This window comes from Castor canadensis, chromosome 2 (assembly GCF_047511655.1).
Source record: "Castor canadensis chromosome 2, mCasCan1.hap1v2, whole genome shotgun sequence".
Classification (NCBI taxonomy): Eukaryota; Metazoa; Chordata; class Mammalia; order Rodentia; family Castoridae; genus Castor; species Castor canadensis.
This window is the reverse complement of record NC_133387.1, coordinates 4,695,165-4,954,528: the sequence shown is the minus strand read 5'-3', so window position 1 is coordinate 4,954,528 and position 259,364 is coordinate 4,695,165. Positions and strand designations below refer to the sequence as shown.

At 44.8% G+C, this 259,364-nt stretch overlaps 1 long non-coding RNA gene across 1 annotated transcript; it reads left to right on the top strand.

Annotated features, from left to right (window-relative positions):
• Positions 1-28,843: 28,843 nt before the first annotated feature.
• Positions 28,844-158,275, top strand: LOC141416926 (uncharacterized). The gene is made up of 7 exons (XR_012441561.1): positions 28,844-29,152; positions 66,418-66,525; positions 74,247-74,443; positions 74,895-74,965; positions 126,984-127,119; positions 151,570-151,639; positions 155,757-158,275. It is a non-coding gene; the product is annotated as an uncharacterized lncRNA (long non-coding RNA).
• The last annotated feature ends 101,089 nt before the right edge of the window (positions 158,276-259,364 follow it).

The following is a 259,364-nucleotide window of genomic DNA, read 5'->3' as shown; positions in this document are numbered from 1 at the left end:
GATCTGAGCATGAGTTGTAACTCTTTGAAGCAAGTCATAGCCTATCTTCTCTCCTGGCTTTCCTCAGAACTGGAATGGCCCTGTTACTGTCCATAGGTTTGTGTTTTTTGTTTATTCCTTAAAGCTGCCAGCTACTGTATGTGGAAATGAAATGTGATTCTATAAGGTGCTTAGAGTTACATTACTAATTTTAATAAAGTCCCCACACCTTTTTTCTTCAGGTTGACATAATGCTAGATCATATTGTAGTATTGAGTTAAGTCTTACTAGAATTGATAGTTAAGTGAACCTTCTGGGACAAAACTGCCTACAAGTCCAAGTGAACCGTTTTCTGTAAAATACACTTCAACAAGGACAGTTTCTTACAAACATATCCAAGATCCTAAGTCAACAATCCTTAACCCACTTAAGTATTCTGATAGTATAGGAAGTTGCTTTGCCTTACATAGTAGATTGAAACAGAAACTGTGATGGAAGGTTATTACAGGAGTGGCTTTAACTTACAGAAATCTAGCCTGAATAACCATCCCACAGGTGTGTGTACTTCACATGTCACATTGTACATGAGAAGATGATGGTTTTATCTGTCAATTAAAAAAAATGAAAGCCTGGCAACTGGCACATGAACATTGCCAGTGTTGTCTTTCTAATGAGACACAATGGCTAGTTCCGAGTTCATCAGCTTCTGCAGCTTTAGCTTTGGTTTTATTAATTTTGTAGGCATGACCAGATTAAGGAACTTGGGGCTTAGGATTTTGTTTCGGTAGAGGCTGCCAGTAGGGGAAAACGTGAGAGAAATGGAAGCTACCCAAGTGGAAAGGACTTGATGGGTCATTGCAGGGGCAAGAGGTGGTGCTGTCTAGGGTGTGGGGAGGAAGGAGGAGCAGATATACCTGGTTGGGGAACTCCACTGTAGCCAGAGGGAGGGAGAAGCAGGGAGAGCTAGCCTTGGGTTTTGCTAAGCAGGTGTGGCAAGTCAGATGTCCTGTCCAAGACGTGTTGATAGGGTTTCTTTGTACTTGAAGTGATGGACCGGGAAGTCTTAAGTAGCATGAAAGGTAAAGGGCACTGGGAAACTAGGGAGAGTGGAGGCATCTGAGTGATACAGAGGCTAGGCAGGGAGTGAGGAAACCTGATGGCTGAGAACTGTGGCTTGGATGTTGGTAAGGAATCATATCCTGGACTCTTGATGTTAACAGAATGGCTTGTGAGATACAGCAGGGTCTGATGACCTGCGGACCCTGGATCCTGCAGAAAATCATAATGGCTCCAGTCTGACGATCCAAGACCAAAAACTGCCCCCTGCCTGACACGTGAGAGGACTTGATGAATATAACCCAGTTTCCAGAAGTTAATGACATGTGACCCAGTTTTCCAGGAGTGAGCACCCTCAGGTCTGCAGTCCCCACTAAAAGCCTGAGATCTGGGACCTCTATGCACTGCTCCTTGAGTCTGCCCACCCTGCCATTGAAGGAGCATCTTTGCCTTCATTTTGCTTTTCATACATAAACTTGCTTCTGTTGAACTCTTCTCTCTCTCCATTCTTGAATTCTCTCATGACACCCAGAACTTTCTGGCCCCCAAACCCAATGCCCTGAGCCAAGCCAGGAGACTTGAGGTCTGGGTGACTCATTCTATAAGCCTGCCTGATACCTTGTCAGTATGGGGGGATGGAGCTGTCTTTTCAGTTTTGGACTCCCTGGACTGTGATCTTGGGAAAATGTACACAACGGTGGAGGTGTGCTACTTTTTTCTCTGTGCCTAGAACCAACAAATAATTAACCATCAATTAGCCTTTTGTATCCTGAACTGTAATTACAGGGTTATCATGTAGAGATTGAGCTCTGTGTACTTTCCCTTCTGCCTTCTTGATGGTAGTAAAATAGTTTTTGCTGTTCAGGGTTGTTTGGAAGTTCTGTTATCTTAACCAGCTCTAGTGGAATTTAACATTCTGAACTCTGAGATTCATGTAAGATCAAAGGGAAGAAAATGTGAAAGACACCCCTTTAAAAATCTAGTGGCAGTAAAGTTTGTATAGGATCTGCAGCCATGTGTGGATGGCAACAAGGTAAAAAGGAGCCAGTGAATAGGAGATGAGATATAAAGAAGGTTATAAAGGAAAGAACACTTTTGGATGAGAAAGGATTTTGGATGCTCTCTACATGCAAAACTTTGTTTTTGTCCTAAAAACAAAGGATTATTTAAAAATGAGAACAGGTAGATAAGGGCAAAACCAGAAGGCTAAAGCACATCACAAGCAATGTGCTAGAGTTTATGATAAAATATAATCTATAGGAAACCTAATGCTGTCTTGATAACTTTGAAAAGATTCTCTGAAGACTTCCCCTGAAGTCCCAATAAGCTGGGACACAAAAGTGCACGGTTGATCTCCCTGAGATAGCCTACTCTCTTCTATAAAAATGTGTCGTTACTATTTTTAATAAACTACTGTTAGTTTCACTCATTCCATGTCTTCCTTGCAATCTTCAGTTGTGGGAGCACAAAGGCCAAGAACCCCAACCAAAACTTGTGGTAACACGGGGACTGAGGCCCAAGCTGCAAGGCAGGGGGACTGTGGTCAGCAGGAGTGGGCTTCTCATTGGAAACTGAAGAATTTACGGAGTTTAACAGAAGGGCATTGCACAGGCTGTCCAGTGGGGGTTGGCACCCAAGTGGGAATGGGGTGGAGGCTTAAGGTGAGAACAAGGGTGAGCCAGTTGCCCATTCCTGGGTTGGCTGTGTGCAGGGAATTTTGCTAAGTGCTAGCTCACTGTGACCTTAATTTAATCTTAGTAACCCTATGAAGTCAATGTTTCCTTTCCCATTTGCCAGATAGCTAGGAAGCAGAGAAGTCCTCATTTGATCTGATCTAATGTGTGCGTTTGTAAGCATTTTTGGTAAAATACAGCACCATGGGCCCCAATTGGCTTCATACGGTAGTGGACCAGGAAGAGTGGGGCTGTGGTAATGGGGACCCAGAAACAGCTCTGCAGTCCAATTCCCTTCGTAGTAATGGGTTCTAGGAAACTGCTGATGTAGGATATTTATTAAAGAATTTTTTCATTTTTGCTCATAAGCTTGGCCATAAGCTTGTTCTGTCTTGTGTATTGACTTTATGTTCCAGTGCAAATAAGAGAAAAGACAGTTGTTCATCCAAGCACGAGCACCACACTGAGCCCTGGTAAATAATAGATCGACTTTAGCCACCCTTCTTCTCTCAGAAAGCAGCTGTGTTCTAAGAGTCATTCGGTTATGTTAAAAGTAGTATCAGTGGAGGAAAAGGATATTTTAGACTCACGAGCTCTATTGCCTAGATGAGTTTCAGTAAGAAAGGGCTAGAAGAAGATGAGTGTAGGGTTCTAGAATCTAAGCATCACTGGGCCTTACCACTGCTGACAGAAGTGAATCAGTTCTGTCATCCATATAACAAAAGTAAGGCGCACAGAGCCCGTGTGGCCTGAACAGCAGCTTCTCCCCGGCCCCATGCTGAGTCATCCTTACCCGGCCATGTGAGAGTGCCTTCATTTTTGGCTACATATGTACATACATCCCACACGCATGCTGCTTAAGGTGACAACGTGGCACGATGCATCCCGAAGGGCTCTTACCTGTCGGGACACCCACTCTCATCTATCTGAGGCCACCTTTGACCCCGCTGTGGACTCACCTCCTAATTTACCTGTGTGCCAGCCATGCCTTATGCCACTCACCAGACTGACGTCCTTCAAAATTGGGGCTGATCTCTGCCTCACCTGGGCCTTCACAGTGTCTGGCACAGGGTAGGTGTCCTATAAGTGTTTACTGAATCAAATTCCTACTCAGAAAGGATGCCATTGTTGACTGTCCAGGCTGCGTGGGCTCTAGCACTGCAGAGAACTATATGGCTGCATAGCCTCAGAGGAAGGCTGGGTCTGGGGTGTTGGGGACACTGATGACCCTCACCTTAAGAGTTTTAATAGTGTCACAAAATCTAGCTCTTGGACTTCGACTCTGGCAGGTGTTTCACTTCCTGAAGAGTAGGTGATGGAGCCTGTGTGATGCGGTGTACATACACAAGACACAACCTCAGCAGGAGGCCAGCAGGAGAGGTTCCCTACAGAAGTCTCCAGGACAGAAGTGTGTTCTATGGTGGTGAGAGGTGGTTCATTCTACAACTTTCCTGAGATGAATAATGAGCTCTTGAGTGACTGAAGTGCAGATCGCTATATGATTTATGGTCCTTCTATCTCATTTGTAAAAATTATGATTGTGCCAGACACATTTGTGAGGTTAATCAAATACTTACTTCAAACCACAAGAGAGCCCCATTAAGAATATTTATCTGTTAAATAATTCTTTACTTAATTAAAGAATGTTTCATATTGTTTCTTTAAAAAGTAACTGTCAGGCTTGCTAAATAGAAATATAAATTGATTGGCAAAATAATTGCATGGGGCTCTAATTGGCAATTACATACATTTCACTTGGTCTGTGGAAGGAAATCTTAAAGAGAAAAAGAGGAGCTTGATCTTGGTATTCAGAAAGGTTTTTTGAGTTTTAAAATACTGTTTTTTTTTTTTTTTTTGGCAGTACTGGGGTTTGAACTTGGGACCTCATGCGTGCTGGACAGGGTCTCTACCACTTGAGCCAGTCCACCAGCCCAAATATGGGCTTTTCTACCCTGAATTGTTTCTCAAGTAGGCAGCTGTTTATTCTCTTGGTAGACTTCTCAAGTTTTAGTTTTGTTGTTTTTAGTTTGGGGTGCTATACATTATTCTCTCTTTCGTGTGAATATGTATATAATACAGTTCCTTAGTTAATATATTACTACTAAATTTCAAAATTTTAATTGATGAGAGGAAATAGCTTTAAATTATTAAAAGTTAATAATTACTGGACTGGTGGAGTGACTGCCTAGCAAGCATGAGGCCCTCAGTTCAAACCCAGTACCGCCAAAAAAATTAATAATTACAAATCTAAGTTTTTATGATGTCAAATAAAATTTCTAATGATATTTGGCTGTATTTCCAGTGGTGGTGCAGAGCACTGCTAGTGGCTCAGCCAAGCCTGGGGCTAAGCAGAGAACAGGCCATCCAAAATCCTGCACCCACACTGGGCATCGCTGTGGCTTGGCCTTGGTCTTATTCATGTCCATACGCTTATGTCTGTCTTTCCTCTCTATCCAGCGAGAGGATGATAATAACACACTCTTGGTGGAGTACATGGTCATGGGATCCCGGGCCACTGAGTAACTGAGAATGAGTTTGGTAGAATGATGAGACATGAGGGACAATGAGGGAGCCACTTGGAAGGAACCCAGGTTCAAGGCTGCAGAGCAACTCTCACAGTCCAGGGGTCTCCCATCCTGGTCTGGATTTGTGAAGTTGACCCTTGACTCTCCTTGCCTTGAGATTTTTGTTTTTCTTTTTAACCAGGAGAAGCCATCCGCTCATGAATGCCTGCTGGATTCTGGGATGCTCACTAAGTGCCTGTGGTGAGACGTGCCAGTCTGAGGTCCCATGCTGACTCATGTCACATTCACGATGTGAACAGGTGGAGTTTCCATTCCAGCAGGAGAGGTGGCCATTGACCAGTGTCACACCCGGAGCCACCAACTGTGAGCCACCGCAAGGAATAAGTGCAGGGCTTGGCGAGATGTGCAACAGGAGCCTGAGGGGTGGGGTACTGGGGGGAGGGGGGATCATATGTTAGCTTGAAGGGGCTGTTTCTGTAGGAAGGAACTAGCACACTGTCGGTGATGTCAACTGGTTCACTAATACACAGGCCAGCCAGAGACAAGACGTGGAGGACTCAGGGTGTCTGGTGTGTGAGAGGAGGTAAGACCACCTAGCACAGGGCCAGGCTTTATCTGGAGGACAAGTTCCAAAACAGGAAAATTTTTTTTGTGTGGTGGGACCGCCATGTGAACTCAGGCTTTGCCTCTGAAAAGCAAGCACTGTACCCCTTAAGCCACACTTCCAGTTCATTTTGCTCTGGTTGTTTTGGAGATGGGGAGTCCCATGAATTAATTGCCCAGGCTGGCCTTAAATGGTTATTCTCCCAATCTCAGCCTCCCAAGTAGCTAGGATTACAGGTGAGTCACTGGTAGCCAGTCCATAGGAAAAGATGTTAAGCAGAGAGTGGATAGTTGGGTTTGTATTAGGTCCAAAGTAGACACACCTAGAAGCTTTGACCAGGAGTTTTTCTGTAGTCACTGAGGGAACCTGGGAAAGAGAGGGAAGCCGGACAGATGTGACTGTTGGTCTTGATGGTAGCACCCAGAACTTTATAAATGCACTTTGACTAGGTGGTGACATGTAGCTGGGGAAGGGATGGAGACACCTGTGTGTCTCTCTGTGTAAAGCGGAGGGTAAAGTTAACAAAGGCTGTGAGAAGGGAGCAGGAAGTCAGAATGGCTGGAGATCACCCCCTCAGATGAATGTTAAGGATGGGCCTTTCACAATTTAGTCTAAAATTATACATAGCTGGTGCATGGAGCTAGTTTTCAGTTTTAAAATTGAAACTGTCAGTTGGGCGCGGTGGCTCATACTATAATCCCAGCTCTACAGGAGCTGGAGATTGGGAGGATCAAGGTTCAAGGCTAGCCTGGGAAAAAGAATTAGCAAGACCCCATCTCAACCAATAAGCAGGGTGTGGTGTTATGCCAGCTATGTGGGAGGCATAAAGAGAGGGATTACTGTCCAGTCCTTTTTTTTTTTTTTTTTTTTTTTAATGGTATTGAGGTTTGGACTTGGGGCCTCATGCTTGCTAAACAGCACACTACCACTTGAACTACTTCAGCAGGCCTGCTGTCCAGTCTGGCCTGGACAAAAACACAAGACCCTATTTGAAAATAAAGAAGAAAGGGCTGGGGGTATGGCTCAAGTGGTAGAGCTTACAAGCACAAGACCTCCAGTAGGAAAAAACAAAACAAAACAATAAAATTGAGACTACGAATGAGACGATTTTTCTTGTTGAATTTAGAACGGTTGGTCTTTTTTTCCCCCACTGTGCTGTTTTCTTTTATAAAAATAAAATCTGCGCTTTGTCGATGATTTGCGGTATTTGAGCTATTACAAAAGAATTCACAATCCAGCACAGGGTGGAGGAACAAGACATGTAAATGATAACTAGAAGCAAGCTAGCTAGAGAAATAAGTGTGAGCCATAGAAGGTGCAAACTGACACTTTCCTGTGACATCTTTCATCTTAATTAGGGTAGTACACTAAACTTACAGTTCTGATCATGCAGGCATTTTCTCAAGCTAAATTAGCATGTTTTAACATATTTATTCATTAGGTCTTCTGTTCACAATAAATTAAACTTTATGGCTAATCAAAACATTACTGCGTGATACACTTATAGCTCTCTGAATTTAAGAAAGTTACTGCCATGCTCTGTGACTTGGATGTCCCCTCGTGGCAAGGATTTATGGCATGATAAACTTTCTGGTAATGTAGTTTAGGTCTGGGGTGATTTTCAGTTAGGTAACTTCTCAAGAGCTGACAGCGCTCCTGCTGTGTCATTATGACCAGTGTGGCCCTGGGTGGGAGTGACCTCGCAGTTCAGTGCTAGTCGCTGGACCACTCGGGATGTGTGCTAGGTTTATTGTGCCTGTGCTCTGAGAAGTTGTGTCCCTGACAGAGTGAAGCAGGTCCCGGAGTTCACGGGCTTGATAACCACAGCCTGGGGCAACTCGTCACATTTTCTTCCTTCTCTTAAAACAGTTCACTGATACGTTCACACAAAGAGGTGTACATTGTTAAGTGCACACACACACACACACATTTAAGCTAAGCTACCATTGCAGTGATTGCTCTGGGAAACTTTCAGCTTTGAATGCTGGAAATATGCTTTTCAGTCCCATCCACAGGTGACTGGGAAGTGGACTTGGTGTCCAGTCCCCACTATTACAGCCGGGCCAGCTCGCCTCTCCCACTTTCCAGGGAGGTAACTGGTGACAGGACGTGAGAAAGCACTGAGAGTGCTCACAGATCCACACTGTGTCCCATGGGTGCTGTCAAGTCACTGCATCACACAGGAGTCACACCAGTGGCTCCACGGAGGGGACCAGCAAGAATCAGTCTTGCCCTGAAGCCAGCTGAACTTCATACTAAGCAGTTGGACCTCACTGTGCGTGGGACAGCAGAGATGTGGACAAGCTTTCAAGGTTGACCCCATCAAAACCGATTGCTTACTCGGGGCTTATGAGGGGGAGGGATGGTGATGGAGCTCATGACCTTTCTGATGTACTTCTGACTCTGGGACGTGCCTGTGTCACCACCTCCAAGCCAGCAACTGCTTTCAGGCACGGCGGGGAGAGCAGGGTGTGGGAGGCTGGCTTGGTGGGATGCCCTCAGATGGGGATGTGTCTTCAGACAGTGCTGTCTGTGGGGGACACCTGCATCGCTACTCCAGCAGACTGTTGAGAACAGGAGAGAAACAGGGTTCTACAAAGGAATTTGGTGGGGGGGAGGACAGTACTGGGGTTGAACTCAGAGCCTTGTGCTTGCTAGGTGGGCACTCTGCCACTTGATCCACACAGCCCTTTTCTGATTTAGTTGGTTTTGGATAGGGCTTCATGTTTTTTTGCCCAGGCCAACCTGAACCATGATCCTCGTACTTATACCTCCTTCAGAGCTGGGACCACAGGCTTGCACCACCATGCCCAGCTTTTTTTGCCACAGCTAGCCTTGAACATTGATCCTCCTATGTGCACCTGCTGAGCAGACGGATTACAGGAGTGTCACCACGCCCAGCCCCTAGAAAGGAATTACTTCTTTGACATTACTTTTATTTTACTGGGAACTGAAGAGAAATGATTGTGTGCTTTGGGTGGTCATTGGTGATAAATAATTAAAGAAATTTTACAGAGGGTGTTTTGCAGAAAGATTGTAATTAGCAAAATGGGCTGCTTGGTGCTTCTCATAATTATTCATTTCATTCCCAGGCTTACACTCATCTAGGACAGTTGGAAATTCAGTCGACTGCCCTCCAGACTGCACTAGTGGAACTGTACTTACTTCAAATATAAACAAAACTCCCCTCGGGGATCCCAGACGCTGTGACCTCCACGGTGTTGACCCATGAGAGCTGCTCAGGGTGGCCATGGTGGTCCCTGTGACATCAACTTTCTGTCTCAAGGAGAGCAGCTTGTTCCTGAGTGAGAGGAGTTAGAAGGACCGTGTTGTAGGGACCTCTCTCAGCGAGGACCTCTGGGTCCTTTATTTTAGTGTCCAGACTCAGGGAATAGCAAAGAGAGGAAAATAATTTCTGTTCCCTTGTTTAATTTTAGGGGCATTGTGTTTGGGGTTTGGATACAAATGTCATTGATGTTCAGCTGTTTTCTAGATTCACAGCTTGGAGACGTGGTCAGTTCCCAGCTGTGTGGGTCGCTTGGATGGAAGCTGACCCTCAGGGTAGCAGCTCCTCTTCTGGAGAATGCAGTACAAAACTAAATAAGAGAACAATAATTTGTAGCCAGGAGGGTAAACTTTGTTGGAAATAAAAGCCAACCTAATGAGAATGGGCCAGGCCAAGGCCACTCATTCAGGGCTTGTTCCCTCTGAGTGCCTCCTCCTGCCCGAGCACCGGGACAGCTGTGTGATGAGGGAGGCCCTCAGAAGCCCCATGGGAGGTGACCCTGGAATCAGGCCCGGTGTGATTGGCTAGGGCGCACACTGGGCTTTCTCTGATTTCTGTCCTGTTGGAAGCACGGTGGCTAAGAGCAGGGAAACTGGTCCATCAAGCCCTGAGCATTTGGGGCCAATTGCAGTGGAGGCCATGGTTTCATCACTTAGGCTGCAGGTTTTGGGTCCAAATTCTATTTTGATGCCAGGTCCAGTGCCTCATGCCTATAATCGTAGCTACTTGGTAGGTGAAGATTGGGAGGATCTGGCAGGAGCGTTGATTTGCCAGCCTGGGAAAAACATTACAAGACCTCATCTCAACCAATAGGCCTGGGATGGTGATGGTGGTACGCATCTGTCATCCCAGCTATAGGTATGAGGATTGTAGTCTGATGCCAGCCCTGGGGAAAAAAAAAATGGGTGACCCTACCTAAGAAAAAAAAATAAGGGCCACGTGCAGGGCTTGTCTAGCAAGTAAAGTCCCTGAGTTCAAACTCCTGTACTGCCAAAAAAATTCTATTTTGATACATGTTCCGACTTGTCCATTTGCATATTTAGTCTCTAACTGGCAAAAGTAAAATTTTGATCAGTGGGTATGAACGAGGTAGGGAGCACAGCCCCAGTGCATAACGGCCTCTCCTTAGTAGCCATTAGAAATGGGACTGGACCCGAGTCTACAGGCTGTGTGAGAAGCATGGTAGATGGCATGTCTGTGGTTCTTAACACTGAGGGACACAGGTATCTTGGTTCAACTGAGACTGCTGTCCTCCATGACTCTCTAGGGAGGTCCATCACACTCCTTGGCCTCTCGGAAGCGTGAATGAGAGAATGAGAAGTGTACAGACCTCGCCTCTCCACAAGGTCTTTGCACGAGGGTGGGTGGGGGGCACCACAATTCTGCATCCTCCCTCTGGTTGCTTTGGCATGCAGACTCCTTGCATGTCACCTCCTCCCCCTCTGCCCAGCCCTCCCCACTGTTCTGCTCTTGGAGATCAGTGCTTTGTTGTGTGTCCCCTCCCCACACCCCGCACTGAAACCTCAAGCCACTGTTTTTTGACCACTGGCAGTTGGGCACTTCATCTGCAGGTCCAGTGCAAAATGCAACGAGAGCCCCTTGTTAGAAACTTGCTCAGAATTTCTAGACATGGAGTACAGGTTGTTCCGCCTGAGCATGGAGTCCTGTGTCATGGTATAGTTTGGGTGTCTTCCATGCTGGCTCTGGCTGGGTGGCCTAACCAGAGAGTCCCCCAGGAACAGACACTGTTCAGAACACTCTTGGCATCCCTGGGCCAAGCTGCCCAGGCCTTGCCCCTCAGTTCTGCCCTGGCCCAAAGTGCATCCCTCCCTGCAGAGAGAACTGGGCCACAAAGCCCCCAGTTTCCTAAGCACGTGTTTAATGACACCTATTAAAAGTGCCACATTCCTCTTGGAGGAGCAGGCTATGAGACAGACGCAGATGAATAAGCCACAGGCTTCTGGGCCGTGGTGTTTATTGATTCATGAGTGGTCTTGTAAAGCAGGGGAGAAAAGACACAATTATGCTGAAAAATACATTTTGATTTTTTAAGTGGATGTGTTAAACTTTTACACCTGAGCAGTGAATCAGAGTGGAGCAGTCTGCGTGGGAGGCCTTGCTTTTCCTGCCTGCATTGCCCCTGTGTCCTCAAGTTCAGGGGTGGAGCCCCCTCTTTCACCTGCTCTGATACAGTGTGTGGCACACTGAGCCACAATTATGTGCTTACTTACTGTGTGGTACAGTCACCCTCAGTGGGACAGCAGTCTGGCCTTTGCCCTGGGCTCCTGGAGTGTCCTTCCTGACAGGCCTGTCTTTGTCAGCTGGAGGCTGGCCACTCCCACAGCCCAGGCTGAGGTGGGGGTTACGGTGGGGGCCTGAGACCCAGTGGAGACTGGACACAGAGCCCGGGTAAAGTATCCTCGGTCCACAGTACACTGTGTGTTGTCACATCAGTGCCATGAGGCCAGGCCACTGGGAGGGACAACTGGAGGCTTCCCTCTTGGAGCGTCCTGGCTGCTGTGCCATGTGGTTCTCCCCTGGGTGGTTTTAACCTATCCCTTGTCATGACCGACTGGAACTGGAGTAGCACGGTCCCACTTATTGGTGGGACATGAATTCCAAGGCCCCAGGATGCCTGAAGCCGAGGCTAGCACCAAACACAGGGTATATATACACACCTATGAAGTTTAATTTATAAGTTAGGTATGGTAAGAGGTTACCAACGATACCTACTAATAAAATGCACTAATTATAACAATATGCCACAATAAAAGTTACATGAATGTGGTCTCTCTTTATTTCTGGACCGATGTAGACATGGCGATGCAACACTAGGCTACTACAAAAGGATTTCACCATGCCACTCAGAACTGCAATTTAAAAGTTATGAATTATTTCTCAAATTTTCTATTAACATTTGCAGACCACTGTTGATTCCAGGTAACTGAAACTGCAGAAAAAAGGGAACTACTGTGTGAGTTCTGTGAGTCCCTCTAGTGAGTTGTCAAACCTGAGGTTGTCTTGGGGACCGTCACTTATTCATCACTCCTGGCCGAGAGCGACTCTTCCTTCAGCTCTCGTGCAAAGCTGGGTGAGGAAGGGCTGGGGGGTGTCCGATGGAGGAAGGAATGAATGAAAAGCTTTCTCCAGAGCAAAACCCCGAGGGAAGAAGTGAACCTGCAGGACTCTTCTTTCTGGAGGCATTCATTCATTGATTGAAAAAAATCACTGGTGTTTGCTGACGATGTGTAATCCTGTAAATTAGAGCGAGGTGTATGCTACATCATCCTGGCCCAGGGTGAGGTGAGTGTGGAGGGAGACACTGAACTCCTGGAGCAGCCATGTGGAGCTGCTTGGGTAGCAGTGTGAGTGAAATGAACGACAGTCGTGACTCCATTTTGGATGAGGGAGACACTTGGAAGCAGACAGCTGGAGGGGCGTGAGAAACAGTAGGCTTCTTAGAGGACTAGCAGGGCTCTTGCCAAGATAACAGGATTCAGCTGCAAGATGTGGGTGATGCACCTAGGGCCAGGCCTTTCTGGAGTGTTCTGTTCGATAAAGATGGGGATGGGGTGGTGTCCAGGTTCAGTGGAGAGCTGACTAGACACCAACCAATCACAAACGTAGTTTCAAAATAGCATAGTTAGCCCTAAGCCAAGTAGAGCCCTATATCACTCCTAGACTGCAGCTACACTTCAGCTTAGTTTCCCTAAGCCCTTCCTGTGCTGGGAGCTTTTGTTATCTTTCCAGTAAACTTAGACTTGCGTTACTCTTAACTCCTGGTCCAGCATCTTCAGTCATCAATTTTGGACATGAACTTGGGATCAACGATCCAGTGTCAGCAGGAGTCGCCCGTGGTGGACTGGATATTGTGCTCTGCTGGACTGCATTACTCTCTATCAAGTACAAATTGATTGAAAAACCTACACTGGCACTCCTGTCAGATCAGTAGGAAAGAGTGAAGAATTTTCTTGAGTATCTGCTCGGGTTTTTTGGCAATGCACGGATGCTATGCACTGCCTCCTTTGCAAAGAGACACTCCTGTCTCCATAACCAGGATTTTAAGAACAAGGTTGTGGTTTTTCTCCAAAGAGCCTCTATCCATGGACTAAACTTTATCACGCTGCTCTGGCAAAGACCGAGGTGTCCTTCAGGAATATTATTCTTGTGCTCCATTTGCAAAGCACATTGGGTGGCTACAGTAGAGCACACCGAAAACATGGTGGGTGAGTCAGCAGAGTTGGGTTGGAACTGTAACAAACACCTGCACAGAGCCTTGCCTGGATTCTCGATCTTTTGAGTGTAAATAAAGTGCAATCCAGGAAGACAGAATACAGAGATGTGGTGCGAAATTCTGGAGGAACAGGGCAGGGGATCACGCTGCAAACATAACACAGCGTTGAACATCTTCTGCCTTCCCTGGCATCAGGGTTTTCTTTACAGACTACACAATGCAAACTGGATTTTCCAAGAGTGTGAGGTAGCTTCAGAACACCGAGAGGGCCGGGGACATGGCATATGCACCACCCGGCCAGGAGCGAAACAGCCAGGGGAGTGTACAGCCAGGACTGTGGGACCTCTGCCGTGGTCCCCATTGTTTTCCCCAGTGCCCTGAAGCTGTCCAAGAATGCTGGACCTCCCCCTGGCCTGCAGGATTGCTAATGTCCCATGTGGGGCTGGCTACCACCTCCTGCTGCTGACTCCTGCTTTTGGCAGACCAGGTATCCTTGGAAGGCTGGCTGCAAAGCCACCTGGGAGTGGGTGTGAGTATCCAGTCCTGATTATCGGGGATGCGCAGGACTGTGTGGAGCTTGGAGTGAGTCAGAGAGTCATCTTCTGCAACCAATTCCCCCCACCCTCACCACTACTGCCATCCTGTCCCACCTCTAAGGTAGTCACACTTCCAATGCCTCCTGTCTCAGACCTGTGGGCTCCCTTGGCCACCCATAGCCCTGAGACCTTCCATCTCTGCCAACATGATTGCCTCCTGTGTGGAATCCTGGGAAACAGGCTTCCATCTCCTCCACCTTCACCGTCCAGAGTATTGGGAGTCTGTTTCTGTGTCGCCTGAGGTCATGAGTGTGACGGGAGAAACACTCCACCCACTCTCTTGGAAAGATGTGTCCTTCTAGGTGGGTGGCTGCCCTCTTGGTTGATTGTCCACACTGTCGCCTCTTGGAGACAGGAACTGAGATTTCTAGTTTCCATCAGGCCGCCTCTGACCCTCGGACCTATCCCCTTGCTGATACTAAATATGCTGCCTTATTTCCCCATTCCCTGTGTTCAGACACTGAGCACTGTCCACAGAAGTAAGAAGCAAAGAGGCTGAACTCAAGGGAAGCCAGGGTAACTCAACAAAGAGACAAAAGAACAGGAAGAAAAGATGATTATGTGGAAGGAAACAGAACACCTCCTTGTCCTCTCTGTTATGAGATACATGGAGATATAAACTTGAGTTCTTTTTTTGATAATAAATTTTTACTAGGATATCTTCATTATACAGGGGGAGGGATTTGTAGTGACAATTCAATTAGACTAATATTGTACATTAGTTACATTGCCCCTCTCGTCTCTCCCCCCAGCCCCCTTCCCACCACACTTAAAGCAATTGCAAGAATCTTAGTTCTGTTTTATATAAGTATATGAAATCCATCTACCATCTCCTTAATCTCCTTCATTCACACCCCCCACAAGTACCTCCCCACTGTACCTACTTTATAGTCCTAGTTTTCAGTATTAATATTTAAGTGGATGTTCAAAGGGGTGTCTCAGTGTGTCCCCACTGTGTGTATACTTTACTTTGGTCCATTCAACCCCTTCCATTACTCTCCCTTACTCCTTTACCTCCACCCCCCTATTTTTCAACAACTTTCAATATATATCCTTATATCCTCTACCTTCACATCTTATGGTATATGATATTGCTGATGCTCTGTCATTCTCTTTTCTCTTTCCCTGAGTTCCATAGAGTAGTTCCACTGTTACAAATATGTTCTACAACTGAGTTTATGTATGATCATGTTTGTTTTTGTGTATATGTTTATCTTTGGATCTGTCTTCCACATATGAGAGAAAACATGCATCTTTTGTGTTTCTGATCCTGCATAAGTTCACTTAACACGATGTCCTCCAATTGCATCCATTTACCTTCAAACCCTGTGTCATTATTCCTCATGGCTAGGTAATACTCCATTGTGCATATATACCACAATATCATGATAAACCCATCAGTTGTGGGGCATCTGCACTGTTTTCAGAGCTAGTTTTTGTGAATAGTGCTGCAATGAACATTGGCATACAGGTATCTCTACTGTATCCTGTCTTAAGTATTTTGGGTAGAAGCCCAGGAGTGGTATCACTGGATCATATGGCAGTTCTAGCTCTAGTTTTTTGAGGAATTTCATACTGCTTTCCATAGTGGTTGTACTAACCTGCATTCTCACAAGCAGTGTATAAAAGTTCCTGTTTCACCACATCCTCACCAGCATTCGTTGTTGTTATTACCTCTGATTATGGCCATTCTAACTGGGATAAGATGAAATCTAAGTGTTGTTTTGATTTGCATCTCTTTTATAGCCAGGGAAGTTGAACACTTCTTCATGTATTTACTGGCCATTTGTACCTCTTCTTTTAAGAATTCCCTGTTTAATTCATGTGCCCATTTCTTCACTGGGATGTTGACTCTTTGGGGCTGAATTTTTGAGTTCTCTGTAGATTTTTTTTTATTCATATGTGCATACAAGGCTTGGGTCATTTCTCCCCCCTGCCCCCACCCCCTCCCTTACCACCCACTCCTCCCCCTCCCTCTCCCCCCATCCCCTCAATACCCAGCAGAAACTCTTTTGCCCTTATCTCTAATTTTGTTGAAGAGAGAGTATAAGCAATAATAGGAAGGAACAAGGGGTTTTGCTAGTTGAGATAAGGATAGCTATACAGGGAGTTGATTCACAGTGATTTCCTGTGCGTGTGTGTTACCTTCTAGGTTAATTCTTTTTGATCTAACCTTTTCTCTAGTTCCTGGTCCCCTTCTCCTATTGGCCTCAGTTGCTTTTAAGGTATCTGCTTTAGTTTCTCTGCGTTAGGGGCAACAAATGCTAGCTAGTTTTTTGGGTGTCTTACCTATCCTCACCCCTCCCTTGTGTGCTCTCGCTTTTATCATGTGCTCAAAGTCCAATCACATTGTTGTGTTTGCCCTTGATCTAATGTCCACATATGAGGGAGAACATACGATTTTTGGTCTTTTGGGCCAGGCTAACCTCACTCAGAATGATGTTCTCCAATTCCATCCATTAACCAGCGAATGATAACATTTCGTTCTTCTTCATGGCTGCATAAAATTCCATTGTGTATAGATACCACATTTTCTTAATCCATTCGCCAGTGGTGGGGCATCTTGGCTGTTTCCATAACTTGGCTATTGTGAATAGTGCCGCAATAAACATGGATGTGCAGGTGCCTCTGAAGTAACCTGTGTCACAGTCTTTTGGGTATATCCCCAAGAGTGGTATTGCTGGATCAAATGGTAGATCAATGTTTAGCTTTTTAAGAAGCCTCCAAATTTTTTTCCAGAGTGGTTGTACTAGTCTACATTCCCACCAACAGTGTAAGAGGGTTCCTTTTTCCCCGCATCCTCGCCAACACCTGTTGTTGGTAGTGTTGCTGATGATGGCTATTCTAACAGGGGTGAGGTGGAATCTTAGTGTGGTTTTAATTTGCATTTCCTTTATTGCTAGAGATGGTGAGCATTTTTTCATGTGTTTTTTGGCCATTTGAATTTCTTCCTTTCTTCACTTGTCCATTTCTTTATTGGTTCATTAGTTTTGGGAGAATTTAGTTTTTTAAGTTCCCTATATATTCTGGTTATCAGTCCTTTGATGTATAGCTGGCAAATATTTTCTCCCACTCTGTGGGTGTTCTCTTCAGTTTAGAGACCATTTCTTTTGATGAACAGAAGCTTTTTAGTTTTATGAGGTCCCATTTATCTATGCTATCCCTTAGTTGCTGTGCTGCTGGGGTTTTGCTGAGAAAGTTCTTACCTATACCTACTAACTCCAGAGTATTTCCTACTCTTTCCTGTATCAACTTTAGAGTTTGGGGTCTGATATTAAGGTCCTTGATCCGTTTTGAGTTAATCTTGGTATAGGGTGATATACATGGACCTAGTGTCAGTTTTTTGCAGACTGCTAACCAGTTTTCCCAGCAGTTTTTGTTGAAGAGGCTGCTATTTCTCCATCGTACATTTTTAGTGCCTTTGTCAAAGACAAGTTGGTTATAGTTGTGTGGCTTCATATCTGGGTCCTCTATTCTGTTCCACTGGTCTTCATGTCTGTTTTTGTGCCAGTACCATGCTGTTTTTATTGTTACTGCTTTGTAATATAGTTTGAAGTCAGGTATTGTGATACCTCCTGCATTGTTCTTTTGACTGAGTATTGCCTTGGCTATTCGTGGCCTCTTGTTTTTCCATATAAATTTAACAGTAGATTTTTCAATCTCTTTAATGAATGTTATTGGAATTTTGATGGGAATTGCATTAAACATGTAGATTACTTTTGGGAGTATCGACATTTTTACTATGTTGATTCTACCAATCCATGAGCATGGGAGATCTCTCCACTTTCTATAGTCTTCCTCAATCTCTTTCTTCAGAAGTGTATAGTTTTCCTTGTAGAGGTCTTTCACATCTTTTGTTAGGTTTACACCTAGGTATTTGATTTTTTTTTGAGGCTATTGTAAATGGAATTGCTTTCATATATTCTTTTTCAGTTTGCTCATTATTAGTGTATAGAAATGCTAATGATTTTTCTATGTTGATTTTATATCCTGCTACCTTGCTATGGCTATTTATGATGTCTAGAAGCTTCTGAGTAGAGTTTTTTGGGTCTTTAAGGTATAGGATCATGTCATCTGCAAATAGGGATATTTTGACAGTTTCTTTACCTATTTGTATTCCTTTTATTCCTTCTTCTTGCCTAATTGCTCTGGCTAGGAATTCCAGTACTATGTTGAATAGGAGTGGAGATAGTGGGCATCCTTGTCTGGTTCCTGATTTTAGAAGGAATGGTTTCAGTTTTTCTCCATTAAGTATAATGCTGGCTGTAGGTTTGTCATATATAGCTTTTATAATGTTGAGGTACTTTCCTTCTATTCCTAGTTTTCTTAGAGCTTTTATCATGAAATGGTGTTGGATCTTATCAAAAGCTTTTTCTGCATCTATTGAGATGATCGGGTGGTTTTTGTCTTTGCTTCCGTTAATGTGGTTTATTACGTTTATTGATTTTCATATGTTGAACCACCCCTGCATCCCTGGGATGAAGCCTGCTTGGTTGTGGTGAATAATCTTTTTGATGTGTTGCTGAATTCGGTTTGCCATTATTTTATTGAGGATTTTTGCATCAATGTTCATTAAGGAGATTGGCCTATAGTTCTCCTTTTTGAAGGTGTCTTTGCCTGGTTTTGGGATAAGTGTAATACTGGCTTCATAAAATGTGTTTGGCAGTTTTCCTTCCCTTTCTATTTCATGGAACAGTTTAAGGAGGGTTGGTATCAGTTCTTCTTTAAAGGTCTGATAGAATTCAGCAGAGAATCCATCAGGTCCTGGACTTTTCTTTTTGGGGAGACTCTTGATTGCTGCTTCAATTTCATTTTGTGTTATAGATCTATTCAGGTGATTGATATCCTCTTGGTTCAGTTTTGGATGATCATATGTATCTAGAAATCTGTCCATTTCTTTAAGATTTTCGAATTTATTTGAATATAGGTTCTCAAAGTAGTCTGATGATTTTTGAGTTCTCTGTAGATTTTGGATATTAGTCCCTTATTGGATGAGTAGCTGGCAAAGATCTTCTCCCATTCTGTGGGTTGTCTCTTGAGTCTGGTGACTGTTTCCTTTGCTGTATAGAAGCTCTTTAGTTTGATGCAGTCCCATTTGTTCATTCTTTCTCTTAGATGCTGATCCTTTTGAGTTCTGTTTAGGAAGTCGTTTCCTATACTTGTCTGTTCTGGTGTATTTCCTACTGCTTTCTGGAGTTGTTTCAAAATTTCAGGCCTTATATTAAGGTCTTTGATCCACTTTGAATTGATTTTGGTACAGGGTGAAAGACAGGGATGTAGTTTTAATCTTCTGCATGTGGATTTCCAGTTTCCCCAGCAGCGTTTGTTAAAGAGGCTGTCTTTTCTCCATCATGTGTTTTGGGATCCTTTGTCAAAGACCAGTTGGCTGTAGGTGTGAGGGCTTATGTCTGGGTCTTCTATTTTCATCTATCCATCTTCCTGTCTGTTTTTGTGCCATTACCATGCTGTTTTTATTGCTATCGCTCTGTAGTATAGTTTGAAGTTGGGTATTGTGATGCCTCCAGCATTGGACTTTTTGTCAGACTTGAGTTCTAAGTTTAATTAATTTGTATTTTTATAGAATCAAAGCTTCTTTAATAACTTTCGAAATCACCACGCTCTGTAGTGACTAAGAACCAGGAACTGAAACCTGGTCAACTGAGGAAAGAGGTTCAACTTTACTATTATTCTTATTATTTTTTGATGGTGCTAGGGTTTGGACTCATGGCCTCACACTTGCTAGGCAGGTGCTGTACGACTTGAGCCCTTCCACCAGCCCTTTTTCTTGTTTTGGGTATTTTTGAGATAGAGTCTTGTGGAACTATTTGCCTGGGCTGGATTCAAGCCGTGATGCTCCTGATCTCTGCTTCCTGAGTAGCTAGGATTACAGGCGTGAGCCACTGGCTCCCAGCTCGCTTTACTATTAGATTGAAATGGAAGACTTTCCAGGGATTCAAGCAATGAAAATCCTGAAACAGATGACTGAGGGTGTTCTTGTTTGTGCTGCCCTCCAACCTCTCAGGACCAGGAATGGTTCCTGTCAGTTGAACAAGGGCAATTGTCCCATTTCAAGAATCTCCTCACCTCCCAGCCAGCTTCCAGGTAGCAGTGGTTAAATCCGTGGCCAGAGGCCTGACTTCCCCCTCCATGCATTTGTTGGGCTGATGTAATAATGAGGTTTTTATTTGTAAATAAAAGATAGTATTGGCCCTGTTTCCATTGTGAGTTTGAAGCAGACATGCACTGCACCTGACTGAAACAACAGGGGGAGGGGGGTGGCCTGGGGAGGAGGGGCAGAAACTGTAGGGGGTCTCCATTCTGCTCCAACTTCCTGGTGTGTGATCTGCCACCACACTGGCCATGCAGGCCCAGCCCTTTGGTCTTGGCTTTTGTACCTGTCCAAGGCCTTCTGTGCCCAGCCGGAATGCCAGTCTGCTCATGAGGACTGTCTCCTCTAGTAGCATTTCTTTTTGAATTGCATTGTTTCCTGTGAGCTAGGCGCACATTTACCATCAGGGTGCAGAGCCATGTCTTGTCCCTCATCTGGCTGTTGCCTGACATCTGTGACGACCCTGAGCCCCCAAGGCTCAGATGCAGGAAGTCCGGATTCACTCTCATTGCACTTTTTGTATGTCAGACACCATGCTAAGAAACTTACATGCACTGGGACATGTGTTGACTTCTTTCAGTACATCTATTATTGTTGACTTTCCCATTTGGGGAAATTGAGGGACAAAGTGTTTAGGAAGCCTGTCTCCAGGACCCACGTACCTATCTATCCTCTTTGCTGAGCTCATGTCTCTGTTCTTATATCTACTTGGGAGAATAGCGTGAAGGCAGCAACTCAGAACTCAGGCTGGAGAATCTTAGCCTCCATATACCATGTGCGAATTCTGCCAAGCACATATACTAGGGATTGCAGAAGTCCTAATAACTCTGAACAGTGATGTCCTATTTTATAGCTGAGAAGACTGAGGCTCAAAGGAGTTAATGTCTACCTACAGTCACACAAGCAGCAAGTCACTGCACTGGGATTTGACCCCAGATAATGTGGGATGGGCTATAAGGGAATATCAAACAGGACATACCCGGGACTCAACCCTTTAGGATGAGGGCAAGGGGTTGGCCAATCTTAACAGTGTGCCCCTTTCCACTTCCTTAGAGTCTTGCTAATGTTTCTGTCTTCCCATTCTTTATCAGGGCATCCTACCCCGTATTTTCCACAGGAGTGCCAGGTTGTGCTCTGCCAGCAATATGTTGTCAGGATTTGGCTACGTGTCACAAATCCTATTTCAACGGTTGCTGTAATACATAGGTTTATTTTTTCTTGTAGGTGGGCTCCCCAGGGCTGGTGCCCCCATTTCCATGAAGACCTCAGGGGTCCATGTTCCTTTCTACTCTCCTGAGATTATGGCCTTTGTCCTTGTAACCCAAGATGGCAGCTGGAGCTCCAGCTGACAAGCCTGCTTTCCAGCCAAAAGGATGAAGGAAGTGCAGCATTTCTTTTTAGGGTACTTCACAGGGCCATCCAACCCTTTCTAGAACTTGGTCACCCAGGCAACAACCAGCTGCAAGGCATGATGGTCAAGACAGGCATTAGCTGAGTTAGCGCTGGGCCTAGGTGAGAATCAGAGAGGGAGCAGACATGGGCCATAATGAGCAGCCTCTGCACAGCTGAAGAATTGAAGGATCAGGCTTTCTAAATTTCTTTTTGAAAAGTACAAGAAGGCTGAGCCTCCCTTCTGGGCCCGTGCACATCAGGCTCCCCTGCTCTGCTGTTCTCGGACAGTGACGTGATATTTCATTTCCTGGGACACGCGTAGTTAGCTGCAAAGGGCATGCCATTGCCATTCCGCCAGGTGTCCGTGGTTCTTTGACCTTTCCTGGATGACATCTAATCTAACAGCCAGTTTTGTCTTAATCTGCCCCGTGAGTAGGAAGAGGTGGTAGAAATAACTTCTCTGTCTGCCTTCCTACCCATCCTATGACTTATTTAAAACCAAATAAAACACAACAAAGCACCTGTGTTAGTTCCCAGGCCTACTGGAAGAAACTTCTACAAACAGAAGCCTTACAACATTAGGATGCACAGAGCACAGTGGCTTATACCTGTGATCCCAGCTACTTGGGAGGCAGAGATGGGGAGGATCGCTGTTCAAGGCTGGCCCTGGGCAAAACCAAGAGACTGTTTTTGAAAAACAGCTAAAAGTGGAAAAAGGCTGAGAGTGTGGCTTAAGTGGTATGCCTGGCTAGCAAGTGTGAGGAGCCCTGAGTTCAAACCCCAGTACTGCCAAACAACAACAAAACACTACAACATGATGCTCCCTCAGCTCTGGAGGCAGCAGTCTGAAATCGGAGTGTTGACTCCTGGCCTTTGCTGGCTGGCATTCCTGGCATCCCCCATCCATAGAGTTGTCACCCCTGCCTCTGTCTCTGTCCTCACATGGCTGTCTGCACCTGTGCTTCCCTTCTCCCATCCACTTCTTTTCTTGTAAGGATACATCACACTGAGGAAGGTCACTCTACTGCAGTATGACCTTGTCCTGCCTTTTGTCTTGCAACGACCATACTTTCAAATATGATCCCATTCTCAGGCACTGGGGTAAGAACTTCAGCACACCTTGGTGGGGGCACAGTTCAACCCACAGCAGCCCCAGTCCTCGCCAGGCTGGTGTGGAGTCGTCCTCACTGTCTGTGCTGGGTAGGGATCAGGGGCTTCTGACCAGTGAGACAGGGTGGCTGGAGCCACAGTGGTCTGAGACCATCCAGTTCACACTGGTCCCTTAACCTTATAGGGCTGTAGTAGCAGAAGGTCCTGAAAGATGGGGAGGAAAAGGACCCATGTTCCAGAGCTTTGGGTTGTGATGCCCCGAATAAGGCAGCTGCCTCTTATCTGTGGATGACGGGCCCTTGTTACTCACGTGTGCTCCGTGGCTCTGCGGGTGGACAGCTCCTGGGGACAGGGTGGAAGCTCAGGCGCTCCGGTCCCACTGAATCTGACTCTGCATTTGACCAGGCCAAGGGGGGATCTGTGTGCGTGCTGGAATTTGAGAAACTTGGACGGAGCCAGAGTTCCTGGGGCTCGATTCTTCCAGCAAAGACTTACAGGTAAGATCCAGAAAGGCTGAGAGGCTCGCCTGGGTACTCCTGTGGACAGTGAACTGAGCAGATGCTCCCAGAAGGGACTGGAATGGGGGGCAGAGCCATGTGCTCAAGCCACTGGGGTGTGTTCACTGCCGTGTTCAAATCCAGCGTGGGGATTAATGGCGTGAGGGCACAGGTACGACAGGAGAGGGCCAGGGAGGTTCAGGAGAAGCATGAGGGTGCCAGGCACCCCGACCTCCTTTACCACCCCACAAATTAATGACCCAGTATTGCTACCTACTCTGGAGTCACTGAATTTGGATTAGATCGCAGTTTTAAATTTTACAGTGAGAAATGTCTCACGCTATGCAAATATCTACAGCTCATTGAAGTGGTGAAGTGACAAATGACGGATGTTCCTTCCCTAGAAGGATAAGGAGAGCTGCATGGGAGGGTGGAGGGGACAAAAGAGACCACAGAGGGGTGGAGGGGCTGAGGAAGCCAAAGACACATCTTGGCCGGTGTCTGGTTGCTTCTCATTCTGCAGAATGTACTAGAAGCTACCGGCAAGGGGGCTCAGTGCTGGCAGGACTCACAGCTTCATGTGAGAGACAGCCCAGCGTTCAGACCCAGGAATCTCGTTCACGTGACCAGCCACAGGAGCCTCAGTTTCCCCCAATGAAGAGAGAAATCTGCTCACCTCACAGGGATGTGACAACCACAGGTAAAGGCACTGCTTTCAGCTCACCACAAACTACTGGTGTTGCCGTGGGTTTTAACATGTGGCAGGCGTTCCTGTGTCATTCTGAGCTTCTGTGACAGGAACAGTGGGATGTAAGACATGACTGCTGTTTCCAAAACTGTGTGACTCTGAACCAGAGACAAGACCCCACACACAGGACAAATGTGAGTGTCAGGGACTCTCAAAGCCAGGTGGGCCCTGTGGTCTCTCGTGGCTGGGCAGTGTGTCTGGAGGACCTGGGACTTCTGGTCACTTGAGAGTCGGGTGGTAAAGCTAAGAAGCCAGACGCTGTCTTGTGGGCCAGGCTGCAGACCGAGGCTGTCTACCCAGGGGGCTCGTGATGCAGAATTGATGGAAGGGTGGATCAGGCCCAGCTCGAGAGCCCGGTGCACACATTTGAGCAAGAAGATTGGAAAAGGACGGAGCAAGTGGCCAATCGCTCTTTTTTTTTTTTATTGTTTTATTATTCATATGTGCAACACCAATCACTCTTTACAACGGTGCACTCAGAGATTCTAAGTGGTGGTAGAATTGGATTCTGTCATTTTTTTCTTCTGCGCAGCTCCAACAAAACCAGTGAAGTCTTGTTGCATCTATACATTACCATGGACCAAGGCCATGAGTGAGAGCCTTTATTTAGTGTCGTTGTTGCCTTTTGGCTTTTAATGGAAAATCAATTTATTTCAGCATACTAAAACATTGGGGCCAATTGGGTGTAAGCTTCCATTTTTCCCTTAAATTCTTTCCCCCTCCAGTTTCTCTGTTGAGGAAGAGACTGTTGGGAAGCATGTGCGGGCGTGCACACACACACATACACACACACACACACACACACACACACACACACGCATACCTGCCATTTCACCTACCTGCCATTTTCGAATGCTCCTAAAGTGACCCGAGAAGTCAGGTAGATGTTACAGTGACCGTGGCCCTGGGTGGTTGAAAGAATCATTTATTTATTTTTGGTTTTTGGTGGTACTGGGGTTTGAACTCAGGGCTTCACACTTGCTAGGCAGGTGCTCTACCACTTGAGCCACTCCACTAGCCTGGAAGAATTAGTTTTTACCAGAATGTGCGAGAGCAAAAGGACTTTGAAACCAGGGTTGCCTGTTACTGTGCGTGCACACAGCTGTGTGTACACGTGTGCATGGTTGCGTGTGCATGTGTGTGTATGTGCACACATGGATGTGTGCACTAGTCATAGTGGGAAGGGATATGACTGAAATAACAAATGATGCCATTAATGAATGAGGAGGAGCTTTTAAATTAACAGCAGCCCAGGACTGGAGACTGATTTTTTAAATGTTTCCTAACGAGAAAAATGCAAATATATTCCAACAATTTGAAGCAGTGAAGACCGTGCGGGGCCGGCACATCGCAGAGGCAGGTAAGGCAGGCATTCTTAGAGGATGCGGCAAAGGTGGATTGGGGCAGAAGCTGCGTTTCTGGCAGGAAGGGAATCGGAGCTGGCGTTTAGAACCCAGGCAGTCATCGCTGAGATGTCTTCAGGGATGTGCCCAGAAAGGCAATGTGCGGAGGGCTGTGACCCTCACAGCTGGGGAAACACCGCCATGCTGGGCTCCTGCCACCACCTTGCCACCCTCCTCCCACCACACCCATCACCTGCTCCGACCCGGTGTTAAGGGGCCTGTCACAGATCGCACATGGGATGCAGAATCCACTGTTCCTGGGACATGCCGACCTCGTGGGCAGTGGCTGGTGACCACTGGGGAACAGGAGTGCAGCTGCTGCACGTGTGGAAGGAAGGAAAGGACTGAGGGCAGCCGGAAGGAGTGGGCAGTGGTCTTGGATGTGCTGCTCTTCCCACATGGGGGCGGTTGGGGGTTTCATGGGAAGGCCAGGCAGGAGCAGCTCAGGCTCAGGCCACCAGAGCAGGGCTAACTCCGGATTCCCAGGCCGTCACTCAGGTCTTAGTTCAGCCTCTGTCCCCCGAGTGTGGAGTCTAACACCTCAGCGCCCATGGTCCTATGTCCCTGCATTCAACCCTACCAAGGCCTGCTGTCACTGGGGAGGCGCCAGACAACCTTACCTTCAACGCCCCAGAGCTGCATACGATCCACCACTGCCACCACCGGGCGTACGTCAAGGGAAATAAAGCCCGTATGTGGAAGGGACGCCATGTCCACTGCAGCACTGTTCACAGAGGCCACGGCCTGGAGATCACCCAGGCGTCTGTCAGCTGAGAGATGGGAGGTAGATCCGTGATGGGCCACTAAAAAGCCAGCTGTAAAAAAAGGATCAAAGTCTGCCACTTGTGACCACGTGGACGAAACTGGAGGACACTCTGCTAAGTGAAATAAGACAAGTGCCCCACGATGTCACTTCTGTGGAATCTAAGGTAGTGGAATCCATACAAGCAGAGAGGAGAGCGGTGGCCTCGGGGTGGGGGAGGGGAACGGAGCCATGTCGGTCAAAGGGAGCAGAAGGAAGTTCAAGAGGCCTACAGCTCACGGTGGGTACAGTCAAAAACGTGAACCATGCACTTGAAAGCTGCTAAGAAAGAGATTTTAAATGTTCTCTCTACAAAAAAATAAGTGTGTGAATTGGCAGGCATATTAGCTTGATTTACACGATGTGTACATATATGTCGTATCCCATAAATATATACTATTTTTGTCATTAAAAATAAATTACTTTTTAAAGTCTGGTGCCCAGGCCTTAATCACTCAACCGTTTGAGGAAGCATAGACATTCGCCAATATTTTGATGGTTTTATAGGCATGGCGGAATGTGCACAGTGTCCTGTGCATGTTATTGAAAAGTGTTACTTATGGTCTGGTTGTTGTTTTGAGACAGAGTTCTGCTGTGTAGCCGAGGCAGGCCTCAAACCGGAGATCTTCCTGCCTCAGTCTCCCACATGCTGGGATTACAGGTGTGTACCACCACACCTGGCTTCACTGATTTTTAAATTGGGGATGATGATACAAGGGAGCTGTATGGAGACAATTAGATATTATTTGAGTAAGCCAGGAGCACAGAATCAGCAACTCTGTTTCTCCAATATAACATGACATGACAGGACATGACATGACATGACATAGCATAAGGAACAAAATGTAAGTCATTCATGCCAGAGTGGATCCCTAAAAAGTTAAGTCACCATCAATTGCGGAGAGGGTAAAATGCCACATTATGTCCAGGGCATTTGATGAGTGACTTATTTTGAATATAAAGAGGTATCAAATGTCTACTAATAATCAAGTCATTTCTTCCCACCCTTGATAAATATACACTGGTCAAATATCTAAAGACGCCTATTGCTTCAGGGCCCCCACTGCTTACTCTTAGTGCATCCTGGTTTCTCCCAGGTGTTTGAGGGTGTCCTCTCTCTCTCTCTCTGCACACTGCCCACATTCCAGGGCCTGCATCTTCTCTGTTGCTCACACACCAGCGCCCTGTGGGCTTGGAGATTGCCCATCAGCACCTAGGGCTGCCACACGAAATACAGATTACCCAGTTATCTTAGAGTTCTGATAAAACACAAAGAATTATTTTAGCGTGGGCATGTCCGTGCAATACTTATGGCACATTTCTGATATTGCATGGGACATACTTATAGTACAAAATGATTCATTGTGTGTCTAAATTTAAATTTACTTGGTGCCTTATATTTGTTGAATGTCGCAACTGTATTTGCAAAGATACACTGTGTGAGTGACTTAGAGAAATTTCTTGGTAAAAAAGTTGTGTGTGTGTGTGTGTGTGTGTGTTGGAGTTGCATCAGTTACTGATTGGCTAGGTTAATCTTTATAATCTAACAATGAAATCATCCATTTAAAAAAATTTGTTGTGGCACTGGGGTTTGAACTCAGAGCTTCGGCTTGGAAGGCAGTTGCTCTACCACTTGAGCCACGCCTCCAGCCCTCATCGACCTTATCAGTGATAACAAAACGATGGACAGTAAGTGCCTTACAGACAGAATGCCTTCCTTGTCCACAATGTCATTTAATTCTCACAAGTTCTGTGACACCTCTTCCTTTTATTGAATGTGCGGCAAGGCCAAGGGCAGCCCACTGTATTCTGCCTCTTGGAACCACGGGAGCTTTCCTTTGGTTCGACCCCGGAGCCTTCCACCCACTGTCCCCGTTGATCGCTCACACGGGCTCTGGCACGAGGATCGAGTCCCCAGGACGTTCACCCTGGGTCAGTTGCTCCCCAATCCTGTGAACCTCAGCTTTCTTAACCTTGCTGACCCCAGTTTCTGGGTCTCCGAAGAGGCCATGAATGAGCTGTGAGGTTCGTGGGCGGGAAGGTGAGAACGCTTCTCTGCCCCGCCCTCTGCCTCCCCTGGGTTTGCAAGGAGGGAGAGCCAGGTCAGGACGTGAGGGTGGCCTCCCCAGGCCCTTGGCCAGTGCCTATCCATCCTGAGTGGCTTCCAGGCCTGCCTTCCCAGAGCCGGACGGCAGAGGGCGCCCGGCCACCGTCACTGGACAGGCTGAGCCCTGGTGCCGTGCTGAGCGCTTTGAGACTTTTTTTTTTTCTTTCCTTTTTCTTTTCTTATTCATATGTGCATGCAAGGCTTGGGTCATTTCTCCCCTGCCCCCACCCCCTCCCTTACCACCCACTCCACCCCCTCCCTTCCCCCCCCTCAATACCCAGCAGAAACTATTTTGCCCTTATCTCTAATTTTGTTGTAGAGACAGTATAAGCAATAACAGGAAGGGACAAGGGTTTTTGCTGGTTGAGATAAGGATAGCTATACAGGGCATTGACTCACATTGATTTCCTGTGCGTGGGTGTTACCTTCTAGGTTAATTCTTTTTGATCTCACCTTTTCTCTAGTGCCTGGTCCCCTTCTCCTATTGGCCTCAGTTGCTTTAAGGTATCTGCTTTAGTTTCTCTGCGTTAAGGGCAACAGATGCTAGCTAATTTTTTAGGTGTCTTACCTATCCTCACCCCTCCCTTGTGTGCTCTCGCTTTTATCATGTGCTCATAGTCCAATCCCCTTGTTGTGTTTGCCCTTTGCACTTTGAAACTTGAAAGTGCTCATCTAGCGCCCATCTCCCGGAGGTCAGTTTTGAGCTGACTTGTGAAGAAAGATGGAGGACAGATGGCCTGTGTCAACCCTCTCAGGTTGTTTTAAAATCTCATCGTGTGGAGTAGCGTGAACAAATGGGACTTGGGTGAGAGAAGCTGTTAACCTTTGGGGTCAAGATGCCCCCAAAGCTTTTGGAACTGAGCCCCAGGGTCTGGTGCGGACCTGGCACAGTGACACTATACCTGTCTGTGGGCCACATGTCCAGAGAGCCGGTCCCAAATACCCTGAGCCACCCAGAGGGACGAGGCCAGAGCCTGGGGTGGCCAACTCACACTTCAACAGACCCTGCAGCGTGTCACCTGGGAGCACAGGTGAGAGGGAGGATGCAGTGCACACCGCCTGTGATTCACAGTGACAATGACAATGGTGTGGTGGAGAGGGGACACTCACTCACTGAGAGGGCCACAAGGGTGGGCAGTGAATCTGAGAAAACTTTTTTAAACTATTTTTTATAAGCATGTTAATAGCATGGGGGGTTCATTGTGACAATGACATTGATGTGTACAGTGTGCCTTCGACAAGTTCGCTCCCATTGTTTCCCTTAACCCCCCCATTTCAGTGTTTGGTGGGTTGTCTCGCGCTATCTTCATATATATATATGTATATATATATATACAGCCCCCAGTACCCTCTCCTCCCCTCTGGCTGATCCACCCAGGCAGTTCCCCTTTTACAATCAAGTCCCATTATTAATAGTTACTGATATTATCATCATTTTAGGTCTAGATTCTACATACGAGTGAGAACATGTGATAGCTGGCTTATCTCACTCAACATGGTGATCTCCAGTTCCACTGGATTTCTTGAAGATGACCTAATTTCATTTTTCTTTATGGCTGAACATTACATACATGCATACATACATATGTAGATGTATCCCATTTTCTTTATTCAGTCATCAGTTGTTGGGCACCTTGGCTGCTCCACAGCTTGGCTATATGGACAGAGCTGCAATAAACATGGGTGCAGGGATCTCCCTTGTATGTTGATTTACACTCCCTTGGATATGTGCCCGAGAGTATTATGCCTGGGTCATGAGGTAGGTCTATTTCTAGTCTGTTGAGGAACCTTCATGGTGATTTTTGTAATGGCCACAGTACTTTACATTCCCACCAACAGTGTATGAGCGTTCCTTTCCCACATCCTCGCTGGCATTTGTGGTTTCTCTTCTTGGTGCTTTCTCACTGGGGTGAGATGAAATCTTAGTGCAGTTTTGATTGTCGTTTCCTTTATGACCAAGGAGGTTGAATATTTATTTATTTTTATGGTTGTGCTGGGTGGGAGTGCATTATGGCGTTTATAAAAATTCTTACAATATATCAAATATATCACACTTGAATTCACCCCCTCCACCACTCTCCTTTATCCTCTCTCCCCCATAAATATTTCTTCATGTATTTATTAGCTTTTTGTACTTTTGAGGACTGTCTGTCAATTCATTTGCCCATTTTTAAATTGGATTGTTTGTCCTTTTGCTGTTTAATTTTTGAGCTCTTTGCATATTCTGGGTACCAATCCTTAATCTGTTGGATAGCTGCTGAGGATTTCTGAGAAAGTCTTGGAGTCAAGGTGGTTAAATGAGGCTGTTGTGAAAGAGCAAGAGGGAGCTAATTTAGTCCATCTCCAGGTGCTATTGTGGTCACAGTCAGTCATTTACTGAGGATGTCTCGAGGGCGGAGACCCTTACCCCTGGACTTGAAACAATGGGGTTTTACAGAGATTTTCTTCCAGGTGCAGCATCCCAGGCTGTGGATGGTGGTGATTTACTGATTGTGTGATGAAAAAATGTCTCCATGGCCTTCTGATTCTTGGCAAGTGGGCACATGCATTTTGGGGCAGGGACTGAGACAAGGTGTGACAATGAAGGGGAGGGCATAGCAATGACTCTGGACTTAGCTGTCATCAGACTTTGACTGCACTGTGGTCCCCAGCAGGTGGGGAGGAGACCACGGGCTCAGGGATGGAAATGGTTAACAGTGCTCCGGCCATCTGTGAGTGCACTGGGAAGCCCTGCCTGGGTGGACCCTCAGGGATGTCAGGCATGTGACCACGGGTCCCCACAGTGGACGCCAGAGGCTGGAAAGAGTGATCTGCTATTGAACGTTGGGCCCTGGGTCCAGGGTGTCGCCCTCCCTGGTTTGTGCCCTGAGCTGGACTGATGTCGCTTACAGACCCCATCCCAGAAGGCGTGCAGGGAGGAGGTGAGACAAAGGAAGGTAGGGCTGCTGGTCTTGTCTGGGCTGCCCAGGTGTTTGCTTGGTTCCCCGTGCTGTGGCTTGGGTGTGGCCATCTGGGAATCCTTCCTTCCACCGCTCAGCAAAGCCTCCTGCTTGTCTGTAGCTCTGCTCCCCAGCTCTGGTCCCTTCACTCTGCATTTCTGGCCCCAGCTTTGCACTGGAGTGTATATGCCTGGATTCCTGAAACCCCACCCTTCTTGCATACCACCCAAGGTGCTGACTGGATCTAAACCACTGTCACCCACCTGCTGACCAGACGCTGGTGGCTGATGACCATGTGGGCTGAGAGCTGCCCAGCATTGTGCCAAGCCCTGGGGGAGTCTGAAGGAAACACTGAAGCTGTTCTGGGGATTTTGTGATATTATTAGGGAAACAGTGTACACCAAGGAAACTGTAGTAAGTGAATCAAGGTTAGGGGATCTGATCTGCCTGGAAATGCTGTGGAATTTCAGAGAAGAAACGAGAGTGACACGGGAAGTATGGGGATAAGTAGGAAACCCAAAACATGAAAGTGTTTGATGTCCCTACTATAGAGGAGCTAATATAGAAACCTTAAAGTGACAGAGCTCAACATGAGAAGGGGATCAGGAACTAGTGAAAAGGTTCATAAGAGATGAATTAACTTGGGATGTAACACATTGGCACATGGAAGCAATGCTAGGAATCTCTCTGTATAGCTATCCTTACCTCAACTGGAAAAAATGCTTTGTCTCTCTTATTATTGCTTTTGTTTTCTCTCCAACAAAATTAGAGATAAGGGCAGAACAGATTCTGCCTGGAAGCGAGGGTGGGGGATGAGGGGGAGAGGGAGGGGGTGGAGGGAAAAAAAAAGAAACAAGAGTGAAAACGTGGCACTTGGCTACACCGTGAATAGTGGATAGAAATTCTTGGAGGTTTGGCCAGTGCTAAACCGGAGTGATCTCAGTTTGGGGAATCAGCCAGGGGCAGTGGGCGGGGGGCGCCTCACTAGCACGATGATGGAGAGAAACGACTCTTGAGTTTCATCCAGCAGGAGAGCGGAGAGATAAAGCTCTCGGGTGTTTGTCTAGAAGCTTGAGAGCAGACATCACACATAGATGCATGTACATGCACGTGTGTTAGGGACGAGGAGACACTGGGGACTCCAAGGACATGGCGTGCTCCTAGGAGTGCAAGGTCATTTCTGAATGGTCACCACAGCTTGTGTCAAACACCCGGTCTGCCAGAGTCAGGGCATCGTGGATGCGGCAACAGACACACACCAATCACGGTGTCCTGCCTGGGCTGCCTTTTCCCCATCCATCCTGGCCCCAGATGTGGCTTGTTTCTCCAGGAGGCGATCAATGGCTTTGCACCCAGGGCCAGCGCACAGTGCATTCGCCTCTGTGGACACTGACAGAGGGCGTCGGACTGCGATGTCAGACGTACCTTTTTCACTTCGCCTCCTTAGGGGTCTAAAGTCGACCAGTAGATTTAATTGAAGCTCTTTTCCTGAAAAGGAAATAATCTCCATTGGGTTTTTGGCAGGATATGTCCTCGTGACTTTGATGTCCTATGCACAGATGAGGCAGGGGTGGTGGCTTCTGAGGCGTGGCTCGGCTGCCTACTTATTGCCCTGGGCTCTGCAGTCCTTTCCTGGCCGACTGGAGAAGAGACATCTGCGTGTTCTCCTTGCCACGGGCACTGCAGCCGGAGGAGGCTGAAGGCAGCCCACGGAACCTCTCTGCTCCTTCTCAGCTCGGTGCTTGGAGATAAGAGGCCTGCAGACACCATCTGTTGGTCACAGGGGGCACCGGGAGAGCAGGAGAAAGACGTTTTCCTGGAGATGTGGTGAGAACAGGCCACCCTTTCGTGAATTCAAGAGGACAGAAATTTATTCCACTTGTGCCCAGGTAATGGGAACCCAAAGGTGAATGAGTCACACCTTAGGATGCGTGGGGCATGTGACATCCCATCTGGACCTCAGCACTAAAGGACTGTCACCCAGCAGATGGCTCAGCTCTCAGTCCCAGGCTGTAGATGGACTCCTCAAGGGCCCCCCCTCTGCTCTGGCTCTAATGGCTAGCTCAAGTAGGGAGCAGTCACTTTGGGGGCCGTTCTGAAGGGTCATCTGTGTTTTAGACAGCTGCCATGGTCAGCTGAGGACTCCATTCAGATGTGCCATCTTCTTCCTCGCCTGAGGTGTTCTCTGTTGTCCCCTTGTTTCTTCTTCCGCACAGCAGCCACTGTGTACCCCTGGAGCTCGCTTGCCTCCTAGTCTCCTAGCCGGCTTCGGGGAACTTCCTGGCACAGCAGCTCATGACTTCTCGAAGGAGACAACCGTCACCGTGGGGATGTGGCAGAGCTGAGAGCACAGGGCTCTCAACATGGGGGGAAAGGGAAGGGCTTCCGGGGTGTCAGACACCTGCTTGTCACCTGTCCACTCAGGATGTTAGTGGGTAGTTAGTCAACCTGACAAATGATGGGTTGTCCTGACCTCTCAAGGACGTTGTGACAGACAGGATGGATGACCTTTGTGAAATCGGCCCTGCCTGGAAGCTGGCTTTGGTTGCTCCTTATTTCATGTGCTATGTCAGTGACCAGATGGGCCTTCTGACAACCTGTAGCTGGAGCTTGAAATCCCAGGCCACCGAGACCACCTGCAAGCTGGTGGCAGGACTGGTGGGGAGCACAGGCTGCTCAGGCTTCATGTGACAGACGTGTTCCTGAATGGCCATGAGTGTCAAACAGACATTCCCATGAAACATAATGCAGCCAAGGTCTTTGCTGACAGGCTTCTCTGCATTTCCCCACTAGCTAGCAGCTAGTATAATATTCCAACAATTAGGTGTAGTCATGATGTGTGTTAAAATGTCAATGAATATATTACCCACAGTTATATAGAGAGTCAGCATTCTGGAGAGAGGACCGCAATCAGGTCCTGGCCCCGTGTCTTACCCGTCAGGAGATGTTCACGAGTAACCCCACTTCTTCTGTGCCTCATGCTCTCCTTCTGAAAATGGAGATAGTCATGACAACATCAACTTTATAAGGTTGTTGTGAGAACGAAATGAGTTTATACATGAACAGTTCCTGGCTCGTTATAAATGCAAGGAACTTTTAATTTACAATGTTTGCCATAAATGGAAGAGGTAAGGAAATAAAGTGTGTGGCTTCCTGTAGAACCACAGCTCGATAATACCATGGAGAGGATGGGGATGGTGATTGGTGGAAGACGAAGGACAAAGGCACAGAGAAAAGAAGGACTGGAAGCAAGGGTCCTGATGATGTCACTGAAGCATTATGATGAGGTGACATCTGAACCAAACATGCAGGCCACTGCTCCAGCAACACAGAGGTCAGTTTGGGTTGCATCACACCCCAAACCAGAGTTTCTGTCCTGTCAGTAGTGGCATATCTTGACATCATCAAGACATTGCAACAGCGCCATGATGACATCTGGCCAATGGTGTTGGAGAACGAGCTGGTGCTGCTCCAACTTGATGCTCACTGAACAAAATGGGGCAAGCCTTCTCTCCATGTGACTCCTGTGTCCCCTTGGGTTAGCAGCACCTGCTTGATCGCTCACCTTTTCCATTCTTGCCCATATCTGTACAACCTCAAGCTTCATGGAAAACAGAAGACCTTTTGTGAAATAGAAGCACCCAAGCATCCTGGAGGAGACTTTCTGGCTTCCTGTCAGGTAAGCGCCATGACAAGGGACTTGGCTGTGGGTGGGAGTCAGGGACGAGCTTCTACACTGCTAAGCCTCGACTCACTGCACTGTACTGGGACCCGCCACACGTGGGGGTTCAGAGCATTCTGAGAAAGAATGAAGCCAGCTGTCACCATGAGGCGGAGGTGCTGTTAGGTGCTTACATGCTGCAAGAGGCAGGTTTCACACGGTTTTGTGACGTTAGCGCCCTGACCTCCATAGAAATGTCACTTGTCTAGCTGGTACTAAGAAAGAGCCAGCCCCCACTCCAAGATGTTTTATGTGAGAATTGACTCAGTTTTTATAAAGGCAACTTTACTCACGAGGGATAATTAGGTCAAAGTTACTGACTTAATTATAATGAGGTTGGGAAGTAAATTCAATTTTCTAGGGCAAACACTCCTCGTAACTCCATGAGAACAGACATGACCTTCTGTAACAAATATTCTGCCACACACTGTTTCCTATAGCAAACATTTAATGGAATCTCGAATTAATGTAGATTTAAGGTTATAGGCGGGTGGCGAGGACACACTCTCTGAGGATGGAGGCTGCGTGTCACAGAGCATGTTAAATTTAATCGGAAAGGAAGCATCAAACTCCTCAGCAGAGAGTTTTGCTACAGCTCTGGTCGGCAGAGGAGAGTAGAGCACATGAGAGGGGCGAATGGGAGAATGTTTTTGTGATGGTGGGGAAGTTACATTTTCACAGTGATTTTCCCCTAGCACATAAGCCATGAGGAAAAGAAGAAAAATAAAACTCAGAGTAAAGTTTGAGTTCTTCTAAAGAACAGAAACCAATGAAATGCACAGCAGCTGAACGATAGAGAAAACCAATGAAATGAAAGTTGGTTTTTGGAGGCTAGCAGCGGAATTGGTTAATCTCCGGCAGGTCAACAGGGGATAAAGGGATAGGGCCCAACTACGCAGGATGAGAAGGGACCTTCCCACAGGTTCAGGTTCAGCAGACGTTGAAGGGCAATAGGGGAATGTTATGGACGTCTTCATGCCAAGATTCCACAATTGAGACAAGATGCAAAGGTTCCTTTCAGAGATGCCAACTATGGATCTCAGTTCAGAGGGCATGGATGTACCAGTATTCCTCCATTAACAGAATTGAATTTGTAATTAAAGACCTTCACACAGGGCTGGGGATGTAGCTCAGTGCTACAGCACTTGTCTAGCATGCTCAAAGCGCTGGGTTTGATCCCTCACACCACACACACAGACACACACACAGAATAAAGATGAAAATCCAGCCCTTCACATAAGGAAAATGTAGCTTAATTGGCGAATTTGACCAGAATTTAGGGAAGAAATAATACCAGTTCTACACAAACTCATTCAGGAAACTGAAATGGATTAAATACTTCTGGTCTCCAAGCCCAGCTTCACACCAATACCTGTACCAGAAAAGGCATTGCAAGAAAGGAAGACCACAGACCATCTACCATGACCTTGGATGTACATACTCCTAGCAGATTTTAGCAACTGAATGTAACAATTATGAAAAGATAGCACATCTTGACTCTGGTGGTTAATTTTAGGTGTAAGGCACATCCAGAGAGCTGAGATGTGTCTGGGATATTGTCTGTGAAGGTTCAAGAAGAGACTAGCACTTGAATCACTACACTGAGTAAAGACCCATTGCAGGTGGCCTTGCCTGGTATAGAATGAAGAGGAGAGGCAAACTTACCTTTTCCCCAGGAGCTGGGAAGTCTATCTTCTCCTGGCTGTGGGCGTCAGAAGTCCGGATTTTCAGGCCTTTGAACTGTCTGAATCACACCACTGACTTCCTTGTTCTCTGCTCACAGATGGCATAGTGAGGAACTTCTCAACCTCTCCATGGTGTGAGCCAATTCCCACACCGCACCTCCTATCTATGTACTCATAGATCTGTCTGTCTGCCCATCTATCCATCCATCTATCTATGTATCCATCCATCCATCATCTATCTATCTATCTATCTATCTATCTATCTATCTATCTATCTATCTATCTATCTATCTTCCACATCTTTCTCTACCTATCGTCTGTCTGTCTGTCATCTTACCATTTCCTGTTGGTTCTCTCTGGAGAACCCTGACTAGTAGGACAACCAATAGGGGTTTGTCCCAGAAATGTGAAGTTGGGTGAATATTAAAAACCAGTGCAATTCATCATATTCACAAATTAAAAAAAGGAGACCCTCAAAGAGGCAGAAAGAACATTTGGCAGATGAAATGCCTCCTGATAAGTGTGTCCCATAACTAGCTGTACAATGGTTCTGCCCTGCCTGGGGTCTGGCAACAGCTCTCCCCCCGATACCCAGACCCTTCTGGTTGGTACGGGAACACTTGGAGGGTGCTGGCTCCACACTCTGCTGGCTTTGTTTCCCAGTGCCCCACCCATACCTGTACTAGTAGACTCTCACTAAACTCTTCAGTCACCCCTTTTCTTCCCTGGGACAGAATCTTTTTTTTTTTTGTGGGACTGGGGTTTGAACACGAGGCTTTGTGCTTGCAAAGCATCTACCCCTTGTGCCACATCTCCAGTCTATTTTGCTTTGGTGATTTTGAAGATGGGGTCTTGAGAACTATTTGCCTGAGCTGGCCTTGAACCATGATCCTTCCTATCTCAGCCTCCCAAGTAGCTAGGATTATGGGCGTGAGCCACTGGTGCCTGGACAAGACAGGATTTTTGATACAAAATGACAGAAGGAGACAGAGCCAGTGCACAAGAGCACAGACAAGGCTTTAGTTGGGGCTCCTACTCCAGCAGAAGGGCATCAGCACTGGTGAGTAGAAGCACTGGGCTGCTCTTTGAACAGAGGGAGGAAAGAAAGCCTTTATTAATTTGCTGGGGAGGGCTAAAGTCTGGTGTCTTCCTACTGATCACTGGGCACAGGTTCAAAAGATATATTCTTTCTTGTGCAGGATGGGGACTAACGGGCAGCCAGTGAGCCAATGGGTGGTCACCTAGTCCAGGAATTGCGGAGTTCCTCTTGCTGCGCAAGCCATTATGCTGTGCAAACATCCTGGCTTTGTGGTTGAGTCTGGGCCTTATGATAGGGCGGAAGGGTTTCAGGTGCTGCTGAAGGAGCATGGGGTGGAGGTAGAAGAAACACATACCATGTTTTTGTTTATTGTTTTGTTTTGAGACAGGGTTTTGCTATGTAGTCTGGGTTGGCCTGGGACTCACTATCCTCCTGCCTCTATCTCCCAAGTGCTGGGATTATAGGATTGTACCACCATGCCCTGTTATATTACACACTTTAATGGGTAACAGGTTAAGGTCCCAGGAGTTTATTGGTGTTGGTCCCTAATTGTCTCACTGTGAGTTTGCTGTTTGATTCTTCTGAGACCCTGACTGATACGGTCTATGTTAAGAAAGCAAGGGCAAACACAACAAGGGGATTGGACTTTGAGCACATGATAAAAGCAAGTGCACACAAGGAAGATATGAGGACAGGTAAGACACCTAAAAAACTAGATAGCATTTGTTGCCCTTAACGCAGAGAAACTAAAGCAGATACTTTAAAGCAACTGAGGCCAATAGGAGAAGGGGACCAAGAACTTGAGAAAAGGTTAGATCAAAAAGAATTAACCTAGAAGGTAACACCCACGCACAGGAAATCAATGTGAGTCAATGCCCTGTATAGCTATCCTTACCTCAACCAGCAAAACCCTTGTTCCTTCCTATTATTGCTTATACTCTCTCTACAACAAAATTAGAGATAAGGGCAAAATAGTTTCTGCTGGGTATTGAGGGGGTGGGGGAGAGAGGGGGAATGTAGGGGGGAGAGGGAGGGGATGGGGTGGCTAAGGGAGGGGGGGTGGGGGAAGGGAGGAGAAATGACCCAAACATTGTATGACCATATGAATAAAAATAAAATAGAATAAAATAAATAAAAAAAAGAAAGTTCGTAAAACCATATCTATACTGTATCTTGAGGAATGTATCTAATGAATCTGTATTTTATAAATAATGACTGCATCACATATATTTTCAAATCGTGTGCACCATCATACTAGCTGTTCAGCACTCAATCGATGCTTGCTTTAAATACAAGGCCCCTTGTGGTTATCTCTCAGACTCCCAGCAAGGACCCACAGTCCTCAGCTTGTTGTAGGTCATCGTAGATTGGGAACATCAATGGCCGTTTCCTTGGAAATCACTTGTGACTTACGTTGTGGCCCCAGCATGGCCGGTCAACAGACTCTCTGAACACTCCGAAATATTGATTGCTAAACTCCCCTCTCCCCAGAAGCTTCTGGTGACCATAATGCTTGAGATCAATGGTTTAAGTTGGTCACTAAGAGTCCCCTACATGGATTGGGAAGTTTGGAGCATGGAGGTTTGGCTTTTGCAAACAAAATTCAGCAATGGGAACAAGTAGCTCATTTACAGTGAGAAGCCACAGGGCCCAGGGAGTCCAATCCTTTTTCCCATCCAGGGACGACTTCCCCAGCCCCATGGTAGGAGATTCTGGCCAGGCTAGAAGCAGAAGTGACGTGTCACACAGGAGGAGGCAGGTAAAACCATTGTGTCAGTCTCTGTGTTCCCCTCCCCTGCTGCAGTGATCCTGGAAGTCACCTTTGCAGGAGGGGCCACAAGACTCAAGAGTTTGCATCTGTGTCCAGTCATACAGTGAACTTCGAGTGAGCACAAAAGCATCATGTGACAGTCAAGAATTGCTTGTGACTGGGTGAGGTGTGGCACTTCTGTAATCCCAGCAGTCAGGAGACTGAGGAAGGAGGATCACAAGCTTGAGGCCAGCCTGGGCTGCATAACAAGACCCTGTCTCAAGAAACCAAACAAACTGGATGCCAGTGGCTCATACCTATAATACTAGCTACTCAAGAGGCAGAGATCAGGAGGATTGTGGTTCAAGGCCAGCCTGGGCAAATAATTCAGGAGATCCTATCTCGAAAAAAACGCTTCACAAAATAGGGCTGGTGTAGTGGCTCGAGGTGTAGGCCCTGAGTTCAAACACCAGCACTGCAAAAACAAAAAAAAAAAAAAGAAAGAAAAGAAAAAGAAGCAAAGCAAAGCAAAAAAGAAAAAAAAGAATTGACTTACTGATTTGCTGTTGCTGAAGTTATTACTCAATTATTGTAGATCTTAATTAAAAAATTACAGGCATTGGGGAGATGCTTATTGTGTGAGATTATGTGGAAAATCAGGCTAGGAAGGTGCTTGAGGTTGACCTATAGTTATATAAAAGCACACATGCCCAAGCTGGAGAGGAAGAACTATGGAGAAATATGGAGAAATTAAAAGTCTTTTATTGAGATGATAGGAATTCTGAGTTATTAAAAAGCAATGTCTTTGAAATCCTTCACATAATATATTGGGTGCTTCCTCCTCCATCCCTTCCTTGGGGTTCTTTTTGGAGAGCTGGGGCATGGCATTCCTTCCTGACGCTGGGGACATGAGTGTGGGAAGGTTGCTATGTGTGAAGAAACGGAGCAGGAGGAGGAGGTCTGGAGTCTGCACCCACAGAGCAATCATGGTGCTGAAGTTCTTTGAGGATTTGGATGAGATTCTTAGGAAGTAAACCTAGACTTGCCGTTGTGTTTATGCTGCTCACATGTCCTCTGATTATCACTTTTGGTTTCCACTGTCTGTAACCATGCTCCCTTAGGAGACAGTCAGCCTGTGGCATGTCTCATCCCGAGCCAGTTCTGCCTCCCAGGGGCACTTGCCAATTCTGGAGCCATTTTTGATTGTGCTACTGGCGTCCAGTGGAGGAGGTCAGGGATGCTGAGAAGGACCGTGTGATGCACAGGATGGCTCTTGAACTACTCTTGAACTACAAAGAGTGTAGTTCAAGGCCAACAGTGCCACTGGCAGGCACAGGGCCCAGGGGAAAAGCAGGCAGGGTTTTGTCTCTTCTTGCTTTGCAGCTTCATAGGAGGAGGAGGTGTTTCGGCCCAGGTAGCTGACAATCCGGGAAAGTCAAAACCCGAGAAAACCAAGGAGGGGGGTGAGGGAAGGGGTGAGGGAAGGGGTGGGGGAAGGAGGGAGAAATGACCCAAACATTGTATGCACATATGAATAAAATAACACTAAAAAAAAAAAGAGAAAAGAAAGCCAAGGAATTTACTAAGACACCAGAGCCCTTCCCTTTCCTTCTGGGATGTTGAGGCTCACATCTCTTTGGAGACAGGCAGACCCTGTGTCCTGTATGAGTCGGTAGCATGAGAATGGTGAGTTTTTGGGGTGCATAGAAACTCTCATTGACTTCACTACTTTTCCTGAGCTTGACCGAAGTCCTTCCTGCAAAGAGAGTTTTCATAGGGTTCTCTTTGGAAATTGTGAAGTTCAAATGAAGTGAGACTTGTTGGGCTCCTGACATGGATCTCATTAGCATCAGTGGTGTGTGTGTATTTAGTAGAGGAAAGGGGGTCACCATCTTGACCCCCTTTCAAGAGAGGTCTGGGATTCACAGCGTTGGAAGGAGAGGTGATAGAATTTGACTCAATGACAGAGCCATTCAGCTGCAGTCCTTTCTGGGGTGGCCCACCTCCAGCGGCTAATTGCATCACACACACTCCAGGGCCCCGTGTGGGGTCGCTGTGGCATTGTAGAACCTGAATCTATGATGGAGCTCTTCTTCTGCCCTCCCCTCCTCAGCTAACGGGTGCCTCTCACTTAGGCACATCTCGGCATGGGCCAGGGGAATACAGGCCACTTGAGGACACTTTCAGTGTCCAAGGGCATCTGGAAGGGACTAGAACATCAGACTCATCAGACTGCCTGATGACAAGAAGCCACTAAGGAACTAATATGTCCAAGCCACTTGACACAAAGCCACTGGAAAATGGTGAGCTGGAGTGTTTGGTTAGGGCTTCCTTGTGGTGATTATTCATATCGGGACATATATTTTCCTGGCTGTACTTCCCCTCACAAGACAAAGTGCATTCCTGACACACAGAATTTTCCAATAAAGATTTCATTGTCTCGTTCCCCTGTGAGAAGTGATAAGTGAACTTGATATTTCTCTGTTCAGCCTTCATCAATAAAAAATTTTTCTGGTTGAGTTATTGCTGTTGATTCTTAATGAAGTGGTGTTTTATGAGGTGCCATTCAGCCTTAAACTTCAGAAAGAGTCAGGGATATATGGCATGTTCAAGTGGCTGCATTAAACGTTAAAATGTTTATTAATGGCCGTGTGTACACACAACGCAGAGAAGTAAATAAACAGCTCTCGGGGATTTAATACACCTCCTCCAGGAGAGGATCTATCATGCATTAAAGCATAATTACTGGATGCAAGTAGGAATAGATCACCCATTAAACCAGATCCATCAGCCTGATTCCAGCACACCACGCGTGGAACCAGGTATGGCACCCGTGGATCTGACGGATCGCCGCCCCACCTGACACACCAGGACTGATTTAGATTCCATAGCACTCACATATTAAATCGCGGACACCCTTGGCTGAAATATATCGCCAACTGGTGAAAAATATCTTTGTGATGGAGCTCACTGGCTGAAGACGAACCTCCTGTATAGTATGTACCACTTAGGGTTGGCTGAACTGTCAGGTGGCTGCATTTGGCTTGGCTCTCTGGGAACCTGCAGGAGACTGGCTGTGGGGTGGGGAGAGGGGGCTCCAGGTCTTTAAGTCAGTCAGCAGTGGTGGCTGTACAGCGAGCACAACTCCTTACAGATGGCGCTCCCGGGACAATGGAGTGCAGGTTTTACTGTGTATTTTGAAAAAACTGCGTGTCAGGAGTGCCCTAGACACAGCCTAGGGCCCTGCCTTAAACCTCTAGACATTGTTTGGTGTGGGATGTGTGAAGGGTCAAAAAAGTGCCTCTCTGGAAGCTCTTCTGAGATCTTCCTTCTCTCAGACCACCCTTGTCACCATGTCACCAAGGTTAAGTCCCTGAGGGATGCCTGTGTATGTGTGGGTGTGTGTATAGGGTGAGGGTGTGGACACAAACTGGTGTGTGTGTGTACTAGGACTGGCTTCAGGCCATAGAGCTGTACAGATGGCTGGACCTGAACTGGAGCTGAGGAATGTGGAGACCAGGGAGCTGGAGGCCAGGCCTGCAAGGGCCTTTTGCTTTACAGGTGAGTGGAGTGTGTTGTGAAGTGGGTAGTGTCTTGGTCCTATGTATTTGTGGAGAACCAAACTCTTCTTATTGTCAAAGTCAATAGCAAAGCCACATTGCCACAGAGCATCACCTTAACTGTAAGGATAAATGCAGTGGGTGTTGCTCACTAAGGCAGTAGCAGGTGACAAATATGTCCCATGAGGCCACTGAAAGACACCTGCCTTTTGTACCAGTGGAGCCTAAAGGTGCCTTTAACTCCAGGCCTTGCCAGTTGGCAGTGAGGTATGCAGAGGGACAGGCATTTGAGACTTGACCAAGAAAGGCTGTCACTAAGAAATGCAATGCAAACTTCAAAGTTAATTTTTTCAATTTTTTAAAACAAAACTATGTGCCTTTACCTTTAGGTAGAGACAGCAGGAGGGGACCTGTGGTTTATGGTCCTTTCTGTACCCACTCCCACGATAAAACCTGAGCACCCACACCCAGAAAGTCTGTCTTTGCCTGTGTCGAATTGGTTGGAGGAGGAGAAGAGAAGGGCATCGTGGGCTGTACTCACGACCCATTGGGAACAAAATAGACAAATAGTTCCATGCTGGGGGCTTGAGAAGACAGCAAGAGAGAAATGTAAAGATTTGTGTCCTGTCCTGTTTAAGCTATAGTCTTGTCTCACACACCACACAAGCCATGAGAGGAGATGAAGCTGATGGCTGCATTTGAGGGTGGGTAGCAGAGGACAAAAAGGACCAGAATGCTGCTGGATAAAATTCAAAATCAGGAGTGGGCAAATAAAAGCAAATGAGGCTGCTCTATAGTAACAAAGAGGGTGAAATACGAGGAGAACTGGGGCATGGGACCCCCTGAATTTTACACCATCATTGTCAGCATCATCAACATCAGCATCAGCATCATCAGTTTCACCACCACCACCACCACCACCACCATCACAGCCACCATCACCGTCACCACCATCATTACCACTACCATCACCTCCATCACCACCCTATCACCACTACCACCACCATTGTCACCATCACTGCCATCACTACCATCACCACCAACATTACCACCATCATCACCTCCATCACCACTACCATCACCACCACCACCACTATCACAACTACCACCATCATCTCTACCACCACCACCACCATCATCACCATCACCACCACCACCTCTACCATCACCACCAACATTACCACCATCATCACCTCCATCACCACTACCATCACCACCACTATCACAACTACCACCATCATCTCTACCACCACCATCATCATCACCATCACCACCACCATCACTACCATCACCACCAACATTACCACCATCATCACCTCCATCACCACTACCATCACCACCACCACCACTATCACAACTACCACCATCATCTCTACCACCACCATCATCATCATCATCATCACCACCACCACCACTACCATCACCACCATCACCACCATCATCACCTCCATCACCACTACCATCACCACCACCACTATCACAACTACCACCATCATCTCTACCACCACCATCATCATCACCATCACCACCACCACCACTACCATCACCACCATCACCACCATCACCTCTACCACCATTACTACCATCATTACCACCATCACTACCACCACCACCACCACCATCATCACTACCATCAACATTATCTTCATCACCATCACCAGCATCGTCACCATCATTATCATCATCACCATCACCACTGCCATCACAGTTGTCTGACGCAGTAGGCAGTATCACTCCTAGTTCCCAAATGAGCATGTTGAGGGCCAAAGAGGAAAGTTACTGGCTCAAGGTCACACGGCCAAGTCAGAGAATGGTGGAGTTTGGATGACCCAAGAGAACTGCCTTCTCTTTATTATGTTTGGGCAGATGGTAACATTGATGTCTTCCCAGTGTCTTTAGAGTCTCCATTACAGCCCCTGTCTTGTGACTGCCTTTGCTGTGTCATTGTCCCTGCAGTGGTGGGTGCCTGGAGAAGATCAGGACACACCACAGCCAGTCATTGCTGAAGTTCAGAGGTCCTCTGCAGGTGACATCCTTGGATTTACAGGGTTCCTTTCCTCTGTCTCTCTACTCATTTCCATCTGGCTTTTGAAGGTTAGAAAGTAACCTTTTCCTAGGGCATGGACTTGGTGATATTTTACCAAGGCTGCTTTGTGGCTCTACCCCTGTGCTTGTCAGATTGTTCTTTTACCTTAAGGGAGAGAGCACATTCCGGGAAGATACATAGATTTTTTTCCAATTGATTTCTTGTCAGGTCTAACAAGATCAATCAAATCACACGGCTAATAAAACTGATTTAGCACTCATAAAGTTCCATGACATCTCATATGTGCTGAGGATGAATGACAAAGAGGCAGAACTTCCCTGTGTCTCTTCACCCTCTTTGTGATGGAAGAATGTTGTCCCCTGCTAACCTTCCTTCCACCAGGTGGTTGCCAGGGGGACTCAAGGCATGTACCCTTGTATACTGGTAGGAGGCAGAGCTAGCAGGAGGGGCTGCAGGGCAGACCAGATCCCTGAACCAGCAGGAGAAAGGCAGCACCTGTCATGCCATTGCACACTTAAAAATATCTGACACACCAGGGAGAAACATAACTGGCAACACCAATACGTTCCTTTTTCATCCTGTTTTGGGACACTCTTCTTCTACCAGCCATGTCCTGATATGGAAGGGTATCCACCCAGCCATGACTGGGCCACGCCTCCTGGCTCTACTTGGCTGATGCTGTTTGGTCAATAGTGGGCACTAGATCCAACATGGGCCCAAAGAACCCTCCCTTTGGAATGTGAGAGTGGGTACACAAAAACTGAAGCCAGAGCACAGGGTCAGAGGAGGCCCATGTGGTGTAGCTTGTCTCATCCATGGTGAGCGGCCAGGCTGCAGGCCACCGAATCCTTTGGCTGAGGTCCCAGAAGTGCCCGTCTCCATTTCTTCAGCTTTTTTTTTTTTTGAGGGGGTTGGGGAGTTCCCAACAGCTATAGTTTATAATAAGCTGTTCATTTCTAGAGACATCCTGGTTGATCCATATTCAAAGCAGGTTTATTTAGGAAATGATGCATCCCAGCTCTTGTGGATCACGGAATTGCGACGTTTTATAGAAAGTAGATTGTAAGGACCACCCAGCCCCATGGTTACTGGTTACAAGAAGGATTTCTTATGGAGACATTGTGAAATTTTGGATATTTTTTACTCGTTTGTGTAGACTCTGCAGTCTACCCCAGCCAGCACCCCCTTGCCTTACGCTGTGCCCACTCCACACAGCAATGTTCCTTTCTAGTCCCTAAGGACATCCAGCTTGTGGCTTCTGATTGAGCCCAACTCCCCCACTTCACAGACAGGTGAGGTAACTTCCCCACGGCCACACAGTAGGGCATTGTCGTGGTTGGGGACATAATTAAGACTTTCCTGACTTCCAGGAAAGGTGACACGGAGTGCAGGCTCTGTGTCAAGGAGACTGAAGTCAAGTACATGTTCAGTTAGCCCCTTAGATGGGTCCTGGTCAGCGCTGGAAATACAGCAGTGGGCAAGACAAAGGCCTTGCTCTGTTGGAGCTCAGGGTGCAGTGGAGAGACATCGCTACATTGTTACGTTGTGTTATGTTGCATTATCTTGTGTTATATTAGTAGGCATAATGAAGAAAAGTAAAGCAAGGTGTGCGTGTGTGCGTGTGTGCACGTGGTCTGGGAAGCACCCCTTGGCTGGTGTAGAGACTGCTGAGTGCAGACCCAGGGAGGCTGGGACCTGAGGCTCTTACAGTGTGGGAGGTGACAGCGGACATAGAGGGGTGTGAGTGGTGTGGCCTTCATAATGCCTGTTGGAGTCTTACACCATGCATCAGAGTTGTGCAGCTCCCTGAAGCCTCCACACAAGGACAACGGCAATAACAGAGCCCTGCTCTGTTTGGTGTAAGCCAGCATCTCCCAAGTCATGGTGCCTTTGCTTATACTGCTTTTATTGACATTCTGCAAAACTAATTCTGGAAAACACGATTTAGAAAACTCCACTTGTCACCCTGTCCATGCAATTTCTAATAATCAGGTCACAGGGGAGAGAGGTGGCCGAGAGAACTAGGAGGTGTTTTGACCAAGCTCCTTCCCATCGGCCGAGTGGGTGTGACTTTGGCCCATTCCTTTCAGGGAGAGGGGCCTGCTCCATTGGTTCAGTGTGTTCTGCTGGGGTGTGCTTGACACCATCCTCTGCAGTCTGTCTGGGGACATGGAGCCAAACCATCCGCGAGTGGCTCCACAGGAATTGCCTGTTACTGAGGAGTAGAGGGAGGTGACAGTTTGTGAGGGACCCCTGTGGGGTCATTTGGGCCCAGGCCACTCTATTTCTGAGGCTGCCAGTGAGTAAAAGGGTAGTAATATCTAGAAAGGTCTCCAAGACAAACACCTACTGATTTCCCTCCCTCAAAAACCTGGCTCATAGTTACCCCCCTGGCAAAACCCGAGCTGGCCTCCAGTTCTTGGCTGTTTTCTGGTGTCTGCCAAGGTTACTGCTGCACTGGGCAACATCAGAGAGCCTGTTTCAAAGCTTTGAGGCCAGTAAAGGCAGAGCAGAGCAGCTGTCAGTGGCAGGGTTGTGAGGACGCAGGGAGATTTTTGCAGTACACAGAGCGAGCCAGAGGTCTGCAAAGGTCTTCTAGAGAGTTCTTTATGTGGAGGGAAGTAGCTTGGAGTCCTTCTTGGTGTTTCTGCCATCTGCCACTTGGGTGGGGAGCCCATGTTTGGTGAGTGGCTGAGCGCCAGGCTGACATGTCCCTAGGTAAAGATAACCACACAGAGTGCTGGAAAGTGACCCTGGGCCCCCATGTTGTGGACAGTGATTGTTTTTTTTTTTTTTTCCATTTTTCTTTTATTATTCATATGTGCATACAAGGCTTGGTTCATTTCTCCCCCCTGCCCCCACCCCCTCCCGTGGACAGTGATTGTGGGCAGGAGTTCCACCTCTGGGCCTTGGCTCCCTCACCCACAGAGCCTGAGCTGTCTGCAGACCCTGTCCCCAGCATCCTGTGCTGTGCATGGTCCATCATCGTCTCACGGGCCCCTTTTACCTTGGATTTTACCCATTTCCTGTGGCTACTTGCTGGGGACGATGACTCACATCCCTTTGTCATCTGGCCGTCTCCCCTTCGATCAATGACTCAAAGCCCCTAATGGGAATGACGTGAGCTACCCATCGATCTCAGCCACTCATGGCGGTCAGGATGATGTGTCTGTCACAGAGGTAGCACTGCCAACTGCTCAGTGGCTAGTGCTTGGTTGAGCCTGGGTGTGTATGTGTGTCTTTATGAGTTTTCATCTTCCCTCTGCCAGAGGCTTAGCCAACAATTCTGAGGAAGTCGGGGGCGGGGAAAGCGCTCACATCCCAGGACCAGAACGACAGAATCCTAAGTGTGTGCAAGTGGAAGAGATCCTCACCTCCTCATAGCTTCTTATTGTGATAAATGAGGCCCATTCACATGGGAAAATTATTTTCATTGATAAATCACCTATGAATTTGTGAAGACTAATAGCCACAAAGCATTAATTGCAGTAACTCCCACGTAACAAGTAGGTATTGTTTGTGGCACCAACAGAGTGAAAATTCTGTGGCCTCTGACACCAGACTCAGGATTGTGCATCAGGTTGCAGGTAGCAGCTGCTTCCTGTGGAAGACAGGTATCTCCAGGTGCCACACACTTGGGGTTTCCAGCCTGGGATCGGCTAGCGTGTCCCTACTTCTGCCTTGTGACCCTTGCAGGTACCCTTGGAAGACATGGTAGTGTCCATGGCGCTGGTGGAGTCTGAAATCAGAAGACTGCCATGTTCTTTGTATCCCACCGGAAAGATTCCATGGCAGAACATGCGGGTGTAAATGGAGTTTATTAAAAGTAAGGGAAGGGAAATACGAAGGGAAGCATGGTGAGGCCCAGGTGGAAGCCTAAAGCTGAGAGGGTGTATTTTTGCTCTTCAGGTGCTTTAAAAACCTACGATAAGGGGAGAAAAAGGAGATTCTCAGCCAATAGTACATGATTGGGTGGGGCAAGGGTGGTTCCCAGCCAGGTGAGGGTGGTCTGGACCATCCCTGGGCAACCTACATGAGCCCCCAAGTTTTTCTACTTCTAGCCTGCCTCAGTTGTGCCCACCTGGGCCCATGTAGCAGCATCAGATCGCCCTAATTAGGTTAAAACCAGAGGAAAGCTTTCGGGGCAGAGAGAGGAAGCTGGCACCTCCATTCTCCATGCAATTTATAGGCCATCTGCCTTCAGCTTTTCAGATTACAGATGTGCCACACAGGGCCCATCAAACATTAATTCCTCCGATGGTTAGAAACAAGAGTAAGTTCTAGGGGAGCATTTTGCCAGAGTGACTGGCATTCCCACTCTCCTGGGATCAGGTTGGGGTGTGAATAAAACAGGGGAGCCACCACCCCCTCACCCCAAAGTGCTGTGGGCAAGGGGGGTCATCTAAATTGTGAAGGCCATTCCTCCTCCTCAACCCACATGTGTCCTGGGGCAGCATGGATGTGCCCTGTCCTCCTGTAGGGCCGGGCCTCTTTGTTCCTGCTCCCCTATTCAGGGTGATGCTGAGCCAGGGGATTCTGGAATGCGTGTGTGGCTTGGGCGACAGAGCCAACCATCATACTTCTGTGCTGGGAAGTCTGGGTTCTGACCCACCATGGGAAGTGCTGTGTCACATTCCGTGGAGATGATGTATGGATGTGGCAGACGGTGCTGCTTTAAGGGACTCAGGGGTCATTGGTAATCAGCGATTTTATTCAAGTCCCAATCCCTCCAGACTGCCACTAATTCTAGTCTACAGCAGGCACCTGTGGCCAGATATGGTCACACTTCCCTTTCCTATCTGTGTGCAGGTATAATTGCAGTGCTGCAGGCTTGTTTTGGGTTTGGAGCAGCCTGGCACTGTCAAATGTCCTTGGAGAAGGAGGTGGGGTGGAGAGGAACAGGGCAGGGTTTGGTGAGGGGCCACAGAGAAACTGGCCAACTGTCTTGTTAGCTTGGTGCTGGGACCCTCTCCTAATAGGAAAGCCACCTGTGAGAGGAGGCACCCTGGAACCTAGAGGGAGGGATAGGCACTTCTGTTTGTTTTTGCAGCACTGGGGTTTGAACTTAGGGCCTCATGCTTGTTAGGTGGTGCTCCTTCCACTTAAGCCATTCCACCAGCCCTCAGGCCTTTCTGGTTTTGAAAGAGGAATGATGGAGTCAGGTACTGTCCTAGGTCAAGGTTCTGCAGGAGGAAGGCAGGAAGGGGAGACCTCCAAGAGCAGAAGGGCAGAGTGGGGGTAGAGAGCGGTTCCACTAGCACCAGGAAGGGACTCCAAAGCCAGGGCTGGAAGCAGGGGAGCAGGTGACTCTGGAGTAGAGCAGGCTGAAGCCAGCTCTGGGCTTATAGGGTACGTGCTTTGTAAATATTGCCCGTCTGGGCTGGCAGAGTGGCTCAAGTGGTAGAGTACCTCTGCCTAGCAAGAGTGAGGCTCTGAGTTAAAACCTTGGTACTGCCAAAAAATATTGCCCATCTGTGGGAACAATGTTTCCTTGGAAGCAGGCCGGCGAGTGTCGCAAGATGAGCATGGGGCAGTGTGAGCCCTTGGCAGTCAAATGCTGAGGACCAAATGAACTGGGAGGGCAGCACAGCTACAGGTGAGATGAGAGCACTGGGATAGATGAGAATGAGTGTAATTTCAGCTGAATAGGAGGTTGTAAGGTGTTACTGACCAGAGCGGGGCTCGAGGCAGGCAGGGAAAGCACCCCAGTCAGCAGGCCCGGGGCGCGTGGCTATTTGGGGAGACTGGGCTCAAGTGTCTCAGGGGAGGGCAGTTCTTCTGAAGATTCCAGGTCAGAGGTCTGCAGTTCAAGGGCAGGGCCGCATCTTCCTAAACAATTCCTGCGTCCTCCTTGCTGTGGCACCCCTCCCGACCTCTTCACTGTCAGTGGCTTCCATACCATCGCTAGTCTGTGACTGTTAGGGGCTGATGGACTGGGGTAGCCTTAGCTTCCTGCTTCCTCTTGGGGTCTGGTCTCTGAGTGGCGCAGTCTGGTCAGTCCTGTTGGGAACCGATGAGGAAAGCTGTGCTTAGGGGCTGGCCAGGGTGACTCAGGGAGGGGAAAAGAGGACAAGACAGCCTTGCCCACCCAGCAGAGGAAGGCTGAGGGCAGTCATCTTGTCCTGCTTGGAAGAGAGGAGACAACAGGTGGCACCAAACCAGGGCTGCTCAGTCCCAGCTAAGCTTCAGTCACCCTGCTTACTTTCTTTGTAGTGACTGCACTTGTATTATGTTAGGAAACTCAGACCTAAGTTTTGCACTTAATTTTTCTTCAGTTAGAAACTTTTATTTTTTGCTGATTAGAACTTCTGAAGATTCACAAAAGTTATTTTAAAAAAGTAAGAAGTTACCTTCTTCCCACTGTACAGTTAGCCTATGTAACTATTTCCAAGTGAAGACTTGAAGAATTTCTTCCTGGGGCCCTTGCCTGGTATGCAAAAGGCCCTGAGTTCAATCCCCAGCACTGCAAAAAGTGTTTTCAGTGATATTCAAAAACATGCACAGATTGTACTGTGTGTGATGATCTTAAGTTGTTTTTTCAAAAGATATTAGCATTAGTTAATTAAGCATCTATATCATGATTAGTTTTAAAATGTGTGTATGTATTTATTGAGACAGGGTCTCCCCCCAGGCTGGTCTTGAACTCCTGGGCTTGGTGATACACTCCTGCCTCAGTTTCCTCCAGGTGCACACTACCATGCGTGGTTCGTGATTTTTGTTTTTTAATTTATTATTTTTCTTTGTATTTTAGAGAACTTTTATACTTAAACTTTTTTTTAAGGATTTGAAATTTCCATTGGACAGGATGAATAAGCTCAGGAGCTCCCTTTGCTACAGGTAATGATGTCCTGTCTGCTTGTGAATTGCTAAGGCAGAGAGTTTAAGTGTGTCACCACAAAAACCGATGAGTTTGTGAGATGAGGCTGAGGTTAAGTGGCTCGTCGCCATTCCCTGCCACAAATCATAAATACACGTGTTATTAAATAATTAAACCTTGTGTGTGTTGCTGGTGTCTTGAGAAGTCTGAATTTGCATAGGTGCTTTTCTTCTTCCTCGTGTACCAAATGCTGCACGCAATCAGTGTGTGCGCTCCGGTGAGTCTGCGTGTGTACACGCTCGTGCTTCCAGCACCACCATTTTAGTAGCACCCAGAGCCTCCTTTTTTTGGTAAAGTTCTTCCTTCTTCCTTGAGTAGATTTGCCTTTACTTTACTGATTTCCATTGGGTTCATGACTTTGGTTAAAGGTACCATAATCTCTTTTTTGGGGGGCTACTTGAGTTCTGGTCTAGCCAAATTGCTCTCACCATTGTCCTAATATGCCTCTTTATCTTTACCCTAGGGTGCTCTCGCCACACTTCTCCGATGTTTAAGGTCTTCAGTCCCTCAAATTCCCCATCCTGGGCCGAGGTTTTCCTTGGGACAATTGAACTTCCTGTTTCTGACAGCTGGAGTGCTTGCTCTGACTTGCCCGTTTTATCCACACACGTAGATGTTGTTTTGTGGCTTTCTTTTCACGAGTGAGGTTTCCCCTTTCCTGCATGTATGTGTCTGCATGTCTGAGCTAAGTTCTAAGTTCCTGGAGGATCGTGACTTCTGCAGGGAGGGTAGTCACAGGCAGTGTGGTAAGTAAGTGCAGTGTTGACTTCTTGGTCAGACCCCTCGAGGGCAGGCTGGAAGGAATGTGCCAGGTCCCACGATTCTTGTAAACAGCAATGTCCTCTTCATGTTTACGCAAAGCACAGCAAGGTCAGCAAAATACTGTGTGCTCATCGTGCAGACTACAAGGCTCTTTTAGAGTGAGTGAACAAATCATTAATAATGACTTGTTTTCAATTTTGGCTTATTGTATGTAAATAGGCCACTAAAATCAGTAAAACATGCACCCTGCAATCTTGTTTGTACTGTCTATTAGCAAACCTACTTTTAAATGTTTATACTATATAACTTCAGAAAGTTCAGAGGAACTTTTATATTTTATTTATCCATCTATATTTATTTTTGTCAGTACTGGGGTTTGAACTCGGGGCCTCACATTTGCTAGGTGGGTGCTCTACCACTTGAGCCATGCCCTCAGTTCTTACATGTGACTTAAAAATGAATTTTGGGATTCTGGCAGCACAGACCTCCCCTTAATGAACGCCCACTCCATGAGCAGGGTCTGGGAAATGAGAGCTTGGTTTTCCAGCCATAGCTCCAGGAATGGGAGCCCAAGAAGAGACGTGAGGACATTTGACCTCCAATGTCTCCGTGTCAGGGAGCTGTCAGCTGCTTCATTTCTGCACCAAGCAGGTGTGCTGGTCTCTGTTCACGTGGCAACGGGCCAAAATGGACCTGGAGGCAAGAACTCAGACACCTGAACCTCTGGACTGCACAAGCCCAGTGTGAGGCTGATCCCGGGGCTCCTCATGCCCGAGATGACAGCTGTGCATGGATGTTGGAAGCATGGCTTGGCATGGAAAGACACTACTGGTCTTGGTGAAATGCCTTGTTCTTGTTGGGGTCTGTCTGGTCCATGTGCTGGAGAAGAAACGAGAGCCACAGAAGCTTGTGTGTAGTATAGCACTTCATGGACACACAGTTCAAGTGACACCCATGAAGCTGGGGACTGGGAAGGACCTTTTGACAAGGGATCACACCCACCAAGTGATTCCCAACTGCCTTTGCACAGTAGGACCTGCAGCTGCCTCCCCCTCCTCCTGTCTTGCCCTCCTTGGAAAGGCTCCTTGTGGTTAAAATGAAATAGAAGCACTTAAACAATAAATGGGAATTACAGGCTCTTCGAGAGATCTCGCAGTATTGATTCAAGTCATATAAGAATAAAGTGTCTTCCTTTTTGACTTATCTGGGATTATGTTTCATCATGAATTAAGGTTCACTGGGGGAATGTTCCCTTGAATGTAAAGAGCTCTAGGACTCTGGTAGAGTCAAGGAGCAGCTGTTTGTGAGGGAGAGCAAGGTGCCTTCCACCTGCAGGGTTCCCTGCACAGCGGATCTTGGTGAGCAATGTCACAACTGCACCTTGCTGACTTGTTTAGAATCTTCAAACACCATCTGATTTAATAAAATGGTCACAGTGCACTTTATAGCAAATGGAATGTTCTAGGCCCAGTATTGCTTGAGGTAGCTTCATTATTGATGGAGTTGAGCACTGGGTATTTTTCATTAATGGTGTTATAATTAAATCTAAGTGGAAAATACAATGCAGTTAGCTGTAATTTGTGCTGACTATAGGCTGTCTCATTATTTGGAGGACAGATTGCTTCAAAGATCTGGACAGAGACAGTGTTGCCTTCAGTTTTGTGATATTGGTGATCTCTCCTTGATGAATTTTAATATCATTTGGTTTAAATGCAAATGTTAAAATAAATAATTGCTTTGCTGTGGATTGCACTTGAGCTGGCTGAGAATATCTTACTATTAAGTACATGTGTAAGATGAATGTTTTATAGCAAAGCCTTGGCATGTTATCAATTATTTCATGTTGGAGAATTAACAGAGAGAAAAGCTTATTACAGCAATTTCCTCTCCCCAGCTGTGCACAAAGAGGTTGCTGTTAGCCGGACTTGCAACACATCCTCATCTCCTATGAGGATGGACCAGCAGTGGTCTCGCATTTATAGCTATATCAAGAAAGGCAAAATGGTGTGCGGTGTGTGGTGGGCTAAGGCTTCTCTTTTTCCCCTACATAACATCCCTATTTTCATAACCTGTCTTCTACCTGCAGGCCACCCACCACTGTCCAGGCTGGGAGGCCTTCAGCACCTGCCCCATCATGTCCTTCCTGTGGGTGGGAGAATGTGCCATCGCCCCTAAGGGAGGCAGGGAAGGATGTGGCACTAGGACGGCTCAGCTCTGGATAAGTCACCTCATCTCCATCCTAGGCCAGTGGGATTTTTCTGTCACTGCCTCCTGGTACTCCTGGCTTCTGTCCAGCCACACTTGGCTTAGTATCTTATGTCACTTGGTGCCTGCTTTGTGAAGGATCACAAGAGGCCCCAAGAGCTGTTATGTCAATACCTTCGTGACTTCCCCATTCCCCAGGCCTGACCTCTGGGTCTGGTCCTGACTCCGGTAAACAGGTTTTCCAGCCTTGTCCTGGTTGTGCCTCACCTGAAGTTAGCGGTGTCCCTGACTTCCCACCCTGGGACCTCTGACACCATGGTACAGGAAATACTCTAACTTGTGCAACCGGGAGAGGGGAGCTCATGGGTATGGAAACCCACTTGTGGGCAAGATAACCACGAGCCTGTGACACATGCTCCCTGCTCCCTGGAAGCTTCCAGAAGGAGCACCAGGCGGTCCAAGCAGTGGTCGACATCAACATCCCTTCTTAATTCCCACTCCTACACCCTGAGATCACTTCCTAGAGAAGGTGCAAGTTAAGTCTTGGGCTCTGCTTTTGGGGAAGTGAAGGCTGAGACACTTGGAAAACCAGACACAATATTAATTCTTCAAAAAAAAAATGATCATGTTGACAAGTTTGCTTTTAGTTATATTATTTTCTGGCCAAAATAAGTTCTCCTGCATGTCTACCTCTTCTTAACGGTGCCTACACTGCTTTTGCTAGAAAGCATTAACTCTTTACTTGTCCGCGAATTAACTCAAAGCAAGGAAGAAGGTTGGCATCCGTTCTCCACTTTGTATCTGTGTTCTTTGTGCTGGGCTGTTCCTTCGCTAGTCACTTGGCAATCACCTTGGAATCCAGGAAGCTAACACGTTTACAACGGGGGAGGAGGAAACTGCCCCTAAGAAAAGGAACAGCGAACTCCTCAGTGATGACTTCTGTGGAAGCCCTGCCAAAAGAAGGGCTGAAATAACATCCACTGGACCATACCTGTGACTGGGACTGTTTAACTAAGCATGCCACTTGTCCCCTGCTCTAAAACTTCGTCTATTCAAGCTCAAAGCTCATTTTTGTACCCCAAACATGGCTGAAGACGGGCTGAGTGCTTACTCTGCCTCTTCTCATGGCTGCCTGCCTGTGTCGTGCAGTAAACCTTCCTTCTCAGCCCTTCACCATTTATTTGGCAGATAGGGGCGAGGGGCCACACACACGTCAGAGGAAAAGTCAGGGAGAAGAAAGACCCCGGGGAAAACACCATTGAGCAGTAATGACTTTCTCCTTTCTCAAGATAAGCAAATAAAGTAAAACTCTGGGATGACAGTGTCCCATGATGGCACGAATTGGATGCGATGCCCTTGCGTTACTCTCACCTGCTGTCAGCCCCATTCTCACTGGGGGTGGACAGGAGCTTGGCAGAGCATGAGAAAGGGGACTGCTGAGGGGGCCAAGATGATCTGTGTTCCCCTCAGCTGGGCTGAGCCTCAGCCTTGCTCTGACCTGTCTCCTGACATCCTTTCCTTGAAATACCATTGCAAGTGCTTTCTCTGCCCCTTTGGGATGTGGACTTCTGGAAGGAGCTTTTTCCAGGTTTACACTCCAGGAATGCCTCAAGCACTGGGAACCACCTCTTTGATGGAGTGACTAGGGGAGGCAGCCATGGTTTCCCTGGTGGTGGGGGAGCCTAACTCAGGTGGGTGCCTGGCTTTTCTCTTTTTTTTTCTTTTATTCATATGTGCATACAACGTTTGGGTCATTTCTCCCCCCGGCCCCCACCCCTTACCTACTCCACCCCCTCCCTCTCCCCCCGACCCCCTCAATACCCAGCGGAAACTATTTTGCCCTTATCTCTAATTTTGTTGTAGAGAGAGTATAAGCCATAATAGGAAGGAACAAGGCTTTTTGCTGGTTGAGATAAGGATAGCTATACAGGGAGTTGACTCACATTGATTTCCTGTGCGTGTGTGTTACCTTCTAGGTTAATTCTTTTTGATCTCACCTTTTCTCTAGTTCCTGGTCCCCTTCTCCTATTGGCCTCAGTTGCTTTAAAGTATCTGCTTTAGTTTCTCTGCGTTAAGGTCAACAAATGCTAGCTAATTTTTTAGGTGTCTTACCTATCCTCACCCCTCCCTTGTGTGCTCTCGCTTTTATCATGTGCTCAAAGTGCAATCCCCTTGTTGTGTTTGCCCTTGATCTAATGTCCACATATGAGGGAGAACATACGATTTTTGGTCTTTTGGGCCAGGCTAACCTCACTCAGAATGATGTTCTCCAATTCCATCCATTTACCAGCAAATGATAACATTTTGTTCTTCTTCATGGCTGCATAAAATTCCATTGTGTATAGATACCACATTTTCTTGATCCATTTGTCACTGGTGGGGCATCTTGGCTGTTTCCATAACTTGGCTCTTGTGAATAGTGCCGCAATAAACATGGGTGTGCAGGTGCCTCTGGAGTAACCCATGTCACAGTCTTTTGGGTATATCCCCAAGAGTGGTATTGCTGGATCAAATGGTAGATCAATGTTTAGCTTTTTAAGTAGCCTCCAAATTTTTCTCCAGAGTGGTTGTACTAGTTTCCATTCCCACCAACAGTGTAAGAGGGTTCCTTTTTCCCCGCATCCTCACCAACACCTGTTGTTGGTGGTGTTGCTGATGATGGCTATTCTAACAGGGGTGAGGTGGAATCTTAGTGTGGTTTTAATTTGCATTTCCTTTATTGCTAGAGATGGTGAGCATTTTTTCACGTGTTTTCTGGCCATTTGAATTTCTTCTTTTGAGAAAGTTCTGTTTAGTTTAGTCGCCCATTTCTTTATTGGTTCATTAGTTTTGGGAGAATTTAGTTTTTTAAGTTCCCTATATATTCTGGTTATCAGTCCTTTGTCTGATGTGTAGCTGGCAAATATTTTCTCCCACTCTGTGGGTGTTCTCTTCAGTTTAGAGACCATTTCTTTTGATGAGCAGAAGCTTTTTAGTTTTATGAGGTCCCATTTATCTATGCTATCTCTTAGTTGCTGTGCTGCTGGGGTTTCGTTGAGAAAGTTCTTACCTATACCTACTAACTCCAGAGTATTTCCTACTCTTTCCTGTATCAACTTTAGAGTTTGGGGTCTGATATTAAGGTCCTTGATCCGTTTTGAGTTAATCTTGGTATAGGGTGATATACATGGACCTAGTGTCAGTTTTTTGCAGACTGCTAACCAGTTTTCCCAGCAGTTTTTGTTGAAGAGGCTGCTATTTCTCCATCGTATATTTTTAGCTCCTTTGTCAAAGACAAGTTGGTTATAGTTGTGTGGCTTCATATCTGGGTCCTCTATTCTGTTCCACTGGTCTTCATGTCTGTTTTTGTGCCAGTTCCATGCTGTTTTCATTGTTATTGCTTTGTAATATAGTTTGAAGTCAGGTATTGTGATACCTCCTGCATTGTTCTTTTGACTGAGTATTGCCTTGGCAATTCGTGGCCTTTGTGATTCCAAATAAATTTAATGGTTGATTTTTCAATCTCTTTAATGAATGTCATTGGAGTTTTGATGGGAATTGCATTAAACATGTAGATTACTTTTGGGAGTATCGACATTTTTGCTATGTTGATTCTACCAATCCATGAGCATGGGAGATCTCTCCACTTTCTGTAGTCTTCCTCAATCTCTTTCTTCAGAAGTGTATAGTTTTCCTTGTAGAGGTCTTTCACATCTTTTGTTAGGTTTACACCTAGGTATTTGATTTTTTTTGAGGCTATTGTATATGGAATTGTTTTCATATATTCTTTTTCAGTTTGCTCATTGTTTTTTATTTTATTTTATTTTATTTTTTTCATTTTTCTTTTATTATTCATATGTGCATACAAGGCTTGGTTTATTTCTCCCCCCTGCCCCCACCCCCTCCCTTACCACCCACTCCACCCCCTCCCGCTCCCCCCCTCAATACCCAGCAGAAACTATTTTGCCCTTATCTCTAATTTTGTTGTAGAGAGAGTATAAGCAATAATAGGAAGGAACAAGGGGTTTTGCTGGTTGAGATAAGGATAGCTATACAGGGCATTGACTCACATTGATTTCCTGTGCGTGGGTGTTACCTTCTAGGTTAATTCTTTTTGATCTCACCTTTTCTCTAGTTCCTGGTCCCCTTTTCCTATTGGCCTCAGTTGCTTTAAGGTATCTGCTTTAGTTTCTCTGCATTAAGGGCAACAAATGCTAGCTAGTTTTTTAGGTGTCTTACCTATCCTCACCCCTCCCTTGTGTGGTCTCGCTTTTATCATGTGATCAAAGTCCAATCCCCTTGTTGTGTTTGCCCTTGATCTAATGTCCACATATGAGGGAGAACATACGATTTTTGGTCTTTTGAGCCAGGCTAACCTCACTCAGAATGATGTTCTCCAATTCCATCCATTTACCAGCGAATGATAACATTTCGTTCTTCTTCATGGCTGCATAAAATTCCATTGTGTATAGATACCACATTTTCTTAATCCATTCGTCAGTGCTGGGGCATCTTGGCTGTTTCCATAACTTGGCTATTGTGAATAGTGCCGCAATAAACATGGATGTGCAGGTGCCTCTGGAGTAACAGTCTTTTGGGTATATCCCCAAGAGTGGTATTGCTGGATCAAATGGTAGATCGATGTTTAGCTTTTTAAGTAGCCTCCAAATTTTTTCCCAGAGTGGTTGTACTAGTCTACATTCCCACCAACAATGTAAGAGGGTTCCTTTTTCCCCGCATCCTCGCCAACACCTGTTGTTGGTGGTGTTGCTGATGATGGCTATTCTAACAGGGGTGAGGTGGAATCTTAGTGTGGTTTTAATTTGCATTTCCTTTATTGCTAGAGATGGTGAGCATTTTTTCATGTGTTTTCTGGCCATTTGAATTTCTTCTTTTGAGAAAGTTCTGTTTAGTTCATGTGCCCATTTCTTTATTGGTTCATTAGTTTTGGGAGAATTTAGTTTTTTAAGTTCCCTGTATATTCTGGTTATCAGTCCTTGTCTGATGTATAATTGGCAAATATTTTCTCCCACTCTGTGGGTGTTCTCTTCAGTTTAGAGACCATTTCTTTTGATGAACAGAAGCTTTTTAGTTTTATGAGGTCCCATTTATCTATGCTATCTCTTAGTTGCTGTGCTGCTGGGGTTTCATTGAGAAAGTTCTTACCTATACCTACTAACTCCAGAGTATTTCCTACTCTTTCTTGTATCAACTTAAGAGTTTGGGGTCTGATATTAAGATCCTTGATCCATTTTGAGTTAATCTTGGTATAGGGTGATATACATGGATCTTAGTTTCAGTTTTTTGCAGACTGCTAACCAGTTTTCCCAGCAGTTTTTGTTGAAGAGGCTGCTATTTCTCCATCGTATATTTTTAGCTCCTTTGTCAAAGATAAGTTGCTCATAGTTGTGTGGCTTCATATCTGGATCCTCTATTCTGTTCCACTGGTCTTCATGTCTGTTTTTGTGCCAGTACCATGCTGTTTTTATTGTTATTGCTTTGTAATATAGTTTGAAGTCAGGTATTGTGATACCTCCTGCATTGTTCTTTTGACTGAGTATTGCCTTGGCTATTTGTGGCCTCTTGTGTTTCCATATAAATTTAACAGTAGATTTTTCAATCTCTTTAATGAATGTCATTGGAATTTTGATGGGAATTGCATTAAACATATAGATTACTTTTGGGAGTATCGACATTTTTACTATGTTGATTCTACCAATCCATGAGCATGGGAGATCTCTCCACTTTCTATAGTCTTCCTCAATCTCTTTCTTCAGAAGTGTATAGTTTTCCTTGTAGAGGTCATTCACATCTTTTGTTAGGTTTACACCTAGGTATTTGATTTTTTTTGAGGCTATTGTAAATGGAATTGTTTTCATACATTCTTTTTCCGTTTGCTCATTGTTAGTGTATAGAAATGCTAATGATTTTTCTATGTTGATTTTATATCCTGCTACCTTGCTATAGCTATTGATAATGTCTAGAAGCTTCTGAGTAAAGTTTTTTGGGTCTTTAAGGTATAGGATCATGTCATCTGCAAATAGGGATATTATGACAGTTTCTTTACCTATTTGTATTCCTTTTATTCCCTCTTCTTGCCTAATTGCTCTTGCTAGGAATTCCAGAACTATGTTGAATAGGAGTGGAGATAGTGGGCATCCTTGTCTGGTTCCTGATTTTAGAGGGAATGGTTTCAATTTTTCTCCGTTAAGTATAATGCTGGCTGTAAGTTTTATATTTATTATAGCTTTTATAATGTTGAGGTACTTTCCTTCTATTCCTATTTTTCTTAGAGCTTTGATCATGAAATGGTGTTGGATCTTATCAAAGGCTTTTTCTGCATCTGTTGAGATGATCAAGTGGTTTTTGTCTTTGCTTCTGTTAATGTGGTTTATTACGTTTATTGATTTTCATATGTTGAACCACCCCTGCATCCCTGGGATGAAGCCTACTTGGTCGTGGTGAATAATCTTTTTGATGTGTTGTTCAATTTGGTTTGCCATTATTTTGTTGAGGATTTTTGCATCAATGTTCATTAAGGAGATTGGCCTATAGTTCTCCTTTTTGGAGGTGTCTTTGCCTGGTTTTGGGATAAGTGTAATACTGGCTTCATAAAATGTGTTTGGCAGTTTTCCTTCCCTTTCTATTTCATGGAACAGTTTAAGGAGGGTTGGTGTCAGTTCTTCTTTAAAGGTCTGATAGAATTCAGCAGAGAATCCATGAGGTCCTGGACTTTTCTTTTTGGGGAGACTCTTGATTGCTGCTTCAATTTCATTTTGTGTTATAGGTCTATTCAGGTGATTAATGTCCTCTTGGTTCAGTTTTGGATGATCATATGTATCTAGAAATCTGTCCATTTCTTTAAGATTTTCAAATTTATTTGAATATAGGTTCTGAAGTAGTCTCTGATGATTTCCTGGACTTCGATGGTGTTTGTTGTTATCTCCCCTTTTGCATTCCTGATTCTACTAATTTGGGTTTTTTCTCTCCTCATTTTAGTCAGGTTTGCCAGGGGTCTATCGATCTTGTTTATTTTTTCAAAGAACCAACTTTTTGTTTCATTAATTCTTTGTATGGTTTTTTTGGTTTCTATTTCGTTGATTTCAGCTCGTATTTTTATTATTTCTCTCCTTCTATTTGTTTTGGGGTTTGCTTGTTCTTGTTTTTCTAGGAGTTTGAGATGTATCATTAGGTCATTGATTTGGGATCTTTCAGTCTTTTTAATATATGCACTCATGGCTATAAACTTTCCTCTCAGGACTGCCTTAGCTGTATCCCATAGGTTCCGGTAGGTGGTGTTTTCATTTTCATTGGCTTCCAGGAACTTTTTATTTTTCTCTTTTATTTCATCGATGATCCATTCTTCATTAAGTAATGAGTTGTTTAGTTTCCAGCTGTTTGCATGTTTTTTTGTCTTTACTTTTGTTGTTGAGTTCTACTTTTACTGCATTGTGATCAGATAGTATGCACAGTATAATTTCTATTTTCTTATATTTGCTGAGACTTGCTTTGTACCCTAGGATATGATCTACTTTGGAGAAGGTTCCATGGGCTGCTGAGAGGAATTATATTGTGTAGATGTTGGATGAAATGTTCTGTAGACATCAACTAGTTCCATTTGATCTATGGTATGTTTTAGATATAGGATTTCTTTATTGATTTTTTGTTTGGATGACCTATCTATTGATGATAATGGGGTGTTAAAGTCTCCCATGACCACTGTGTTGGAGTTAATATATGGTTTTAGGTCCATCAGGGTATGTTTGATGAAATTGGGTGCGTTGACATTGGGTGCATACAGGTTGATAATTATTATTTCCTTTTGGTCTATTTCCCCTTTTATTAGTATGGAATGTCCTTCTTTATCTCATTTGATCAATGTAGGTTTGAAGTCTACTTTGTCAGAGATAAGTATTGCTACTCCTGCCTGTTTTCAGGGGCCATTGGCTTGGTAAATCTTCTTCCAGCCTTTCATCCTAAGCCTATGCTTATTTCTGTCGGTGAGATGGGTCTCCTGTAAGCAACAAATTGTTGGATCTTCCTTTTTAATCCATTTCGTGAAGCGGTGCCTGTTGATGGGTGAATTAAGTCCGTTAACATTAAGTGTTAGTACTGATAGGTATGTGGTGATTCCTGTCATTTAGTTGTCTTAGTTGTTTGAAGGTTTGATTGTGTGTACCTAAGTTGAGGTTACTCTCTACTGTCTTGCTTTTTCTTTTCCTGTAGTTTGGTGCTGCCTGTCCTTTCATGGTTATGGTGAATTTCACTTTCTTTGTGCAGAATCCCTTGAAGAATCTTTTGTAATAGTGGCTTTGTGGTCACATATTGTTTTAGTTTCTGCTTATCATGGAAGACTTTTATTGCTCCATCTATTTTGAATGATAGTTTTGCTGGGTAGAGTATCCTGGGGTTGCAGTTATTTTCATTCAGTGCCTGGAAGATCTCACCCCAAGCTCTTCTTGCTTTTAATGTTTCTGTTGAGAAGTCTGCTGTGATTTTGATGGGTTTACCTTTGTATGTTATTTGTTTTTTCTCTCTTACCGCCTTCAATATTCTTTCCCTAGTTTCTGTACTTGTTGTTTTAATGATGATATGTTGTGTGGTAGTTCTATTTTGGTCAGGTCTGTCTGGTGTTCTGGAGGCTTCCTGTACCTGTATGGGCATAGTTTTCTCTAGATTTGGGAAATTTTCTGTTATTATTTTGTTGAATATATTATGCATTCCTTTTTCTTGCACCTCTTTTCCTTCTTCATTGGCCATGATTCTCAGGTTTGGTCTTTTGATGGAGTCAGTAAGTTCTTGCATTTTCTTTTCACAGGTCCTTAGTTGTTTAATAGTTCTTTGGTTTTTCCTTTAATTACCATTTCATCTTCGAGTTCTGAGATTCTGTCTTCTGCTTGTTCTAGTCTGCTGTATTGACCTTCCACTTTGTTTTGCATTTCTGTTTTGTTTTTTCTGAGATTTTCCATATCATGAGTCCCTTCCTTTTTAATATTGTCTGTTTTCATCCTGAGTTCATTTATCTCTTTCTTTATTGTGTTCTTTGTTTCACTTTGGTGTTTATATAGTGTGTCTATAGTTTCTTTTATTTGTTCTTGTGCTTGCTCAAATTCTCTATTTTTGTTGTCTTGGAATTTCTTGAGTGTTTCCTGTACATTTTGGCTGACCATATCCAGGGTCATTTCTATAAAATTCTCATTGATTACTTGCAGATTTTCTTCTTTCAGAGTGTTCTTGTGGGCTTCATTTGGTTCTTTGGCATAGTTTATCTTTGTTTTGTTGGAGTCTGGATCTGGGTATCTGTTTTCTTTCCCTCTGGATCCTGTATTAATTTATTATTGAGGGGAAAATGGTTTCTCTCCTTTTTCTGTCTTCCCATCATTGCCCTTGCTATTGTTACTGTCCCTGTACTGTGTATAATTCAGTATTGTCTGGCTTGTATTAATAATAATGGTGATATCTAGAGTGGAAGGATGAGAGGAGAGGGAAAGCAAAAAAGGTAAAAAAAAAGGGAAAAAAACTAAACTTAAATACACACACACAGCCAAAGAAATAAACAGGGAGAGATAGTGTACTGATCAATGGTGCGCTAAACAGGCATTACAGAGACAGAGAGAGGATAAAAAAAAATCCCCAAGTTCAAATGCAATAAAGTTTCAGTCTTAATAATTTTTGTGTTACTCCTTCAGCCTCCAGTCCTGGTGGTGGTGTCTGAGAAGTTCTGTCGTTGTCTCATCTTAGGGGAAAAAACAAAAAACAAAAACAAAACAAAACAAAAAAAATCCCAAGTTCCAATGCAATACAATTTCAGTTAGTCCTTCAGCATCCAGTCCTAGTTCTGTCATTGTCTCATCAAAGGAAGAGAGAGGAAAAAAAAGAGTCTGGAGACAGTTCTGTGAATGTCTGTCTGAGGCTGCAGCTCACCTGCCACCTACTGTCAGCCATCTGCTGCTGCAGGTTTTATTTATGCAGATCTCAGGAATGAGCTCTACACTCACCTAGCCCCGCAGGCTTTGTTTATTTAGAGTTCTCCTGGACGCATGCCCCTTTTGTTTTCTCCAGTATAAAGCCCTACCCACCCGTTGCAATTGCAGTCTTTTTTTATCATTTAGAGTTTTTTGGGGACATGCCCTCTCTTACTCTCCAGTGGAGCATGCCACACTTTAGCTGCTGTTACAAGCTTTCCCCACTCCAAGGTTGCTGGGCAGGGGCCGCTGCTCCTTCCTTCTCCTGCCGGCTTGTTTATTTACAGTTCCAGTGGGGAGTGCCTCTCCCCACTCTCCAGAGCTCAGGGCGCCCCACCCTCTTTGCTACATGTATTTTTTTTCAGCTGCTTGTTTATTATTCAGTTTTTCTTTTTTCCCTGGGTGGGGGTCAGTCTGTTCAGGGGGCTATGCTGATCTGGCCCAGGGCTGTTTTTGGGAGTATCACATGCCTCTTAGCTCACCTGGTGGTCTGCTTCTCCCAAGCAGGATAGGAGCTGGCGTCTGGTGGTGTGGGAGTCCTCCTGGTTTCTCCATTTAACCTGGAGTGGGGATGCTATGTGTGGGTTGGGGGTGTGGAGGTGTCAGAGTTTTGCCTCTTCTTGGTGGTTTTTCCTGCAAGGTGTGTCTCCAGTGTCTCTCCAAGATTTTACTTTAGGAAGCAGGCTTTCTGCTTCCTCTAGTCGCCATCTTCCTGGCTTCTCTCTTATGAAGGTAGAGGTTGCTTTCCCTCTGGACAAAGGCAGTTAGCAAACACATGTGCCACCTGCCCCAACCCTTAAAAGTCCTCTTTGCTTTTGTTTCAGCCCTGTTGAGTTCAGGTTAAGTTTGGGTTTCTCCCTTCTTAACAATAGTCTTCAATAAAGTCCTTTTGCCTATTGAACTTTCTCAGATACAACTTTTGCTTTGACAGTGGGGGAAGATGCCAGAACCCTACGTCCTCAATACTTTTGTGACTCATTTTCTGTGAATTACGTAGTTAAAATGAGAAGACCCTGCAAGTCCCTGCCATCCACAGGAGCCAAAGTGTTCTGCCTAGCATCTAATCCCAAAAGGACAGTGTTATTCGATGACACCAAATTGTGGCTGGGACTATGAACCATTTGGCTCTTGCGGCTACATCCCCCTCTCCTTGGGAGACCTGTGCTGGCTGGGTAGGCTTTGTGCAGAAATTTCATCATTCCATTATCTTATGTTAGTGGGTCTTCTGGACTGAAAGGGGCTGAATTTTGCCCTTATGGCTGTATCTTCCTTCTATGTGGGGCAAGGAAGCTTTCAGAACTAAGCCTGGTGGAGCCTGGTAACCAACACTGTCCAGCTGATCACAGGGCGATGCTGTGGAGATCTCACTTAAAATAAGAGCCAGCGGACATTTTGGCTTTGATCTGATATTAACGTCAAAGATTCCATTCAGCAGAGGCACTTAAATGGCTCTCCAACAAAATAATTCTGTGTTTTAGGTTTCAGTGGTCTTTGTGTTGTCATATATACATAGTCTATCTAAGACAAATCTTCCCGTCTGTGTATAATGGGCTCTTAGCAAACTATTAAGTCCATTCATTTTTCACTTCAAAAAATATTTTCCACTGGAGCTTGAAATCAGCCCAAGAATTTTCCCCTTTGCCCTCCCTGCCTGTCAAAGCTACAGGTTTCATCAGACACTGAGTGGAGTTCATTAGCAAATGCAGAGGCAGAAAGTCCAGACAAGATCGCATTTACTCAACACCTGACACTTTTTCATTTCCTCAGGGTGAGAATGATTATGCTGTTAAAACACACACCTTTGCAGCTGGTGGTGACATGTGGAAAGGCGAACTTCTCCCCAGTGTCTAGTTCAGTGACAGCTCTCCACACAAGGTAATGGACCGGTACTTTGATATTTTAGGATACTGTGACTTTCTGGATTTTTTTTTCTGGTTTAGACTTGGAAATCAAAATGGTGGAATGAGTGAAGGAATGTGAAAATAATTAGGGGAAACAAACCAATATTTATAGCATATTTATTAATTGTCAATGGGAGAGTATTTAAATCTTACTAATCAAAAATGGGTGCTAGTTTAAAGTAGAGTGTTTAGTTAAGTAGAAGTAATTATTGAAAGAAGGTTCCATCCATTGATGTTTGGCTGGTACAATATTTAAAATGTAAAACAAATTAGTTGACAGCATTGGAATTTCAGGGGTGACCCTATAAAATTTTGGGTTTCTGGCTTCTCCTGGAGTCAGACAACTGAACTTTGTGGTCTGCATCCTCAGCCAGGGAGCCTGTTGAATGAAGGTGGCCAGGGTGTGTGGGTCTCTCATGGATGTTCTGTGGCTGAGGTCCCCTGGGGTGCTCACAGTCAGCACATTCAATCATCCACAGACTCTGAAGTGAGCACTGACAATAAGTGGGAAGAACAGCTCTCAGGAATTGAGAGGAGGCCATTTCCAGCTGGACAGAGGGCTGGATTCTAGGCTGTGGTCTGCCCAGGAGTCTTAGGAGCGACCTCAGTAGTCAGAGGCCACAGAAGAGAAGAAGAAAAGCAGAAGCCCAGAGCAAGGATCCAGCTGATTCTGCTACTTAAGATTTGGGTACATACTCCATCTGTAAAGGAATTCTGTCCTGATTGTCCCTCTGGCAGCTTTATTTAGGAAGATGCTGACAATACAGAACACTGGTCATGCTCAGACTCCAGACTAACCTGTCTGGTCTACTTCAACCTCTTATGGGGATTGGGTGGGGGTGGTCACTATTTTCTCCTGTTTACAGGTGAAGAGAGTTAGTGCTTGCCATCCGCACCCCTGCCCCAAGGATGGATTCTTTCTTTATTTTTTTTTTATTCATATGTGCATACAATGTTTGGGTCATTTCTCCCCCATCCCCTCACCCCCTCCCTTACCTCCTCACCCCCTCCCTCTCCCCCCCACCCCCTCGATACCCAGCAGAAACTATTTTGCATTATCTCTAATTTTGTTGAAGAGAGAGTACAAGCAATAATAGGAAGGAACAAGTGTTTTTGCTGGTTGAGATAAGGATAGCTATACAGGGAGTTGACTCACATTAATTTCCAGTGCATGTGTGTTACCTTCTAGGTTAATTCTTCTTGATCTAACCTTTTCTCTAGTTTCTGCATTTTCTTTTCACAGGTCTTGAGTTGTTTAACTAATAGTTCATTGGTTTTTCCTTTAATTACCATTTCATCTTCGAGTTCTGAGATTCTGTCTTCTGTTTGTTCTATTCTGCTGGATTGGCCTTCCGTTTCGTTTTGCAGTTCTGTTTCGTTCTTTTTTCTGAGATTTTCCATATCCTGGGTTGTTTCCTCTTTAATGTTGTCTATTTTTGCCCTGAGTTCATTTAACTCTTTATTAATCTTGTTCTTTATTTCACTTTGGTGTTTATACAGTGTTTCTATGGTTTCCTTTATTTCTTCTTTTGCTTTTTCAAATTCTCTATTTTTGTTGTCTTGGAATTTCTTGAGTGTCTCCTGTACATTTTGGTTGGCCCTATCCAGTGTCATCTCTATAAAATTCTCATTGAGTACCTGTAGTATTTCTTCTTTTAGATTATTCTTGTGGGCTTCATTGGGTTCTTTGGCATAGTTTATCTTCATTTTGTTGGAGTCTGGCTCTGAGTATCTGTTTTCTTCATGTCCCTCTGGTTCCTGTACTAATTTTTTGCTGTGGGGAAACTGGCTTCCCTGTTTTTTCTGTCTTCCTGTCATTGTCCTTGGTGTTGTTATTGTCCCTGTACTGTGTGCAATCAAATATTTTCTGGCTTGTAATAATAGTACTGGTGATATTTAGAATGGAAGGATAAGAGGAGATGGAAAACAAAGAAGTTTTAGGAAAAGGGAAAAACAAATAAATGAGTAGAAAAAAACAAAACAAAGAAACAAACAAAAAAAGTTTCAAAGATATAAACAAGGAGAGACAATATACTAATCAACCGTAAGCTGAACAGGCATTAGCGAGCCAGAGAGAGGATTGAAAATTAAAAAAAATTAAAAAATAAATAAAAATAAAAATAAAAAATAAATAAATGAAAAAAAAAATCTCCAAGTTCAAATGCAATAAAATTTCAGTCTTAACAATTTAGGTGTTCGTCCCTCAGCCTCCAATCCTGGAGATGGTGCCTCAGAAGTAGTTTGTGGTTATTTCATCAAAGGAGAAAAAGACTAGAAAACCAAAATAAAAGAAAACTGCACAAAACACACACAAAAAAACCCCACAAAGTGTCCCAAGTTCAAATGCAATACAGTTTCAGTAGGTTTTTCAGCATGCAGGTGTAGTTCAGTTGTTGTCTCATCAAAGGAAGAGAGAAAAAAAAGAGTCTGGAGACAGTTCTGTGAATGGCATCTGCAGCTGTGGCTTGCCTGCCGGCTGCTGTCAGCCTGCTGTTGCTGGAGGCTTTATTTATGCAGATCTCTGGGGTGAGCTTAGCACTCACCTGGCTCTGCAGGCTTTGTTTGCTCAGAGTTCTCTTGGGCGTGATGCCACTGCTACAAGCTTTCCCCTTTCCAACCACACTGGGGGAGGTGACACTGCACCTGCTTTCTTAGGCCGGTGTGTTTATTTACAGCTCGCATGGGAAGCGGGTCTTCTCCCCTCTCCTGTGGAGTTTTCCTCCCAGTGCTGCTTTTACAAGCTTTCCCACTCCTGGTTGCTGGGCCTGTGGTGTGGCTCCTGCCTTCTCCAGCCCAGCTTGTTTATTTACAGTTCCTTGAGGGATTTCCCCTTCCCCCCTCTTTGGTGCTCAGGATGCCCCACCCTCTTTGCTACATGTCTTTTTTTTTTGTTATTGCTTATTATTCAGTTTTTCTTTTTTCCCTGGGTGGGGGTCGGTCTGTCCAGGGGGCTATGCTGATCTGGCCCAGGGTTGTCTGTGGGAGTACTGTGTGCCGCTTGGGCTCACCTTGTGGTCCGCGTCTTCTCAAGCCGTTTGAGCACTGGTGTCTGGCGGTGGCCCAGGGGCCCTCCTGGTTTCTCCATTTAATGTGAAGTGGAGATGCTGTGCGCAGGCTGGAGGTGTGGAGAAGTCAAAGTTTTGCCTCTTCTCAGTGTTTTTTCCTGTAAGGTGTGTCTCCAGCGTCTCTCCAAGATTTTACTTTAGGAGGCATGCTTTCTGCTTCCTCCCTCTAGCCACCATCATGGAATTCCTGGATTCTTTCTTTAGGCATATTGAAATACTCACCTGTCTTCATAGTGGGTCAGTATGTGTCTCTGATCTTTTAAATTTTGGAATCACCATTTTGCTTTTTTTTTCTCCAATTTGGGGTTTGAACCCAGGACCTTGTTCATGCTAAGCAAGTGCTCCATCACTGAGCTACATCCCCAGCCCAAATCACTTTTTTTTTTTGCAATAAGCATTAAGACTGTGATGTGCCTTCAAATACTCGGTCCCCAGTTAGTGATACACACCATGGATGACAAGGACCAGCTTCTGGGATATGTATTATATGTAGCTTCTGGGGATGGGGAGGGGACATGCATTTAACACAGAATTGAGTCAACAAATGGCCAATGTGGTCCCCACAAAAGAATGGCCAGGGGACAACTCCCCATGGAAATTATTACTGAGTTCTGGAGAAAGAACAGGACTCAGCCAGTTGGAAGGGAAGGGAAGAACATTTTAAGCAAGGGACAAGTGCACAAAGGGCCCCTAGTGATGGGAACAGAGCCTACTTCATGGAGCAAAGGAGGCAGAAGACGCTGGACTGCCAGGGCTGGCCAGGGAGGGTGAAGTGAGGCTGGACTGGTGTTTAAGGGCCTCTTGGGCTGGGCAAGGAGTTCCATCCTAATCCTAAGAGCAATGAGAAGTGCTTAGATTTACACTGTGAAAAATTACTTGAGAGAAATGAGTTGGAGTGGGGAGGACTGGACAAATGGGAAGACCATTGGTGAGAGGTTGTGATGGCTACCACCTCAATGGGTCAGTGGAGATGGAAAAATACATGGATTCTAGACATGTTTGGGGGGTAAAATCAACAGAACTTGAAGATGAATTAAATACTGTGGGGATGTGATAAAGAGGTGTCAAGGATGACTGGGAAGTTTCTGGTCTGATGAGATCTGACAGGATGGATTAAATCACTGAGGTGAGGAGCACAGTGGGGAAGGGGGTCCCACTGAGGGTGAAGGAAGGATTTTGTTTCTAGATTTGTTGGGCTTGAGGGGTCTTTGACTCATCCAAGTGGAAATGCCAAGTAAAGAGTTAGAGTCTAGTTGAACAGAAAATGTACCATTTTAACTTTATATTTTGAAATAATTGTAGATGTGTGGAAGTTGTGAAGAGTAGAGTCCCATGTGCCCTTCACTCAGATGTTTTCAGTGGTGACACATATCTAATCGCTGAACAATAACAAGACCAAGAAAATAGGATACGGACCATCATGCCAGCTAGGTCACAGACCACATCAGACTGCAATGCTTCCATAGCATCCATATAAAGGAGCAACCTCATGTGACCCATATCTACAGCACAGCATGGGTCCCTGTCCCCTGGTAGCCAACAGTGCATTCTCCATTCTTAATTCCATCAGTGCTGGATTGGAGTGGGTTTTTTGCTCACACAGGATGGAAAAGGACTTCTCTACCCCAAAATTCTACAGAGAGAGAGACTAGAGAGAAAGGGGTAAAAAGTGGTTGTGCAAATCTTCAAATACAATTGAAATAGAAGTTTACCATTATGCTTCTCTGCGGTGTATTTGATGGTGGTGGTGGTGGTAGTGCCTGGTACTTTTGAGTTCAACTTTTTCCTTCTCTGCACACTTAACCTTCACCTGGGGGCTCCTCCTGCTTCAGGGCTCCCCTGTGCCTTGTCAGGGTGATAGAAGAGTCAGGGAAGTTGTTGCTGGCTCACTTCTCCCTCCACTGCTACTTCAGCTTTCACCATTACAAAATACTACCACAATTACTATTGCTACTACCACCATTAGTGGTAATGCCCAGTCACCACCACCACCATTGCTTCAAGCTATAGCTGTATCAGTGAAAAATAGCTGAGAGAAACAATTTAAGGGAAGGAAGTTTTGTTTTGGCTCACATTCCAGTTCATGGTCACTTGGCCTTATTGTTGTGGGCCTGTGTGAGCTGAGTGAGGCAGAGAATCATGGAAGAGAAGGCATGGTAGGGCAAAGCTGCTGGGAAGCGGGGAGAAGGGGAGGGAGGGAGGGAGGGGAAGGTGGGGGGAGAGAGAGAGGGAGAGGGATGGAGGGAGAGAGAGAGAGAGAGAGAGAGAGAGAGAGAAAGAGAGAGAGACCGAGAGACCAACCCTCCACCTAATTCTTCCCAGTAGGCTCTACCATTCAGCAATGGATTCATTCATCATGATCCATTCACCTTGCAAAAGTACCACCCATATGAACCAAGCCCTGAAAAATAACAAAGGTGACACTTCATTTCCAAACCATAACAATAACTATTGCCATTACCGCCTCCATTAGTGCTAGTACCACCACTGTTGTTATCTTTACTGCCATTTCTATCACTACCACCATTCCTGAACAAGAGTTCTAGGCCAGAGGCCCAACTCCAGGGATTCCCCTTGTCAGATACCAATACACCGAGTACACAGATGGTCCACTGCAGTACCATCACAGGTGGTGATGGTGAAGGCAGAGAGGTTTATTATGTGCCACTGGCAGCTACAGGAAGGGGCAGAGTAAGCACTCAGCCCATCTTCTGGGTGCAGACATGAGCCTTAGGTTTAAATAGAAGAGGAACTGGGGGAAGGTGAGAGGTGCAGAATTAAGCAGTCCCAGGCAAAGTGTGGCCTGTGTGATCACCATCTTGCTCTCTCTGCTATGGGTTCCAGAGACATGGCTGTCATCACTTGAGGCGAGCAATTTGGTTTCCATGAGATAATTCCTCCTGCTCCAAGGTGCAGCCTCATCATTACTGGTATTTTGGTAATTGTCCTCATTTTTTTTTTGGCCGGGGAGGGCCTGTCCTATAAAGCTCTGTTATTCCTTTTCTTGGGGTTAGTTTTGATCCCTTGTTATAAAAATGAGTCAGGCAATAAGTCCTGAGTTTCCTGGAACCTATGGTGGTGATTGTGAGATACAGACTAAGAGGAGACAGATGCAGAATGGAGGCTGTGTAGCTTTTCTCTTGCTTTTGGCTCAGGTGAGGGGTGTGTGTGTGTGTGTGTGTGTTTTTCTTTTTGGTAAAAGCAGTTCCTAAGCTATACAGTTACTCAAGCTGCCATCATTACTACAACTGCTATTGGTATTGCCACTATTAACATTATGACAGCCTCCACTACCTCCATTGCCTCCACTCCTGCAGTCACTGTAACTATCACTACCGCTCTTATCACTACTACCATTACTGCCAGCGCTACTGCAACCACCAGTACCCTTCCCACCATCACTGCCACCATTATTGTCCACTGCAGTACTATGACCACCACTGGCATCACCACTACCAGGGATACCATGATTACTGCCCTCTGTAAGCCTTGCCACCACCATTACTACCGAGGCAGGCTAGTGGCAGGGAAAGTAACCACCATGGGGCTCCACTCCATGCTGAATTCCTCCTCCCCACACAGTACCACCCTTGAACATCTCAGTTCCTTTTCCATCGTAAACACCTTTGCTGATGTAAGGTCCCCGAAGACAAGAGAGTCTCTTGAATATTGGTCACATTTCACGCACACAAGTAAAGACTCATGCAGGATGATCACAGTCCCTTGTCAAATAAACCTGTCAATCACTCTAGCCCCTCCTGCAAGACTGCCCAAATTTTTCCTGCCATTTACCCTTAAAATTTATGAATTGCCCTTTGAACAAAGATTTCTGTGCCACGTGGTCAGGGCTGACAACTCTTTCTTTTTCTTTTGCCTATACTTTCCTTTCCTTTCAATAAGCTTTGCAATTTGTGTCCCTGTCCAGTTCTCTGTTTGGGAGACATAAGGACCCGAGATTTTCTGGACCAGGGTCTCCTTAGACCACCCATCGGTAACACTACCGCGAGTAATACTGCCCACACCACCATAATGCTGCCACTTGGTTACCATCTGTACCACACTCCTGCCATTACTGTAGGCCTCCCCCATTACTCCTCATCCACCAGAGCCGCCATGAATTTCAACTCCAGGTCAGTCACTGCTGAACACCTGGAGTGGATGACCATGATTAATTTTTATTACAGTCCTGTGGTAAATTATTATTTCCCTGCTGAAGGAGGGGATTCTGGAGTTTTGAGGTAGCTCTTGGGCTAAGCACCACTGCTGGTGCCACCCTGACATTGGTACTCAGCCACCGCTCCCTTGCCCAGTTCTTTTTGTTCCTTGGTCTGTGAACTGACTTCTCCATCTTCCACTCAGGACAAAAGGTGCATGGACGTCTGTTCTCTGAGTGGCCTGGAGGGAAAGGCCAGTGTGAACACCTCAGACAAAATGTGCACAGGCCCCCACCTGCTCCCAGTGGCTGCTTGTCCTGCCTTTTACTCCAGTTTTGGAGGAAACAAACTGATTTTTCTGAACAACTAAGTTTTAAATTACCTCTGAGACTTCAAGTTTCCTCTTTAACTTTCTTTCTTGGGCCATGCGCATTTTGACCCCTTCTTTCTGAAGTATTGCCACCATGTTTCCCCAGAATTGTCCTGAACACAGCTATCAAATCTACATCCCATGGGCTTCTATATGAAACTGGAGTTTGAACCCAAGGCCCAAACTTCTGGGATTCCAAATGTCAGGTCTTACCACTCGTCCCTAAACACCAAATAAAGTGGCATGCTGAAAGGAGAAGGGAGATTTAAACGTGACTTGGAACATGCCATGGGAAGAGACAGAGTAAGTACTCAATTCCAGTCATCTTTGGGGTACAGACATGAGCTGTAGGTTTAAGTAGACAAAGAACTGGGGGCAGGGGACAAAGGTCTGCATAGTTAAACAGTCTCAGTCACAGGTGTGGCCTGGTTGGTCATTATCTCACCCCTTGTTCTGGGGAAGGTTCTGGAGTTGACATCTGGAGGGTGGTCCATCCTGAGGGGGGTCTCTGTTGGGGGTGGTTTCCTTCTCTTGTCGTAAGGAAAAATACACAAAAAAGCCAGCAAAAGCAAATATTTAGAAGGCTGACTCAATTGACAAATAAGTACTTTCCTCAGGTTAGAGTCATTTCCACGGGTTTGGTTACTAATGTCTCAGAGAAGGACTCAGACTGTGAATGACATGTCTTAACAGAAGTGGTTATGATCTTGAAAAGCTGTTTAGAAACTAACAGAACATCTGATTATTTTTACAGCATACAGCACTTTAGAAAGATAAATTGTATTGATAACATCACTCCGTTCTAACTCGGAGAACAGCTATATGGTAAGTTTTTCCTAAGCTGTGCATTTTAGAAGGCTTGTCTATCTGGGGAGTAGAAATACATTACAAAGGAGCCAGCCACAGTTAGCATCACAGCTACATAGATGTCATGTATACATATTAATTAGCTGTTTCCTTTGAGTACTATTTAGAATTTTGGCTAGATAAGATAATAGGTATATAGCACTGACAAAAGTAAAAATATTAGATCTCTTACAAGTTAGGGGGACAATGCCAGTGATCCCAAATAGCCTTATTTTCTGATGTGTAAGTGCATCTCATGTATACGGTAGCACTCATTTGATTAAGACAAATAATTATAGACCAAATTTTAAATAGCAGAATTGCCCAAATGGCAGGGTTTCTCTCCTATCCCCCACCCCTGAATGTTACTGATTACAAACAGCAGAAATGCTACGAGTCTCATTGACCAGGCTTAGATGTAATGCAATTTTGAATTAAAGAGAACATTAGCTAGTCATTTTACATGTACTAAACTGGCACACTTTTTAACTCTGCACATGTTTGTACAGTATTTGGACAAAGTCTAAAAACACAATTCTACATACTTTTAGTCACAGATATATACTTCACTAATTGTGTTAGAATGACTTAAAATAATAGTTATTTTGTCATACAGTTACAAGGTGGTCATTCAAGAGACTTACATGATGAATTCTGATTTAGTTAAGGTTTAGTTTCCTAAGTAGTCAGAGCTTGACAAGATCAACAGAAAACAAAAGCAATTACTTTGATAAAATCTTTCTTTTAAGCTAGTTTGTTACAGATGTTACTAAGAGCAGAACAATATTAAGGCAGCCTTGTTATTATAGCCATAGAGAATTAAGTTTTAGTTTTATATCAGTACAGTAGATTTTGACCTTAGAAAATTCCTTATGTAATGTTTAAATTCTAGCCCACTTACACATGTAAACTTTTGATAAGCTTTAAGACCTTACTAATTTGCACTTTGAAATAATTTTTACAAAATTTTGAATTAAAATTTTTTGTTACTTTCTCCAATAAAATAGCCCCATATTTTAACATAGACACAAGAAAAAGCAATTTTAAACTGTTTCTGTACACAATAGCAATTTACAAAAACACATTTGTTAACAGAGCCAATTATGAATGAGTTGAATGCAAATAACACTTACAACAGAATGATACAGGTTAAGGTGACTGTCCATAGGACCCTTTTCCTTCAGTCCTAAGGCAGAGGATAATTCTTGAACACCTGCATTTTAGTTAGAGCCGGTTGACATAAGAGCTTTGAAAAAGCTGGTTTTCATAAAATGGCAGCAAAAGAGTGATGGTGGGGGAGAGAAGAGAACAGAAACAGCAGCTCCTTCACGTTAACTGCACAGCAAGAACCATCCTAAAAGGGTCACGTACGCGCAAATGCAAAAAGGTTGTGCAGTAGGCATGCATCAATGTCAATTTAAGCACTTGTCATTTTAAGAACATGCAAAAATGTAGTGGTCACAGGTTTGTTGGCCAGTTATTTCTCATTATAGCTCAAGATGTGCCGTGTGCTGTTCTTTAGGACTCATTTTGGGAGGCTTGATAGCAGAAGCAAGAGTCAAGGCTGGGAAATCAGTCTCAGTCTCCAATAAGACTGCTGCCTTAGCTAGCAGATTTTCACCTCTAACAAGTCAATCATCATGACATGCAATAATAGACACACGCGAAATCCACACAATGACACACAAAGACATTAATTTTGAGTACACTCTTAGACATTGTCTTTCTCTTTTTTTTTAGAAGACTAGTCAGCTAGAATTCTCCCTAGGGTAAAGATGGACTTAGCACTTTTCATTCTTAAGCAGTTCACAACTGAGATCTCCAACACGGACACACTTTACATTCCTTCCCTGACATTGCCACAAAATTCTCCAGTGACCCTGAACAAGGGGTCCAACATTCTTTGTCAAATAACAAAAGCCCAAATGACTCAGGAGAACCCAAAATGGCCCAGAAGAACTTCCAGACAATAAGGAAAAGAAAGGCAAAGGCTTGAGGTGCACCAATTGGGGAGAACTCACCAAGGTTAGACTTTAGGGCCCCTATTTCCAGATGCTTGTTTCTCTATCTCACTAGAAGATGGTAAAAAGCAGTCAATGCTGGCCAAAGAGGAAAGATAAGAAGTCCCTGGAATAAAAGCAATTCCAGCAGAATTGCTTTTCCAGAGAAAGCAATTTCCAAAGAAATTGTTTTTCCAGCAATTTCCAGAGAGGAAAGAGTCTGTCTTTCCTCTCTGTCTATGGTCAACTAGCTGTGAGTAGCTAATGCCTAAAGGATACATTTTCTCCTGGTGATGCTCACCAAAGCTGAAATTGGAGTTCTGGAGCCAAGGCCCAAATTCCTAGGATACCATATGCTAGGTCTGGCCTCTCACCTCCCAAATACCAAAAAAAGAGGGATGGTGAAGGCAGGGAAAGATTTTTTTTTTCTTTTATTATTCATATGTGCATACAAGGCTTGGGTCATTTCTCCCCCCTGCCCCCACCCCCTCCCTTACCACCCACTCCGCCCCCTCCCTCTCCCCCCCACCCCCTCAATACCCAGCAGAAACTATTTTGCCCTTATCTCTAATTTTGTTGTAGAGAGAGTATAAGCCATAATAGGAAGGAACAAGGGTTTTTGCTGGTTGAGATAAGGATAGCTATACAGGGAGTTGACTCACATTGATTTCCTGTGTGTGTGTGTTACCTTCTAGGTTAATTCTTTTTGATCTCACCTTTTCTCTAGTTCCTGGTCCCCTTCTCCTATTGGCCTCAGTTGCTTTAAGGTATCTGCTTTAGTTTCTCTGTGTTAAGGGCAACAAATGCTAGCTAGTTTTTTAGGTGTCTTACCTATCCTCACCCCTCCCTTGTGTGCTCTCGCTTTTATCATGTGCTCAAAGTTCAATCCCCTTGTTGTGTTTACCCTTGATCTAATGTCTGCATATGAGGGAGAACATACGATTTTTGGTCTTTTGGGGCCAGGCTAACCTCACTCAGAATGATGTTCTCCAATTCCATCCATTTACCAGTGAATGATAACATTTCGTTCTTCTTCATGGCTGCATAAAATTCCATTGTGTATAGATACCACATTTTCTTGATCCATTCGTCAGTGGTGGGGCATCTTGGCTGTTTCCATATCTTGGCTATTGTGAATAGTGCCGCAATAAACATGGGTGTGCAGGTGCCTCTGGAGTAACCTGTGTCACAGTCTTTTGGGTATATCCCCAAGAGTGGGATTGCTGGATCAAATGGTAGATTGATGTCTACCTTTTTAAGTAGCCTCCAAATTTTTTTCCAGAGTGGTTGTACGAGTCTACAATCCCACCAGCAGTGTAAGAGGGTTCCTTTTTCCGGCCGGGAAAGATTTATTACACAGCTGGGGACATGCCTTGGGAAGAGGCAGAGTGAGCACTCAGCCCATCTTCAGCCATCTTCGGGGTACAGACATGAGCTGTAGGTTTAAGTAGACAAAGAACTGGGGGCAGGGGACAAAGGTCTGCATAGTTAAATAGTCCCAGTCACAGGTGTGGCCTGGTTGGTCATTATCTCACCCCTTGTTCTGGGGAAGGTTCTGGAGTTGACATCTGGAGGGTGGTCCATCCTGAGGGGGGTCTACTGTTGGGGGTGGTTTCCATCTCTTGTCATGAAGATGTCATCTATCATTCTGTCCTTCCTTGGTTGCATGGTGGTTGCAAGGTGACTGAGGAGAGACTGGCTCTGAGCAGACAGACACAGAGTGGAGGACAGATGCCATGCTTTTCTCCTGCTTTTGGTTACTTGATGGGTCTGCGTTACTTGATGGGTCTGCGTAAGGCGTCCATGCCTTTTCACAAAAGCCGTTTAAGCGCCTCTGGCATAAGCACAGACTTTCTGACCATGTTTCTGGTGGGGTAGGTAGTGAATCCCAGTGGTTGGGGGTATTTCCTGGAGAGAACATCGCATGCTGACAGATGCTACTTGGGCTTCAGCAGTACCCACAGGACTCTGTTTCCCTCTAAGAAGGTTTGGCTCTAGACTCTGAGTCCCCAAACTGGGAGCATAAGGAACCCCTGAACCTCAGTTGTGGGTTTGAAGCACCAGTGTCCTGGCTGGCTCCCACCTGAGGACAGGGGGGATTCCCAGAAGTGCCGCCAGCCAGTTTTGTTGCTTTGAGAAATTTCACAACAAACCAGACCTAATGGCCCCCCCAGTCCCCATGCACACGTTAAAGATTCTGCCTAAGCTTCCTTCGAGGCTGATCACTTTGTAAAGTGTTAGAGGAAACGTGTAAAGCTGAGCCGCAGGAATCTTTTCTCCTAAAGACGAGGAAGCTGGTGTTGGGCACCAGGCACAAAGCAGTTCAGCTGCAGATGAACAAGCCCTGGGATCTGATGTCCAGCAGGGTGGCTATAGCTAGTGGTGCTGTGTTGTGTACTTGACATTGGCTAAGATGGTAGATCTTAAATATTCTCACCCCAGCCCCAAAGGTGAATATGCTGAGTAGCTGGACGGTGATAACCATGTTGCAGCATATGTAAATGAAAACATCACCGCTATGTGGCACATAGAGACAGTTTTTGTCAATCAAACCCTGGAGAAAAAGAGAAAAACAAAACTGGAGATTCATTGACACAGGAGGTGACTCAGTGTTCTCAGGTGACAGCAAGTGTGAAGGTGGCCCTGACCCATGACTCTGCTGAGGGGCTCCCCAGGCATGGGCTTGGCTTGAGCCAGATACCAGCTGAGGCCCAATGGCACAGTGAGCCCAAGAACCATCCCCATGAGGCCTCCTTTCCTTCTCTTTCCTCCCTGCTGACCCCACCCAATGTACTCTGCTGTGTTTCAGATGCTCTTTCGTTTGTTCCTTCGCAGCATGAGGGAGGACCAGTGGCTTTGCACTGGGCCCATTCTGCGGAACTTCATGGATGCCACACAAGCAAGACACCCCACTGGGCTGTGTGGTCTGGAAGCTTCAGGCTGGGTCAGTGACCTGGGCTTCTTTCTAGAGCTCTTCACAGGGCGTCATCGTTCTCTAAAAGGAGTGCATTGGCCATCGTGCAAACTCAGGGAGCTTTCCAAAATGCAGGGCAGCAGGGCACTGTCCTCCGGGCACAGGGACATGGCAGTCTTTGTAGCTGGAATTGTGCAGCAAGTGGCTGGTGTGAGGACAGCTGAGGCTGCTCCTCTGTCCCGTTTCTCAGTTTCCCTTGGCTTGTTTTCTCTTTTGCTATGTAACATGGAAGTGTACAGTAACAAAATGACAGACTTGTTCTCTGTCCCAGTTCATCCCCAGAATTCATAGGTCAATTCTGCTCCAACACAACTTGGGCTTTCCCAAAGATTTCTATTTCAGGCAGAATCATGCAAAAAATATCCACAGGGTTTATATGAAAAACAGGTTAGAGGAAAAACACTCAAAAGTCTTAGCAACATATTAAAAAATTGGCACCTAATAAAAACAGCAGCTCAATTGTACACGTGTTAAATGGTTAAGAAAGCCATACATACTATGATCACTATGGCACCTGACCTTGAAAAATTCTGAATGTTGCTTGTGGACATTCCAGTTAGGAAGATCTGGGTATGGGATCGTTGTGAAGTGGTGAGGGAGGAAAGGTGTAACCTCAGGTGTGGGTGGGTAGGGCTGTAACATAGCAGGTGAGTTGAGGCATCAGGAGACTCGTTGTTCTTATTGTTGGAGATTGGACTAGGGTTTGACTCAGGGCCTTGAGCTTGCTGGGCAAGTGCTGTACCACTTGAGCCACACCTCCAGTGTTTTTTTGTAGTTAATTTTTCAGGGAGGGGCTTATGCTTTTCCCCCCAGGGCCTGGATGGTGATTTTCCTACCTGCGCCTCCCACAGTTGCAGATGTATATAATCACGCCCAACTTGTTTATTGAGATGGGGCCTTGCTAACTTTTTCTCTAGACTGGCCTCAAACTAATCCTCCAAACCTCTGTGCCTGCTGTGAAGCTGGGATTACAGATATGAGTGACCCTACCCCACCCAGCCAGAAGACTCTTGAGGGGAATGCATGCATGCATGTGTGTGTTATGTACTTCTCTGGGGCAGTTTTTGCATTCACTCAGTGTTTCCTAAGGACAAAAAGTGCAACATAAGCAAATGTGAAGTTCTCAGTGTTCCCTAAACCTTCTGGTTTGTAGGTTTTTTATTTTTGCTGTCATCAGTTGCAATGAAGACTGTGCTTTTTTGCAATAATAATCCTTGATAAAGACTCTCCCACCTTTTGCTTAGGCTAGAGAAAGCTGGAAAGATCATTTCTGCTGCCTTGATAACAACAGAAATGTTAATTAATGGCCAATCTTCAGTGTTTCTAGAATCATTAGAAAGCTGAACTCACAGGGTAACCAAGTAACCTGAGCTCTAAGGAGAGGAGGAGAGGAGCCCTTTCTTGCCTTGGGCAGATGCTACCAGACATTAGTCAGAAGAAACTTAAATTGGTGGTACCTGCCTATAATCCCCCTGCACAGGAGGCATAAGGAAGAGGATTGCAGGCTGAGGTCAGACCTCTCTGAAAAATAACTAAAGCAAAAATGGTCTAGGGGCATGGCTCAAATGGTAGGACACCTGGCTAGAAGCACAAGGCCCTGAGTTCAAACCTCAGTACTGTCCACCCCCTCTCCAATTCCCTTAGTGATGTGTTCAGTCCCAGTGTAGGCTGGGTGGAAGGGATGTAAGTCACTGGGGGGGAACTGATGCTCTCTCAAGGCCTCTGCTCCATAGACCTCCTGGGGTGCTCACAGAGAGGTCTGGGAGACAGTCCTGAGAAAGCTGTCCTGGTGCAGAGCTGAGTCAGCAGCAGCTGCATCACAGACACGAGGACTGTGATGCTCCTTGCTCACCTCCTGTGGGTCCAGATTACCCTCAGGACAGTAGCGAGGACCCTCTGCCTCTGGGGCAAGGGAACAGGAAAGAGCCCTCTTCTCTGATAGAGGGGTAGGAATGTGTCCTGGGCCGAGGCCGTTAGAGGCCTTTAGCTACTGGGAGCAGGCCTCTTCCATGACATAGGGCCACGGTGCTGCCCCACAAACCAAAGGTCTGGCAAAGAAAGAAGTCTATATCCAGGCACAGAATCTCTCTTGGCAGTACTGGGGTTTGAACTTAGGGCTTCATGCTTGCTAGGCAGGCGCTCTACCATTTAAGCTACTCTGCCAACCCCTTTTTGTGTTGGGTATTTTTGAGATAGGGTCTCATGAACTATTTGCCAGGGCTGGCTTCCAACAATGATCCTCTTGATCTCTGCCTCCTGAGTAGCTAGGATTACAGGTGTGAACCATTGGCGCCCAGCACAAAATCTCTTTTATCTCATTCCTGACTGTCTATGCATGATGTCTAGCTTTCAACCAAAAAATTGTGAGGCCTAAAGAAACAAAAAACTGACATACTCCTAAGAAACAGCAGCCAGCAGAACCAAATTCATACACAATGCAAATGTTGGAGGTGTCGGCTGGGGTGTTTACAGTCGCTGCAGTCAACATCGACAAGGCTCTGGTCGGGATTTGGGCGGTGTGCAAGGTCACAAGAGTGACAGGAAGTACCTGAAAGAATTGGGTGGGAGTGCTCGAGAGGTTTGTGAGCAGCCTTGAGGCAGCAGAGGGAGGCAGGAGTAAGATTAAGCTCAGGTCAACAGAAGTGACCCAAACTGAAGCACAGATTGATAATTAAGCATTCAGGAGGTGTAGGACAGTATGAAGTGGCATAAAAATAAAATATGTGTAACTAGAATATCAACAGAGAAAAGCGGGGGGAGCAGAAGAAAGTTTTGAAGAGATGACAGCTGAGAATTTCAGTAGACACGAAATCACAGATCCAAAAATTCTGAGTAAATCAAGAAGGGTCAATACCCTAAACCCCAGCATGTTCACACTGCTGATACCAACGACGGAGAGAAATCTTGAAGGGAGCACACGTGTGTGCTGAGGAGTCATGAGAGTCACAGCGGGTCTCCCATCAGGAACTGTGCTATGGACCAAATCCTGTTCCCCTCAAATTCATATGCTGAGGTGGGGCCCATGAGGAGGTACTAAACTTAGGTGAGGTGTAAGGGTGGGGCCCTGACCCAGTGTAACTGGCGTTCTTATAAGAAGAGAAGACATCAAAGGTCTCTCTTTCTCCTATGTGATGATGCAAGGTGGCCCTTTGGAAGCCAGGGAGTGAGCCCTCACTGGAATCTATGTCAGCTAGCTTTGATCTGGACATGTAGCCTCCAGATCTGTGAGAAAATATGTGTCTGCTTTGTTACACACCCGAGACAGTACAGGGTAGAAGGTCATGGAGTGACATCTTTGAAATGCTAGTTGGAAAAATAAGTTGGTCAACCTGGGATTCTATACCCTGCAAAACTGTCTCTCAAAACCGAGATGGAAACAAACCCAAGCAAAAACAGAGACTTCACGGTCAGCGAGCTGGTAAGGGAATGCAGATGGAGAGCTGGGTCTGTGCCAATGAATGAAGGCAGATAGCGCTCCCTTTTCTGTTTTAACTGCTCTGTCCAGAGCAAGGACAGTGCCAACATGGGGTACGCTCTCAGCTGCATGGGGGATGCAGGGGGAGTCCGTCGTGCACTGTTGTGAGGTCCTCATGCCACATGTGATGTTTTCAAGGTAGACTCCAATTAATTAGAGGAATGTTGTAAGCCTTAGGATGACCACACACACAAAAATAATCCTATAAATAAGCCAACGGTGAAGGCAAAATGTCATCATAGAATATTCAACTAATCTAAAAGAAAGCAGAAAATGGGGGGAAACTGGACAAGAACAGTTGGAACTTAGGTAGTCTGACTACTAAAGATGGTAGGTATTTATCTAACATATTGACAATTATATTAAATATGAACGATCTAAACACATTGAAAGGGAAGTGGTCACACTGGATAATGAAGCAAGACCTGCGTAGGTGCTGTCTATGAGAAATTCATTTTGAACACAAAGATACAGCTAAGTCAAAAGTGAAAGAATGGAAGAAAAAGTCCATGGAGACACTAATCAAAGAAAGCTGGCCCAGCTCTATTAACTCAGAAGCAATAGACCTCAGAACAGGACACTTGCCAGGTGAAGAGAGATGCCACATAAAGACATTGATTCTTTAGAAGACATAGCAACCCTAGTTGTATATGCAGCTAAATAACATATGTGTTGCTAAGGCTAATAGTATAAAAGGATTAATGAGTGGCTTTATGATGACAGGTGGAGAGACTGGTAAGAGCAATGTGCATTCTTAGATATTTGTGCATTTCTGAAGCAGAGTATGGGAAAGATGTTCCTCGTAGCTGTGTGCATTGACTCACACCTGCAATCTTAGCTAAGGGAGGAGCAAGGCAAGGATTGGGAGGATTGCAACTAGAGGCAAGCCTGGACAAAAAGTTCATGAGACCCCATCTCAACCAACAAAAACTGGGCATGGTGGTGCACACCTGTCATCCCAGCTACATGGGAAGTGTAAATAGAGGTATCTGGTCCTAGGGTGTTTTGCTATAGTAATAGCAGACTGATATAGTCCTGGAGGTCACACAGCAACCCTCCTCCTGGATTCTGTTCACTGAGGCAGTCTGTCACAAGTCCCTCCCAGGTTCAAGGTAAATAGATTCTGTCTTGATGGGGAGGAGTGAGATTCTGGAAATTCTCTGGGAAGGAGTGACATTCTGCTCACATGTATTTAAGATCCAGAGAACTTCCTGAGCCTGCTCACAGCCCCTCACCTCGCCTCGCCTCTCCAGCTCTTCTGTCCCTTTTCTTCCACTCTTGGCAAGGGCTCAGACACACAGAATAAATAGGGTACAAGCTGTACTTTTTTATGTTCTTGTGTCCAAGCAAACAAAGTGATCAAAGGTGACATCAATTTGACAGGCCCTGGTGGGGAATGCCAGAGTCAAGAATAATGTGTGCGAAGTCTGGGCCTTCCAGATTTTCTTCTCTTGTCAGCAAAACCAGTTAGATTTAGGGACTTGTAGTTAGCAATGAGATTTAAGATGTTTGGTCACACAAATCAAAAACCACAGGTCTTCTTGGGTTAACCAGGACAAATTTATGATGGAGAAATTATGTTTTTTTTTTCAAAAAGATTCTGTGGAGCAAGCTAAGATTTCTCTGCTGTAGGGCAATTTTTCCTTGAGAAATTTTGCATTTCCCATCAAGGTGAAAGGTGCTTTTGGTGACCTTGTTTATGACTGGGAAAGCAATATATTTGCAAAGCTAAGTTCTTCCCAGGAACTTAGTTTGTCCCTGGCTTTTGTTGCAAAGCTGCTTTGATTTATTCACAAACCAAACTTTCCCGACAGAATGGATGATTAAACCGGCCAGCAACTGAAATATGACACAGGGTAGCCATGATTGGTGGAGCCACATGACTGGGACAGAGATTCTCCACCACACCTTGTGACCCTGGGCCAGGTGTTTTGAGGAAATTTATAGGGTAAATGGGAAAACAAAGACAACTGATGAAAATGAAAAAATAAATGCCAGTTCTAAAGCCACTGGGAGTCAGAATTTGAAGGAAACTCAAACATAGCAAGAAATGCCTACCAGCATTTTAAAAGTGCTTATGCAAAACGCAGAATAAAGTAAGTACTGTATTTGCATAAAAATGTGACGTACTAGCAGAAGCTTAGAAGCAGTGGCAGTGATTATAAGAAATGCAGGCAAATTCATTCATTTATTTATTCAGTTTGTTGCTTACCATTAGCATTTCCAGGCGCTGTACAAGTTCCCTGAAAATATGGTTTGAAAGGCAGTTCTTGTCCCTTATAGTTCCATAGACTCCTGGGGGCGTGTGGTTGGCCAAAGATCTTCAGGCCCTGCTCACTGGACCTGTGAATATTACCTTATACTGCAAAAGGCACGTTGCCAATTTGGTTAAGTTATGTATCTTGAGGTGGGGAGATGAGCATGGATTTTATGAAGTGTTTTTATGAGACACAAAGAGATTTGGCTGCAGAAGAAGGTCATCTGACGCATGGAGCAAGGATGCCACCCTGCTGGCTTTGAAGATGCAGGAAGGTATGAATCTAAGGATGCAACAGGTGCAGCTATAGAAGCTGGGAAGGAGCCTGGCCCTGCTGATTGGCTTTGGCTTCGTGAAAATCCGCTTTAGACTTTCAGTCTCTTGAAATTTAAGAGACTAAATTTGGTTGTTTTAAGTCATCAGATTTGTGGTCGTTTGTTACAGCAACCACAGGAATACAGGGATTTGGACCTAGCAGACAGCCTTGAGGCATAGTTTTAAGGAATGTCCAACTGCCTTTCACCTAACTCATGGCAAATGAAAAATGTGCTTTAAGATTTGTTCAATAACCCACAATCCAATGCCCGTGGGGTGTAGCAATTTCAGCTCCTGTTGTTGTTCTTGCTGGAAGAAGAAAGGGAGAGTTTGAGGAGATGGGTTTAAGACTATTCTCGATTTTGGGATATGTATGAGGGCATGAATCTGTTTTTCAAAGCAGTTAAAAACAGATAGATTGAAGCTTATATATCCAAATAAAAATTATTTCCATCAAATGTCCACTTGCGAAATTGTGTAGAAACTCTAATGGCTTTGCCATTTCTTAGACGTAAGATGGATTTGTTTTTCCTCTTAAAGCTTCCAATGTACTCAATGTGGCGACTTCTATCATTCCATGGGGCATCTTATTTTTTATGATAGCTCAAAATTGCCTCCAAAGTCCAGTGATTAAGTGGGCACTGACTATTACTGTTTTGGGTAAAGACAAAGTCACACATACAAATTGATCCTACTCTGAAGGATGACCTGAGAAAAGACAGTGTGTGTGTCTGTGTGATATTTAATGGAATTCAAGTCACCTTATGTTGTAAGAAGCTTATTGTTTTCTGTCTTGCTAAGAAAGTACCTGCCAACTAAATAATGACATCATTCTTTATGAGAGTTTTATTTTATATTTAGTGAAAAAGAGTTATTTTAGCCTTAGATCAAAAAAAGATGTGTCACCCTGTGCATGTCTGCAAAAGGAACGCTAAGTAGCATTGGTTGGGATAGTTCCGAAATGCCTTTGCATTCAGTGTCTGACTCCTCTGAATTATTTTTGACACTGAGTCACTGATATCCAGAGTGAGTGCCAGTAAGTACACCTAAAAAGAGCCTTCTACGAGAGTTCTCCACATCTCTGTGTTCCACTGAGTGTATTGGGTTGGTTGTCCTTTCTCTCAGGATGACTGCCAAATTTGTTTTTGGCTATTGTGTTTCCATGTCTTTGTATGGACCCAATAACATTTAGTTTAATGCTGAATCATGTCCTATTAATTTTTTTTTTCTTTTTCTTGCTGTGCCTGTGGAACCCAGAACCTCACACATGTCGGGCACCTGCTCCACCACTGAGCTAACCCCCAGACCTATCTTGTTTCCTTATGTGATAATTTTTTAATGAATAGATTTTATTTTGCAGAGGACTTTTAAGTTTACAGAACAGTTAAGCAGACAGTGCAGAGTTCCTGTGTAACTTCTTTCCTCCCTTATGTCATTTTTGGAAGGTACGCCCAGTGCACGGTGGAAGATGGGTGAGCAGTTACTATAGGGTTTATGTACACACGATCCCCTGTGATGGCTAGGTGATGACCCTTTGTCTTCGTGTTCAGGCTGCTATAAAACATGTCTTAGGTTGGGTAATTTATAAATAATAGAAATTTATTTCTTGAAGTTCTGGGGGCAGGGAGTCCAAGGTCAAAGCACCAGCAGATTAGGTGTCTGGGGAAGGCTCACTCTGCCTCACAGCTGGTGCCTATTGCTGAGTCTGCATGGAGGAAGTACAGCAAAGGAGTGAGCACTGGTCCTCAAATGGCAATGGAGACGGGCGAGCTGGGCAGCTCTCTGAAGCCCCCTTGTAAGGGCATTCAATCCATCCACGAGGGTGGAGCCCTCATTGCCCAGTCACCTCCCTACGGCCCATCTCTTCCTTATGCTCCACATGGGTATTTTAGAGGGACACATGCATTCCAATCATAGCACCATCTCTCAGCTGCCAGTGACTTTGGGACTGAAAGAAACACTGATTTCAAAGATGTCACCATGGGGGAAAAGTGTGACCTTTGGAATTCTTGAAATGTATTACCTTTGTTTTACATTGTACAGCTTTAAACCATACAGAATGTCTACTGCAGCCATTGTCCCCCCCACCCCCCCCGCATATTGTGAATAAATAGCAGCTCAGAAAGGAAGGACTTGCTCAAGGTCAGATGCTTTTGAGGACATTGACCCTTGGCCCAGGGTCAGTAGGTTAGGCACTGATTTATTCCTTCCTGTGGCAAGGGACGGACCATATGTGTGAAGAAACAAAACCACTTGCACACATTTTTAGTATAGGAAGACAAATACTTGTGCTTGCTGTAATGTTGATTGCTGCATGGTTGACAATCACAAAAGCATTTATGTCTGTTCACTGGGACAGAAGAGTCTACATGTTCAGTTTAGCATTTTCAAATGGCAGTTGACTTTTAGACAACTCAGATGATTTTGTTTCTTTCCTGTCCTCTCTCCTTCTTGCTAATTTATCTTCAAATGTTATCCCCCATGGGAACAAGTCCTGTTTTTTTTTTTTAAAGGTCTTTAAAACACTTTCATTTAAAAACCTAATTTGCAGGGACTATTGATTTAATTAGCCCGAGGGCATTTGTTGGATTACTAATGTCTTTGTGTTCTCTTCTGGAAGTGGAGGGGTGGGAATTATGGAGGAAGGAAAGCTTATTAGTTTAGCTCTAAGAACAGCTCAGTTAAGGTCTCCTGGTAATGTCTACTGTGTGTTTCCATCCGTGCTTAACAACTGCATCCCTCAATTTGTCCGGCTCCTACAGAAGCCACATAAATTATTGGTGAGCACGCAAATAGATGTATTTAGAAGAGGTAGCATCATAGGATACTGTTCAGCCAGGGTGTTGATCATTTTGGCATCCAGAGCTAAAATGTAAAAGTCACAAAGATAGGATTTTTTATAGGGTGTGTTGGTGGGAAGGGTTTGGGGAAGGGAGCTTCTGGTATTTGTTCTCTTATTTCTGCTCTGCATTTATAGAACATGTGTCTAATGGTGGGGACTGGAAAGACAGAGAGGAAAAAACTGGGTTCTTCTCCTGGCATACTTACCCATCGTGGCAGAGGCAGATATGACAATTGGCTTTACTTCATGGAGGTCCATTATCAATAGTGGGGTGAGGAGGATAGAGTGGGTACCAGAGGAGGGTACATCCCAGTCTAGGGAGATAACTTCAAACATCACACTGAGGATTTCTCTTAGTCCTAGACAACTGGACAGGGTTTCTACAGGGCAGGGCTTTTCGAGATTTGAGATGAAACTTTCCTGAAGACCTAGTGAGAGCCTCCTCCATCATGAATCATCCTTAGAACGCTAGGCTCAGCACCTTCTCCTTTTCCTAATTGTTAATCTTAAAACTTGGTTCCCGTATGTTTTCCTTTGTTGTCAGAGATGTCTTTCCACTCATTTTTATGATTTTCTCTTGAACTCCCTGAAGATACTGATGCAGAAGTATTTTCTATGTGTGAAGCACTATAAGAAGGGAGGAGGGAAACTGCAGTTGTGAGTGCAGCTTTCCTGGGGACAGATGCTTCTGTGATCATGCAGAATGTACCTCCTCTTCAAGACCCAGGACACATTTGGCCATTCTATCCCGGCACTTTCTCTTTATATTGTTTTGACCGGTCGATAGGAACACAGTTTCTAACTCTGCAAATCATGTAGGATTCTAGAGAATTGAGCCTTAACAATATGGCATGAATCTTCCACTTTGGTGAGTTTCTCCATGGTCAGGCATACAGAACAGGTGATTGGTTTTGCCCATCTGGTTCATTCATTTATTCAAATAGTTGTGAATCACCTACTAAAAATCAAGACTCAGGTTTTTTTCTTATTCCCTTAACTCTGCATCATAGGTGGTATGAATTCTTTCAAGTTTATCCACTTAGGATTTAAACTCTGTTTGGATTCTGTGATATGGTGGCTTAATCTCTTTCTGATCTCTTCACCTGTCTCTCTCAGGCGCCTTCTTCCCGTCTTTCCCTCAGTGCAGATACAGCTACTTGTTTTCCTAATGATCTTCTTTCTTTTCATGATCGTCTTCTTTTTCATGACTTTACATCAAACTAATGTCTTTATGTTGATGGTACAAACAAATGTAACATGCACACCCACACATAGGTGAGAGAGAGAGAGAGAGAGAGAGAGAGAGAGAGAGAGAGAGAGAGAGAGAATGAGAATGAATCTGCTTCCTGACTTCTAAATCTGTATCTACAACCTCCCGACCTCTGTTGAATGTTTACAGAAACTTGATGTGTCCAGAACCAAGCCTGCCATCTTTTCTGCAAAGTGTAGGCTTAACTATGGTAGAAGTCAGGGTGAAGCTACAAACATCCCTAAGAAGTAGTGCTTAATAAAGCTGTGCTAACATGGACAGACGTCCTAAGGCTCTTGCTTTATCTTGTCTGTTATTGGCACTTGGGTATAGACATTGATGCTGGCTGATGAATTGAAAGTTTCCTGGTGGTAGCTAGTATGGTAGATGAAGTTTTGTTTCTATGCACTCAAAACTCAAGTAGAGAATAAGAGAGATATGATTAAGCCAATGTCAGATGTAAAAGGCATGTAGAATTTGTGTTTGGTTGACCAGAAGTTCTATCTGACTCAGCAGGGCAATGTGTCTGCCTTCAGAGCTTCTGTACTGGGGGCAGGTATGAGCATTCCATTTATCACTGCATAAGGAAAATTGACTCATGGATCTGATAGGAGCAGGGATCTGACAGCATTGCCCAGGAGTCCCAGGTTAAAAAGAACAGAGTACTTACTCTTTTCTTGAGCCAGAACAAATAGGAGGAGTCATACCTTACAATTGACTAGCATATCAGTCAAGAGAAACTGCTTCCATAGTACTTTGCTAGATAAAGTGTTAGAATATGTGTCTGGGGCTAAGGTGAGATAAACATGTGGGGCCCCAGGAGGCAAGGAGAGATGAAAGGGAGCTAGTGCTTGATAGAACAATAATGTCGCCATTTTGTGAATCAGCCAAAATGGCAGCCCCACCCTTAAACAAATTCCCGCACTCTAAGACAGCCCCACCCCTACCAGAGACTCCCGCGCATGCGCTAACTTCCTTCCCCTCCCCCTTCTATAAAAGCCACTGCTCGCCCAGGCTCTGGGCTGCGCCATCTTTTCCCTGGCCAGCCTGGCAGTTTGGGCCTGCCATTAAACCTTGCTCTATGGACGTGAGTTTTCTCGTGAGCTTTCTTTGAGAGCGGCGTTTTTCCTAACATTTGGTGCCGAAACCCGGGATCGGGTTGAGTTCCCGGCACTGAACTTGCCGTCCCGGCTTTCCTCCGGGATTTAAGCTGCTTCACTGGGACCCCCGATCCTAGAAAGCGCCACTCTCTCACTAGCTCACAGGGAGGTTCCTCCACCCGCCATCCACCACAGGCCAATCTTCCCTTAAGGTCCTCTCTCCCTGGTGAGTCCTCCTTGCCCGCTGAGCTATGGTCGCTCTCTCATTTCCTCGAAAACCCTAGCGCTAGGTTGCAGCTCGCTCTTGTCCCGGGGAAAACTGGGCTCCCCACTTGGGACTGTGGACCCACTGGTAGTGAAGACGTTCCTTCTGGGGGTTGTTTTCCACATTTCTCTCTCTCTCTCCTGAGGACCTGATATTTCGGGGACACCCGCCATATCTCTCCTCAGGTCAGGCCTTCACCAGGGGAGTTGGACCGTCCCAAATTCCTTTAGACTCCCCAATGGGATGTCTCCTGGCCAATCTTGGGCCCCTCTGCCTAACGCCTGATCTTAAGCCACGAAAGCTCATTTTTCTCTGTAATCAGGCCTGGCCCCAATATCCATTGGACGATGCCTCCAAATGGCCACTTAATGGCACTTTCAATCTCAATATTTTAAGGGATTTATACAATCTCTGTGAGCGTACTGGTAAATGGAAGGAACTTTGCTACGTCCAATCCTTTCCCTATCTCTGCATCAAACCCTCCCTCTGTACTTTCTGTTCCCCTGCGCAGATTCTATTAGCCTGTAAACCGGTTTCTAAATCAGCCAATTCCTCTCCCATACCTCCTCCTTCCCCATGTAAGCAGACTTCTTGCACTGCTTACCATACCTATCTCCTCCTATCTTCCTAAAAAACTTTCCCAGTCATGGAGTTAAGCAAGCCACTCCTTGCCAATTCTGACCTCCAGGCGATTCCAGCTCTGAGAGAGCTCATGGTTTATTCAGTGACTGGAGAGTGGAGGTTTCGTTTCCTGAAAGCCTTCAGTACCAATCAATGGGAGCAACCTAGAGACACAGGTGATGGCTAATCCCCTAAGCGTGTGTCATGCCTCCAGGCTTCCCCTCCCTTACCAAAGATGTCAGCACACCTTTCTGCCTCCATCATGGTCTCACCATGTGTCCTTTGTCTCTGTCTGCCTTCCCCTCCCTGGGCTTACTGGGACCCTGCCTCCCATGAAAAACCTGTAGCACGGTACCTTATGACTTAAGTTATTCCAACTAGTTTGCCAGGCCTCTCAGTCTAACGTAACTTTAAATCAGCTGCTTTACAAAAGCGCTTGCAAAAACCTGCAGCTGCCACGCTTACGCTCTAACTCCGCCTCCACAAGGGGAGGAGGGAAAGCAAACAGGCACACCTGTGCACAGGATGCCGGCTCCTGGACACAGCAAAAATGCCTGCCATAGCTAAGAAAATCCATAGAGAGGACCCAGCAAATCCTGGCCACCAGCCACACATGGCGATGGCTGAGGCCTGCTACCACTTCCCCTAGAATAAACGCACGCAGAGTACACAGGAAGGGGGAGGGGTGACAGGCTGCAGGATCAGGCCTAGGCAGTCAGGGTCATTTGTCCCAGGTGTGTGTGGAGGGAGTGGCACCTTGCACAAGTCCTGCTCCTAGCCCCACCTCACAACTCAGGGCATCAGACCCAGCCCTTGTAAGCCAATTGTTAGGTCAAGGTTATAGTTCCAAAAATAACAAAATAGGTATTACTGTGGTCTCTAAATTTCTCATTTAGAATTTTCTATAACTTTGGCCTCAGCATAAATTTTTCCCTCCAAATATTAACACTAGTTGTCCCATATGGTACTGTTATTGGCCTGAAATGCCCTCTGAATGCCCTTCTCTAACTTTGCAAATGATTTCCTTGTTAAAAAGGTAGCCTTTATTAAAGAGGCTGCCTGCTGTTAGCTAAAAGACAGGATCCTAACGTTTTGTTTTTTCCAGATGGGACCTGCATCTTCCAGTCTTTGGCTGGTAGATGTTGGAAGCTTTGTACTGAGGTCGGCCTCAGTATGCCTTGGGTGACCAAGAGAAGTGGCCTTCACAGGGTTCCTTAAATTACAGTACCATACTCCAATTAGACCTTTTCTATAAAAGTAAAAAAGTAAACAGGTCCCCTATACAAATTTCTACCTTCTAAGTCACCCCAGTACTCAGAACCTCTTAATGAGTGCTTCCCTCTCCAACAGGCAATGGTAGGAAGAGGACAAATCGTATGTCCCCTTCCAGTTATCAGATCTAAGGGAAATTTAAAAACATCTAAACAGCTGTACTGATGCCCAGACAAATACATTCAAGCCTTTAACTCTGTGATCCAAACCTTTCAACTGACATGAAAGGATATTTTGCTTCTACTAGACCAGACTCTTATCTCATTAGAAAAGCAATGGGTTCAGGCCCAGGCCACTCAGGTTGGAAATGATTATATGGCTCAAGCAGTAGAGTGCCGCTTTACAAGCAGAAAGTCCTGAGTTCAAGCCCAGTACAGCCAAAGTAAGAAATAATAATATTTGGGGCTGTGGAAGTAGCTCAATGGGAGAATGTCTGCCCAGCATGTGCAAGCCCTGGGTTCAATTCCCCAGCATTACTTAAAAAAAATGGTAAAGAAGATAAGTGGCATTAATGTCACTTCAGCCATCTCATAGTGGAAAAACATAGTTTAACCTAGACCAGATCCCTCATTCTTCAAACGAGGAAACTGAGGCCCAGAACAGTTCAGAGACCTGCTCTCCAGAGTGTCAGGTGTCAATGTAAAATAACAACTTTACTTTACAGCAACAACCTATCAGAAAGCATACCACGGTGGGCTCAGAGTCACAGGTGAGAGAGGTTCTCCTCAAAGATAAATTTCTAACAGTCAGCCCCAGATATTCATAAAAAAACTCAGACTGTGGCTGAAGGAAAAGTCATTGAACCAAGTAATCCAGCTAGCCATGTCTGTATTTATGGCTACATTTGTATGTCCAGGACCTTACTAACAGGAGAGAAAAAGATAAGAGACACCATGGCCTCATTGCTGCTCTCAGAGAGGGCCCCACCCGACTGGGGCCTATATCCTGAACTTGCTACCGTGGTGGACAGGAGGGGCACTTCTGCAGAGAATGCTTAAGGGGGGACAGCCCGGGAGACAGCCCCGCCCCCAACCAGGACCCTGCCCTCTGCAAGGGTAACCACTGAAGGTCTAAGTGCCCCGTCACCAGATGGAAGGTGAGGTGCCTCCTCCTATGGATTGATGGGTCCAAGCCTCCTGTCCACATTCCACTTCTTGGCATCAGTGTTGAGGAGCCATAATGGCAAAAAAACAAAAGGCCATTTTTCTCCTAGACAGTGGAGCCCGTTTCTCTGTTTTACCTTTTTCTCCTGGTCCCTGATCCAATGACAAAAGTTATCGTTCGGGGCAAATCTGGCCAGCCCCTAGAGCGCTAGTTTACCTGGCCTCTGGCCTGCTCTTGGGGAGACCTGCTCTTCTGTCACTCTTTCCTCATAGTACCTAAAACTCCAGTGACACTGCTGGGACAGGATTTACTATCTCAATTAAGAGCTTAAATTCTCCTCCCCCCAGGCAGCTATCTCTGCTGCCCCCTCCTTTAGGAACAAAGAGATTCCACATTGTGGACTGATGGGATGACTGTAGGGTGAGCCAGGATGGCCCTCCCTATTCAAATAAAACTCAAATTCCTCACAGTTTCCACACCTAAAACAATATCCCCTCAAGCCTAAGGGACATGAGGCCTTATGCCTATTCCTAAAAACAATAAGGGCTACTAATTAGTTGCTCCAGCCCCTATAATAAATTTAAAATTCTTATAAAAGTTAATTTTAAAATACAAGTTACAAAGTAAACAACTGGAAAGGATATAGATAGGTAATAAATGTATTTTTTGGGAAGTTAAAGAGAAAAGGAATGGTTTTTTGGATGAGAAAGGATTTTGTAAAAAAGGGTTTATCCTAAAGATTGTTTCAAATAGGAGGGATAAAAACAAGCCATCAAAGGGTTTAATATGTTATATAAAGATCTAAGTAAGTTTTAAAAGTGCATAATAAGAAACTTCAGTGTGTGATAAAGTTAAATATAATCTAAGAGTTGCCTAAAAAATTTTTAGGGTCATGTCAAACTAAAATCAAATCCTCTATGTCTATAAAATAACAAGGTTATCTTAATATTGTTCTGCTCTGAATAACATCTACAAAAAACCATTACAGAGAAAGATTTTATCAAAGAAATTATTTGTGTTTTCTGCTGATCTTGTCAAGCTTTAAGTACTACTAAATCAGAGTTCATTTACATATTTGCTTATGTGTCTAAAATGACCACCTTGTAACAGTGTTATGTTATACTTTATCTGAATATGGTACATTTAAAAGGTTAAAAGTGTTAATTTATATAAAATAATGAGCTAAAGCTCTCTTTTACCCAAGAGTGTTACATTTAAATCCTGACAGCCCCTGCCTCCCACAGGTCACCTACCTAGGTGTGGCCTTAAAGGGACAGACTCACTCCCTGAGTCTTAAATGCATCAACCCAATCTTCCATTTCCCAACCCCCATACCATAAGACAGCTTACAGCTTTCCTGGCAGTTATAGGATTTTGCAGAATTTAGATCCCTAGGTATGTAGTCCCTGAGCAGACACTTTTTTATGCTCCTTGTAATATTCCTATTTGGGTCTTAGATAATGTATGGCCACCCATTTCTCTCTCTGTACTTGGAGGACTCTTAAAATTGTCTAGGGAACAACATTTCACAGTGGTTCTCCTGGCCAATGCCCATCCTAATGCCTGTGTTCTCGCTCTCCTATTCTTAAGCTTCCGCCCTCGTATCATACTGCATGTCTGCTCTTGCTAATCAAAAGTTTAACCAGTTGTACTTCCAGAGATACCAACCTCTCCAAAACTGCCCTGAAAACTACTGTGCAGGCCCCATCCAGGACGCCACAGGAGCCTGAGGATCCCGCCCCACACAACGCCCCCTGCCAGCAGGAAGCAGTTAAAGAGATCGATGTTTCGCCCCAATTCCTGATCCTCAGCCCCTACCCTCATCATTATTAAAGAAAAAATGGGGGAATGATAGAAGAATAATGTCGCCATTTTGTGAATCAGCCAAAATGGCAGCCCCGCCCTTAAACAAATTCCCGCACTCTAAGACAGCCCCACCCCTACCAGAGACTCCCGCGCATGCGCTAACTTCCTTCCCCTCCCCCTTCTATAAAAGCCACTGCTCGCCCAGGCTCTGGGCTGCGCCATCTTTTCCCTGGCCAGCCTGGCAGTTTGGGCCTGCCATTAAACCTTGCTCTATGGACGTGAGTTTTCTCGTGAGCTTTCTTCGAGAGCGGCGTTTTTCCTAACAGTGCTCAGTCCCCATCTCTGTTTCACAGATACTTTTCCATTGGCTCCTGCCAGCTCTGACATCCTACCATCCATCATACCAATTAAAACAGACTTGGCTTTTTAGGTCCCCCAGAGGGAGGAAACACTAAGGTGGTGACTTGGTGGAGGACAGAAGGTAAGAAGGGTATCAAGTCACAAGTCTGGGTGGAAAGTATGCAGAATTTTCTCTGTTAGGGGACAAATCCATGACTGGTCCAGCTTCATTCCATCTCTCAGAACCTTCCTGAATAAATGGGAAATAAATCAGTACCTAATGGCAGTGTAAAAATAGTACTAGTATCTGAGTTTTATGACAAGCCCAAATGTAGAAAGAGCCATAGTTATGGTTCTGCTTTAGAGATGGGAAACCCGGGAGAGAGAGAGGTCAAACAATGTGCCCAGAGTTCCTAGCTGGTGACAAGTATGTGTCATTGAACTCTCAGCTCCAGGTATCTAGACAATTCTGGTTTGTCAGAAGTGGAGTGGGAAAAATCAGCCAGGGCTGGGTGTGAGGCCGTAGGATTTCAGGGTAGTCTGTGGAGCAAGGTGCCAAGGGAGATCTCTCAGACAGTGAGGAGGGCCTAGTGGAGTTGAGGTTCTCAAAGAAGCCATGGCGGAGGAGACAAACCAAGGACAGCTATTAGCAAAGGGAGAGCAGGCAAGGCAGCAACCCAGAGCGCGTGAGAGTGGGGACCAGAGACAGGGAGGGTTTGCAGAGATTAATAACAATGATAGTCAGCAATCATCCTGACTAGTACTGTGTTAACTGGTGTACATTATTGTATTTTACTCCTGCAACTTTATGAGGTAGGTGTTGTCAATATCCTCATGATACAGAAGAGGAAATGGAGGCAGATAGCAATGAAATAACATGTGAAAGATGAAGAGCTGGCAGGCGGCAGAGTCAGGATTTGGACTGAGGTGTGTTCCATCCCAGGAATACCTCATCTATGTGTGTGGCACCTATAGCTTTACCTGGGTGGGCCCCTAAGAAATAGGCCTTAGGGAACCTGAACCAAAGACGCTGGTTTGCACTAATTCGTGAACAACAAGCTGAGTCCACTCAGATCATTGAGAGTGCTTTGGTTTGCATCATAACAAGTCTTTTATTATTCTTGTTGCTGTTGTGATTTTCCATTGGCAAAATGTCTCCCACCGTGTTATTTGCAGTCTTGATAAATCGATGGTTTCTAAATTAAGTGTGGTGCAGGCTGGCTGTTATGAATTCTGCTGGAGCAGCCCATTGCATTTTGGCAAGAGCACCCAACTGGGGTGAGACCTGAATTAGCATTTTAATTGCTGGCTGATTGCTTTCCTGTTGCCAGACTCAGCCCACAAAGGTATAGCAAGCAAGTTTCAATTAGTTCTTATCCTGTGATTTACTGGGCCTATAAAGAACATCTCCCTGTAGCACTTGGGAAAGTAATACCCTTAATGTACTAAAGGCAATATAGAACATTAAAGCAAAAGAATTGCTTCGTCAAGGTGTGGGCATTCAGGGTCCCGAGAAAAATTCCTGCTTGAATGATAGTAAATTTTCTTGGTGGGCTGTCCCTGAAAGAAAACAAAACAGACAAAAATTCCAGGTCTCTTCTAAATTCCATGTTGGGCTTTAGCTTCTTAATGTGGAGACATCACAGTGGGTTTTTTTTTCTTTTGGCCTGCTTTATTTGTAAGGGAAGCTAGTTCATCAAAATGACGTGTGTTACTGAGTCCTAAGCATTTCTGATATATTTTGCCTGTTAGTCCCTCATCAGGTATATGGTTTAAAAGTATTTTTTCCCCATTCCATAAGTTGCCTTTTTATTTGCAGTGCTGAGGATGGAACCCAGGGCTTCTGGGTAGCTCTGCCACTGAGCTATATCTTTAGCCTAATTCTTTTTTTTTTTTTTGGTGGCCTGGGGTTTGAACTCAGGGCCTCACACTTGTTAGCTAGGTGCCCTATCACTTGAGCTATGCCAACAGCCTGTGTGTCTTCTTTTTTATGCAGAAGCTTTTAATCTGAAGTAATCTCACTTGTTTATTTTAAATTTTGTTGCTTGTGCTTTTTCTCTCAAATCCAAAAAATCAAATAACCCAATGAAGACATGGACAAAGGAACTCAGTAGACATTTTATTTTTCAAGGAAGATCTACAAATGACCAACAAGTATATGAAAAGATGCTCAATTCACTATTGATTAGGGAAATGCAAATCCAAACCAAAGAGCTATCACCTCACAATTGTTCCAATGGCTATTACTGAAAGGACAAACAATAACAACTGTCAACCAGGATGTAGAACAAAGTGAATCTGAGTACACTACTGTGGGAATGTCAATTAGGACAGCCCCAATGGAAGACAGTTTAGAGACCCCTTAAAAATTAGCAACTATCATGTGACCAAACAGTCCACATTTGGGCTATGTTGGGGCCTGAAACACAGTAAGTATGGCACATTGGCATGGTGAGCACTTTGAAGTGAAGGACTCTGGAAGGCCTCAGAGCCCTCCTGTCTCCCTCCCTACTTTCTCTCCTAGAAATCAGAATTTCTCTTCCCCAAGGCAGGCCATAGAAACTAGAAATATTACTCTAACCTTCTCCTGACTTTCTGTATGTGAGCTGGGCATAAGGAAATTCTTTGACCTACCTTTTCTGACCAGAAGACCCTCATTCTAGAGGGATCCTACCCTGCACCCAGGAGGAAGGACTGTGACACTGAGAGGCTGAGAAGACTGAACAGACAGGCCTCTGGGTCCCCCTCCAGCCTGTTCCCATTAGATTAGAAGACCCTTTTGTGTAGTCATGTTTCTATGACAGAAATTTCTGTCTGTCCTTGCCTCGTCAAACCTGAACATAAACATTGTTTTCCCTGAGTCTTTGGATCTTCATTTCTGCAGACTCCATGTCACATAAAGCTTTAATTAAATTAATTTACCATGCTTTTCTCTCATTAGCCTGTCTTTTATTATATAAAATGTAGGCCACAACCCCTACGATGGGGAGGAAAGGCACTTTACTTTCACACTGCTGAAGTATATATCCAAAAGAAAGGAAATCAGGCTCCTGGAGAGATGTCCACATTCCCATGTTCACTGTGGCAATATTCAAATAGTCGAGACCATAGCTAACAGTACTGATTGTAGGTGTGAAATTTGCTAAGAGCCTGGGTCCCCAGTGTTCTCAGCACAGACACCCACGGTAACCATGTGATCAATAGAATGTGCACCCTGATTGCGGGATCCACAGTGTCCTCATTTCACATCACTACCTTGTGCGCTGGAAATACATGCAATTTTTTATTTGTCAGTCACAGCTCAAGCTGAGACCACTGACATTTGTTAAGCTTAGTAAATTGACAGACAAGGTTTCTAGTTACTCCGGTTATTAGCTCGCAGAATCCAGTGAGAAGAGTTGGAATTGTGGCACCTTTGAAACATTGGACAGCTAGCTAAAATATGGATTCCTGGGCCCCCGCTCTAGAGAGTGTTTCTGTGGACCTGGAACCAGGACCCAGGTGGTCTTCACTATCACCTGGGCTGGACTGAACTCTACTTTCCTTCCCTCGATGAGCCCCTGAGCCCCGTTTTCTCAGCGCATTTGGTTTGACTGACTTGTAATTGTAAACCCTTCCTCTGATCCTTTGAGATCTAAAACTTCTTCCTGTCTCTTGCCGATTTTACAACCCAGGAATGTCCTTCCCAAGAACCTGGGAGCTCTACTGTGAGAGGCACTGGTCTCTGTGGGCAAGTAGGAGCCTAATTTAGGATAAGTTGCAATTAGGATTACAGATGGCTGGCCACATAGGCCAGACTCCCCCCTGAGGTGCTTCAGTACTTTCTCCCTAGTTTATCCCAGGGCTTAACAACTTTCCTGCCTCAGTCTCTGCAGTACTGCAGTACTTTTGAACAAGAGCTCTCTTTCTTTCATAACACTGGGGATAGAACCCAGGGCCGCACACATGCTATTGTAAGCATTTTACCACTGAATTACACACCCAACCCCTCGTTCTGCATTTCTAATGAGCTCCCAGGATATGGGGTGGTGATTAGGATGATGATGATGGTGGTGGTGACGATGATGGTGGTGGTGGTGGTGGTGATGGTGATGGTGATGGTGGTGGTGATGGTGGTGATGGTGATGGTGGTGGTGGTGATGGTGGTGATGGTGATGGTAGTGATGGTGGTGGAGGTGATGGTGGTAGTGGTGATAATGGTAGTGGTGGTGGTGGTGATGATGGTGATGGTGGCAGTGGTGATGGTTGTAGTGATGGTGGTGGTGGTGACGGTCCATAGGCAGCAGTTTAAATAGCACCTTTCCACAGCTGGAGGCAGCACAAAAGGCAAGCAGTGCTGCATTGGTGCCTTGTATGGAAGATCTTAGAGCACACGTCCTGCCTTCTATCCTTCGGCCTTGAGTAGAGTTTCTTTAGTCATTCTAATTACAGTAAGGACACATTGCTGGCGTGGGGAAGAAGGGGATGGTTGAGGGACTGCGCAGGGTACACTTTTATCACTGGTGTACCTTGGAGACGGTATGAGCCATCCCCACGGGCCACTTGGCTGGATGCTTTTTTTCAGCACTCTTTGGGTCCTGGGATTCTCTTTTGTGCTGAGAGACGGTGACCACAGTAACTACCCTAGCAGCTGTAAATCTCTTTTCATTATTTTTAAGGCTATGAAGAAGGCTGGAGTTCCAGAGCCTCTTCCTCTGCAGGCTTCTTAAACCTCAAAGCTTCTCAGCACAACTAGAACACTAACTTGTGGTCTGCACGGAAGCAGTTACTTGCTAATAATTTGGTCTTAATGTAAACTCTCATTGCTATTCTCAAAGTATCTATGGATCCCTGAAGACCTTACCTGCAGAGCTACTTCAGGACTTGGTGTTCATGCCAAACTGAAATTCTACTCTGCACATTTTGTGTTAATGATATTTAGGTAAATTATTCCAAAGGAACTGTGCTTAAAGTGATTTTACACACACACACACACACACACACACACACACACACAATTTCTTTTTTAAATTTTTTACTCCTGTGTGAAACTTTTACTAGGGTAAGAGACAAGACCAAAGGTGGTGATAGGGATTTTGTGTAAGTCAGTCTTCTAAATTTAGAATTTTCCTCAAATTATGAATAACAATTTTATAATATCCTATTGGTGCTTCTTGTTGGGGCTCAGAAAATGATACCCTAAGTGAAGCCTTGAAGCGGGTCTCTCTGTGACTTTCTCTTGCCCTCCTGCCTCTAACCCCTCCTTCTTGCCTGAGGCAAACCATAGAAACTAGAATTTCTCTTCTTCGAGGTAGATTGTAGAAACCAGAACCCCTGTCTCCCAAAGTCAGTCATAAAACCCAAAGACATCAGTCTAACCACCCCCATCTCTCTGTGTAAAAGTTGTCTGTAGAGAAATCTTCACACCTATCTTGTGTTGTTCACAGTTCATGAGACCCGGTTCCAGAGATGGTTCTGCCCACACCCAGAAGGAAGGAACGCTGGGCTGAGGGGCCAGCCTTGCTGGGTTTCCTTCTCAGTCCATTGCTTTTAGACCACCCACTTTTGTCCAATCATATTTTATTCCACTCTCCATGTTTCAATGAACTAAGCAAATAAATAATAAATGGAGAGTTTATCCCGGCCCTCTGGGTCTTCATTTTGGAGGCTCCTAGGCGTGAAAAACTATGATCAAATAAATTTGTTAAGCTTGTCTCTTGTTAGTTGATAGAGGTTCAGCTGTGACCCTTTGTGATGGGCAGGAAAGGGATCACTTCCTTTCGATCCTGGCATGGATGCTAAATAATAAATCCAGCCCTGTATCTGCTCCTGTATCTGCTCCTTGTCCATCCTTGGTGGTTAATTAGAGCTGTCTTATTTTTTAAGGTCTTTTCTTCTTGCTGTCACGCGTTGCTTGCTGAAGCTGCCTAGTCTGCAGGGTAGGATGGGCAGGTAGGGCTCTGTCCTAGCACCTTGGAAGCTGGGCTGGAGGTACCACCAGGTCAGGATGGAGGGCCTAGCATTGGCAAACTGCTTCCTCATGGATTCCCAAGCCAGGAATCTATGGTAACTATGCTACTGGAGGCCTGGCGTGGGCGTGGGTGTGGGAGGATTCTGCTGAGTGCGCAGGGGACTCCAAAATTGTGGCCATGAGCAAGAGGGTGGACTTCCTAACGGAGAAGCTGAGCTGCTCATCAGTGAGTGACCTGAGTGAGACTTGGGGAGATCCAAGTGATGGTCGATGGCTCCCCCAAGGTTCTTAGTACTTCTGTAAGAGCTATTGCTGGACATGGAGCCCAGGTGGTGCCGGCCCAGATTGTAGGTGGCCACAGATGAGCCTGGGAAGGGACGGTTGCCATGCTTCACCTGTAGACTGGTAGAAACCTCTGTGGCTGTGTGGGTCTCACATGTGATCAGGGGTAGTGGGAATGAGGGCACAGACCATGGAGCTTGTTTGAGGAGGAGGCCAGGGAGGCTGCTCCTTGATCCAGACCTGCATGCTTTTGGTTCTTTCTTATAGCAGCCTAAACTGTCTAATATCCTTACAAGGTTACCACCAGGATTAAGCAGATTAACATACATGAGGCTCTTAGAATGAGGCTTCCCCAGTGCTGTATAAAGTGTTACCTCTGCCATTGAATCTTCTGGGTGGTTGTTCATTTTCTTGATAGTCTCAAGGTGAAGGTTGACTTCTTGAGATGAGAGGAAGTCAGAGGTAAAAGGATGGCTTGTATGTTTGTTAACTTTTTGTGGCTGTGACAAACTACCTGAAAAACACAACTTAAGGGAGGAAGGATTTGTTTAGGCTCACAGCTGCAAAGGTTTCAGTTCATAACCTTGACTCATTGATTCTGGTGAGGTACAGGTTACTCACTTCATGATGGATAGGAAGGAGAGATAGAGACAGATAGATAAAGATGAGAGAGAGAATAGGAGACCAAGTAGAAACTTCTCCAGGTAGGCCCAGTTCCTAAAGTTTCTTTACCACCTTTCAAAATAGTGTCACCAGCTAGGGACCAAGAATTCAAAACATGAAACTGTGAGGGACATTTCATATTCAAACCATACCATTCCTCCCTTGGCCCCCAAAGGCTCATGACCATCTCATAAGGCAAATGCATCCAGTCCATCTCTAAGAGTCCCCAAAGTCTTAACAGACTCAAGGCAAACACTTAGCTGTAAGCCCTGTAAAAATCAAGAAGCAATTTACATACTTCCAAGATACAATGACACAGGATAAATATTCTCATTCTAAAATTGAGAAATAGGAGAATAGCAAGGAAGGCTTGGAGCAAAGCCAGCAGGCCAAACACTAAAGCCTATAGCTCCACGGCTGGCATTTGGGTTATGTGGTGGTGTGACGTGAGCTTTCAAAGGTGTGCAGCCCCAACCCTATGGTCTTGCTGTTTTCAGCCCACATGGCTTTCCTGGGCTGGCTCCACTCATTGCCTATGGCTCTCCTCAGCAGATAGTCCATGTTCCTTGCATCTCCAACATCCTGGGGTCTCCTCTGCAGCTCAGGATTTACCCCTACAGCTTAACAAATTGCTTTCTAAGAGCCTGACCCTGTCATACATTGCCTGGCCTCCTAGGCCTTCTTTTGAAATCTGGATAGAAGCATCCATGACCCCATAACTCATGCATTTTGCATACCTGCAAACCATAATCACATGGAGGTTTGCCACCAGCTTGAGTGGTACAGGCTCCCTTGCGCCATGGCTGTAGCAGCCTTTGAGTGCTTAGATGACAGAACATGGGAGTGAATCTTGGGGAAATATCTTCCTAGGCATCCCTGTGGGAGCAGGGTGTCCTGCAGGTATTTTCTTTTCAAGGGAAAGTCTTCCAAATGAGTTAACTCTTTCACAGCCTTGAATCTAAGATGGTGGGGTCCAGCCAATTCCTGAGATGCTCTCAAGGTATCTTTTGTGTTGTTCCAATTTAAAATACTTGGCTTCTTTTTATTCAGTGTCCATGAATATCATTTTATTGGAATCCAGCCATACATTATTTAAAATTTTTTATTAGGACATATGTGTTGTATGGGGGAATCCATTGCCACAGTTCCAAATAGGCTTATATTGTACATTGGTTAGCAGCCCCCACCTCTTGACCTCCTCCCCACCCCACTTCAAGCAATTGTAAGAGGCTTCATTGTTCCATTTTGCGTAGGTATATGCAGTTCATCAACCACATTCCCTCACTTCAGTCTCCCTCGTTCACCCTCCCCCTCCCACAAGGACCTCCCCCACCCCTCACTGTACTGATTTTCCAGTCCTGTCTTTCATTGTTCATTTCTAAGTGGATGTTCAAAGGGGTGTCTCAATGTGTACTTTACTTTGGTCCATTCAACCCCTTCCATTATTCTCCCTTACTCCTTTACCTCCCAACCCCCATTTTTCAACAGCTTTCAATGTATATCCTATATCCTCTACCTTCACAGATGTTATATTTTGTAATATTACTAATGCTGTCATACTCTTTTCCTTTCCCTCTTTCCCCAAGTTCCATAGAGTAGTTCCACTGTTACAAACATGTTCCGCATCTGAGTTTGTATATGATCATGCTTGCTTTTGTGTTTATCTTTTGGGTCTGTCTTCCATGTATGAGAGAAAACCTGTGGCCTTTGTCTTTCTGAACCTGGCTGGCTTCACTTTAACATGATGTCCTCCAGTTGCATCCATTCACCTTTACACCACATGTCATTATTCCTTACGGCTGAGTAAAACTCCATTGTGTATATAAATCCACATTTTCTTGATCCATTCATTCAGTTGTAGGGCACCTGGGTTGTTTCCAAAGCTTGGCGATTGTGATTAGTGCTGCAGTGAACATCGGTGTACAGGTGTCTCTACTGTATCCTGACTTATGTTCCTTTGGATATCTGCCCAGAGGTGGTATTACTGGATCATTTGGCAGTTCTAGCTTTGGTTTTTTTTAAGGAATCTCCATACTGCTTTCCATAGTGGTTGTAGTAATCTGAATTCCTACCAACAGTGTATAAGGCTTCCTGTTTCGCTGCATTCTCACCACAACATTTGTTATTGTTTTTGCTCTTAAAGATGGCCATTCTAACTGGGGTGAGATGAAATCTTAGTTCTCTTCTTTTTAATGGCACTAATCTCTTCAGAAAGATTTCCCTAGCTCCAACTATTCATGGAATTTTCTGACCAAACTCGTTTCAAGTCTTTCTGCTCTGCTTTTTGCTCCACAGTCTCATTGTAAATCTGGTTAAAACTAGTTGGCAATAACCATGCCACAGCCTGAATGCTGGACTGCCTTTAAATTTCCTCTCCTAGATCAATGAGTTCATCACCTTTAAACTCAGCCTCCCACAAAGTCTCAGGACACAGACAAAATGTAGCTAAATTCTTTGCCAGAATACAGCCCAAATGACCTCTAATCTAGTTTCTAATAGAGTCCTTGCTCCCATCTGAAACCCCATGAGCACAGACTTTACTGCCCACCTTCCTTTTGGCATTCTGGCCTTCTGAGTTCCCACCAGCTGAGCTTATAGCATTCTAGGGCTTCTCTAGTCTGCATATCCAAACTCTTCCTGCAAACCAGTTCCAAAGGCTTAAAAACCACATGCTCAAGTTTAGTCACAACAGTGACACCCCTGTCCCTCATCTGTTACTACTTTTATGTTAGTCAGTTTTTCATTGCTGTGACCAAATACCTGAGAGGAACAACTTGAAAGAGGAAGGATTTATTTTGGCTCAGGATTTCAGAAGTGTCAGTCCATCATGGTGGACAGAGAATGGTGGAGCACAGCATCTCAGATCATGGTGGACAGGAAGCAGAGAGAGAGAGAATGGTTTATTCTAATGGGCCTTCTTTTCCTCCTTTTATTCCATCTGGGTCCCCAGCCTATGGGATGACACATCTCACATTCAGGGTGGGTCTTACCCCTTAGTTAATTCTTTCTGGAAACATCCTTCCAGACACACCCGGAAGTGTGCTTTACTAATCTACATGCCTCTCAATCCAATCGAGTTGACAGTGAAGATTAGCCAGCAAAGCAAAAGTGCCTCGTCTAAAGGCAGCTTCCTGGTCTGCAGATGTGGGAGAAGCTGCCTGCACCTGTGGAGATGGAGAATAGCTTTACAGCCTGCAGAAGAGGCCCCTCCACTAGAGAGGCATTCACCAGATATTGGGGAGGCAGGTGACAGGGACTCACAAAACCTTAGTCCTGTTTGCCCTAAGGCAGAGACCCTCAAACAGCATTCTGGGAATCACTGCTCCATAGCACTCTTTGAGAAGGGATTTGTTCCTCAGAAAAGTTAGAGGTCATTAGGAGAGATGGAGTTTAAAAGGGGTTCCTTATTGCAGAGTCTACAGTCCTTTTTGGCTGGCTTGATATAAATCTGTAGAAGGAGGACAGGTAGGTGGCATGTTCCAAACTCACCTGAGTTTTCATTTCAATCAATCAATCAATCAATCAATCTCAGCAGTACTGGATTTTGAACTGAGGGCTTTGTATTTGCTAAGTAGACACTTCACTGTCTCAGCCATGCCTCCAGCCCTCTCTTTTCTGGTTATTTTTGAGATGGGTGTTGCTTTTGCCCAGGAAGGTCTGGACATCGATCCTCTTATTTTAGCTTCCACTATTACTGGGGTGACAGGTATGTGCCACTATGCCCAACTTTTTTCTCTTGAGAGGGTGGCTCACCATCTTTTTTTTTTTTGCCCAGGCTGGCCTCAAACATTAATCCTTTCAATCTCAGCCTCCAAGTAGCTAGGATTACAGATGTGAGCCACGAGCTGCAGTCTCTGTTGTACAGCAAATCTTCCACAGAACACAGTGCAGGAAGACAGGTGCTCTGGAGACACAGATATGACTTACATCCACCTTCCTGCATTCCTTCAGGTCAGCAGGAGTGCAAGAAGTCAGAAATGGCCTGGTTCCACCAAGATGAAAGAAGTAATTGAAAATTCTAGGGGAACAGACCTTCTCAGAGAAGAGAATCTACATGGCAAATAGCTATGAGGAGCTTCTTTCTGGTGAAAGGATGTTTTTGCCCATGTACAAAGTGGACCTGTGTGACCACGCGTATGGCTATGTGGAGAGGATCATTTCTGAATAAGCAGCGTTCGTTGGAGTTTAGGTTTAAATCAGTGGCTTTCATCACCAACGCAGTCTCTTTTTACATTGTACTGTCATTGCTCCATGCTTAAGAGCAGTCTCTACAACTTGACTATATGGATACTGAAAAGTCCCCTGCTACCAAACAGCTGAAGCTGAGCCTGAAATGCCTGTCCTCAAACTTACTCTTCTTTGGTTAAGCTGTCATTTCCAGAGGCAGCAATTTGTTAGCCCGTGTACTATGGAATAATTGATCAGGTAGGCTAGATAGCAGGCAGGGGCCAAGGCTCGGCATGGGTCCCTGAGGGAAGAGCATGGGGATTGCTGGGTGGTGGACCATGAACCCTGGGAGGCTCCCACTTCTTGAGGGTGGGGTTGAGTGGAACATGTCCTCCAGGATTTCTGCCCATACCTGGACTTGGGCTCTTGCAGCTCCATTCTGTCCCTGTTATCCTGTGTGTGGAGTTCACTTCTTTATCACGTCTATGAGAAAGCACTGAAGATTTGGAGTTTGTGGGGAGGGGTATTGGCTCTGGCGCCATTCCCAGGCTCCTCTTCCATCAGTCCTAGTCTCTAGGGCAGGGTTCAACCTGCACCTTTGGTCCCAGTGTCTCATGGACAGTAAAGATGTTTCCAGAGATCCTTTTCCCTTAGCAAATGTCACTCCCTTTCCTAAAAGCATTTCTGGGGCTAGCTATTAAAAATGTTAACATTTCCCCACACTCTTGGGCTAGGATCAGCCAGAAGAGAGAAGCCTTTCTAGTCCTGAAGGGATGGATGTAAAGAAGTATAGTATTAAACTGCCATTGGAAGGCTGAGGAAGTGACAACCAGAGAGGTTATTTTCAGGAAATCTAGACATGCAGACATTTCTGGAAAACTTACCTCCTATAGAATTTTTTTTTTCGTTTTTCTTTTATTATTCATATGTGCATATAAGGCTTGGTTCATTTCTCCCCCCTGCCCCCACCCCCTCCCTTACCACCCACTCCGCCCCCTCCCTCTCCCCGCCGTCAATACCCAGCAGAAACTATTTTGCCTTTATTTCTAATTTTGTTGTAGAGAGAGTATAAGCAATAATAGGAAGGAACAAGGGTTTTTGCTGGTTGAGATAAGGATAGCTATACAGGGCATTGACTCACATTGATTTCCTGTGCATGGCCTCCTATAGAATTAAAGTGGGAGATTCTTGGGAGGATGCCCAGAGGTGCTAATGATCTCAATCTGCCACCAATGGGAGGGGACACCAACAGTCCACTTGTAATTGTCTGGTGGTGTCCAAGCAACTGGAATAATGGTACTCTCTTTTTGTGTTGTCTGCTGAATTCTGTACAAGTTCCTCTTTGGAGGCTTCATAGAGGAGACTCACTGGCAAGGGACTCTGGGAAATGGAGGTTCCAGTACAGAGGAGGATGTGCTGAGACTCAGTATGCCACATTCACACCTCCAACTGGTTCTGTGTGATTTTGGGAGGTGGAGAGAGGGGAGGGAGGACTCCCAGGCAGATGGAAGGTGGGAGCAGAGGGCAGCGTGGGGCACAGGGACAAGGCTAATGTGACAGAAGCTGACCTGTCCCCTGTGTCATTGCAGTGTTGAACATTCTGAGGGTGACCATATTGTAGGGACCTTGAATGCACAGCAAAGGCCTGATAGTGACAGTCCATGAGTGATCTATGTGTTTAGAAAATAATATTGGGAAAATGAATTGGCAAAGGTTTGAGGGGAGCCTGGGGGCAGGAAGCTAGGATCAGGACAGGTGGGTTTCAGTGACTCTGCTCTCACCTGCAGAAACTGGATCCTAGGCTAAGACTGTTCCCCTGACACAGTCACTGAGGGGATGACTACTTAAGTGAAACAGTGTCATCCTGGCAGGAACAGCCAGGACCAGTGTAAAGCCCCGTGCTTTAACAGCTGTGGACTTGCCACCAGTCTAACGGGCTTGACAAAGGTCACAAGAAAATAATGTCCCCCCCCATGAACTGCTAATACACAATATCTATTACTGTGGTTGACAAAATAAATTGCTTTTATAGGCTATTTGCTTTCCAAGTGAAAGCTCTTGGAAATTGCATCTGGGTCCATTTTTCTGTCAACTTTTAAATGGTGAAACATGAATGTGCTTGGGGACCGGTGCTTTCCTCATCAGGTCTCTGGCTCTAAGTGAGTGGATCAATCCATCAGCCAGCCAGTCTGTCATACAGAGCTCAGAAAGGTGGGGACAGGGTGGGAGGAATGAAAGCAGGAGACTTCTCTGGATTTCAAGTATGAGACTTGGAAAGGCCTCATACTTGAAAGACAGGATGATGTGTGCAGTTAGACTTGGCAGAGAATTCTCTCTAAAGAGCATGATCCACACTGCACAGACGGGTCCCTTGCAAAGACCTTGCAAGACTCCTTCAGTTGAATGACGAGCCACGGGGTGGAAATCATCAGGCCTCACCTGACTGTGAGATCGAAATGGAGAGAGTTGAATTTATTCTCTAAATATGCACCCCTGCACCTACCTGTGCTCCATGGATTGCTAATTGAGTCTAAGCCATCCATGATGGATTTACTTTGTCAAACCTGCCTAATGACCCACCACCCCCACTGTGACCTGCAGATGTGGAAAGTCTTCAACATCGCTCTGAGATTCAACAGGTCTTTTATTCATGAGAATGCCACCTGACCTTTAATTTGATTAAATAAAGTGATCATGACTATGAACTGGATGTTTAAAGTCTAAAGTACTATAGCGGAAGGTACTGAGAGACTTGGGGCTTCAACACAGACACTGTGGGCTTTGGTGCCCATATCTCATGAATTCACAAAGCACTTCGACATACCTCAGTATGGCCAAAACAGCCTCGCCCCAGAAGAGGGGAAGGCGTTATTTCCTAATACATTTTTTCAAATGACAAAATTAAAGTTGAGAGAACAAAGGCGCTTCCCCAAAGTCACAACGCCAGTCACAATGGCAGAAAAACTCACAGCAACATGGGGCTGCCTTGTTGCTAACTCTGAAGTGTTTGTTAAAATGTAATTTTTAAACATCATCACTAAAGACATATACTGGACACTAACTAGTGTTGTGTGGCTCAGGAGAGGAGCAAACCTGGTCTGTTTGGTAAGTGAGTTATCCATTCTCCCAGGTACTCTACTACTGGGACAAAATACCTGATGCAATCAACTTCTAAGAAGGTCGGATTTGGCCTGTGCTTTCAGAAGTTTCAGTCCATGGTTATTGGACCCCGTTGCTCTGGACCTGTTGTGAAGAAACACATCAGGTGGGAGCACAGGGTGGAATAAAGCTGCTCACCTCATGGTGTCAGGTGTCAGGAAGGAGGGAGGGAGAGAGAGAGGGGCCAGGGTCCCAATATACCCTCCAGTGTCCTAACTTCTTCTCACTAGGTCTCACCTCCTAAAAGTTCTGCCACCTCCCAATAGCACCACAGGCCAATAACCAAGCTTTTTAGCACAGGAGCCTTAGGGCCATTTAGGATCCAAACCATAACATGTATTTTTGTAAAGACCCGTGCCTTCAGTTCTTCCTCCCTCCCTCTTTCCTTAAGCTTTTTCTGGTGCTCCTAGAATGACACAGGGCCTGTCCTCTCCAGGGCTGCTGCCTCTCTAAACCCCATTCAGATGCAAACTGTGCAGCCTGGAGTCCACAAGATTCATCCATTCTTGGGTTTTGGCTTTAGAAAGTTTATATCCCTCCAGACTTAAGAATTTAGCTCTGGCTCTCCCTGGATTATGGTGTGGATTTCTAAGGTCACTTCCTGCTTCTCCTTTGCTTTCTCCCTGGGGTCTTCCTGATGCCAGACAGTAGCCATCCAGGGCTTCATTTTCATCTCAAAACCTACCAGCTCTCTGGTGAGTGCTGCCATGTGCCAGGCGGTGTCTAGTGCTGAATGCAACTGCCCCAAATCCCTCCGGGCACAGAGCTCACATGCCATCGGGAAGTAAGCGACACTAGGCTAATAAGTAAGTTATTTGGTACAGACGACTTAAGTATATAAATAATGATTGGGTTTCTATGGCAAGAAGCACTCTGGATAAAGCAAGGAAGATCTCTTAATGACTGCCTGGGTGAATAGGGTGCCATTTTAAACAGGGAGCTAGAAGTGGATGTCTGCACAGAGATCCAGAGAAGTGAGCAACCAGCTCTGTGAACAGACAGGGAGCACCAGCCCAGCAGGGGAAGAGCAAGGCAAAGGCCCCAGGGTGGCATGCTGCCTGCCCCAGCAATGGCAAGGGGGTCCAGGGGCTGGAGTGGAGTCAAGATGGGTAAAACACTGGAGATGAAGTCCGAGAGAGAAGGGACTTACAGGTCTCCATGGGAACCTTGGCTTTTCTTCTAGCTGGAAGCCTTACAGGGTTCTACCTGACAATCCAAGGCTCCTCAGCTGACTCCAGGGTAGGCTGTGTTGTTGAGTCAGCAGACCCAAGTTAGGATGGAACTCTGCCCTATGTCACAGTGTGATTTGGGGCAGTTCCTTCACCTCCCTGAACCTCAGTTTTTTCACCTGTCAAGTGGGCATCATCACAATAGTAACCACTTGAAGAGTCACTCTTTCTGGCTGGTCTGCAACAGAAATTCTCTTAGATCTCTTAGAAGTGTTGAAGAAAGCAGAACCTGCCTCTCTCTGTGGTAGTTAAAAGTGCTGGGTATTTGATTTCACAGTCTTCTTCTCAGTCAGGGCTCACGTCTGCGTGTGGTGCACACATGTGTGAGTGTGTGTGAGTGCATGCCTGCTTGTGTGTGGTGTGCATGTGTGTGCCAGGTGTGAACTGGGGACCCAGAAACAATTGCAGACAACCAGGTCATGGTGGTGGCAGCAGAGCCCGAGACAGCATCAGTGTCTAGGGTGGGAGGGTCTGAAGGTGTGGGTGCTGCATGCAGAGTTTGATGAGTGTGGCTGTGGTGGCCTTGCTAGGTAGGAGCTCTACCACCTGAGCCACTTCACCAGCTAGTTTGTAGAGTAATTTAAGCAAGAGGAGAGGATTAAAGAACCGGGAATAGGCTTTTCCAGCCCTCTCTCTGATCCGACCTGCAACTTCCCACTGAGATGCAAACAGCTCTCTGTAAAGACACAGGCCTCTCTCTGGACGATGTAAACTCCTGTCCTGGGGCACTTCCAATGCCCCAGGCAACACCTAAAGCACAGTCCATGATCAATAAATATTGGTTGAAGAAATGAAATTAATTTCTTATTAATCAAAGCGATTTTTCTAAAAGCCAGAATATTCTTCTTGAAGTCTTATTAAAAACAGAAAATCAGGCTTTTTGCTTCAGGTTAAGTGGTTCCTTTGTTGTTTAGGAAGATTGATCTGGAAGTATCACTCTAAGAGGATATCAGTGAAAGTGTTAAGCAACTCATGACCGTGATCGTCTGATTCGTGTTCCGGCCACTCGACTCTCTCCTGGACTTTTCAATGCTCTGTAGAGCTCTGCGTGGTGGCTGTTTCTAGGTTGGGGTTTCTTATGAACTAATAACGGAATTTTCAGCAAATTTTAGAAGATGAAGGTTGAATTGGAACAAATTCAAGTACTTACAGATACTCTTAAAATTTCCCTGAGACCTCTCTTAATCCTCAAAAAATGTTGGCCACAATTTTCCTCATAAAATTCCCCTATGACAACAAATAGTAGCAGAAGAGCACCTAACGACGAGGTGCAGAAGCTGAAAGTGGCAGGGCTGTCCCCTTGACTGAGTACCTCCACTCTCCCCCAGCTTCAAGGTGCCAAAGATTCATGTTGCTGCCTTTGTAAAAGCACCATGGGCCAGTCTATGGATTTTCAGGGGTCTTTCTTCAATATTGGAAATCAGAATGTCCAAAGAGTGACTGCTGAGGAATACCATAGGTGCATCTTCTCACTTGGGTAATTTGTCCACAAGCCCTTGTGCAAACCAATTGTTGTTGTGATGGAAAACTCCTGGTGGCAGCTTTATGCTGCTGTGTAACACAAATTCATAGCACCCCTGTCCTCCCTCTCACATCACAGGTCTGTTGTCCCTCTATGGAAAGCCAGTCATCATTGTTAGCATGATTGCAACTCCCTGTATATTGGAACAACTTCGAGCCTCTGCTTGATTTAGTCCATCATGCTTTAAACAAAATATCAGTCCACACAAATTGGGAACTTCAGTAACCACAGAAACAGTTCAGAATTGAAAGATGAGCTCCTTCATGCTGAGATGGCTGTCCTTCCTGCTGTTAGTTTACACCAGTGGTCACTTTGGATGTCCTCACAAAGTAGAATATTTTCTGTCACTAAAGCACAGCTGCATACTTTATCTTGGCTCGTCTTCTTCTTTGTCATGTGCTTTCTAAAGGAGTGTTTTCAGCCACAGGGGCGGTTTTACTCCAAGTGAAGATGAGGTGGTCCATTGCAGGAGTGTGAAGGAAAACTGGGCTGGTCTAAGGCTACTTGGAGCACTGTCCTGCAGGACCTCGGGGCTTGTGCTTGCTTCCACCATGAGTGCATGCTTGCTTCCTCACAGGGAGATCAAGGCTGTGAATGGAAGATGGGGTCTCTGCTGAGCCCTTGAGAAGGGGGTGCCAGACTCATTTTCAGTGAAGAATGCAGACAGCAGGACAAAAAGATGTTTTATCCATTCTGAATGAGCCAAGTTGTAGCAATTTCACAGGGGCATCTGGTCTAGGGGAAGGACAGTAGCACTTTGAGTTTAAAAAGGACAGTTCCATTTCTTCTAATAAGTTAACTGTGTGAACCTGGGGACATTTAATCCATTCTGTCACTTTGAATGATACGTGATTCTGTGTGAATGCAAGTTATTTTTGCTTCTTGTACCTCTGTGTCTGTTGCCTTCTCTCTCTCTCTCTTCACTACTGCCTTACTTAGAAAATATCTGTTTCTCAGTATTCCCTTAGACATATTGCAAAATCTTTTTATGACTTATTGGAAGCAATGACATTACCGAATGAGGAATTACTGGAAATGCCGTGGTTTCCTCTGCTGAGATGCTGTACTGGGCACTCTGGTGGTGATAGGCTCAGGCCTGGGAAGCCAGCAGGGCTCTGAGTTCTGGACAAAACCAATTAGGTCTAACCGTGACTAAGTTATTCACTGACATCAAGAGATAGTCCTCAGCAGCCTGAAGAGAGAAATGGCCCAGAGATGAGGAAGAGGTTGTGTCCTGGGTGATCATATGGACTCTTGGTGCCCTCTGGGCTGGTGGGTGTCAGGTGATTCCCAGAAGACCACGGGCAGGTGTACAGCAAGATGGATTTGTCTTAAAGGCTCACACTCACTCTGGGCATGGATGTTAGCCCCTCACCTCCATCACCCACACATGCTTTTCCCTCTGCAGTAATCCGCTGTAGGAAGTAGCATCTTTTTAACAGCCTAAATGACTCAGCTGAGCCTTTGCCTAGGGTGTGCCAACCTCAACCGGGGATCTCTCCAGCTCTAGCAAGACTTCTTTGGAAAGAAGAACATGAGGAAGGCTCCTGTTCCCGAGCCTTCTTGTCCTCTCCACATACTTACTTCTCTCACTGACTGATTTGGGGAAAGCATCACATTGTACCCTGGGAACTTGAATCCTGAGTGAGGACCACAGAGACTGAAGGTTGCCAGGGCTGAGGTGCCCTGATGAGGCACCTGTGAATGCTCGGCCTTTGCAGGGTCCAGGAGCTCCTCTGTGCCAGTCTTCCTGCAGTGTGTTCATTCAGCCCTTTCTTTAAATCGGGGAGCCACTCAACATTCCTCTATAAGCCATACAACTGGCCCTCCATGCACATGGACTCAACCACTAGCACATGGGAAATATTTAGAAGAAAAATTGAGTAGTGAACATATTCAGACTATTTTCTTGCCATTATTCCCAAAACAATACTGGGTAACAATTATTTACACAGCATTAACACTGTAGTAGGTATTACAAGTCATCTATAGGTTATTTAAAGTACAGAGAAGGATGTGCACAGGTTGTCTGCAAATACTACCCCATTCTTACGTTGAGCATCCTCAGACTTTGGTGTCTGATGGGGCCCTGGAGCAGTCTGCCATGGGTACCAAGGGAAGGTGGTATGAATGTATGTATTTAGCTTCAGTTTGTGACTCTCTATTTTCTTCTTGGATGGATACAGAGGAAACCAGTAAGCTTCTGGCTAGCCTGCTAGACTTCTGCATGCGGCCTCACTCTTCCCATCCCCTTCTTTATATGTCCCTGTCCCCCTCATCTAGAGTGAAGTCCTCTTCTCACTGCACGTCAACAATGAGCAGTCACGCACCCTCTTTGCCCCTGCCTCATTGCAAACGTCTTCACGTCAGTCCATCTCCTGTTACCCAGTCTCATCTCCACTTCTTGGCTCTGCTCAGCCTCCCCCTCCACCAGCTCATCCTGGACTCTCCCTTCTCCATGCCATGAGGTCAGTCAGGACCGTCACGTTGACATTTAGTTGATCACCAGCAATGCCCTGTGTATTTTGCTCTCTGGAGGCAGGGACTTGTTCTGACATCTCTTTTCTATTTCCTATGGTTCTAAACACAGTGTCACACACTTGTGAGCCCTTGGCGATGTCTCACTCAGCACGGGTGGGAAGGAGCAGAGCATTTTAAGGGAAAAAGAAGAGAGCAGCTCTATATTAGGACAAAGATTGTGCATTTTAAAAGAAAGGCAGGCCTGTGGTAGATCAGGGCGAGGACCTCACCCTAGTTATTTGTCCTTAGCGTGAAAATACAGCTGCTAATCCTGAGGAGCTATCAAAGAAGCAATGATATCTGATGACAGGAAGTGGTGTGGAGAGCAGGGCTGTGGGCTGGAAAAGAGAAGTATCCCACTAGCTGGAAGGATGCTATTGAGATTAGACGAAGAGTCATTGAGTTTCTACTTTGTCCCAGAGACTAGTCTGAGTATTGTCACGTTATCTAGCTTATTTCACCCAAGGGTGCATGAGGCGCATAGTCCATGCTTGGAGATAAGGGGATTGAAGCTTGTGTTAAGGGGATTGAAGGTTGAATGGCTACTAAGAGGCAGATGGACGGCAATCTAGGCGTTCTGACTCTATAGCTGTCTTCTCTGTACCTGTCAGCCACTGAGGTTAGACTCCCAGTCATGAACTTTATAGCTACTGAGAGGTGGACAAACCTGTGCCAGGCTCTATGGCTTGGCACAGCATGGCCCCAAAGGACCCACTAGTCTAGCTTCTGCCATCCCCTCTGCTGCCAGGCATTAGCTTCTACACATTTTAGAGATTTCGGTTCCCCAGCTCCATCCACCTGTTTTATCTCACCTGTCACAATCACAAGCTTAAGTTAATCTGTGTGATGGCTGGTGATGGCTGCCTTCTGCAGTCCCCTTCCACACTTCAGAGCCCGCTGGAGCACACAGCTGTGTCTGCTGTGGTTGTCACCCATTCCCATATTTATGACAGTGCTTGGCTCATGGTAGGCACACAAGTATTTGTTGGTCAACAAAAGTCGAGTGAACAAATGCTTCAGTGATGAATAAATGAGTAGATTGTGACTATGCCAAGTTTGGCTTAATTGTTTAAATCCTTTTTCATGGGTCAGAATGCATTCTCTGAGGAAGCTGAGGTGGGGCCAGCAGTTGTCCCCTCTCTTTTGCCCTTGTCTCTAAGAACTCCCTACCCCCTGTTTTCCCTCACCAAATGACTATTTTTTTCAGGAAGGAAATATTAAGGTGGGAATGACTGTGGTGCTCTTCGGTGCTGTCTGTCTTTGGGTGTGGCATGAAAACAGTTCCATCACCAGAGGACAGGAGTCTGCAGGTGACATTCACACAGGGTGATGGGGTCAAGAAATACCCCTCACATCATGCAAGGTGCACCAGAGTTTAAGCCTGCACTCTTCACAAATGTCTGCATCGATGAGGCTCCCAGTCTCTAAGAGCTCCCTGAGGTCTTTCATAAGTTATTCCAATCTCTTGCACAAGAGAAATTACTCTTGCCTTTCCCACCTTGGAAGAATTGTGTCTGTGCTAGCAAGTCATGCCAGTGGACATGGAGCTCACAGTCTGCTGTGTCTGGCTTCTTTCGCTCAGTATAACGATGTCTGAGAGTCAGACTCGTGTGCTGCTCTTTATTTTTTTTTTAAATCTCTGCCAAGTATATTTCAGTGCATGAATATGTTATAACTTATCCACTTTCCTACTGATGGACAATTCGGTTATTTATTTTTTTAATCTCCTTTACTGTGTTGTATATGTTTTGGTTTCCTGTTTTGTGAAATTCTTCAGATAAGAAGATTCTCATTTGTTCACATGGTGGTGTTTATCATAACTGCATGGAATACCCCTAGCCTTCTACGTCCTCGTTTCTCCTTTATTTCTTATTTCATCTCCATTCCCTTTCTATCAAACTACAGGTCATGTTATCTTCTTTTTGTGTTTGTGTTTGTGCTTTTGTTATCAGATCTGTTAGCTTTGATATTCTTTGCATCACAGCTATTACAACTGAGGCAACCAGCACACCCTTTCTGTCTTCTGTCTTCCTTTCTGTTCCCTTCACATTCGTTCCATCTGCTACATCATTCTTACACTGGGCACATGACATTTATATTCTGCCCTGTCACCAAGCCTCACATTTGTTTGAGACTTTATTCTACTGTTAAATGTAAGTAAACCTCTGCCTCAGCCTGTTTGCTTTAGTTTTCTGAGTTAATCTAAAGGTGAGCTGAAATTTGAACTCTAGAAATTTCTCTAAGGAAGAGTAATAAGAGCAGTATTATTTGAATTCTTTTCTGTTAAAAACTTTTGTCTTCAGTCTTTATAAATGAAAGACTAGATAGAAAACACTTGACTTTCTCTTTACTTGAGGATGTACCATTATATTATCTTTGGCTCTGAATTTTGCTGAAGCAAGCCTGATTTCTTCCCCTTACAGATGGCTTTATCTTTTTGTCTCACTTCACAAAAGGACTCTTTTTGTACCTTCAGAGTTCAACAATTTAATAGCATACGTCATAAGGTCAATAATTTCAGGCTCATTTTCCCTGGTGCATTGGATTTCTTATAAGTGTGTTTACACAAATTTTCATTTCAAGAAAGAGTTCTTAAATTATAAATTTGATTTGTTCCATTATTTTGATTTTCTTTTGAAAAAATTCAATTATGCATGCCTTGGCTTGCTTTTCCCCTTTTCTACATGTATCACATTCTCTCTAGCTTTCTTAAATTCAGTCTGTTTTCATTCTGTTCACTTGTATAATTTTCATCTCCCTAGATAACTTAGTGTCTATGTCAGAATATATACAAGTGGTTTGCTCTGTTCTCCTTCCAAGTTCATACTTATTTCTTTGATGGATTTCCCGAGTTTGTCCATGCTTCATTGTTTCTTTACTACCTCACTCTCCACCAAGTTACCACATATCTGCTCACTTTTCTTCCTCAGTAGAGGAATTTGTAAGATTTAAAAAAAAGATGCAGCAAAATATTGGGCCTCATTTCCCACTGTTTCATGGTCACATGTTTCTGGCTATTGCTACTTTTCTGTTAGTATGTTTGGTTGCTCTCTTCCTGTCTTTTTCTCTGTTTGTCTTGCACTAGTTGTCATTAAATGAATTAGATTCTCCTTGAAACACAAAGGGTCTTCTAGGCTCTTTTCTGCTGCCACAGAGGCAAAGGGTTTCTTAATAAGCTTTGGTCCCAATGGTAGCATCAGTGTAGAGCTGTGGACCAAACAGTTTATAGCAAAGTCCTGTGTACCGACTGACAGCAGCTGGATTGAAGCCTTCTTTTTGCTTGAATGTGAAACAGCTTCAGGGAATAGATAAGTCTTTAAGAACATTGTTTACAATATTAATGGAGTTATTTTACATGTAAAAAGAACCAAAGATGTTTCAGAAAGAGATGACTCTAGAACAGTTTCCTTCCCTGTTTTCAATATAAAAATCACAAATATAAAATTTAGTACAATGGTCCAGTTCAGCCTGCCATATCTATAGTGTGACGAGTTGGTGGCAAGAAGCAGGAGGGAAGGAAGAACCAGATGGAAAATGAAAGAGGAAGAGGCATGTGGAGAGAAAAATGACCTCACTCTGGCTGAAAAACGGAGGTCCAGGTTCACTGGGCAAGCATGTATGGGATTCCTGGAGGCTGGAGAGACTGAACACTGAAGGTGGCTGTGGTCATTCACATTCTGAAGGGGGCTGAAGGCACTTCACAGTGACAGGAATGCTGCAGCCAGCGGGCCATTCTTCAGTGCTTTATTCCTTAGTGGTGCTATATGTGGAACTGAATGCATCGGAGGGGTCCAGAAATGTGATATCATATAGACAGCAGAGAAGCCAGGGCCAAGGAAAGGGTCCATCTGCTGTCATGAACATGGGAGTAAGTCATGACTGGAGAACTGGAGGATAGAAACTGGTGACCGTGGATCCCTCCTTATTTGTATGACAAGGGTGGAGGCCTCCATGACCTCTTTTTTCCCAGTTGGTTCCAACAGTTTTATCATTAGAACCACCCTTGGAGAAGAGGATGGATCACAGGTCTCCTGGCAGCCAGTGTGGCACTGAGTCATTGCTGTCTTTCTAGAGAGTGGCTGTCTTGTGGAATGCCAGATGGGTGGTGGCATCAAGGAAGGTGACCGAAAAGGAGAGGACCCTGCTGCTCCGGGCATGGCCTGCTCTTTCTGCTCCCCAGGGAAAATGATGGAGGATGACTGGCTCTTTCTACCGTCCAGCTCCTGCTGATGGATCTCCTTGCTTCAGGGACTTCAGGTGCTGTGGCTTGATTAAAGGAATGAGAGTCCCAATAATTGCAAAAAGTTGAAAAGTTGAAAATTCTGTCTCCACCCTACATATCCTTGCCCATAGTCTCTTCCTAAAACACGTTATGTCACTCCCCAATGTCTGCAATGAGCCAGTCTCTGGTTATGAAGCCTGAATTTTGGGCTGGTTAAGGGCAGCCACCACGAGCCATTAATCTTAATGTTCTCAGCACTGAGACAGGGGCTCTTCAAGGGCACAAATAAAAGCCAGCTGGTTGAGGCCTAGCGTGTCTCCTGCCTAATTTTCAGCCCTGCTCTCTTTGTAGATCTGTGGGCGGTGAGTCAAGGGTTGGATGGGGAGAGTGGCAAGGGTGGATGTTACTGAGTGAATAAACTGCAGTCTGGGGGGTGATAACATAGTTTAACTTAAAATAAGTAAAGCGTTTTCAACCCTGGGCATTCCTAGTGATGGCAGGTGTGGTGGTCAGAACCTAAAGAGGCCCCAGTTGTCCTGTTTCATAGCTGTGTGTCCCCTCCACTCCACAGAATCATGGCATTGTAATTCCTGTCCTGCTGGCCAACTCTCTTGACTCTCCTCGGCTGGCTTTGATGCAGCAAGCTGCCATCCAGAGAGACCCATGTGACAGGGAACTGAGGGTGGCCTCCAGCCAGCAGCCATTAAAGAAGTGAGACTCTCTCCCAGCCTGTGAGGGGCTGAATCCTGCCACTAGCCACGTGAGCTCAGCAGTAGAGCCTCACATGATTGCAACTTACCGGGAGATCCTGAAAAAGGGAACCAGCTAAATTGTGCTGGATTCCTACAGGCAGAAAATGACGGACCATAAATGTAGTGTTAAGCTATGAAATTTGCGGTAGCTTGTTATGTAGCACAGGATAACTAAGAAGAAAAGCACTCAGAAATAGCCAAACTCAACACTGATGGCACCATCCTTTACAACTGCTATGACTGCCCAAGTTTCTGACACACCAGTTGTCAATTTGGGGGCCCAGGGGCCACTCTCTCCTCAAAGCAGTTGGTTACAAATTTGAGGTCCCCAAATCACTTTTAGGTTCAGTAATTTACTAGAATGACTCAGAGAGTTCAGGGAAGTTTTATTACAGCAAAAGATTCAAATTAGACCCAATCAGAGGAAGGGACACATAAGATGAAGAAGGCTGGGAGGGTTCTATTACTTTCCTGGCATTGACTTGTGAAAATAAAAAGTGTATTGGCAATCAGGGAGCTTGCCTGGGCTTTAAATTGAGATTTTATTAGGCTTTCTCACCTTGGTATGACTGATTGATTTGTGGCATCTCCTGTCCCCCTTTCTTCCTGGAGGTTGGGCTGGTATCTTGGGCTCAAAGTTTTAACTCTCTAATGGCCACTTCCCTCCCTAAGACCAGTGGTGAGGTTAGCCCCAGCCTGAGTCCCTGGTTAGCATCAACTCTCAGGTGTGGTCCAAGGGGCCCACCATGTCCATGGATACTCTTGTTGTTAGGGGGAGAGTAAGGATTTGGAGGCCCTCCCAGGAGATGAGACAGAGGCCAGACCTCTCTCAGGGTAAAGTTAATTCTGCAGAAGAGATTTTTTTTGGGGTGAGGATGGAAAAAGTGGTGGATTATTCAGGAAAGCAGGGGATGGGCACCCTGCTCTGAGTGCTGGGCCTGGAAACCAGCACAGCTCTGGTGTTTTATTCTCAGTGAAGGTGCTATAATTTTCAATTAGGAGGATTTATAGGAAAATTAGTCCAAAACTTGAAAATAAGCAAAACCATGGTTCCACACCCTTTGAATATCATGCCCAAGCATTTTCAAATAAGGGCACCTGAAGATCACCTGAGTCTCTTGGGGGAAATAATTGTGTTTGATTAACAATTGATTAAGACCTAGATATCTTACAGCCTGGTAAAATAAAAGGTTAACTTCACAGAAAACTGATAAAATATGTTGATTTCTTTCCTGAACTAGTAGCAAAGAGAATCTTAAAGCCTATGTTTTTATTGACTCACAATTGACAAGTTTTTAAATATATGACTCACTAATTTTATTTCCTTTTCCATACTCTATCTTCTCTTCTCCCCTTCCTTTTTGGATTGTCTCCTGTCTTTTGCTTCCTGCCTCCTTCCTGGGCTCCTCACTTCCTTCTCTACCTCCACTTCCCACTGTTCCCTCCCCCCTAGGGACAATCCCAATGGCCTGCCTGTTCTTTCTTCCCCACTGGGTCACAGGCAGGGACTGCCTGTTCCCAACCCCAGAGCAAAGGAGATGCATTGAAACAGGAATGTTTAATTTCTATACATATAGAAAAAAACAACACCCACCTGAAGACTGGTTCATTGAGTCCCTGTGCATTATTCCTGGCAGGCAGGGAGTCAGTACAACTGTATGTCCTTAACTGTTCATTTTGCAGATGAGGGCAAAATGAAAGCACATCAGTGAGGAATAAATTATAGGATGAATGAAAATATACATAGGACCTCTGCAATTTTGTCTGAATCCAGTGCTAGGTTCTAATCAATATAATGTATTTCTTTATTATTAAATAACCCATTATAATATAATAGGGCAATAAATACTGATAAAAGCGTTCCCAGTGAGTAATTCCTTTTGGAATAATGACTATTTGATTATAGAATGATTTGGCTTTTAATTTACACCAGCACTTAATGTGTCCCTGTTAACTTAATATTCTTCCCATGGCTAAGTGCGGCCCCACTCCCAGACAGTGATGAATGTGAACGTGAAGGGAGCTTCATTATGGAGCAGCTCCTGTGTGGGCCACAGGAGTTCTGTGGCCTGCAGGCTTCCAGATCGATGCAGAGGGAGCCTTGCTGCTGGGGCACTGCCTGGCCTGGCAGGGCCCAGGGATGGAGGGAAGATGGTGGTTGGAGTGCAGGTTGCTTCTGTCCACCTGTTACCTTCCTTGATCCATGAGCTTTACATAAATCCTCAGACATTCAGCCATCAGAACTTCCTTAAAGCCTTCGGTGGGGCCAGGCAGCATTGAAAGAAAAAAGTAACCATGAATTCCATGAAGGAATATGGTCTTGGGAAAGCACAGGTGTTCTGTCCTCTGTGAAGGTGGACATTGGTTCCAGGGGCCAGGCTGGATATCACTCAGAGAGAATCATTGCTCTGTGTGGGCCAAGGTCTACTCTGAACTGGGCAGAGGGAAGGTGTTCTAAAGAGAAGGGGAACTGAGCTGTCACCTGGTGACAAACTACGATGCCTGTGAAAGGAGGTTGGGGTGCAGGTTAGAGGGAGGTGCCCAGGTACTCGTCTGGTTGGGAGGCATGGGATTACTCCCCTGGACGCCTACAGTTCAAAGAGAATGCCAGACAGCACATTCAGGGTGGTGGAAGGTGTGTATCACAAAGTGGAGAGACGGGACTTGTAACTGTGAGCCTCCTGAGGTAGCTGCTCTATGGGAGCCACTGTCACCAGTGGCTGGAGCCAAGGCAAGTCTCCTGGCAGCTTTGAACTGCTTAGGCAGGCACTTTGGAGGGCTAGGGTCATGTTAGAGATGCTGCCTTGAGTCACTGGAAACTGTCAGTGTTTGCTGAAGTCTTTTAGTGTGGGGGTGGGTGCGGCTGAAATAATTTGTGTTCACAGTCTGCAGCTTTGATCTGCCAAAGCTGAGGCTAGTTGGAGAGCAGGCTCAGAGGTGCCTGACTAGACTTTGGTGGAGAAGACAGTCTTCATGTCCTGTGAACAGGAGGGTGGGATCTGCTTCATCTACACTGTTAGCCAGCTTTCCACTGCTGTGACAAATACCCAAGACAAGTCAATTACAAAGAGGAAGGCTTTCTTTGGCCCACAGTTCTTGGGGTTCCGGTGCATGGTTGGCAGGGAGATTGTCTTGGAGACTGTGTGGGGCAGCACATTGTAGGGGCGCTTGTGATGAAGGAATTTGCTCACCTCACAGCAGATGGGAAGCAATAGAGACAGAGGAAGAGAACAACGTCCCAGTGTTCCCTTTGAGGCTGCGCCCCCAGTCACCTAACTTCCGCCCACCAGGCCCTACCCTCTAAAGGCTCCACCACTTCCAACAGTGTCACAGGCTGGCAACCAAGCCTTTGACACATAGGCCTTTGGGGGCTATTTTATCCAGGTCACAGTGTACACCTAGCCCTCCTCTTTCTCCCTCTACCCTGCCGTTTCCCAGATACCTCTTTCAGCTACAAGGGTAGAGCAGGGACAGAACCCCCAGCACCCACTACTCCAAGCATTGGACTAAGGCAATCACTCTGTTCTCCAGGACTGAAGAAAGTGAGAATTGTTCAGCTCTAATTTCTGTTTTCCTAAGCAAAATATAGACTAAGTAGTCCTTAAATATTATCATTCCTAAACTCAAAATGTATTCCCAATCAAAACGTCAGCAGCTGAATCCGCCCCTTCTTAAAACTCTCTTCCTGTTTTCTCCCCCATTTACATTGTGGCTGTACTGAGTGGTGGGCTGGCAGTGTTTCACAACAGGCTTTCAAAGCATCCTGATTTCGTTGGTGTCAGTACTCCCGCCGGTTGTCAGGCTGATTCTGAGGGTCTTGAGTGCTGTCCCTGACTGCAGAACTGTGGGGAGAGGCAGCCAACCCCTGTGCTCTGACTGCAGCCTGCCACTGGCTGTACATCGTTCCAGGTCACTCAAACTCACTTCAGCTTTGATCTTTCTCTCCCTTTTCTTCCACAATCTGGGTTCCCCTGTCATTCCAAGCCCTTTGGATGCCCTGATACTCACATGCAAACTCGTGAAGTGGAGGGAAGTCAGCCTCTCTGGTGTCCCTGCAGCTCAGGGATTCACGGCCAGGCTAACACTGCCCACTGCGGGTTGACTGGAAACTCACGGGGACGTTTCTGATTGTCACACAAGGGACCACTGTGGGCAGCAGGAGGAAGAAGGCCAGGGATGTCCTCTGTGAAGGATGGTACCGCGCCCAAGAAACAGTTGTTCTTTTTCTGCATCCCTTTAAAACCTCGCTCATAAAGGTGTGAATTTGCCCACAACTGCTAAGCCCAGAACCTAACTCCATTTTATACATAAGCACGGTGCTTTATGTGCTTGTTTGTTTCGGTATTTTGAGACAGGGCCTTGCTATGTGGCCCAGGCTGGCCTCTGCTTTTGTGGTGCTAGGATTCCTGGTGTAAGCCATCACAACCAGCTCTAAAGAGAGTGCTTTTCAAGGTTTTTAATCTTACCACCTTTCTCTCTCTCCCCCACCCCCCCCAAATGTATGGGAAAACTTGTATGGATGTATGGAATGGCTTTTGTTCCTACTTTTCTCTAATCACATTTATTCATCTTACATATTTCTCAGACACAGACCATTCAATTTATTGCTATTTTTGAAGACATGTATGTCCAAACAGGAAACATTCCATTTTATTATATATTCTTATTATACCTTCTTTAAAAAAGTAGAGCATTTTATTTATTTTCAATTTATATATATAGCTTATATTATCACTGAAATATTTTTGAAGTTGTTTTTGAGGGGACAGAGACAGGGCCTTGGAAGATCTAATGACAAGGACAAATGAAAAATCTGCAGCCATCTCTTCTACAAATGTCACAACTCCCAGGCAGAGTCCATCTGCTGGTGGACACATGAAGGAATGGTGTGTGTGTGTGTGTGTGTGTTTAAGAGGATATTTCTAGAGCTGACAAATTGGCTTTTCTAAAATTGGCTTTTCCAGTCTGCATCTTTTTTAGGTGAGTCTGCTTGCATTTCTGTGGCAAAATTAATGGAGGGTGATATTGAAATAAATTCTCAGGAGAGCAGGACACTGCTGCTCCCTGGGATCCCCCAGGACAGGGAAACAGGGCTTCTGGGTTAGGTGAGTTGCTGGGCTGAGAGGGAGGGTGCCTTGGGAGGGTGGGGCTGTGGGTGTGTACTATGGGGTCTGGGTAGATGTCCATCTTTCATGGACAGGAGTGGCTGCACAGGTGCTCAGAACTCATGTAACCTGAAGTCCAGGCCATCAAGGTCCAGCTCAGCATTGAGTACCCCAGAGAAGCCAGGCCGAGGGATCTGCTGTGTCATGGTGGATTCCAGGCACTCTTCTTATGGGGTGGTATCAGAAGAACCCTTAACTATGCCCAGCTGTCCCCAGCTGCTCTGACATGCTTGCTGGCTTGGCTCCTGTTCCTGTGCCACTGGCTGAGACTTCTGGGGATCTGGCTCAGTGTGAAGTATTGATTTATGATTTTATTAAAGTGTGATCAAGATGTGCACAGGGATGATTAATTACTCTTGCCACTTGCCACCTAAACCCTCACAGCAGCTGCCAAAGGCAGGGAAAAGACACATGGAGAGGCTAGGCTGGCCTGCACACTGTGGGCCTGGTGATGGGGTGCATCTGCCACTAGAGGGCGCTTAGGGGCAGCATGGGCTCTGCCGGTGGCCGCTCTGCTCAACTCAGCCTGGCCCCAGGATTTTGACCTCTCTGTTTGAGCTTCTGTCAAATTACCAGTGCATAACGAACGCTAAGTATTCCTTACATATGTATTTTTATAAAACCTCTTAAAAATTGAAGCAATTCAGGATAGGAACTGACAGACATTTAAAAATATTTCTTTACGTAACAATCCAAAGATGTTTATTTTGCAGATTTCATTGGGTGCCTTTTTTTTTTTTTCTGCAGTAAATTCATTCTTTGGCAGCTGACTCTGGCTCCAGTCTTGTGGTCTGCAGTGTGACTTCTGGTCATCAGGCCACCCTCACTGTCATGGAGGAGAGACTAGAGGAGGAACGGTCTGGAGAAAACACCAGCCCACTGGGTATGAATCCCCCATCCCTGCCCCTCAGTTTGGCCTGAACACCCCATGGATGATTGAGTGCTTTGCCTGCTGTTAGCCTCTTCACTCCCCACATCCAAACTCGCCGTGGGTTTTTGTTTGCTGTGGTAAGACTCATCTGACATTCAGACTTCCACACTAGGCATTTTCAAGTGCATAGTCAGTGGTGTCAAGCACTCTCACAGTGCTCTCAGCCATCACCAGCACCCAGGGCCAGAATCTTGTCATTCTGCAAAATAAACCCTGCACCTGTTCAACTCTAACTCCACCCCAACCCCCACCACCGTACTCTGTCTCTATGAACTTGACCTCACATCAGTTGTTTTGCAGCGTGTACTAGCATTCCCTCCCTTTTTAAGGCTGTGTCATATTCCACTGTCTGGTGGACCACAGCTCACTGATGGCCATCTTTTGGCTATGGTGACTGCTGCTGTTGTGGACACTGGTATGTTTACTCTAGCTCTCTAGGGCACACCTGCCGGATCCAGTGCTTTTCAAATATACCAAGTTTGTAACATGGACCCAATGTTACCTTAAACACACACCTTCTGCCCAAGTGTTTCAGCTGTATTCAGCCCGAATTTGAACCTCTCCTTCACCTTGAGTTTGCTCCTGCTCTGTCCTTACTGCCGTCCCCTCTTTGTGCTGGTTTCCACTGGCTTTGCTCATCTCCAGAACCACCCTTACACCCTTGGGTCAGTCAGTTAAGTTTAGTTTGGCCATCTGTCATCTGCTTCCCCATTGGTTCCAACGGATGAGTAACTGCTGAGTTTCAGTCCTTCCTCCTGCCAGTAACCCCAGCCCTCTAGACAGTCATGGCCATGTTCACAGGCCAGTTCAGGATTGATATGAAATGAAAACTCACAATAAAGCTAATCAAACATGTAATTAATTACACGCACCACGGTTATTATACTGATCGGTAATTAGGCATGAATGATAAGCAGCTCATGAATGGCTGTAGTTAGTTTTACTTTGGTGCAGCCCATCCAGGCAGCTCTGGATAGTGAGGAGTTGTCTGTGGGTACACTCAAGTGTGTACATGGGAGTGTGGGTGGGAGAGGAGAGGATGGGAAGGCCACGGAGCGATGTGAATGGAGGGGTACACGCACAGGAGAGCTGTGCTCAGGGACTTGACCTCCCACAGCAGAAGGGGTAGAATTGTCCTCATGAGACTGGGCTATGCCTCAGTGTTGCCCCCACCACCCCCTCTTCCTTCCTGCTTGGCATCCCAGAAGCAATTCCCTGCTCTCTCTTTTATTCATTTTTATCCCCTCCCCTGTCTTGGAGAAAGGAGGTGGGCTGTAAATGCTGGCATCACTGATGTTGTGAAAAAGGAAGCCTCCCTTTAAAGCTTGCTCTGTGAAGCTACTGAAATTCTAGCCTCTGGTGTACATGGCCAACTCTGGCCATGGTAGACTTCAGGATATCCTAATCAGCTCTCCCAACCTGTGGGCTGAGGTGTTCTTGCATGGGCTCCAAACTTTGTCTTACTCTGAACAACTATCTTGCTTATATTTATCTTTTGTGTGTGTGTGTGTGTGTGTGTGTGTGTGTGTGTGTGTGTGGTACTGGGGATTGAGCTCAGGGTTCTCACTTGCAAGTGCTCTACCACTTGAGCCATGGAGCGACACCCCCAGCCTTTTTTTATAATTTGTTTTTCAGATCATGCTGACCTTGAACCACCATCCTCCTGTCTCTGCCTCCTGAGTAGCTGGGATTACAAATGTGTACCACCATACTTGGTGTATTTATTTTTAAAAACATGCACAGGGACTGTGGTATTTAGTGAAATGTAAACTTAATGTCTTTATTGAGTCATGAGCTCTCCACTATACTGCTAGTTGTCTTCAGCCAACAGGAGCTGTTGCGTCTTGTTCCTGCACAGATGAGATGTATTTCAACATTACTCACTCCCTGCCATTCTTTTCTTCTTCTCCTCCTCCCTCAGTCTCCTCTAACAGTCCCACTTTTGGAAACATATTCTACACACACGATAATGCTCTGTTTGTATTTGCATCTGTCTTCCACGAATGAGAGAAAACATGTGACCTTTGCCTTTCTGAACCTGGTTTACTTCACTTAATGTGATGTTCTCCAGTTCCATCCAAACAACAAAATTGCATTCTTCTTTATGGCTGAATATTCCGTGGAATATATATTATATATATATATCTATACACACATATACATATACATATATATATCAATTTTCTTTTTCTTTTTCTTTTTTTTTTTTTTTTGGTACTAGGGTTTGAACTCAGGGCCTACACCTTGAGCCACTCCACCACCCTTTTTTTTTTGTTATGGGTATTTTTGAGATCGGGTCTTAGGCACCATTTGCCCAACCTGGCTTTGAACTGCGATCCTCCCTATCTCTGCCTCCTGAGTAGCTAGGATTACAGGCATGAGCCACCTGCACCCAGCAATATATCACATTTTCTTAGTTCATTCATCCCTCCATCCATTGTAGGGCATCTGGGCTGTTTCTTTAGCCTGATTATTGTGAGTAATGTTGCAATAGATGTGGGTGTGCAAGTCTTCATTGTATAGAAACAAAACATCTCAATGCTACAACTGTTCACTAGAAGGACAGACAGGAAAGGTAAATAATAAACAACAGTGTGCAAGCTAGAAGATAGAGCTGAGGAAATCATCTTGAATGTAGCACAGACCTACTATCATCTGTAAACATGAATGTGGAGGGCAGATGCACATCTACCAGGCATGCATTCCTACAACGTGTGTCCACAAGGCATGATGGAAAGAATGGGGAGAAGAAATGTGTAACAGCAAAGCTTTAGATAGATAAAGATAACTACTGAGTATTTTCCAGAACTGAAGAAATGCCTGAGCTATAAATGGATGAAGCTCACAAAGTTCAAAACCAGATTAAAAAGATCAGTCCACATCTAAGTCCATCACAGTGAGCCTGTAGATCACTGAAGGAAAGAGGAAAATTGAAGATCCTTGTATGGAGGAAGGAAAATTAGGTTATAAGCAGAATTCTTATCAGCAGCAATAGACTCAAGAGTGTAACAATATACTCAGTAACAATACCTTTGAGGGGCTGGTGCTAACATTCTCCATTAGATTTTATACTCAGCTAAACTATGATTCAAAGCAGGCGCAAATGAGACATTTCTAACTATGTGAAAGTTTTCTCTTCATAAATTCTTGTTAAAAGAATTTTCTTAACAATCCATAAAGGAGCAAGGGGGCACAAAAATAGTCTGATAAATCTCTGCCTTACATGTAAAAATATTATTAATGGTCTATTTTTTTAAAAGAATAATTTGACAATAAAAAGGTAGCATTAAGACATTGAACAAAAACCATGGCAGATAGAAGCAGAAGATTAAAGATGAGTTCTAAGGGATTTACATTTTGGGGGAGCTAGATGTATCGATCAGCCTTAAGACTGTTAACCATGCTACTGAACGTGTAAGAGGACCATCAGCAGAATGAGAACAGGATGTATTATTTCTAAACTTCTAAGTGAGGAGTGAAAGAAAAGTTTATCAATTTAGGGCAAGAATAGGGAAAAATAAGCATTGCACATGGCTTTATATGGTCAAATGCTCACAAACAAAAAGATTTAATTCACTTTTGGAAAACATTCATATGGTGGATTTTTTTTTTTGGTGGGGCTGGAGTTTGAACTCAGGGCTTTGCATTTGCAAAGCTGTCTCTCTACAGCTCGAGTCACACCTCCAAGTCCATTTTTCTTGGGTTACTTAGGAGATGGGATTTTGTGACGTATTTGCCTGGCCTGGCCTTGAACCTTGATCCTCATGATCTCAGCCTCCCAAGTAGCTAGGATTATAGGTGTGAGATGCCAGCCCCCAGTTCATTTCATGGATTTTAGATAGAAGTTAAGAGGTGTGAGTTAGGCTGACATGTATCAAATTGTAGAGTAATATGCACAGTTGGTAACATCTGTGTAACTTTAAAAATCACATGAAGAAATACATACAGTAAAAAGATGACCAATGTACTAGAAGATACACAGAAAAGCATCATGGCATTTACCTCTAGGGAGGGGAAGAGAGAAGATAATTTAAAATACACGGAGTGGTCTTTACACAAAATATTCTGAAACAAACATTGATAAAGTTAATTAGCTTAATTAATTCAACTCACCAGTGTCTTCCTCTTCCTATGGCATATCAAGTTTTTATTCAGCTAAGTTATATGTCTCCGAAGGCCAGCTAGTCTGGTAACTTGCATATGGTGACAGCCCAGCACGAGGGTAGTTTGGGTAGGAAACCTTTTAGTGACTTGGTGGGGAAGAGAATGTGGTCATGTAGAGGGAGCCTGGAGACAGCTAGTGCAAGAGCAAGGATCCCATTCCACACCTGGGGAGTCATGTGGGGTGGGCAGCCATGGTACTCACACCTGCACTGTGCCCTAACCTGCTGTGGGGAGGGGTGAGATCAGCTGTCTCTGGGCATCAGTACATCACTATCTGGTGTCTCGGGAGTCCCTTTGGCAGTTCTTGGGGAAAGGTTTGATCAATGGAGAGTGATGGGTGACAAGAACTCACCCTGATAGCCCCAAGGATGGGCCAGCATCTTATAAACACTATAAGATGTTCTATAATACACCCAGACCTCAGCTCCAAGCACTCATAGGAGACCTGTCCATCTCTCATGGTGGTGGATCGAAGTCCCAAGAACAGGTGTCTGTAGAAAGCATTTTTCTGTTCATCTTTAGCTGATGTGCTCTGGCCGCCATGTCCTGTCTCCAGAAGTCATGGCAAGCAGCTGCTCTCCCATCATAGTCTTCAGGATTTGAAATTACCTTCATTGCAGCACTTAAGACTCAGGCCTACCTTGGGAGGTACTGAGCACCCATCAGCAGTCAGCAGGTATGGCTTCTAAGCCAGTGACCTCACTGAGTCACCAGCTGTGTGAACTTGGACCAGCCACCCCATCTTACTGGACCTCACATTCTTCTTATCTATCAAGTGTCCTGAAGTTCAGTGTCAACATTCTGGCTTCAGACCTGTACTCTCTGAGCTATGACCCTTAGCTGTTCCTATCAGCATCATTCAGAAAATGAGTGGAAAGTAAAGAGAAAAACCACGGCAAGCAGAGGTTGTATTGGAAGGACACTGTGGAGATCCAGCTGTGCGGCCCGGTTGCTCCTGCCTAGGGATGGTGAGCACATCACTCTGATGAGGGACACACAGCACTGTGTGTACATGTTGCTCCAGGTGCCTCACCTGCTCATTCACTCAGTGCTCCAGTGAGGCTGGGGCTGCCATTAACCCCACTGAGCACTTTAGGAAGCTGAATGCCTGGAGGCTTAGGTGCACAAGGTAAAAAGTAGCCCTGGAAATGGGGCTTTAGGCTCCATTTTGTGGAGTGGAAATGGGGGAGAGTTGGTGAAAGGGTAGAAAGTTCCAGTTAGGCAGGAGTGAGTTTGGAGATCCACCGCAGAGCACAGGGACTGTAGCTAATAATAGTGTACCGTGCATTTGGAAATTGCTGACAGTCCACATTAAACGTCCTCATCACACCTCCCCAAATATGTTGAGGCAATGCATGTGTTAACATGATTTAATCATTTCACAATGTATACATATATCAAAAGGTGCTATGCAAGGCAAACGTGATACAGTTTTGATTTGTCAGTTCTACTTTAACAAAGCTGGGGGAGGAGGAAAAGAAAAAGAACACAAGAATTGAATGGATTAGTTGCTTTTAGTCTTGTAGCTATTCCTTCTAACTTGTCATTAATCCTCAAGAAATACCCTGCACTGCAATGGTTCCTGCCCAAATCATGCTACTGTAAAGTACAATATATAAAAAAAGAAGTCTTTCTAGGACTTAAAAGTTGCTATTATTGAACAAGTTAGGTATGGGATAAAAGAGAACTATTTCCAAGGATAAAGCTGTTAGCTAATAGTGTAATTGCTGGCTTGGAGACAGAATTCTTTAATAATCCCCTAGGAAAAGGAGAAGCAATCTGTCTTGTTAAGCCTTGCACTGTAGCCACAGGAACAATGTGGTTCCTGATGGAAGGAAGGGGAAGCACCAGAGTAAGGGAGTGGGTGACACCTTCAGTGTCTTTGGCACTTGACTGGGAAGTAACTGTGGGTGACTCGCACTTGAATATTTGCCAGGATGAAAATGTCTGCCTCATTTTCTTCTGTGTTTGAGCATGTGATGACACTCTCCCAGAGCGGCCTAGCCCTTGCTGCCTAGCCCATTACTTCTCTTCTTGGAGGGAGACTTTTCTTTTGATGAAAATGAATTAGAGAGACACAGGGTAAATGACAAGGACCGTTCTCTGCAGCCAGAGTTGCTCTGGATTCCACATGTATTAACTCTATGCTTGTATGAGAAGAGGTGGGAAGATGAGGGCTCTGTGTGGGATGGATTCAGCATCTCATGTGGAATTGCGGTTTGTCTCTGTGAGCTGGGAGACATAGCTGTGCCTTTTTTTTTGTGCTTTTTTTTATTGTTTTATTATTCATATGTGCATACAATGCTTGGGTCATTTTAGCTGGGCCTTTTCTTTACTTGTCATTAAGGGAAAATTCTACTGACCTTGCAGCATTGTGGTGAGAACTAAATTAGAAAACTATACAAAGCACAATGCCTGGCGTTTGGTAGGCGTTTAGATAATGTGTTTTCCTCTTCATCTGTCATCTTTTCCTACCTCTCTGCCTTTCTTCCACAGGTCTCTCCTGTGCCGTTACATTCAGTTTGCTCACCTTGAACCTGAAGTCCTTCACGCATCAAATGTTTTCCCTTCTGTATTATTTACTTTTGCTTAGCTGTGACCAAAATACCCAAGAGAACACCTTGAAGAAGGAAGGATTTATTTGGCTTGCGGTTTCAGAGGGTTCGGTCCACGGTGGCTCAGCCCTAGGCACTTGGGCAGAACATCATGGCAGTGGGTCATGTGACACAGGTGATTCTTCACTTGCGTTAGACAGGAAGTGGAGAGGGAGGAAGGGATGGGCGACCAGTTATAACCTTCAAAGTCATGCCTCCAGTAACCTGCTTCCTCCAGTTAGGCCCCACCTCCGAAAGTTTCCAGAGACTCCAAAACTAGCAGCACCAGCTGGGGAACCAAGGGTTGAACATGGTGGGGTGGAGGTGGGGTTTATATTCAAGCCATAACACCCTCCAAAGCCTTGTATTGATGTCTCTTTCTGATGGCCTCCCCTTCTGTGCACATGCCCAATGCAGCTTCCTGACCGCTCTGCTCACCGAACGCTTGGAGCTTCCTAAATCCACTGGACCTGTCTCCTTCCTGCAGCGCACCTGGCACCACGACCTCACTCAACCTGCTTCAGCACACTTGCTCATACCATATCCCATGCAGATCTTGCCCTCCTCAGACCTCCAAGCTTTGCTCCTAGTCCAAATTAACCTCCTCCAAGTAGCCTTCTAGGACTAAAGACATCACTCTCTCCATTATCAGGGAGCTGCCTTCATCAAAATTGCAAGACCTGGGATAGGAGAGCATTTAGGATGACAGAGAAGACCAGACATTTGGCAGATCAGGGGATTTGGTCTGAGCAATTGAGCACAAGGGAATGGACTTCCATCTTGAAAGCGAGAACGCAGCCCAGTAGGATCCTCGCTCCTAAAGAACTAAATAAAGCTGGGATCAGCAGGCTCTCTTCATAGCGTGACCAGAGGGCAGAGAAGGAGCAGCTGAAAACTGCACATTGATGCTGGGCCTCTGGGCTACCAGTGGCCATGTGGGCTCAGCTGTTTGGTTTCTATTACTGCTGTAACAAATTGCCACAAACTTCTCAGCTTAAGACAACACAGATTTATTTTCTCATGGTTTCCATGGGTCAGAGATTTGATGTGAGTGTCACCAGGCTGAAATCATGGTGTCAGCACTGTGTTCCTTTCTGGAGGCCCTGGGGAGGAGCCCATTTCCAAGCTCCTCCAGGTGGTTGCTGATGGGTTCCTTGTGGTTGTAGGGCTGATGTTCTATTTCCTTGCTGGCCACCAGCATGGGTCATGCTCAGCTCCTGGTCCTCACACATGGCCCCTACCTTGCAGGGCCAGCGATGGTGTGGCCTGTCCTTCAGCCTGCCAAAGCTTTCACTTCCATCTGCCTCATCTTCTGGACTCCAGTCAGTTATTAGTCTGGGCCTGTTGAGAAAATCCAGGATAATGGCCCCATTTTAAGATCCAAAATCTTAATCACATCTGCAAAGTCCCTCGTCTACACAGGGCAATACATTCACAGGTTCCAGGGATTAGAGTGAGAGCATCTGTGCAGGCCCTGTCCCCGTCCATTGTCTACTACAGAGCCAATGGCATTCATGGTGAGAATCAAGCAGGTCCAGTGGTATTAATTAGAGGTTGAAAGCTCACTGGATCATTATAACCAATTTTACCCCATGCTGCTTTCTTCTCTATTCCATGTTGCCTCACCACTCCAACCTAGACTTTATTTGGAGTTAATCCTGGTCAGGGTGTTACTGCTCTCTACTTGGCTGAAGGTTATATGGTTTGATTTAGAAGCTGTGCCTGGAAGATGGTGTGTGTGTGTGTAGTGTGTGTGTGTGTGTGTGTGTGTGTGTGTGTGGTGTGTGCGGTGTGTGTAGTGTGTATAGTGTGTGTATTGTGTGTGCAGTGTGTGTAGTGTGTGTGTAGTGTGCATGTAGTGTGTGTTGTGTGTGTAGTGTGTATAGTGTGCATGTAGTGTGTGTGTAGTGAGCACGTAGTGTCTGTAGTATGTGTGTGTAGTGTGTGCGTAGTGTGTGTAGTATGTGTGTGTAGTGTGCTTGTAGTGTGTGTGTTGTGTGTGTATGTTGTGTGTGGTGTGTGTGGTGTGTGTAGTGTGTGTAGTGTGCATGTGTGTGTTGTATGTGTGTAGTGTGTGTGTGTGTGTGTGTGTAGAAGGGGAATCACCAGTGTAGGATGTGATCGGGGTACCTCTGCAAGGATCTCTCCCTCATGATCCATGGCACCTGAAATTCCATTATTTAAGAATAATGAAGCATGATAGCTTCAGGAAGTCTCTCTGGACATGAAAATTATTCTTGGAAGGTCAGGGTATGTGTCAAAGTTATTGACAAATCTTTGCTTGAGATGGCTTGCTAAGGTATCCCTGAAGTGTTTTGAGACAATAAAGCTCAGGACTGGTTGTTTTCAAAAGGATAAGAGGAGAAGTTGAGGACCCTGGAGAGCCACCTAGCAACGTGGCCTGAATAGGGTGTCAGATCGGGCAGCATTGGTCACAAGGGAGTTGTTCCAAAGGTGAACAAAATGAGCATGGGGGAGGGGAAGGAGAGAGCCAGATCACAGGCTCTGAGAGAGACCAGAGGAGTTCATAGTCACCTCAGCTGCCGACTGTCTCTCTCATCTTGGACACATTTGGAAATCTTGTGTGCCTGTGTGTATTTATTTTAAATTATGTGGAATGACAATAGTAGCATATTTCTCATTGGTGGTTGTGAGCACAGTTCACAAGCTACTGCATCAGCACACACTGTGGTGTTACTCGGTGGCCACCACTATCATCCTTGTCACTTTTGTTGATTCATTTATAACCCTAGGTGCGTGGAAACTTGACTACTTCTCTGGGAGGGATTAGATTTTCCAACGTTCCCACAGAGGGTGAGAAGCTGGAATTGCAGCAGAGTCCTTTCTGGCTGGGTTCCCGCTTAGCCTTCCTGCAGGGCAGGGACCAATGTTGCTTTCAAGCCTTTCTAGGTGCCCCTTTCTGCTGGTCAATGTTATGTGTCAACTTGATGGGGCTCTAGCACCCAGTTGTTTAGTCAAACATTAATTTAGAGGTTGCTCTGGGGGTATCTTGTAGATTTAGCTAACATCTACAAAAGTAATCTCCTTCACTTGAATAAAGGAGATTGTCCTCTCTGATGGTGGGCACCGTCCAAAGGCCATAGAGCATGTGTGAGTCTTCTCAGGCTGCCATAAGAAAGCACCATAGACTAGTGACTTAAAAAATAGACATGCATTCTCAAAGTTCTGGAGGTGAGAAGATCAAGATCATGGTGCTGGCTGACTCAGTTCCTGGTGAGGTCTCTCCTCCTGGTTTGCAGATGGCTGTGTTTTCACTGTGACCTCCTATGGTAGGAAAGCAAGCTCCCTGGTGTCTCTTTTTGCAGTGCTGGGGTTTGAACTCAGGGCCTTACACTTGTTAGGCAGCCACTCTACCACTTAAGCCACTTTACCAGCCTGTGGTGTCTCTTAAAGGGCGCTAGCCCCATCACGAGGGCATCTAGCTGAAACTACCTCCCAAGACTTCATTTTCCAAACACCATCATATTGTGTGATTAGGGCTTCAGCATATGGATTTTTCGGGGGGGTGGATAAGCATTCAGTTTGTAACACAGAAAAAATGGAAGTTTCCTCCAAGAAAGTAGTTCCTAGTCTAGTTTTCAAACTGACAGCCATCCCACTCATGGGACCCAACTCCTTAGACTCTGTCTCCCCTACTTCCTGGTGAGCAGTGTCCTCTTTTGTTGTTTCTCTGGAAACCCCTGACAAATGCATGCTGAGAGGCAGGTTTTGAGCCAGGAGTGTTTTAAATCAGTCAAATTCAAGACATTTCAAATATGACTTGTCTTTGGGAAAACAGTGACCCTAGTTGCTGAAGCCCATTTTCCTACTATGCGATCAAACTCCAGACTCTGCCAACCACTTCGGTGCCTTAAGTGAGGCTTATCGATTGAGTTTTCACTGGCAAGGTTCATCTAGAATTGCTTTTGCCAACAGTGACAGCCACTTGACATTCTAAGGAACAAACAGCTCCTGGCTGTCTCTTTATTAAGCCTATTTCTTTGTTTTCAGTCCTTGCCTTGTTTTAGGAATTTAGAAAAAATGAGTTTAAAAAAAAGAGGAAGCTGAGAAAGGCAATGAAAAGGTGGCTGGGACACCTTAGTGGGATTCTTAGTTCTTTCATTTTATCCTACATTTATCTCTGTTCCTACAAAGCAGGTGCTCTACTGCTTGAGCCACTCCTCCAGCCCCCTCTGATCCTTCCAAAATTCATGCCTACCCATCTTCCCCATGCTCGGGTGGGTTGAGTTGAAGTACCATTTTTGAAGGGATGAGAGTAAATGATTACGAACAATATTAATGATGCACTGCAGTGCTTCAGCTTTGTACCTCAGAAAGTGCTTTTGTGTGTCTTATTTCAGGCCATATGTTAAACATCCATGTTCTGTAGGGAAGCTTTTGTCCACTAATCCTTGAACATTTGTGAGTGATGTTTTCCAGAAATCATCACAAATCTTCAAATCAAGATGTGTCATTTCCCCACAAAATGGAATAAAATGCAATTGAAATGTTGAAAGAATCACTTTGAGCATGATAAGCAGAGGAGGGCAATGTTGGGAGAAGCTGGATTCCCCGGGGCCTTGGGGCTCCTATTGCCTGTCACCAGAGGTCCTCAGCTTCTCATTCTGTCTGGCCACTGTCTCTCCCTGGCTGTGCCTCAGGGCAACTTGTGATGGTTGCAACTAGAAAAGCTGAATTTTCAAGGGTCCTACTGCAGGGGTGATAAATTGTCATGGCTTATTGTCAACATTCCCTACTCCAACCCTTTGGCAGATTTGTCTAATTATTTATGGAAGTATCTTCCAGTAGTCTTGGACTTGGCCTCAGGACCCTTCTTTGACACGGTGTTCTAAGCATGTACTACCAGTCAATTTGAATTGTTACTAGACTTGGTCCCTCTTTGCCATTCTGGTGGTATGTCATCAGTCTGCCACTCTAATGATATCAGAAAGGTTGGCACTTTTTTACCCAGGCTCAGAGAATTCCAGCCTATCAGAATGGTAAGGGCCCTTAGAGATTGAGAAGAGCCCCTTCTAGGGAAGCTATGTGGTTCACCCAGGGGACTCTAGAATCGGGACCAGATCCAGGTTTCCTGCCCAGCAACCTATTAATATTACTGATACACCGTCCAAAGAAGAGGAGCCCTTGTTTCCTTTTTCTTAATAATAAATTTGTAGAACATCTGGCTCAGAAGGAACATTAGCATCCACCTTGTCCCACTTTCCATCTGCTGTGGCCATTGTTGGAATATTGTCACTGTCAGGGAGTTCTTGGTCATGTGTGTTCTTGAGTTGGATTAAAAGTTTCTCCCTAGACTTCTCAGCAATTGGACCTAGTTTTTCTCCCTACATGAATTCTATAAACTGCTAAATGCATGGTGGATTGGAAGTTTAACTTATTTAAATACATCTATCTCCAAATGGATCTTGAAAAGTAGACCTAATGGTGACTGTTCTGCGCACAGTGTTGAGGTAAGAAGATCCTTTCTGGCAATGGATGTTGTGTGGCGAATGTCCAAATGGATCTATCTACACGGTGCCTCTTCTTCCACGTAGAACCAGGCTTGACAGGCTCAGGGAGTGCCAGGCTGGGTAGGGAATCCATAGCTAGGAAGCCACAGTCAGGCTGTTGTCACACCAGTGGCCTTGGAGGGGCTCCATTCATCATTCACATGGGTCACCTTACAAGTGCTTCCTGAGGGTGACAATGGCTTTCTCCCACTCTGTGTGCTCTCCCCACATGCCATTTTGACTGATTGTAATTTTTTCCACAATGTAAGCCGATTTGACATGAAGAGTGTGCTTTTCCAAGGCACTTTTGAACTGATCGTTTGCCATCAGCCTTTGACAAAGCTACATATTATCGGAAATACCAAAGGAGCAGCTCTCTTCTCTACTATAACTCATGAAGCATATTAGGCGCTGAAATTCTAATACCTCATTTTCATGACAAACGATGCAACAAGAGCCCAAAATGGCCACCATGAATCTCTTTGCTGACTGTGATCACCCTGGGAGAAGGAAAGCGCAGAACACTTAACCTCCCTGCTCTAGACGAAGCCACAGGAGGTTCAGGAAAGCTAGCCACATGGGAATTGGCCATGCCGATGGCTTTGGTGCCCTAGAAACTCTGAGTAGCCAGAATTCTAAAAGAGAGAATCTGTCAGGAAAGCAGGATTGCAGAAGTTATACCCGACACTGAACACAGAGTTCTGGGCTGATTGACAGTCACAGGACCGAAGGTGACTTGTGAGCCCAACACACAAATTACATTAAGCATGGCTCTCAGGGCTCTCTAAGAGCATCAAGGTTTCCAGACAGTCTGCAAACCTGCATTTTACTCACTTGATATGCAAATGACAGCCCCCCTCAATGTTTATATCAGTGGGGAAGGGGGAACATAGAAGAGGGAGTTGGGGTGGTGGGATCCCAGTTCACTTAGCCTCAGTTAGGATGCTTTTCACTACTCTAGAAGTAGAGAACAGGCTAACTTGGCCCTCATATAGGAGACTCTAGCAACCAAAATACAAGAAGCTTGTGTTAGGGTTCTCCAGGGAAAAGTGGAAGCAGTAGGATACATTATCTATATTATAATTTATATGTCACATATATTACACATGTAATATGCACAGGATGCAATGTATTTGTTTATTTAAATTATTAAATTAAATGTAATTAGATTATTTAAATTTAATATTATTTATTATAAAAGCGTTTGATTATGAAGGTTGACAAGTTCCAAGATTGGCAGGCTGAGTCAGCAAGCTGGAGACTCAAGAGAGCTCATCGTGCAGTTCCAGTCTGAGTGTGAGGGCTTGAGAAGCAGGAGCTGGAGGCAGACTGGCAGGCTTGAGATGCAGAAAGAGTGACAGTTTGAGTTCGAGTCTGGGGAAGGACAATGGATGGTCCACCTTGAAGGCAGCGAGGCAGGGAGAATTTGTTATTATTCAGCCCTTTTGTCCTGTGTGGCCTTTTAATTTTGCAAGGCCCATCCACACTATGGAGGGGAATTGGCTTTATTTAGTCTACAGATGCAAGTGTCATCCAGAAACACTCTCACAGACACACCAGAATTATTTTCTACCAAATGTCTTGGCACCCTATAGCCCAGTCAAGTTGACACCCAAAACTAACCATCACAGGGCTTCCTTGTCAAAAGCATATTTAATGCTCTGGTATACGAGAAATCAGTGGTCCCAATCCTTCTATTATGTAAAGACTTTGACGAGATGGGTAAAATATTTTCTGGGAGGAAAATAAATTATTGAGAGTGAGAGATGAATTTATAGAGAAGGAAAAAAAGAAAAGGAGACAGAGATAGACCAAACATATCTATCTTCCAGTCTGCATTTAGAGTGACTTTTGGATTGTGATTATTTTAGTTTTTAAAGGAGATGTCTCTTATAAAATAGTCAAAACACACTTCAAAGTCAAATGGAATATGATAAAACAAAAAAGCCTATAAATATGAGACCAGAATTTTTCATCCAAGTAATGTAGGAGCTGGTATCATGGTGGTAGAAAGATTTATCTTTCCTCATTAAAAAGCTCTGCATCTGAGAGCCAGGAAGGGACCCCATCCACTCTGCATGAATAGCACTGTGCTCCCAGGTCAGGAGAGAGGCTTCTTGGTGCAGAGTCACCAGGAACTACCAACCGGCAAGATGGAGGGCTCATGCCTCTCAGTGTTCCAAACCTTCCGGGAACCAGTGCAGAACACTGGCTGGAGTTGCCCAGAATAGAGGCTCTCGGTGTGCGCTGCTTTTGACCATGGTTTGTCATGTAAAAATTGTCATGGGACAATTACAGCATTATGTATCATGCATTGTCTTAAGTTTGGTTACATGCATTATCTAGTTGAATTCTTCAAACAACCTGATGAGATAGAAACTATTGTTAGCTCATTTTACAGGTGACAAATACAAGTCCCAGAAGCAAATAATCTCTGTCCTGACAAAGTCAACAGCATCACACACCTGACTTGCTGCTCCCAGTGGGTGCTCTCATGTACGACTTGGGATAGCAATAGGTGGTGTGAACCAAGGATTGTGATAGAAAGACTTGTACTGTTTCCTCAAATAGCTCACTCTTCAGAGAAATCTAGCACTTAGAGAGACTCTCTCATTGTGAACCCCCTCTAAGTGGCAAATGCTTTGGGATGACAGCACATTCAGTCTATAACACTTCTATAATCTGAAGTATTGACTAGATCAGGGAGCCTTTCCTGAGCAGCTGGCCCTGTGTTGGGGAGGAGAATGGGAGACCACAGAGGGGACAGTGTAGGAAGGGAGCTGAGACCAACATCCAAAGAGGGTATAGAGGGTCCATGGCCCAGTGAAGTTCAGACCATTTGGATCATGGCACCAACAAACATTTATTCATCTCCTATGTCTAGATTCTGGAGATGTAATTACCAATCAGGCATAGGTCTTACCCTTAAGGTAGACCAGGTAATATAAGCAATTTAGTGCAGTGACAAGGGTTGTGATAGAATCATGTGATGTCCTCCTGCAAGACAGCCTTCTCACCACAGTGAAGACTGTTTTTCCAGGAGAAGTGACAGCAAAATTAAGTCCCACAGATGATGAAAAGGTCTCATTTGCCAAAGTGATGAGGGATGTGCTGGTGATATGCTTGATCCTTATCAGACAGGAGTGTCAGACACTCAGTGTTTGCTGGAGGAGGATTGCAGTGTGTCTCTGTAGGCTTGACACAGGCTACATTCATTTTCCCAAAGAAACCGAAGGGACCTGAACTACTCCAATAACTTGCATAGCATCACCTCGGTTCACTTTATAGATGGCATTGAGTTCACGCTGAATCAAAGATGATCGGAGTCTGTGAGATACACATGCTCAAGGAGAAGTCTCATCCTCCATGGTTCAGAGGTCTGCTTCCCACTTGTGATGTCCTCCTGCAAGACAGCCTTCTCACCACAGTGAAGACTGTTTTTCCAGGAGAAGTGACAGCAAAATTAAGTCCCACAGATGATGAAAGGCATGGTGACAATCCCCTTCAATAAAAAGGGTCATGATTTCACCTTGGATGTTCCATCTCTAAGAGGAAAGTATGTCCCCTGTTAGTCCCAGAGGCACACTTTACACTGAAATATTATTCTGACCTGTGTAATAGACGATTGAAAGACTTCCAGCTTTGCCCTTGTCCCAACACAGGAACATTTCAGCTCCAAACATGATAACATAGGCAGTCCTTGTGCCTAGGACAGGGGACATGGCGATACTGAAGGGTGTCTCTTGGGAAAGTACCATGTGGCATTTAAGGCAAATCTCACTAGAAAGATTAGGATATAGATTTCCTTCTTCTCTAAAGCTATGCGTGGATTGCAAATTTTCTAAAAATAGTTCTTGGAGTGCTAGTGGGCCCTGGTAGATAGGGAGCATCTGGCCTTGGGACATCCAGGACAATCTAGCTGACACTGTGCCATCGTGAGCTGATTTAGGCTCACCTGGCCATGTCATGGGTTGGGTAGACCAGCAGTGGTCAACCATGAGAGAGAGGGAGTGATGCTTTGTGATGAGTGGGGTCAGAGGCACCAGGCAGCTGTCCAAAGTGGTACAAACTCCAGTGCCTCCCACTACAGGGCATCATTCTCAGATCATAGGGCAGGGTGAAACACCTCATGGGACCACCTGCTGGGAAAAGACAAAGCCTCAGCTTTGTTCACTGCTAATTTGTTCTCACCTGAACTGGCCCAAAAAGACACAAGGGGAAATTCTTCCAATGTTCAGAGCTTTTGGTATCACCCTGGTCATCCACTTTGGATGGAAGGAGAACCAGAATGAGCATATGGACTCAGAGACAGAGACAAATGATTTCAGAAGATAGAGCCCTGGAAGAGCCAAATGGGGACATCTGTGACAAGAGGCTCTGGGGAAGAGACATGTGGATGGACCAATGGCAGTGGGTATGAAGGGTGAAGATCTTTTACAACACTACCTTGCTCATCAGAGAGAGGTTACTAGGCAACCAAGGATGTAGGCTGAACTTGGTTGTTTGAAGTCAACCAGCCTTTGTCATTGGCTGCCCTAGGGCTGGCACTATAGCAGATGTGTAAAGTGGCCATGGTGGCTGACATAGAGACCAGATGTCGGCCCAAGAGCATGGCCTCCCATTCACTGAGGCTGATGTAGCCACAGTCACTGTGATGTCCATCCTGTTGATAATAGAAACAAATGCTAAGCCAACATGGGTCCAACCTTGAGACCAGAGATCCTCAGTCACAAGCTGTCTTGGACCGCTCCCACCTATGGGGGTGGGGAGCAGCTGATCTTACTGGAATTGTCCCATATTCTGTTTGTGTTTCTTTCCTTGCATATATGGTCTCAGCCAGCCCCAGCTGACCAAGGGTTTACAGAGTATTTGCCTGCTGATAAGAGATCAGCTGTAACGTTGGTTCAGATGGAAGGATTCACTCCCCAGCAAGGGTATTGGGTATATTCCAATGAGCCTACTTGTACTCGTCACCCAGAAGCTACCTTGTCTGACAGAACAGCTGCAATGTCAGCTTGGGTACGATACCCCATGAGATGGCCACTAGCTTTCAGGACCCAGTAGACGCACTAACCCATTGAGTGGCATTATAGGTCGTGTTGCCTCCCAATCATTGTCAGAAAAAACCAGGTCTATCAACCAAGTGTTAAAGCAGGATTTCCCCATTACTTCCCTGCCGGTGACCTACCTGGGAAATTTGGCTTCATGATCACAGGTCTGGACTCTGCTGGCTTCCAGAGGAGATGGTGTCCACCAGTGGGCACAACCTCATTAAGCCATAAGGTCTGACTGCTGTGTGATTGCTTTGAGCTTCTCCTGCCAAGAGACCACAGTGCTGGGAGAGATGGCCTGTCACCATCTCACCTGAGAAACAGGTGCACATTTCAGGCTGAGGGAGACTGTTTCCTAGCTCCCTCCAGAGCCCATTGAGTTTATTAGATTTAGGTAGAGGATTTGGTTAGCCCGTTGGAGAGATGGGATTAAGCAGTAAGGAGCTTTTCCCTTACTGGGATCTCCAAACTCATCACGGGAGGATGATAGTGGTCTGGCTTCTTGACTGCTTTTCTTAATGTGCCAAGTTCATTGTCACTCATGAGATCAGTCAAAAATGACCACACGTCTGTGGCTTTGCAAACCATGAGTTATTGAATGTAAAAGCTGGAAGGGGGTTTAGAAAGAATCTGAGTCCACAACCTTGTTTTCTGGACATGAGGACCAGAGAGGTTACCTGATTTGCTGGAAGGCACACAGCAGGCTCCAGGTCTCTTGTTGCCTGTATTAGAGCTGCTTTCTATCCTGCTGGCTCTGGACATGGTGTCTGGCTCACAGACACTAGCAGGAGAGGAGAAAGCGCCCTCTACCTGAAGGCTGTCTATGGCCGTGTTCTCTGCTCTGTGTCTGTCAAACCAGATACACAGGCTCTGAGCAGTGCGCAGGGCTGACATTTTACCAAAGAATACCAAGGGAGCGGTGTGCTCAGGAAAGTTACGGATTATGAAATCAGAGAGAAGGGAAAAGGGCAATATGGAAATGTGACTGAGGAAGGGCTCCTTGGTGATCAATGCTCCAAGCAACACCGATCCTGTGTTTTATATTTATGGCCACCATAAAAGCAGAGCCGGGACAGCGAGACCGGGTGAGGAGAAGGCCGCTGCCCTGCTGCTGGTGTCTTTCCTCTAAAAAGCAGAGAACTGTGAGGTCTGAGAGCTTCAGAGCCCTCCCAGACAGAAGGCCCTCTTGTCAAAGGTCACAGGTCAAGGTCAAAGCTAGGACTGCAGTGTAGGTCCTGCCTCCTCCTCGGATATCTCAGCACCTCAGCTCTCCTGGAAGCAAAGGCTTCCACGGACCGAGGGAGGGACTGTGAGGAGTGCTAGACAGCCTGGACTTGTCACCAGCTAGGTGAGGGCGTGTGGCCTGGACTCACTTCCTGATCAGGTGCTGGCACTCTGTCTGTGTGTAGCTGGTGACTATGGAGCGTGGCCTCACACTGGCAGTGCCTGCTTAGCAGGAAGTGGACTGGCTCTGGGTTGGGTGGACCTGCTGGTGGGCTGGGCCCATGCAGAGGTGGGCGGTGTTCCAGCAGGCAGGTATGGTGCACTGTGTCAAGAATGGGCCCTCCATAGCTGGGCTGGTCAGGGAGCTTCCAGGAGTCACAGGCTGTCCCATGGCAACAAGGACAGCAAACTTCTGGAGACACAGAAGGTGTGCAGTGGGTCTGAAGAATTCTGTAGGTAGACAGCAGGGTGTCAGGAGTGATGAGGGAGCACGAGTGGAGAAGCAAGGGACCCAGAGCTACCATGGGAGACAGAGGCCAGCCTGTGCCTCATCAAGAGACAGGACACCTCTAGTAATAGCCCTGGTCCTTACCTGGGGCTCTTCTGAACTCAGATATGGTGGTGTGGGAGGGAGAGCAACAGGAGACAGTGTCACCCCCAAATGCAAGCAGTGTGTCTGGCAAACTCTTCCTGTCTCCTGGGGCCTGAATTATGCAGCATCCTTCAGAAACACACTAAGTGGTCTGTGGGGAGAACCTGTCACAGAGCTGCGTAGTTGCCACCCCAACTTCCACAGCTTGCCCACAGGCCTTGCGTTGCAACAGGCACTGGGAGTAGAAGCTACCAAAGATTCTTTGGGTAACAAATAATAAAGCATTCAAGTAGAACTCATTTAAATGATTTAGTTGATTTATTGAGCCACGTAACTGGGAAGAGTGTCCAGATGCAGATTGGGTTTTAGGCACGGATCATTGAGAATTCTGTGTCTCTCTCCAGGATCGTCTTAGCTCTGCCCTGTCTAAATTGGTTTCCTTCCTAGGATCGACTTGCCTTGTGTTTACAAGATGGCTGCTGGCAGTAGTTAGGGAGGCATGCTTCCGTGAGCATATTCAGAAGGAGAGCGTGTAGCTCCCTGAAGTTGTCAAGCCAAACAGGATTTGGATCCGGCAAGTTACACGATAGTCATAGAGCTGCCTGTCTTGTCTAACAAGAACCCAGATTAGATTTCCACATGATGTATATCACGTAAATGTTGTCTAGACAGGACACAATTGTCAGCACAGCAAAGCTGAGTGAACAGGTAAGGGGAGCAGGTGGTGGAAGGACAGGGAGGTGACGTTTGACAAAGCCAGTGATTCTTCGGCTGAAACGATTTCACATTTTTCCCTCCAGAACATTATTTTGATTGGCCAATTACATGCTATAAGATCAGATTGAATTCAATGAAGAAACACTTGGATGGAAATAATCACAGGTGCAGTCATTTTATTAGCATTCCTAAAGACCTCTGATAAGAATAATGACGATAAATCATTAATAGATATTTTCAGCTGCTTTAAAAATTAAATCTGTTCCATGGCGTGTTTCACAATTTTATAGTCATTATCAGAGCCCTTTGGGGTATTCTCATAAAAGGCATCCCATAATTGGGACCTGTGCTCATACTGCAGCCCATCCTACAGCAATGCCTGGTATTCAGTAAGCTGCAAGGCACTAGCTCCTTGGGAAGCAGCCGTGAAGGGAAGGGCGGGAGAACGGGAATAGCAGGTGCTGTGGACGGAGCTCCATCCTCTGCTCAGAGTGTCGCAAGAAAGGGGTTGGGGTGACCAATGTTTTTGGAGAGATTTATTTTACCATTCCCTGAGGCTTTCTGCGAAACCCTACTGAACTTGCAGTTGTCCTAAAAAGAAACCCAACAAACCATGCAGCAGTCTTCTCTGTGGAGTATTCTGTGGGTCCCTCTTGGCTCCTTGCAGTGGAACCAAAGGGGCCTGTTTCAGATGACCCAAGCCCAGGAGAAACTCATTCATTGTGTCCCACTGCCTGTTGGCTTACGGCAGCATTTCCCAACCCAAACTCTGTATCCATGGTAACTGTGAAGCTTGGCCAATCTCTCCAGGTACTGGAAATTTTAGATGTAAAACTTAATGCTGATGCAGGGAAGGCAAGGGATTAGCTTAGTGTGTAGCAATATTGAATTATTTCCATCACCGAAGCAAATCATTTGTAATTCTGAGTGAGCATCAGTAGTGTCAAGGTCAGTGTGTCACACAGCTCTGATGTCAGTGTACAGCAGTCACTTGAATTCAGAGGCTGTCAGTTTGGGGGGCTGTGGTTGCTGCAGAAGAAACTCAGACTCTTAGCAAAGGCTTGAGCAACATTCCTCTTCTGAAACAAACCATGAGTTAAAGGTGGGAGAGATCAGCAGTTGGTGGGTGGGTGGCTCACTTTGGGAATCTTAAATGCTTCCCATGGTGGGGACTTGGTTCTCAACATGAACTTGTGAAAGAGACAAGGAAGGTACTAGAACAACAGAAACAACTAAGAATCAGGTCACTTGAACCAGATGCTAATTGGAACAGCTCTGAACATCTGGAGTTCTGACTCTTGTGGGCTGATGTCTTTGTCCTCTGAGGATGGTTTGCTGACAGCTGGTCTGGATGCAGTGAAGGGCATTGACACAGGAATGGGAGCAGGTGTAGGAAGAGAGGGTGAAGGATTAAAGATGGGTTTGCTTGCTTCCCAATTCTTCCAGGGCTCATCTGGTAACACTGGTCTACTCTTCATGCTTTTTCTGGAGGGAAATTGGTCATGGGGTGTGAGCAGCATGGGGCTAGACTGCTGATCCATTGCACCTTCTCCACCTGCATCTGCTCACCTCCCAAATGACGGGACACTTGAACCTACTCTTTGAACAAGTTTCATTTTGCAAGTCTCTTGTTGCTTCTGAAGTTAGTTTTGGATTCTCTTAAATTAGTAGTTGCTTAGAAGTTTAGTTATTTTTTTCTTGTTTTTATGCTTATCTTTTGCCTCCTTACTTTCATTCCTGAGGTAGGGACTGTATCTGTTTTATTACTTGAGGTGTCCCCAAGAGTGTATCTCCAAGCTCCTCCCTCCACTTTCTGTCTCTAATTATATGCATTTTGAAGAAAGGCTATATATAAAGTTCACATAGCCAGCTGGGGGGAGGTGGGGAGAGAGAGAGAGAGAGAGAGAGAGAGAGAGAGAGAGAGAGAGAGAGAGAGAGAGAGAGAGAGAGAGAGAGAGAGAGAGAAGAGGAAGAAGAAAGAGGAAGAAGAAGGAGGAAGAAGAAGGAGGAAGAAGAAGGAAGAAAGAGGAGGAGCAGGAGGAGAAGAGGAAAATTGCCCTTTTCTGCCTTTTCATTTTACTGGTCCCTCAATAGATTGGATTGTGCCTGACCACATTGGAGAGGGAGGATCTTTACTCTGTTTAGTGATTTGAACGTCAGTCTCTTCCCCAAATACCCTTGCAGACTTACCCAGAAATTGTGTTTCACCAGCTATCTGGGCATCCCTTAGGCCAGTGAACTGGATATGCATAAGGGGATAAAGCTATGCATGTATGAGTACATTGAAAGAAGTAGACCTCCTCCTTCTCCTCAACTGTCCTCTCCACTCTTCTTTTCCCTTCCCTTCCCTTCCCGTCCCCCCTCCCCAACTCCCTCATTGGTGCTCGTGGTTATGAGACCTTAGCTGTGAGATGCATTGTATATGGCAGCCATTCAGTTAAAGGCAGATGAAGACAACCATGAAGATGAAGACCATGAAAAATATGGAGAAAGATAAAGAGAGGGAAGGAAGTGAGGAGGAGGAATGGAGGAGAGGTGCTATTCAAATTTGGGAAATTTACTATGCGTTTTGATACTCTGTTCTCTGGTCAGTTGGATGGGACCCCTTGCACCTTGCTTCCTTGCAAAGATAGAGCAAATTAATGCATGAGAAAGGCTCTCCAAGCGTGAAGCGCTATACCTGGAGACATGAGTGGTACTAAGTAAAAACATGTATCTTTAAATCAGGTAGTGTTTTTCAAAGTTGGTCCTATGCAACACAGAGGTGATGCATTTGAAAATGTTTGGGAAGCATTTATCTCTATGTGATGCAGATCTGACCCTGTAGGTCTACACTTGGGGAGGAAATGAGGCTCTGTTCTGATTACATAGACTCCAAAGAACCAACTCGTAGCCACACTGCAGGCCATGTGTCATCTTGTAAAGCAACACTTTCCCTCTTTGTCAGCAGTTTTAATCAGAGTGATGAAACCAGATTAAAGCTGTTTAAAATATGATAATGGGCTGACAGGAGATTAAACGGTCCTCTTACAAATGGCTCTCCATCAAGCCCCATGTCCCTCCCAACACAACTGCCATTATCAACGCCGACACTCCTGCCCTTTGGTGATATTCCGTATATCTCCTGGTCTTTGCTCTCACTGTCCACCCATGAGCCTGTGACAACCAGAGAATTATCAGGCGTTCTTTGCACATTATCTCCCGTGGCTGCTGAGGTGGGTTTGTGAGACTGCTGGAGAATTATTGCCTTGCTGATTTATCTGTTCCCGGGCCACTTTCCCAGGCTAGTGACAGATTGCATCTACAGGGAAACCTACATAGAACACTTAAGACAGAAGTGACCAATTTCTCATATTCTGGGTTCGTTCGAAGAGCCACAAGAATTAAGGTTTCCTGCAAAGGCTTGAAAGATACAAGGAATTGAATATTAAAAGTTAAAAAGTGCATTTGGAGATATTCCCTACCCATACTTGACATTTGGGGAAGGATGTTACAGTGAGTGACAAAGCCCACACGTCTACTCTTCACTTTGTTTTGCTTGGCAGAGACGCCCAGTGGACTCTGTGACACAGTGTTCACCTAGATCTGGGTGTTTTGTAAAGGACTTTTGCTCCCACAAAGCCCCTGCTTTCTCCTCTGTCTTCTTCCTGCCCTCCGGGGGTCTTCCACCCTCAGGTTTCTTTCTCATGCCCTTGACATCCCTCCTCTGAAGCTACTCAGTTTTCATCTCCTCTAGCTGGAGCCTGATGCTCCTTTATTCTGCTGCCAGGGATCTCTGGGCCATTTCTAGCATAACACAACCTATGCTCTACTGTGGCTGACATTGGTGTGACTGTCTTCTCCACCATACTGTGAGCGTCTCTTGGGCAGAGGTGACTTCTCTGCTCATTTTAGGCTCCTAGGGGCAGTCCAATGCCTGGCACAGTGCTGAACTTCATCAGACACCAAGATATTTTCCAACCACCAAGTGTCTCTCTTAATTGTGAGATATGGGACAAATATTTTGGTACAAAACAGTGAAGTGTGAAATGGAACTCATAAAAACATAAATGAGAGAGCAACCCTGGGAAGGTCCTGGTAGGAAACAGATGGCACACTCTAACATGGAGGAGGATTTAACAAAGGGACTATTTATAGGATATGTGGGCAGGATTTAGGAATCTAAGAAGGGATAGGGAGGCCCCAGGGCTAGCAATGGTGGGCTGTTACCACACCAGGATCCTCAGGGTGAGGAGAGAGATAGGGCAGCAGAGTCCAGGGAACGCAGCTGTGGAGAGAGGGATGCTGACAAGGATTGTGAAAAGCCCTGGTGACCTGCAAGATGGGAAGCCACAGATCTAGGTATCTCTTCTCTGTCTCTCTCCAATCTGCCAGTGAGTCCCACTGGCTGCATCAAATTGGAAATCAGAAGACAGTCTACCCAGGTCAGTATCCTGGGCCATAGGCAGGGTAGACAGAAGTGAGAGTAGGCCTTGGATGGGCCAAAAGAAGTTGTTCCCCATCTAGAATTTAGTGGTTTGCTAACTAGCATCTATTTTTTCCTTGTCTAGGTGAAAAGTTCATGTTCTGAAAATGCACACGGAGACACATAAATTTGAGTCACCTGACAAAACATCAAAGGTATGTCACATCCTTCTAAAGTCTTCTTTTGCTGTGGAGGGTAGAATTAGAAAGGACAAGGGAAAATAGAAATTTATTACCCTAAAATGCAGCTTGCAAACCCCCCTCTGTAGCTGGTTAAAGGGGTGACATTGGTGATTGTGGTTAACTTCTGTCACCCATTCCAAACGCTCCTTAATCTCATCTAGCATTTCAGGTAGACACAGTTCTTTACGATGAGCTCCCCAACTTTCATTTCTGTGGAATTTAATTACTGGTAGTCTTGCCTTCATCAGGTGTGCATTTTTCCATTCATAAGAACTTCTGGAAAAGGAAAACTAAGAGGCAACCTTGTAATCTTTGGGAGATCCACACCACATTTGTCCCAATTGTGTAGTGAGAACCCAGTTTTCTTTTGGAGATTGAGACTGAGCTTCTTGTTGATTTCCTTCTCTTCTTGTTGGTTCAACAGCATTGAGACTCTAATGGCCAGGAAATGACTGCCAGAGAGCATTTCGTATACACAGGAGCCCTCCTTGTCTCCTCTGTTCATGTACTTATGCATTCTGGTTATGTATTGGTCACTGCCAAAGCATGGGCTGAACCAGCAGGAACCCCCCAGCCTTGCCAGTGTGGCTTCTAACTGGTGTGTAGCTGGTCCTTCTGTAGACCTCGCCTCATGACAGATGCTTCTGGGTGCTTGAGTCATCAGAACAGGAGTCAATTCCATGACATGAGACTCCCATTGTCCCTTGATTGCACAGCACACGCGCCATGGAGTGCAGCTGTATCAAGTGGGATGCCATGGTGATGGATGAAACATCTGCAAGTCAAAGTGCTGCCGTGCATATTCAGCATTATAGTGTGATGAGTCAGGAAGTGCCTAGGTCATGAATAGCAGTTTGAGATGCTCAGCCATCTGGTGTCCCATAGTCAGGTGCTCAGACTGAAACAGATCAAGAGCACCTTTCAAGTGGAGACTAGTTGGTAGAGGAGGTATAGTCCAGGGTTCTGCTACCAGAGCATGCCAGAGATTCTTGTATTATTCTCTCTGTGGCAGACGCATCCGACATTGCTGGATCTAACGGTCATGAGCTCAATAGTGAAGCATCTTGAACTGCATCCTGAGTCTGCTGCAGTGATTCTCACTCCTCTGGCACCACTCGAAACTGGCGCTTGTGTATCTCACTGGGTGTGGGAGCTGAGGCTGTGACGCACTGTACCACGTCCTTCAGACCTGATTTCAGCACAGCAGTGTGGACAGCTCCATGCACCACTCCAGCATTCCACAGACACTCAAGGAGGCAACCCCTCTCTATTCTGCTTTCTCAGAGGTTGTGCAAGGCTGCTCAGCCACTCATAAGTGCCATCCAAAATGCATCCAGGGGAGAGCTGGACCAGCTGTGGATGGGACTTGGTGGATAAGTAACTCAGCCTCCTCATGCTGTTCTATATGGTTCCTAAGGATGCTTAGTGTGTTTGTCCCAGTGCCTCCATTGGTAACCAGATCAATAACTCAGACTCTACTCCTCAATTTTACTTACATCCTTATTTCTGTTCCTTGGCATCACCACCCAAAATAAGCTATGTGCATGGAGTTCTTTGAATAACAGCCTGTTTTCTGGGAACTAGATTAGCACATAAAACAGACTTTCAAGACAGGATTCTAGAATTGGATTGCTTCATGGTTACATGAATACAAGAATCCTATTACTGGAGGTTAAGTAGACTGGTGATAAGCCCTGGACCCTGGTGGTATCACATTAAGTCTCTCAAATGAGGAGGGTTTGGATGAAAGGGGGTGCCCTGCTTTTCTGCAATAACTAGTAATTAAAAAGGAATAGGGCCGCCATTGACTTCTGAGAGACGGTAATTCCAAGATGGTGAAGTGGGCTTGAAGAAATAGAATGACAGCAGGGGTCAGCCACTTATCAACTGGGATGATAAACCACTTATCTTCTGGGATGGCCTGAAGGGTTTCAGGACAGCATTCAAGGATACCCTCATCTGCATCTAAAAGCCAAACAAGACCTAAGATTTAATGATAACATAGCACGGCTGCAAAGGACATTGAATTCTTAGGTTTGACAAGTTTCATCAGGATAGGAACATTGGAAGGAGGCTCCTGAGAACTTTGAACATCCAGAACCCACCTAAAGCCTCTAGGCTGGAAGACTGGTCCATTCCTCTGCTGCTTGGAGACCATGCAAAAGTGTCATCTAAGGCTGATGCCTTGAAGATGATACTTTTCCTCCTCAGGATCTCCTGCTTCTCCAGATCAATAACCACATCAGGTTTTGTACAGCCAAACTAGGTGCACACATTCTCTGCTGTGGGAAGAGATCAAACCCTCAGTGGAAAAGTTGAAGGGCCTGATAATGTGATCTGATAGAAACCAGGAGAATGTGTGGGAATGAATCTTGAAAGCGATGGCTGGGTGGTTGAACCCAAGGCTGAATAAGGGTTGATCGATATGGGAACATTCTTGGGAAACTTGCAATTTAGAACGTTGTTGATAACTTTTGGAGCTGGCCCTAATACATAGTGGAGATGAATCCTTGAAGTTTGGATGTGAGGAGGAATGCAGAAAGTGAAGATGATATGACAGAACCACTTTCTATTTGTTAGGGTATCGGAGATGGGCCAGTAGGCACAGAAAAATGTCCACTTTAGAGTATACTTATTGCATGAGAATGGAGAACCTGGATCTTGTTCCTCAAGAGAGCCCAGAGGACACTCATTCACCAAGGCCATAGGAGGCACTGGTGACTTCTGGTGAGGGGTCATTAGTCTCCCTCAGAAGTCAGTGGCTCATAGCCTCTGTAGGTCAAGAGTAAAAGCAGAGGATGCCAAGGACTTGGGCTGCCTACAGTCAGTGGAGTGATAGGATGCTGGACTAGCAGAGGACAGAGACATAAATTCCACAGTGAGCAACAGGCTAGATAGGTGACCAAGGAGCTTTTACCTCAAGGGACCTGTGGTAATGGCAAAAGGCTGGACTGACCACCAAGATTCTTTGGATTAGAGAAATCTGAGGTCATGGCCAATAAATTATGATTACTTTAAGATGAGATATATGGATTCTGACTGTATTGCTTGTCTTGTATGATCAGAAAAATATGTCATCTCCACAATGAACATTTTGATCCCTTCCTTACTTTCTATGTCTGGGTCAATTCCATACTTAGGTTTTATAGACTGAATGGAATGCTGGGGTTCCTTGGACAAATGTTCCAGGGGACAGGGAGACATTTTCCAGAACTGCACAGAGGTAAGGGGAACACACAGACCTTCCAGGATTGTTGGATACTGGCTCAGAGAAGACACTGGTATTGTGGCCTCCAACTCAAGAGGAAGGGCATGCAGCCAGAGGAGAAACAAGTCTGGCCATCCATCCTCCTATCTCTCACATCTTCAGATTCACAGATTCAGTCGACACTGACCAGCTGCTATAGACACTATCTGCAAAATCCTGTGGCTTCCACAGATATAATTTATGAGCATATTAATTCTCTGTGGCCAGTAGGTAATCTAGGCATTCCTCAAAGATGTAGTCAACATAATCTCAGAATCCCATTGGACAGTTTCTTTTCTGGAGCCATCCCAACATGTGTTTCTGTTTCCATTATTTGGCAAGAAGGTGATGAAGGGTTTATACTAGACAACTGAGTAGAGATTAAGAAAGGGACTGATCCAGAGGTGAAGGCAGGGTTTAGGGAACAACAGTAGTTCCAGCAGCAGCATGGGGCAGTTATTGTCCCTAGGGTGATGAGCGAGGGAAGCAAGTTGTCTGAACTTGGGGAAGACAGCAAGGGAGAGAATCTGTCAACAAGGGCTGTAGCCTTTGGTGAAGAAAGTAAATGGCTCACAGCAATTGGTGTCAAGGAAGCTGGGAGCAAGTGCTCCAGCCTCCCTCTCCTTTCACCCTCCAGCTCCTGGCAGTGCCCTCTTCTTTGCTTAAGCCCAGCTGGAGAGTCTCCACAGCACTGGAGTCTATGACACTCGAGGCCAGCTTTCCCAGGCACAGGGCAAGGTGAAGAGCGGAGAGCTCGAATCAGTAGGAGGAACAGAAAATGTCCACCGTCAGAGGATTTGAGGATTCCTGCAAGAATCCATTCTCTCTCTTTCACGGTCACAGGTGTTCTCAACTGGAAGAGGATGTAGCATTGCAGTGAAAGCTCATGAAAGCATTTGTTCTATGACCACCATGCAACGTGCTGCAGAACAGGAAAGGAGGTGACCTGCTGTCCCACACTGATTCTGTAGAGCCTTGATTCCAGTTGAGTGTGGGATGAGAAGCTGTGGGAAGGGGAGGCTTGGGTTGGGCAAGGCCAACTCCAGGGGGTTGATTATGTTGGATGAACAATGTTGGGGCTTGGTTGGAAGGAGACCAAGAGCTTGTCGTGAACCTGGCTTATTACCCAGTTTTACTTGATCTGAATCCTGTAGAGGAACTCTTTGCTAGGGTCTGGATATGGTTGAGATGCTTCCCTCCAAAAGCTCACGTGCTAGAGGCTTGGTCCCAGGGTGGTGGTAATGGATGTGGTGGGACCTTTAAGAGGTAGAACCTAGATGGAGGTCCTAGGTCACTTGGGGCATGCCCTCAGAAGGGATCAAGGTAGTTCTCATGGAACCTTTGAGTTGGCTCGTGAGAGAGGGTGTTTTAAAGCCTGAACCTGGCTCCATCCCTCTGGCTTCCTGCCTCACCATGCAATCAGCATGAAGCTACGAGGTCCCCACCAGAGCCAAGCTGATACTAGTGCCATTTCTTTGAACCTACAGGACTGTGAGCTAAATAAATCTCTTTTCTCTGTAAAGTTAGCCTATCAAGGATAACTCAAGTATTTCATTATAGTAATGAAAATGGAATAATACACTGCTAACAAAAAGCTCATTCCTTAAGCAAGAAGTACCTGTTTACTGTTAACATTTCATCATTGACTTGATGGCTTATTATGCCTTGCTTCTCCCTGTGGTTTTTGTTGGTTTTAAGGATATGACTTATTCCTGTTTCAATTTTAGCATCCTTGATGGTATGGGTTTGTCTTGTCCATTTTCACACCATCAGAAACACCTGGCAGAGACTGATGAATGGTGTGCACTGATGAATATCCTTGTGGAACACAAATTCTCCTGCAGGCTACTTGTTGACCATACCACTGTGCATAAACCATCTGCCAACTCCAGGAAGATAAGAAATGGTAGAACTTAAGTTCATCCCTCCGTGTCCTGACGGCAATTTCCCTAGGGCTGAGGGAAAGTTGAAATTCTTGGCTATATGGAGCTCAGAGATTACCATCAGTATTAGAGGAGGTCCAGGGTTGCCATTAAAGAGTCCCTGGGGCACATCTCATGCTCACTGAGGTGTCCCAGTAAACATTGTGACCGATGCTGTCTTGGGAAATTAATCTGAGCTCCTCCACAGCTGACTTTTAAATTCTTATCTTCATGACACTTCATGATCTCTCTGTTTTCTGCTCCCTGAGTTCATATTTCTAGCTCCTCCAGAAAAGCTCTTTGTGCCTCCTGGAGAGTGAGCTTTCCTTTTATGTCGAGGGGCTGCTCACTGGATTACTAACTAGACCCAAACAGGGTCTCCCCATCCACCTGGGCCTCACACCTGACTCCTGCCATCTCTCCCACTCCTGTCTTGTGAGACTGTGTGAATTGGCCTGAGGAATTCAGCAGATGGTGAGTACATAGAGATAACTAGGGAATGGAGTCAGGAAGTTCATCCCAACACTTGGCCAGGACTCTGAGAAGTCTGTGATAGGAGTGGGTGGCTGTGGGGCATGCTGGGAAAATCCACTTTGGAAAGAGAGAAGTAGGGTTAGTCTAACTCCAAACTCCTAGCCATCCCTCTATGCGACTGACCCCGACTGACTCAGTTCTGTAGAAATTGTTGCCAGGAAACTACACAGTGGTTCACAGTCCTATGTAACTGACTCCTAGGATTTTGTGTGTATGATGAGGAGAGTACTCAGAGATCTCCCAGTCTTTCTCAGCTCTTAGAATTCAGTGATTTCCCTGGAGTCTGCACACCACAGCTGGAGCCTGTGGACCCTTGTGGCTTCTCATCTGAGGGAGAAGGCATGTGTTGGTAAGGAGTACGCTGGGAAGAGCTTTGCTTCTAGACCCTCCAAAGGAAGAAGTGGTTTTCCACTGGAATGTCTACACTCATGTCACAGAGGAATGACAAGTGACATTTAGTGACCTCCCACATGAATGATACTATGTGCAAAAGCCTGAAGCCAGAAAATTATTGTCTTCTTGTTAATTCAAGACCTCCGAGAATGGAAGCTTAAAGATGCATGAATAAGATTTTTGCCATAACTTAGTGGGGCAAGAGAGAAACAATTCTTATAATGGATGATAATTTTTTACCACAAGAGAAGTGAAATACCAGTAAAGGACAAAATCCCTGCCCACCTCACTGGCACCCTGCCACTCTCACACTTATGCACATAGTGAGAGAACACTTTGCCATGAACCCAGTCAGGAACTGAGGCAGACACGGTATCACCGTCAGGTGGTGTGGACATGGAAGATGGCCCAGCATGGGACTTTGCTGTCAGACAATTTGGATTAGAATCCAGGCTCCAACAATTTTTGGCTGTGTGATTCTAGACGTGATATTTACTGTGGGGTTTTATTCTGATAGACAGTGGTATCTCTTATATTTTTGGAAAATAAATGACTCAAGTTGTTCTATGAAATGCTTTAAATGGCAGAATATAAAAACCCACATATTCCTGCATTAAAATACTTAGGTTAATAGCTTGATGACGTGAAATGCTGTTGACACTTTTTTTTTTTTTTTTGCTTAACCCAAGGAACAGAATTACTAATTTATTATCTCTAGAAATCCTATTTACCCTTCACCCATTCATCATGGAACAGGTAGTAGCTTACATGCTAGGACTCCGGGCAGGGAGAAAAGAAGGCTTTTCTCTTTTGGCACTTATATTCAGTAGAAAGAGAGACAAAAAAACAAAGAAGGAGAAATGAAGGTGGAGGTAGGCAGTCAGGGCTGCCTTGCCGTGTGGAGTGGACAGGGAAGGGATGAGATGACTTTAGCCAAGACCTGGAGGAGGGGAGGTGGCAAGTGTTGTCGGGGGAGGGGACCTCAGGGGTGCAGCCTCTGTGAGCCTGCCTAAGCCTCCTGTTTCCTGATGACACTTAACCACCCCACCCTAAAACACAAAGAACCCTGTAAGTGGATTCTCAGCTGTTTACCTTTGAGTCTTTCAGGTTGTTAGCAAAACTCTCTCCAATTGGCAGTTTTAATAAATTTTATTTATTTTTAAAACAACTTTTAAATTATCAATTGACACAATAATTGCATATATTTATGGGTTACAACATGATGCTTTAATACACGTAAACATTGTGCAGTGGCAAAATCAGGGTAACTGCACATGATCACCTAAACAATTATAATTTCTCTGAGCTGAGAACATTCGAAATCTTCTCTTCTAGCTACTTGGAAATAGACAATAAGCGATTGTTACCCGTAGTCACCCTATTGTGCCGTAGAGACTAAGACCGAGTCCTCTAGAGTAACTGCATTTTTTATTGCATTCACTCGATAGTTTCTTCTCTCTCCCTTGTTACTCCTATCTTTATACAAACTAAAAAATATGAATAGCTGAGAGAGCAGCGAAACTGCAGGCTGCCAAAAGGATGTGGACATGCCATGGAGATGAAGCAAATATGTCCAGCCAGCTGGAAGTGGAACTAGTGCCATCCTCAACGGTTGATGACGTTCAGGTGCCTGGGAGGCGATCACACAGTTCCAAAGTGCATCTGGCTCATTTTAGCAGTTGTGAAGTCTTTGTGCTGGGCAGACGTGAAGTATAAAGGTGGACAAGGCTTTGTCCTTGCATCTGAAAAGTGCATCGTGGTCCAGGAAAGGCGACCCACAGAAGTCTAAGGACACAGAGAAAGCTGGGTTATGCTGTGAAGCCACAGAGGGGCCAACAGAGCTGCCATTCTAAGCTGAGCTCCTATCCTGCCTCCTCCTGAGTCTTGCTCCTACTTCTAAACTCTTCAAAAATTTGTGGTCAATATCTCTTTGCCGGCTGGTCCGATGGTAGTGGGTTATCCGAATTTATTAACATTAGTGTCAGTAAAGTTGGTATACAACCTCCACTGCTAAATTTGACTGGCTTTAAAAAAAATATCTCTTTGCCACACTGTGTTGGGTGCTGGCTTTCCATATCCTAGTGACCATTGGCAAGGTCTTTCCTGGCAAGCTTTTGCCTCTCTGTGCCTTGAGTTTCCTCATTGATAGCGTGAGGACAGAGGTCTGTGCATCATGGATTGGGGTGAAGACCGAGGAGCAAGGGTAATTAGGCTAGCACTCAGCAAATGCCAGTGTTGCATGGTTTCTGTGATAACTGTCGCTGACTTTTCTTCCTTACCCCAAGATACCCCAGATACAATCAGCATGTCGTACTTTGATTTGCAGGACCCAGATGCAGGGAACTGGGATGGCAGCAGTCAGCCTTGAGGCTTTGGGGCTTGTCTGACCTGTGCCAGCATCTGGGGTCTTTGGATATTCTATCCACAGCCACCTCTGAGACCCTGTGATGACTCTGAGTTCCTGGTGCTATTAGGTCTGCTTCTTCCTCAGCTCCATTGACTTTCACCCCTGCTCACCTCTGCTGTCCTGGAATGTCCTGTTCTGTAGCAGCCACTTCACGAGCAGGAGAGAGAAGAAGACAGTAGGAGGCAGGACAGTGGACGGCCTTGTTTGGCTGTGGTGGCTTCTGTTTAATTCCCATTCTGCTCCTCTCTAGTTAGTGGACATCCCTGTGTCAGCTGTGCGGTCTTAGTGATTGATGGCTGCTGCCCGGGGCCACTCTTCACTGACCAGCTTGCCTGCCTGGCCTCACAGGAGATCCACTGCCTATGCTTGGCCCAGCTTGGACAGCACTCTGCATGGCTCTCCCCGATGGCTTCTCCCACATGGGATGCTCGACGTCCATGGCTTAATGTGACTTTCATGCTGTGCACTCAGATATTCAGAAGTATTTCTGGTAAAACAAATAAACAAACAAAGGCAAAAAACTAAAAAACCAAAAAAATAGAAAAAAGAAATATTTCTGGACATTGGCACTATCGGAGGTTGTCTCAAGCCTTGTCCCCTGATAAATTGCTTTGTTTAGTTTATGTAGAAACTTCTAGTAATACTACTGTGTGGGTCTCACTTAAATAGACACTGCTATTGGGATGAGCTCCATAGTAGAACACTTACCTAACATGTGTGAGGCCCTAGGTTTGATCCCTAGCGACACACACATACTCACACTCACACACTCACACACATACTCTCTCTCTCTCTCTCTCTCACAATTATTGCCCTTAAGCCCTTCTTTTTTAAATATATTTTTAATTGGGATATATTCATTGCATAGGGAGGAGTCTTTGTGACAATTCCAAATAGGCTTATATTGTACATTGGTTAGATCACCCCCACTGTCTCTCCCCTTCAACCCCCACCCCACCCCTCTTAAAGCAATTGCAAGAGGCGTCTTTGTGCCATTTCATATACGTATATGAAGTCCATCCACCATATTCCCTCACCTTCACCTCCTTCTTTCCCCCCTCCTTCTCCCATTAGTACTCCCCTCAGACACACTCTGTACCTATTTTATAGTGCTGTCTTTCGTTATTAATACTTAAGTCAATGTTCTAAGGGGTTTCTCAGTGTGTCCCCGCTGTGAGTCTACTTTGCTTTGGTCCGTTCTACCCTTCCATTGCTCTCCCTTACTCTTTTATTCCCACCTCCCATTTTCAACAGCTTTCAGTACATATTCTTATATACTCTACCTTCACAAATGTTGTCTTTTATAATATTACTGATGCTCTACCATTCTCCTTTCCTGTCCCTCCTTCCCTGAGTTCCACAGAGTATTTCCACTATTAAGACATGTTCTGCGTACGTGTTTGTATATGATCATTGTTGTTTCTGTGCATATGGATTTTCCTTCCATGCATGAGAGAAAACATGCACTTTAGGCCCTTCTTGATGGGTACCAAACTCTCCTCCCACCTCCCTCCCCCAGTTTTCAAGAGAAGTATTTCGAACCAGTCTTGCAGACACTCGTGGCTGAGCTGGGTAAACAGGAAGGGTGTATTGAAAGTTGGGTTTAGCTTCTAAGGAAAGATCTCAATGCAGCCTACCTGAAAATGGCGAAGTGGGTGCCTTTGCTGAGGTTCCCTTGTCATCACACAGAATCTGACCATCCAGATTCACGCCACCGATGTCCCTGCATTGGAACTCAAGCCTTCTCCTGATCCACTGTGTATCTGACCCTTTTTAACGTTGCTCTGGGTCTCCTGGAAGGGTCAGGAGGAACCTTTTAATAAAGGAGAGAGTCTAGAAGCTCAAAGCCACAGCCTGCCGTTTCTCTTGAGTACTGATGGGCAGCGTAGCCTGGCTGTCCACCGGTGTTAACTTCTTGAATTGTTACAACAAAGTAGTGACGTTGCTGATATTAGGGTCTCTGCTATGTCGATGAAGACCCTGTGCTAACATTTAAGTTGGACACACATAGAGTGCATGGTAGACCCAGGACACACACTTAGGCAGCACAGCCCCACACCAAGTCATTGCACTTCTGAGACATTCTTGTGTGATTTAGTGTTGTTCTTTGAGTTGGTTCATTAGCACCATGACAAAGGGAAAATCTCCATCCATCTTCTGGCATTCAAAGGACACTGCTGTCCTTTATCCTTGAAGTTGGCCTTGAAGTTTGTGCTCTGTGTGTGTGCGTGTGTGTGTAGCTGTGGTTTGAACTCAGGACTTCGTGCTTGCAAAGCAGGAATTCTACCACCATACCTCCAGTTCATTTTACTCTGGTTATTTTGGAGATGGGGTTTTGCCCAGACTGGCCTTGATCCACAATCCTCCTGGTCTCAGCCTCCCAAGTAGCTAGGATTACAGGTGTGAGCCACTGGTGCCACACTGAAGCTTTTGCTCTTACTCAACCTTAGAAACTTCCTATGATTTAATCCTTTATGGGTTTCTGCTGATGAGAGGCAGCTTGAGCACAAAGGTCATGAGGTGATACTGAAGAACACTGACAGCTTCTTTTGCTGTCAAATGCTTGTTTGCAGCGTGCACTTAAAATGATATCTGCACATGGGATGCGACTCTGTGTATCTGGGCCTCTCGACTGTAAGGTGGTTTCATGATGGTCTTTTGGCCCTTGGGGTCCTGAAGAATATGTTGCTCAGAAGCAGGGTAAAGATTTTAGAGTGAACTTGGGGTGCGACTTATTTAGGGAGGGAGATACATTCTGAGATCAGCATTTCTTTTTTGAAGATAGAAGTTATAACTTTTCCTCAATGCATCAGGCAGCTGCTCAGTATTTCTGAAAGCTTTTGCTATTCTCAGTTGGTCTGATAAACCTACCAGGGCCCATCACAGGATTCTAGGATGTGGTTAGCATTTTGCTAACTCTGTTTTCAGACCTAAGTCAACAATGCTATGGAGAAAACACTCAGCTCTTTGCTGTAGATTCAGAGTGCAGTGCAGTCCTGCAACTATCCACTTCTGCCTTTCAAGGAACAAAAGCAACGTTTTAGTGGGGTGTCTTTTTCCTCCAGTTTTTAGCAATAGTTGAAGAACTTATGGTGCACTCACTCCTGAGCTTTGAGAGAGAATAGGTGTCTCTTAAACTATGTTTCCCAAAATTTAACACCCGAGTGAATCACCTGGGGACCTTGTTAAAGTGCAAATTGTGGTTTTGCGGGTCTGGGTGGACCTGAGGTTGTGCATCTGTGAGAAGTTTGGTAGGTGCCAAGGCTTGTGGGTTGGGACCTGCCTCTCAGTAGTGAGGCTCTAACATGCTCTCTACCCTTGTGCCACCTAAATTTCCAGGGTTTCCCAGCCTGTGAGCTAAGATGTAGCCAGGCTTCTTCAGCTTTACTTCCAAGTAAATGCTTTTTCATCTTTGGCTTCAGAAGTTTGTCTCTGTTTCACTTCTGTTATGGGTTGAACAGCCCCTAAAGACCAGTCCCACCCCCGCACTTCAGAATATGGCCTTGTTTGGAGATGAGGTCTTTCCAGATGCAATCAAATTATGATGAAGTCTCAGGTGGTCTTTGAGTCAATGTGGCTGATGTCTTTATGTCAAAGGGGTTTGTTCATAGACACAGCCATGCTCAGAGGAAAGACTGTGTGAAGAGATAAACAAGAGAACACTGTGGGAAGATGGAGGCAGAGATCGGGTGTTGCATTTACAAGCGAGGACTGTCCAAGGTCACCTGTGGACCACCAGAAGGCAGGGAGAGGTTGGAACAGAGCCTCCCTTGTCACTGGGGACAGGGTGTGACTAGGTGAATCATCTTCCTTTGGTCTAGCATAATTCCCACAGATGGGGGATGGGAACTGTGATTCATATGGCTGGAGGAATGGTGCCTTGTCCCAGAGGGGATGAGGGCAGCACACAGCAACCCCTACTCAATGGAGGAAAATACCCAAGCCAAGAGGTACCCTGGAACTGGGCTGCTTGCTTCTGTTCCCTGATGAGATAAGGAGCTCATAGCCCAGGGCTTCCTTGAAAAGTCTTGCTATAAAGTAAAGGAAAAGAAAAGGCTGAACTAAACATGTGACTAAGAATGTCTTTGATTCCTATCTTGGCACACCTGATCCGTCTGGTGACAGTTTACAAACTGGTCCCCAGCAGCAAGCACTCTTTGAGTCACTCTGCTATGAAGCGGCCCTGTGCCTGTCATACAGGAAAATCACTGTGGGTCATATCCTTTCTTTGGCTTCCATTTCTGGGAGACAAACTTTGCGTATGTTGGCTTCCCTAACGGTCCACTTCTTTTTCTTTGTCCCCCAGGGTGTGGAGGTTGATTTATCTTAGTAGATCCTGTCAGATGGCATCTGGCAATGTATATTTGCTCTTCCCAAATGTCCAATCTTTGTCAGTTGAGAAATATTGAAGTGCTGACAAGGCTGTTACGGACAACACACCTAACGTCGAGGAGTCTGTGTAGGATTAATTCTTCTTAATTATGTTAGTGCTGGGCCGTCATTCATGTTTATTGATGCTGTCTGGTCATGTCTAGGAGATTTATAGGTGTCTATATTCATCCTCCATAGAAAAGGCCACAAATCACTTTACTATCTTTTGAATGTCTTTTTGCGTGAGACAGATGTTATATAATTATTGCTGAAAGCTTTTAAATAAATAAGTATTTGTTTCTCCAAGTGTCCTGTCTGGAGTCCTGAAGGAGACTTCAGGAATTTGAGATTATCTGTGGAATTCTTGTCCCTTTCCCCTTTTTTAACTGAGTTAAAACCCCTCATTTTTAGCCAAAGTATTTCATTTGCAGTCTGGGAAATATTCTTGAGCATTATACAAGTTCACTAGGCAGAATTTAACCTTTTTAGGTACATGGTCTTTGGATTTCACATCAGTGAGTACGGAATGATGGATGTCAGACAACCAGAAGGGAATAGGGTGAATCCGGAATCTCAAATGGCAAGAAGTTGGAGTTCAACTGAACTCAACTAGCCTGGTATTTCTTTCTCCTGGTCGAATGACTCCATCCTACGGCCTGTGCTTTGCTCACCTGGTGTGAGGGCCCTACAGCTCTACAGATGATTCAAACGCTTATCTTGGTTTAGCACAATGCATGAGATGCTCTTAATCTAGAGAGGGGCAGGAGCCTGGTGTGAAGAGCCAAGTATCTGACCTGAGCATTGGTCCCCCAGTTTTCCATCAGTGGGGTGCCACCCTCACCATGGGAAAGGAACATGAAGCTGGAGGTAATGGGTCTAGCAACCCAAATTCTCTAGTCGTGAGCACTGCAGTGGAAAATGTGCAGTTGAGGGCCAAGCTCTTGAGTGCATCATGTTTTGAGGTCCTCCCTAGAATTCTGTACAGTAGATATTATTATCCTCACTTGGGGTATGAGAAAATTGAGCCCCACAGAGGTTTGATAACTTGGCCAAGATGTCTAAATAGCAAGCAGCAGTCAGGGGTTGTCCCCAGTATTCTAGGGGGAGACATTCTTCCCTTAATCTTTCTGTGGAGAAAGAGTGTTCAGGAGACTTGCAGGGCTGCCTGTAGTTTCCTTTGGAAGGCGTGTGATGTAACACATGTGTGTGAGCATTTGTGAAAGTCCGAGTGTGCTGGGTTGGCAACTTGACTGTCACTCTCATTGTGCAAGAAAAGGAAGTGATAGGCCATAAAATGGAGTGGAGAAAAAGAAAGGGCTGGAGAAAGAAAAGTGTGATCAATGATGGAAAAGAATGATCAATGGGGGCAAAACATCCAGGTCCCGAGATGCTCGGACAGAGAGTAGATACAGTGTCATGTTAATAAGGAAGACTGCAGGATCAGTGGTTGCTCTGTGTCTCTGGAATCTTTTGAAAGAATCAAACCAGAATTCATATGTCTGGGAGAAAAATAACCACGGTGATTTGGCTCTCCCCATCTTTCCCATAGGCCTTAGAAGGTGAGGGAGTGTGATGTGGCTAATCTCCTCCCACCCCCCCGAATCCAGCTTCACAAAAGAAGCATCTACTTGAGCTCCACAATGGAGCTCCAGGCTTTGCCCTTTAGACTAGCGGTGGCTGCAATCTGGTCTGTTTTCCCAATCGTCTCACTTATACCAGATTTATAGGTACAGGCTGAACACCTCTAATTCAAAAATCCCAAATCCAAATGCTCTAAGTTGTGAAACTTTTCAAATGTTCCACACCTGACTTCATGTAATGGGTTGAAGTAAAACTGTAGGTGCACCCAAAATGTTGTGTATAATTACCTTTGGAAAGGGCTTAGGGCGTGACTCGAGCAGTAGAGAGCCAGCCTAGCCAGCCCAACACCCTGAGTTCAGCTCCCAGTATTGCCCAAAGACCCCAAAATTCCTAGATATATTCAAATTTAACTGGACTCCAGTCATAATAATCCCTTTGTGCTGAATATAAAATAATTTATTGGCCTGGGGCATGGCTCAAGTGTGAGTGCTTACGTAGCATATGTGAGGCCCTGAGTATAATCCCCAGTGCCACAAAAACAATAACAATGAAACCAACAAATTAGCTTTGGGCTGTATGTATAAAGCATATGTGAAGCATAAATAAATTTTGTGTTTAGACTTGTGTCCCCTTCCTGAAAAAAAATCTATAAGACTTCTAGTCCCTTGGATATGGAGTACTCAGCTGTACAAGTGTGCTGACATGGTTTTAGGGACTGATCAAAGTCTTTACACATCCAAACTTCCACCTATAATTTGGAATGAAAAAATTGCCTCAAGTAAAAAACTGGTATGCAAGATAGGCTGGATTTTAATCAGTCTTGAAGGTTCAGGGTCTTCTATAGACCATTAAGACTTGTTAAGCAAGACCAAGCAATGGGAATGTGTAGACAGAGTTTTCCTATTTTCAGTGATGGCGGTCACCAGCCCTTTCCACCTCTGCTTTTGACATTTCCATCTCTTTTCTAACACATCCAGCCACTATCAGTGGGTTTTTCCTGCATTTTCCAACTGTAAGCCAATTTTGGATAAGGAGGATTATACTAACTAAATGTGTTTTATTCCCCGTTTTAAGGCAAGAGACTCTTTCAGGGCCTGTGGTTATTCTGTTCTTCCTCTGCAAAGTGCGATTCCTGACGGTCATTATGCAGCTAGCCCTTAAATAAAATGGAAGATGCGTTCATTTGAACACATTCCTTCTGAAGGAGAAGTCACGGTAACCGTCCTGACTGTGCCACACAGATGATTATTTAGTGACTTGCCTGCCTTCCCCGCTAGGCTAATACTCTACAAGAGAAGACGCCGGTGTTTTGTTTTTCTCAACACTTCATTCCTATTTACCTACCTTTACTCATAGCCACTATGAACTCAGTACTGCTCATGAGGTAGTGAGAAGAAAGCCCTTGCTCTAGTAGATTTTACCTTTTCTGGTTGCGGTAGAGATAGAAAATAGATAAATAGTTATAAAATGTCAGGGGTGATGAATGTTAGAAAATGAACACAAGGTGTGCTTATAGGATTGTTTGTGGTTCTGTTACAAATGGCCACACTGACCAGACACCTGCCTGCTATCTGCCCACGTGGGCTGTATAAATAAGTATTAAAGATAAATTCAATATCTCTTTGCCTCAAACCCAAGAGCAAATTTTATGGTTACCTAGTGTAAGAAAATTGCTGACATTTCTCAGTAGGTGGGATTCGAGGGAATGAAGTGCAGAAGTTTGGGAGAATGATGAAGCTAACGCTGAGACAAGGTGGAGGAAGGAGGCGTGGTCAGCTGAAGAGTCAGCCTCAGAAGTGCATTGGTTTTCAGGCAGCTAGGACACCAGGAACAGATTTGGGTCTCCTGTGTGTTACCTGGCCACCTTCAGAATATGGCCCTTGGACTAGGAGATGCCTGGCCTCAGCCACAAGTGTCTGGGGGCTCACATCCTCTCCCTGACTCAGAGGTGATGCAGTAGGAAAACCCAGCCTCCTCATGTCAGGACAGGGCAGAATCTGGGATGCGCTTGCATTGCAGGGCTGCCTATGGGATCAGGGTGAAGCTGGGGCTTCACCTGGAATCTCACCTGGTTTGGTTCATCTCATTCCCTCTTCTCCATGCTCTCCTCTTCACCAGTCTCTCCCATGAATCCTTGAATCACTTGGGTCCAAGCCTTCAGCCCAGGTCTGCTTCTGGGATAACCTGACTAAACACACAGCAGAAATGAGCTTTGGGGTCAAAACTGAAGCAGATGTTCCAGTATGTATGGACATATGTAACTGTATGTCCTGGGCTGATGTTTCTGGACATCTTTGCAAAGGTCCAATGGACACCATTGTTTTGATTGCCTCCCTGTCACACTGTTGGGGAGCCAAGAGCTCCTGCCCTAGAGTTCTAGGATGGCAAAAACATGGCATCCAGCACTGAACAGATGAGATCCACAGGACCATGGCCCAGGGGAGGAGGGTGCCACATGCCATGCAGCAGCTGCACTCGGGGTCAGAGTGGACATGGAGGAGGCAAGTTTTGTGGTAACAAAACTGTGAGGTGTTTCAGGTTCCCACAGGGGATGACACTGCTTGTTTGAGTAGTTCCACAACTAGTCAGGAACTAAAAATGACTGCTCATGGATTGGCAGGAATGACCTGGGTGTTAGGACTCAGAAGGCTGCAGGTTGTGGGATGTCTTCTGTGGGAGCCAAGTGGGTAGGGGATGTCGAGCTGTGCCACTTGAGACTTCCCAATGTGACTAGTTGTCAGCTCAGCACTTGATATTGAATGTGAATTTCAGGCCCTCAAGTACAGCCATCCCTTCCCCAGAAGGTCATGTTAGTGACAAAGATGGGATCACATGGAAAAGCAGACGGTACCTCATGCACAGAAGGCTGGAGAGGTGAGCTGGAAGCTTGCAAACCGATGACTTGCTTTCTTTGCATCCCTGCATGGAGCTGTCCAGGTCTGAAGTTTTAATTTTGCTTTTTTGCCTATGCACTAATTTTCCGTGTCTCCCATTGTATGAGCTGAAATGAAATGGAAGTTAGGTGTTTATTGCACATCTGAAATTCACTGTCCTTCCACCCGTGTGCCATCCTGACAGGATGGAAGAGAATTTGATACTTTCTTAGCTTCTTTTTCCTTAAAATAAAAATAAAGCCTCCCTAATTAACTGTGGGCAGGGCCACATTAGTACCAGATATAAAACATAAGGGCCAAACACACTTTCAAATTTTCATTAAAGGATCTTTTTTAAAAAACCTTTAACCATCACACTGTATCCTTTGCTTAAACATTTTAAATGGAAACTAAAGTGTAACTCTCCTTCCCAAACATGAGGGCACTCCCGAGCCTCCTGAGGGTGACAGTGCTGACCAATTACACAGTCCACTTGCTGAGTAGAAAGGATGGGGCCACTAAGGGTGGGGGGATACACAATTAGCTGGAGATGGAGCGCTGGCAAAGCATTTTACGCAGCTGAAGTAGACGCAATTCAGAGCTTTTGGAGGAATCTTTACTCTTAGATTTATAAAGGGAGATAAAGGGAGTGAAGCCATGCTTTATGGGTTCATAGATGAGGGAGTGAAGTAGAATATAAATGGAAAAATTTGAGCCCACAGTCAGGAGGACAGGATTTGAGTCCTGAGTCTGTCACTTACCAACTCTGCAAATTTAAGCAGCTATTCTCCTTGAAATCCTATTTTTTTATTTATGAAATGCATATGTAGCTATCTAATACTAATGGGTAATCCCTATTAATCTCACACCATTGGAAGGGTCAAATGATACAAGATAAATGTTGTTTTAAGAATTGTGTATACATTATCTATTTTTCACTTTATTATCCTTATTGGTAGTCATTGTAATTTGGGAGTGGGAGTCCCATTCGTATGAGAATCTGGAGAAGGATGCAAGACTTATATTTCATATTTCTTCTCTACCTGCATCAAGCACCAAGCACAGCTCTGTTGCAGAATTTAGTGACTTTCCTAGAGAGACTTCAGGTAGACTTGGAGGACAAGCCAGATGGAGAGGCTCAACTACAGAGCTAAGCAGTGGGGCTCCAGGTGGTTCTGGGCTCCCAGGCAGCTCAAGAGGCTGGCTGTGGGGGACTTGCTGCCCACGGCTCTCACCTCTGCAAAGAGGTATCCTAGACTGGGATGCTCTGGACGTGCAGAGGGAGGAGCCCCAGGGCCTGGCTCTCCTTCTCATAGGGCCCCAGAGCCACCCCATGCACGGAAGGACAGACAGACAGCTCAGGTTTAGGCAGCTGCATTAAATGGCAGCTGCTAATGGAGAAATTAAAGAGAAACTACTGTTTGCCCCACCCCTCCCAGGCCAGACAGGGAGCTACGGGTACCATAGGGAGGTGAGGGCACAGCCCATCACTGGGGGAAAGGAGACACTGGACCAGTCCCAGGGTGACAGCAATCACTCTGCTGTCATCCTGCAAAGCAAATTGCCCTGTGTGCTGCTGTCACCTTGCTCTGTGTTAGGAGAGACACTGCTGTGGCAGCTGCCTCTGAGCACTCAGTCAGGCCCTTTCCTCAAGACACTGGCACAAGCCACTCCTTGGCCACAGCCAAGATCCCTCTGGAAAGTGCTTATTCCCGCCCTGTGCGTAAGGTATGAACAGGCCCGAGGGTTCCAAGGTCAGCCCGAGGGCCTCATGATGAGAAAGAGCTCCCCAGCAGTCCCACCCTCCCTCTCAGGGGCCTCAGGCCCTCCCACAGCCTTGTTGGACGCTGTGAGCTGTTTGTCCAGACACCACGCAGAACAAGGAGTCCAGTCCAAGGTGACCTTTCTTTTTTTTTTCTTTTATTATTCATATGTGCATACAAGGCTTGGTTCATTTCTTGCCCCTGCCCCCACCCCCTCCCTTACCACCCACTCCGCCCCCTCCCGCTCCCCCCCACCCCCTCAGTACCCAGCAGAAACTATTTTGCCCTTATCTCTAATTTTGTTGTAGAGAGTATAAGCTATAATAGGAAGGAACAAGGGTTTTTGCTGGTTGAGATAAGGATAGCTATACAGGGCATTGACTCACATTGATTTCCTGTGTGTGGGTGTTACCTTCTAGGTTAATTCTTTTTGATCTAACCTTTTCTCTAGTTCCTGTTCCCCTTTTCCTATTGGCCTCAGTTGCTTTAAGGTATCTGCTTTAGTTTCTCTGCGTTAAGGGCAACAAATGCTAGCTAATTTTTTAGGTGTCTTACCTATCCTCACCCCTCCGTTGTGTGCTCTCGCTTTATCATGTGCTCAAAGTGCAATCCCCTTGTGTTTGCCCTTGATCTAATGTCCACATATGAGGGAGAACATACGATTTTTGGTCTTTTGGGCCAGAGTAACCTCACTCAGAATGATGTTCTCCAATTCCATCCATTTACCAGCGAATGATAACATTTCGTTCTTCTTCATGGCTGCATAGAATTCCATTGTGTATAGATACCACATTTTCTTAATCCATTCATCAGTGGTGGGGCATCTTGGCTGTTTCCATAACTTGGCTATTGTGAATAGTGCCGCAATAAACATGGGTGTGCAGGTGCCTCTGGAGTAACCTGTGTCACAGTCTTTTGGGTATATCCCCAAGAGTGGTATTGCTGGATCAAATGGTAGATCGATGTCTAGCTTTTTAAGTAGCCTCCAAATTTTTTTCCAGAGTGGTTGTACTAGTCTACATCCCCACCAACAGTGTAAGAGGGTTCCTTTTTCCCCCGCATCCTTCCAAGGTGACCTTTCTGAAACGCCAAGCTGTCAGCCCTGCGGACACCAGAGAGGTAGAGCTTTTTAATTTCTTGTTTTACTTTTATTTTGATTGACACATAACAATTGTGCACATTTATGGGAACAAAGATCTTTTTGATGCTTGTATACATTGGGTATTGATCAAAACGAGGTAACGAGCATAGCTGTCACCTTAAACATTTATCATTTCCTTGTGGGAAGGAACATTAAAAATCTTTTCCAGCTACCTTGAGATACACAATGCTAACTGTAGCCCCTCTGCTGTGCAGCAGAACTCCAGTCCTCCTCCTCTTCCTCGTACACTCTGCAGCCTCTGGTAGCTACTCTTCTACAGTGAGTTCCCTCACCCTGCAGGCTCTGATTCTGCCACACCTGGGAGTCTGGACAACACTCCTGCAGCTTCGGGCGAGGGAGGCAAGTCTCAACCATAAGTTTTCACTGAGCATGACTGTTGGTGCATCCATCCCCATCCACAACCTTGGGTCCCCCCCTGCAACTCTGTCTGTGTGCTGGACTCAAGTAGAATCCAAAATAAGCCTGCTGGGCTCTGATGGTGGCTGAGGGCAGGGTGAGTCCTCTGAGGAGTTCAGCACTCAGATGCATGGTCCAGAGAAACAATCTTGCACCTCCTCTCCTCACGTGACCTTAAATCACAGGCATGTGTACAGTTAACACAGTTTGTAGGCTTAGCACAATACTGCACAGTATGGGGCTGACAGTTTTGTTTATGTGCCGTTCCTTTCTTGTTTATTTGAACCCCTTCATTGAGGTACAGTTGACATGTCAAAGGCTGTACATATTTAATATACAAAGCCTGATGTGTCTGGGCTATGTATACATGTGTGCGACCATCACCACCTCCAGCTATAAATGTGTCCATTGCCTCCCAAAGCTTCCTCCACCCCCTTTATTATTTGTACCATGGATATTAGTAGCCTTTGTGTGGTAGCAGCAGACCTGAACAGCACTTCAGACCTAAAGGACCTACTGGCCATCCACAGAACATTCCACCTACAGCAGCACACAATTCTTGTCCAGCACACATGGAACCTTCTCCAGGATGGATGACAGATACCACCAAACAAATCTTAACAAATTTAAGAAGACCGAAATCATGTCAGGTATCTTTTCTGGTCACAATGGCAAGAAACTAGAAATCAGTAACAGTAGAGTTTTTCAAAATTCACAAATATATGGAAATTAAACACCACTGTCTTGAACAGCCAATGGGTCAAAGAAGAATTTGAAAGGGAAATAAAAACTAGTCTGAGTTAAATAGAGATGTGATGTAGCTTTCTTACAGGACTTTCAGGCGGCACAAATCCACCCTGTTACACATCTGGATCATTGTGAGAGGAAAAAGGGGCACAGTTGAGTCCAGCACCAAAGAGTTCAGGTGACAGAAAGGTAGAGAGAGTGTCCATGATGTGAGGTCTTCTGATGAATAAGGCTTCATCTTCTTTTGTGATTACACCTGCTAGGGAAGGGACAGGGACGGGAAGGAGCTCCTGAATGGGGTGCTGACTTGGCTGGACCCCCACCCAAGAGACCTTTGCATGCTGGGAGATTGGGCTTAAGTTTCTTCCAGCTTCAAGAGTGGGGTTAGCAGAGCTAAGGTAAATCGAGGTGAGTATGGTTTGACTGTGGGATTCAAATTTACATTCGCTTGGTTAATAAGGTCATTGCTATGTTTTCAAATTGGCACACAGTGGTGACTAATAATTGAGACAGTGTGCTCTCTGTGATAGCAGGGACTAAACTGGGAAGAAGGAAACAAGGTACGACGATACCAGGTGGCAGATGCGATTTATAAGTTCATTCACCTTCTGCCTCATGCAGGCGCCATTCTGGGCACTGTGAACACAGCAATGCAGAGTGTGGAGGACACCAAATGAAGGCGTGAATGCCATGCTTTTCAGTTAGGGATATGTGTGGCAGAGATAATGTTATGTCCCGGAGGGGAGTTAGGGAATGTGGCATAGATGGGACCGGCAACATTTGAGTAAGGTGGCTAGAAGAGGTGTCTCTGAGGAGAAAAGGTGCCTTGAGAGAGCCTGACTTGTCACGGAGAAAGGAGGAGTTGAGGACCATGTTATATGTGACCTTGACCTGTGCCAGCTGGTGTCCTGGGTACTTCATTCATACTGCTCAGCCTTATCCCTTCCTCCCTACGATGGGGCATTCTACCTGCTCCCCTACCTGTGAGTGAGAATGTGCTGTCTGAATGTCAGCAATCAGGAGAGTGTGGCTTTGACATTTGATGAGAATGAATGAAAATGTTCAAAGGCAGTGACAGACACTGGAGGTTTTTCCAAGTATGCAAGTGCGGGTAAAATAACAGAGCCCCGAGGAAAGGTCACGCGAGCAGTTTGATCAGGTATACGTCAGCAACGTAGTTCCAAATTAGACTCTGCTTGAGGGAGCCTGGGCAGGTGGGAGCCTTAGATGTGTGACTCTTAGGAGGCTAAGGAAGTCAGTGTAGCACGTGTTAGAGAAAGCCCACCTGGCCCTGGGCGCTGGAGGATGCAGAAGAAACAAAAGCAGCAAGAATCTAGAACACTAGAGAACTGTGGCTGAATCCTTCTAGAAAGCACAGAACAATTTGAGACTTTCACCTTCTACCTAAGTAATATACTCTAGCATTGGGGCTGGGGCTAAGTCTTAATACTATAAGGACGGACTTGATTTACATATGCTCATAAGTCATTGACACAAACACACTTGGAGGTGGGTGTTAAACTTTGAACCTGTATAGATATGGATGGATTAAAATTCAGGTAAGTCTCGTCTGGCTCTTTCAACTGCATGCAAGGTTGAGTTTAAGAAATTGAATAGCAGCTGAGGGAAAGGCACTAGGCAGGGAAAGGTAATTCACAATGTTATCCAAAATAACAGCTCAAACTATATTTTTATTTATAATTTCATAATTTTATGACATTTACTAAAGTTGATTTACAAAAACATTTTTATTAGCATATATTAGTTGTACAGAGATGTTTCATTGCAAAATTTCCAAATAAGCTTACAATGTATTTTGGTAAGGTTCATTCCCTCCATCATTCTAAAGTTCATTTCTTAGTTTTTGTTTTTGTGCTCTTGTGTAGCAGGAGAGGGGATTAAAACTCTGGGGAGTGCACCCTGCACAAGACCTGGGAGGGGGAGTAAAAGGACAGGTTCTGGGCTGGGGGCAGGGTGCTGGGGGGCAGTGAATGAGGAGGGGGGGTGATGGATCACAGGTGTGCAGGATTTGTCACACAGGCTGTACCCTGATTCCTCCCTTCCTCTCTCCTGGGACCATATCATCCCTAGGACTCTGTTGCCAGCACAATCACTTCTCCGGTTTGATAAAGAGTTATTGGCCCAGAACTGGGCGACTTACTGGACCGGTGTTTTGTGTAATTAACTAAAGTACGAATGCCTAGGCCACTCCTGTCCCTTCATTCATCACTGGTCCATGTAAGCACTGGGCTCTGCGCCCTGGCTAGCCATTTGTTAAGGAGCTATGGAAAGTTCCCCTCTGTAATGACGTCCTCTCTTCCTCAGCACCTAGAGTGGGCATTGCTGGCTGATCCACAGCAGCGATTGTCCACCTTCCTTTCCTAGAAGGACTCAGGTTTCCTCCAAGGGTCACCACTTCAGCTAACCTTCTGTGCATGCTGGGAAGGGGGGTGGGCCCTTGTTAATTCAAGCCTCAGAATCCCCTCCTCTTTGCCTGTGATTGGTTGAGGAAAGCTCCTGTAATCCAATTCTGGCCAATGGCACATAGGGGTTTCCATGGAGTTCTGGGAAGGGAAGCTGCTTAAGGCACTGCAGTCTGTCCCATAGGGGTTGTGAGGCAGCCAGCCTCTTCCTTGTAAGCCAGGATTGATAAAGAACCTGCATTGTCGATACTGCCATTGACTGTGGACTAAACCACCAATTTCAAGAACTACCCTACTTGTAGACAATCAAAACTGAGCCAAATTAGTTCCCCACTGCTCATTCAGTTTGGGTTCTGTCTTATCTTATGTGCAGTCAAAAGTATTCTAACATCCATCACCTTGTCCAATAGATCCGTAATTTTTTGTGCTTCATACCTAAAATAGCCAAAACACATCTCCTCTGTGCTCTCTGTAAGACACAGAATGATAAAGGACAGTTTACTATTCCTCAAAGAAGAATGTACAGAATTAGGCATAAATGACCAGTTACTGGGAGGGACAAGTTCTCTCCAATTACAATATGTTCTCCCTGGGAACAGTAGGAAAAGAAAAGGAAAATCACTCTGGATTTGGAAAAAAAGAGGAATAATTATATTTTTAACAATGTCATTGAAAGTCTCACAAATACTAGTTAAAATACATATAAGCCCTTTTATGTTTCCACTAGTAACTTTAAAATAATATCAAGTAAACACTAGGTTTAATTTTGTAAATTAATTGTATGTGTATAGGTATTTTGTATCTATAGATAGATGGATGAAGGCACAGAAGCAGTTGTGGATTTAGATGTCATCTCATAAAAATTAATGCAATTGAAATTAGGGTTCTTGAAAATCCTAGATGCATGGGAATATCTAATTAACTAGCTAGTTGCCTGGTTAATTTCCTTTGCAGAGGAAATCCTTTCTGTGGCCTTCTCAGTTGGACATAGTGGCAGATTGGGAAGTCATCGTATACACATTGCCAATATTTCTAGTGCAAAGACCATTTCTTCAGGACACAACGCAGGTCCAAGTGACAGCAGGCACGTGACAATGCCTTTGTAAAGATAAAATTAGACTTTCTTGTCGCTGCTCCTAGAATCGGATAGATCATATTGTATTCTCTCTTTTGCAGAGTCCAGAAGGCGATAGTTGCATTTGTGATTCTGAAAAATGCTAACAAATCGAGTTTTTAAAAAATGCTTCTGAACTGGCAGGCAAAGCTGTTAAAGAACAGGTGGTGAACGAGGAGGAAGTGAGAGAAGTCCTTGGTATAATTCTCTCTGCAGCTTGTGGCCCTCTCAGGTTCTGACTCCCAGCTGCCTGGGCAGAAGGAGCAGAATCCATCTCAGTGGTAATTTCAACCGCAGAGCTGGGGGTGTGAGTGACAGAAGCACTCAGGTAGACAGGCCCATGTTGAATACAGAAGAAAGACCCAGGAAGAGCCTCTCTACTCCCACGGAGGACTGGAGACTCACACAGCCTGTGGGATTGCAGTAACAGCTCCCTTATTAGCATAATTCAGTTACACCAGAGCCCATGTGCCAGAAGGTTTGGAGCCCTGTGTCCAGGGGAAGTCAAGCCCAGCATGAAAGGCAGTCTTGTGGCTAGTGCCTGCATCTCCCCAGCTCTTTCTCCTCCTTCACTCTTTCCCTAGATTCAGAGCAAAGCTCAAACTGCAAAGTTTTTGGATGCTGAGCTTTGCCAAAAGCACATTGAGAAGGTGCTTCACCCTGGCTTTCTTTTGTCTTACTTCTTAGTCTGTATTAAGCAAAGCTCAGCTGTGTTCCACTGTGATAGAACAGATTTCCAGTTCCACATCAGGCCCCCTTTAAACTTGGAATGACTGGTTAATCGTAAATCCCTGAAGTATGCTTTAATCCAAAATTTAATCAAAACGAGAAATCTCCCTGAGCGTGTGGTCTTTTCTGTCAATCCCTTCTTCTATATACATTGCTTGGTAAATGAATGGAGAACAAGAGATGGATGGTACATTGCCTCAAGGATGGGGTGATTTGGGATGATGTGGGGTTGCTGCCATTCTTCACTTAGAAACAGAAAAGGATTTTGCATTAAAGGCAAAGGTGCTGTGTGATCTTGCCAATGGTAACCACGTGGAAGCTTCAGCTGAGAACGGGTCCTTCCTGCTTTGTCTTCTGTACATTTGCCTGAGCGATGGAAGACTACAATTAGCTCTTAATAGTAAGTACACTTGATCTGGCTCTATAGGTTGTGAAGTTTATGCAAGACCTACAGGGGGCAGAGGAAAACAATGGGATTAATATTTGTTGAGGGTGAGCCGAGGGAAATTTAACATGGAGACCTTGAGATTCAGGAGAGCACCCAGAAAATGAGCTGCTCATGGCATTTGTCACCTAGGCCCAAGGCATCCTGAATGCAGTGGCCTTTGGAACCTCCCAGCTGTTTTACTGGTCAAGGCGTGAGAAGTGCACTTCGTATCATCCTTCAGTCAACACACAGAATGGCGACCACTTACCAGGTGTCATTCTCCCTGGCTGGCTGATGCCCGTGCTGCCTGTGGACTTCACTCAGTCTTAAACTCCACATACATCACGGCAGCCTCTAGTGTGAAAAGCTACCCCCAAATGTATTTCATCAGATGTGAAGTTGGGTAAAGGAGGCCAGTCTCCTACCTTCTAATTCCTCAAAATCTAGTTGTAGAAGCAGGATATGTAGCATTTTGTTACCAACCCTAAACTCACACACAATTCCTAAAAGGATCCACCAATGGCTCCCAATTTAGTGCAAACATGCTGGATACAAGACACTCCTTATGTCTCTAAAACACTCTTTCATTAACAGGTCTTCTAATTGCATGTGCTTTATGCACACCTGTGCACCTTCCACCTAAACCATCCCACAAGCAGCCCTCCTCTAGCACAGCCTCTCCAGGTCCCATTAGAAAAACAGATCTTTCCTTGGTCACCAGTGGCCCTTCAAAAGCTCTCCTCATGGCATGGCAGTGATGTATTGTTTATCTGTGTGTCTGAGTCCTTCTTCTAGACATTAAACCTCCCTAGAGCAGATGCTTGTATTTGTCATGGTCTCCCTGGGACGCAGCTCAGTCAGGCACAATCACACTTCTTCATTATGCTGGAATGCTTGAATGAGCCTCTGAGCTTTCATTTTCTTGGGGTGAATGGGTAATATTCCAACCTTCTGGTATCTCAAAGAACCTCTGAATGATGAAGAGTAGATTCCTTCCTGTAAGACTGATTGTGACTAAATGACCTCCTTATGGTTGTTCATAAATTAAATACGACTTAGGGTACACATGTGAAAATGAATGAAAAGGCCTTGAGAGATGGCTTTGATCCTTTTTTTCCTAAGCAACTTACTCTCAAAACCATGGCAAGGTGGAGCAAGGAAGGGGTCCACACTGGCAGTGAGGTGGTGGCTACAGTAGGCCAGCCACTGGTATCAGGAAATCAGCGGGGTGAGGACGTCATTTCGAGGGGCAAGGCCTGACACTGGGGGTTGAAGTCTGAGAAGGTTTCTACTTGGGGGCGAGAATGCAGGAGACTGGTTACGCACAAGGGAGTTATCATTCAGTAAATATATGAAGAATAAGAGAAAGCAGGTTTCTTACTGGAGAAGGGGGTCACCAATGTGGAGTTATAGATATAAGAGGGGAAAAGTTGGAACGAATCCTGTGAAACTGGATTAAAATTGGAGCTATTTATAAAAACAAATAATTTTGTATACATACATGATTTTGTATATAGTAAATATATAAATTATATGCTAGATATAGATATACAATGTAGTTAAAGAAATCCAGTTGTAATCATGTGACTTGTGTGTGTGTAATATCCCCATATTCCTTAGCTCTGCCCACTGAGAGGACTTGGGAGTGGTGACGGTCCTATGGCAATGACCAGTGCCCGTGTTTGGTGCCTGTGGTCAGAGTGAACATTGTCAGCATTGGAAGAACTCAAAGTCATGTGACATCTTATTAGGGTCAGCTCTGTGACACTGTTGCCAAAGGTGTGTAGCCAGGAGGTAACATAGGAAACATCAGGCAGGTCCTAATGGAAGGACAGCCTATAAAATAAAAAGCCCAAGTCCTCCACAGGGTCAAGGTCATGAAAGTCAAGGACAGGTGAAGAACTGTGTAAATCTTGGATACATAAAGAGTAATGACAACTGACGCCAGCATGTGATTCTGAGCAGAAATTCTTTTGCTCTGAAAACTTACAGAGACAACTAGCAAAACATGGTGGGATTCAAAGGAATAGATGCTGGTGATGCTCCACGTTGGCTTCCTGAGCTTGATGGCTGTGTCACGGTTACCTAGGAGACCATCCTTGGGCGGGGAAGTGGCTCAGTGGTAGAGCACTTGCCTACCATGCTCAAAGCCCTGGGTTCAATTCCCAGCACCACAAAAAACAAATGAGCAAACCTAGAAGACCATCCATTTGATGGGAAAAACCCATTGAAGAATCAAGACAGCAGCTTGCTCTACAACGGCTCAGGAAAGTGCTCTTCGTACTGTGCTGCCAACTTTCTGTAGGTTTTGTATTGTTTAAAAAAATAAAAATAGCAATTTAAGTATATAAAATACTCTTACATCCGTTATGCTTTTGAGTCTTTCTAACGGCTCTCATGGAAGGAAGAGTTACCATGCCTATTTGAGACATCAGAAAAGAGAATCCAGGAAGAAGTTATGGGGCACACTCAAGTCAAAGCGTCACTTCCTCCTAGGTCCTGTAACTCTTGTCCATATTGTGCAGCTCGGTATCCTTTACTTCTCTGTGTGTCTGGTCTCCTCCCAAGGGACGCTCCCACACACCAGGCTGGGACAGGACAGCAAGGAATGGTCACTGCATAGAGTTAGGGTTCTCAAAGTCCTTATGAGTCACACAGGGAGCCTGCTTCAAGTGCACATGCAGCCCCTCCTTCCCTCCAGATTCTGGTTTAGTAGGTTTGGAGAAAGAACCAGAAAGCTTGCTTTTTAACAAGCAATCCAAGTGATTCTGACATAGGTCATCCACAGGCCAGACTTTGAGCACCATTGAACTTGATTAGTGATCCTCTATGGCTACTGGAATGAATTTACTTCAAATGCCACCCTGAAATTTCACAATGGTGCTGCAGGCAGCTTAGAAATCAGGAATGAGGTGCACCCCTCAACTGACTGCAATGCAGCCCTCCTTTATGTAAAACAATTTATTAACAACCTAGAATGAAGTCATAGCCCCCAGGTGTTCTGAGACTGTAGGCATCTGGTTTACTACACAAGAGAATTCTGCAGGAGACAGAGGAGTTAGGAGCTCAGAATCAGAGAAATCACCAGTGAAATCATCTTAGTAATACTTCCCAACCATTGCCATTGAAAATCCATTCTGTTCTTCCCCCCTTGGAAAGTGAGGGTGAGGATGATTCAGGACCATCTAGCCCCTCCTTGTGCTGGCTAACTGTCCCCTTTCAAAGTCCACATGGCTTAGGTGATGTTCTCTCCAACTAATGCAGAAATGGCCAGGAGGAAGGGAACATGCTTTTCTTTTGTATTTCTCCCCTAAGGACACCCCAAGGAATGTTTTAAATATATGCAGAATGTCTGGAAGTTCTTCCAATATGTTTATTTTTCAAGTAAGTGCAGCCTGAATGAAATGAAGTAGAATAAGCTTCAGGAAGAAAAAAGGACCTCAAACCCATCTTCAGTAGTCATTGGAGGAAAGGCCTTTTTGTGGAGAGGGGAGGAGAGGGAGGGAGAATGAAGTGGATGGGGAAGGAGAAGCAGCACCATTGTTTTGACCCTCTTAGTAGTTGGAGAGCGTGTGGTTTTCTGCTTTAGCTATGCCCATTGCTGGGCTCTGGACAAGTCCTTGCCAGTCTCTGAGCTGCTGGCCTGGGCTATGGATCCTTGGGGTAAGTTTGCTGAAAAACACTTGTCCTAAAGGGAAAGGGACCTGGCTGCCTGCTCAGTGGTGGCACAGCCTCAGGGAACGCAGGGCACTGGATGGGTCCAGGACTCTTTCTCCTCCTCATATGCACAAATCCAGGTCCTAGGACCACTTCATCCTTATTCCTGCAGCCCAGGGTGGGGCCTGAGCACGGTGACCCATCACTGTGACTCCAGGAGATTTTTTCAACTGTGCTCATCTCTTCCTCCAGGATAGCTGAGAAATTCCTTTAGTCCCCAAGTAAACTTCTTGACCTCCAGTTTTCGGGAGTTAAGAGCTCAGTCTTCAGAATCAATCTAGCAGCAGCCTTTTGCTGACTAGCTTTTTCCTCTTGTGTGGTGTTCTGCAGCCAGCCATACCCCTGCATGTAAGCTCTTTGTAAACAGGGTGCTGCTTGGTGCTAGTGGACTCTGGTAGAGATACAACATGGGGCATGGGGCACCAAGGGATGATGTAAGGAACAACCTGTGGTGAGCCGGGTTTCAGTTGAACTCCCAAATGTTAATGCAGAGTGCCCGGCATTGGCCCATTGCAAGTCAGGAATGGTACATCACAGGGTGAGTAGGGCCAGGAGGCTTCTGAAGGCTGCATGAACTGGCCTCCCAGATGCTCATGCTACCTGGTGGGACTGCAGGAGCTGTACCTCAACCAGGACCAGTATCGGCTATACTTCAGCCAGTACCTGTGGCCATAACTCCAGTTAAACCATTGAGACCAGCAAAGCCTGGTGGATGAGAGACAGAGGACAGTAAAAAGGGAGGATAATGGAGACCAGTGTGGCTCAAAGGCCAGCTGCAGTGACAGGGCACAGTTTGTCCCTTTGACTCTGCATCTCAGTTTCCCCAGATGGAGAGGCTCAGAGGAACCCTAGCTGCCTGCTCTGTGAACACGGATGGAGAGGTGTGCTGCACACACGATTGCAGCCACCACGGAGGGGGACTGCATGTACCAATCTTTCTTCCAGAAAGACTCCCGGCTGCAGGGAGTGCAGCCAGGTCACAGTATCCAGCTGTCAGCCTCTTTAGAGGCTTTCAAAATGACAGTGTACTCCAGCCATTATGGACAATACTATGGGGGCTCCTCAAGAAATTACCAGTAGGACCCCCATATGATCCAGCTATCCACACTGGGCATATATCTAAAACAAATGAAGTCCTCTTGTGAAAGAGCTGTCTGCAAGCCTGTGGTTATTGTGGCGTGATTCACAATAGTTAAGATAAAGAATCAGCCAAAGTGTCATCAGCAGATGAACAGATAAAAATATGTAGTGTGCGTACACAATGGAATATTCTTAAGCCATGAAAATGAATGAAATTCTGCCCCTCACACCACCATGGATGGAACTGGGGGACACTAGGGGGACACACTGGGGGACAAAGGACAGATACCACGTGTTCTCACTCACGTGGGAGCTAAAAAAGTTGACTCCATAGGAGAGAGTGGAATAGTATTGACTTGAGGCTGGGGAGCATAGGGGGAGGAGGGCAGAGGGAGCTTGGACAACAGGAACCAAAACACAGTTTAATAGAAGAGAAATAAGTTCTACAACACCGTGGGGTGACTGTGGTTTGTGATTTATTATATATCTTATAATGGTCTCAAAAAGAGAAATTCAGCTGGCAGAGTGGCTCAAGCAGTAGAGCACCTGCTTAGCAAGCATGAGGCCCTGAGTTCAAACCCCACTACAGCCAGAAAAACCAAAAGTTCAAAGGTTCCCAACATAAATGATAAATGTCTAAGGAGATGAAAATGCTAATTCTTCTGATTTGATCTTTACCTTGTATACACATATCAAATTATCACTTTGTGCTCCATAAATGTGTACAATTTATATGTCAATAAAAAAATTTAAAAATGAGTTTGCCCTCGACCTGAGAAGCCCCAGGCAGTCACCGTGCCGGGTGGGAGGAGCCCAGGCTGTCCCCCCTTGGCTCCTCTAATGGACAGCTTTCACTGTGATGCTCTCCAGAGGGTCTGCAGGCAGAAACTTTATCAGATCTGCACCACAACTTGAGAAGATACTCAATCTTTCTTCTCTCTTTTGTCTTTCATAGGCCTCCTCCCATCCTCCCGCCCTCTCCATCCTGGCCTTGTATTCCTGAAGGACGTGGTGCCAGGTGGCTCATTCCTGCTTTCCTGGCTTTCCTCTCTGAATCATGCAAACCCTGATGCTTGGTCTGTCTGTCCGTCCTGTACCCTTTCCCTCTCTCTGTTCTCTCTCAGTGATATTCTGTGATCTGTGACACAGAATTATGCCCCACCAAATACAATGATTCAGTAGAAGTTTGTGATCACGGAAGGCAGAGGAGGGAGAAGTTTGTGATATGGACATGAAGCCCCAAATCCACAAGCATTGCTTGGAATTGTTTTCTTGGTCATCCCGTCCTTGGGGAGTGATGTGAGCTAAGGATTTTGTTTTCTTTTATATGAACGTCTGCAGTAGGAGTAAAGCATTATGCTTCTATTGCTAGTAATGATATTTAGTACAAATATACACTTAGTCCAGCCCTTCCTCTCTCTCCTTCCTCCCCACTTCCTTCCTTTCTTTTTTCTTTTTCCTTTTTTTAGGAAGGAAGGAAGAGGAGAGGAAGGGAAGGAGGAAGGGAGGAAGGGAGGAAGGAAGGAAGGAAGGAAGGAAGGAAGGAAGGAAGGAAGGAAGGAAGGAAGGAAGCAGGAAAATGTAAGTTTATTCCAGAGATAAAAGCCAGGAGCCTGCAGTACCCCTTGGGGTAGACAGGAGCTGATGCTTTGGTGATTGCTGCTGTTTGAGGTCCATGGGGTTGTAAAGTGGCTAGTTTGAATACCTTGTTTATGACTATTTGTTGGAGGCAGGGTTCCATTGATTGCTACTTAGTATCTGAACTGATTGAACCAAACTATCAGACTACACCCTGACATTTGCTGTGGGGAGACAATCCCAACCTCCCTTCAGTTCTACCACTGCCTTCTTAGCATGCACTCATCAGACCTGCTGAGTGAGGTCCACCAAGATGCATAAGATACGTTGTGAAAAGAACGAAAATGAAGTCAACACAAACTTCCGGTGATGTCAGACAATGGAGGTGTGTCTTTCTGTGGCTGGATGTGGGCTTTGCAGCTAAGAGAACACCAGGCTTGTTCTCTGGTGTGGTAAGCCCTTTACAGTAGGAGGGGATGGGGGAGCTTTCAAAACCCACTTGCTTTTGCAGTGATGGCAGTGATTGGTACCCAAAGTAAAAGTCACGATGGGGTCTCAGGTATATACCCACTTAATTCACCAGAGGGGTCTCTGGAACTGGGGACAGTTCCAGCTCCTGACAGACTAGTTAGGTTTCTGTAAGCACAAGATGCACCAACGTGGATGGCAGTGACAACATTAGCTTGCCTGGGTGGTGACCTCATGGCTGCCATGCAGGCTACGTGTCTCACTGGGGGTGTGTGAATTTTCACTGAGTCACTGGCATTTGATTCGTGTCACTTGCTTGTAATGTCCTTCTCCACGCCCCCCTTACTTTCTTCTTTTGACAGTCTTTACTGAAGTAGAACTCACAGGTTGTACGGTTTACACATTTAAAGGGTACAGAGCAATGCTTTTAGTAAACATTCTAGATATGTGCAACCACCACTAATAGTCAGTTTTAGAACATTTTAATCATTGCAGAAAAGAAATTGTATACTTCATTCCCGTCTCCTTCCCCCTTCCTGCCTGCCCTAAGAAACCGCCATTCTCCTTTCTGTTTCCAGAATCCCCTGTGTTCATTTCTCTCAGGTAATCACCTGGGAGGGTCACATGCTTTCTCTTTGACAGCCATCAGTGAGGAAGATCAAAATCAGATCATCTTCAGGAAGGAGGAGCCGCAGTTCTCTCTCAATGTCTTGCCATGGCATTTGAACTTTTTAGCTGTTTGTCATAATATAGTTCTCGAAGACGTCTGAGTACTTCACACAATAGCACACTGGTTTGTAATTTTGATGACAATATGTGAATTGGATGTGATGAACAGAAAATAGCAAGGACCTGAAGTCCACTTGTAATCCACATGTCAGAAGAGGGGGAGAAAAAACTCCATGAGTATCTGAAAGGCCACCAGAGTTTTAGGATCTAAATTTGTGCCTGGATTTCTCCAGTAAGATGAATGAGGAGGTAGTTGAACTATGGCACTCATAATGCTAAGAAAGAGACGACTGTGTTTGCAAGTGCCACACCACTCTGCAGAATATGGCGCTGGCCCCTGTGTCGGGTGACTGGGAGGCCGTCAGTTCCAAGACAGGCAGACCAGAGGGCCCAGCAGAAGGCCAGGCTGGAATGCAAGCTGCCCTGCCATGCAGCCACTTCCTCAGCAGGCATGGGGGTGCCAGAGCTCCCGCAGAGCGCAGGGGGCTGCACACACTGCCGTGGCAGAGGAGGCGTAACAAGAACTCTGGGGTTCAGGAGTGAGACCACGCCCTGGGCAGCACTGAGCTTCTCTCTCTTGGAGAAAAGTCATCCCAGTGTGAACTTGGTGCACAGTTGCCACGACTCCCGCTTTTTAGAGCAGGTGCTCAGCCACGGTGGAGGCCGGGAACTTTTCACCTTGAGTTTCTGCCTGAGCATTTTGTTCCATAATTTAGAGCAATTAGGGATGAGCTCCCTGAGAGAGCTGCACAGGGCTTGAGTCACAGAGCCACTTCTAAATAGCTCGCTCTTAGGAGATGCACCCTGTCCCCATCTCCACCCCTCACGGTAAGGTGGGGTATCACCTCCTGTGAAGGCTCCATGTGGATGAGAAGCTCCTGCCCTGTGTTGGTGCAGTCTGGGAAATTCATTTTATGGAATTGGCTTCAACCTAAACTCGGGGTGGCCCACGCTGGGTGCTATGCACAGCCCTGCCTACCTCTAGGATGTTAAGAACTGAACAGGGCCTCTCGAAGTAGCCCAGGCTAGCCTTGAACTCACTGTCATCCTGCCTCCTTCTCTGGAATGCTGGGATTACAGGCATACACCACCATGCTCTGCAGTAACTGCTGACCTAAGGCATACACACAGCTCTGGACAAAGGAAGAATGCTTCTATCTAAACTCAAGACACGCTGTTGAGAAGGTTAGAGCTTCGTCATAGCTGACCATACACTGGGCATGGTCTCAGCTTGGTTTCCAGCTCAGAAAAGGAGCCAATGACTCCTCAGGAGGCTGAGACCTCACACGTGGTCACGACCTCCACTTCCACCCCAGACTGTAAGGGACAAAACAAGTGAGGCTGGGCCAGGAGGCCGCACAGACGCCTCTCAGCTGCTGTGCTCTTCCCGTGGCATCCTCAGACTTTCAAGGACCTATGGTCTCTGAGGTCCCTGGCTTTTTGAGTATGCCACCACTGGTGACAGGGACCTGGAGTGTAAGAGCAGGAACTATGTTATTTTTGCTTCCCAGCAATAAACAACTCCTTAGCAAGACTGGCTTGTCATGGTGCTCAATTTTGTGTCACTGAGATGGGCCTCGACTTACTTGGGCCTTGGCCCACCATCTCCTCACCCAATTTGGGGAGCTGTGGTGGGCGGACCTCTGTGTGCAATGTGGCAGGAAGACCATGAGAGCCGTCAGCCTGCTTTGTCTCTAGGGATGAAACAGGCATTTCCTCTGTTTTGGGGGGCTATTTTCAGAATTATTCTCCAAGATTCTAGCTGAAGGCCTTAACTACACTGAAGGTAACAGACACATTTCCTTGCTCTCATGCAGTCCCTGGCGCCATGTTGACCTGTCAAACAGGCAGAAGCCTTCCTTTTCTGGCGAGGAGGAGGAGGAACTTGGAGGTTGCAACCTGCCCAAGGTCACTTAGCCAGTCATCTGCAGGACTTGGACTTGACCTCATCCCAGTCCTCAGTGAGCTCAGCATGCCACATGCTAAGGGGGACAGGTTTGATGCCTGTTCTGGGCTCACAGTGACTTCAGCCATAGCATGCTCTGTGAAGGACAGGGTTTGGTGCCTGCTTTGGTCTACAGTCCCTGCACAAATTGGTGTAAAGCAGGTGCCTCAGAAGTAAGAGCATGGACTTCCCTAGTCTGTGACTTTATCAGGCACCCTCCCTCCTTCTCCCACTACCCCCACCCGACCACTTTCTCTTCCAAGACAGGGGTGAGTGAGTGAGGGCCTGTGGTCTTTATCCAGGTCCCCTGCTTCCCAGGGCTCACGCCTTCTGTTTTTGCACCTTCCAATAAACCAGGGAGTGTCTGAGCATGTTGCTTCCTGTCAACTCCAAGTCCAGACGACTGCCGTCCCCCGCCCCCACCCCTAGCTACTTGATGGTCACCGACCACCCAGTGCCTCCTCAGCTGTCAAAGACCAAGGTCATCACTACTCCTCCTTCCAAAGTGAATGGGAAAGACGATTCTTCTTACTCTTTTTCTCGTACCTTTGTATTCCATGAGAATAGCAAATCAGAACATTTGATTTCTAGTGGTGTCTTAATATTGAAACAATCTGAATTCAGGTGACAAAAAGGGAAAATTGTGCAGAGAATGATAATAACTTTTACAACCTTGTACATTCTGTCCAGAGCTTTTCACCTGTAATTCTGCCTTTGGTTTCCACAAAGGGTTTGGAAGTTAGACCAGAATGGCTGGGGCTATCATTCAGAATCAGAGATGTTAATCCAAATTCAAGTTTATTTAGTAACCCAGATCACACTACTTTTACACTCAGAGATTCCCCTAATGTAGTCCTAAAACTGGTCCTACAGCCACTGCCTTAAAGGTAGAAGAAACACTGCCTCTTCTGATCTTCTGACCACTCACTCCTGCTCTGCCCATCTCTAGAGGGGAAGAGAGAGGGAAAGAGGGGCTGTGGACAGCCCTGGGGCTCTTGGACAAGGGCTGTCCAAGCAGGGGGGTGCATGGGGCAGCTGGAGGGACTTGGCTTCTGTGTTGGCTGACCCTAATCTTTTAAAAATTGAGATGAAATTCATGTAACATGAAGTGATCACCCCCCTCAAAAAAAACCCCATACCCACTCAGCAGCTACCCATCTTCCCTGATTCTGCCAGCCCTTAGCAAATGTTGATCTACTTTCTGTCTCTGTGATTTACCTAATCTGGATATTTCATAGAAATGGAACCATATAATATGTAGTCTTTTGTTGTTGCATGGGTCAGAACTTCAGTCCTTTTTATGGCTTAGTAATACTCCAGTACATGGATATACCACAGTTTGTACATTCATTCGTGTGTTGACGGACATAGGGGTTGTCTTCACCTTTTGGTTGGTGTGAACACTGCTGCTGTGTGCATGCATGCACATTTGTTTTCAGTTCCTCTGGGTGTGTTATACTTAGTGGAATTGCTGGGTCCCCCTGGAATTTTACACTTAATTTTTTGAGGTCTCGCCTGATTCCTTTCCACAGCAATCACACCACTTAAATTCCCAGCAGCGACATAAGAGAGGGCCCGTCTCTCCACGTCCTTACACTATTTTTTCCCATTTTCTTTTTATAATCATGGTGTGAAGTGGTCGTGCAGTGTGATTTTGGTTTACACTTCCCAACTAATGAGTGCTGTCGAGTGTCCTTCATAAGTTTTGATCGTTTGTGTGTCTTCTGAATGTGAAATTTAACAATAGATAAGTTGTCATCCTCTAAGCATTTGTGGGAATTTAAGTCATTTAACAGAGCCTTAGTAATGAGCTGTCCCCTATAACCTGGAGGAGTAGTCAGGTGAGGGTGGGACAGTTGGCTGGAGATGAAGGAGGGAGGTCCTGGTAGCTCCTCTATTGCAGCCTGCTTACATCTGACCTGGCAGGTGGCCCTCTGAGCAGGACAGCTTAGCTTTTCTGACTCTGGTTAGCGCTTCCTTCCTCACAGGGGCACGCTTGGAATGGGGCTGGCACAGCTGTGTGGCAAGGAAGCTGGGGTCCAGGCCTGCTGTGCTGTTGTTCTCTTCCATAGAGAGAATTCTGAATTCAGGCAGAGCACTGTGCTGTGCCCTTGACCCTTTCCTCCTGGGAAACTTCCGTGCTGTGTAGATCTTTCCCAAGTCCCAAGCTCACCGTTGTGCACAAGCTATGAATTCACAGACGGGCAGGAGCATGGTGCATTCTCTGCTTCAGAAAGGTAATAGATAAAAAAGCAAAAGTTGACTAGTACCTGTTTTCCTAGTCTCTGAGGACCTCCCATGGCTCCTCTGCAGGCCAGGCCAGCTCCCTCCTCAAAAGAGAGATGTCCTGCAGCAGCAAAAGCTTCCTGGCTGTGGGATGAATTTTGGCAGTGTAGATGGGTGCAGCGTGTGGCCTGCAATTTCTTCAGCTCTTTGCAATACCAATACCTGTTTTTTTGCTCTTTGCAATACCAATACCTGTTTCGCTGAATCTTTACTTTGCAAGTGGCTGCTTTTGTGTCACTGGGAGAACTTGGGAGTGCACCTGACACGATCTTAATTTAAAAAGGCAGACAGTGGTAATCGTTGAGCATATTGGGTGAAATTCAAACATGGGGGAAAGAGTTCAACACAGCCACTCTCTGTGTGAACGAGGGAAAATCACTGCACTTCTGTCTTGGTATTTTAAAGAAAATACATATTGTATTCAGCCTTTCCAGTATCTACAAAAATAACCCGATGCTATCTTTCTTCTTGAATCTTTTAGAAAGGTGAGCTATACTTACATATTGTTATTGTAGAAATATCCTGAATTACTGGAACATGTCCTATGTGGTTATGATTTTTTAACTATAGAAATGCAATTAACTTTAGACCCTTTTTTATTTAAGATTTTTACATTGATGGCTGTAGGTGACATTGGCCTGAAGAATTTTGTTTTGGTTCAATTAGAACTAGATATGAATGCTCGCAATTCTTAAGGAATTTGTGAGTTTTCTTCCTCTTTCTTTTGTGAAACAGTTTAATAAGCATTAGAATAATGAAGCTTTGAGAATATCTGTGTGATAACTTGTGGTCCTGGTGTGTTTTGTGTAGGTAACTGTTAAAGAACTTTGTGTATTTCTTTTTTTTTGGAAGTTAATATTAACTTTCTATCTTCACTGGATTACTAGAATCGTTTAAATACTGGAAATTTAAATATCAAGCAACTACTTGGTGTAAGTTTTTTTTTTTTTTTTTCCAATCGTGAGTACAATGGGAAATTCATGGCCCTTTGCTGAGGTGTCCAGAGACATCGTCTCTTCCAAAGGCGGTCACCATTGAATCTGGTTTGCTGCTGGGCACTTTTGGAGACAGAGTGAACACCTAACAGAGTGAGAAGTGGCCGTGTTGCTTGGGCTTCCCACCATGAAGGGGCTGTGGGTGTGGAAGATGCAAGGAAGTTCTTGAGCAGTGCTGGCTCCTTCTGCACCAAGGCCTGTTGCAGTGGAATCCCCCCTCCATCCTTGTCTAGGTGACTGAAGAAGATGAAACTCAAGCCTGGGTTACACAAGAGCTGGGGTCTTTCCAAAACTGGGCAATGGCAGAACTCCACTTTCACCTGGAAAGGATCTGAAGGAGAGCAGAGGAGGAACAACCTCTCCCTAGTGGGGAGAAATTTGAATGGTCCACCTGATTGTCCCCGCTGTCTGGATTGAGATATGGTCAGACGTCCAGATCTACAGTAATATATGGTAGTCTACAAGTGGGTGGACTGGATGATCAGGGACTTGGAACTAACAGCATTGGACAATTGGTGACCAGGAGGTCTTGAAAACCATGTACATCAACCGTTCAGAATGGGGATGTTGTGCCCTGTGTCATTGGTCACTAATGGACACATGCTGTAGAGGAGACTCAATGCTCAGGGAGGAAGATGGCACAATCTGTCAGCTTCTTCCTCCCTGTGCCCAGTTCCTGCTCAATGGACCAATGTAATGTAACTACAACATTGGGGTTGGACACTGCACTTGGACTCAATAACATTGATTGGTATTACCATAAAACTCCCAATTATTCAGTGGGGTGATTTTAGTCAACTTACAAGGTTATATATTTACCATCACTATTGAGTTCAAGATAATTCTGTTGACCGCCAAAAGCTCTGAACCTGTTACCAGGCAATTCCCATTTCCTGCTGTCACCATCTGCAGACAACGAATCCATTCTCCATCTTTACCACCTCTTGTTCTGGACATTTCATATAAATGGAATTTGTGTCTGGCTTTTTTCATTAAGGGTAATGCTTTCCAGGTTCATCCATGTTTGTGTGTGTATTTATACTTCAGTTTTTTATACAGTTGTTCTGTTTTGGAAAAGTTTCCATGTGCACTTGAGAAGAATGTTGGACAAAAAGTCCCATCAACATCTGTCACCTCTAGTTAGCTGACAGTGTTTACAATTTTTTTTCCTTGCTCATCTTCTTTTCTATCCATAATTATAAGTGGGTCATAGAAGTCTCCAACTATTATTATTGAAATATCTATTTCTCCTTCAAGTCTGTGAACTTTTGCTTTGTGTATTTTGGGAATTTGTTTGTAGGCATATGTACTTAAAATTTTAAAATATTAATATTCTGGGTGAATTAACTTTTTTTTGAACCCAGGGATGTGTGCTTGCAAAGCAGGCACTCTACCACTTGAGCCACACCCTCAGACTATTTTGCTCTGCTTTTTATTGGTCCAAGAACAATTTGCTTGGGCTGGCTTTGAACCTCAATCCTCCTGAACTCAGCCTCCCAAAGTAGCAAGGATTTCTGGCATGAGCCACTAGCATCTGGTGAATTAACTCTATTATTATTATAAAATATCCTATTTGTCTCTATTAATGATTTTTGCACTACTGTCTGTTTTTCTGATATTATAGTCATTTCAGTTCTCTTTTGCTTACTGCTCACATTTTATTTTTTTCAACTTCAACCTATTTTTTTTTAACTTCAATCTATTTTTGTCTTTGGAAACTAATCTTTTGTGTTTCTTGTAAACATGTATCATGTTATATTTATCATTTTTCTAGTCTTTTCCTTTTGAGATTTGAATATGTTTACATTCAGTGAAATTACGGATATAGTAGAATTTACACCTGCCATTTTAATATTTCTAAATGTCCTCCTGGTCAGGTTTGGGAAAAACTGATTTAGTTTGACTCTGATTTGAATTCTGTTGGAGGACTGTGCTTAAGTTAGAAGGGGTTGTGTAATATTCTAATAACCTTTTCAATATTCCTTGAATCTCTGCTAAGATAAATACGTCATAATTAATACTGTGACAAAAACAAGGTTCATGCCATGTGGTTTCCTCATTTTGTCCTCCTTCTTGTAGGATAAAGCTCTGATTTTCACTGAGGTTCAAGCAATCAGAAAGAAGACTGTTTGGTCACAAGATTGCTTGGCTGAATTGAGTTACAATGGCTCCACTAGGAAGCTCAGGCAGTGTGGGTAGCACAGGTCTCGCTGGGTAAATTGTTGTGTATTCAACATGCTTGGCAGCTCTGGCTTCTTGTCCCTAATATCAAGTTTCCTTACATATTTGCCTCAAGCAATAATATTCTCATATTTCCGGATGTCCCCAGGGAGAGAACGGGGAAGGTACCATCCTACCCTATGCCACTTGCTAGAAGATACTCTGGACCTGGGGCATTTTGCTGTTTTTTCCAGATCAGAGCTGGGCAGCGTTTCTGGTATACACGTGTGGCTTCCTCCTTTATGTCCCTTTTTTATGTTTTAATTCTTCCTGATCGTTGTGTTGCCTTAGCATAGCAAGTGATCTGGCAATGCATTGACTTTGTCCCTTAATTCAGAAAAAAATTTAAATCCTGGACTTTAAATCTTGAGTTACCTATCATTTTATGATTCACTGGTGATCCCCAACCTCCAGATGTTGTGTCTTATATTTGCAATAACCCTAAAAAATTCAGAAGTCCCTGGGGGGTTGGAGACTTTTTATTTCAGAAAGTGACATCTGCTCAAGACCTTTTGTAATATGAGTGCTTTCTAAATAAAATAAGTCTTAACTTTTTTTACTTTCATTATAACCAATCACTGAAACAATATTTAAGGTCTTCACACTTTGCCCTTCCGTCAGTGAGGTTGTGTTAACTCAATAATAGTGAATAGCTACGTAATTTATCTTTGTGAAGTCAATAAAGAACTTCATACAGCCATACTTCTTCTTCCTCTGCAGATCCGATAAAACTTGTCTCTCCCACCTCCCTCAGCCAGAACTCCTCTGAGAAGAAGTAACTCACAGAGGTCATACATGTACATTACTGCTACAATTGAGCATCACCCATCACCTTGTCCTCTAGAAGCTGAATGCTTCTTGGATGATGAGAGACTAGCCAGCCCACTGCTGGACACATTGGGATTAGCACACTAGGAATATCATATAACTTACTCAGTGTTAGTTGGTCTCTCCTCACTGTGACTGAACAACTGACAGAAATGACTTTAGGGACAAAAGAGGTGTATTTTGGCTCACAGTCATAAGAAGTTTCAGCCCACGATTGGCTGCTTCCATAGGCAGGGCCTGAGTGGAGGCTGACCAAGGGCCTGTGGTGAATACCAGTTTCCCTAGGACTCCTTCCTTTCCCCCTTCCCTTCCATCCCAGCCACAGCCTAAGGGATGGTGCCACCCTCATTCGAGATGAGTCTTTCCCTGTTAGTTAATCCTCTCTGGAACCCCCTCACAGACACAACCCAAGGTGGGCTTTACTAATCTCCTCGGTGTCCCTTAACCCAATTGAGTTGACAATCCAGATTAACTACCAATCTAGGTGCTGCTGGCTCACACCTGTAACCTTAGCTACCTGGGAGGCTGAGGCCAGGAGGATTGAAGTTTGAGGCAAGCCTGGGAAAATAGTTTTTCATCAGAGAAAAGCTGAGCATGGTGGTGCAAGCCTGACATTCCAGCAATGGTGGGAAGCTCAAAGTGGGGTAATCACCGTCCAGACTGGACTGGGCAAAAAATGAGACCCGAGCTCCAAAATCACCAGAGCAAATAGGGCTGGGGCATGGTGCAAATGGTAGATTGAAGCCCTGAGTTCAAACCCCACTACGCACGTCCCCCCCAAAAGATTAGCTCTCCCACTCATTTAAAAACTATTCACTTGCTCTCCCCTATGGGACATCTACCCCTAAAAGACATCCTGTAACCCACACAACTTATACTAGTTTGCAAATACATGGGGTTCACTGGAGACCAGTTGTTTCAGCTTCTGCCTTGAGCCTTTGTGGGTAGTGTTCTCCTTGCCTCGAAAGCTCTTGAGTCTTTATTCTTATTCAAAACGTCTCCTACTCCTACTTTAAGGTCTCACATGAGTTTTACTCTTCCACTGAACTCTGCGTGGCTACGACACCCTCCAATGAGCTGTTTTCCCGACTGCACTACACACCTAACGTCTTTGCCACCAACTTGAGCACCTGACACAGCACGTCTTAAACATGGCGCTTCTAAGAGGCTGGAGGCACAAATGGCTCCCTATTGTAGAACTTTGTGAAGGAGGCACAGTAAGTACTCATCTGTGGATCGTGTTCGACTTCAGAGAGAATATTTCTTTTCCATGTCAAAATTCAAGTTTAATGACTTTATTTTTTAAATGAATGCCCCAGTATATAATTCTGACCCTGTCTCCTGACATAAGCATCCTGGGGCAGGAGCTGATAGGATGACTGTGGAAAGCAGCTTTGCAGGGCTTGAAGCAGGGGAACGTTCCTGCATGTCAGCCGTCACAGATGTGTTTGCCTGCCCCCCTTATCTGTGGTCTTCATTTTAATTTGTTTTTAATTGCCTGCTTAACACACCTAGCAATTAAGGTGAAATGGCTCTTTGACAAATGTGAGTGCTTTTAAATTAGTGCTAATTGCTTTTGGTAATTAAAAGTAATGTTTTATATTGTGTTATTGGTATTCTCTTATATAAAGCTGGATTAGTGACTTCCAATCAATCCTGTAACAAAGATGCTTGTGTATAATCACTGGGACTTTCAGTCCTGCTGCTCCTGCAGAATGAAAGAGCTTTGGGGTGAGCTAGGAGGGGAGGCGGACCACCAGATCAGCCTCTGCAGTTATTGGGTAACTTGGAAGTTTACCCAAAATCCTTGTTGAGGGTGGTCTGGGCTGCAGGACCAATCAGGATTCCAACAGGAATTTGGACAGTTGAATGATGAATCTTAATAATAAGACTGCTTATAACCCTCCTTCCATAGATTAAAATCCACAGTTGCAAGCCTTAGAACACACAGTGCCTCTTTCTCTGGGACAAAATGTTATTTGCTAGAAGACTATTTACTTTTTCTGTTGAACTAGGGTTCTAGCTGTCTGTGACACTCAGGGTGCCCCCTGTGCATTGTTCCCTTTTGCGTGTACACAGTTGACCCTCAAACAGGGCTTCCAGGTTTAGCAAATAAAAACACAGGACTCCTAGTTAAATGTGAATATCAGATAAATACCAAATAAACTTCTAGGACAATCCTAACCCATGCATTGATTGGCTACATCTCTGCTTAAAAATATCACTTCCTGTTTATCCAGAATTCAAATTTAATGGGGTGTTTCTGTATTTTACTTAGCAACTACACACACTCAAAGAAGTTGTTTTGCTTTCACAGCACGATGATAACTCCGAGGGGCTCTGTGCTGTCCATATTCTCTGTCCTGTGAATTTCTGAAGACAGTTATTATTTCAAAGTAATTTGCCAATTTACCTTCATCTTCCTTACCCCCCTTTCATCTCCATTTTTCTCCTCTACGCTTCCTTACGTCTTCTCATTGCTCCTCTGGGGGTTCAAAGGAAGTCTTCCCAACACCTCTACAATGACTTTAAATTAATTCATATACAACTAAATCCACTCATTTGAAGTGTCCAAAACATTGATTATATGCACAGAGTTGGTAACTATCACCAAAATCTAAATTTAGAACATTTTCATCACTCCCATAAGAAAGGCTGAACCCTTATTATTCCTTACCCACTATCCCACCCAAATCCTAGGTAACCATTTTATTCTATCAATATCCTATTTTGTTTTATTTTTGAGACAAGTCTCTCTATGTAGATTGGGCTGACCTGGAATTCACTGTGCAGTCCAGCCTGGCTGGAACCTCTAACTCCTTCTTCTCTTCCTGAATCCTGGGATTATAATTGTGCATGATCATGCCTGGTTTAGGCAACCATTTTCGATCTCTGTAGATTTTGGATATTCAACATAGAAGAAATCAGTTAATAGTGGTATTTCATGATTGGCTCCTTTTACTTAGCATACTCTCTTGAAGATTCATCCATGTAGTTACATGTATCAGTACTTTCTTCTTCTTCTTCTTCTTGTTTTTTTTTTTTTTGTGGGTACTAGGGATTAGACTAGGGGCTCCGAATTTGCTAGCAAGCACTTTACCACTTGAGCCATGCCCCCTGTCTACTGCTTTTTCTTTCATTACTGCCAAACAAGATTCTGTTGTACACACAGACCGTGTTTTTATTCACTCACCAGTTGATGGTGGTTTGGGTTGTTTGGGGCTGTTATGAGTGAGGTTTCTATGCACATTTGTGGACAAGTTTTTGGCAGACAAACACTTTCATTTCTTTTGGGTATGTTCCTAGGGATGGAATTTCTGAGTGATATGGGGACCCATGTTTCACATTTTGACACTTTCAAATTGTTTTACAAGGCGACTGCACTGTTTTACTCTTCTCCCTGTCTGAGGGCTCCAATTTTCTACGTCCCCACCAACACCTTCTGTATGTTTTTCCCTGAGAACTGTAGACGTGAAGCATCTTTTCAAGTTCTTATTAGCCATCTTCAGAGCTTCTTTGGAGAAATGTCTTTCATACCTTTTGTCCATCTAAAAATTAGGTTATTTGACTTTTTGTCGTAAAGATTTCTTAACCTCTGTTGGTATAATCCTCATGAAATGTGTGACTGAGAATTTTCTCTCTGTTCTGGGCATCGCCTTTTCATCTTATTAGTGTCTTTTAATGCACAAGTTTTCATTTTTATGAAGTCCAGTTACCTCGTTTGCTTTGGTTGCTTACACTCCTGGTGTTGCAAGCTAAGGAACCATTGCCTAATGTAAGAGCACAAAGATTTCTGCCCAGGCTCTTGTCTAAGAGTGTGATAGTTTTAGTTTCTTCTCAGGTCTTTTGTCCATTGTGAGTTAATTGAAAAGTTTTTTGTTGTATTGGGGTGCGATGCGACATTTATAAAATCTAACAACATATCATAGTTGAATTCGCCCCTCCATCATTCTCCTTTATCCCCTTTTCCCCCATTCCTGGAATAGTTTCCACAGGTCTCAGTTTTCCATTTGCATACATGAGTACATAATATTCCACTGTATTCACCCTCCTACACCCTTTCCTTATATTCTCCCCTCCCACTGGTACCAAATCCCAGATAGGATCTGTTTTACATTCCTGTTTTTTGTTTTTGAAATAAAAAATATTTTTGTTTGTTTAAGATAGCTATGCAGAGTTTCACTGTGACATTTCCATGTATATATGTACTATAACCCGAATTGGTTCATTCCTTCTTTTTCTCCTTTCTACCTCCATACCCACCTTATGGTGATTTCAACAGATTTAAAAAATTCTATATTCATTCTTGCATAGGAAGTATACATTTTGGATCTGTTGATAAATTTGGGAATATTGTCACATTAATTACTTGAAGTCTTCCAAGCCTTAAATAAGGATGTTTTCCATTTACTTAGATCTTTAATCTCTGTCAACAGTTCTGCATTTTGATTAATTTTATTCCAAATATTTTACTTTCCAAATACTACTAAAAGTGAAACTGTTGTCTTAATTTCATTTTCAAGTTGTTCATTGTTAATGTAAAGAAATACAGTGAAAGTTTTAACTTAATCTAATCAGACCTCATGCCGAAAAACTTTGCTAGACTCATTCACAGTAATTTTGTGACTCTTGTGGGGTTTTCTTTATATGATGTCATGTCATGTATAAATAGAGTTTTTTAACTCTTGTGCTACAATTTGGATGCCTTCTGTCTTTTGTTTTATTGCCTAGCTGCCCTGGATAGATCCTCCAGTATAATGATGAACAAAACGATGACAGCCTTGACTGGTTCCTAATCTCAGATGTTCTGTCCTACGCCATTAAGTTACATTATCTGTAGGGTTTCCATAGATGACTTTTATCAGCTTAACAAAACTTCCTTCCATTTCTGGAATGTTTTTAGCATTAAAAGATGTGGATTTTGTCAAGTGATTTTTTTTCTGTATCTTGAAATATCATGAGTTTGTTGTTCTTTATTAATATAGTACATTATCTGAATTGATTTTTGGATGTTTAACCAACTTTTCCTTCCTGGTATAAACTCCACTTGACCACAGTGCATAATTATTTATATATGTTTGACACTCCAATATTTTGTTGAGAATTTTTGCAAGCGTATCATAAGAAATATTGGTTTATATTTTCTTTCTTGTGGTATCTTTACCTGTTTTTGAGGGAAATACCTCCTAGAATGGGTTGAGAGGTTTTTTCTTATCTTCAGTTATTTGGAAGAGTTTCTGAAGGAGCAACAGTAATTCTTTAAACATTTGGTAGAATTTAGCAGGGAAGTCTTCTGGTCCTGGGTTTTTGTTGGTGGGAACTGACTCACTCAGGTACTTTACTTGTTATAGGTCTATTCAGGTTTTCTGTTTACTTGAGCCAGTTTTGTTAGATATTTGTCTATGTCATTTAAAATGTCTAATTTGTTGCATACAATTGTTCATGGTGTTCTAAAAATAATTCTTATTTCTGAAAAGCTAGAAGTGAGGTCTCCACTTGTTCTGTGACTATACAGTATGATAAAGTTGGTGTGGCCCTGGCAGGAAATGAGGGTCAGACTTGAAAGGAGGGAGTTTTTCATACTTACAGCCTCCATAGAGAAGTGACCATGCTCCCTGTGGGACTACACAGGGGTGCAGCCAGCACTGTGGTCAACCAAACAGGTGCAGAGGGGAGAGCGGTGGGGAAGTCTATGGGCCAAAGTCTTACTTGGGTTGTGGGGTGGTGTTGGCATTTATTGGTACCAGGGAATTTCATTGGGTGGCTCGAAAAAGCCAGGCAAGTGGAAAAAGGAGAATGGATTGCAGAGTTGGATTTTTCTTTTTTCAATCAAGGCATATGAACTGGTTGGAATGTGGGTTCAGAACCAAGACAGTGGGAATGAAGCACCAAAGTTTGAACTCAAAATGGAGGGTTTCAAAACACATCATTTTAATTCCTGTTGCAGTTATTTGAATCTGAAGTCAGTGATGGAGTCCCTCCCCTCTTGCCTGATTGCAGTAATTTGAGTTTTCTCTCATTTTCTTGGTTAAACTAGCTAAAAGTTTATCAATTTTCTTAATTTTCAAAGAACTTTTAGTTTTGTTGTTTTTTCATTTTCTACTCTTTTAAAAACTTATTTCTCTCTAATATTTACTTTTTTCTTTTATTTGCTTTGTGTTTGGCCTACTCTTCTTTGTATAGTTTGGTAAGGTGAAAGATTAGGTATTAATTTGAAATCTTTCTTTTTTAAAATTTATATTTAAAACTATAAATTTGTTCTAAACATTGCCATAGTGGCATCCTATAAATTTTGGTATGTCGTGTTTTATATTTTATTTATATCAAGGTATTTTCTAATTCTTTTGTGATATCTTCTTTGACACATTGTTTGATTAGAAATGTGTTGCTTGTTTTTCACATATGTAGAATTTCCCCAATTTTCTTCTGTTACTTTTTTTTCCTCTCTCTCTCTCTCTCTTTTTCTTTTTTGGCAGTACTAGGGTTTGAACTAGGCCTCACGTTGGCTAGACAGGCACTCTACTACTTGAGCCACTCCATCAGCCTGTTATTTCTTTCTAATTTTATTCCATTGTGGTTAGAGATCATACTTTGTATGACTTCAATCCTTTCAATTTTCTTGAAACTTGTTGTATTGTAAAGTATGATCTATCCTGGAGAATATTCCATGTGGGCTTGAAAAGAATATATATTCAACCATGGCTTGATAGCATGTCCACAGATGTCATAAGGTCTAGTTGTTCAAGTCTTGTTTCCTCGTAATCTTCTGCATAGTGGGGTATTGAAGTATCCAGTGTTGAAGCTGAATTGTCTATTTCTTTTTGGGTTTATTCTGTCAGTATTTTTGTTCATGTATTTTGCAGGTTTGTTGCCAAGTGTGTATATGTTTACAATGGTTATAACTTGCTAATGATTGCTCATTTTATCATTGAAATACTCTTTATTTCTAGCAATTTTTTTTATCATGAACTCTATTTAGTCTGATATTGATATAATCACTCCCACTCTTATGAATGCTGTTCACACATTATTTTTCCACCCTTTTATATTGAACCCTAGTCTACCTCTGAATATAAAGTGTGTCTCCTGTAGACTGTATATCGTTGAGTCTGCTCATCTATTTATTTATTTTGGGGAGACTGGGGAATTGAACCCAGGGCCTTGCACATGCAAGTCAAGTACTCTATCTACCACACAGTTGCATCCCTAGCCTCTGAGTCTGTTTTTCTTAATTCATTTGAATTTTAGGCTGCTTCTTCTGCCGTGGCAAACATTCTCGATGAGCAGATGGTGGGAAATGATAGTCCTTGGTCTTCCAGGTTGGTCTCTTCTGGTGTGGAGCTTCTGCCCTATGGGAGGCTGGGACAAAGTCATCAGGGCCTCAGTATTCTTAGCTTTCAATGCTGGGGTGGGCATTCAGCCCTGCAACGAAGGACTTGGTGGGGGAATGAAGCTTCATCCTTTTAGTCATGCTTGTCTGGAATTCTGGGGGCCTATCCCTCTCAAAGGGACCTGTAGCCCTAGACTGGAGGTGCATCTTCTTGTCTGCACCTGCCTTGGAAGAGCATCTGTAATGGAGTTACACAGAATGGGAGCCAGGGAAGGCTCCCATGCGCCAGACTCTCCTTATTCTCCTGACATTTGGAATATTTCCTTGATTGAATCTCCATTTTCTAAATCCTTAAGGTCAATTTTGGTGAATTTTAGATAGTTGTTTTAAAAAAACGATTTTTCACTACTTAGGTGCTTATTTTTCCTATCCCCAGGGGATGGGAGATGGGAGAGGAGAGGGGGAGATGGGGGAGGGGAGGGAGTCACTGTTTCCTTAAGTTGCCATTCCAGAATTTTTTCTCTAAAGGCAACTTTGAACTATTTCAAATAAAACTCTTGGTTTCATTCAACTACCTATACTGGTATGTGAGTGACAAATCACTGTTTCCGTTCAGTGGAAAGTTTTAGCTTTAGCAGCTTTGTCACATGTGACACTGAGTCCTCTGATGCCACCTGTTAAATATTTGGATTGCTGAATTTTTGTTCTACTGTCTTGTTCCAGAGGACAAAGTGTGCAGTATAGTTTTGCTCTGTGAATATTTTGCTCAACAATTTGTGAAGTTTTATTTGTAGGCCTTTGGACCAAGAGTCCTATAATAGATACAAATTCTCAATTTAGCCTGAAAGACAAGTTTATTATTTTGCATTTGTTCCCTAGAGGATAGTCTAGCTAGAGTGTACATGGAATTGTATGACAAGACAACAAAGCTCCTTAAATGCGCCTTAAAATGTTCAGTCCTGTGTGAATTGTGTTCAAATACTTTAATATTTTAATGTTTTCCGGAGAATTTATCTAATCTTTTTTTATCTTCACCATTAATCATAAACCAATATCCAAAGAAACCAAAGCAAAGTAGCTATGTTACCTTTATGCTTTTCTGGGTTTTCTGGTTTTTGTTGACTTTGAGTGGGGCAGGAGAATATTCCTCTCCTTACCTTTGAATGATTGATTATTCCTAAGGATTTATTGGTACCTTCTTATCTCCCGTGTTACACAGGAAGGGCATGTTTTCTCTGGGGTTTCTGAATCATTGGGACTTAACAGATAATCCATTTGAACCACACTTGCTAAATGGCCTGCTGGAATATATTCATGTGGCCACAGCTTTTAACCAGAGACAATTTCAATCTTGCTCTCTGGGCTCATGGAAGCCAGCAATCATCCCCTCTCCTTCCTCTATAGACCAAGGGGCTTATTGAACTCACAGTGGGTTACACTTCAGTGGTGTCTCAGGGAGACAGAGAAATATTAGTCCAGGCTTTGTCCGCAAGGGCATCCAATTCTAGTGAGCTGCACTCCGTGTATGACATTATTAAGTAGATAATACTTTGTTTTTGCCTTCCTCATTTTACCCTCTTCAGAAAGCCCTTTCTTCACTCAATATTATCTGCTCATTTTCTTGCTCTTTCTTTTATACTTTCAAACACTCATGGAGCCGTGATTGCTGCTGCCTTCTGAAGAAATCTGTGGCGTCCACATGCAGTGCTGGACCAGTCATGTCCTGTGCAATGTGCTCAGCCAAGGGTGTCTCTGGGTGGACTGTACTCTGCTTGCCAAGACCTGAGTCCTTGTGGACTTGTTCAGAAAGTTGGAATCCTTCTTTAACTCCTCTGCCCTAATGCGACAGCCTTGACTAATTCTCATAATGGTGCAAGCTGGCATCCTGGATATTTTGATTTAAAGTAAGGCTCTGTTCTTTTTTAAGGCATTTTGAAAAACCAGGGAGAAGACAGACTCTTTGGGGACCACAGGGCCATGCTTGAGACAATGAACTCCTGGGATGAAGTTTGCTATCTACTCTACATCTGTGCAAAGCTATCCAACTCCTGCTACTTCTCTATCCTGCAGGAATGAGATTAGCTCCTACAATGGAAGACTGAAAATCATAGATAGAATTTGTAGATTACAGTTTGAGTTATAGATATTCCTGCAAGAAGGAGATAATGAATTAGTTATTAAAACTGTCACTCAGACAGGTGCTTAAGCTTAGTGATCTTGGCCAAGACAGAGAAGACTGACCTTGGGGAATTAGAAAGAATGAAGCCAGTGTGAATAATCACTGAGATCAAAACAGGGAACCTGGGGTCCAAAATTTTATTAAAAGTATGGCAACTGGCATGGTTTCAGTTTTGTCTCCTTCTAAACTCACATTGAAATTTGGTGGCCATTATAACAGTATTAGGAGCTGGGATGTTTAAGAAGTGTTAGGTCAAGGTGGGTGAGTTAATGACATTACAGAAGGGTAAGTGTGGCTGCCTATTGCTTCTTTGTCGCTATGTCTTTTGCCATATCACCTGAGATGATAGCACCTTGATCTTGGGATTCTCAGCCTCCAAAACTGGGGGAAAATAAATTTCTGTTCATTATCTAGTCTCAGGTATTCTGCTGCAACAGAATAAAATGGACCAAGGCTCCCAACTTGAGAATCTGGCTGGGATCCTAAGAGGCACAGTGGTCTAAACCATAGTCAAACTCAGCAGGCGAGCTTGAGTCATTCAAACTTGAGGTGAAATTAGAACTAGGGAAAACCTTTGTTGAACCAAGAAAACATGGCATAGAGGGTCTTTCATGGAGTCTTTGGATGGTTTGTCTGTCTTTTAACTTAAGGAGTGAAGAGATAGATAGCAAAGAGAGGACTTGTGCTCATTCCAGAGTCAGAAGTGAACCCTAAAGGTAGGGCTAAGGGGGAACGGCATTGGAAGAGACCACGCAGGGGTGACTGCCTCGGCTCACAGAGGCAGGACCAGAGAATGTGAGAGAGGAAGAGGAGAGGGAGAAAATGCTATCATTAATTCCGTTTGAGTGACTGTTAGAAATTTATACATGATTAGCAGAAAAGTTTGAAGAAAGCCAAAGAATTTTATGACCTTATAATATTCAGCAGATCCTTTTGTCTCTTATTTCTGTAACTTTTGAAGGAGTTTAAAGATGCTCAGTTGGCTCTTATTTTGTTGAAGAGAGCATACTATATATGCAAAGTCAGCCTAATGCCATAAACTATCTTTGTGATTAGAATTTTCTTTTTCTGGTGGCACTGGGGATTGAACTCAGAACCTTGCACTCACTCGAGCTATGCCTGGGTCATTTTTACTTCTGCTTTGTTTTTTAGATAGGGTCTTGCGATTTTGCCCGGGCCAGCCCTTGATTGTGATCCCCCTACCCCCACCAACTCAGTAGCTGGGATTATAGGTGTGTGTCACTCTGCCCATTTGCCAATTAGAATTTTAAAAAGTAGTTTACTAGTGATTAGATGTTGCAAAGACTTGTGAGTGCACTCAGTAACAATGGCTGGTCACATAGCCAGTGATGTTAAAACTGCTGTGAGCAAATTAGTCATTTTCTCACTCTTCATCATTTTATATACCGTCCTATTTGTTATAATAACCATTTCTCTCTGGTTATTTTGGAGATGAGGGTCTTATGATGATGGTCTTTTTGCCCGGGCTGGCCTCAAACTGCCATCCTTCTGATCTCAGACTTCCAAATAGCTAGACTTATAGGCGTGAGCCACCGGCATCCAGTGTGTTGTAAGCTTTGTTTACAAATCAGACATGACTTCATTTTTGAGTAATTGTTCATTTTTATAAAAAGGAGTAGAAATTGATATGTCTTGAGCTCTGATAATGCACTGAGTGTGGTTTAAGTCCACTCTACTCTCAAGTCATATAGGAATATATCAAACACACGCAGTATGTCATTAAAGTGAGACTTTCTCTTTGGCACAACTGTCATGAAGACTTGCACTTGTAGAGTGTTTTGTTGAGTGAGTGCATGTTAGAATGTATCTTAGGTTTGAATATTTAGCACCACTGGCGTGTGGTTTTTAGATCACCGTGCTGCCTCCCCACTGTTACTGCATCAGTGTCATCCTAAGATATTTTATAGGCATCGTGATGGGAAAAGGGACTGTGGTTGAAATAGATTCACCACTACTAACTTTGGATCCTGGCCAAGTCATCTGAGCTCTCGGGAGCTGTGGAACTGAGAATCCGACAGGAGAGAAAGGCATCAGGCGATCTCTACCACCCACCCCCCAAAAAGAGGATGTTATCAGACCCCAGAAGTGGCACACTTCCCAGGAATGTAGACACCTCGTTTTCCACTACTTGGGAGGTGGGGGTAGGAAGATTGCAGTGTAAGGCTGGACTGGGCAAAGCTGTGAGACCCCATCTGAAAAATAAACTAAAACCAAAAAGGACTGGGGCCATGGCTCAAGTGGTATAGTGCTTGCCTAGCAAGTGTGAGGTGCTGAGTTCAATCCCCAGTACCACCAAAAAAAAAAAAAAAAAAAACCAAAAAACCAGAAGAAGAAGAATTGAGATTGCAGTGGGAGGAGGAGCTCTTAGGACAGGAAAAACCTACCCAGCTTGGCAAAGGACTGCCTCAGGCTTCGGAGTGTGCTGTTTGTCTACTGTAATGGGTTGTGACATGCCTCAAGCTGGGCCAGCGCTCTGTCTGGAGGATTGCTGAAGACCATGGAGAGGCCATTGGGTGTGTCTGTGGTGAGCTCAGGGGTCTGCACTTTTTAAAAATAAGAGCCTTAGAACATCCTGGTGGGTGGTTTTTCGTCACTAACCACATGCATCCTATTACAGTAGTTTTCTTTTTTTTTTTTTTTTCCATTTTTCTTTTATTATTCATATGTGCATACAAGGCTTGGTTTATTTCTCCCCCCTGCCCCCACCCCCTCCCTTACCACCCACTCCACCCCCTCCCGCTCCCCCCCTCAATACCCAGCAGAAACTATTTTGCCCTTATCTCTAATTTTGTTGTAGAGAGAGTATAAGCAACAATAGGAAGGAACAAGGGTTTTGCTGGTTGAGATAAGGATAGCTATACAGGGAGTTGACTCACATTAATTTCCTGTGCGTGGGTGTTACCTTCTAGGTTAATTCTTTTTAATCTAACCTTTTCTCTAGTTCCTGGTCCCCTTTTCCTATTGGCCTCAGTTGCTTTAAGGTATCTGCTTTAGTTTCTCTGCATTAAGGGCAACAAATGCTAGCTAGTTTTTTAGGTGTCTTACCAAAGAGTCACAGCCTGAGCACTTTTATTATGAAAATTGATGACAAGGTAACTGCTGCTGCCCGACCGCTTCCTTTCATTCTGAATTGCAATGGACAGTAGCACCCCTATGACATATTAGAGCTTAAAATGGAAACCAGCTGGCGGAGTGCCTAGCAACCATGAGGTCCTGAGTTCAATACCCCAGTACAGAAAAAAAACAAAACCCAAAACCAAAAAACACCCCCAAAATGGAAACTAGTAATTCTGTTCAGCAATTTATCAATTCCACAATAGACTGGATATTTTTCTGTCTTTTTATTAGTGTATATTAATTGTACAAAGGGGTTTCATTGTGCTATTTCCATATGTGCATGCATGTACCTTGATCAAATTCACCCCCTCTGTTACCTGTCACCCTTTCTTATTCTACCTTCCTCCCTTTAACTGTTTTGTTTTTTTAGCAATACTGTGTTTGATTTGAACTCTGGGTTTCACACTTGCTAGGCAGGCGCTCTACCACTTGAGTTGTGCCCCCAGTTCTTTTGGCTTTAGTTATTTTTTAAATAAGGTCTCCTGTATTTGCCCACATTTCTTGCATAGCTGGGATGATAGATGAGAGCCACCATGCCCAGCTTACTGGTTGAGATGGGATCTCACTCACCTTTGCCTGAGCTGTCCTCGCACAGCGATCCTTCTGATGTTCACCTCCCAAGGAGTGGGATTATATGCATGAGCCACCATGCTAGTTGCCCTAGCAACTTTTAGTGGCTTCATTATTCTGCTTTTGTACATGTATGTCAAGTATTTCGATCACATTCACCCCGCCCTTTACCTTCTCTTTTTGCCTTACCCCTTCATGCGGTTCCTACCCGCAAAAAGTCCTCCTGTTTTACACCTGTGTCATTCTTTCCTTCTCAGGTCTGCATATGAAAGAGAACATGTAATATTTGCCTTTCTCATAGACTGAATATTTTAATAAGGGTCAACACCCTTTGTTTTGTTGGCTGAAACTTTGCTGCGCTGTAACCTTGTTCAGTAACTACTACTGGCAGAGTTCATACTGGATCAGTGTAGCCCCACCTGTCAACTCAACCCTTGTTATAGGTTGTCAGACTTCAGGAAGAATTATCTGAAAGAATGAACACGCTTAAGAAAGCATAATTAAGAAGAGAGTCTTGAATGATATTTATTGATTCTGGAAACTTGGCTTTTGTTAGAGTAAAAAAAATCAGTGTTTCTGAAAAAGGATTATGAAGGATTTGCATTTTCTTAATGTGAACTAAAATTCTGCAAGTCACCTAAAATATCACCATTCTAGACTTAATCCTTTAATTTAAATTACGGTCTCTAGTGTGTCTGTCATAGTAAAAGTCCTGTTCAGTATCAGCCTGTGATATTTTAGAGGGATTGTGATGTGGGGAAGAGGACTGCAGCTGGAATAGAGAGATGACTGTCGTTAACTTGGTGATCCTGGCCCAGTCACCTTACCTCTCCAGGATCAGCATGGAGCCGAGGACTAAACGGGAGGCAATGCACCAGGCAGTGTCTCTTCCGAGCCTTGCCTCAACATGCCCCAAGAGAAAAGTGAATGTGTTACCAGATGCTATCGGGTGCAACAGACCTCCCTCCAGGGCTGCAGATACCTCATTTTCCTCAAGAGCTGGTCCTCAGCAGGACGGGATGGGATGGGGCTCTGGACTGGGACATCTGGAACTAGTGCTGCTGCCTATGCAGAGACTGCTTCCTCCTTCCCTTTGGCATGTCACTGTCCTTTCTTTCTCGTATTCCCTTTCCCCGAGTCCTTCTGTGGAATTCAGGACCGGATCACAGAACATCTGTGATATTCCATGATGCCCCTGTCACCTCCAGAGAAGTGGATATGCTGATAGATTTTCTTCTTCTGTCTAAATTGGTGCCACCTTTGTAGGCGGGCTCCATTCTCACCTCTGCCAATCTCCACAAGACCTCAGAGCTATCTTTTTTTTTTTTCTTCATTTTTTGGCAGCACTGGGGTTTGACCTCAGGGCCCCACATTAGCTAGGCAGGTGCTCTTACTGCTTGAGCCTCTCTGCCAGCCCAAGAGCTGTCTTTCTTCATGGAGGTTATTAGTCACATAACACATAGGCTTAACAAACCACCCATGTTGAAGGAGGGTGAAAAGACAGCGGCAGAAGTGAGCATGGAACAAGTTGGGATGAGAAGTCTGGCCTTCATCAATGCCTACTAGAGCTGAGCTGGATTCCAGAGGCCTTGCAAGACAGATCAAGCCATTTGAACTTGATGGAAAAGGGGTAACACACTCTGAGGGATCACTGTCCAGATTGATGGCTGTGGGATGGAAAAAGGCAGGGCTGGGCAGTGGTGAGCTGGCGTTGTTATGGTCTTAGTAGAGGTCACCATTTTCATGGTCTGTCTGGAGCTGGGTGGACTTTCAGGGTGGCCCCATTGGCCTTTGCTCACTCTCTTGTTGTCTGATCATGGCGTGTGGGATTCTCCTGCACTCAGTCATGTGACCTGGGATGAAGCAGCTGTCTTCAATTTGGGGCAACTTGCAGTGAGGGGTGATGGGTGGGGAATGTCGGTTGGTTAGCAGAGGATGCAGCAGATGGAGGGATAAATTCTTCAGTCCTGTGTAGAATCTGGGGTGTATCATGCATTTATTATGGGGAGTCACTGCTCTTTCTGGAGCAACCTACTGTCAGGGGAAGTGGTTATCTGGGAGAGACTGGGTGCTTTGAGGAAATAACAGGAGACCTTTAGCTGTGAGAGGGCTGTAAGGTGCCCAGGAGAAGTCCCTGGAGCAGGGAGTGGCATAAATGCTGTCATTACTAGGCCTGAAAGCATGGCTCCCATGCACTCTGCACTTGACTGGCTGCAGCAGTGCTTGAGCCCGCCCTGTGGCTCTGCGTTTCTGAGCCTGCTGCTGGTGGTGTGCCATGTTTCATTACCATTCTGCTGCTTGTCAGCGTCTTTGTGATGAAATTAAAGGCATGTAATTCCCAGAACAAATGAGCCGGCCTGAATATTGCGAGATGAGTAATTCAATATAACATGAGACTGTACAATAATTGAGTTTAAAGAAACAAACCTCCAGGAGTTTGGGCCGAACAATCTGACAGAGGAATAACCTGTTTTCCCCTTCCCGTTTGATGCAACCGCTGCTGCAGCAGTGCCACCGAGGAGAATGGTCATTAAAAAGCACTGCACTCCTGCTGCTCCTCCGGGGCCTTGTTACCACTGTGCTTGCAGGTTCAGAGCAGGGATTTCACTTCCGCTCTTGGACCTTGGGACAGTGTGACTCAAATAAGTGAGAATAGGAAATACAAGTCATATTGTGTAGACCTTGCCAGGTGCTCTTAACACATGTAGCTTTGAATGTTTCATTTCCACATTTAAATGGAGCCATCAAACTACCTTTAATTGTTCTTCAGGTCATCATTATATGTAACACTGGGGTTGGTCAGCATTGGGGGTTGTTCTGAAGCTAGAAGGGGACTTAGACTCCAACCCCTTATTTAACACTGAGCAGGCCACCTGCCTAAGGCTGCATCACTCTGATGGAGATCCTGTTGCAACCAGATTCATGATAGCTGTGCTGACCCTTCCGTGCTGCAGGGCCACTCAAGTCACGGTGAGCAGTGCCTGCTGCCACTGTTCTCCTCGTGGGGTCAGAGACAAGCACCCATCGTGCTGTCTGAGCCTGTCTCATATCTGCTATCCCCCAACTCTGATCGCTTACCAACACCTGTTTCTTATTTCCTCTATTTTTGTTTATTAGGCAACCCAATTTATAGCTTATTGAAATACATGTACCTATTTAGTTTGCAGGTGGGAGAATGTATCAGATGGTGAACTCCATTGTGTTCCCAGAGCCTGAAAATGGCCCCTTCCTCAATTCTGCTCTGTCTTTAAAGCCTTTCCACCTGGATTTTCTCTGCCTCACACCTCCAAGGCACAGAGGTACAGAGGTAGAACACTTCTGCTTCATAACTACCCTCCCCTGCCCACCGTTTTTGCAGATAAGAATACTGAATTAGAAAGAATTAAGCCATAGAAATGTCCCAAGAGTAGGGGAATGGTTGACACATGGTCTGTCTGTGTAATGGAATATTTTAAAGCCATTATTTAAGTGGCTGAACAAATACTTAATGACCATAATGACTCAGGCAGACGCTGGTGACATGACGGTCCGTAATAAGCAAGGTGTGTTATGGTGGATTTCGGGGCCTTCACAAGAAGCCCTGAGGGCCCAGCAAAGGCTGTGTTACTGAGCAATGAACCATCCGTTGGGCAAGTGTGGGGTCACTTAGGTAGAGAGGAAGCCAGCCAGCTGCGGTGCCACCCAGTTTGCTGTTCTCCACTGTCAGAAGTCACTGACTGGCACTAGGTGATCAACTCCATCTCTGTATAAAATGTGGTCCCCCAATGATTCTCAATGGCTGGTGCTGCTGATAGAAATAAAAAGAAAATGAAATGGTCAAAAAAGGCAATGGTTCTCAGATTTAACTAAGTCCTCAAAAGTATAGAATGCCAAGTTTAATAAAGGCTTAGCACTGGGACGTGACTCAGGCTGCCATGCATTCTGTATGTAAGCCCCAACAAGCAATTTGAGAAATTGCTGTGCTCCCAAAACGCAAGAATTAGTCGAGAGAAGAGGAACTTTGATGAAATCTGTAAAAGGTGTTTAATTGGAGGGTCAGAAACTCATGCAAATTCAACTCCTTCTCATGAAGAATGTGAGTGACTTGGTAGAGTTCCAGGAGTCTGTGCAAACAGTTCTGTGAAGCTGCAGGTGACAAAGTCACAGGTGTCACTGGTCAACTGGTTGTGGATCACAGGCAAGTAGGGGCAGGGTCCCCTATGGAGCAGAGGGGCTGCTGGAGGAGCCTGGGGGACACGCTTTCATGACCCAAGCCTCATACTCAAAGACCATCCTTTGGAAAAAGAGGGCTTAGGGTACTAAGACCAGGTGCTCTTCCATTTGGGGCCATGAGGCCAGCTCATGACTAAGGAGTTGCTTTTTAATGAAGTCCTCAATATTAAGGGGAAAGAGTAAAACATTTCTGATTGGTTCCTTCATTCTTTTTTTGTCACAGGGCTCTTTATGGATTTGGGGACTGGGCAATTGTATTTAATGATGAACCAACTATAATGTTGGTTAGCAATTTATCAGTGTTCAATTTTTCTGTGATTTATCAGTGTAAAAGGCATGCATGCAGATAAACACATGGAAGTGTGAAGGGGAATTGAGGCGGAAGAAGGATGAGAGAGGAAGAAGGAGGAAATTCATCAGAAGTTAATTGTAAGGGAATTTTGCTTCTGGTCCTGATGAAGCATCAGATATTGGATCAACCTTCCCTTGTTTACTATAAAGTTGAACACATTAAATGAAACCACTGTTTTCAAATGTTAGCAGTAAAGGCTTGTGATCTAAGAGACAAGGAAAAAACAAGATGAGCCCTGAGAACACCTTGCTTTCTGGCTGGAGGCAGTTTCTGAACTGAAACACAGAGAAAGAACCAAATCCAACCAGTCTTGCTGCACCCAGGAGCAGAGATGGGATTTTGAGGCAGTAGGGTTGGTGGATTTTATGAGGTGGAGTGTTGGAGAGGGAGAATCTATGTAGAAAAAGAGCTCAGAAATCTGCAAAGAGGTTCACTTGTCTGAACACTGATCTGTCTTTATCCTGGGTGAGATTTCACGTGGTCAAGCAAGGAACAATTCCCAGGGAGCTGTGAGCTCTACAGAGCTCTTGGATCTTTCATAGGATGAGCAGGTATTGACATTCTGACCATCCAGAGCACGAACTCTTTGACATTCTGTTGATGCTATAAAGCCTGGGAACAGGACTTAAGGAGCCCTAGAGTATCTGTTGCAGACCAGATCTCTCAGTCTTGACATTATTGATATTTGGAGCTGATGATTTTTTGAGGGGGAGGGTTTGCCCTGTGTACTGCAGAATATTTCTTGGCCTTTATGTGCTATATGCCAGTAGCCACCTCCAGGTGTGAAAAAAATGCCTCCAGTTGAAGACCACTGCTATGACCCCTCATAATGAAACTTAAAAATGAACTTCAAAAGGTCAGGATAATTTGCAAGTAAATTAAGGCAAACTTCAGTATTTTTTTTAACCTTAGTATTTTTGAAAGAAAGACATTGAAATCCATATGGTAAGCGAGACTGGATTCATCACATCTGGTGTACAAATGCTGATGACTGCTGTGTGTCCTACACAGATGACCTGATGGAGATAAAACTAAGCCCCCAGCTGCTGCAATGGTTTCTGGCAGGCAGCTTTCAATTGTCAGGCTTCTTAAGCATTTGCCTCAGTGAGAGAGTTGCCTTGTCGCAGGCAACACCTCATTTATGGGGTATTCCACACCAATGACTAGTTGACATGGGGTGTACAGGTCTGCATCCCTGCCTTCACAGTGGGAAATCTCTGAAGAGCCCCCCTGACTCCATTGTCTATGGTGAGGTTGGCTGGGATTTTCTTTGGGACTACACTGCAGCTCAACTTCTCCCTGTATCCATTCCTACTTTCTTCTTCAGTCTTCAGGTGTTGACTCCAGCATTCTTTCTAGTAAATGCTGTGCAAGGTAATCTCCACCCTGGTTCCCAAAGTCAGGAGAGAAGTCAGTCAATAGAAACAGAAATGAAGTGGTATGATGCAATCAGAGGAAATGGACTTAAAAACCAAAATTGTAAATATGCTCAAGGATTTAAAAGAAAACAAGAGTGTAATGGGGAAAATCCCACAAAGAAAGGGAAACAAAATGAATAAAATGAAGATGATCAGTTGAAATACAGGATATAGAAAATAAAAGTTCCTTGAGAAATCTTAATAACAGGTTAGACACTGCAGAATAAATGCTCAGGACGAATAATACTGGGCAATAGAAGCTCAACAGACTTGGATGGGACAGAATCTCAGTGTCCTTTGGGACAATATCAAGTAGAATAACATGTATAATTTGAGTTGCGAAGGAGAAGAAAAAGATATTGAACTATAAAGAATATTTGAAGTAATGATAGCTTCAAATTTCCAGTATTTGATGGAAAATATGAATTCACAGACCAGAAAAACTCAACAAACCCCAAACAGAATAACCACAAATTAAGTCACAGCAAGACATAGAATTAAATTTCTGAAAACAAATGATACAAAGGAAAAAATTGGAGCAGCTGAAGAAAAAGAGCACCTTTCACAAAGAAGAACCTTGATAAGAACTTTGCTGACTTCTTACAATGCCAGACAGAAGAAATCTATAATTTTGTACAATTCAAAAAAATGTTCATTGTAATCTACAAAGGATCTAGCAAACTTAAAAAAAAAAACTAACAGAGATGACAACATAGATTTGAAAGTGCTAAAAAATAAAAAGCCAACAAGCTCATTAATCCAAAGGAAGGAGGGAATGTGAAAGAAAAGGAAAGAGAAAACACAGTAGCAAAATAGCTTGACCCTACAGTGTTCAATGGAAATGCACTGAACACCCAGGAAAAACAGCAAGACCAGATGATACCATTGCTATGTAAGAGATGCATTTAAGTGTGCAGAAAAATATGTTAAAAATAAAAGGACAAAGAAGGACAATTGTGCAAACACCAGTGATAAGAAAGCTTGTATTATGAATAAGATTGTGCTCCCCCCAAATTCCTGTGTTGGAGCCCTAACCCCCACTTTGACTGCATGTGGAGGTATGGTCTTTAAGGAAGTAGTTAATGTTAAATGAGGTCATAAGGGTGGAGCCCTGGTCCCATAGGATTGGTGTTCTGAGAAGGGGAAGAGATATAGGTGTTCTCTCCCTCTTCTCCTCCCTCTCCCTCTCTCCTCCTCTCCCCCGTCTCCTCTCCCTGTCCCCCATCTTTCTGAAGATGAATCAAGAAGATGGTAATCTGTACTCCAGGAAGAAAGGAGAAAGGCCTTGCCAGAAGTCAACTCTGGCACTTTGACCTCCAGAACTGTAAGAAAATAAATTTCTGTTATTTAACCCACTCCCCCATCATAGTATTATCTTAAAGCAGCTGAGCAGACAAACACAGCAGGAATGGCCTTGTTAATATCAGACAAGTCAGACTCTGAGGCAAGAATATTACAGAAATAAGAAGGACGTGAAGATATATGTCCAGATCCCGCTCCAGAGAAGGACCTTCTGGCTTGCTTTGTGGAGTGTAGTCAGCAGTGACTTCCGTGTCAGCTGCTTCTGTGTGGGTCTTAGCTGAGGACAGCTGCCTCCCCCAAAGCCACACCTTCCCCAGAGCAACCCATGTGCCTAGGGAGGCATGTGATAAAGACCTAGACACTTTGGCTCACAGGGGATCATAGACGGGCAGCACTCACACCAGAGCGCCCCACAAAAGACCCAACACTTGATCTCTAAGAAAACCCACACACTGATGTTCAAATCAGGAAACTCCACAAGGCAAAGGCAGGGTCTTGATCTGGAACGTGAGGGCTTGGTGAGGCTTCTCTCACGTCCAGCATCTCCTGTCTGCCAGGCATATGGACCAGGGCCTGTAGCCTGTAGTTTACAGGGCTTGCTGCAAACTGTTTCCTGCTCTGGAACACACTTGAAATTGGATTTCAGAAGTAGCACAGGTCAGACTTGAGAACTGGTGCACACAATTATCAGTGGACTTGGAGGGCTGCCAAAGAGGCCCACCAAACATTGGTGGTTGGTGGTTGGTGGTTGGTGGTACCAGGCACTACACCGGTCTGTAGAGAGGATATCTTGATTGCCCAGGTGATTGGACATAAAACCTTCACTACTGTGGCAAGCTGTTACAGAGCTCCTCTTTTCTGATGCTGAACCTGAGTCTCTCTGGGGCTTCTGAACTCACAGACCAGTCATTGCAACAGAAATGTCCCTGGGAAATACCACGAAGAGAACCACACTCATGTGACAATTGTGGGTTCCACTGCACAGTGACTCTGTGATGATAAGTGTGTTTAAAATCTATGATAATGCTGAATCCATAGATGGTGTATTGATTAGAATTTGCGTCAGAAGCACAAACAATTTTGCATTTTGAATGAAATCTCTATGAAAATACTCATCCTAGAACATAATGTAAAACACACACAGATTTGGACAAATGGTTTACTGCTGCTTTTTTTTTTAAAAACTCTGGTGTAGGTAAAATGTATTATTGATAGCATCTCTTTCCATTGCTTCGAAACCAAAAATGATTTTTGTGGCCAGCTCTGGGTAAATATGGGCCTTGACAACCATGATGTGTTCATCTAGCTTGAGGTGAAGCGTGGAAATCTCACCCCCTACTTCACAGTTGAACCCTCTTTCCTTTAGGATCCTGTTGCCTCTTCACCTGGTCTACTGTGGGGGGTGGTGTGGGGGAAGGCTGTCTTACTTTATAGAGTTCTTTGTGACCTACAGATAAACCTGTGGTAGGATCTGACCTGGGCTTCCATGGGCATGAATTTGGGCTGGCAGAAGCTGTCAGTGTCCAAAATAAGCTCAGAGGTTTTTCAAAACTCCTTTTAAAGTAGGATGATGAAATCAGGCATTGTAGATCCAGGAACTCTGGGTCCCAAGTATAAGAGGTCAAACATCAAAGTCAGCCAACAGACTAAGAGATAAAGGTTAAAGAATCCAGGCCACAGTGCCAGGAGAACAAAAGGCCAGAATTAAGGCAAGAAATGCGACAATGCCTGGTAAGAGCCAAAGCTTGATCAGGAAGTGACACTTGTCACTGTCCGGGGCACATGCAGAACCAGGACTTGTTACCACTGGCCCCACATAACTAGCTGTGCACAGGGAGTTGGGTTTACTTACACTGAGAAGGATGATTTCTAGTTAGAAATCAAAGACTTTTAGAGAAAATACGAGACTCTGAACCTTATTAGAATTCAAGCCCTAGTCTTGCCAGTCACCCTGTTAGCTTCTCTTCCCCTTTTCTCCAGGGTTCTGTCCTAGAGAAGGAGAAAAAGAGAGAGAGAGAGAGAAAGAGAGAGAGAGAGAGAGAGAGAGAGAGAGAGAGGGAGAGAGATTTTAAGAAATTGCTGCTTTGTTTGAAAATATTGCCATAGATTAAAACTATTATTCATAAGCAATGAGCAATTGGTCCTGCCATTGTTGGGGATGGTGAGGCTGAAATCTGTAGACAGAGCTCATGTTGCTGTCTTGAGTCTGAAATTCACAGGGCAAGTTGGAGACGCAGGCAAGACTGTTACGATGCAGTCTTGAGGCAGGACTCTGTCTTTTCTAGGAATCCTCAGTCTTCAGTCTTTGCTTTTAAGGCCTTCAGCTGATTGGGCGAGGCCCACCTATCCCATGGAGTCAAGAGTCTACCCAGAGGAAATGGTAGTCACATTTATGAAACATCATCACAGCAACAAGCAGACTGGTGTTTGACCAAGCAACTGTGCACCACAGCCTGGCCAGGACACATGCAATCTGACCATCACATTGGGTCTGAATTCTGTGCTTCCATGGGCCAGACACATCTTGAAGTACTGCTTCCTCCAACATTGTTGCCTCCCGAGGGAAGGGAATGGTTCTCCCAGGTTCAGACCCCTGGCTCTGCTGCTCTGTGTTCCCTTCTGTGCCCCTCATATCCACAGCCCAAAGGCCTGAGGTTCCTGCTGTCTAAACTCTCACCCTCCCTCAGGTGGTCCTCCTCTACTGGGGCCAGGAAGCTTTGTACTTGATTTATTTTTTTTCTGGCCAATTCAATTTTCTATGCAGACTCATTTTAGTTTCTCTGCATCCTTGGCTTATGATATTAAAAATCTAAGACTCTAGTTTTTTTCTTTTTTTTTTTTAATTTATTTTTTATTTTTTTCATTTTTCTTTTATTATTCATATGTGCATACAAGGCTTGGTTCATTTCTCCCCCCTGCCCCCACCCCTTCCCTTACCACCCACTCCACCCCCTCCCGCTCCCCCCCTCAATACCCAGCAGAAACTATTTTGCCTTATTTCTAATTTTGTTGTAGAGAGAGTATAAGCAATAACAGGAAGGAACAAGGGTTTTTGCTGGTTGAGGTAAGGATAGCTATACAGGGCATTGACTCACATTAATTTCCTGTGCGTGTGTGTTACCTTCTAGGTTAATTCTTTTTGATCTCACCTTTTCTCTAGTACCTGTTCCCCTTCTCCTATTGGCCTCAGTTGCTTTAAGGTATCTGCTTTAGTTTCTCTGCGTTAAGGGCAACAAATGCTAGCTAGTTTTTTAGGTGTCTTAAGTTTTTTTTCTATTCACTGGCCATGGCATTGCAAAATGGCCCATGTGACAGCTGGAGTTGGGGCAAATACAGTTGACCCCCTTACCCTGGTGGGACATGTCCACCATCCGCACTGGATGCCTGACGCTGGGGACAGTAGTGGACTCTATAACTAAATTCTTTTCCATCTCAACCAGGACGTACCACACACGGGGACCATTGCTTTTGCAGTTTGAGGCGTGACAGCAAAAATAACTCTGGGTAACTGACACCACCCACAGCAAGCAAAACTACAGATAAAGAGAGCTGCTGTAGAACCAAAGAATGGGGGAAGTAAAAAGTGTTATTTAGCCCTTATAAATATCACATGCCCTCAAAGAAAATTTACTTCCTATCCTTATCTTGCCCCAACAGGATGGGACCTGTATCCACCTCCCAAATTCAAGATGGCTGTCTCTCATAAACCAGAAGGGAATTGCAGAGCTTTCTTTGGGCTGAGGTAAGGTTAAGTCCATCCACACACCTGCGGGGCGAGCTACTTTCTCTTGTCCAAAAGCAGCGAGTGATGTGAGCTGGTTCTGCATCTGGCATGGGTCTCCAGCAAGGTCTCTCCTTCAGATTCAGGTCCATCATCTGCAGGGTGGGGAGAGGAGCCTGGCCTCTTGCAGGGCAGTCAGCAGACCTCTCCTTTCGCTCCCGCTGGCTTTCTGACACATCCCCATTCCAGGCAAGCACACCTCGGCTTCCCTCAGTAGCTGTGTGGACAGACTGACTTAACATTTGCCTGTCCTGCAGGTCCAGCAGAACGACAGCACGACAGCGAGCCCAGGACCCCAAGCTGTCCCAGGAGCCTCTCCCTGTGACCTTGGTAGCTCCTCTGGCTGCCGTGGGACACAGCCTTCTCCAAGCACAGCCTCCACTTCCTCTCATGCCTCCAATGCTAAGTGCAGGTCAATGGGCACCCGACTGGCGGAGCATGAGATAGCAGTGGATGAGTCTTAGTCTGTCTTCCCTGGTGGTACTCGGGGGTTTATGGATCCAGGTTAGAGGCTGTGAAGCTCGCTTTCCACACTCTTCACTTTTGAGGTGTTTTCCTGGTCCCCAGAGAAAGGAATCTATCAGGAAGCTCAACCCTGCATGTTTCCTTCCTTCCCTCCCTCCCTCCCTCCCTCCTCCCTTCGTCCCTCCCTTCCTCCCTTCCTCCCTCCCTTCCTCCCTCCCTCCCTTCATCCCTCCTTCCTTCCCTCCCTTCCTTCCCTCCCTCCCTCCCTTCCTTCCCTCCCTCCCTCCCTCCCTCCCTCTCTCCCTCCCTTCCTTCCTCCCTCCCTCCCTCCCTCCTCCCTCCCTCCCTTCATCCCTCCTTCCTTCCCTTCCTTCCTTCCCTCCCTCCCTCCCTTCCTTCCCTCCCTCCCTCCCTCCCTTCCTCCCTCCCTCTCTCCCTCCCTTCCTTCCTCCCTCCCTCCCTCCCTCCTCCCTCCCTCCCTTCATCCTTCCTTCCTTCCCTTCCTTCCTTCCCTCCCTCCCTCCCTTCCTTCCCTCCCTCCCTCCCTCCCTTCCTCCCTCCCTCTCTCCCTCCCTTCCTTCCTCCCTCCCTCCCTCCCTCCTCCCTTCCTCCCTCCCTCCCTCCCTTCCTTCCTCCCTCCCTCCCTCCTCCCTCCCTTTCTCCCTCCCTTCCTCTCTTCCTCCCTCCATTCCTCGCTTCCTCCTCCCTTCCTCCCTTCCTCCCTTCCTCCCTTCCTCCCTTCCTCCCTCCCTTCTTCCCTTCATCCCTCCTTCCTTCCCTTCCTTCCTCCCTTCCTCCCTTGCTCCCTCCCTCCCTCCCTTCCTTCCTCCTTTCCTTCCTCCCTCCTTCCTTCCCTTCCTTCATTCCTCTCTTCCTCCTCCCTCCCTCCCTCCCTCCCTCTCCTCCTCCCTACCTTCCTCCCTTCCTTTCCTTCCTACATTCCTCCCTTCCTCCCTCCCTCCCTTCCTCTCTCCCTCCCTCCCTCCCTTCCTTCCTCTCTCTCTTCCTCCCTCCTTCCCTCCCTCCCTTCCTCCCTCTCTCCGTCCCTCCCTTCCTTTCCTCCCTCCCTCCCTTCTTCCCTCCCTCCCTTTCTTTCCTCCCTTCCTCCCTTCCTCCCTCCCTCCCTTCCTCCCTTCCTTTAATACTCACTCCACATCCACCTGGGACATTTAAGTAACTACTGTGCTTTCTTTGATCTCAGTCTCCTCATGATCCGTGACTTTGCAAGCCAGGCGTGATGTCTGAGGATCTCTTCATTCTCCCACAGCAGCATTTGCTGTCTCCCGTGGACTTGGTTCTGTACATTAGGATTCCTAGAGCGTCTAGTCATCCAGAAAAGATAACTCATATTTCCAAAATTTAACATCCCATTTGGGGCACCATTCTGTTGGAGGGATAGCATTTCATCCTGACTTGGAGTTCTTTCTCCCCACGTTTCCTGGGGCAGTTTAAGTTCTGTGCACATGGTGACAAGACACTGGTCATATGATCCTGAGTCATTTGTAGTAGGTCAGGGGTCAGGACCTCTGTGGCCTTCAGTCAGGTCAATGCTGAGGTCTACATGGAAATGTAAACTGGTTCCATTCTATACAGACCCACGGCAGTCCAAGGGCATTTGCATCCACACATCAGCATGATGGCTTTAATGTTCCAATTGATATGGATTATAAATGCAGAGGAAATTAATGAAGAGGTTTTTAGGTCGGTGGGTAGACTTTGGAGTAAGGAACACAGATATCTGAGCCTTTTCTGTGGCATACAGCCATTTGCAGGTGGCCCTGGCGTGAGCTTGTCTTTTCTCCCAGGATAAAGAGAACTGTAGCTGTGAGGAGTCTGGTTTAGGAGAAGGTGCTCAGGGGAAGGTGCCATTATCTGATCACTCCACCTGTACTTGAAGAAGCTAAGTACAGCTCCAAAACCTTGAACACCAAGCTGAAATCTTCTTAAAACAATGGAGGTGGGAGGAAGAATAGGTAGTAAGCCTGTGAGGCAGATGTCCTTATTACTGCTTTATAGCCAGGAGTCACTTTTCTAAGAAGACACTCTATGGAAAAGGTGACAATAAGAGGTGTCTCTACCTATATCTTCCTGGATCTTGGAGTTGGGAAGGGAGCCAAGTAGGGAAGCTTAAGAAGAATGTCTGTTTTACTAGTAAAGATTAGGGATTATGAAACATTCTTTTGAAAGCCTTAATCATCTATAGTAAAACTGATCTGCAATGGGCACATGTTTTCAACTATAAAGAAGGAGACAACTTAAAATAGGTAATAAGTACACAGGAAACATAGCTCTGTTAAAGTCTGATCAAACCATTAAACACGGTTTAAATTGACATAATTCCGAAATATTTGTGAAGGTTCAATGCGAAGACACACTCCAGTGGAACGTGTTCCTGAGTAACTAAAGGATGCCATTGTGAGAGGGCAGGCAGGACGCCCTGTGGCGAGTGCCTCAGTGAAGGCCGTCTTCCCCCTGTGCAGGTTGTGACGCTGAGCCAATACAGTCACGTTTCTGAACAGGAGACCCAGGGACCAAATCCTTTTGGAACTCTCCAAAAAGATCTACATGTACTCCATCTTTCTCATCTCCTTAGCCAAATGCCATGATTCTGGTAGGACAGGCAGAAGGGTCCCGGCATTCAACAGAGATCCAGCATCTGATTTAGCCACACACCCTACAAGGCACTGGAGAGGCCCAGCGATTTGAGAATGGCTTTAAGAAGATGCAGGGGGCTGGGCTGTGGCTCAGCAGTGCAGCACTTGCCTGGGATCAGATCCCCCAGCTAAGTCCCAGCACTGTAAGCCCTGACATAGGAGGTGGTCACCGGGCTGTACTTTTTCTTTTTTGGGACAGGGTTTTGTTATGTAGCTAAGGTTAGCCTTGAACTTGAGATCTTATTGCCTCGGCCCCTTGAGTGTTGGGATTTCAGGCCACGCCTGGCTATCGGGCTGTATTTTTAAAGATGATGACTGTGAGCAGACTCTTTCTGAAACTGGGACTTGTACCTTTGTGATCCATTCAAGAATCAAAATTAGGAATATGCTGATGGGCACTCGAATGCTTTCTTTTAAATCGGCACAGCAAAAGTTACAGACAAAAAGGAATATAGCATTTCTTTTAAGTTGGGTCGTTTAAACAGTTATCTAAATACAATTCTTGGAATTTGCATGTTGAACTGTGCTGCTAGAGAGGTATTGTTGATTCTTCCTGCTTCTGAAAGTGCCACTTTCCCACTGGGCTAAAGTCCAGAACATCCAAAGCCTCCCTACTCCTGCAGCTTCGTATGTGGTTCTCCCTTGGAAATGGCTGCACACTTCCATCTGGCCGGGCATGAGGAATCACTGCTTTTACCATGAAAATAGAAAAGTATCCTTGATGGCTGTAAAATAATAGCTAAAAGTGAGTTTTGTGTTCATTAGTGGGTTGTCTATAATCTAATGTGACAGTCTCTAAGGATGAAGGGTTTAGATGATCTTTACAAATTCGAAGAAAGTACTGTAACTCTACGACTCTATACATGGTAAAGAAAGGTATTCAAGTCAACTAGTTACTTTGGTTATTTTCTCAGTGTAGATCCCTTTTTAAAGTGCAACTTGAAAATTAATCTCAAATAATCGAGAAGGCGGTAAAGCAGGTGCCCCTGGTAGCCTAATTGTTTTTATGTCTCAGCTCAGGTTTCAGTCCACCCTCTGCCTCTTCACGTGGTACAGCCAGTCTGGTTTCTTACATCATTTATGTTTTACAGGTTTACTGAAAATCAAATCTTGACTCTCTTTCTTCTTCTTCTTCTTTTTTTTTTTTTTGGTAGTACTGACTTCAGGACCCAAACCTCTACTTTCGAGAGGTTAAACTGCCTTCTCCTGGAGAACACTGCCCAGGAACAGCCTTGTCCACTCTTGGAGTGGGGCATGGCATGTCATCTGCTATCCCAGGAGGAACCAGGGGCCCATCAGAAGGCACCATTGCTTCTTGTGATTTCTGTCTTTCCTGGTTCTGTGGCCTCCCTGCACCCACTCTGAGAAATGTCACCAGGGCATGACCAGATGGTCACTCTTTCATAAGGTAGCTTTGGATTCAACCATAAATTTTTGTCAAGATTTCTGTCTTCATAGGGAAGAAGTCTACCATAGATTCAGGGAGACAGACTCTGTATAAGGATCTTGGAAGGGGTGGACCAATGGAGGATCTGAGCTGGAATGGGGGGAGGTAAGTTAAGGTAGGACAAAGGGGAGGACCAGGACTAGGGCAGGCTGGGGGACAGTTAGGTGTAATGCCATGGATAGACTCTGTCCAGCTATACATGTTTTCATGGGAATTGGAAGCAGCACCTGCCTCATGAACGTATGTGCGGGATCAAATAAGAATGTAAAAAGACTACTTCCCATTAGTATTAGACAATGCCCGAGGCTAGGAAAATGTATGAAGAAAAGAGGTTTATTTAGCTCACAGTTCTGGAGGTTTAAAAGCTTCAGCTCAGCTCTGATGACAGCCTCCTTGCCATGATGGATGGCCTTGTGGCTCGACCATGTATGAGAGGGACAGATGGCCTAGTGAGTCAGGGAAGCTCTTCTTGGGAACTAACTAGACTTCCATGAGAACCCGTTTCATCCCTTCCAGTGCCGCCAGTGATCTATCCCCTCCCCCTGGGCCCCACCTCTTAAGTTTCTACTACACTGAGGACCAAGCCTCCCACACGTGTACTCTTGGGGAGAAGCCATGCCCACACCACAGCATCCAGGAACCGTGTCCAGCACAGAATGGTGTCTCAATTAATAGTAATCTTTATCCTGTTTGCAAGATGCATGCAAATCCAGGGAAGATACCAGGCAGAAGTTCAAAGGACAGCTTTGAGGCCTCTAGGAAAGGGAGAGGCCGAGAGTGATGAGTAGGTTCCTTTGTGCTGCTGGGCCTTGCTGAGGCTACCTCTTTGGGAGATTTCACTTGCTTCCTGTAAAGGTCCCAACCAACCTCAGGTGACGCTGCTCTTAGCCTGACTGGGAGCAGGTCAAGGGACGGCGGAGGAAAGGGTCAGCTGTGTGAGGGCAACTCCAGAGCGGGGGAAAGACATGGCCCTGCCTGGCAGACGAATTGTCCCCAGGAGCCCTTTAAAAACAGGACATCTACCCCTGAGTGCAGTTACATATGTCCACAGGTTGGTTAGAGCGAGGCCCGTCTGGGGCTTTTCAGGAACACAGCTATTGTGTGAAGGCCAGTTCTCCAGGCCTCTGGGGAAGGTACAGCAATACACATGAATCACAGAAACACTAGCTATCTGCTAGTGGCCTTCAGGTTGTCCCCTGCTGTCAATCTCAGACATAAGCTCTTCTTAGCTGGGTTCCCACAGTGGGGTCACCACTAAAGTAATTTGGTTATTGTGGTTGTTAAGCTGTATATTTTCCCTTAGGCTCTGGAGTTTTCGGAGGCTGACCATCTTGTTGATTTGAATTGTTGGTTTTGTTTGTTTGGGAGCCTTTTGTTTACTTCATTCTGAAAAGATAAACACTTCCCAGGCTCCAAGGGAAGATCCAAGGGTGAGAAGGTGCAAGTGATGCCAGGTGTCCAGAGCAAGGGCTTCCGAATGGTGCTGGTAAGGCAGCAAGAGCCTGGCCATGACCCTGAACTGCAGCCTACAGGGGTCAGGCACTGCGTCTATCCTCTAAGTCATCCATATGGAATGTGAGGTGAGACCCAGAAAGCCCCCTCTCCCCCTCTGCTTTCCCAGAGCCCCAGGTCCCCTACGGAATTAGAGTCTGAGGGCAGGAAACATGTTTCTCCTGAGGAGCCACAACTGACCCACTGCTTCTCTTGGGCAGACAACAAGCCATTCCATAGACTCATCTGTGCACAGGCAGGGCTGCCTCCTGATGGCCACAGAAGACACTGGAGAACTTCCCACAGTGCTCATGGAGAGGCTGAGTGTTCTAGGATTGTGACTCACAGATCTAAGAAGACAAACCTTGCCCAGGGTGCCCTGTGCTGCTGTGTGTGTGCTACCCTCCCCCGTGCCCTTTCTCAACCAGCAGGTGTGGAAGCAGCCCTTGTTTGTGGGCCTGGGTTGGTCATGAACTTTCATTGCTGCTGTTTGTGGAGGTCAGGCCATGCCCTGCTCCAGAGTTCCTCCAGACTGTATAGAGCAGTAGCCTTCAGGCTGCTCCTTGCCCTGAGTGGCTCCATGTTATAAAACAGCAGTGTGCTCCATTTTGAGTGCAAATGTTGAGGCAGAATGACTCTACATCTTGTTTGTGCAAGTAAACAACCAACATCCGTCCAGCACAAACCATGGGATAGACTGATAAATAACTTATTGATGCAAATAAAATGTCACCACCTATGAACTTATCAAACTAAATCAGGAACACACAAATTCATGGCTGTATCAAACCTATATCAGAAAAACCAGGCTCATGAATTCATGGAACTCAACAAACCAAGAAACAATGTGACTCCCTCACCTGGGTTATATGAAAGGAGAGGCTCCTAATCCTGGGGTACAGTGGCAGACACCAGTCCATAGGCAGGCTGTCCTGTGCATGTGTCACCGATCAACAGGCAACAAATTCCCAACTCTGTCCCAGGGCTTCAGCTCAGCTGGACGAGACTGCCTGATGTGACCCACTGGAGTTGCTGTCCCTACGGACCCAGTGCACCTGGAATCAGCTCTGTGCCTGGAATCAGTGCTGTACCTTGAGCCAGTTCTGCACCTTGCATTAGCTCTGTGTTTTGTCATCACCTGGCCTCACAGCTCTGTGATTGGGTTTCTTATGTTAATAGTGACTCTCTGCGTCTGTGTCACCTCCCTGCCTCTGCAAGGCAGCTTTGAACCCTGCAACTACTTAAATTAAACCCTTTCTTAGTCCATTCTGTAACTTTTATATTATGGTGAAGTGTAACGTGTGATCTGAGAGTTAATATTAGTAATTGAGACTGGAAGAAAAGAGCCTATTTCCCAATTGTCTCATGGCTATCAAACAAAATTAGTGGTACTTGGCAAATTAATGCCAAGGAAATTGATGTAGCTCATGAACTTATTGTTACTCAATAAATTCTGACATCATGGAAAGACACAAGCATGTCTTTCTATGCCTCTGACATAGCTAGCTCCTGATAGATTTAATTATAAATTTTGGTCTTTTTAGCTCCATCTTCTTGGTTACAGTGTAAGTAACGTGGATTTGAGTCAGCAGAACTTTTTCTTTTTCTGGTACTGGGGATTGAACCCAGGGCCTTGTGCATGCTAGGCAACCACTCTACCACTTGAGCCGTGCCCCCAGTCCTTTGGTTTGTATTTTGTTTTTTAAAAATAGGGTCTCCATAACTTTGCCCAAGCTGGCTTCCATCTCTTGACCCGATTCTGCCTCCCAGTTGAGATTTCTTATGTGCACCACCACACCTGACCTTGGATCAACAGAGCTTCTGACCTACACTTTCCACAAATTAAAATTTAAGATGGATGTGTACTGTGGTTCGGGTAGGAGCTGCCCATTTTCCTCTTGTGTGAGCAGATGCCCAGCATGCCTCTTTCCTCCTGTTGTGTTAGGATGTAATAGACAGCTGCTGCTTTTGCTAAAAGTGCTGTCTCTTCCCTTGGACCTGCAAATGTCTGGTGGGTAGCTAGAAGCAGGACAAAAGCTGGGCACAGGTGTCTTCATTTTCATCTGTCTCCTTTGTGATCTTGCACTTAGGGTCAGAATTCCTGCCTCACTGGGCTGGTGGAGTGGCTCGAGTGATAGAGTGCCTGCCTAGCATGCATGAGGCTCTGAGTTCAAATGCCAGTACCACCAAAAAAAAAAAAGAATTCCTGCTTCACTGTGCACATAGACATGTTAGTCATTGCAGGTGCATTTTCCTTCAACTGGCAATCCTCCCTTAGAAGGCTGCCATCATAATCAACAGATTGTCAATCAACTTTATCGTATCTTGTCCCAGACAACTGGAATGGCACTAATAGGTATTATTGCTGTGAACTGAAGGCCTGACTAGCTTCCTCTTGCCTTTCTGACTTGTCCTTTCTGAGTCCTTTTCTCTCCTGCAGTCACCTTAGATTCCAGCAAGAGCAGACCTAATGAGCAAACACCATATGACAAGGGTCGAAATGATCCTCAGCCATCAGTAACTTCCTTATCACAGACAAGGCTCTGCAGTAGGTGACCTGAGACAACGATCACCCAGACCATGCTTTGACTAAGCCTGCTTGGCTGTGCACACTTCTGGGCTCTGCTTTTGTCCCTTGTATATAAAAATAACTAATCCTGACACTCTTGTCAGTACTGTGAAGACAGGGCTGAGGTCAATGGTCCTGGTCCTTCTCAGTATGGCCACGCTGAATAAATTCCTCTCCTGCTTCACCACTGCTTTTCCTTTTGGCATATCTGGATTGTTCGGGACCCCCAAAGTCAGGCCTCTAGCCTAGGGCTCCAGTAATAATGATCCTTCCTCAATTTTCATGGGCCTGTAAATTTGTATGGTTTAAATACCCTGCAACATATGATCAAGTCAAATCACTGGATTATTTTATCATTTATAATGGTTTCTCTTTGTTATGAAATAAATCATTAAAAAACCATCGAATTGTTACTTAACAGTTTAGCAGTTTCAGAAAAACTTGATAATAGGGAAAATGACCCCGTGGTGTATATGAGGCTCTGGTGCTGCAGCTGCTGTGCCCCCATCCTCCAGGGCAGCTGGCCACTCTTCCCAGTCTCCATTGTAGTGGGTGGGCTCTTGCCAACAGGCTAGGAGTGGATTTAACATGTGACACTTCCAGGCCTGGCTCATTAAGCATCCAGGACAATTCTTCATGTCCTCTTACCTTCCAGGTGGACTTGGAAACATGACTCCTTCGTGTACTTCTGTTACTGTGCACGGCTTGCCACTCTGTTGAAAACCCGGGAGACAGAAATGCGTGGAAGGAACAGGTTATTTAAGACTGGCCCTGAAGGAGAGAGAGGAGCCTCTCCATCTCAACCCAGTCTCAGGTGCTTATGGGACCCAGGGGGTGACAGTGAGACAATGGGTGGGAAATCCCCACACTGGGAGGGTCCATCTCCAGAGCGCCATCTCCTGTTTTTGATCTGGATCTCTACCTTCTAGGTGAAGGCAGCGTCTGCAGTTTCTTTTCAGATAAAAGCATTGCTTTTCATATGGATTCATCTGAACTGAGGAGAGAAGGTGCATTACAGGAGATCCTATGTGAAAAGCATGGGTCACTAAAGGGTTAGGGAAAGGGGAGGCAAAAACTACTGTCCCCAGTCCATTACCTCACATCCCAACTCTCCTTCAAAGAAACCAAGCTGACAGTTGTTTGGGCATTTGCTTCTTGTTCTGAACTTGTTTCTGTACTTTTACATTTACAGTGTAAACGTAGTTTCTGCCTGCATTGCTATATTATTCATCATCAACCCTTCATTACATTTTCACAGGATGTGAGGTGACATCTCTGTTCTGATTGCTTCGTGCTGAGTGGGGACAGAGCTGGGGATGGCAGGAAGTTAGGAAACCTGATGGCTTGAGTGCTGATAGAAAAAAATCACATTCTGGTCCACTGACGTTTAGGAAATGACTTATGACATACAGCAGGGTCTTGTTGACCTGCAGTCCTGGCCTGGCCATCCAAGACCAAAATGAATCTGACCATCCAAGACCAAAAAATGATGCATGACCAGTCTCCAGAAGTTAATGATACATGCCCCAATTTCCTAGGAATGACCACAGATCCTAATAAAATCTTGGGGTCTTGGGACCCTCAGAGAAGCCCTGCTTCTTAAGCTCACCCACTTTTCCTCCTAGAGAGTGACTTTCACTTTGCTCCTGCTTAAGTCCTTGAAGTCTTTCTCTGATAAGACCAAAGCCTTTTGGCCCCTGACGCTGTGACTGGATCTGGTAACATAGGTCCAGGCAGAATCTGAAAGGGAGCCTGAAATGTCTTCCTCTGGTGAACAACTGAAATCTGAGGAGGGGCCTCCCTTCATCAGAAAGGATTAGGCAGGGGTAGAAGGCAAAAAGGAAGGGATGGGGAGCAAGGGGCAATTTCAAGTGAACCCCTGCTGTACTTTTCCCTTCCCAGGTGAGTCTAAAACCATAGGTAGAAAGTAGAAGCAACAAAAGATGGAAGGAATCTTGGTTTCCAAATGAACACTTGGAGTAGTGTTGCCTGGAAGGGAAATCACTGAGGTTTCACGGACAACCTGTTTCAGCAGCGGGCCTTGTCTTAGTTGACAAAGTGCCTCTAGAGCGAAGGAGAGATGAGTTGGCTCCAAGCACTGGAAGCGCTAGGGATGTGAACCCCTTTTGTGTAGGAGATGCCCTTCCTGAAGAGCAAGGCTGTGAGCATAGGCTGAGTGCTTGCTAGCAAGTGTCACCATGCATTCTGGGTCTACGTGTCTCTGTGCCTCTGTTCATCTGCTGTGGTCCAGGGTTAGCACCTCTCTTGACTGGGTCAAGGGCAATCCCCAAGAAATGACATCCATCTCTGTCCATTTGTAAGAGTTTGCAAAAGGCTACCAAAACGAAATGATGTGATATTGCTTCTGTAGACCACAGGCAAATGGCCCCGAAGGGGGAGATCTATTTCCTTCCTAAAATATGACATGGTCCACCCCTTCCCACCAGCTATCAGCTGCCACTCATGTTCCTCTTTTTCCTAACTGCTTCTCTCCCACATTGTAGAACCTGGGCTCTTGCTGCTCGCTGAGTTGCTTCTTGACGTGTCCTTTTCTGGGCCCCTTATCAAGCTTCTCTGCCCTGTGGGTGCCCATTCTCTCAGGCACCCTTGGAGCACTCCCTCTGGGCCTCTGCCTCAGGGCACTAGTTGGCACTCAGCTCTGTCAACCCCTTCATAGTGGTCCTGTGGTGGTGAGCAGGCAAACATGTACCCGTGGTCAGGGGCAAGGCCTTCTGTCCACAGTCTCAGTGGAGGCAGAGACCAAATGGAGGGAACACCGATAATGGTTTCTGTGTCTGGAGGGCTGGATGGCACGTGCCCAGGTTGGGTTTCTGAGGCCCTTAGAGAAATACCTGTGTTTGGGTGCTTCAAATTGTTCCTTGGATACAAGTCTAAGATTAGGGTGCTCCTCCAAGGGGCAGCCAAAGAACCATGATGCTAAACCAATAAAGAGTAAAAAGGCAGTAAAGAGGGATTGATTAGCAAAGCACAAACACTCCTTGAAGCGTGAGGAGGGTGAGTTGGACAAAACTAACCCCTAAACAGGGACAGACATTCAAAGGGCTGAGGCAGGCGGCTGGACACCACTACATATGCATGGAGGCTGTCGGGCTGGGCTTTTGCCCAATAGGGTGGGGTTACCAGATAGCATGAAACAGAGGGCCCTCCCCAAATGATTTGGCTACTGCGCACGGGCACCGTTGATCCTCCGTGCCTCTTCGTTGGATCCTCTCTGCCCTTCTGTTTACACTGGACAGGGGGTGTGGGCCCTACAGGAGAAATGTAGAGGGTCACTGTCTTAATCTTCCATCCCAGGTGAGGGGCGTTATGTGAACTGTTGGTTCAGGAGTGGTCAAAGGTATGGGTCCAGGTGTAGGACACTAGGGTTTTATGATTCTGCCACTTCAGAGCTTTTCTGTTCCTACACCTGCTAACATTTCCTGTGCCCTTGTTTCTCCTTTTATGAGTTCAGCTTTGCACTTCATTTAGGGGAGGTGACAGTGCTGGTTTCACGCCCCATAGAAACCTTGCTGTCTGTCATGTAGAATTCATTGGAGCAGGCTGGTGAGACATCCTGCTAGATGTATCTAGAATGGGGATTTCACCAGGAACCAGGTAACTTGGGCTCTCTCCTGTTCTGCCATTAAGCAATTGTGTCCTCTGGTAGGCCACTCAGCTCTGGACTCCTTTCCCCACTTTACAACCTGGTAGTAGGTTTCTCAGGGTTTATTCATCTGTGACCGAAGAGGTCTTAGGTGCCATGTGTGGAGGGCCTGCTGAACCTGTAGGCTCTCCCCGCCCCAAATTCCTGCTTTCCTTATGAATTTGGGCTGCAACATAAGTTTCTAATTAAAGAAGATTCTGGACTAGATGACCCAAATATGAAGATAGCTGCCTTCAAATGGTCTCCTCTTTTGGTTACAAATGTGACAAATACAAATCTTCACTTTTCATTCAACTTTTTTCATTAAAAAATTACAATCACCTTTTTCCTTAATTTTCTTTTGGTTTTAACATGCCATGATTGTCTGAAACAGAACTGGTCTGAGCTCCGCCTTTGGTGGTGCAAGTCTGGGCAGCACACACCAAGAGCAATGGGGGAGAGAAGGCTGTCACAGCCTCCATCTGGTGATCAGAATCAAGGGAGATCATGCGGGCAGCCTCCCCGAGCCTGCTTTCTCAAGTCAGATTGTCGTGCTGAGCAGACGACTTCCATCGTGAAGCAGTCTGTGTAAGCCAGCCATGTGGCCATATGAGGTCAACCATCAGGGCTGGTGCTAAGTGTGGTTCTGGGATTCTACTTCATGTAGGGCGTCCAGGCATCTTTCACCCTTCTGGTGGTATATTGTTGCCAAAGGCTAACCCAGGGAGTACTACCCAAACTGGCTTTCCTCTTAAAAGCAGTCATAAGTGACGAATGTCACCGTGAGTAGAAATAACGCCATGCATAGCTAGTTCCTTGGAGAAGCTTGTGTTGGAGGAACTTGCTCTTTGCAGGGCCCTGCAGAGCTTGCAGAGCCCACCAGGGGGCGCGTGAGCTGCAGCGATGATAGATAACTGCCATGGATGGAGAGGGAGGTACCAGTCAAAGCCACCTCAGAGCATCCCTTGGGCTGGCCCTTCTCAGGCACCTCATAATTCTGTAGTTCGATGCCCTTGGTCTTGGATCTGTCTCTTCTTTCCTCTGTGAAAGAAGGTCCAGACTTTCTGCTGCTTCCTTAAGTGCAAGAGTTTAAATTCCAGCATGCATTGAATTATTTTAACGCTCTTATCATGTTGAAGTATTAGGAAGTGCCTATGAGAAAATCATGTGTTTAACAAGCACTTGTGTAGGGAACTCTCAGGACGACAGAGATACAACCCTATTAGAAAGTGACAAAAAATGGACGATGCTCATGAAGATATTCAGCTTCATTAGTCACTAGGGAAGGAAAATTAAAACCAGAAAGAAATATTCCTAACATGTCAATTGAAATAGATAAAGTAAGAATGAGTGATAATACCAGCTGCTGTCTAAAGAGGCAGAGGAGTGTCGCTCACACCTTGCTGTAGGAACATAAGCTCGTGTGGCTGCTTTGAAAATAGATTCCCAGTTACTCTCAAAACTAAAAATGGGTTAGCATTTGCACCACTGAGTATTTATGGTGGGGAAACAAAAGCTCATTTTATGGAGACAGTTGTATGTGAATGTTCGTAGCAGCTTTATTTACCAAGGACTCAAACCGAAACCTATCACGTGTTCTCTAATGGCTATACCTTAAATGCATATGGTGGAATACTATTCAGCAGTAAACAGGAATGAACTATTAGTACGTGCAATGTCTTGGGTGGGTTTCCAGGGAATTACGCTAGGTTATAAAAGCCAACCTTGTTGATGGAGTGGCTCAAGGGATAGAGTGCCTGCCTAGCAAATGTGAAGCCCTGAGTTCAAACCTCAGTACCACCACCAAAAAAAAAAGCCAACCTCAGATATATAGTGCATAATTAAAAATACCATTTATAATATAATTGCAAATATTGAAATGAATTACAAATATCAGAACAAGTCAGTTACAGAAATGGAGAGTGGATGTGGGGCTGTTGGGGGTAGGGCTGGGGGAGTGGAGTGGGGGCGGTTGTAGGAGTAGCATGAGGGAGACTGGTGATGGTGCAGTTTAACATTCGGATTGTGGTGGTGGCGGCACAGAGCCACACGAGTGATAAAATGTCCTGGAGTTATAAAAACACACAGATAAGTTCCTGATCATGGGTGAATCTGAAAAAGCTCTGGCGATGGCACCATGTCAATTTCCTATTTTTTTTTTCAGTACTTGAACTCAGGACCTACACCTTGTTCCACTCTGCTAGCCCTTTTTTTGAAGATTTTTTTCGAGATAGGTTCTCTTGAACTATTTGCCCAGGTTGCTTCAAACCGTGCTCCTCCTGATCTCTGCCTCCTGAGTAGCTATGGTTACAGGCGTGAGCTCCTGATACCAGGCATTTCCCCAGCTTTGATAGGGTGGCATTGTTACAGAAGATGCTCCCATGGGAGAAGCCAAGGGGAAAAGGGTGCACAGAAACCTCCCTGGACAATTCTTTGCAACTTCCTATTAATCCTGTTTAAAAACTACATATATTTAAGGTTTATGCCATGATGTTCAGGTACACGTAGTGAAAGAGTACAGCAGTTGAGACAGTTAGCTTGTCCATCATTCATGTAGCTCAGAAGTATGTGAGTGTACCTAAGATCTATCTCTTAGCACACTCCAGTGTCCACTAAAATATGATTAATACAGTCCTCGTGGTGAATGTTAGAGTCTAGACTCAGCATTCTACAGAGCTGCAGCTCTGTGCACTTTGGCCTCTGAATCTCTTTCAAAATAGAAAGCATACTGTATATAAATCTGTATGTACAGATATCTCTCTTTATACAGATATATACTTGACCATACACACACACACACACACACACACACACACACACATATACATGACTCTAAAGTGTACTGGAAATGAAAAAGGAACTAAATAAAAAGGTTTACCAAAAAAAAAATAGCGGAGTGGAATGGTAGCAAGAACATTGGGCTAGACCTTAATCGTCTGGGTCCTTGCCTGTGGGGTGGCCCTGGTCGATGGCCTTGGATCCATGAGCTGAAATCTCCCATTGATCCCATGGAGATTATGACAACTACTCTGTTTCAGAAGGTTATTCTAGGGATTCAGTAAGGCTGAGATGTCAAGACCTTTCACAGTGCTCAGTAAATGTTGTTCCTCTTATAGTTGACAGCAATTAACTGAATATTTCAAAATAGCTGAAAGAGAAGGTTTTGAATGGTCCCCAAATACAGAGGTAATAAATCAATGAGGTGACCAACATCAATATGCCAATTACTCTGATCTGATCATGACAAATGGCACACGTATATTGAAATACCACATTGTACCCTATAAATACGTACAATTACTATGTGCCAATGAAAATTAAAATGCATGCAAGTGGGAGTTATTCTTGTAATAAAAGTTATGGTCATTACACTTACCCATATGGAGGGGAAGATGCTGGCTGACCTCACAGAGCGGCTGCCTGCATTCTGAGGTTTTGATATTTGACTATTTGGAAGACTCTCCCCGGAGGGTAGTGTTGGTGTGTGGATCTATGTTTGGATACAGGACAATATTTACTGGTTAGAACTTTCCCTTATCAGTTGTTAGACCAAAGGCAGTTACTTCCTGTCCCTGACTGCTTCCTGCAGGGCGTCCATCTTCATCAGGGATGCCTCCAGGTCTCTAAGTGATCATTGTAATAGTACTTACATTTATCCACAGTGAACCAGTAACTGAATTTCTGGAAGACTCTCAGTTGAGTGATAGTTTTTAATAACTTTTCTGTATCATTTGAGATTGTCTTGAGAATAATATCTGGAGAATTAGATGGATATGTTGGTGGTGTGGTTTTTACTGCACAGCAAACATCATCCAGTGGATTGGTCTACTTTCTATTGCTATAACAAGATACCTGAGGTTGGGAACTTTATAAAGCAAATTTATTTAGCTCATGATTCTGTTTATTGTCCAAACTGCATGGTGCTGGTGTCCTGGTGAGGGCCCTCCAGCTGCATCATACTGTGCCAGAGAAACAGAAAGGAGCTGGCCACTTGTGGAAGGGAAAGGAGCAGTCACGTGGACTGACAGGAAGCAAGACAGATTTGGGGTCAGTCATTCTCTTTTTATAGCAGTTTGCTTTCAGGGGAGCTATGTGGAGTCCAGAGAGCACTACTTCCATCCACCTCTAGAACAAAGTTCTAAAGGAAAGGAGAGGGAATGAAGCTGGGGCTTGTCATGCTATCCTTCCTGACCAAAGCTGCAGATCTGGAACAGAAAATCTGTTCCATTAATGGGGGACCCTTCCCCAGTACTCACTGAGGAGGCTAAGCTGCCTGACACCATTGGATTCTGGGTAATTGCAGTCCTTCTCCCCCGCTCACATGCGCCTGTGAGTATCTGTGTTCTATTTCCAAACCTGGGCACGGTGGTCAGCCCGAGATTTTTCTGTTACCTTTTTTTTTTTTTTTTGGTGGGTCTGGGGTTTGAACTCAAGGCTTTGCATTTGCAAAGCATGCACTCTACTGCCTGAGCCATATCTCCAATCCATTTTGCTCTGGTTATTTTTGGAGATGGGGTCTTGTGAACTCTTTGCCTGGGCTGGCCTCAAACTGTGAACTTTCCTGATCTCAGCCTCCCAAGTAGCTATGATTACAGGCTTGAGCCACCTGTGCCTGGCTCTCATTACTTTTGAATCCAACCCCCTCTCAACCAGTGAGCTTTTTCTTTTCTACTGGAAACATTTCCTGGTGTAAAAGGTTGTAATTCACAGACTTCAATCAACAAATCCAAGCCTCTCACCAACTTTTTACCTTTTGCATGTCTTCCTTCACCATGATCCCACCTCCAGGGCTCTATGGGAATGTAAGCCTGTTCCTATGCAGTGGATTTTGCAATGGGGTTGATTTGCAGGATATTTACTCAGTGAGACAACAAAGCCCCATTCAGACCAGGGCTCCGCCCACTCATTATTCACTAATGTGAAAGATAAATGGAACTTGTGAACACTGATGCTAGAAGCACGTCAACTTATTTGGAAACCATTTTATTGACGGTTAAGTGACAGTCTGAGGCTGTGTGGTGAGGGGGCCTCAAGTGTCCGCAGTTCTCACTGGACTCATTGTGGAGGGTGGGCGGGAGGCAGAGATGATAACGATTACTTTTGAAGCCTTGTAAGAGTCGCTTTGAACATTTTATAACTGAATTTACTAGATGTAGGTTCTAAAAGATAACCGGGCCTTATAAGCTTATTCTCTTAACATAAATAATCCCAGGAGTCTTGATTAAGTTTTCTAACTGAGGCTTTGGTCTTTTTCTTTTCACTTAGTTTATTATACCAGATTGCAAAGTTGAGAAGCATTTTTTAAGATAGCATTTCTTTCTCACCAGATGGGTTTTATAGTTACACTCGATCTGGGGAGTCCTAGCTTGAGCTGGTGTTGAGCGTGATTCAATCATTCCTATTCCACGTTGAATAAAGGGTTTACAGCATATACTGAGTCCTCACCTGAGTCGCCAGTGTTAACACCTTGAAACTTAAAAATAAGTTGCTAAAATAAAAATATCAAAGAAAGATGTTTGTCTTAAATACTCAGGTAGTGAAAATTGGCTTGTAGAGTACATACGACCCCTTTTCTATCCTGGTTTCAGGTGTGCCAGGTGTTTTATAATGCTCTGTTTAATCCCACAACATCTTTTGGAGGTTGTTGTAGTCCTGATGGGGAAACTGAGGCCAAGAGCCTTCTGGAGGTGACATTTATTTACAGCTTCTCAATACATGGAAACCCCTGTGTTGGATCACGTGGGGTCCTGAGTTGCAGACAGGGCCCTCACTGAGTGCTGTGGCCTGGGTAGTGCCCCCCAGAGGTCCAAGATTGAAGGCTTGCTCACTAGCCCCAGTGCTATTAGAAGGTGGTGGTGCCTTTAAGAGGTGGGGCCTGATGGGAGGAAGTTAGGCCCTGGAGGTGTGAGACCCACCCCTTCCTCTGCTTCCTGGCAACCCAGAGGTGAGCAGCTTCCTCTACCATGCATTCCCCATGAGGCGCTGCCTCGCCACAGATCTTAAAGCAATAAGGCCAAGTGACCAAAGCTGAAACCTCCAAAACCATGAACCAAAATGAACCTTTCCTCCTTTTAAAGCTGGTGCTCTCAAGTATTTTGTCACAGTAATGGAAAGTGAACTAATACACTTATCTTCTAAATGTCACATAAGTTCGTTTCTAAAAAGCTGGCTCCCTAGTTTGTTCAATAAACAACAGGTTAGCTAATTGCCTTGGTCAGAGCTACTCCTGGATGTGCGTGCTCTGTTGTGGGCAAGGACCACATTGCTTAGGGGTGTCAGCAGGATTGGAGGCTACAGGACCATTATTTCTTATCTGGAAAACCCAAGCCTCAGAACATGTCGATACTCTGAAACCCAAGCCTCTGTCTTTGATGGTCTACTTTTATAGTCTGAGCTACTTATGCACCCCATAAATTTCCTACTCAGCTTTGCGTGTATGATAGCTCTTTTGGATATTGGGGCCCTTGTTCTTTTATACTCCTGTTTTCATGAAGGGCTTTGCTGCAAGTATTAGTCTAAATCCAGTGAAGAAAACAGAAACCACTCTAGGTTTTCCAACAGAGGGAATTCAATGTAGGGAACTGAGTCCACAGATGAAAAAAAGACCAGAAAGCTTAAACGGGACTATAAGGTGACAGAGAGATAAGGAATAGCAGGAAGACTGACAACAACTGGGAGACATTACCTGTCCGTGTCTGAGGGACAACAGGAGAAAGTGGGGTCATCAGAACCCAGAAGCAGGGGCCATCTGGCAGGATAAAGAAGATCTAGGGTGAGGTCTGTAATCAGGTGGAGTCAGGAAGGAGATGCTAGAGAGGTGGCCTGAGTGAGTGTTGTGTGTTTGTTTCTGTGACAGTCTCACTGTGTAGCCCAGGCTGGCCTGGAACTCGCGATCTTCCTGCCTCTGCCTTCTGAGTGCTGGGATTCCAAGTGTGTACCACGACATGTGGCAGAAAGTCTGTTTCTCCTCTCCATTTGCACTGCAGTCTTCTACAAGGGCCCATCACTGGCTGAAATCCCCAGAACACTGGTGACATAGAAGCTGAATTTTCTGAGCCTAGATCCTCCAGGGGACCCGAGGGCAGGGAGGCAGGTGGCTGGAGTGTGATTCTGCACAAGGAAGGGCTGCCTGGTCTGACTGCCACCATTTCACTCACAGCTCCCTGTGGGAGGCAGGGCAGTGACTGATTCACTCTGGCCAAGCTGGTTCCATTTGGGCATCTGTCACCTTCTGTTTGTCTCCTAGGTGGGCTGTAAGCTCTGTGTTCACAGGACCAATGGTGCTCCCCCAGGTTCTCACTGTCAGGGCCAGGCTGGCTTTGCTTTAGAGGGAGAGGAGAAAGGGAGGGTGAGAGCCAACCGTAGGCTCTGTGGCAGGAGGACAATGTCCACAATTTTATCCCTGGAGCCTGTGATTCTGTTGTGTGGTGAAGGTGAGTTGGGGGGCAGGTGGCATTGAAGTTGCTAATCAACTGCTTTTAGAATAGAGAGACAGTCCTCCTGGATTTTCTGGGTGGGCCTGACATCATCAGAGAGGGCCTTAAAAGTGGAAGATGGAACCAGAAGATGAGAACCAGAGGGGGGAATGTGACTTCAGAACTCAATATGTGACCAAGCTGCCACCCAAATCAGAGGGAAAGGAACCCACTTGACTAACCTGGCAGAACTGGCTTTTATGTAACACTACACTAATTACAGGCAAACCCCATTTCCAATGTACTAGAGATATAAAAATAGATACGACTAGAATACAGACATGACCTTGCTTTGGTAAGTGACAGATCACAGACACGAAAGTGGTCCCTTAAGATTATTTTGCCTAGTGACAAAATAGTTTGTGTAAGTGAATTCATGATGTTGGCACAAAAATGCAGTTGCCTAATGACAGTAATGATGTATTTCTCAGAGTGTATCCCTGTCATTAAGTGACACATGACCCTAATTTAAAATGGAGGAATTTCAGGAGAACAATTTTTTGACCTGGGCTGACAAGGAGTATCTGCTTGAGAAAGACAGGACGCACAAAGACATGACTAAAAGCCTGACAGTCCTGGCCACATAAAAGTGTGAAACCTGTGTGTCAAGATGCCATAAAGCCAGTTGGAACAGGTGACAGGCTGGGACAAATGCCAGCAGCACATGTGACAGAGGGCTGGCTCCCTTTCTTCACAAGTAGCTTCTACATAGAGGAGAAGATGGCGGGAAGAAAAGGGACACAGTTACGGACTGTCAGTCAGGTGACAGGCGTGTGGACATGGGGCCCAAGGTGAAGGGCTCATGGCTTGGTTTTGGCCTTGCCTTCCTTCCTATTCTCCTTCTTTTCTTTCTTCCTCACCCAGATTTGCACCTAGAATTTTGCTTCTTTTGTCCAAAGTCAGATTTGAGTGTTTTATGTTTTCTAAGTGCTTATGCTTGTTTTGACCATGCTGTGAGTGCTCACTTCTAGTTTTATTGAGTGATGCTCAAAAGCTATCTTTCTTAGCGATACCTATTTTAGAGCAAACAGATGGAGATGATGTTTATTAACTAATTTTTTTTATTGAACCTATGAGTACAATGTTTTTCTGGTTTGGGGGAGTAAAAATAGTATAGTTGTCTTGTATTATACCAAGGTCGTTAGTCTTGTTTCTCAAATTCTGAAATCCCATTTTTCTACATAATCTGTTTTGAGGAAATGTAGCACTGATTTTTCTGACTTCTCTGAATTTCTGTATCTTTTGCTACAGACATTTTGATCCTTTTTGATGTGTGCCTCAGATTCATGACTCTTGTATTTTATTTGGGAATTGCCTCTTCATAATCGATACAAAGTTCTGCCTTTGTCCCATCGGAGAGCATTTGCTGTGAAGTCAGTTTGCTTCCTGTCAGTGCCACTGCCTGGCTTTCTTCGTGAGCGTCTCCTCCACAGCTCAGCTCCTCTGTATTTGTTACTTCGCTGTGTCCTTTTCTTGGATAAGTCTTCCATAAAGAGTACACACTTAACCGCCATGGTGCGCCTCTTCAAAGGAATTCACTACTGTCTCAAGTAATTCCAGTGACCAGTTTTAGGTCTCTGGTTCAAATTTTGGAAGAAAACCACCAGTCAGTAGAAATAAGATGGAAAAATTCTTCAATAATAAACAGAGAGATTTCCACTAACGGAGGAAGAACCGGGGAGACAAAATCTGCAAGGCAGACAGAATATTAAACAAAAGCATCTGCCGGCTTTTCTTCCTCTTCCATCCTCCCATGGAGACTTTCTGTGCTCACTTGGAATTTTGGAATTTTTGTTATTGATGACTTTGTCCACAGAAGTCCATTCTTCCATGTTGCTCTAACAGTCCTCATTATGCACCCATAGCTGAAGACCAGCTGGCTCTGCCCCAAGATGAAGGGCACCCCATCAGTCAGAGTCACTGCTTGCAGTGACATTGCCACAAGGCTGTCCCACTCACATGTACATCATAAGAGAGTGACGTGCTTATTTCACAATTTTCTAGGAGATGGAAGGAAATTGTCTTGGTGATGAAACATTAACTGACATTTATAAAAGTTTTGAGGTTGGTCTCCTGTTTGTGGCTGTTTTAGTTAAATAACTGTTTCTTTGTTGTCTGTTACTTTTTTCTATTGGGGGTACAGGTGTGCATTATCTGAGAACTCTAAGTGCCTTTTCTTCAGAGGAACTGTCATCCTGGCAGAGAGGACATGAGAGGCCCTCCGGTGGAGGGTGCTTAGGCTGTCAGCGAGTGCCCTGCAGCTCCCTTTACTCCTCAGGGACTAACCTGATGCAGCTCCTGTACAGAGAGAAGACCAGGAGGACAGAGGGAACTCACATCTGCTTTACACAAAGTGGCAAATGGGACCATGAAGCCCCAGAAGGCAAGGCCTTGATTAAAACTCTTTTGGAACAAATTTGTTTCTGAATTTGACTTCCATTAAAAAGTTGAGAGAAAACTGGATTGAGGTGGCTGACGCCTTCTTCAAACTGAAGACCTACTGTCATGAATCCATGCCTATTTTTTTTTTTTGGGTTTTCTTTTTTTTTTTTTCATTTTTCTTTTATTATTCGTATGTGCATACAAGGATTGGTTCATTTCTCCCCACTGCCCCCACCCCCTCCCTTACCACCCGCTCCGCCCCCTCCCTTCCCCCCCAATACCCAGCAGAAACTATTTTGTCCTTATTTCTAATTTTGTTGTAGAAAGAGTATAAGCAATAATAGGAAGGAACAAGACTTTTTGCTGGTTGAGATAAGGATAGCTATACAGGGCATTGACTCACATTGATTTCCTGTGCGTGTGTGTTACCTTCTAGGTTAATTCTTTTTGATCTAACCTTTTCTCTAGTACCTGTTCCCCTTTTCCTGTTGGCCTCAGTTGCTTTAAGGTATCTGCTTTAGTTTCTCTGCGTTAAGGGCAACAAATGCTAGCTAGTTTTTTAGGTGTCTTACCTATCCTCACCCCTCCCTTGTGTGCTCTCGCTTTTATCATGTGCTCATAGTCCAATCCCATTGTTGTGTTTGCCCTTGATCTAATGTCCACATATGAGGGAGAACATACGATTTTTGGTCTTTTGAGCCAGGCTAACCTCACTCAGAATGATGTTCTCCAATTCCATCCATTTACCAGCGAATGATAACATTTCGTTCTTCTTCATGGCTGCATAAAATTCCATTGTGTATAGATACCACATTTTCTTAATCCATTCATCAGTGGTGGGGCATCTTGGCTGTTTCCATAACTTGGCTATTGTGAATAGTGCCGCAATAAACATGGATGAGCAGGTGCCTCTGGAGTAACAGTCTTTTGGGTATATCCCCAAGAGTGGTATTGCTGGATCAAATGGTAGATCGATGTCCAGCTTTTTAAGTAGCCTCCAAATTTTTTTCCAGAGTGGTTGTACTAGTCTACATTCCCACCAACAGTGTAAGAGGGTTCCTTTTTCCCCCGCATCCTCGCCAACACCTGTTGTTGGTGGTGTTGCTGATGATGGCTATTCTAACAGGGGTGAGGTGGAATCTTAGCGTGGTTTTAATTTGCATTTCCTTTATTGCTAGAGATGGTGAGCATTTTTTCATGTGTTTTCTGGCCATTTGAATTTCTTCTTTTGAGAAAGTTCTGTTTAGTTCACATGCCCATTTCTTTATTGGTTCATTAGTTTTGGGAGAATTTAGTTTTTTAAGTTCCCTGTATATTCTGGTTATCAGTCCTTTGTCTGATGTGTAGTTGGCAAATATTTTCTCCCACTCTGTGGGTGTTCTCTTCAGTTTAGAGACCATTTCTTTTGATGAACAGAAGCTTTTTAGTTTTATGAGGTCCCATTTATCTATGCTATCTCTTAGTTGCTGTGCTGCTGGGGTTTCATTGAGAAAGTTCTTACCTATACCTACTAACTCCAGAGTATTTCCTACTCTTTCTTGTATCAACTTAAGAGTTTGGGGTCTGATATTAAGATCCTTGATCCATTTTGAGTTAATCTTGGTATAGGGTGATATACATGGATCTAGTTTCAGTTTTTTGCAGACTGCTAACCAGTTTTCCCAGCAGTTTTTGTTGAAGAGGCTACTATTTCTCCATCGTATATTTTTAGCTTCTTTGTCAAAGATAAGTTGCTTATAGTTGTGTGGCTTCATATCTGGATCTTCTATTCTGTTCCACTGGTCTTCATGTCTGTTTTTGTGCCAGTACCATGCTGTTTTTATTGTTATTGCTTTGTAATATAGTTTGAAGTCAGGTATTGTGATACCTCCTGCATTGTTCTTTTGACTGAGTATTGCCTTGGCTATTCGTGGCCTCTTGTGTTTCCATATAAATTTAACAGTAGATTTTTCAATCTCTTTAATGAATGTCATTGGAATTTTGATGGGAATTGCATTAAACATGTAGATTACTTTTGAGAGTATCAACATTTTTACTGTGTTGATTCTACCAATCCATGAGCATGGGAGATCTCTCCACTTTCTATAGTCTTCCTCAATCTCTTTCTTCAGAAGTGTATAGTTTTCCTTGTAGAGGTCTTTCACATCTTTTGTTAGGTTTACACCTAGGTATTTGATTTTTTTTGAGGCTATTGTAAATGGAATTGTTTTCATAAATTCTTTTTCCGTTTGCTCATTGTTAGTGTATAGAAATGCTAATGATTTTTCTATGTTGATTTTATATCCTGCTACCTTGCTATAGCTATTGATGATGTCTAGAAGCTTCTGAGTAGAGTTTTTTGGGTCTTTAAGGTATAAGATCATGTCGTCTGCAAATAGGGCTATTTTGACAGTTTCTTTACCTATTTGTATTCCTTTATTCCTTCTTCTTGCCTAATTGCTCTGGCTAGGAATTCCAGTACTATGTTGAATAGGAGTGGAGATAGTGGGCATCCTTGTCTGGTTCCTGATTTTAGAGGGAATGGTTTTAATTTTTCTCCATTAAGTATAATGCTGGCTGTAGGTTTGTCATATATAGCTTTTATAATGTTGAGGAACTTTCCTTCTATTCCTAGTTTTCTTAGAGCTTTTATCATGAAATGATGTTGGATCTTATCAAAGGCTTTTTCTGCATCTATTGAGATGATCAAGTGGTTTTTGTCTTTGCTTCTGTTAATGTGGTTTATTACGTTTATTGATTTTCGTATGTTGAACCACCCCTGCATCCCTGGGATGAAGCCTACTTGGTCGTGGTGAATAATCTTTTTGATGTGTTGTTCAATTCGGTTTGCCATTATTTTGTTGAGGATTTTTGCATCAATGTTCATTAAGGAGATTGGCCTATAGTTCTCCTTTTTGGAGGTGTCTTTGCCTGGTTTTGGGATAAGTGTAATACTGGCTTCATAAAATGTGTTTGGCAGTTTTCCTTCCCTTTCTATTTCGTGGAACAGTTTAAGGAGGGTTGGTATCAGTTCTTCTTTAAAGGTCTGATAGAATTCAGCAGAGAATCCATCAGGTCCTGGACTTTTCTTTTTGGGGAGACTCTTGATTGCTGCTTCAATTTCATTTTGTGTTATAGGTCTATTCAGGTGATTAATTTCCTCTTGGTTCAGTTTTGGATGATCATATGTATCTAGAAATCTGTGCATTTCTTTAAGATTTTCAAATTTATTTGAATATAGGTTCTCAAAGTAGTCTCTGATGATTTCCTGGACTTCCATGGTGTTTGTTGTTATCTCCCCTTTTGCATTCCTAATTCTACTAATTTGGGTTTTTTCTCTCCTCATTTTAGTCAGGTTTGCCAGGGGTCTATCGATCTTGTTTATTTTTTTCAAAGAACCAACTTTTTGTTTCATTAATTCTTTGTATGGTTTTTTTGGTTTCTATTTCATTGATTTCTGCTCTTATTTTTATTATTTTTCTCCTTCTATTTGTTTTGGGATTTGTTTGTTCTTGTTTTTCTAGGAGTTTGAGACGTATCATTAGGTCATTGATTTGGGATCTTTCAATCTTTTTAATATGTACACTCATGGCTATAAACTTTCCTCTCAAGACTGCCTTAGCTGTGTCCCATAGATTCCGGTAGGTTGTGTTTTCATTTTCATTGACTTCCAGGAACTTTTTAATTTCCTCTTTTATTGCATCAATGATCCACTCTTCATTAAGTAATGAGTTATTTAGTTTCCAGCTGTTTGCATGTTTTTTGTCTTTACTTTTGTTGTTGAGTTCTACTTTTACTGCATTGTGGTCAGATAGTATGCACGGTATTATTTCTATTTTCTTATATTTGCTGAGGCTTGCTTTGTGCCCTAGGATATGATCTATTTTGGAGAAGGTTCCATGGGCTGCTGAGAAGAATGTATATTGTGTAGAGGTTGGATGAAATGTTCTGTAGACATCTACTAGGTCCACTTGATCTATTGCATATTTTAGATCTTGGATTTCTTTATTGAGTTTTTGTTTGGATGACCTATCTATTGATGATAATGGAGTGTTAAAGTCTCCCACAACCACTGTGTTGGCGTTTATATATGCTTTTAGGTTTTTCAGGGTATGTTTGATGAAATTGGGTGTGTTTACATTGGGTGCGTACAGATTGATGATTATTATTTCCTTTTGGTCTATTTCCCCTTTTATTAGTATGGAATGTCCTTCTTTATCTCGTTTGATCAATGTAGGTTTGAAGTCTACTTTGTCAGAGATAAGTATTGCTACTCCTGCTTGTTTTCGGGGCCATTGGCTTGGTAAATCTTCTTCCAGCCTTTCATCCTAGGCATATGCTTATTTCTGTTGGTGAGATGGGTCTCCTGTAAGCAACAAATTGTTGGATCTTCTTTTTTAATCCATTTTGTCAAACGGTGTCTTTTGATGGGTGAATTAAGTCCATTAACATTAAGTGTTAGTACTGATAGGTATGTGGTGATTCCTGCCATTTAGTTGTCTTAGTTGTTTGAAGGTTTGATTGTGTGTACCTAACTTGATGTTACTCTCTACTGTCTTGCTTTTTCTTATCCTGTGGTTTGGTGCTGCCTGCCTTTTCATGGTTAAGTTGGGTGTCACTTTCTGTGTGCAGGATCCCTTTCAGAATCTTTTGTAATGGTGGCTTTGTGGTCACATATTGTTTTAGTTTCTGCTTATCATGGAAGACTTTTATTGCTCCATCTATTTTGAATGATAGCTTTGCTGGGTAGAGTATCCTGGGGTTGAAGTTATTTTCATTCAGTGCCCGGAAGATCTCACCCCACGCTCTTCTTGCTTTTAATGTTTCTGTTGAGAAGTCTGCTGTGATTTTGATGGGTTTACCTTTGTATGTTACTTGTTTTTTCTCTCTTACAGCCTTCAATATTCTTTCCTTAGTTTCTGAACTTGTTGTTTTAATGATGATATGTCGTGGAGTAGTTCTATTTTGATCTGGTCTGTTTGGTGTCCTGGAGGCCTCTTGCATTTGTATGGGAATATCTTTTTTTAGATTTGGGAAATTTTCCGTTATTATTTTGTTGAATATATTACGCATTCCCTTCGCTTGCACCTCTTCTCCTTCTTCGATGCCCATGATTCTCAAGTTTGGTCTTTTGATGGAGTCAGTGAGTTCTTGCATTTTCTTTTCACATGTCTTGAGTTGTTTAATTAATAGTTCTTTGGTTTTTCCTTTAATTACCATTTCATCTTCAAGTTCTGAGATTCTGTCTTCTGTTTGTTCTATTCTGCAGGATTGGCCTTCCATTTTGTTTTGCAGTTCTGTTTCGTTCTTTTTTCTGAGGTTTTCCATATTCTGGCAGTTTTCTTCTTTATTGTTGTCTATTTTTGTCCTGAGTTCATTTATCCATTTATTCATTGTGTTCTCTCTTTCACTTTGGTGTTTATACAGTGCTTCTATGGTTTCCTTTATTTCTTCTTTTGCTTTTTCAAATTCTCTATTTTTGTTGTCTTGGAATTTCTTGAGTGTCTCCTGTACATTTTGGTTGACCCTATCCAGTATCATCTCTATAAAATTCTCATTGAGTACTTGTAGTATGTCTTCTTTTAAATTATTCTTGTGGGCTTCATTGGGTCCTTTGGCATAGTTTATCTTCATTTTGTTGGAGTCTGGCTCTGAGTTTCTGTTCTCTTCATTCCCCTCTGGTTCCTGTACTAATTTTTTGCTGTGGGGAAACTGGTTTCCCTGTTTTTCCTGTCTTCCCGTCATTGTCCTTGGTGTTGTTACTGTCCCTGTACTGTGTGTAATTAAGTATTTTCTAGCTTGTAATAATAACAATGGTAATATTTAGAATGGAAGAGTGAGCTGAGATGGAAAGCAAGAAGTTAAAGAAAAGGGGAAAACAAATATACAGACAAGAGGGAGAAAGCAGAACAAGGTATCAGACAAGAGAGTTTCAAAGGTATAAACAGGGAGTGTTAGTGTACTAATCGACAGTAAGCTGAACAGACATTAGAGAGACAGAGAGAGGATTGAAAATCAAAGATAAAAAAAATAAAAAATAAGTAACTGGAAGTAATATCTATATATAAAAATGAATTAAAATAAAATGGAAAATAGAAAATTAAAAAAAAAAAACAAACCAAAAAACTTCCAAGTTTATATGCAATGCAGTTTCAGTCTTAATAATTTGGGTGTCCGTCTCAATCTCCAGTCCTGGAGTTGGTGCCTCAGATGTTGTTCTGTAGTTGTTTCATCAAAGGGTATGCATAAAGTAGAACAAAACTACACACTCACACACACACACACACACACACACACAAAAGCCCCACCAAGTGTCCCCAGTTCAAATGCAATACAGTTTCAGTAAGTTTTTCGGCTTGCAGGTGTAATTCGGTTGTTCTCTCATCAAAGGTAGGGAGAAAAAGAAAAAAAAGCGTCTGGAGGCAGTTCTGAGAGTGGTATCTGCAACTGTGGCTTGCCTGCCTGCTGCTCTCAGCCTGTAGCTGGCGGCGTTATTTATGCAGGTCTCTGGGGTGAGCTAGCACTCACCTGGTCCCACAGGCTTTGTTTGCTCAGAGTTCTCCTGTGCGGGAGCCTCTGCTACAGGCTTTCCCCTTCCCAAGCACTGGGAAAGGTGACACTGCCCCGCTTGTCAGGCCTGCGTGTTTATTTACAGTTCATGTGGGAGCCCCTCTCCTCTGAAGTTTTCCTCCCACTGCCACTTTCAGTAGCTTTCCTGCTCCTGCTTACTGGGCAGTGCTGCTGCTCCTGCCGGCCGCCATGTTTATTTACAGTTCACATGGGAAGTGGGTCTTCCCTCCTCTCACAAGCTTCCCCGCTCCTGGTTGCTGGGCGTGCGCCCCGCTCCCGCCAGAGGCTCTCCGGCCCACCCGGCTCGTTTATTTACAGTCCCGGGAAGGATTCCCTTCCCCCACTCTTCAGCGCTCAGGGTGCCCCACCCTCTTTCCAGCGTGTCTTAACTGTTCTTATTGCTTATTACTCAGTTTCTCTTTTTTTCCCGGGTGGAGGTCAGTCTGTCCAGGGGGCTATGCTGCTCTGGCCCAGGCTTGTCTGTGGGGCTACCGTGGTACCGCGAAGCTCACCTGGTCCGCGTCTTCCCAAGCCATATGGGCGCCGGCCACTGGCGGCCCTGGGGGCCCTCCTTGGTTCTCCGTTTAACGTGAAGTGGAGATTCTCTGCGCCGGCTGGAGATGTGGAGGAGTCAAAGTTATGCCTTTTCTCAGTGATTATGCCTGCAAAGTGTGTCTCCAGCGTCTCTCCAAGATTTCACTATAGGAGGGTCGCTTTCTGCTTCCTACCTCTAGCCGCCATCTTGGAATCTCAATCCATGCCTATTGTAAGCAGAGACAGGGTGGAGGGAGAAAGGCCCCCTTCCTGCAGGCCTGTGCTCTTGGTCAGAGGCAGAGGGGAGACAGGGGAAAGGCAGCAGGCATGTCCTGCACCTGCACAGGTGGGAAGCACCTGGTCCCTCCTTGCCTTTGAGATGCAGTAAAATAGGAGCCTCAGGTTCTGATCAATTACATGATGGCTTCTTCCTCGCTTGGAGAGGAGGTGCTAATGGAGAGGGTAGGAAGAAGGGAAGCTCTCCAGAGTGGGCTGAAGTGCAGGGAGAGGATCCAGCCTCGCTTCATGCAGTGCTTTTGTTTTGTGTGGTACTAGAGTTTGAACTTGGCCTTCCACTTGCTAGGCAGGTACCACACCGCAGCCCCATTTTTGCTTTAATTATTTTTCTGATAAGGTCTCGCCTTTTTCTTTTGGCCTGGGTCAACTTCAGACCAAGTTTCTTTTATTTTTTCCTTCCATGTAGCTGGATTGACAGGCACAAGCTACCACACTCAGCTTGTTGGTTGAGATGGGGTCTTGTTAACTTTTTGCCCAGGCTGGGCTTGAACTTTGATCTTCCTGATCTCCATGTAACTGGCATTATAGATGTGAGCCATGGCACCTGTCCAGGCCACTCACAGCTCCTTAGCCGATATCACGCTGCAGGTTGTTTGCATTCTGAGTCTCTTGTCGTCATTCTCAGTTCTTTGGATCCATGGACTTTGCAATTCCAGCAAGGCTATAGTTTGGTGTGAAATGTCCCTCAATGGCTGACATGTTAATGGCTTTGTCCCCAGCTTGGCCATATTGGGAGGTGGTAGAGATTTTAAGAGGTGGAGCTTAGTGAGAATTCTTCTAGTCAATGGGGCTGTGCCCTCCAAGGGGACTGTGGGAACCCCACTCCTTGCCTTTTCCAATCATTTTCATGGCCTGCCCATGAGATAATCAGCTTTGCTTCACAACATGTGTGCACCACTACCTACTGTGCAGCTACAAGTTCGAAATCAATGGTGACAACTGACAGGGACTGGAGCCTCCAAAACCACGAACCAAAATGCACCAGTCCTCCTCACAAGTTGGTCATCACAGTTGTTTGTGACAATAATGGGAAGTGGACTAACACAAGTCATTTCTCAAAGCTTTTTTTCCTACTGACACTATTCCTGCTCTCCAGCCATCTCTTGGTTGGTCTTACTTTATGTCTTTTATTTCATTGGGAGTGTAGGGAGGAGGAGAGAAGCACGGGGGCTTTCACATGTTCTTGAAATGAGAAGGTGACAGGACTAATGAGGACAGGGATCCAGGATGATAATAGGGGCAGACAGATGGCATGAAACTAACCATTGATCAGCAATTTTGCAACTGAGAAGCTTGGGAGAAGATACTGACATAGAGTCATTCCTATCTTCAAAGATTTTGCAATCTTGATGGAGAGAAAACTTGGACACCCACGGCAGAGACAGCTGTGCTGTGGTTTGAGGATTGCGTTTCTGTTCCTTATTTGAGCCTCCACACCCCTATGGAGAACATTCTAGAACTCTTGTATTCTCCTTCTCAATGCAATTCTTCCCATCTCTCAACAGCAGGAACCTGTTCTGTGTCCTCTGTGGAAATCCTTTCAGATCATTCTTGGGAGCACTAGAAGTCAGTCCAATACGATCCTTTGGAATGAATGCATTTTGAGTACCAGGTGCAGTGGTGAACGCCCAGCCTGTCCTTTCAGGAGCAAATGTACATATGCTTGTGCACCACACAAGGGCCCACTGTCAGTTCTGTTCACCTAGGTGGACATCTATCGTCCTCACTACTTCCTTAAGGGTGGGAAATGATCACGTGTCCTTGTACATTAAGGAGTATTTGTATGAGCCAGTTGCTTAGTCATCACCTTTTCTGCTCTGCCCTGGACAACAGAGTTGCATTTCTCAGGCTCTCTTGCCCCTCTGTCAATGGATGCTCTGGTGCAAGGTGGGAGGGTGGGAGGCAGGAAGTCTGCCCCCATAGGCTCCTTCCCCACTCAGGCAGCCCCTCTGTGCTCCCAATTTTGGCCAGCTGGTCCCATGGAGGCTCATTGTGCTCCTACCATCTGCCTTGCACTTGGCACCAGGAGTGGCGCCTGCTACCTGGGTTGCCTCATTGCCCTCTTTGAGATCCCAGTTTTCTAAAACACCTGTGTATTAAATTCCCTGTTTGCAATCCTGGCTTGTTTTTTTGTTTTATGACTGGAACCTGACTGATACAGTGTTTATCTAGTTTCTCAACTATTCATTTATTGATTAAAAATATTGTTCTCCTGAGGCTAGACAGGGTGGGAGGAGGCAGGAAAAGAGGAGGCTGGATAATAAGAATCAAAATACAGTGACATGGAAGGAATAAGTCCTAGTGTTCTACAGCACAGTAGGGTGACTACAGTTGACAGCAACTTATTTTATCATTTATAAAGAGTAGAGTGTGAAGGTTCCCAACTTAAAGAAATGATAAATGTTTGAGGAGATGGAAATGCTAACTTCCTAGACTCGATCATTTCAAATTATATACATGTATCAGGTAATTACATCATACCCCAATCTGTAAAAGCTAATCAACTTCTGGGTATTTTCTGGATTTTAATTACAAAAAATGCTATTTCTGCAAGCTGGACACTGTGTAGAGTGGTGGAGATTGAAAGATACAAGGAAAAGTAACAGAATTAAACATCTGTTGTACAGAAATTAGATGACTGACAAGAAGGCACACATGTGAGAGGCATCATTACTGCCTTCAGTCCAGGTGTGTTTTGACTGTAAGACTGAGAAAACCTTAAGCAGAGGAGATTTCAGAGTGTAGACAGCCATGTTGCCAGCAGTAGTGTAGTGCCAGATTCTTGGTTGACATCAGTTCTACTCTGTAGTGAACGCATCTGGTGGTGGCAGATGAAGAGTTAAACTTGAATCTCCTGCGAGGTGGAGATTTTACACCAAACCCCCTCCTGGTGCCCTGCCAGGTGAGCACTACTGCTCTGATGTATGGAGAGACAATTTATGGTCCATGTCTGGCACTTTAAAGAGCATAAGTGTCCTAAAATTCCTTTACATTCTTGGAAGAAGCAGGTTCAGTGTCTCACTCAACATTCCCAGCAGCCCGTGCCCAAGTGGAGTGACACCTGTGAGATCACACTGACCCAGTGAAAATGCCAAGCATCGCCTCAGAGTGGGCTGATGCATCCTGCCCACAACGGGAGTTCCTGATGGGAACCGATTTCACAAATTGGATTAGGAGGCCCCTCATTGGGCTCCACGTTGTGCCCTGAGCTATGATTCTTAAGGCAAAGCAGTGTGGCCTCCCACTTAAGCCCTGTGCTGGCCTCGTGCAACCTGAGGATCATTTAGCACTTATCAGCCTCTGAAGCTCCATGCCCAGAAGTGACATTTCCCTGGAATCAGTCTTTAAAAGCTTGCAGGACTGCTGGATGAGATGTGTGGGTGATTTATTAGGCTGCTGGGCCATTCAGAGTTTCTTTGACTGTGGTGTAAATGTTGCTCGGTGCCCTGGATGATGATAGATGGTGCTCTCATTGGAGTCCGACCTCTGAGAAGGTCTCTCTCAGTTTAGCGAGCTATAGAATTTCTTTGGTGTGGATAAATACTTTCTTTTTGAGGGGGAGTCTGGACCTTTGGAGACTTTGATAAAAGCTATGGATCCTTTCATTACAAAAACATATTTGTACATAGTTTTGCATACAGTCCTTTTTAAAAGCGTGGTGCCAATCAGTGACTGATGATATAGAAGACAGCCAGCTGATGCATGCTGGAGAAGCTGGTAGACATACTATGCCTGGGACATTTGTCATACCTACAGTGCAGTGCATGGCCTGATTTTGTCTGCTGGGGCCCAAGTCCATGTACACTGGAGAGCTGGCTAAGGCTCCAGTGTGTATGATCACAGCAGGTCAGTTTGTTCTCAGGCAAGAGCTCCATCTTCTTTATGGTTTGGCTTTCTTTGAAGATGGCTGTACAAGATGATGTCTGCCATTTTTCTGTTTTTTTTTTAAAACAAATGTTTCCTTATGGCTTGCATTCCTACTACTGCCTAGAAAGTAACGTTGTCAAACTTACCACCAACCTCAGTCTTCCCAAACCTGACATTTTTATTCTTTATCTTTGGTGACACTTAGCATCTGATGCATGTGCTCACTCCTTCCTTGAATTTCTTCACATCCTTGGCCTGCAGTGGGGTTTCTTGCCACTTGTCCGGCCTCTGTTCCTCAGTGTCCTTTGCTGGTTCCTTCCTGTCTCCCTGGAACTTGAATATCAGAATCTCCTAGAGCTCTGACCTGAGCTCTTACTCCATCTGTGTTTGTTCTCTGGATGACCTCCTCCAGTTCCATCGCTGAAAAAATCCTCCTGGATGCTGATGCCTCCAACTCTGATGGCCATGCTAAGTTCTGACTCACAGGTTCAACTAATTATTTGTACAACTACCTGGGGAAAAGGCACCTTCAAATTCACATGCCCAGATGAAGTTCATGATTGCCACAAGGCGCCATTTTTCTGAGGTGAGCAAGGCTGGAAGAGAGCTGATTTGGTCACTGAGAAGGTGACCAGTCAGCAGCTAGAATTTTACAGAACTCTCTTAAATTTTTATCTTTTACTTTATTTTGACCATCAAATATGGCTGAAAATTCCATCCCCCAAAGATCACATTCCATTGCACCCCTGGTCTCCTAGGTTCTTCTCAGCTCCCCTCCAATAATCCTCCCATGAACAACTCAGTGACTTTTCCTGGACACCATCCAGTCACACTGCAGTGATGACCTCCCAAATCAATCAGGGACTTCTCATTGTTAGAATGAACAAAGTAAAAGAGATTCTTACCATGGCCACCTGGCTGTCTATCTGCTTCTCTTCTATACTCTCAAGTGCTGTGCTATGTGGTAGCCAGCTAGGATGAGTGGTTTTCTTTTCAACATTGTTTTGAAGGCATTTAATTTTTTTTAAATTTAGGATTCATTAATGGTACAAGTGGGTTTCATGTAGAAATTCCATATATACATACACACTTTTTATTTTTTGAACATGTGACACTTGTCTTCTTGGGCCCAGCGTTCTAGAGAAAATATGACAAAAATTAATTTTCACTAATTTTATACGTTGACTAACTCTCCTGTCAGATAAGCAGCTCCTAGAGAGCAGGGACCCAATGTAACACTGTCATCATCATCCTCTCCTTTGCTTTGTCCTCCTGTCTGTGTCTGTGTCCAGCACGGTAACTTGCACCATGGTAACTGGCAGGAGTTAGACGTTGAGATTGTTTCTCTCATGGTTTAGGACTGAAAGCCACTGTGAGATGAGTGTTGAGTGAAGAGAAACTTATAGCCACAAGTGAGAGATGTGTCCATGCAAATTTCTACCTTGGGGAGCTTTACCATCCAAATGAATTTTGAAAACTATCACAAGATGACTTTATTGCTTTGGATTAGTAATTGACAAAATAGTGCCTTACTTGCATGCAAGAGTAAACATAATTTCCCAAAGTGCTAAATTCACTCCTCGGCTGTAGCTGGGAGGATCAAACTTAATGGGAAATAATGATATCCCTAACTAGAATAGACAACAAGCAAGGTAAACGCTTGCTCATTTTCCTTCCCCGGTAGACATCTTCTGCTCAGAGTTTTGTCTGAACACAGCAGAAGGGTAAATCAAAATCTAAGACTCCTCCTTTGGATTTGAACACATTCACGAAATGTGAGGTATGAGGTGCGGTTTTGTCTTACCTGGGACTGGAGAATATGTCTATACCTTTGCTTCAATACTTTGTCTTCCACGATTTTAAAAACAGTTTTGCTGGGTTCTATCCCAAGCTCCTTCTAGTGCAAGTGCAATTAGCTTCCAGGTGTGAACACTGCATAGACACTAGGCTCTGGGAGTGTGGTAAGCCAGCCTCAGCACGTCTTGTAATGCTAAGTTATCAATTCCCAAGGAGCAGAACCACTTGGTTCATCTTAGAACTAGGACATTCTATTCTGTTTAAAAATCCTAAGGGGACATATAGAAATTATGGGAATGAGTGCCAGTGTTAGTTAAAAATGTGTAAATATGCTTTTTCCTTTTCTGCTTGAATAAAAAAAAAGTGAGGAAGCAGAAACTTAGGTAAACACAAGGCTTTTCTTGCAGTCTGGAAAAGGAAAATTGTGATAGAATCCTACACCTAGGGCCTTTCCTGTCTTCAATTCAGTTTATTGTGGTAAAAAACACACATAACTCACTATCTTAGCCATGTTTAAGTGTGCAGCTCAGTGGTTTTAAGTATCACCACCATCTACTTCCGATATTCCATTCCTCTTGCAAATCTGAAACTCTGTCCCCATTGCACGCTGATTCCTCTCCCTCCTAGCTCAGCCCCTGGTAACACCCATTCTACTTTCTCTCTCTCTGATTTTGACTACTCTAAGGACCTCAAAAAAGTATTTATCTTTTTGTGACTGGCTTATCTGACTGAGCAGAATGTCCGCCTGTGTTGTAGCATGGGACAGAATTTCCTTCCTTTTTAAGAGTGAAAAATACTGCATTGTATGACTAGGTCATATTTTGCTCAGCCATTCTTCTGTCAATGGACACTTGGCTTATTTTCAAATTTTAGTTTTTTTTTTTTTTTTGTAGAACTACAGTTTGAACTCAGAACTTTCCACTTGCTAGGTGGGTGCTCTACCACTTGGGCTATTCTGCCAGTCCTTTTTGTTTCAGTTATTTTCCAGATAGGGTCTCACCGTTTTGCTTGGGACAGCCTTGGACCATGGTCCTTCAACCTATTCCTCTCTTGTCATTGGGATTACAGGTATGAGCCACCATGTCCAACCCAAAATAATATCTTCCCTCCCTTCCTTCCTCCTTCATTCCTCCCTTCCTCCCTGCAACTATTTATGTCTTTATTTTAGCAATGTTTCATTGTACAAGTCTTTCACCTCAATTGGTCAAGTTACTTCCTAAGTAATTTATTCTTTTTGATGCCATTGTAAATTTCCTTTCATATTGTTCATTGTTAATATATAGAAACGCAACAGATTTTCATGTGTTGACTCTCTATTCTGCTACTTTGCAGAAATCATTTATTAGTTCTAATCTCATTGAGTTTAACATTCATTATGGGATTTTTATATATGGCTTTTATGATATTGAGATAGTTTCCTTCTATTCAGAGTTTGATGAGCGTTTTTTTTTATCATGAAAGAGTGTTGAATAGATGTTTTCACTACATCTATTGGTATGATCATGTATTCTTTCTCCTTCATTCATTAATGTGGTATATGCACTGATTAGTTTTTATATGGGGTCCATCTTTACAACCCAGGAATAAATCCTTCCTGGTCATGGTGTATGATCTTTTGAATGTGTTAATTAACTTTGCTGATATGCTGTTCAGGATTTTTGCATCAATGTTCATAAAAGATTAATCTATAGTTTTCTTAACTTGTAGTGTCTTTGAACTCAACAAGGTAGTGCTGGTTTCATAAAATGAGTTATGAAATATTCCTCCCTCTACATTTTTTGGAAAAGTTTGAGAACAACTGGTATTATTTCTTTTTAAATATTTGGTTGAATTCACTATTGAAGTGATCAGATTATGGGCTTTTCTTGATGGGAGACCTTTTATTACTGTTTGAATCTCCGTACTAGTTATGCATCTACTAAGATTTTCTATTTCTTTCTATTTCATCTTGGTGGATTTTGTGTCTCTAGGAGCTTGTTCACTGAATTTAGGTTATCCAGTTTGTTGGTATGGCATTGTGCGTAGTCAGCTCTTAGGATCTCTCTTCTAGGTTGGTGTGTAATGTAGTGTTTTGGAGCATGTATATGCTGCACAGTGATCAAATTGGGATAATTAACATATCCATCACTTCAAACATTTACCATTCCTCTGAGGTGAAACATCTAAAACACTGCGTTAAGTGAAATAAGCCAGACAACAGAAAGACAAATAGTGCATGGTCTTGTTCATTTGTGGAATCTAAAAGGCTGATCAGAGAAGCAGGGAGTAGAATCACGGTTATCAGAGTCTGGGGAGGGGAGAGAGGGGCGGGTAGGAACAGGTTGGTCAGTGGGTACAGAGTTATTGTTAGGTAGGAGGAATAATGTCTGGGGATCTATTGCATGATAGGATTTTCTAATACTGCTTATTTCTGTCAAACTACCAGTAGCAATGTTCTACTTTCATTTCTGATTTTTAGCAGTGAGTCATCTTTCTCCCTCCCACCCTCCCTCCCTTCCTTCCTTCCTATTCCCCCCACTGCCCCGACTTGGGTGGTTTTGTCAATTCTGCTAATTCTTATGTTTGATTAGACAGTTTAATCCATTACATTTGAAGCCATTACTCATAAGGAAGGACCTAGAACTGTTACTTTGGCATTTGTTTTCTATTTGCTTTAAAACCTTTTTGTCCCTCATTTCCTGAATTACTTTTGTTTTTAGTTGTTTTTGTATGGTTGGAATATTTTATTATTCTATTACCATTTTCTTTGTGGTTGCCATGGAAATTACATTTTGCATCCTAAAATCATAAGACTCTAATTTGAATTTATACTAGTTTAACTTCAATAACATACAAATACTTTACTCCTTTATAGCTCCTACCCCACCCTTCTCTATTGCTGGTATTATAAGATTACATCCCTACATATCGTGCCCCTCAGAACACAATCTTTTAAAATGCATTAGTCTTATAAATTAGGGAGGACACAGAATGTGGAGTTACAAACCAAAGTTATAATACTAGCTTTTAGACAAATAATTCTTTTAAAATGTATTAGTTCCTTACATCATGTAGAAAGCAAAAAAAAAAAAATGGAGGTAGAAACTATTGTTTAATACTGGTGGCTTTTATGCCTGCACCTGTAGTCACCTTCATTTCTTCATGTGGTTTTGAGTTGTTGTCTGGTGACCTTCACCTCACCCTTAGGACTATTTTCAGCATTTCTTGTAGCACAGGGCTAGTAGACATGAAATCCCTCAACTTCTGTTTATCTGGAATTGTCTTAATTTCTTCCACAATTTTGAAGGACTCTTTTGTTGATATAGAATTCTTTTTAAAAATTATTTATTTATTTATTTATTATTATTCATATGTGCATACAATGCTTGGGTCATTTCTCCCCCCTGCCCCCACCCCCTCCCTTACCCTCCCTCTCCCCCCCACCCCCTCAATACCCAGCAGAAACTATTTTGCCCTTATCTCTAATTTTGTCGAAGAGAGAGTATAAGCAATAATAGGAAGGAACAAGGGTTTTTGCTAGTTGAGATAAGGATAGCTATACAGGGAGTTGACTCACATTGATTTCCTGTGCATGTGTGTTACCTTCTAGGTTAATTCTTTTTGATCTCACCTTTTCTCTAGTACCTGTTCCCCTTTTCCTATTGGCCTCAGTTGCTTTAAGGTATCTGCTTTAGTTTCTCTGCATTGAAGGCAACAAATGCTAGCTAATTTTTTAGGTGTCTTACCTATCCTCACCCCTCCCTTGTGTGCTCTCGCTTTTACATGTGCTCAAAGTCCAATCCCCTTGTTGTGTTTGCCCTTGATCTAATGTCCACATATGAGGGAGAACATACGATTTTTGGTCTTTTGGGCCAGGCTAACCTCACTCAGAATGTTGTTCTCCAATTCCATCCATTTACCAGCGAATGATAACATCTCGTTCTTCTTCATGGCTGCATAAAATTCCATTGTGTATAAATACCACATTTTCTTGATCCATTCGTCAGTGGTGGGGCATCTTGGCTGTTTCCATAACTTGGCTATTGTGAATAGTGCTGCAATAAACATGGGTGTGCAGGTGCCTCTGGAGTAACCTGTGTCACAGTCTTTTGGGTATATCCCCAAGAGTGGTATTGCTGGATCAAATGGTAGATCAATGTTTACAGAGTGGTTGTACTAGTTTACATTCCCACCAACAGTGTAAGAGGGTTCCTTTTTTCCCGCATCCTCGGCTTGATTGACAGTTTTTATTTCTTTTTTCCTTTTAGCATATTGAATATATCTGCTTACTGCTTCCTGGCCTCCAAAGTTTCCGATGAAATCTGGGTGATCTTAGTGAAGATCCCTTATATGACAAGTTGCTTCTCTCTTGCTATTTTTAGGATTCTATCTTTGTTTTTCAAAAGCTTGATGTGTCTTGGTGTGAAGCATTTTCCTGAGTTCATTTTACTTGTAATTGCTGTCTTCCTGATGTTTATATGCTCCTATCTTTCATCCACTTTGGGAGGTTTTCATCCATTATTCTTCAAATATTCCTTTCTCCTTTTCCCCTCTCTTCTCCTGGTATGGCCCAGTACATTTGCTGGTTTCCTTGCTTGTTTCCCACATGTTCTATCAGCTCTGTTCACTTGTCTTCAATCTTTTTTCTTTCCATTCCTCACTCTTGATAATTTCCATTTTCTTATCTTCATGGTCATTAATTCTTTCCTCTTTTTGCTCAAATCTGCTTTTGAATCTCTGAAGTCATTTATAAATGTCAATTATTATACTTTTCAGCTCCAAAGTTTCTTTTTTGGTTTCTTTTTAGGTTTAAAAATCTCTCTATTAATATTTCTACTTTGTTTGCTTATCATTTTCTTGACATTTTCCAAGTCTTCCTTTGGTTTTTCAAGTAGCCTTAAGGCAATCATTTTAAAGTCTTTTTTGACTAGATCTGCCATCATGTCTTTTTGAGGTGGTTTCTGATTTTTTTTTTTCATTTGATTTTGTCATGCTTCCCATTTGTTTGGATGCCTTGTGATTTTTTTGGTTGAAAACTGGACATTTGAATCTAATAATGGGGTGATTCTGGAAATCAGGTTCTTCTCCTTCAGGACTGATGTGTTTTTCTTATTCTTTTTATTACTGTCAGTTTTCTCTGTGCTCAAGGACCACACAGAAACTCAAAGGCTTCAGTCTTTCATGGGGCTGCACCTCAGCCTAGTCATGTCTTTTTCTGATTCCCCTGGGTAGGCAGCTGCTTTGGAATGCTTTAGTGCTTAGTGTCTGGTTCTCAAAGAGGAGAATGGAAAATTAAATGAAGGACCAAAAGGGCATTCACTATTTAAATCCCCTGGAAATCAATTCAGCCAGTGGAAGAGGGATTCTTAACAATGGGTGGAAAGCCCAACAGCAATGGCCACCGGCCTCTTTGCACCTCTGAGTTCAAAGCAGTGATCAGTGGTCAGCGCCCAAATCTCTGATAGTTGGAAGATGGGTGCCTTCTGTCCATATCTTGGTTCCTGCAAGTTCTGTGCAACACATGCACAGCTGTCTGCCTTAGGGCTGAGAGTGAGGGATGCATAGCTGCTGCGTGGGAAGTGCTGACATTGACCAAAACTCACGGCAATCTGCCATCCAAGCCTTTCCCTGAAAGCTGTAAGCCTCTGAAAGACTTCAGTTAGAGAAAAGTTGCATCAGATTCTGCCAGTGCCACTGTGCTCTTGGGATTCCTGGTGCTTCCTACTTCATCATCTTTCCAGAGTCCTCCCAGGACCATGCACTGTGGAGCTTACACAGGGCTGTAGACACTGTGTCTAACGTTACCAAACAGAAGGGCTTCCAGCAGCATGGTGGAAGTAAGCACCTAAAGTCTCCTTTTTAGGGAGAGTGATAAATTCCAAACATGTGGTGAAGGATGCCTTTGTCTTATAAATGCTCTAGGGATTTGCTTAAGTAATTTAAGCTAAAATAGTTTCATTAGTTTAGTTTTTGACCAAGATGGTATTAGTTCATCTCAAAACTTGACTTATCATTACTTTTTGCTGTTTCTAAATGTCAAAGTTGTCCTCCAAGCTCAGAGATGCAGCACCTTGAAAGACACCTGAGTGGACTTGATGGCTTGCTGGCTGCTCCAACAGGGAAGTTCAAAAACTGACACGTGTGGCTGTAGCACCTAAGTCTTTCTGAGGGTTTTCTCTAAATTCAAGTCTCAGGCAAGCTCCCTCATAGTGACACAGCCCTATGCACTCAGCAGGAATGGTAATGGAAACAAGCACTTTCTCTAAATCTGCAGTGAAAACTGGGTTGAATTAAGTAATCAATGGTTTTGATTTGAGTACAGGAGAGATGAG